Below are 288,358 nucleotides of genomic sequence, written 5' to 3' on the forward strand. Positions count from 1 at the left end.
CAGTTGACCGTAGCTGGTCATACTGCCTCAAACAACAGAGAAAAACATCACATTATAAAAATATTGCAATTTTTGTATTACTGAAACCTGGGGGGAATTTTATGTTGGATATGCAAATACAACTTTATAGTTCTTTCTAGTTATCTAAAGAAACTGTTAACAATACCATCTGCAAATGGACAATTGCAGGATTTGAACAAGAAACTTACTTGAAATATATTTAACATAATTTGTAATCAAAACTAGATATATCTGATAATGAAATTCTAATTCTCAATCAAATGAAATAATTTTATGGAATTAGAAAATTAAACATTATTAAAAATATATTTTTCAATGTACATATTATAAAATGCTGGTAGTTTCAACATCAGTGGATACAATCATTAGAATATGAAGGTAATCAAACACCCATTCCAAATACATTCTGATGTATTTATAGTAAGGACTTCAATGGGTGAATATGAAGATGATATAATACAGTATATTTACATATATAAGACTATGTTTGTGAAACATATATATATATATAAAATATGAGGTAATATATAGATTATATTAAGAACTCCTTCATTCAACAATAATAAACCTCAATTTTAAAATGAACACTTTATATAAACATACAATTCTACAGAGAGACACAAACATCTAAAAATGCACAGGAAGGTGATTGGTATTGCCAATCATCAGAGAGATGCAAGTTATAATTATGATAAATGGTTGGTATAAAAAATAATAAATAGTTGATGAGAATGAGGGAAAGTGAACCCTTGCACATGACCAGGAATGCAACATGACACAGTCACTGTGAAGAACAGTATGGTCACTTCAAAAGTTAGAGTTATTGTTTGGCTCAGCAATTCTACATCAAGGCCTACCTGTGAAGAAACTGAAAGCAGGCTCTCACAGAGGTATGCCTATGTCAGTGTTTGCAGAAGCAACATTACAATTCACAACCTGTGGAAACTATTCAAACGCCTAGCAAAGAGTGATAAAATATCAGTCTTAAAAAAGAGAAGGAAATTCTAGTACATGCTTCAACATGAATGAACTTCAAGGACATTATACTAAGTGAAACATGCCAGTCATAACAGACAGTGTATTACTCCTTCCACGTGATAAATCTGCAGCAGTCAAATCACAGATAATAAAGAGGTCAGCAATTTCCAGAGTCTGGAAAGAGGAAATGAGGAGTTCTTACTTAATGGATTTATAGAGTTTTGGTTTTACAGTGAGAGAAAAGTTCTGAAGATTGACATCACATCAAGAAAGTACTTGACACTGCAGAACACTACAGAACACTGCTTCAAATGATTATAATATTGCGATTTATTAAGGAACACTTTATCATGATTAGACACATCTTATATGATTTGTCTAACATCTAATTCCAAGATGTAAAATGGAGAATTACTTTTATAAAAATGATGTTTAAACATAAATCAAATCTATTATCTATTTAAAACATGTTAACATATTAATTAAAATCTTATTTTTATTCCTTTTTAGTATTTGCAATTATAAACTCAAGCCCCAAATCTAGTTATTGTGTAGAGCATCAAGGCTCTAGGAAACAATCTTTTCCATGATTTTCAAGTCATGTCTCTGATGGTTCATGCCTTTTTGATTCTAGTCTCTGCCTTCATGTCTCCTGGGGATTTTTCCTATAAACCCCTTGCTTCATGTGCTTATAAGGACATCAGTCATACTTTACAGCTGCTCATCCATCCTTAATTATTTGCATCTTAGACCTAATTTTCATTGAGGTCACAAAAAGTGAGGACTTTTTGTTCTTTTGGAGTGCACACTGTTGTTTTGAATATGTAATTGCTCGCAAAACTCCTATGTGAAGCTTGTTCCCCAGTCATTGAACAATGTGGATCCTTTACAAAGTAGTGCCCCGTTGCAGAAACTATCCTAATATGCTGCTTAACTCTTGAAGTTATATGAACCTTTGCTCCCATCTGTACTCTCTGTTTCCCATCTGCCTATCTGCCATGAAAACAAGGTTTTGCATTTCTCTCTACCATGGACAGAGCCAAATTTACCACTGTGTCCTCCAAGCCATGGCAAACTGAAATCATGAACCGAATAGACCCTTCCTCCTGAAGTTGATTAGATATGCATTTTAGCCACAGTGGTGTCGAAGGAATAATCCACCTTACAACAAGGAAAGCAGCATGGTAGAAGGCCACTGTGGCTCCAGAGCATGTTGGTCAGATATCACCTTGTTCCTATTCACAAAACAGGGTTTTAAACTGGCCACATGGGTCCTACTTACTACCAGTGGACAGAAAATTTCCTGACAAATTCCCAAGAAAGGAAGAAATCTGGCTACAAGAAAAGTCTGCATTTCTTTATGATATTCATTTAACATTATATAAGGAAGAATATATGAACAGTCTAAATCTTTTAAATCATGCTATCTTTACATGTCCTGTTCCATGAGGTTCCTCAAGCCATAAATGCAGAAACTGGTACAGATGTATCCATTGGCCACCTCAGCATCCATTGATCTCTGCATTGTGTTCAGTTGTTTTCTTTGATGATTTCCATTAGCAGGAGGAAGAAGAAGAAGAAGTAGAAGAAGAAGAAGAAGAAGAAGAAGAAGAAGAAGAAGAAGAAGAAGAAGAAGAAGAAGAAGAAGAAGAAGAAGAAGAAGAAGAAGAAGAAGAAGAAGAGAAGCTACTTGAATGATGGGTGTGGTAGCTACACTCACCTGTGGGTGTAAGGATAAGATTCAGGATGTAGTAAGAAATGCTTGTGTAGCAAGGTGCTAATAGTAGGTTCTTTTCTAAGGTTCAACTTTACTAAATGCCAGATTTCCAGGACTAGGTCTGATTTTCTTGCTGTTGAGTGAGCCCAAAAGCCAATTAGGCAGGCAGTTGGCTGCCAGTGACATGTGAATGCCAATTATTGCATTTCTATGCTTACATGCTGCTTATTGTCGCGGTTTGTAAGTGTTGCTGCTGGGTAGGACTGTTTATTTGCTTCTCTCCCTTGTCAGATTGCATACCATTTCCTGGAAAAAATAACTACAAGAAATTGTTGACAACTAGGAGAAGAAGAATTAGCTTCTCCCAGGGATAAGCTCCATTATTGGCTGTCCAAAGCAGAGTGGTCAGCCTTAACAGCATACATGTGCAAAAATAAAAATATACCCAACAGATTGAATCTATATATTTTTAGACACACACACACACACACACACAAACAGACACACACACATATATACATATAAATGTTTATAAATGCATGTGTTTATGAATACATGTCTGTATATATGTATGTAGCAAATATGATCAAAGTGAAACAGAAAGAATACCTGAGAGGGAGAGAAGTGAGAAGTGTCCCAGCGTGGGAAGTTGTGGCGGTGTTGCTGTAACTCTATCCCAGTTAAAAACATTTTCAAATATTTTAGCTCTGATATTTAGTGGGAAAAAAGAACTACAAATAAATTGTTTAGGGTGTATTTATTCTGCTATATGCATTAGTAGATATTCTGAATAAAATGTATAGGGGGCAAAAGTATTGCTTTCTTCTTCTACCTTTCATTGTAACTGAGAAAATTTGTTGTTTTGAGAAAGAGACTCTGGAGTGGTCCATTCTGGACTCATGATCTGCTTATTAAGTAGTGATGAGATTACATGTGTGGGCTGCTTTGTGTGGTCCTGGGAGAACTATTAAAACAGTTACACCTTGTTCTGTATCTACACTGTATTATTATAAACCAGTGTTGAATATTATAGCTCATCCTGGTTTGGGGGCATCGTTATTTTTCTTGAATTATTTATATTGCATGTTATGTAACAAGGTGAATGTGGGAGCAAAAAAGCAAATTTAAAAAGGACTGGGAAAGAACATGCTAATTGCCTTGGACCAGTTAGTTTTTCATACATATTCACTTAAAAATCAGAACCAGATTCTATTTAAAGTGAATATCAGAGACCATGGATGCACAGATGTATTTTTATGCATAAAGATTCCCATGCTCTCCTTCAACAGGGGCCTCTTCATTACTTAAATTTATGGCATGCTTGTGATACACATGTGGAAACAGTCCCGCGCAGTCAAAGTTGAGTCTTTGATGTTGTGCACATCCCACGCCCCTTCTGTCATATGGATCACTTTAAGAATATTATGAATATTTGTTTTAGAGAAAGTTTTTTCCCCTCTGGGACCATCTCCTGTTCTAATTCTGATTCAATTTATTTCAACATATATTTCATCCATAGGCTTCTCTGATTCAACTTATTGTGAAAGGTATTAATTTATTTATATGATAATATCTATATGTGCTATTCGATATATTGTTTGGGACAGTTTCTTATGGGAAACAATATGATATATAATTGAAAGTCATGTGAATATCACTGAAATTGTCTTTATTCTGAGGACTATAAATAGACACAAGCTGCCTAGCCAGAATAAATGACTCACTATAGGTTGTTCCCTCTGCCTTTCACACCCAATATCATGTGTGATGTAAATTACAAAGATGGGTAGTCTGCCATTTTAGAAAACTAATAATGGATTGAGATATGAATGGATATTCATTGGCATATCTATAATATACTGGCTAGGAAAAATAAAGCCTATGAAATATTACATAGCATGTCATATCTTTTTGGAAAATCTGCAGCAATATCGTATCTCAACATTAATAGTGGTTATCCCTTGATAATCAAATTGAATTTATAATTCTCCTCTCATGTTCACTTATCTCCTAAATATTTCATAAAGTTTATCCTTATAATCTAGCTTGAAATGAAAACACAGTAAGGAGATCACACAAGAAGATCAAGGTCATTGAAAGCCCAAGGAAGAACAGCACTGGGAAAAGAAGAGGGAAATTCAGAAGAAACACAATTCTCTCAAATTTCCCAGAATCCAGGTAGTGTAAACCTATGCTTTGAAACTTAAGGTAAGATTTTGATATGACCTTCATGCAGACATTATAAATATATAGATAATATAATGAGAATCATATACCTTTACTGTATTTTAATGCTGCTTAGTTGAAAATATAAAAAAGAGAGAAGATAATGATAAATGATAAAAATGATAAATATATATAACTTATACAATTAATACATATATACAAATAAATAAATATGTATAGTTGTTTGCCTTTTATTTACTAGAACAAATGATATTTGAAAATGATTTTCAACTCACTTGAGAATCAAACTAGCTATTTAGAAGGCAACAAAAAATGTATTATAATAAGTGAAAATACATTTATAGAAAATAAAGCATAAGTTCCTTATAAATCTTATGATGTAATTTTATTTAGGAAGGAACTGGCTTCTACATACTAGACCTTCATTTCCTAAAGGCTTCACAGAAGAAACTCACATCCAGGACTAGCCAAATTTTATGTACTTTAAAAAAAATTATTTCATTTTTTGAGATTATGATAAAATTACATCATTTCTCCTTTTTTGCCCCCTCTGAGCCCTCTCATATACCCCTTCTTGTTCTCTATCAAATTCATGAAGTCTTTTTTTATTAGTGGCTGTTATACGCATATTTGTACATGCATATAAAAATACATAAATACAACCTGTTCAGTCTGTGTAATGCTACTCGATGTAAGTTTTCATGGCTGGCTATTTGGTAATGGATAAACAATAGGTGTGTTCTTCCATGGGAAAGATCGTTTTTCTCAGTCTCTATATTCCTTAGCTGGAAGATTGTTACGAGTCAAGAGTCATGGAGTTTGTTGTGAGATTGTGTCTCTTGGAACTGTCAGAAACTACACCAATAAAGTCTTCCCGAAAGGGCTGTTTCAAAATACTGAAGACAGACAATAATACTCTAACATGAACAGGGGTAAGCCAAGAAGGCCTGAACCCTAAACTGAGTACAATAGGTCCACATTTACTTTTTAATAGACAGGTCCTTTGATTTGGTGGTGGTGTCATGATGGGCTTATGGCTCTCAGCTGAGAAGTGTAATGCAGCCTCGAGTACTTTCTCTGGAAGTGCTCTGACCAACATGTCAAAGGAATGAACAGAGAATCAAAGAGAACTTTGGAAAATATCAAAATCGGAAAATAACCTTGCATTTGCCTATCAGCAGCTAGTTTTAAACTTACCATAGTAAGTGTGACCCCTCAAATTTTTGAATAAACCCTTCACAAGTTTTCAGTCATTAGCCTTGGAAACCATCGTCACCTCCAAAAACTTTAGGAATCTGTTGTTTAATTATAGAATGACATCTTCAAGTTCTCCTTTTCGGTGCATTTCCAAAAGCCCTTCAGTTTTGTCCCCCCTCTTTCTAAAGTTTATGGATAGAAACAGTACTGTGTTTCCAAATGTCTGCAGTAGCCACACTGAACTGATGTCAAGGCCAGCTCTCTAGTTTGGTTCAGTTATTGGCTTTGTAGGAATGTTTGATACTCGCTGCCTTTCAATCGTTTTATGAGAGGAATGTGGGATTTTGCCCCTCTTTTGTTTTTATGGATACAATGTGCTCAAGCAAGACATGTTTTTCTAAGATTTTTTCCCCTTGTATTAGAGAAAAAAGAAAATAAAAGCACAAACCCAGAAACATCTGTTTATCTTCAAGTTTCTGAGACTTTTCATGTCCATTCCTCAGTTATTGTCACCAGCTAATTGTAAAGTAGGTGATTTTTCTAGGTTAATCTTAAAGAGGAATTGGAATAAATAAGCTTTGGAATGCTATTTTCTGAGCTCATAAGATAAGCACTTTGGATAGGCAAGCAGTTCTCAGTGTTTACCAAATACAACTGTGACCTGGATTAACTTGCTCTTGGAATCTGATTTTTGCTAGTGTCCTTCCATCATGTTGTCTCCACGCATTTGATGGGAGAGATGTTTGAACACGAGTGTGACCCTCAAGGCAGCACTATGACCCATCAAACTGTGAAAAATTTAGACATGTCTGCAATAGAGAGCTAGTGTTCTAAAATCTTCATGGTCTTTTTTTTATATGGTTTATTTTTTATATTTAAAAATTTCCATCTCCTCCCCTTCTCCTCCCTCATCCCTCCCCACCCCTCCACCCATACCCCTCTCCCTCCCTCTCCAGGCCAAGGAGCCATTGGGGTTCCCTACTCTATGTTAAGACCAAGGTCCTCCCAATTCCCCCTAAGTCCAGGAAGGTGATCGACCAAGCTGAGAAGGCTCCCACAGAGCCCGTCCATGCAGAAGAATCAAAGCCCAGCGCCATTGTCCTTGGCTTCTCAGTCAGCCTCCACCGTCAGCCACATTCAGAGAGTCCGGTTTGGTCTCATGTTCCATCAGTCCCATTCCAACTGGAGTTGGTGATCTCCTGTGAAACATATAGTAATCCTCCTGGATATTGGAAGTAGACACGATCGCCGGGCAAAACATGGTCTTGACATTAACTTATGGAAGAGATCCTTGAATTGGTTTCAAAATGTTCAGTGAAATGAATTCTTATAAGTAGTGATGTAAACCATTTGCTTTATAAGTTAATGGAAAGAAATATGATAAATTCTGGAATCTAAATCCAAAATAATGCTATAACTAATTGAGCAGACATTTTAGAACAGACGAACAATACATTTAAATCAAATTTTCCACATATTTCTTCTTTTCGTAACTATATTAACTTGCGTAGCCCAACTTTGCAACTGTTGGTGCACTGATGATTCATTTTAAGTATGCATCTAGTCATGGTTTATGTTTGTGCCTTTATGTAGTGTTTCATAAATGAAAGTCAATGCATGGTGAACACATATTTTAAAAGACATTTATGAAAGAAAATGCATGAGTACCTGGAGATGGGGTTGAAGTAAAATCTCACACTTTGCTTGTAGTCAGCGTACAATTGTATAGAAGATGGGCATCAGAGACAAGCGATTCCTGTTGAAAGTCCCTGATATACAAAGAATAACACTAAATACTCTGAGATTTAGTAACTTATGTGGTTCTAGTAGAACCGAAAGTAATTTGCATTGTGTTCTCTGTACTGTTTAGTTTGATGATACCTCGGCAACCACAGAGGTAGTTAGAAATAAAGCTCAAATCAGTCTCCTTCTCCCTCCCTCCCTCTCCTCTCAGATAGGGTCTTGATAATTGACTAGTTTGACCTGATATTCACTAGGTAGTTCAGATTAATCTCAAACTCAACAAGCTTCCTGCCTCAGAATCTCAAGTGCTGGGATCACAGGTATGCCCTATCACCACCAGATGCAAAAACCTTTTCTGACTCTAAAACTCAGAGTTAATAGACTGTTTTCAGGGGCTAAACACTGAAACTGCCCTCTCACTGGGAAAAATGAAAGTAAATTAGAGGATTAAAAGAAAGAGTTAGTAGTGTGTTCCTATTGATAAAAATGAGTGAGACACATGGCATCGTAAGATGGTTCCATGACCTTCCACCAGTAATGTTTATTATATAACAAGACAATAAGGAGTTTACAGATGTTAGGATTAATAATCAGTTTTTGTTGACAGAGGGAGGTTTTCTATGTGGACCTAACTATCACAGGAGCCTTGCAAAACTGTCTTCAGCTTGTTGCAGAAGAGAAACTCAGACTTTCTGGGCCAGCAAATTATTCCACATGAGGAAAGTTGATAACTGGTCAGAAGTAGGTCCCTTGGGTAAGACCTGAGAGTGGCCTCTGGTTGCTGTCAGTGACCCGTGGCCAAGAAGCAGCCAGAAAGCAGGCAATCTGTTTTACTTCCGTCAGGAACAGTAAGTCTGCCAACTGTGGGAATGAGCTTTGGAAGCAGATTCTCCTTGGGAACTTCCAGCGTGTCTGTGACATAAAACACAGAGGAACCAACATTCTAATCTAGAGGAATATCAGCCAGTGAACCATCTCTCAATCCCAAGACCAGCGGTTCTTATTCCATGGGTTGCAGCTGTCCCAGGGGTCACATATCGAATATCCTGCATTTCAGATACTTGCATTACAATTCATAACTCTAGAAAATTCCAGTTATGAAGTAGCAATGTAAATAATTTTATGTTTGGGAATCAGCAGAATATGAGGAACTATATTAAAGGGTCACAGCATTATGAAGATTGAGAACCACTATCTTAGACTGTGTTCTTAATAAGAGATATAAATACTTACCTGATAACAATATACTATCTGCAAATTGTCATTTGTGATGAAAATAGGCCATCACACAAGAGTATCTTGTGCACTGTTAGGAAATAAAAATGCTTTCAATGTACTGGAGTGTCTGGCAACTTTGTTTAAAAAGTCTTGTTTTCATTAGAATGGCGTGGGCTGAACCTTTCTTTGATAATTTAAGATTCCTTTCCACTCTCCCTCCTTCTTCCTGCCTCCAGCTTCCATGCTTAAAACATCACTGGTATTTTGGCAAATGAGGCAAGATTAAAAACAAAGTGCTTGCTGAGATGCCTTCAAGCTTCTGAGTAACAATAACACCGACTGTGTCGGTAGGCATGCTGTCTTTTTCCTGCTGTTGTGCGTGAATTTTATTCTCCCTTATTCCTCAAGAGCTGCTTATGTGGCACGTTGCTCTAACTGGCTTTATTGTCCCTTTCCTGGAGCTTTATCTCCTGTGAATAATCTAACTGTTGAGATGCCCTAGACAGTCAACATCAGCACCTGTAGCACCCTGCCTCCCCTTCTCCACCATTTCCTTATTCAGTTCCTGCATCATTGCCGTACACTTTCATCTCTCCTTGCTGGCTACTGGTGCTACATAACAAAGCCCCCCACACTTAGTGCAATAGAGCTACAACAACTGTGACCCATGCCACTCAGTGGGTCAGGAATTTGGACAGTGCAGAGCAGGGATGGTTTATATCTGATCCATAATGCCTCAGGCCTCAAGTGAGGGTGACTCAGATATCTGAGGCCTGAATCATTTGTAGGGTTCAAATTTCTGGTGAGCCAGCATGACTCAAAGGCTGGGTATGGCTGGGATTATTTCCTGGAGAACCTACTCAGTTTCTGCCTCTGAGGCTTAGGATATTCCCCACAGAATCCCCATGCCTTTTAAGAGCACATACCGAAAGAATGTCCAAAGAGGTATTTCAAATGACCATCACATTGGTACTTATGACCTAGAAACATAAAATTAAACATCCATAGCAGCATATCTGCTGTACAGTGTCCAGTCATAGGTCCACTAGGACCATCAGTTACTGTTCTTGGTGGGAGAGTAGCAAGACACATTTTAGAAAAATACTTCATATATTCTTATCTACCCTCCGCCCACAGTTTACAAAACTTCTGCATTGTAAATAACAGCACCCTACCCTGCCTCAAAGTCTCATGCCATTTTGAATTTCAGACTCAAAGCCCAGATTTTGTCCAAAAAAAGGCTGATGTGTTGGTGATACTCTCTGAGTACACTGCCTCTAGTCTGATTCCTCTCACTATGACTTGTGAATAACAAGAAACTATTTGTTTCCCCAAACATTAATTGTACAAATAACAACACAAATGCAAGGCAATTATTCCAATTAAAAAATGGGATAATAGTCATAATAATTGAGAAATCCAGCAGAAAACATGTTTTAATTTTGTTGTTTCAGTTATATCTGCAACCTATGAGATGAACTGCATTGTTGGGTCATCGCAGATTCTTTGAGATATTCTCTTCATGGTCTCTCTTGACTTAAGCAATAGTTTAGTCTACAACTGAACAAAAATTCACATTTGTTAGCTTCTTTTAACAACTTAATTGTGCATGATCCTGGGTTTTATAAAACTTTTCCAAATACATTATGTATATTGGCCATATTCATCCTTCCATGTCATTCATTTATAATCTATACCCACAAAGAAGAGCAAACATGTGTTTCTGAGTGTGGCTTTTTCCACTTAATATGATGATCACCAGACTCAACTATTTTCCAGCAAAAGACATAATTTGATACTTCTCTGTGGCTGAATAAAATTTCTTTGCAGGCATGAATGTGCATGGGTGCATGAGCATACACACACACACACACACACACACACACACACACATGAACACGCACATAGGTACATATGCATACATTTATATACATGTCCCATTTTCTTTATTTTATCATCTTTGATAAACACCTTAGCTGGTTCCACAGCAAGGCTATTTGAATTGTGTTGGAATGAATATACTCATAGAGATATCTATAAATACTCATATGCGAGTATCTAAGTGATATGACTTAGAGTCTTCTGAGGATATACTCATGGGGGTTATAGCTGGATAGTACAGTAATCCTATTGTTCAGTTTTTGGGGAATCTCCCCATTAATTTCCACATTGACCACACCTCCCAATCCACTGTTAGTTTCTCATTAGCATGTTTTTCTTTGTTATCTTTATGACAGTCATTCTGACCAGGATGCCTGGAATCTCAGCATAGTTTCAATTTGTATTTCCTTGATTGATAATAATTGTAAACAATGTTTTAATATCTATTGGCCCATTTCACTTCATGTTTGGAGAGCAGTGTGTTAATTTCATTGCCCTATTATTGATCAAGTTGTTTAGAGTTTTTAGTAGAGTTTTTAAAAAATTCTTTATATATTTTAAATAATAATCTTCTGTATAATATTTAGCTACAAAGGTTTTTTTTCTTATCCTATAGAGATTTTCTTTACTGATTCTTTCCTTTGCTATGCAAAAATTGTATAATTTTATACATTCTCATGGGCTAGTTTTTTGGATTATTTCATGAGCTAGTAGAGTACTCTTCCAAAAGCCCTTTCTTATGCCTACATCTTGAAATATTCTGCCTATCCATTTTCATGCCTCACACTGAAATCTTTGCTACATTTGAAATAGTTTTTATATAGGGATAGGAGACAGGCTCCTAGTTTCTTTCTTGTATATAGGTAAATCCAGTTATACAGCACCACTTTTTAAAGAGATCATATTTTCTTTAGTGTATGATTATGAAACCTTTGTCCCAAATCATACGACTGTAACTATGAGTCTTGAATTCTAGGTTTTCTAGTCTATTTCATTTATGTAAGTACTTTCTATACTGGTGTCACACAGTTTTTACTACTATGGCTCTGTTATATAACTTTTATCTCTTTCTCTTATTACAGTAACTAAGGCTTCATGGACCAATGCAGTATGAATGATTCTAGTGGTAATTCACATTTTCCCATTTAGCATAATATTGGCTATAGGTTTGTTGAATACATACATATATGTACACACACATACTTCTATGTTGAGAAATGTTTCTTTGATTTCTAGTTTCTTCTGTGATTTTATCACACAGTGATGTTGGACTTTCTCATAGACCTTTCTAAAACTATTATGATCATATGATATATGCCTTTGAGTCTACCAATGTAATGTACTTTATTTATTGAGTTGCTTATGCTGAGCTATACCTATACCCCTGGAATGATGTTCACTTTTAATGGTGAATGCTCAATGGTGTTGGAGGTCCTTCTGTCTATGTGTTGCTTTCATTGTTTAATAAAGGTACTGTTTGGGGCCTATAGCAGAGCTGTAGGGGAACCAAGTAGACAGGGAAAACTAAAAAGAATGCTGGGAGAAGGAAGACAGACAGAGACGCTACCATGGAGCCACTGGAGACAGATGCTGGGAATTTTACCTGGTAAGCCACTGCCATGTGGCGATACACAGATAAATAAAAATGGTTTAAATTAATACAAGAGTTAGCCAATAAGAAGCTAGAGCTAATGGGCCAAGCAGTGATTTAATTAATACAGTTTCTGTGTGATTATTTCGGTTCTGGGAGGCCAGGACTAGCAAGCAGCCTTCTCCTACAGCTCATGATTTAAAACAAATTCAGTTTTTAAGAATTTAATTTAGATCTTCTGTATGTATGTTCAACTGGGAGATAGTCCATTTGTGTGTGTTTTTTATTTATATTCATCTTATGAGTTTAGTAGCATAAGTTGCCTCTATTTTATGCCCCAATTGTGAGTGTTGTTTCATTTCATTCTTTGGCTTTTGGGGGAAGCCTACCACCAAACTCCTAAATAAAACATACTGAGTCTTATTATTATTTATTATTATAAATACCCAGTTTTAGCTTGCCTCATTTGTATCCAGTTTTCCTTATCTTAAACTACTCAATCTACCTTTTGCCTCTGGGTTTTTTCCTTTTCTTACTTCTGTCTCTTATTCTGTGGCTGGCTGTGTGGCTGGTTGACTGCCCCCTCTTCTTGTTTTGCTCCTTCCTCTTTGATCCTCCTTTTTTCCTTCTATTTATTCTCTCTGCTTTTCAGTCCTGCCTATCCTTTCTCCTGCCTTGCTTTTGGCTGTTCAGTTCTTCATTAGACCAATCAGGTTTTTTAAAGAAGTAAAGTAACACGTAACACAACTTCATAGATTTAGACAAATGCAGCATAAAGGAATGCAGCACATCTTTGCATCATTAAACAAATATTTTACAACATAACCAAATGTGACCCATCTTAAAATCCTACAAAACAAAATGGTCCCATGAATTTCATTTATGTCTGTTTTAAAACGGCCTCATTTTCATCTAATTTTATAACATTGAGTCTGTCGCTCCTCTCTGGTTAAAGAGTTTGTCTGCATTGCTTATCCTTTTAAAGAATCAACACTTTCGCCCTTGTATTGCCCCCTATTCTTTGTTTCCATTTCATTTATTTCTGCATTGATCTTCCTTTTATTGATGTGGGCCTTCCTTCATTTATTCTTATTTTTCTAAGATTTTAGTTGCATCACTAATGTAGTCATTTGTGGGTTTTCTGATTTTTAAATGTAGACATTTGTTGCCACCAAACTTTCTCTTAGAATTGCTTGCTTTTTACTATCTCTCTCATGGTTCTAGTACATTCTGTTTTCAATTAATTCTAGGATTTAAAAAAAAAACCCTCCTTTTATCTTTGATGAGCTACTCATCACTTAGTAATGTATTATTCAGTCTTCCCAAAATTTTATGGATTCTGAAGTTTCTCTTGCTCTTAATTTGTAATTTTTTCTGTTATGCTCAAATAGGATAAAAATTAATTTGTATCACAAAATGTCGTCATTTTAGAGAAGGGTGGGTCACTGAGATGAGTGTATAGTTTGCGGTGTTTGGAAGGAGTTATCTGTAGATACCTAGTGAGACTATTAGATCCATCATTGCACTTGTTTAGTGTTTCATTCTCAACTTTTAATTTTGATAATCTGTTTATTAATGAGAGTAAGGTATTAAATTCATTTACTGTTGTGTTAGCTCCAAAACACACTCTGTATCCTTATATCCTATAGTCTTTGGTGTATGAAACTGGGTAGATATGTGCCAAGAATGAGAACATTCCTTTCCTAGGTGATATTCTTAATAAATATGGAGTTATCTTCTTCATCTACCCTGACTTTTTCATTTGGTTTTTATTTTATTATATATTAGTTAGATACACACCTGCTTGTTTTCTAGTTCCCTTTGTTTGCAATATCTTTTCTCCCCTTTCTCACTAAGGCTCTGTTTATCTTGTTTAGTTAAATGTCTTTCTTCTGTCAATACATGGATTTGCTTTTTTAATCCATTCCTCTAGCCTATGTTTTTGCTTGGAGAAATGGGATTGTTGACTTTTTAAATTATTACTTAATGTCTACATCTACTCCTGCCATTTTGTTCTTTTATTGGTGTTTAATGCTTTTTTGGACGTCATTTGCTTGCTCACTGCTCTAGTATAGTTTATATTTTCCCCTGGCTTCAGGATTACTCTCATCTTTCTCTTCAGGTCTCTTCAGTTCAACCATCTTCTGAAGTACTGAGAATGAACCTGTGTTACTTAGTTTGTATTTATAATGTAAATCTTTTATTTTCTTAATTTTGAAGTATAGCTTTGTTGAATATATAGCTTTGGTTGAGTTACTGTCTTCCTAGTTTTAAATACATAGTACTTCCATGGCTTTCTGGCATTTAGAGTTTTCTTGAAAAAATATCCTGTTATTCTTCTGGCTTTGTCTTTATATATGAGCTGTTGATTCTCTGGTTACTTTCTATATTATCTCTTTGTTTTGTGTGTTTAATGTTGTTATACTAGTATGATGCAAAGAGGTTCTTTCCTTTTCTTTTCTTTTTGGTTGTTGTTTATCATTCTAAGTACCTTATGTTTTGGATGGCCATCTCTTACCATAGATATGCATATTTTATTCTATGATTTTATTCTACATATTTTTGTTTTTATTGTCTTCTCCCATTTCTATATCCATGATTCATAAATTTGATCTTTTAATAGTATCCCATAGATTGTGTAAGTTCTGTCCATATATAATTATTTTGTATTTGTTATAATCTATATGCCAAGTCTTCAACCCTGATATACTTACTCTCTTTACTTGATCTATTCAATTGGTAAAGCTTTCCACTGATTTTTTTATTTAACTTATTGAGCTGTCCATTTCCAAACTTAGTATTCATTTTATAAGTATCTTTATCTCTTTGTTGAACTTTTTTATACTTTGTACTTACCTCTTTATTTAGGAATTGCCTGGATCAGATGGGTGTTTGTGTACAACTTCAGGAATTGTCTTGATTATCAATTGATGGAAGTGGGCCCACTCTACTTTGGAAGATAACATTCCCATGGAGGTGGTTCTAGGACATATAAGCAAACTAGCTGAGGAGGAGTCCAGGCAAGCAGGACAGCATGCCAGAGAGTAAGCCAGAAGATGACATTTCTCCATGGAATCTGCTTCATGTCTCTGTTTGGTTTCCTGCCCTAATTTCATTCCTGATAAATTGTGACCTAGAACTGGAAGCCAAGTAAACCCCTTTCTTCTGCAAGTTTCTTACTGTCAGTGTTCACCACTGCAACATGTAGCTAACTAGAACAATTGCTGACTAATTTTAAAAAAAAATCACATGTATCATTTAGGATTGTCTGGAGAACTCCTACACCACTATGTTGCTTGATGTGAGAGTCTGCTCAGCTGTGCAGCATGGACGGGCTCACTGTGAGCCTTGTCAAATTGGTTGCTCACCTTCCTGGACTTAGGGGGAGCTGGGAGGACCTTGGACTTAACATTGTGAAGGGAACCCTGATGGCTCTTTGGCTTGGAGAGGGAGGAAGTGGGGGTATGGGTGGAAGGGAGGGGAGGGGAGGGGGAGGAGGAGGGGAGGAGATGGAAATTTTTTATAAAAAAAAATAAAGAATTAAAAAAAATAAAAAATAAAAAAAAATAAAAACAGGAAAAAAAAAGATGGGACCTATACTTAAATTTTGTATTATTTTTCCTCTCAGTGTGTGTGTGTGTGTGTGTGTGTGTGTGTGTGTGTGTGTGTGTGTGTGTCTGGACACTCATGGTGCACATGTGGATTTCAGAGAACAACTTACACGACTTGGTATTCTGCTTCAAACATGTGGGTTCTGGGGATGGAACTCACATTGCTAGTATTATTAGCAAGCACCTTTTCTCACTGAGCTAGCTCTCCAAACCCAAGGCGGAGTCTCTTAAAGAGGGAACAGTAAAATATCTCACACTGCAGAAGTTTAGACAAGCAACACAACTTCAATCACTACCAGAGGATAAATGTTAGTATTCAGGCATCTGTACTGGCCTGCCCTCAACTGCAGCCATGAGAGCACCTCCTGTGCACAATCACTACGTTCTCTTTAAAAGGCAGGCCTTGCCCACCTCTTCTCTCTCTCTCTCTCTCTCTCTCTCTCTCTCTCTCTCTCTCTCTCTCTCTCTCTCTCTCTCTCTCTCTCTCTCTCCTCTATTCTTTTTTGCCACATAAGTCCTCAGAGGCAGATCTCCTCTCTCCACTTTTTCCATTCACCCCCCCAAACAACAACAACAACAACAACAAATCAAAAAAACAAAAAACCTTCACCTGAGCTCTGTCACCTGGCAACTTTCTTCGTACATTCCCTTTTAAAAGGTGGGCCTTGCCCAGCTCCCTTTTCTTCCTTTCTCTTTTTCTCTCCCTGCTTCTCTGCCTCTCTTCTGTCTCTCCTTCTCATGAACTCTGTCACATGACATCTTTCTCTCCTGTGCTGCTTTTTAAAATCAAAACATTTGGTTCCCTGACTGGGAAAGGCTCTCCTTTCTGCTTCTTTCTGCTCAGTCTGAGGCCTTCCAAGACCCTGGAACTCAGTCCACATACAACAGCCTCACTTCTCCAACTAACAGTACTCTGGGTCTCTCCACCTAAGACCTACAGAATAGGCGATCCCTTTCATCTGAACATTTTTCTTGAGTAAGGCCTTGTTTCTTGTCTCTCAGACACAAAGCAGCCTTCATGCCTAGCCCCTCAACCCCTGACTCTTTGGGTGATGACTCACAAGGGCAGCTTGTACCTTTCTGGACTCATAGACCCAAGTGTCCTTTGGGCTTAGACCTTAAGACTCCTGCCTTCACAAGGCAGCTTGCGCCTTTTTTATCTCTGACCCAAGCCTAAGTGTTCGTCGGGCTCAGACCTTTGGCCTTTGTGCCTTCTGATCTTTCTTCTTTTGGGCTCTGTGCCAGCTTCTATCCTTGCTTGATAAATGCTTATGAATCTCATTCTATGTTACTCGTGGGAACTGCAAGGTGGCTGCTTACCAGTACTCCATGTCTCAATATTTTATAGGACCCTGCTTCCTTAAGTCCAGAGGACACAAAGATTAACTGCCTTCCCAGGCAGTCTCATTCAGAAGAATGAGGCCTCATGCTGGTTTGGGAACCCCACATGCTTTCCTTCCTGACCCCTCTCCCTCCCGTCCAGGCTGCTCTGGTTCTTCCGTTTTGCACTAATCACACCCTGCTTCATCAATTCCCTTTCTATGTATCCCCAATAACATGTTTCAAACCTCTAATTAAACCAAGTAGCTGTTGTTGTAGGACTACCAGCCATGGGCTATACAGCTGGAGGCACAAGACTTCCAAACATGTCCCGGTGGTGAGAACCAGCAGCAACCCAGAGGTACTGCAATGGCTGCTCTCAGTACTTAACCAGCTGAGTATCCTGGTGGATTGGATGGAAAGAGAGGTTCCAGGTAATGCTTGGTTCCTGGGGTGGGGGAGGGAGAAACAAAGAGGAAGCGACAGGATGTAGGCAAGGCACATCTTTTAAAAGGGAATGTAGGGAGCATGCACAGTGCACAGAAGTTCTTCTTAGTGGCTGCAGCTGAGAATTATTCCTATCAGGCCCCCAAGAGTAGGCAAGTATAGATGCCTGGATACTTATATTCCTCCATTTTCATTTATTATAAAAAGGTAAGGAATTAGAAAGGGGTGAGGCAGGGATAAGGACACCATGTTCTTAAGACTACTTCCTACTGACGTTGGGGGTGTTGTTCATCTTTGGGGACCTGGGAAAACTGGACTGCTGGCCACGTCCTGGCATACCAGTTATTTCACTTCACCATCCAGGCTCTGCAGAACCATCAGGCTCCACCTGGACCTGGCAAAATGCTGTTTGAGTTGGATTCAAGAGAACTTCTTAGGGCTCAAGGCACTGGATCCTTTTCCATCACCAGAGAATCACCTGGACACTCTCCTTCCATCCAATTAACCAGGAAACTCAGGTGGTTGATTACTGAGAGCCGCCATTGTAGAGTTAGTAGCATTGGGGTGCTGCTAATTCTCACCACCGGGACATGTTTGGAAGTCTTGTGCCTCTAGCTCTATAGCCCATGGCTGGTAGTCCTACAACAACAGCTAATTGGTCTGATTAGAGGTTTGAAACGTGTTATTGAAGATACATAGAGAAGGAACTGATGAAGCAGGGTGTGATTAGTGTGAACAGAAAAAAAAAAATACCATGAAGCAACCTAGAAGGGAGGGAGAGGGATCAGGAAGCATGTGGGGTTCCTAATCAGGCATGAGGCTTCATTCTTCTGAAATTAGAGACAAGGCTGTTAATTTCTGTGTCCTCTGAAACTTAAGGAAACAGGGTCCCGTGAAATACTGGGACATGTAGTACTGATAAGTGGCCACCTTGCAGTTCCCACGAGTAAGGTAGAAGTGAGATCCAATAGCTGTTATCAAACAAGGATAGAACGATAATGGCTAAAGCCATTCAATTGCTCATTTGCCAGCAAAAAATAGGGGACTGGGCACAGAGCCCAAAGGAAGGTCATGAGTGCTAAAGAGAAGGCACAAAGACCGAAGGGCTGAGCCATCACAGGGGTGGGACTGGGGGTGGGTTTAAGGTCTGAGCCTGAAGGTTACTTGTGTCAGACAGACAAGAACAGAGGCCTTACTCATGGAAAATGGCCAGAGAAAAGGGACTCACCAATCTTACTGATGTTAGAAGGACAGGTCCAGAGATCTATTAGCTGGAGAAGCAAGAACGTTGTATGTGGACTGAATTCCTGGCCAGCAGGAAGATGCCCCCAGGAGAGTCTTTCCCAGTTAAAGAACCAATATTATGATTTTAAAATGCAGCACGATAGAGAAAGACACCATGTGACAAAGCTCATGTGGAGAGGTTTTTTTTACTGGGGGTAAGTAAATAGGAAAAGTGGGGAAGGGAATAGGAGAGACCAACCTCTGGGGACAGGAGCAACAGAAGAGAAGAGAGAGGGAGAGAAACAGAGAGAGATGGAGAAACAGAGAGATAGGCAGAGAAGCAGAGAGAGGAGAGAGGGGAAAGATGGAGAGAGAGAGAAAGAGGAGATAGGCAACACCTACCTTTTAAAAGGGAATGTAGGAGATGTGTTCACCTGAGTGCATATTCACAAGGCCAGGCCAGTGCAGATGCCTGAATAGTAACAAGAAACATGCCACAAACCACAGTCTCATTTCAATGTATGTATATACACTAAGTGTATGTTTTCCTTATTTATTTGCTCATGCTTCAAAGCCTTTAGAGTACATGGTCTTTCTCTAGGATAAAAGACAAGGAAACTGATAAGATTCCCCACCCAGAACAAGTGAATTTCTATAGAAAACCTATCTTTTCTATTGTAAACTTATCTTTAAATTGCTCAAAAGACAAACTGTGTAGTGTTTACACTGTGTATTCAGAAAGATAAAGGGAAGAACTCTGGCCCAGTACAACTCTATTCTATTACCGCACATAAAATTTGGCAGCTGTGTAATTTAGGATTTTTTAAGCTTTTTTGAGCTTTAAATTCTGTACTTGTAAAGTGGAAAAATATTATCTACCTCCTATGGTATAATGAAGACCAAAGCAAAAGCCACATGTAAATAACATAAAACAATAAAAATATCAAGTAATTAATATGTAATTTACATAACATGTCTCCTTTTCAGCCCACTTTTTCTACTAAATAGCTAACATACACACACTTACATGCGTACATGTGTCCACAGCTACCCCGACGCTCCTACCCTCACATCATTCCAATGTAAGAAGCATAAAGCTTTGGTATTAACGTGAGTGTTGGAGGGCTGAGAGCGATTTGAAGAATTATTTGATATAAAATGTAAACTTCATTGAGGAAAATTAACATTTTAAGCCCCGCATTCCATATTTTTGTCTTAACAGTTCTCAAAAGTTGGATGTTTGGAACTTATAATTTCTCAAGAAGTTTGGAAAAATTTTTCCTCTATTATTTATTTGGAGTGTCTTGTATTTTCATGTTGATCCATAGAATCGATCTTAGCAGCATTTTTTTTACCAATTATATTAAAGATACATTTATGATGTGCTAAATATTTTCTCAGTTTGTGCCCATAGAAAATACGTTGAGAAAGAGAAGAGTGGTTTTTTTTTCTTAAGTGGGTGACAGTTATTTTCTGATCTGACTTCTTTTAGCTGCATATGTTTTTATGTACTCAGAGAACAACTACTTTAGGAACTTTATAACCATTTTGAAAATGATGATCATATGGTTTTAACAAAAACAAGAGAAAGAATGAAGACCCAGAAGTATTGGAATGATAAGTTACAGAATATCTAAATACAAGAACCACCTCTGAGAAACTAGTCTGAGGTGCTGATGAGATGCTTCAGCAGGTAAGCACAGACACTATGTAGACCTAGTAGCCTGAGCTTGGTCCATGAAACCCATGTAAATGTAGAAGGAGAGAGAAATAACTCCTTAATTGTACCCTAACCTCTGCATAAATGCTGAGACATGTGCACACATCACACATATGTATATTCTTACACAGTAATAATAAAAAAGAATTTTAAGAAATTAGATCACCCCCTTTTTATCAGAGATTACACATAAACTTTTGTGAGTGTAGTTTTGGGACTACTGAGCCTGGATAAATAATTTCTATTTTTTTCATGGCTTTTGACCTGAAGCAACCTACTTTTTCTGATACTCGGGCTGGCACCTCCCCATTTGTATATTAGTGTTATCTACAGCCTTTCATGGATGAGTAATTCTTTTTCCCCCCCATCTTTTCTCTGTCACTGGCTTTAGTAATGGGAGGATTTCCCCCTTTGGAAGTCTCCTGATAACCCCAGATACCAACTGGTCTCCCTCTCACCTGGTGAAAGTATAGCTGACACAGAGTGAAACAGCTGGAATTTGCAGCCAGAGGTGATCTTGAGACTTTACTGTTCCTGTCTAATGATGACTGAGCGCATGTGCAGCAGAAGAAAGCCCTAACTAAGCCTTCACCGCAGCTGCGGAGACTTTCCTAGGAAGGCTCTCTGCAGGCAGTCACCTTTGTGCATTCTTGATTTGTAGGACATCTCTCTATAAACATCTTGGTTCTATTTTCCTTTGTTGACATGCATGAGCACTATTCTAGTCAAAATTCTATTTGATGGTACGTGACCTTTGAAGGGTTCTTTGTGTGTTTTGCAGCTCAAACTCTGTAGGGCTGAAACCGAACATTGTTTCCTGTGATTTATAATGACGGGGGAAGACGATTAGATCTTTCACATAATTATTCAGGATTTGGCAGATTCTTGAGCTGGATTTTAAGCGATTAGAAGAAAAAAAAGGCCTTTTGAGCAAAAAAAAAAAAAAAAAACTGTTTTATCATACTGATTTTAAAGTACTTTTGCATTCAAGGCAGCTAAAATATACACATGAATATAACAGTATGCTCACTCTTTCTGAGGTGCTAGGCCTACCCTTTATTTCTCATAAACTTCTAAAGAAGAGTGTTCCAGAGTTTGATGTGTGGCTCAACACCACCCTACTCCAATTCTAAACATACTCCTTACCTCTTCAAAGCAATGTTTCCCTGAGTTCACACCTATTCTTTGTGCCTTAATTTATTTTCTTTGGAGGTAACAAAAAATATGTGCTCTCCAATAACATCCTCCCTTTTAATTCAGATAAATTTGATCCGTAAGTGTGCTAAGAACTGAACAGACATTTCTTAAAAGAAGAAATGCATATCATCAATAAATCTTTGAAAGAGAATTCAACAACCATATCCATTGGGAAAAACAAGTAAAAACTACATTAAGACTCTGTCTTATTCCAATCAGAATGCAGATCATTGGGAAAATATGTGACAACAAATGTTATTAAGGATACAGAGAAAGACACACACACACACACACACACACACACACTGAAATTTTATAGTCATGGAAAAAACAATGATGAAATTATATCAACATATAAAATAAAATAAGACAGACTTGGAAAGACTAACGTGTTTTCTTCTGATAAATCTGGGTTTAAATTTATATAAAAGCTATACATATACACATATATACACAAGCCATAAATGAATGTAGAAAGGCACCTATCGGGGGGGGGGGGATAAAGAAACCTAAAGTGTGGGAAAAACAGCTAAGAATATATGTGTGACATGAAAGCAGACCAATGAACAATTTGAGAGGAGAAAGGGGACTGACAAAAGGGAGGGATAGTGATGGAGGAGGATAGTTCAGGATAAATATAGTTTTAACAGTGTAAAGTTTATATGTATAAAATTATAATTAAACTTATTCTGAATGGTAAACTTTGAAAAAATATTTATTTTATTTTAAAGATCATATAATTACTTCCTTTCCACACCCCTTTCTTCCTTTAAATTCTCTTATATACCACTCTTTGTTCTCTTTCAAATTCATGGATTTTTTTTTAAAAAAATTGTTGTAGTATACACATATGCACACACATGCTCAAACACACACATATACATACATACACACAGGATTATATTTCTAAATATAACTTGCTTGGTCTTCACAATATACTTGTCTGTATGTTTTTGGGGCTGACCATTTGGTATTGGAAGACCTGTTGGGGAGCTTTTCCAGGGGAAGATCATTTCTCCTTGGCATTCTTGGTGGCCAGTAGTTCTTTGTGTAGTGTTGAAGTGTCCTGCTCCTTTCCGTCCTCTTTGCCATGTCTATTGTTCCTCTTTTTTAGAAGTCTGTCATTTTGGTGAGACTTGGTGGGTATATATTTTATTTTAACACTGGGAGATACAGCAAACTCCCTGCTGTGGGTCAATGATCCTGTACTTTGTAAAGATTTATTAGTTGTATGGCTTTAATAAAACAGATTGGCCAGTAGCCAGGCAGGACGTACAGGCATGGCGACCAGGCAGGAAGTAGAGGTGGGGTAATAAAAACAGGATAATTCTGGGAAGAGGAAAAACTAATCTACAGTCATAACCCAGACATAGAGGAAGCAAAATGAGAATGCCTTGCGGATAAAAAATACCAAGCCACATGGCTGACACTGACAAGAATTATGGGTTAATGTAGGATGTAAGCATTAATCAGAAGCTTGAGCTAATAGGCCAACCGGTTTATAATTAATGTAGACCTCTGTGTGTTTTTGTGGGACTGAAAAGCTGTGGGACTGGGTGGGACAGAAATCTTGGCCAATAACTCCCTGATGCTTTGGCTCTTATAATCTTTCTACCCCATCTTATGATATGTTCCCTGAGTCTTAGTTGCAGCATTTTTTGAAACTATATCCACAGCTCTGCATTTTGACTAATTGTGTGGTTTTGTTTTGTATTTTTTCTTTTGTTTTTTGTGATCTATTTTGTTGAAAAGAGAAGGTTCTTTGATGAGGCAAAGAACTGCACTTATCTGTTGGTCTAAGGACAAATATTTAGAATGTAGTTAGGGATTATGCTAATTTAGTAAAGTTGTGGTTTTAGATTCTTATCCAAGATCTATCATTTCAACAAGTCCTAGGTAGTTAGTTACGATATCAGCACAAGGCATGCTTTCCCTCTGGTTGAGCAGTTTTTAAGTCCAAATAGAGAACTGTTGATTACCACTAAAGTGTGTGTGTGTGTATATATATATATATATATATATATATATATATATATATATATGTTGCACCCTCTGGTTTATCAATTCATCTGGTCATTTTTATACTCCATAGCCTAATTGAAGCTTGGAGTGTGGAGGCAGATATGGATGGGTGGACACACATTGGTCATGGGATAATAGAGGCCTGTGAATTGGGAAGTAAGCATGTTGGGCATAGGTAGAAGCTTGGAGATTGGTTATAAAGTAGGCAGGGGTGTCTAGACCAGACCTAGGCACAAGATGTAGGACCCAGGCTACATCTGGCAGATTAGGGACCTCATGTGGACAGGATGGTCAAGCAGAAACACGGGACTAGACTCTACAGAAGGATGTGGGGGAGATCTGGCTAGGTTGATGTGGCACAAGAGGGACTTCACTAGCTAAAATTTCTTTTTATTAGAAATTAGAAAAAAATTAGCTGGGCAGTAGTGGCACATGCTTTTAATCCCAGCCCTGGGGAGGCAGAGGCAGAAGGATCTCTGAGTTCGAGGCCAACCTGCTGTACAGAGTGAGTTCCAGGACAAGATCCAAAGCTATAGAAAAACCCTGCCTTGAAAAACATACATACACACACACATAAATAAATAAATAAATAAATAAATAAATAAATAAATAAATAAATAAATATTATGGCTTACCATCCTATCATTCTTCAGTACTTCAAGTGGGTTTGGTTTCTCACTTTAAAATTTACTGAAAGCTCAGTGAGACACAAAACTAGTGCTTCCACCTTAGTTTCCACAAAACCTAGACTCCAGGTTAAATAACCAATATTTTTCAAGTTTTCAAATGCAGAAAATGATGAAAAAATTGACAGAATTTTGAAGAGTCAAAAAATTGCTGTAAATGCCTAGCATAATTTCTAAGCTATCAAGAGAACTTGATTTTAAAAAAATCTCAAAGGAAACCTAATAGAGATAAAATCTCCCTGAATTGTGTGGATACATACTAGGTTAAATGAATTTTTCTAATATGTTGGCCTTTGAAAAGCCAGCAACATTTTCGTTTGATTCTTAACTTTGAGCTATTTTTAGCAGTAATAATAGCCCATTATTTTCTACATTTCTCTTGTATGCTACCAAGAAACCACATTTTTTTTTTACCGAACTTATTTTGCAATAATGACAGCTTTCTATTTTCAAGACAGAATACTTGATAGACAAAGCTATCTTTATTTTCTCTAAAAGTTGGCTACATATTTTTCCTTTTCATTAAAATTTGTAAAAATGGTAATTGGATCACTTCTTTTCTGCCTCCATTTGTTGTTAATGCTTTTTACTCACTCTACAGGGATAAAAAATATCACTCTGTACATTAAATAGAGTAAAAGATAGCTTGGATTTTTAGAGGCCTACTTTTCAAGGTGAGGCGTTGGTTACACAAGACGCTAATATGGTTGGTTGTGTAGCTTAGTGATAAATCATTTACTGAACCATCCTTGGTTCCTGGGTTTGATCCCTCACATCCTTGAGAAGAAAGTAAGACAGGGAGGGAGGGTGGAGAAGACATAACAGTACAAATATTAGTCCAGTATATTGAAAAAGAAGATCTTTTGAAAAAGGCCTGGCTTTCTAAAATGTGAAGGCACCTGTAATGATGCCCATGTCCACCTTGTATTATTGCTCTAGCTCTCAAATCTGGAAAGGTTCCCATGTGCAGAATGAATTCTCTCTGACCTGGGAAGATTCAGTTCCTACAAGTATTTCTGCAGGAGCAGATAACTTTATATATATATATCAGCAATGACTAATGGGAATTCAAACACACTTAGCTTCCAAATTAAACAATTAGGAAATAACTCCAAAAGAATCACTCCTTAGAAACTTGAATAATATGAACTATTAAGGAGAAGCATAGCTCACGTGCCCTAAGGACGAATCATGAGAAGGCTAAAAATCATAAGAACAGGCTGGGTGGTGGTGGAACAGGTCTTTAATCCCAGCTCGGGAGGCAGAGGCGGGCAGATCTCTGAATTAGAGGCCAGTCTGTCTACAAGTTAGTTCCAGGACTACCAGAGTTAAAATAGAAAAAACACTGGATCAAAATACAAAAATAAATCATAAGAGAAAGACAATAAATTTAGTATAATGTGTTTAAGAATGAAAATGTCACAAATAGAATTCTAGAAGAAGTGTGAACAATGACAGATGTAATAAATATGGCATTATAGTCAACCTCTATTTTTTCTATTACAAATAACTCTAAAATTAAAAGTGTTAAGACAATGCACTATTATTATTTTATGGTCACCATGGGTCAGAAACCCTGATTCTCACTGATTCTTCCATGAAATTGCAGCCAGAATGCTGCAGGAGGCTCTGGTCATTGACTGTTGATGAAGCACCATGTTCAAGACAAATGCTGCAGGAGGCTCTGGTCATTGACTGTTGATGAAGCACCATGTTCAAGACAAATCACTGAAGCTTTTGACGAGAAGCTCCAGTTCCTTACCTGATATTCTCCACGGAAGTGTGCACAGCATGGCCTTCCCTTGAGCAAGTACTCTAAGAGAGAAAAATGAAATTGTGCATGTGCATCTTCAAGACAGAACCCAGAGATTCATAATCCAATATCAATAGAGACATCTGGTTTGGGTTTTTTTTAATTTTTTTGTTTGTTTTTTTCCCAAGGGTTTCTCTGTAGCTTATATAATCTCAAAAATAATGGAAATAATAAAAATTGTTGTCTTGAAGAATGTGAAACAGTGTCCCAATGCCAATGAAATTAAAGGAACCATAAATTCTATATCAAGGTGATAGCATAAACATAAATAATATGAATAAGAATTCTATAAAAATAATCGAGAAAAGATATTAGCCAATTAGGTAAACTGTTACCCAGGACTTCACCAGGAAATATAAGGAATGGACACTGGTAGCATTATACTATATAAATTTATGAGAATACACAATGCAAATGACAATAATTTTTCTTTAAAAGGGAAAGATACTTGTTGAAAACCAGCTTCAACAAAACTCATACGTTCCATAATAGAAGCATGAGGATTAGAAGTATTAGGTAAAAGGAACAGAGATTTAAACACAAGACAGCATGGGGAGGGAAATTCACTGAATATTGAATTCGCCTTATTTATTCTTCCACATGCTTATTATATACTTTACTCCAAAAGGGGAGGGTGGAGGCAACAGTCTTCATAAGCATGACACAAGGAATGGACTTGAAATCTCTGACCTTTGGTTCAGGTGGGGCAGATCTACTTTGACACTCAAAATACTAATTAACCACATCCTAGGCTAGAATCTCTCGCTTGTAGCCACACCTGTTGTTAACAATGTGAGAGAACAAGATAAACTCAAACTCTCTGACTTTCAGACAAGGTGGAATGGGCTCACATCTGTGTGTGCTCTGACAGGACAGATACTACAGAAAAGAAAAGATGGGGCTTGATGTTTTTGAACAAACAGCCCCAAACCAAAGTATATGTGGTTTTCTGTAATGAAAACTTTTTTCTTGCTTTTCATGGAAATCTTCTTTACTTCTGGCAACTCTCTTGTATGGATGACTTTCACAAAGCCTCTTCAACTTGAAGTTAGTTAAATCTGTGACTCGCCCCTTTTTAAGACAATAGCTTCTTGGAGTGCCCTCTTAGAAATGAAGAGGAAGGCTGTATCACTGTTCACAGGCTTTTTACCAGTGCTTCACCCTGGACATCACCCATCTGACTTCCATTTACAGGGTAGTATCTGTGATCCATTACCTGCCTCGAACTGAGTGCTAGCGAGCTCTGAAGTAAAATGTAGAAAATGAAAGAGAACTTGAATAGAGAGAAAGTAGGTCCTTTATATTGAAAACACAGAATCCAGTAAAGGGAAACTCATATAGAGTATTTCCTTTCTGGGTTGATCTATGCATTACCCTAATCAACTGAAGTGTTCATCAGCTTATAAGTCCTTCATTAACATGTATGCTAACTGTGGGTACAAAATGGTGTTGTCGGGACCCTATCCGTTAGGAGATGCTCTGATTCTGAGCACTCAACTATTTCTGCATAATGTCTTTCATCTTGGTAGATGGTCCTACGTGCAATATTTTCAATGGAGAACAGTTCATCAATAAAGATTTAAATAGATATAATGAAGAATGATAATAAACTCAACAAATTTATCAATAAAGAAAATTATAACTATAACCGACTTGTTAATTTTTCTGTTGTTTATATGTGCCTTCTGCTCATTCATCAGTCCAAGGACAAAAGTCCCATAAATCATGGCAAAATGGAACCTTCTAGTTGTTTTTTTCTTCTTTTTTTTTCCTTTTTTAAAAGATTTTATTTATTTATTTATTTTTTCTATTAAAAATTTACATTTCCTCTCCTCCTCCCATTCCCCTCCTGCTCTACCACTCCCCTTCTTCCCTCCCCCTCCCTCCTTAAGAGAGGGCAGGGAACCCTGCCCTGTGGGAAGTCCAAGGTCCTCCCCGCCTACATCCAGGCCTAGGAAGCTTTGCATCCAAATAGACTAGGGTCCCAAAAAGCCAGTACATGCAGTAGAAACAAGTCCCAGTGCCTTTATCAATGGCTTCTCAGTCAGCCCCCATTGTCAGCCACATTCAGAGAGTCCAGTTTGATAGCATGCTCATTCAGTCCCAGTCCAGCTGGATTTGATGAGCTCCCATTAGAACAGGCACACTGCCTCAGTGGGTGGACAAACCCCTCGCGGTCCAGACTTTCTTTCTCATCTTCTCCTCCTTCTGCTCTTCATTGGACCTTGGGAGCTCAGTCCGTTGTTCTGATGAGGTTATGTGTCTCTATCCATTGCCGAACGAAGATTCTATGGTGATATTCAAGATAAACATCAGTGTGATAGTGGGGCAAGGCCTGTTCAGGCACCTTCTGCTCTGCTGCCCAAGAACCTAGCTGGGGACATCCCCATGGATACCTGGGATCCCCTCTAGAGTCAAGTCTCTTGCCAACCCTAAAATGGCTCCCTTAATGTAGATATCTTCTTCCCTGCTCCTATACGGCCCTTCCTCCATCTCCACCCTCCCACTCCCCCAAGTTCTCTCCAGTCTTTCCTTTCTCCCATCTCTCTCCCCCTCTCCCCTTCACCCAACCCTAACCCTATCTACTTCAGGATCTAGCAATATCACTCTTGGGAATATACCCAAGAGATGCCCAACTATACTACAAAAGCATTTGTTCAACTATGTTCATAGCAGCATTATTTGTAATAGCCAGAACCTGGAAACAACCTAGATGCCCCTTAATAGAAGAATGGATAAAGAAAGAGTGGAATATATACACATTAGTGTATTACTCTGTGGAAAAAAATAATGACATTTTGAATTTTGCATGCAAATGGATGGAAATAGGAAACATGATCATGAGTGAGATAACCCAGACCCAAAAAGATGAATATGGTATGTACTCACTCATAAGTGGACTTAGCCATAAATAAAGGACATTAAGCCTATAGTTCACAGGCCCAGAGAAGCCAAATAACAAGGTGAACCCAAAGGAAAACATATATAGATCCTCCTGGAAATTGGAAGCAAACAAGATTGCTGGGCAAAAGTTCCTCTTTTTTTTCCTACAAGTTAAAGTGCCTTCAATTGGGCCTGTTTAATTTCTGTTTGAGTTAAACTTTATATAACACCTAAGACTTCTATCCAGCAATGCACTGAAGGCAAGTGAGATTTCAGTGAAACTCATTCTTTTGGTCTGAGGCAGCTAAGATTTTCTTTTTAGATATGATCTCAAGAGTTGACTAGTTGAATGTATGTAGCTATGGAGAAAATATTTCAGAGAATTTGAAATTGTCTGGCTTTATATAAATATAACTAGCTGTCATAGAAACTCAAGAGGCTCTGAGAGACTGAAAATCATCTTATTCTGAAAACGGATGAGGTCAACAGGCTGCACATATTAGAAAGCAAAGTCAGAGAAGAACTACGGGGACCAAAATCATATAGTTACTGTCTTTGCAGGGCTTGGCACACCTCCGATGAGAAAGCTCTGTCTTTAAGTCCTGAAATTCCATTCCATTTGTAATAAACTCAGCAAAGCAGAATTAGATTTCTTTGATGATGAGAAAAAAAACTTAGTTGATAGTGTCAAACATTTAAAATTGAATTGTAGTAATGAATATTTTATGGATGGACTGAGTTTTTATTTCTTAAGGGCCTGGAGAGATTGTTCAGCCGTTAGGGGCACTTGGTATACTTTTTGTTTTGTTGCCAGGGGAGGGCAGATGTGTATTTTCTGCTTGGTGCAAGGCACAGTTATGGGTCAGGAAAGGACAGGGCTGTGAGAGAAGAGGGGGCCTCTATCCAATTCTTTGTTTTCTTTTGCTTTGTTTTGTATTTCGAGACAGGGATTCTCTGTATACATCTGGCTGACATGGAACGCACTCTGTAGACCAGACTGGCTCTCATTCACAGAAATCCACCTGTCTCTGCCTCCCAAGTGCTGGGATTAATGGCTGGAGTCACCACCGTCTGGCTCAGTACAACTCTTGCTGGTGTCTGCTACTTGTGTCAGCCTGCCTAGTTTACATGGTGGGGTGGGAGGGTGGACCAATGGGTCTCCAGCCCCATGGGCACCAGTGAAGCTTAGGACAGCTGGCGTTTCTGCTGGGTCAGGAAGGGGCCTTAGCAGTGGACTGGCCAGGAAGAATGACTAGTTGCTTCTTCGTGGTTTCAGAAGTCAGGCCACCCATGACCATGATCCTTCTGCAGGATAGTAGAGGTGTGGGGGGGGAGGGAGCAGGGAGATGGATTTCTGCTGAGTGCTCGGGAGTCTCTAATACTGTGGACATGGATTGGAGGGGAGATTTCCCAAAGACAGAGCTGTCCCACCAGAGGCCATACTTGGCCCTGGGGAGAACTGAGTGGTGAGGAATGGCATCCGTGGGCTACTCAGCACTTCTACAGGAGCTGTTACTGGACAAAAGGGACAGGGATCATTGGTAGTAGTCATGGGTGGAAACAAAAGAGCCCCAGAGAGGGATAGCTATTATGATTCAGGGACTGCATTGTAGTAGGGAGCAGCAGTCTGCATTCCTGCCCGGCTCCCAGCCGCCTGGCTAGATTATGCCCCAAAATAACAACACACAAATTGTATTTATTTAAACAGTGCCTGGCCCATTAGTTTCAGCCTCTTCTTGGCTAATTCTCACATCTTGCTTTAACCCATATTTAGTAATCTGTGTAGCACCACGAGGTGGTCGCTTACCAGGAGAGATCTTAACCTGCGTCCATCTCGGAGAGGAGAAGCATGGCAACTGCCTATCGCGACTGCTTGAAGCGTCTGCTTTCCTTCTCCCAGAATTCTGTTCTGTCTACCCTGCCTACCTAATTTTCTGTCCTATTTTTTTTGTTTTTTATTTTTTATTTTTTGGTTTTTCGAGACAGGTTTTCTGTCTTATTAAAGGGCCACAGCAGCTTCTTTATTAACCAATGAAAGTAACACATAGACTGATGACCCTCCTCCATCACTGCATATTGTGGAGACCTCTGCAGTGACCCCTGGCATGCCTGCGCACTTGGTAGTCTCACGGAAGATCAGAATTTGGTATGAGTACACAGGCTCACTACTGCCTATAAATTCAGCTCCTACAGATCTTCTGGACCTTGTGAGCATTTGTACACATGTACACATGTGTGTGCCTTCACACACACACATACACACACACACACACACACACACACACACCCCTAAAATAAAAGAAATCTTAAAACTTCATTTGTTTGTTCGTTTATTCTCATTACCATGTGGCTCCCAAAGACTCAACTCGGCCTGTCAGGTGTGGCAGTGAGCACTTTTTCCCACTGACCACCTTGCTGGCCCAGCTTTGAAAGTCTTAGTTTATCTAAGAACACGGGCACGAATCACATTCTTGTTAGAGATTTATTTGTTTTGTATTATTTTTATAGGAAGTTTTTTTTTATTTTAAAACAATCTTTTTCTCATTTTACATGCCAATCCTACTTCCCACTCTGTCCCCTCTTCGCGCTCCACCCACCTTCCTCAGAGAGGATAAGGCTTCCCATGAGGTGTCAACAAGGTCTGGCATATCACTTTGAGGCAGGACCAAGGCCCTACCCCCTATATTTAGGCTTAGGAAGGTATCCCTCCAAAAAGAATGGGCTTCAAAAAGCCAGTTCAAACACAAAGGATAAGCCCTGGTCCCACTGCTAGTGGCCCCATAGACTGCTCCAGCCACACAACTGTCACCCACATTCAGGGGACCTAGTTAGATCCTGTGCAGGTTCCCCTGTTATCAGTACAGAGTCAATGAACTCCCTCTAGTTGAGGTCAGGTGTTTCTGTGAGGATCCCTACATCATGGTCTTGACCTCATTGCTCATGTTATCACTCGTCCCTCTTTATGACTGGACTCTGGGAGCCTGGCTCAAATCTTAGCTGTGTATCTCTGCTTTTGCTTCCAACAGTTGCTGGATGAAGTTTCTATGATGATAATTAAGGTAGTAATCAATCTGATTACAGGGGAAGGCCAGTCCAGCATCTCTCTCCACTAATGCTTAGGATCTTAGCAGGGGTCTTCTTTGTGGATTCTTGTGTATTTCCCCAGAGTCAAGTTGACTTGGTGACCCCATAATGGCTCCCACAATCAAGAGATCTCTTTCCTTGTTCTCCCTTTATATCTTTTCATCATCTTGGCTATTCCATTCCTTCATGTTCTCCTCCTCTGTCTCTTTCTCCCCTCTCCCTCCCCTTCTTCTCTCCCCCAACCCCCAATTTTCTCAGGGGATCTTACCTTCTTCCCCAGGGGATCCATGTATTTCTCTCTTAAGGTTCTCCTTGTTACCTAACTTCTTTGGGGTTGTGGATTATAATCTTATTATCCTTTGCTTTACGTCTAATATCCACTTATGAGTGAGTACATACCATGTTTGCCTTTCTGGTGGTAGCCCAGACTGGTAAGATTTGCTGAAGGATGCAGAAGCAGGAGGATCATATTTCAAGGACAGACTGGACTACACATTTTTAGTGGCTAAGGAAAATGTGGTACACTTAAACATTTTACAGCCAGAAAAAGAAAAAAAAAAGACATCTTGAAATTTGCAGGTAAATTGATGGAACTAGAAAAATCATCCTGAGTGAGGTAGCCCAGACCAAAGGGGCATTTGTAATTTGACACAAAACCTTAGTTTGGATACAAATATACAAATAACACTTTCTTTAAAAAACTAACAGTCTCTCCTCCTTTCAACTCTCATCCACTCCAAATTGTTTATCAACTTTGACAGAGATTTTATTTCTTTTACCTGGCTACCATCAATAAAAAATACCATAAAGAAGTAATTACATATTTTTTTTTGGTCAAACATACTATCACTGGGGTTTTTTAATTTTCTGGTCAGTGTGCATGAATCCTGGTGTAAATTCTGTAATCCTTGGGGACTTCTTCTCAACAGACTGTGAGCTATGGAGAACAACATTCCTCCCTGTGTGCTGGCAAAGCACAGTGTAATTTGTGACTTTCCAAAAGGATAGGGTGTGGGGACAGAAATCACACCTGAATAGGCAGAACTCTCTCACGTCTGAGAATTAGGTCTAAGAATTTAATAACAAATCACTAAAGATAGACTGCCAGGCAGATGTTAGGTAGCATCTGGGGAACCATAGTCATATTTAGTAAACGCTGGTGGTGGACCAGCCTTTTGCCTTCTGAAGTGAATGAGTAACTCCGAATGGAGAGAAAAATTAAAGTGTGATTTGCTCACAACAGGACAGTAGAGATTTCTATTGCTTGATCAAAGTATGTTCTTTGTGTCGATGCTATGAGAAGTGGCTAGCAGAGAGTTGGGAGGTCTCAGCAGAGTCTAATCCTATGACTTTATCTTGGATCTGTCTTCTAAAACTGTGAGGGGGGATGCATTTACGTTCTTTAAGCCCAAACCTTGAATATTGTCTTATGGCAACTAAGACTAATATAGGAGAAAAATGCATTAAAGGGGGAGTTGAGTGTATAGTAGACTTATGAGATATAGCTAGATGAGGGAAATTGATTGAAAGGAAAAGTTAAAATACATGGAAAAACAGTTTTTCACAGAAACAGAGACAGTTAAGGAATAGGAATTTTTTGTAAGAATAATGTTTGTGCCTCCAAAAATTGTTAAAGAAGCGGGGGCGTTCATAGAAGGGAGGAGAAGGGGAAAGGGAGGAGACATACAATCATATTTTAAATGAAGATAATTTTTTTTTGTTTTTTGAGACAAGATTTCTCTATATAGCTTTGGACCCTGTCCTGGAACTTGCTCAGTAAACCAGACTGGCCTCAAACTCACAGAGATCCGCCTGCCTCTGCCACCGTAGTGGTGGAATTAAAGGTGTGAGCCATCCACACCCAGGAAATAAAGATAATTTAAAAATAATGCCTGTGGATAAAGGTACAGATATGACTCTGAAGGCAGTAGCTCAGAGAACATTCCAGCCCAGTTCATCTTGAGTTATTTAGGTCAAGGGTATACATTTTTCTTTTATCTTTAAACTTGATTTAACAACTGTAGAATTGTTGCCATATATTTTTTGCTCTGAGTAAAATGGCTGAGACATTGGGAACTGTGTGGTGTCCTTCCCTGGTGTCACCAAAGTATGCATGCTTTGATGGGAAGAGCTTCAGTACTCTACACAGTTATAGATGTGTATATATTTATGTAAGGTAGTATTTTGTACATCAAAAGATATGGCTAAAATACTAAAGAAACTGTCATGTTGTGTAGGAATGTCTAGAAAAAGTAACTGGCAAATGTCTTCAAGAAATCCCTCAGTATTTTTAAATAATAATAATAATAATAATAATAATAATAAAGAATCAACTACAAGACGGCATTCATTAAATCAGGGACTAACAGTCTGATTCTCAAGCAGGGAAATTAACGTGGCACACATATGTATTTCTGTAGGATCAGAAAGAACATGACTATACATCATATTTTTCCTGTGTTTTTATGCTATTCTGCCATCACTCCCTGTGTCATGCAGAGAAAGGCTTTTACCAGTTCCTGGGCATAGTTTTTATTCTAAAAATGAGAGAGTGTCCTCTATAATTATTATAAACCCTTTCTAGGTCTAAAACAAATTTCAGAAATTATTCTGGGAGCATAAAGGGACTGGACTGTGTTCAAATAAACTACACCCTACAAAATAAACTACACCCTTCCGCATATTGAAACCCTAGATTAATGATGCACAGAACACAAATACACACCATGACTAAAGTAAGCTTTCTCTGTGTGCTCTGTAAAACAAATTGTCCATCACGATGGCCTATCTTGAGTCCACAGGAGCAAAGAGCTTGTCATCTCATATGAGGGCAAATAAGTCACCTAACGTGTTAGAGGAAGTCCTCAGCGAGATAAGATAGACGAAGAGGGTTCTCACATGATCTCAGCTTTCACGTAGAAACATCTGTCCTTAATCTGTGTGGGAAGAGACAGTTTAGCTTTCCCACTGACCTCAAAAGCAAGGCACCACTAGGGATGATGGGGAATGAAATAACATTCTGCAATCCACATGGACAATAAAACTGAAGTTATTTCATCTCAAAGATCTTTCTGTGCTATCTTTCAATGTTTACTGAACAATTAATTTTATAAAACCATGATGGCATGTCTCCTTCATGGTCCAACTCAAAATTGTTGCAATGGAAAATATAGATTCTTCCTGTCATTCTGGTTCACAAATTGTTGATATGTTTCTTTGCATCTCAAGAGTTTGTAAATCTTTCCAATCCCTGTCTAACGTGGTAGATGTCCTTAATTTTTTTACTTTAACATCTTTGGTTTTTCTTTTCCTGTTTGCCCCTTTTTAAAATTCCATCTGCTTTCTCTCCCATATCCCTTCTTTCTTTTTTCTTCACTTTGTCCCTCTCTTCCTTGTTCCCTTCATCTTAGGAACAAGTGTAGTGTGAATCGGCAGGGGCTGCGTCCCCGCCGCCCAGTCGCCGGCTAGCTTTACACCCGAAATAATTACACGGAAACTGTATTCTTTTAAAACACTGCCTGGCCCATTATCTGTAGCCTCTTATAGGCTAATTCTCACATCTTCCTTTAACCCATATTTAGTAATCTGGGTAGCACCACGAGGTGTGCCTTACCAGGAGAGATCTTAACCTGTGTCCATCTCGGAGAGGAGCAGCATGGAGACTCACTATGGCGAATGCCTGAAGCGTCTCCCCAACTCTCCCAGAATTCTGTTCTGTCTATTCCGCCTACCTAATTTTCTGTTCTCTTAAAGGGCCAAGGCAGTTTTCTTTATTAATAATGAAAGTAACACATAAACACTCCTCCATCAAACAAGTTCAAGGTCAGGCCTCTGATCCTTTATTGATGTGATTTGTGAGGAGTATGAATGTCAAACATATCAACATTAAGAAATGGTGGGGGATACTAAGGGTAGGAGGGAGGCAGGGATCAAGTAGAGGAATGGTAGGAAAGGGTCAACCAGGTAGATACGATAATGCCACAATGAAACCTATTATTTTGTATGTTAAATTTAAAAATCTGAAAAGCAGCAATGCTTTAGAATGAATCCCAGTCTGTCAGTGCAGTCTATAATGAAAGCAGGCAAAGATGTGAGTGTTTCATCTTGGCTACCAAAATTTCACCTGATTCTCAGCATACCTTTAGCAGTGTTTGCCAACATGTTAGAGCATGAATAAAAAGGGAGACCCAATCCAAGCTAGTAGAAATCAGCTAGTAATTATAAGCAGTGTTTTAAAATGTGTCACTGATATTCTTAAAGAGTTATTTGGGTATTGTATGTGCATATTTAAGGATGAAATAATGTATTAATTTAGAGCATTCTAGAACTCATAAACTCCAAATGTATCTTTTGGAACATCTTCTAATGAAAGTTTATGCTATGCACACAGCAGAGTCCCAGAGAGAAGTGTGAATCTGAAGATGTTCCTTCATCCCTATCTGCACATTCTAGGTTGACTAAACTTAGACCATAATGATGCGGGATTCCCCTCTGTATGCTGTGAATAGGTTTTATTACCATTTAGTTAATAAAGAAGCTGCTTTGACCTATGGCAGGGCAGAATATAGCTAGGCAGAAAGTTCAAACGAAGATACAGAGAGAAAGAAGGCCGAGTCAGGAAGACAACACGTACCTGATAAAGGAGAAGGATGCCAGAAGCTTACCAGTAAGCCACAGCCTTGTGGTGATACACAGATTAATAAAAAAGGTGTTAAGATGGAAGAGCTAGTTAGAAACATGCCTGAACCTTTGGCCAAACAGTGTGGTAATTTTGTGTGATTATTTGGGTCTGGATGGCCCGAAAACTAGAGTGCAATCTCCGCTTACACCATATTTCAGTTTTTCACTGCTCTGACACTGTGGTAAAACTATTCTATGTGAACTGTCTCACCTGTAACACCCACCTCCTCTCCTCACCACTGAGCGGCATTCCTTCAGGAGCAAGGTGTGCACGGAGGACGGCTTGAGTCCAGCTTAGTGACTGACCCTTATTCCCTCTTGTAGAGCATGCGGTGAGGAACTTAATCTTATGCTCACGCCACTCAACTCTGTTCTAAGTGGTACACATACGGAGGAAGGGGTATTTTTAGACATCCTAGTAATGGAATCAGCTTTACTCAGTTTGTAAATATTAAAACTTCCTTCAAAAGCAATCTGGAAGCTAAATCTTACACAACTGCTTAGCAAAACATTTTTGCCTTTAGCCTTTCAGACTGAGAATACAATATTAGATTTCTGCACATGAAATGTTGCTTATAAACTTTCCAAGTTTGGATATATTAGCTGTTGCTGGGAGCTTCTAGTGTTTGCTCAACTTTATCTTTTGGATCAACCATGGTATCTTGGGATTCTTTGCAGAGTTGAAGAATATTCTCACTAATTTTTAGGTTTTGTTAATCACATGTGTGGATACTCTAAACAACTGTTCAGCTCTCGCTCCAGTCCATCTATACTGATGCCTCAAAAAGCTCATTTATTACAATGTGTTGAAGTGGGATTTTTTTATGGTCCACATAAAATTGTTTTCAAGCTTCTATGGTAATGTGTTATCTTTGTCTATGCTACTCTTGCTTTTCAATCAAAATTATTACATCTCCAGGGACAAATAAATTTTTTTGTCTCTTGGATACTTCTGGCTTTAATTTTTAGTTTAGTGATTCTTTTATTGTTTTGTTTTGCCAATAAATTTTAAGAAACACAAGACTTAGATTGATTTTCAAGCTAATTCATAACAGTCCTTGTATTGGGTTCAAACCTTCTTTACAAAGCTTCAGAAAGCTTACCAAATGAAGCTACAATACTATTTGCTAAAATAATTATTATGTTCCAAATGTATGAAATCAAACAACAAGTTATCAAATGGATAGTAACTGATATATAACATGTTTCGCTTCATTGTTGGAATCAATGAGTTGAAAGATGATTTGAATTTGGGGTGAGTTTCAAAGATGGAGAATACTGGATGAACATGGATCATGCTATGCGGTTGGATTCAAAGAGGTTGAGCATAATTTTCTTCTTTAAACAATGATGAGCTCAGTTTAAACATCCTGATGTTGTCAAACTGATTTATTTCTCTCACTCTCTTTCTTTTTTCATCAAAGTTAAAAAAGTAGGCTTTTCCCAGTGTATCCAGAATGTAAATTAACGCACAGTGTACTTGATATCTGCTTTGAGAGCACTCATCACTACGAAATGGAAGACAACTCAAAAATCTGTGATGAGAAAATTTTGGAAGATAACATTGCAGTTCCTTCAACCGGAACATAATCTAAGATGGCGATGGATGGAACGTCACCGTTTATAATACAATTTTCCCTTTATTTTAAACATAGTTTGCATGTTATAAAAATACTGATCACAGTGAGCTTTACCAATTGTTATTGCTATAAAAATGAATGCAGGAACAATATTTTTAGTGGAAATAAATTATATAGTCATTCTTTTTTTTCTTTCTTTTTTTAAATCACAAGAGAAAACCCTCGGCTGTCTGTCACTGGTAGCTGAAGAAGCCTTTTCACACGCGCGCCAGTCCATTCCTGCGGCTCTCCAAACGGTTCAGGAAACACAGACTTGGGCCTCTGTTACCATGGTCCCACAGAGTCTTTCTGTGCATAAACAGTTCTATCGTGGCAACAGTTTTTCAAGACAGTAAAATGATGAACTGAAAATTGGTATGATCTTAGCTCATATGTGGTCTTTTCCAGTATGATGGGACACAGCGACATACTTCTTCACTAAATGACAGTCCCGGATCACAGTGCTTCAGTCGATTTGTACAGGGTCGTCTGTAGCAACTAGAAAAACAGAGAGAAACACATATGGTAAAGACCAAGGTAGAGAGCCATGATGCTAAAAGTCAGCTTTTATGTTTTCTTATGTTTAAACCCAGAAAAATACTAATTTTATTAAAATGTGTTTATAGGTTTATAAATGTTTAAGTGTGTACTTATGCTTACAGAACTGTAGGAGAATGGAAAAGCCTTTAAAAACATGTCTCAGTTGCTGACATAACAATGGAAAGATGGGCTATTGTAAGCATTAGTTCTTTTGAAGTACTTTCTGCTTTGTGGATGAAAGTAACATAACACAGAAATTTTGAAAGTGAATATTTAAGGTCTGCTGATTTCCTGTGATCACATAAACATGGCAACATTCACAAAAGTCTGGCATGTGCATGGGACCCAGACTTCCAGGCAATTAAACCCAGCCATCTTGGCAGGACCATAGACTTTGGCGAGCAGCCCCATACACACTCTTGCTTTTAATCAGCAGCTGGCTGGGTAATGGTGGGTAACTCTTCCTTCCCCACCTGTACTTCGGATGGGTTAGGGCCTTCTCCATCAACACTAGACTTCCAGCTGCTAGCAGTGGTGTTAAAACAAATTTCCCATCATTTAATTTTTGGAAGTTTTGCTTGCTATAGTGAATTGACTCTAGCTTTGAAGAATGTTATGGAAGATGAGTACATCTCAGTGTGTAATAGGTTAGGAAGGAAAAGTGAAAGTGAACTAAAGAGACCCTTAGACACTCCAAATTTCATCTCATTTATTATCCTATGTATAAAATATTTACATTAAGATTCATTACAGTAGCTAAACTACAGTTATAAAATACCAATGAAAACAATTTTATAGATGGGGAGCACCACAACATGAGGGACTGTATTAATGGTTCCAGCATTAGCAAGGTTGAGAATCACTGTTCTAGATACATATGACAAACTTTACTGGATCTCGCAACTCAGAGGCTTAAACGCAGTTTAATACAGAGACCACTGCCAGGCTCTGGTCCCTCCTTAGACTGGAGATGGAAGAGAAGAGAAAACCAGTGCCATACAAAGAGAAACAACTCTGAGAAACAGCATGGAAGTGTTCTCAGCATCAAAGTTAGAAATCTGTTATCTTCATAAATTGAGGGAGCAGGAAGACAGAGCTGAAGATACTGAAGTAATTTAAGCAGAGGCAAGGCTGCTTAACTAAAACATCGCAAAGAAAAGTCTAGATTAAACAGTAGTCATCTTTTCTTCTGAGATGTAAGAGATACAAATTCAGACATAAATATAGAAAGTCTTTGAGTCCAAGAACTTCATTTATATTTCTTAATGAAAAAGAGTACAAAACCATGCTGTAAAATAAAAACAAGTGACAGATGTTGCAGCCAGTAATGACAGAGCCTTTTAAGGACATTTCAAGAGGTTTTCTTTTCCTACAGTCTTTTTTTCTTCTTCTTCTTCTTTTTTTTTTTTTTTTTGCATTGGGGGTTGTAAGAGAATGTTTATCATGTTTTGTTTGCTTCAGTGACATTAAGACAAATTAAAAGTCCTAAACTCTTAAAAAAAAGTGAGTGATAGAACAGAAGAGATGACTCAGTGGTTAAGTGCTTGCTGCTTCTACACAGGACAAAGGATCAGCGTCCAGAACCCAGATAATTGATTTATAACTGTATAGCTCTAGTACCAGAGATCCAGTGTCCTCCATGGGCACCAGGCACACACGTGGTGCACAGAACTGACACGCATATAGGTAAAACACCCATACAGGTAAAATAAAATAACATTTCAGAAGGGAATCTTGAGTAATTTTCAATAATTTTGTTTTTAATTTGTAATTATGTGTTTAGGTCTGTGTTTGTCTCTGAGCCCATGCATGTGGGTTCAGGTGACCACAGATGACAGAAGAGGGTGATGGCTCCCCTGTAACTGAAGTTAAAGACAGTTGCGATCTGTTTGAAATGGGTGCCAGAAACCAAAGCCAGTTTCTCTGAAGGAGAACCATGTGTTCTCGATCCCTTAGTCATTTCTCAAGTTGCTCGAGTAAGCTTAAACATGACACAAATCTAGAGGCATCTGAGAACATAGTGAACCTCAACTAAGGAACTGACAAGATCAGACTGGCCTATGTTCATGTCTGTGAGACAGTTTCTTAATTGTTAATTGATATAGAGCCAGCCCACAGTGGTTGGTACCATCCCTAGACAGGTAGGCTTTGATCCTGCAAGGAAGCCTGGGAGCAAGCCAATATAAAGTGTTCCTCCAGCTTTCCTTCACTTCTTGCCTCCAGCTTCTGCCTTGGCTTCCTTGGTGATAGACTGCAACCTGAAAGTCAAATAAGCCCATTCTTTCCCAAGTTGTTTTTGGGTATGGTATATTATCACAGCAACAGAAAGCAAGCTAGAACATTTATCCAGTTCTCATTAAGAATTCAGTGTAAATATTTCATTTTCAGATAAAATTCTTCAGAAAATGGTATTGTGTTTTATTTTTAAGCTTTAAAATAATGCACCAGGCTGGGTGGTGGTAGTGCATGCCTTTGATCCCATCACTTGGGAGGCAGAGACAGGTGGATCTCTGTGAGTTCAAGGACAGTCTGGTCTACAGAGCTAGTTCCAGGACAGGCACCAAAGCTACAGAGAAACCCTGTCTCAAATAAATAAATAAATAAATAAATAAATAAATAAATAAATAAATAAAATTTTCACTGGAAGCATCTGGTCCTAAATTACATCTGGAAGTAAAATTTTTGAAGGCATCAGACATAGAATGCTGAATGCATTTCTAAAATAATATATCTATCCTCTATTCATATAGGGCTCTGCTACTGTAGTCTCTTGGACAAAGATTTAGTTTTGAGTATATTCTAGGCTTCTTTTGTGCCTTGGTGTTCCTTTGTTGCCTTTGATATTACTCAACTCTCAGAGACCAAATAAACTTTTGTAATCCTGAAATCCGTCCACTTGGGAAAATTAGGAGAATGTTAAGTTTTAAGTCAGCCTGGCTATGTAGCAAGTATGACTTAAAGAAGCTAGAAACCCCACAAAAGTCTAGTGTTAAGAAAGAATAGCACTGGTTTAAGTAACTGCATGTTTTTTTCCCTCAGAGGATTTATTGTCTTTATTCTAATAAGCGGTTGCTAGTTTGGGTTGAGAAAAACAGCTCCTGGTTGAGAACACTGCATGTTCTAGAAGAGAATTATGTTTGTTTACCTAGACTCCTTACCTGCATGTTTGATGGTGGAATTTCTTCCCTTTTAGGAAGCACTTCTGTGTGTTTTCTGTACATTCACAGGCACATTTCCCAGGATTCAGGGGTTGATTTCTAGGACAGGTTCTTTTACATACACACTGGCATGTGTTTTCATCAAATTCTCTGTTGGCTCCACATGAGTTGGGGAAAAGTTTGTTTTTACAGACACACTGGCACGAGTTTCTGTCTAGTTCTTTATGGGGTCCACAGCTGGATGGCCGAAGCCCACCTTTGCAGACACACTGACAGGTATCTTCATCCAGCTCCTTGTTGGGTCCACAGACATCATGGAATCCATTGGTTGAGTCTAGAAAAACACACGGCATATTTACTGGACCTTGTAGCTCAGGATGTGGGATTACATACATGCATTCAAAATACCCTCCTTTTTTGTTTTTCAGTAATGTATGTAAACACCCTTTAAATAGAAGTTAAAAGTAATAGCAAAGGAAGTAGCTAATATCTTATTTTGTACTCATTTCAGTAAATGATGAGCAGAATATTGTGAGCATTTAATATGAAAATATGTTTATCAAAATACAGATCAGATACAGACTGAAGTGTTTTTTGTTTTTACTTACCACCCTCAGCATTTGAATAAAAGATAAAATCCTGCTGGGCAAGGCATCGGCACATGTAGTTATTCCACACATAGTTTGTTGGACAAGTTTTGTTGGTTGCTTGACACCTTGGGGGAAGACAAAATAGGAGCTAAAGAATGGTGTAACTGGCATAGAATAGGATCATTTCTTAGCATGTGCTTGTTACAAGTCAAAACATGGTCACAGCAAAGCTTGAAAATACACAAGAATAGAGATAAACCATTAGTGTCTCCTCTAAAACTACCCCCACCTCACCTGCTCCCCGTTTCAATCTGCGGTTACCTTTATAAGTTATAAGGCCTAAGAGGACTTAAACTTTTTAAAAGCAAGTAGGCATGTTTGTATAATGACATACTGTTTGATTTTCTAAAAATGCAATGATGCCTTCTATATTATCTTGCAATTTCATTTACCAAATAAAAAATATATTTCAGGCAACTCTAGAAGTCATTTGATAACTTTTCTGGAGGACTTTTAGTGACATACAAAATTTCATGAAAAGATGTAATATGGTTTATTTCTTATAATAATAGTTTAGGAGGCTTTCAGCTCTTGCCTCACTAAAGTACTATAGCTATAGTGATATTCCCATGCAAACATTTACTGTTTTATTTCTGAAGCCTGGATCCTATAGCTCTAATATCACTTAGTCAATGTATAATTCCCACTTTCCATTCCACCATAAAAATCCAAGAGCACATTTAAGGTTTTGGGCTTTTTTTTTTTTTTGGTATGACTATCTCCTTCCTTCTTTTCTTTCTTCTTACCCTCTTTTCCTTCCTTCATCCCTACCTCCTTTTAATATTCAATATTTGTTTTAGAAAACATTATGAACAAATTGTCTTCAGTCAAGGACTTAAATTACTCCTTGGTTGTTCCAATTACCTTGCCCTTGGCTAAAAAGAACCCATTCATTTTAATGACTACAGCACTGGGCACTTTAGTGTGACAAACCTCACTTATTCACTACGCCACCTAGAATGAACCATTTTTCACAGAGCAATATTACTGTTTATCACCATCACCATCACCATCATCATCATCATCATCATCATTACCATCATCATCATTACTACAACTACTACTTTGGAAAATGCCATTTAGAACCTATCATTTGGGGTTTAATCATGTTCTGTGCTATTATATTCCATTTCTTCTAGATCGTCTGAGTCAAATGCCGATACACTTTGCAGCCTGTTCTCCTGGTTAATGTCTATCCAGGAGACACCTTTCCTTTTAATAGTCTAACAGAGAGAGCATCCATGAACCTTTACTACTTGACTTGTCATGGACATCAGTGTGTACATTAAAGGCAAATATTTACTTAGATATCACAAAGCATTCATTTTAGAGCAATATTATAAACAATAGAATGTGGTGAAGAATGCTCCAAAATGCTGCAACACAGAAGCGATCTGCAGACACCCTGAAGTGGGCTCCAAATGCAGAACAGACAGGCCAGGTGCTCTGGATGTTGCTAAGAAAAGTTAGATGATTCAAGGTGATGAAGCACTGTTTCAAAAACATCTAAGAAGTACTATGAAACCACACAAAGTTTTGTTTTGGGCTTTACTTTACAGAAAAAGCAATTCCAAATTGTGTGTGCTTGGAAGAAAGCCCTCACTATACAGTATAAGGCGGGCTTTGGACATCTGACCCTTGGCCTTCCCAGAACTGGAATCACAGACTCACATCTCTGTGCTTCTCTTCTAAATCTGTACATTATGACCATGTCTACTGTCATTCTGAACATTCCCTCTGATGATTTTCAGTGTTTTCCTGTCCAGCAGTCTACAGCAGTTCTACGGAAGGCTCTATCCACACTTTTCAACATGGCAGCTTGTCTAAAGTGTCCCATATGTTTCAGTCGACTTAGGGAGTCCGTTACAGGGAGTTTCTTGATTGAGTTTAAGTCTGACCTGTTAATCGCTATATTATTTGCTATGTCATGGAAACTACAGTCTCTTGTAGAGCATGAAAATAGTCCAGATGAGAACCAAACAAGTATATGTAAAAGCAGTAATAATTGTTAGATGAATATAAAACTTTTTAAGCATCTTAGATGCTTTCAAAATGCATTTCTTGGAGACACTATGATTCATGGTAATTCATCAGACATAAGCTGGGCTTGAGGGTTAATTCAATTGACTATATGTTTTTCCCTGTAAAGTAAAATTAAATATGTTTGCCACATATATTTTCTGCAATAAGTATATAATTTTAAGGGAGATAAACATGTATGCACTTTTAGGCAAAAAAAAAAAAAAGATCAGTATGTCCAAAACCAACACAGGATAGCTAGGACTTGCCGTATGTTTAACTTCATCCTAACAAATTCCACTAAAATACTTGGGCTCCAACAGTTTTATACAAATAGCTGCTTGCTTTATCCTGTGTATACTACATCCCTTTTGTTTTTACTCTTAAAGATAAAACATATTTACTTATGTGATAATGAGTTAAGACTATGAGAAGTGTGCTCATTCTGATCCATACCCCAGTGTGCTATTACTTTTTTGTTTATATATTGTTGTTTATATATTTCAGTATTTCTTCCTGGAAAACAACCAAAACCAAAAATCAACACTAAAGCAACATGTTTAAACCTTGTTTGTTCACTTAGTATTTCTTGGAACATGCCATACTATCCTAAAAAAATCCACTTAATCCTAAGGGAAAATCTCTACCCACTCCATTATTTGGTCACTGTGGTGGTTTGAAGGAAGGGCTCCCTATAAGTCACATATCCCTGGATATGCGCTCTCCATTTGGTAGATGTTTGTGGTTGGCTAGAGGGAGTGTCATTGAGAGCAGGTCCTGAAATTTCAAAAAATTGATGCATTTTGAGTCAGGGTTCTGATTTCTGCATGTGGATCAAGTTTGTAGCTATTGCTCCAGAACCACACTTCCATCACACTTCTCACTAGGATGGTAATGGGCCATTATTCTAAGGGCACTGGAAACCCTCAAAGAAACTCGTTTTTTAAAACTACAGCATGGACGGGCTCACTGTGAGCCTTGTCAGTTTGGTTGCTCACCTTCCTGGACTTAGGGGGATCTGGGAGGACCTTGGACTTAACATAGTGGAGGGAACTCTGATGGCTCTTTAGCTTGGAGAGGGGTGGAGTGGGGGTATGGGTGGAAGGGAGGGGAGGGAAGGGAAGAGGGAGGAGTGGAGGAGAAGGAAATTATTAATAAAAAAAACGAGAAAAAGAAAAAAAAGAAAATGTATAATAAATTGGACAAGAGAGACAAAAAAAACCCTGTTATCTTGGTTATGGTATTTTATCACAGCGATAGAAAAGTAAATAATAAGTCATATTTTAGTTTAATCATGAATATGCATTGTTCCTGATAACTTTAGAGTATATCAATTTTATAGACAAATATCAATAATTTTGTATATATACTCTATCCAAATTTTAGTCTCCTACCATAAAATAATCTTTAGTATCCTTCTACACGTGGTGACAACGCATATTGGTTATAGGTGGACACATAGGACAATGATGACAATAGAAAACATTCCTTTTTCATTTTGCCAAAATGTAATTTATCCTATACTTGTCTCGTGTGGTATTTTTCTAATCAATGGGTACAGCTCTTATGTGGAACATAAAACCAATTGAAGAGTCAAAAATACACATTTTAATCCCTGCATGGTGGCATCTGAAAGTCTCAGGGAGATACTTCAGGAGTTTAAGATCATCCTCCTAGACTATATAATAAGCTTGAGGTTGCCCTGTGCTCTGTAAGAAAGCTTCTCAAACACACACACACACACACACACATACACACACACACACACACATCAAAATAAAGTCAAAGCCATATATTCCCTAGTGTGATGGAATGACATGCAATAACACAGCCTACCAGACCGAGTGTAGTAAAGATGGATTTGTACGGCTTTCTTGCAATTACACAAAGACACAAACATTAATATGTTCATACAGAGTCTCCGACACTTGTCACCCCTCCCACTTCTGGTGTGTGTCTACTTGATTGCAGTTATCCCTGCTATTTCAGTTTACAATTTTGACAAGCAAAGATCCAAGCTCCATAAATGGCAGAGTTACAGGAGTCCTCTCAGTTTCTAGCCTTGCACGTACTGAAGGATCTTCCCTTTGGGAGGAGCTTTGTAAAGTTATGTTTGCATTTAAATATGTCCATCCAGGTGGGTTTCTTTCCTTAGTAACCAAGAAAACAGAACCATTTTCTTTCTTTCATATAGAGATTTCTATTTTATGACAGAGCATTTTCAAAAATATAAATTTAAACATATGAACTATATGTGTAGACACAATTGCAGGAATTTACTTTGTGAATGTTAAACAAACATCCAGATATGTATTTTCATGCATAAAAAATGCGGTGTCCACATAATCTGGTCGTGACACCTCTTTTTTTTTTATACTCATGGTGAACAAGAAAGGAGGTTTCGGCAAACACTTTCAATTATATTATAATGAAATATTCTTGATAAAACAAACCAGAATAGTAAGTAACAGTTTGCTTAAAGGTAAATAAGTATTTTGAATTCTAATAGTTTTAAAACGCAATTTAAATTTCTAAAATATATGAGAAGCTTCACACAAATAAGAAAATATTACTCATCATAAACATCGTCTAATGTTGAAATCTGAAATTATGCTAGGAATTACTGAATTAAAGAAACCAATATTTGGAGAAATATATTTCTATAACTCCTAAATGACACTCCCTCCTTCAGGTGTAAGAAGCAATAGCCTAGGATTTATAGCATACTATCCTAAAAAACGAGGTGGAAACAAAAGTTTTAAATGTTATTATATTATAATGAAAGGCAGTATTGTCAGAATAGACAGAAGGATGACGACAAAGTGCTTATTGCCTTTTTGGTTCGATCTTCAAGGCATTTTCATGCCGTTGAAACTGATATTCAAAAGTAATGCATGATTAATGTGCATATATACATTTTTATAAATAAGACATTTCATGTGCTTCATTTGTAGAACATATTACTTGAAGCATACACTTCCTGCAAGGCATAAAATATTTTTTTTTCATGTAGATCTACGTTGGGAACCATGTAAGCAAATAAACCTTCTTACTTTCTCATTTAAACAGAACTTGTAATTCTTATGAAGGGCAAAGTTACTTTTATAAGAATTATTTCACTATTTGAAAACTTCTGGTCATGAATTCAAGGATCTACGCATTTCTCAATGAGAAAAACTGGTGTATTCAATGCTAAAATCAATTCTATTAGTCCATTTATATCTCTGAAAATTTAGAATGTGTGCATTCTGGGTAGAGTAAATTCTAAATGTTGGGTAGCAATTACTACCCCCCACACTTTGAATCTTATGTCATGCTGGCTCATGGATGCATATTTGTGATTCATTTTCTCTACATTTTTGCATTGAGGTTTTGTGTACTAAGAGATCCTTGACTCCCCAAATCTACAGAAAATTAACTAAAATACACTACCATTTCTATTTGGTATTTGATAGAAATGAACTGAAATTTATGATTATTCAATAAACCAGGTCATGCAGCTACTACATATTTTGCTAGGAAAAAAATAATGCTTCAGGGTTTAAATGATACTTCTCTTGACTGAGTTTTACTGGTAAATACATTCATGTCAAGGGGTCCTAAACTGAGCAAGCTAGACTATATTTATTCTATAGCTATACAAACACATGTTTATAAATATTCTTTACCTATGTTTCTATATGTACAGGTATATATATTCTATACCCTTATATATAAACATAGCACTCAGGAGGCTAGGCAGGAGGATCTCTGTGAGTTTGAGGCCAGCCTGGTCTACAAAAGTTAGTTCCAGGGCAGGCAACACAGAAAAACCTTGTCTCAAAAAAACAAATAAAAAATTAAAAAAATAAAAATAAACACATGTATATATGTTCTATTTCTATATACAGAGAGAATACTGTAGAAGGTGATAAACAGACATATACATTAAAATTTTAAAAAATAATGACCTATGTACACAGGGATTTTAACTTTGCAAAGAGAACATTTCTAGAACTTCCAAAAATGATTTCTTTTGAATTCTGATCAGATGGTTGAAGATTGTGTCTTAATCAATTTAATGGGAGTATCCAATGTCTACATTTTTATAAATGTTAGTAAATTATTTTTATGCTTTTCTGTGTATATTTAAAAGAAAGGAATAATACATGACACTCAAGAATTTAAAGGGAAAACTGGGCAATTAGAGCTGGAAAAAGAAAATGTCATAGCTTTTGAGCTTTTAAGCAATGGGACTGAGGATCTATTACAGATTAATGGACTAAAGACATTGAGTTCTCAAGTTTTAAGTAAAAAGTTCCCTGGGCTATGTATTTCTGTTCTCTTTAGCAAAAAGTAAGAATCCTCACAATAATGAAACTCTCCTCTTAAATCCCAATAAATGCAACTTATTACTATCAAACATAATTAGTGTTTTAGGGACAACATTTTATAACAATTCAGGAATCAAATATGAATTATAACCTGTGTTAGAATTTTCTATTTTATAATCCCCCTTTATCTTTCTTTTCAGTTGGACACTACCTCAAAGACTGCCAAAAAGATGATTGATTTCAAATAATAGTTTGCAGTCATTTTATGTTGCATAAATTACAATTCAAGATGTTTTACATAACATTTATCAATAAAACTTCATATTCTATTTTCATATTTTTATAACAACATGAGAATTCATAGATAGGTGTTCACTATTTCAAAATCACAGCCTTAGTCTTTTGATTATTTAATAGCATATTAATTTCATTAATTAAATTCTAATTAAATCATCCCAATTTTACCACTAGACTTAAATTTCCTTATATTTTTGTGGACAATTTAGGCATTAACCAATTAAGCAATAAATTCACCACTAGTAACTTTAAGATACATCTGTCTTTCCAGTCAGTGGTGGCTCACACCTTTTATCCCAGTACTCAGGAGGCAGAAGCAGGCAGATCTCTGTGAGTTCAAGGCCAGCCTGTTATACAGAATGAGTTCCAGGATGTCCAAGGCTATACAGGGAAACCGTGTCTTAAAAAAACCATGATACTTGTGTCCTTATATAATATTCACTTTCTCCCTCCCTCCCTCCCTCCCTCCCTCTCTCCCTTCCTCCCTCCCTCCCTCATCCCCCCTCTCTCTCCCTCTGTGTGTGTGTTTCTTTCTACCCTTCCATGATTATACCCTTCTATTTCTATTTTGAAGTACATTGATTTTCCTGTAGTATTTGGCATGGAAATAGAATATAGTAGCTATGAATTAAACAAACTATATGTACGTAAAATAACACAATTACATCTCTAAAGCCATAATGTTCAGAGCACAAAGCAAAGATGCTATCAAATTAACACAGAAGCAATGCTGATTGTGGTATTTTGATGAGACAAATGCAGGGGAAAGGCTTTCATCTGAGCTCTAGGAAATGGATGTGGCCTTCAAAAGGAAGAAAAGAAAGAGAACTTACTTCAAGCTAAAGTCATAATAGAAAGAAGATACAGAGTAGGAAAAGACCTTGTGATCGGGGAATCAGACTTTGTAAAACACAGACGTGGAGAATAATGACAAGAAAGATGACAAAGGGAAAGAATGGTGAGAAACTTGTGCACAACTCCTTACGCAATAGATAAGCACTACTCTTGCTTGGATAAATCAAATGATGTCGTTTGAAGCTTATGTACAATAGCATACAGGAAGGAGGGAAAGAGTTGATATTAAGAGACTGGTTTGCTGCTGATGTGCTAAATCCGACGTCCGCACAGACGAGAGTGGATGAGTGGAAGTGATGAGAATTTAAGGGCCGTCGAAGATGGACCTCCCTCTTCTCCAGGATAATGAATCAGAGTTGTGTGGGATAAAAGAAGAAACTAAATTTCGAAAGAATATGAGGACTCTGTGATATGAAATACAGAGAAATAGAAGGGATTGAACTAATCTTTGGGTTTAAGACAGAGCTAACATAATTATATGGAAATACGGTAAGTGTAGAAAGTTATTAGAAAGCAAATACATGATCAGATCTTCAAGTAAAGTTTTGGGAACCATGAACAAAGAGATGATACCTAAGGTTCTCAGAACAGATACTTTGCCTATGGAAACAGGGTCAAGAATAAACAGCACTCCAGGGGCTGCATGAATGAGTTGAGAGATGGGCCCTGCCAGTCAAGGTGGGTGGCTTTCCTTCTATTACTATGGTTTTCTTCAGCGATATCTGCATGATCTTTTCTTTTTCAAGCAAAGGAGGACAGATTTGTACTAATATTAGATTATCACTGAGTGCCCCTAAAATGTCCCAAAGAGAGCCACTTATCTGCCAAATTAAGTAGAACAGGATGAAGAGAACGCTCGGGAAGACCACTCTTAATGCTGTGCATTTTCTTGAGACCCTGAAGGTGATAGTATTTCTTAATATTGTGTACTCCATCTCATCCATTTACCTGTAGTGTTGTAGCAAGTGCTAGAATATAATATTATTCACTTGTATCTACCTACTATATAGACGAGGAATGATAAAGAACACTGAACTGCATCTCTGTTTGGGAGACTAAAGTTCCTAGGACCTAAATGACATAAGAAGTATTCCAATGTAAGTGATTCAGTGTCCAAATTGATACTCTGCCCTTCCCTTTAATCAAATGATACTCTTTGCTATACTAAAAAACAAGAAAACAACTTGAATGTTAAATGATAGTTTGGATATTATTTCAAGTAATATGAAGAGAAAATCCAAATAATTAGTAAGATTTCAATAGTCAATCTTTGCTGAAACAAGAAAGAGGAAGTATATTTCAACTTACGTTTTAGTATATCATCATAATATGAATGGTTAATATTTGTTTTAAACTTAAATCATTAAGGCTTAAATTTTTAAGCTTTAGAATAATTTCCAAGTGAATACTCAAGTTCACAGACATTAAATCAATGTGGCTACTTCATTAGTTGTATGAATGGTGGTGAGCTGTGCACCATTCTATATGCTGTCTGTTTATGCTGTGAACTACCCTGTCCATACAAGGGGGTAGTTCAGTATAAATCTACTTTTATTGGATAATGTTTTATGTTTCGTATTTGATGGTAAATAGAACAGTCTTTATAAAACTTCCTTAAATAAACTTGGGTTTCTTTGAAGGTAATCTTAACTTAGGAGAAGGTGTAGAAAGACAGACTAAATTCATACTCACTGCGATAATGTTGCTGGCAGAGAACGTCTAATAATTGAATGAACTTGTCTGTAAACGTCCAGTTTAGACATGCATCGGCAGGAAGTGTGATTGGCAAAACTGATTGTGACTGGTTTGGGGCCTTGAGAGAGAGGCACTGTAATTTCAAACAACTATAAAGGGACAAAAAAGAAAAAATATATTATATAGATGCTACTAAGGGCTTCTATGGTAAATGTTGGAGTCCACAAGAGTGCATGAAATTAGCTTGTTATGACTTGGTACTATGTAATATAGGCAGAGCCTCATTAATGCTTTTAAAATGATAACAAAGTAAAAAAAAGTTTGCTCCTAAATACTGTCTTCCATCAGAATAATAAATATTTTAGTTGCTGACATCAAATCACTAGCTCTGGAGCATATTAAAAATATGATGACCAACTAATGATACAGAACAGAGGAGTGACAGACCAGTATGTTCAAGGAAAAAGAATTGTTTCAGAGTCCAAGATTACTCAGTATCAAGGTCTTAAAAGCCTAGGAATTTAAAATGCAACACACATTATCTGTAGTAAATATCTTCCTGACTTATGAGCAAAGCTACTGGCCACACAGCCTAGAAATGCTTAGTTAGGTCCTATTTTATGTCAACCACATCCATAGACATAAATTACAGTTATAAAACTCATTTCCATTCCAAAGGAAATTTCTTCTTGAAAGTTTTACACATCTCAAATCTCAAGAATTTACATTTAAAATAAAAACAAGCAATCCATTATTTTGACAAACAAAGCTGTGTTATTGCAATCTTGACAGACCTTATAAAAATGGAGCTGAAAATAAAGTAGGGCATGTTATGTTTTGTTGGGCCAGACTCTGAAACTGAGGTGTAGCTAAGGTGTTTTCTGCATTCCTACTACATGGAGAACTATAGCTCTCAAAAAGGGATGGGGGCAGATGTAACAAATAAACTAAGTGGATTTTGATTCTAAGGTTCATAAGCCAGCTTATTACTAGAAAGAACAGTAAGAGCAATAAGATTAGCTGCCTGCCTGTAAGATCTACTTATAGTAAAACAAAGATAGTTGGATGCTGTGCTATTTTGTATTGCTTTAGCAGTCTGAGGAGTGCTCCAAAGGGAGAAATACCTCAGAGCTGTGGAACTGCCCCCTGTCCCCTGGTTGTAATTTCACACCATCACATCACAATAACTAACAATGGGGAGGGGTTAAAATACATTTGACAGCTTGGGTCACACACTAGGAAGACATTTTCACTGAATTTTCAAGGAAGAAATAAAGTTACTTATGGCATCATGGCTGAACCTGAATGAAGATCATGTAGAGTGAAACAAGCCAGGCTCAGAAATACAAGTACTACATTGTCTAATACGTACGTGGAGAATAAAGTAACCAATGTCATTGAAATTAAGAGTAGAAATGACGATTTTTAGAAATTTTAGATTTTTAGATTTTTAGAGGAATGATAAGACAAGGCTTCAGTTAGGAGGTAGTAAGACGCTCTGGCGTACCATTTCACAGCAAGACCACTTATAGTCATTGCATATGGCATATCTCAAAAAGCAAGAAGTATCTTCAGTACTTTTGCAGATATAACTTATAAATATTTGAGCACATAGGCTCTTAACCTGATTACATAATTCATACATATTTAAATATGTAGTATACTATCAATATGAAATTCCGTTTTTAATGTAGCTATCAAAATAAACCTTAATTGAAGAAAAAGGATGAAGTATAGGATGTGTATTTTCTTTACTTGAAGGGTACATATACATTCAACAATTCACCTATTTTCTAGAAAAACATAACATGTTCATAAGGATGGATATAAGATTATACCCAGAAAGGATATTTTATTTTGTTTCTGTATTCAAAAACTACATGTGTTTAGAAAAGTAGTTAAGCTTTTCCAAGAAATATATTTTGTTTTTAATAATCAGTTAACCAAAGATATTGACTGATGTATTACTTCACAAGATTGCTATTAAAATTATGTAACACAGTGTGCATGAATATGATTATGTATACAATTTGCTATAGAGATGCTATTATTTGCATAAATTCTCAAGGTTATGTTTTTTCCCGAATACTATGTATTTTTCATAGATAATATATGATTACAACATGGCCAGAACTATGATTTTGAGCAGTTGTTCTCTGAGCATGCAATTGCTTATGTCTCTGGGATGAAACTCCTCATTTGATCTATAGATAGCTGTTTTAAGAAAGAATTTTGTAGGTCTACATAAGTAACAGCTTTTCTGTATTTTAGGACTTGTACTAAGTCTACAATAACAGTAATCAGTATAGAAGATGCATAGGTTGTGCATCAAAATAGGAATTTTAATATACTTATAAATTATTTCTTTAACTCATGTGATATTGAGGACAGAATCTGGGCACTTGCATATGATCTGACACTGAATTGTGCTTCAGTTCTTAATATTTTTATAGTTATATATGATTTTAACTACATATTTTAATGTATTTTACATTTAAAATGATACAAAGGATAGCGAGCTCTATAAGTTAGCAATAAAGGTACAATAATGATTATAATATGCAGATAAATATTTGTGTCTAGAGCTGTAGGAGAGTTTTCAGCATCAAAGTTGTGAAATAAATCATGGCATTGCTCTGATATACAGTGAGATCAACGGGAGTGGAAAGAGGACAAATGTAATAAAAGGAACATTAATAGAGGAGGCAGAGACACATAAATATCTTGTGAAAAGATAGACTAAGTAGGGGGAAAGCCAGGAGGGAATATGCAATGGAAGCTGAGCCAAAGAAAGAACTTTTCTGAAAAGGGTGTCTTTGGTTAAGTGTTGGGCAAATATCTCCTAACCAGAGCGGTAGGGACTGGATGGAGACTAGGGGCACTGCAAATAGCTCTACAGGTGGTGAATAGGCAGAAGCTGTAAAAGAGGAGCAGAAAAGAGAACTGGGGGACAGGAAGAAAAAAGAGTATGCCTGGAAAAGAACTCAGAGGGGGCAGACCACTGGGGAATCTGTTGTTACAGGTTTCCTATTGCAAGCGTTGACATTGCCTTACATGATGAGGCAGCACAGACTCCCACATTGATAGAGAAGATATTTTTGGAGATTATAGCTACATCAAAATGTTGAATTGCCCTGCCCCCAAGCCTTGGCAGCAACATCTCTATCTATGATAGAACTCCATCCACCCTGTTATCCAAAGGGAAAAGGGACCAGAAGGCCACAGTGGGTAGCCTCAGTAATCATGGTACCATTATTTCAACCACACAGATAATATTCACTATCAGCATCTCTCACATGTCTGGGTTGTATTTAGTAGCGAGAGCTTTGAAGAATGTTCTGGTAAGACGGAGGATTGTTGAACTGTGAATTAATAAAGCATATCCTTAGAAAAATAACATGGCTGTATGCTTTGGAATATAGAAAGGAATGTATAAGGAATAAATATGTAAAGGTATGAGGTAGCAGGTGAAGAGGCTGAAGATCCTAACACTACAGAGTTGACTCTGCCTTAAGCTAAGGAGATGTAATAAGCGGCTACAGGGGTGTTTTGGGAGTTAACCAAACACAACGCAAAGAAAATCGCAATGAACATTTTCACAGTTCACTGTGGCTAAGTAGGGAATGGGGAAGCTTAGCTGAGTCCATCTGACCTACAGGGGCAATTAGGATGAAACAAGACACTTTCATTCCAAAGACAAGTTTTTCAGGGGGCTTTATTCATTATGTAGTTGATTATATCAGTGACAGGCTAGGGATCCCAGGAAAGATTTGACTAACATGCCAAGTAGAAAGATTCTTAATACTTAAGTTTTATCCATCTATCAACTTCAAAAACGTTGCCAATTATGTGTGTTACTAAGGCTAACTGTAACTATGCCAACTATTGCTGTGTACTCAAGAGGCTTCTCTAGTTTCCAATTTCCTTCTCTATTGGCCTGTATGTGTATGTTAATGGAAATCTGTATTACATTTTAAATTATTGTAAACTTGCTTATTTGCATGTTAATTTGTGATTTGTCAGTAACTGATAAACTCAATATTACTTAGAACGAACACATAGGCCTCTTTCCTAATCAGATGATCTGTGCTTTCAAAGAATAAACTTTAGAAAACAAGTAGATAATCACTATACATACATTTTTTAAGGTGCATGTGCCACTCTCTAATTAAATATACACACTCTTCAAATAGTTGGTTGCTTTTGTCTTTAGTCAATCCCTAGTATAAATCAACAACCAAGGACTTGAGGGCTTAAGGAATACCAGACATTGGGTAGAGTCTTGGAATTGCCATGTGTGAGTATATCTTAGGAACAGTGACTTGAATCCTAAGCATCCATTCCATTATGGATAAAATTACGGTGCTAATAGCGATGATAAGTGATGAGCTTGGGTTCTGTCTTCTCCCTGCTCCTCTTTTTAAAAACCATAATAAGAGATGAATGTAAAACTTTGCTGAATGGATTCTGATGTTTATTTTTCTTTATTTCTGCTTAAATTACTTTCCTTATTCCGATCATCAATAATTATTGATTGAGTGTCTCTAAACTGGAAAGATCCAAAGTGGAATTCCCAGATGATAGGGATCAATCACGACGCTCACGGTTAACAGTATTATCACGAAGAGTGAATGGCAGCACACGTGTGTGCATGTACAGAGATACCATGGGAGAATTTTTAAGGTACCACACAGTTTACAACAAATGCTCTTAGTAAAGAAAAAACTGCAGTGTAAACTTCATGTGAAGTTTCTCTGTCCATGGGAAATCTGAACAGTTAACTACAATCATCTGTCAGCAGAGTCATGACCTATATAAACATACTGATGTTTGAAACAGTAAGTGGATTCTATCATGCTCTATTACTGTTCTCACACTGGCGTCACATTAATTTGCATTTTAATCTGTACCTAGTAGCATTGTTTTATTCACTTCAAGTCCAAAGTAAAAAATTCAGGCCACGGTGTGCAGAATTAAATAATAGCTTATATCTAGTATGTCTATTTAGTAGGTACTAAAAGATAGCACAATCTACTTAAAAATGTTATGAATTACAATCTAATATAAATAAACAAAACAGTTTTATGCTACAAAGAAAGTACTTCCAGAACAATACATAATATTAATTTATATTTAATATTTAGGTAGTAAAAAATATTTTTAGTGAACAGATTTTATATATGTTTACATGCTTGTTTTTGCTTTGGGATAGATTTTAAAAGGCATACATATTAAGAAGGTTTTCCTTAATGTCTGAAAATGGAAAACCTTCTGATTTTATATTCTGCCAATATGTGCTAAGTAAAGGGAAACGGGAGATATTTCTGACGTTAGGTTCCCTGTTGTTATCTACTGGTGTTCTTTAATAAGAATCTGTAATGGCCAACTCTCACCAACAAGAATGGACTTCAAGTAAAGCACACTTTGGAACAACAGTGTTTACCCAGCATAGCAACTGCTGCAGATCAGCACTTCCCATTCCCATACATCTTACAGGCTGCCCAAGCAAGCATGCAGCACTTCTTCGTTGGGAATAAACTGGGATACAGTGCATTACTCAATTCAAAAGAAGTATTTTTGGAGACAAATATAATCACAAATTAAGACTTTCCAACCATCTTCATATCTAAAATATAATTTGCTTTTCCTATAACTATCCTAACTTTTCACACACTCAATATAAAAATAAAAGACTGTGTGGCTGGAGGCTGTAATAGCAATAGTAAAATCAGACTTAAAATTACAAAACATTTAATTCCTAAAAATGGGAAGAGATGAAAGTTCAAAGTTGAGGTTAGTGGTTAAGCTTAGTGTTCCATTCAAAGACTGCGGAACATAGATGTTTCTGGAAGGAAAAGCAGAGAGAAGACGGAGTTTCTCAACGTACTGTCATGCATGAGATGCACAGACTGGGTTACATATAAACCCCAAATTAGGAGTTTTCAGGGTATGTGATAAAATTTTAACAAAGCAATATTGTCATATGACCAAAGTAGTAATTTTTTCACAGATGTATTTATTATTCTCTTCAGGAAAATAGAATTATTGCAAAACTTCCTTATAACTCTTCCTGGCCGAGAACACTTTCTCCCCATCAAGATAAAACCTGTTTTATCTAACAACTGTACTTGCCAAAATACTAACATGTTAAAGATACAAGACAAATAATATTCTAGTTATCAAATTCACAAATTATACATGACTTGAATAAATTAGTCTTTCACACTATTGCAGCATTCTGAAAGAAATGTTTCTAACTACAGTACAAAACAATAGTGCCCACTTTTATTATAAAGTTCAATTTTATACTAAGGCAGAAATGTAATGCTACAAAGAAATTGTGATACCTTTTCTTCAAATATAAACCATAAAGGAATAATTTTGTCATCACCTATGCTTATATGATTTCTTTTTTTTTAATTTGGTTTTTCGAGACAGGGTTTCTCCGTGTAACAGTCCTAGCTGTCCTGCAACTAACTTAAGTAGACCAGGCTGGCCTCGAACCCACAGAGATCTCCCTGCCTCTGCCTCCTGAGTGCTGGGATTAAAGGCGTGACCTTACATGATTTCTATAAAAAATACTAAACATAAATTGAAAATTTTTTGAGATGTAAATACAGTATTTTAAATAATGTTCAAAATTAGCTCCTGTTGGACAGGCAGGTAGCTCTGGTTTAATAGTATCGATTATACAAGGGCCCAGTTTCTTGAGAGCAAAAGTCAGGCCTTCCAGTGATATCCATGGTCCTAGTTACTTTCCTTCATGTATTCCCATGTTTAAAATGACATTTTGGGCAAACGGGAATATTCAGGGGCTTCTCACACCAAGCACATGGCTTCAAAGCACCCACCTTCCTTCTGTCTCTACTTTCATCTCCAAATAACTTTTACTTCCGGCACAAATCGCTTTAGCATTTGGTTTTATCGCCTAAATATACAACTTCACAGAAGAAAATACACTTAGAGAATGTTTCTGCAAGAATTTCAGATGGCATCCAATCTGTATGTTTCTAGGTGTTTAAAGGGGAAGCCTCTGAAGCAGTTGGTATTGATTACTTTAGTTTGGAATGCCCAGCCCATGTGGTTTTACTTTACAACTAGAAACTCGCTTCCTTGTGCATTCTGATAACCTGCCCTTCACAGAGACCTATAAAAATATTTCTATTTCTCCATTATAAAAAAATCAACAATCATAGCACAACACCCGAAGCCCCAGTGGTCTTAAAGTCTATATGACTCACACAGGTGACTTGGACTGCTCAAAAATGTGTCTGAAACTTGAATAAAACAAAAAACTTGAGTATTTTGTTTATTTGTGGCTTTTTTTCTTTGATGTTAAAGAAATTTAGCAGTAAAAGCCTATTTCTTTTAATTGAAGAGGAATCTTTACACATGCTTATGTGTAAATTGGTAAGATTTTTTTTTAGGAGAAATTTTTTAAGTAGAAGATGACAAAGTGTATTAAAAAGCAAAATACATCTGAGCATTCCATCCTGCTTTTGGGATGGCTCATTGATGGTACTTCCATAAACCTATGCAGTTCTCATTCGTAATACCTGTACTACTTTTAATGACATTATAAATATTTTTATTTTACAAGGTTAGTTTTAATTATGTGTATGTGTGTTTTTCTAAGGACACATGTATATTAGAGAAGTTGGATCACCTGAAGCTGGTCATAGATCTTTGTAAACCACCAGGTCTTGGTGTTGTGAATTAAACTCTGGTCCTGTATAAGATCAACACTCTTAACCTCTGAGTTTTCTCTCCAGTCTCAGATACTAATTATCTTGGCCATATATGAAATCTTACTTGGACAGGATGTATATATCACAACTTACCGTAAAACACAATGGGATGCTACTCATTTATGTGAATTTAGGTCAAATTCATCGTTTTAGTCTAAGGAAAGCATGGTTTTACAAAATAAGAAGTCATGGCTGAGACAAATAATGGATGTTGATTTTCCGTTGGTATTTGTTTTTCTCTTCTGACAAATTAATTCGCCATTAAAAAGCACATTAGGCTTCACTTCAAATAAAAATTAGCAGCATGATGCGTTCTCACAAATTAAAAGCAACAGAGCCAGTCACTTCACTAGATAGAGTTCTGGGTCCAACATGATTCTTATTATCTGCAGCTTTTAGTGCTTTCAGATTCCTGAAACCAGCACACTGCAAACTCAACCTCTGACCTGGAAGTAACATCTTTTTGCTCAAGTATTTATTCTACTCAGCCAAGTGTTTAGCACGTGCCAAGAATTGCACTGTCGTCTCTAGGTTAATAAACAAACAGGTTTTGTTTTCCTGGAATTGAGGGAAAAGAATAAAAAACAAGAAGTAAACATATGGCAAATACGACAGAGGATGTGACGATGGAAAATGGCAGGTAACAAAAGAAGCTATGGAATAACACAGCGCCATGTCAGGGAAATGTGGAAACAGCTTCTGTGAGTGACTCTAAGGGCGAGCAGAGCCTCGCGGGAGAAATGGAGACTTGGGGATGAACACCTAAGGAGTTGTTTCTGACATGGTGCACAACACTGAAATGACTGCTACGTGAGCGGCCACGTGACCTGAGTCAGAGGAACACGAGTAGTAGTGAAGAGAGCTCTTGAGGGCAGACGCAATGAGAGACAGGAGCTGAGAGTGAGGGATTATGGTGGACCTGGAAAATCACGTCTTAATGAAGGGAACGATAAAAAGCAGTCAGCTTTCAGTCTTTGTAGGTGAGAAGACATGCTTTTCTGGGTATTCCAGTAGACAAACATGAGACAATCAGTACACAGGAAAGATGCTGGCTCAGACTCAACAATACAGGGCTTCTGAAAAGAGTTTATGTCACTACATAATGTTGCAAGTATGTTGGAAAGAACTAAGCATGGATGGGGGACAGCAGCTATTAGATCCATGTTTTATGGTCCTAGTGAGAGACAAATGTGGGCTACATCAGAGTGAAGACATAATTGGGGTTTCAGATACTTGGAAGTTAAGTTTCTTAGTGGAACTGTTGATTGAACTTTTCGTTAGAAGAATCCTTGGCTTGACCAAACTGATGACAGTATCACAATAAAAACAGAGGGAAATGGGGGAGAATGAGATTGACTTAGTTGCTTCTCAGGCAGTCATAGACATACTGACAGACTTTCTAGGAGAAAGCTGAGTCACAGGTTTAAGTATGGATTATAGAAATCAGGAGAGATTTGGAATGAATCACTGTGAAAAGCAAACACAGTAGATGGGAGACCATAAGTGTGCAGCTGGATAAGAGGTGTCTTTAGACAAATGTTAACTGGTTCCCAACTATCTTAAATCGCCATGTTTCCACCGTCATTGCACATCAAGATGCCTTCGCTGCTCTTCCCAGTTAGTGCGATGGTATCCTTTCTGCTGTCTAGACTTTAGTTTCCTCTCTTCCGCATCTATCCCGTTATCATGGTTATCCCAGCATGTTATTATAAAAAGCACATGTCTAATGTTGTCATTCTCCAACTTCAAGGTCGTTCACTGAGCGCCATTGGTTTTAGAATTAGATTATCATATTCATGACTACCCTGTAATTTACCCTTTAGAATCTCCTACTATAATATCTTCTGACCATTTTGTATGACCAGTGTTCTGGGCTCTCTTCAATTCTTAAGGATCACCTACTCCCCTCTGTTCTAGTTATTTCACATATAACTTTTAGTTAGACTTAAAGATTGTTTTTTAACTGGAAAGACCAGTAATAATTGAGGGAATAGTCTTACTTCCTACCATCAATAAGATTATCCTAAAATAGCTGATATTGTTGATTAGCTAAAGTGTGTATTCAGTGAAACCATCAATTCCATACAATTTTACATCAAACAAATCAAATCACAGTTTAAATGTTTCATTGTAACACAGGAAGTGATCATTTAACTTTGTATTTTGAGAACATATTTTTGCTACATTTCTAAAGCCATAGGCTTTAAACATTTAAAAAGAGCTTGGTCACTAAATGAAAATGGTTATTCTCTCTCTCTCTCTTTCTCTCTCTCTGTACATGTTGTGTGTGTGTACGTGTGTGTGCAAGTGCATGTACATATGACAGCCAGAAGCCAACCTCAGAAATGATACCTCCAAAGCCTCCTACTGTGTTACTAGAGACAGTGTCTCTCACAGAGACCTGGGACTTACTGGGTTAGCCTGGCTGGCTATTGAGCCCACCTCTCACTCCTTAGCACAGGTACTATAAACCCCTATCACTGTGCAGTACATTGGTACTGGAGACTGAACTCAGAAACTGTGCTTCCAAATTAAGTGCAACAACTGAGTTATCCATCTATTCCCTGATGATGGGTATTCTTAAAGTTCACCACAACCGCGGCTATGAATAAGTGTATACACTGTACATGTCCTATATGCATATGATTGTACTGTCATGCCTATTGTTTTCTTGACGAGCCTTAACTATATGAGCAGAGTTTATAATGCATGAATTATAATGCGCGAATTTCTTCCCTTGTGAAATTGTAGCACCAAAAACCACAAGATGATTAAAACATTTACTTCATTTTCAAATTAAACGTAAGAACATTCTACACGAAGTAACTCACTATAGTGGGATCCGAGGTATATGCTGCAATTCCCCTGATCGCTTAGAGGGCTCTAAAGGAGAACTGAGGTATGAAATACCTACCGTCTTGCTGAGGTAACCTGTGCTGGTGTTCATGCATTGCAGCCCCTCGCTGTTGCAGCAGCCCCCACATCTGTAGACGGACACACATGGAGGTTTAAAGAAGGTGTTTGTGGCTGCTCCAAACTCCTTCCCCACATCTATACACACCTCACGTGGCATGCATTGAGTCTTTCTCCACTCATTATCAATACCTGTCGAGTCATAGGGAAGTCCATAAGTTACACAGAAGCCACCAAGGGAGAAACAAAGCCTACAGCATAGGGAACTTACTCATATTCGACTTCAGGTTTTAATATTTTGTGTAAAAAGTTAGAAAAACAACTGACTGGATCCTAAGTGTCCCTGGGTATCGGAACATTAGAAAAGATTTAGCAGAATAGCTGGGGGAGTTTCCTTTTAAAATGATTTCTACAGGGAGGTAACAAAAATAGATTTAAATTAAGGATTTAAAAAAATTACACCACTATCATATCACACACGTTTGCTTCTCCTTGCTCAAAAAAAAAGGGAAATTTAATATATGGAGGCTTACGAGTTGTGCAGAAACTAAGCTATGCTCTTTGCCTGCCATGTGCAACTTCTTTGGTCATGAAGCAAATGTAAACAACATGGTTTTTTCTTCTTCTACTGAGATGCATGTGTAAAGAAAACTACGGTTTTGGTGTCAATTCAAAGCTCATTTTCAGACAAGATTTCCAGCAATTATGAATAATGTCATGACAGCAGCTATGTGCAAGGCAAAGTTATTTTCTACCTATTACGACTTGTAACCTAAACTGACTCTTTTCAGGAAAATCAAAGTTCTTATCCCCTTCGTGCTATCTTTTGGACCTCTGCTTCCAATAAGATGTTGGCTTACTTGTGACATTATTGACTCTGTATTATATTAAAAATGATGCCATTCCTGAGTGTTGTAGTTTATTTCTTCCATATTTCCTCTAAACATTTTCAAGGATAATAAATTATGGGTTATTCCACGATGATTCCCGTTAATTTTTTTTTTGGTTTGGCTTTAAACATACTTTGCAATATCAAATTGTATGTGTGTGGTGGGGTGCATGCCATGGACAGGCGAGAGGGAGATGTTGGGTCCTCTTCCCTTCTCTACCTTATTGTCTTGAGATACGTTTCCTCAGTGAACCAGAAACTCTGTTTAGCCTAGGCTGGTTGGTCTCTTAGTTCACAGGACTTTCCATTGTCTGTTTTCTGCAATGCTGAGGTTTTTAGGCACCCCTAAGTATGCATATTTTACATAAGTGCTGGGCATTCAAATTCAGGTCTTCATGCTTATAAAGCCAACTCTCTTATTCCCTGAGTTATCTCCCTGACCCCAATATCAAATGTTAAAACAGAGTAATATTTAAAACTAAAGAAAGCTTTTTCTTAATTGGCCTGCCAACTCCTACTTTGTCATTTTATACAACATGATCATTTTGTGAGATATTATGGTATATATTTATCTACTTCATAAAGGGGGACTCTGAGTCAGTTATTTCTGAGGTGACATCATGGAGCTTTCGGAAAGATGATGTGCACTAGCAACTATTTTCCTTTCATTGTTTTTACGTGTTTGTGTGTGCGCGTGCATGTGCGCATGTGTGCGCATGCATGCGTCTGTCTGCCCGCTTATTTGTCTGTGACAATAACGCCCAGAGTGTTATGTACCGTATGCACAATGGATAAACATCCTAATGTTCTAGCACAAAAGTTAAATTAAGCATATCCCCAAAATGAAGGAAATGCATGCACGGCTTTTTCCTAAACTACGAATTTTCTTGAGATACAAACATTTAAACTAACTTAAGTTACTAAAACAAATTAAAACAGTATAGAAAATTTAAGTATTTTCAAATGTTTGCAGTGAACTATTGTCTCAATTCCCAAAATAAATATTTGTTGATATGTATATGTCTTCTAGCTGTGGATTTCAAGAAATCATCTAACTACGTAAAAAAGGATTCCCAACGTGTTTTATTAAAAGTAATTCCACTGAATTTTATTTTCTTTATTTTTTTAGCAGGGGAAACTTAAAGTATATTGAGCGAGAAGCAAAGGCCCACACCATCATCATCACTGATGAACGCACGAGGCAATTCTTGCACTTTGCTCCCGTACTTACTTTTCAGGATCTCTGTGTTATAGTGTGCAGCAGCAAATTTGACAGTGTCCCCTGTCCTTGTGTTGAGGGTAGGCTGCTGCCAGCCGCCTTTCCTCAGCTGGCACTTGTACATTTTCCAGTAGTCTGGGTACAGGACCGACATGAGCTCATCTACACTGGATACTGCCCGCAGCTGCTCCTCCAGGTCTTTGCCTGCGAAAGCCTGTCAAGGAAAAGCACACGATCAAGACTTCACCTGGCTGAGAGTTTAGGAAGACAAACTCAAAACCCTTCTGCCTTAATATGATGGGACTTTATACAAGCTCCATGAAGACAGTAAATTCACTTTGGAAACACTTTTTCCATATGTGTCTATTCTGCCAAACACGCAAACTCACTGTAAGTCTGTCCATACATGAATGTGAACAAGTATTATATAGAAAATAAAGAATTGATCAAACAGGTTGCGAATAACAACAGAAATTACAGAATGTAATATAATTCCATTACAAAATGATGACAGAGCTGTACGATTTAAACATGGAAAAGGTATACAATATGTACATTAACACACCTAATGATAAGGTGTACTTTTTGAACAAATTATACATATTGGATAAATGTATACTGTCTTGAGTAAAAGAGACACAGCAAGCCTAGTCATGTTCTACAAATTGTAGGGTGAATTTTGTTTTGAATACACTTTGTAGTTTAAGTTTTAAGTAATGTACAGACATAACTCTGAATAATCGGATAAAACTATCATCTGTAAGTACATTGTAGGTTCTCAGATTAACTCTTATAATTTCATAGAATGTGCCTTTGCTATAGTATTTAAATTGTAAGAATCACCGAAAAGGGCAGAGGTTATTACAAACAAATGGAAGCAAAGTGGATTACAGGTTGCGCTATCCAGTCCTTTTACCCACTAGATGTTCATTACTGTAATACATTTGCATGAATGACAGCCTTTATCATCGAATTACCCAGATGATCTCCATGTTGGATTGAAAGATCCTATTATGTGGCCTAATATTAAACTTCAACTCTTTGAGCATTATCTTACTTTGTGAAGTGACAATCATAACTATTCATGGAGTTTTTATGATGGCTCAACGAAACCACTTAAAAGCATAATGTACCTGCCGCAGACAGCCGAGGAACTGTCATTTGCTCGTCTTTAGTTAAAGTGAAGCTTTTACGTTGCTGTGAACACAGGTGTGGTGTGGAATTTCTTATTTGACCCCTGCGTTTTTATAATAAGGGGCTATCAAGCTAGTAACTGAGCACTGTTGGCTAAGAAGTGGCAGGTGCTCAGGTAGTATTTCAAGGAATAGTGATAGAGTGTCCAGAAGACTTAAGATTATATTTGACCATCTGATTGTGAAGCATTCCATTTGTATTCTATTTTTGAAGATGTGAAGAGGCCTCAGCCACCTAGAATGAGTTCTCAACTGAGCAAGAACACGCAAAAACCCTTCAAAGGGAAGAGTTAATTACATGAGTCAGGTTAGTTTTAACATACTCTTGAATATTTATTTCACTAATGTTGTCTAGAACACTTAGGTTATTTGCTTGAATATGTGTGGTTTCTGATTTCCAGAAATCCCACACCATTAAAAGTGACAGTGTCTTAAAAACAGATACATAACTTGAAGTAAAGCTTCATGCAATCTAAAAGTGAATGTAATTTTGCTTGTCAGTGTGGGTAGATGACCTAGGAGATATTAGCAGTAGTCTTTGCATAACGGTTAGCATCTCTCTCTTAGCAAAGAATGACCTCAAAGACACCTAGTAAAGCACGTAAAGGTGAGACAAACGTCAGAGATAAGTTAGCGACATGCAGAGCAGAGAACAAGAGAAACAGTCGTCTTGGTGTCAACGTTAGCCGAACAACAATGCCAATCTATACTCCTTAGAATCACACGAGAAAGAGCCTTTCATCTGCACTCTTGAGTTTCTTCCCTGTTATGAAAGCCGTAAGAGAAGCCGAGAAAGTGGGCTCCCAGGCATGATCGACAACTTTGTCACTCACGAGTGCTCCTCAGGCTTGATTAAAGTTTGCTCAGGTGACTGGCACGGAGAAGACATGATTGCATGTAGGCATTTCTATTTGAAAAAGCCCAGGGGATTTTAATAAATAGTACGTGTGAAAAACATGCTGAACTTGCTATGATGAAAAATTTGTTTCTAACAGTCTGTAAACAAATGCCAAGCATTTGTTCATACGGCTATCAAGTATATAGTATGCATGTATAAACTAGATCTTTTTTAATAGCTGAATGAGGTTGAAACTCATGGGTAAATCCATATATTGCAATTATGAAAGGTTTTTCCCTTAAATTTAAACAGTTATCCGATGATAATAATCAGAAGTTATAGAAAGGGTAAGAGTCCATAAAAAGTGGTTTATCATTCTGTTATATTTTTATGAGAGCCCAAAAGTTCATATAAATCTGATTGCTTAGCCAATATATTTGTATTTTAGAAGTGGGTAAAGAAGAAGACAACAATACATAAGTTTAAATACTAAATGTTTTTTATTTTAAGTTAGCCACGTATTATCTTTAATGGTGTATTATAAGTAGTAGTTTGTATTATCTTGCACAATTTATAAGATTGTATCTTATAATTCTAGATCGAGGTATCAGTTCAATAAGAACAGAGTTTGACTAAACTACAGAACAAAAAACATTTTCATATTATTTGTTATACACATTACTTCTCTGTCTTATGAAATCAAATTATTAGTAGATTTCACCTAACACAGTAATCAAAGTCAGTAACTGACACAATTGCTTGATTGCTTTCTTTTAAATAGGATCGAATTAAATTACTAAATTAAATGAGTACTGAATTTACTCATCCACTAAGATAGCAAAAAATAAATATAAAACAAAAATGTGTTTTATTTTTGTTATTTTGTTCTACTTAACAATGGCATTTGCATAACACATGGAATTTTCTCTTGTGCTAATGTATAAAAAGTTAAATCATATCCTAATTTTTAAAACACACACACATACACACACACCAAAGGAAAATGAGATTTAACATGCAATTTTAAAATTTACCTTTTAAATCTTTCTCTGTTATAATCCATAACTATAAAAGGCAACTCAAACATTATCCTAATGAAAGGAATTTTGTAAATATTTTTGCAAAATCTTATCAAGTCCTTTCACCTAATGTCCTAAAGAAAGGGAAGAGTTGGGCTTATTTCACCCTCAGGATACCTGCCAGTCAGGTCTACACAAGTCTGAAACCACAAAAGCCCAAAGATGGCAAAGGTTATTTCAATTTCAGTTTAGTGTTCAAAGCTTCCTCTGGGAAGTTTGAATTTCTAAGTTTCATCTGAAATGCTGCATCAAAAATGTTGTAAATAATTCTCTAATAAGGAATAGATGCTTTTAACACAATTATATATGTATTATAATATCTATAATTCATATAGATATTAAAAATGAAATATTGGATTATTTTCCTAATGAAGTTTAAGTGATAGAGTGAAGAATGCTTTATTCATTTTAAATTATGTTATTTCCAAGGCAAACTTCTGCTTCCCCTGTCAGCTCTTCAGTCAACACAATGGAAAACAAGACACGTGAAAGACATTGGACACGGAAAACTACTGGTAAGACTTTTTTCTAGAATCAAATTCCCATTGATTCTACTTTCTAAACAATTAATAATTCTTCTTTTTCCCCTCCCCCTCAGGTGTGACTGCAAACACAGCATTAAACGGATAAACGAAAAAAATGTTTACAGCAGATTTGATTCCTGTCCATCTAGAGACATTTGGAAACATCTAACTAGGTCTAGAAATAACTTTCCCTTTTAGAACAATGAGTGTATTCCTACTAGAAGTAAGGGAGAGTGACCAAGAATATCATTACACTTTTAGGTTAATGTCCTACAGAAGAATTGTCTAAGGGTAATGTTTTAACACTGCTATTTTTAAGAAACACTGCAGGGGGCAGTAGAGGGCTTCATTAGGTGGGTTAATTTAACTTCATGTGATGGTGTCATGTACACGTCACATATTGCTCTCAGGAACATTCCAGAAGGGGGAACTTTTTAAATGAATTTCATTCTGTAAAATTCTTTGGAATTTTAAATGAATTAGTAGGTTTAAATACTACCACCTGCTTGGAATTATGTATATCACTCAGTGACAGGATCACGCTTCTGTTTTTACAAAACGTATTTCTTACTAGTGTTTTCTTGGCTCATAACAAATAGTAAAATGTATTCATTTATATATGGTATTCCTAAGTAAATACAAAATGTTGATTGTTTCCATTTTATTGGTTATAATTTCAGAAACGAGCTTTACATTTTTGAAAAATGTGCACTCAACTGCTCGGGAGCTGGCTTCCTAGGTAAACACTTGCAATTGAGCAAGCATGAGGACCAGTTTGTATCCACAGGACTCACACAAATGGGGAGCAGATATGGCAACTGCCTGCAGTCTTAGTCCTTCAAAGTTAGTTATTAGAATTGGCAAGCTCTGGGTTCAAGTGAGACCCTATCTCAATGGATAGGGCACAGAACATCAGTGTCAATTCCCGTCTCTATACTCATGAGCACACGTGTGTGCACCTCACACACATGTCAACAATCACGTGTAAAGACACAGTAATGTTTCTTTGATATGAAAACAAATAACTGGTGCTGACATCATTTACTACTAATTAAATATCAATAGTGTGATTTTTTTAGATTTCTTCATCTTTTATGTAGGCTGAGGTAATATTCTTTTTTATTATTAATAAAAATTTCTGCCTCCTCCCCGCCTACCATTTACTTCCCCCTCCCCCTCCACTCCCCCTTCCTCTCCTGTCAGAAGAGCAGAAAGGGTTTTTTGCACTGTGGGAAGTACAAGGTCCTCCCCCCTCCATCCAGGTCTAGGAAGGTGAACATCCAAACAGGCTAGCGCCCCCACCCCCAAAGCCAGTATATGTAGTAGGATCAAAACCCAGTGCCATTGTCCTTGGCTTCTCAGCAGCCCTCATTGTCCACCATGTTTAGGGAGTCCAGTTTTATCCTGTGCTTTTTCAGTCCCAGTTCAGCTGGCTTTGTGAGCTCCGATTAGATCCGCCCCACCATCTCAGTAGGTGGGTGCACCCCTCGTGGTCCTGATTTCTTGCTCATGTTCTCCCTCCTTTTGCTTCTCATTTGGACCTTGGGAGCTCAGTCTGGTGCTCCAATGTGGGGCTCTGTCTCTATCTCCATCCATCGCCAGATGAAGATTCTTCACAGATCTTGAGAGGACAATAATCAACTTTATATGGAAAAACAAGAAACCCAGGATAGCCAAAACAATCTTATACAATAAAGGAACTTCTAGAGGCATTACCATCCCTGACTTCAAACTCTATTACAGAGCTACAGTATTGAAAACAGCTTGGTACTGGCATAAAATCAGAGAAGTCGACCAATGGAATCGAATAGAAGACCCGGATCTTAACCCACAAATCTATGAACACTTGATTTTTGATAAAGGAGCTAAAAGTACACAATGGAAGAAAGAAAGCATCTTCAACAAATGGTGCTGGCATAACTGGATGCCAATCTGTAGAAGAATCAAAGTAGATCCGTGTCTATCACCATGCACAAAACTCAAGTCCAAATGGATTAAAGACCTCAATATTAATCTGAACACAGTGAGCCTGAAAGAGGAGAAAATGGGAAGTACTCTAAACATATGAGCACAGGAGACTGCTTCCTACATATAACCCCAGCAGCACAAACATTAAGGGCAACATTGAATAAATGGGACCTCCTGAAGCTGAGCAGCTTCTGTAAAACAAAGGACACTGTCACTAAGACAAAAAGGCAGCCTACTGACTGGGAAAAGATCTTCACCAACCCTGCAACAGACAAAGGTCTGATCTCCAAAATATATAAGGAACTCAAGAGACTAGACTTTAAAATGCTAATTAACCCAATTAAAAAATGGGGCTCTGAACTGAACAGAGAATTCTCAACAGAAGAAGTTCAAATGGCCAAAAGACACTTAAGGTCATGCTCAACCTCTTTAGCGATCAGGGAAATGCAAATCAAAACAACTTTGAGATACCATCTTACACCTGTCAGATTGGCTAAAATCAAAAATACCAATGATAGCCTTTGCTGGAGAGGTTGTGGGGTAAGGGGAACACTCATCCATTGCTGGTGGGAATGGTACAACCACTTTGGAAAGCAGTGTGGAGGTTTTTCAGGAAATTCGGGATCAACTTATCCCAGGATCCAACAATTCCACTCTTGGGAATATACCCAAGAGATGCCCTATCATATTACAAAAGCATTTGTTCAACTATGTTCATAGCAGCATTATTTGTAACAGCCAGAACCTGGAAACAACCTAGATGCCCTTCAATGGAAGAATGGATGAAGAAAGTGTGGAATATATATATATATATATATATATATATATATATATATATATATATATTAGAGTACTACTCGGCGGTAAAAAACAATGACATCTTGAATTTTGCATGCAAATGGATGGAAATAGAAAACACCATTCTGAGTGAGGTAACCCAGACCCAAAAAGATGAACATGGGATGTACTCACTCATAATTGGTTTCTAGCCATAAATAAAGGACATCGAGCCTATAATTCGTGATCCTAGACAAGCTAAATAAGAAGGTGAACCCAAAGAAAACTATATAGTTATCCTCCTGGATATTGGAAGTAGACAAGATTGTCGGACAAAAATTGGGAACTTGGGAGTGGGGTGGGATGGAGGTAAGGGGAGATGGGGAGAGAAAACTGTGAAGGGGAGGATGGGGAGAGCTTGGTGGAATGGGATGGTTGGGATATAGAAAGGGTGGATATGGGAACAGGGAAGTATATATATTAATTAAGGGAGCCATTTTAGGGTTGGCAGAGACTTGACTCTAGAGGGGTTCGCAAGTGTCTAGGGAGATGCCCCCAACTAGTTCTTTTGGCAGCTGAGGAGAGGGAACTGGAAATGGCCAGATCCTATAGCCATACTGATGAATATCTTGCAATAGTGTGATTTTTAAATTTTTAGTAAACATATCATATTCCATCAGAAAGTGACTAGATCATGATCAAAGTTTGAGAAACTTTCATAAACTGAACTTTTGTAACCCTAAACAGATGAGCACACAGCACATTAAATACATCCTAAATATTTTACCATGCTTTTTAATTATAATAGTCCACTAAATGTAGCTAACATTATTCTGAGTTCTTTAATATAGATTTTACTTTGCTTTGAATTTACAACAGTAGTATGCTGCAGTATGTATCCATAGTACTGGGTTTCTTTTCTCAACCTTGTGTTTGTGAAATTGAACCATTCTGTAAACTACTGCAATTTGCTAGTCTGTGTGTATGCAGTATGCACTTGAGGATGGTACATACTAAGAAAAAAATTGAGGTCCATGAATTAATCACATAATTAGCTGTCTAGATAAGGCCAAAATAAATGTATCAATTTACACTTCTGAAGGCTGTATATAAATTCTCTTGCTCTGTGTCTTTGCCAACAAATATTAGCTGTTTTTTTAAATTTCCAGTCATTTTAATATGTATGTAATAATATCTCATTGTGGTTTAATGTGTTTGGATGTTTGTAGAGGCAGCTCCTAAAAGCTTTTTATTCATTTCTGTTAACCATCCTTGGTACTGTTATTTGTGAGAATTATAAAAATATTCTGGATAAAAGCTCTTTTTATTGTGTACCTTTGGACATGTAAACCACAGACATATACTGTGCAGCTCTTCTCACTAATTCAATAGTGACTTCTAGTGAACAGAAGTTTTTTTTTATACTAACATTATTTGAGTTTTTTCAAGGTTAATGTTACTGGTATATTTTTTAAAAAAATTTAAGTCAGGATCATGAAAATTGTCTTTCTACATCATTTTCTAAAGTTTTATTTTTAGGACAGTTATGAACCTGGAATTATTTGTCCAGTATAGTGTGAGACAGATGACAGAATCCTATTTTTATATCTAATTTATTTTGCATCATTTATTCAAATCTCCATCACTTTTGCATAGTGCAAAACTGAACCCCTTCTCAGGTATCTGTTTAATTTTCTGCCCCTATGCTAACACAAACTGTTCAATTAAATACTGTGGTACTAGAGACTGAGCCCAGAGTCTGACAAGTGCGGGTAAGTAAGTACTTTAGAATACATCACCAGTCCCTACAATAGCTTTACAATGAAGCTTGATATTAACCATGCTATTTGGATTGTACATGTGATTTCCTTATTTTAACAGCATTGATATACAAAATAATTGAAATTTTATTTCTTTTTCATTTATCACAAATTTCAGTTACATTTATTTGAAAAAACAATACTTCATCTTCTCTATTGCATGAATTAGCAGGTCTAATGAAACACCCAGTACTTCATATATGCTATGTACTAAGGACTACTATAACTAAGAGTGTGGGTAACAACAGTAACCATCTAAGCACTATTTTAAGAGTATTCACTCTGATATGGCAAGTTCAACTTCAAAGCACTCTTCATTCTCAAGTTCTTATAACCCATATTCTGTGAAATCTCATTTCCCCCAATCAAATGTGCATGTAAATTAAAAGCACACATTGTCTACCTAAAGACATATGCTTAATACAGTATCTGCCTAAGATTTGAGTTTTCCTGCAGATCATATTTTGGGGAACACATGTGCATAACACTACAGTAAAAACAGGCTTTCAGCACAGCACAGACAGACAAACTTATTTTTGATTCTTAGCCGCCACATTTACTGTGTGCATGACCTTTAGGGTTCATTTCCTCAACTGAAATATGAGGACAGCTGTCAAAATTTAGGGTGATCCTGCGAAATAAGGTATGTAAGTAGACAGACACTTATTTATGGTTTCCTAATTTCTTTAAAGTTTCTTGCCATATTAACAATGTTTTATTAGTTTTGTTTCATGGCTGAACTTGAACTGAATTTATTATGCCAATCTATTTCATATAAATTATTGTTTTCTCTCTCCAATGTTTCTATTCATAAAGCAACATTCATTTATTTATTTTTTTATTCTTTTCACTTATGGCCCTCTATGTAGGGGAGCGGGAAACAACTATTTCTCCTTGTGGCAAGGCATATTTAGCCTTTCCACAAAAGCTGAAATGTGCTCAAAGTTACAAAATCCCTTGAAGAAGTTTTAAGGTGCATCATTACCCCAAAAGGGGCTTCTTTGTTCGTAACCAGAGCCCATTTAATCCTATGAGGCTAGAAAGTGGGGAGAAGAAAAAGGTTATGATTATCTGTGAGGACACAGACCGGAAGAACATATTCCAGCTACTCAAGAGAATTAAGACAGAGCTCAAAAGTCTTGAGAATGAGAAGCCGGCCTGGTGCTCTGGATCCTTAGTGGTTTTTAAATGGTTACGTGATGCCTACACTTTAATCTAGGTGTGGGGATGATACAAAATTTTAACAGCTTCCTTAATTCCACCACCTGTCCCATTTAGCCAAGTATCAGCTGCAAACAGCTGAGACATTGTTAAGTATCCTACAACCCAGAGGATTCAAGGATTTGCATGCCTAGTTCTCAAAACAACCATAACACACACCAAGGCTTACATTGAAACAGAACGTGTTTTTCCTTCCTTCCTTCCTTCCTTCCTTCCTTCCTTCCTTCCTTCCTTCCTTCCTTCCTTCCCTTCTTTCCTTCCTTCTTTTTCTTTTTATTTTCTACTTTTCTTTCTTCCTTCCTTACTTTCTTTCTTTTTCTGTTTTTCAGGCTTGACATTCTCATCAAGTCACTAATTCATGTATGCATATATTCATTTATTCAACAAACATTTACTGCAGATCTCTGTTGTACCTGATGCCCTGTGTAGCCCTGTGTAGTATGTACAGAGTTACAAGAATGAATGACAGAATGCTGCCCACAGAACTCAAACTGATGGGAAATTTAGATATATTGTGATGGTTGCATAACTCTGAATCTTCTAAACCCATCAAACTGTAACATTTAGGTTGGTAAATTGTATTATATATTAAATATGTCTCATAATTGTTTCAAATAAACAAAGATAACCTCTGTTTATTATACCAAACCAGGAAGAAGTGATCATAACTCAGCCCTGGAAGTGTTAAAGGAGATAGCCAACAATGCGTGAAGAACAGAATGCATTTTACAGAAAAAGAAAGACTGTCTTCAAAGGTAAGCAAAGTCCACATAAAAAAATGTCCAGGATTAAAGTGAATGGGAATGACAAGCGACACTAGAAGCTACCACACTTTCCTTTCTAGCCCTACGTGGCTAATCTTGAAGCCCATGTTTTACTTATTTGTGTGAAACTAAATGGGCCACGTGTTTTCTCTTCTAAAGCATCTTGTATACCCCTGAAACCCTGAAGCAGAACTATGATCTGTTCCTTACGCAATATATCATTCATATATATATATATATATATATATATATATATATATATATATTACAATGCCTCTTCAGCTGACATTTGGAATGTAGTCCTAGTACATTTTTAATGTATAGATAACAACAAAACTAATTATGTCTATCCACAAACAAACACCGTATAGTGAGGTGTACCTTGGGAAACTTCTATTTCCCATACTTAGCCATTATCTTTGTAAAGAACAGAGGAATGAGACATGCTAACTAGGCAGCCTCTACCTTCAATAAAGTATTTTAAATAAACGGCAAAAGAGAAAAGATTATGAAGTAACCATTTTCTACTGAGTGACTACAGTGTGCCAAGGAATGTTCTAGGCATGTTATACTGGAACAAAGTCTCTCCTTTGGTGCAGTTTGTAAGCTAGAAATTACATATGTTTATTTTGAGAACTAAGAATCCTAAATAGCAGCTTCCCGAATGTCTTCTTTTCGAGGAACTTGCAGATCTGAAGCCATACCTGTTTTGTGTAAAGGCAATTAATTCCAGACAAAGTCTCTGTAGTTTATGTGCTTGTGTCTAAAGGATTCCAGATTAGTTACTAAAGTGTCAGGGAGAGGAATTTGTTGCTATGAAACAATGTTGAGGAAAACAAAGTTGAATTATTTAACCAGAAGTACTGCATCTAAAAACATAAAACTTCTCTTTTGTACTCTCACCAACTCATGAGCTGTTAAATTACTTTCTATGATTAAAACCTGTGTGAGAACTTATTTCAGAGAGGCAAACTATCAATTTTTAATTGTCTTTTTAAAAATCTCTTTACTAGCGTTGGAGAGATGGCTCAGTGGTTACAAGAGAGTTATGCCCTCCCAGAGGACATAAGTTCAATTCCCAGCTCTCCACATAGGAGAGCAAATGACTGCCTATAACTATAACTCAAAGGGTTCAAACACTCTCTTCTAACCCTGAGAGCATCTGCACATACATGGCACACACACACACACACACACACACACACACACAAATGTGAATGAATGGATGCACAAATAAAATCCATTAACTCATTGTCTTATATGATGACACTAATTTGGTCCACAGTTATATTTTGCTTCTTGAATGTTTGTGTGTGAGGGGGGAGGGGAGAAAGAGAGAAGGAGGGAGGGAGGAGGGAGGGAAGGAGGGAGGAAGGAGGGAGGGAATAGCGAAGTGGGTTTAGCAGTTGGTTAGATTATGCAGCTATATACTTCTTAAGGAAGCTGGAATAGGAACTATTACCACTATATCTAATTCATCATTAAGTTTGCCTGAGGTCAGTTCACTTAGTGAGCTCTGGGAAAGGTACTTACTCTGGGAAGCCACACACACTTCCTTATCACACCAGGATTCCCTAGATCCCTAACTGCTTACTTTAAGAACATCACTAAGCCTGTTGCATTACTCACTGTCAAGGCTGCTTTAGGCAATGCCTTCCCACAACATATTTCTTCATTTCATGCTTCGTGCAGTTAGAATTTCACAAGACTGTCGGCAGGTGTGTTATTGCAAATACTATTATTTGTACAGGAATAGTAAGGGATGAAGCATTCCTTACTAACAGAAGATGAAATTTTAAAACCAAATTCCCTGTAGTAATAAATATTTGCGGTAACCTTCCCAGTCCTAACAAACTAGAATTTAGACATATGAGTATGGTGTTAAACACTCGGTAGATATTTAACATAGGCATTTTTACCTTTCTGTAGGATAATGTAAGTGGATGAGTCAAAGTTTTCATTAAATAAGAGAAGAAAACTATTATGTTAATGAAATTTGCAACCAATATTCATTATTTAAATCTTAGAATTTAGTTTAAGAATAATCCTAGGCCACATTTTCTTTCTAGTTTAAAATCTTGACCTGTGGAAGTCAAGTTTAGAATTAAATGTTTACATTCTACAATGCTTTGTGCCAATAAGCAGAATTCATGTTTAAAGTTTCACTAGAGGAAACTATCCATTTAACTGAGCCAGCAACTTTCAAACATTGCACTCTCTACTCCTGTCTGCTATTAGCTTCCTGACCCTAAGATACAACCAAAGCATTATGGAGCTCAGTTCATTTGATTTAGCTGGTAAAATTCTAAACTGCGTATTTGCTAATATTTGCTAGGTACAGTTCTATATGACCAGTATATTTATCAAACTGGATTTGATTTTAAGATAACTGAAATGAATATTTTTTTATTCTTCTTGTCTGTTAGACCATTTCTAAGATATTATTTGACTTGAGAACCAGGAGAATAAGGGACACGAGGAGGGAGAGCAAAAGGGAGAGGAGGAGGAAGGTGGTAAGGAGAAGAAATAGGGAGAGGAGAAGGGGAAGGGAGTAAGGAGTAGGAGAAGGAAAGAGAGGAGTAGGGAAAGGATGAGAGGAAGGAGGAGGGAGAGGTGGAAGAAATCAGCTTATTTATCTAGCAGAAAAATCATGTCAATATATTTGCTGTATATATTCATTAATACAATTAATATTTATTGGATATTTATGTGAAAGCAGCTTTTTTTGTTTCTGGAGGACCCATATTTCCCAACAGAAAACTCCAGTAGAGAGGGGAAACTAGAGCATGTGGACTGAAGCCATGTTCACAAAACTAGTCACTACTTGATGTAGGTGTGTCTTCTATGTATCTGATGATTTCATTGGTTAATTAATAAAGAAACTGCTTTGGCCTCATAGGTTAGAACTTAGGTGGGTGGAGTAGACAGAACAGGAAGAAGGAAGTGAGGTAGATGGCTCAGTCAGATGCCACACCTCTCCTATGTTAGCCAGACTGCCATGCCTCTCCTCAGGGAGACAGATGTGAAGGAGCCAGCCGTTATTTCAAACGTGCTAAATCTTTCCCGGTAAGACACCATTCGTGGTGTTACACAGATTATTAGATATGGGTTAGTCAAGATGTGAGTAAGAGGCTGAAACTAATGAACCAGGCAGTGTTTAAAAGAATACAGTTTCGGTGTAATTATTTCTGGGGCAAATAATTAAAAAAAAAATAGTCTAGCCTTGCAGGAGCCAGACGGCCAGGATCTGGGCGGTGGAAAGTAGCCTGCCCACAGCTCCACACTACAACTACTCTCATCTATTTATTTTGTTTTGAAAATGTGGTATTCTTTCAATTTGAATGTATAAAGAGCTTTAATAATCTCTACTATAAATAGGTCATGCTGACAATGACTTTTCCTCGAATGAACTATTAGCAAGCTGTTGAGCCCCTGTTCATTATCATTGTATCTTACCAACAATTCCTCGAAGAACCAAAAGGTCACAGTTTGGATGTTGACTCCTCCCAAACCCCCATGACAATGTGATAGTATTGGATCCCAGGAGGATAACCATAGAAAGCATTAGAACATTTGAGTGGTGGGATTCAGTGGAAGGTTCTTTGGGTTACAGGGGACAGGCAGCTAGCAGAAGGAGGTTGTATGACCTTGACCCCTTCTTGTTCTCTTCTCCTCTAGACTCATGATGACTTGGAATCTCTCTGCACTAAACACTCCTGACATGGTGTGCTGCCTGAGCACAGGCCCAGAGGCACCTGTTGATAGACTGGCATCAGCTGTAAGCCCCAAATCAACCTTCTTCTGTTATAAGTTAATTACCCCAGTCATCTGATGCAGTGATGAACATCTAACTAACAGTTTTTCTTCCCCACTACTTGAGTTTAGAGAGAACCTCATCTCCTTTCATAGGTGATCACCTGGGGTATTTGATCAAATCTCACATTTCTCAGCAATTCCTGGATCATATCTGATCACCTCGTCTGACCTTCAGCAAGAATCTCGTTTCCAATTCTTTCTTTTTCCTTTCAAGATGACTAATCAAATGCTTTTTAATCCTCTTTCGAGGTCATTAACTCCACAGATGCCTGTATCACTTCTTTCCTTATCAAAGCAACTCTTAACTGTTCTTGTTATTGGGAGTTCTACACACACAGAGAACAGACACACACACACACACACACACACACACAAACACACACACACGCCAGCATACAAATAATAAATACGAGCATGCAAAGAAAATATCAAGCAGATAAAAACACTCCTTAAATCCATATCCTCCTTCTTCCCTCTCATAACTTAAGTGCTTGGAAGGACTCCTGTGCTGTGCTCTTTCTTGCCAGTCAGTGTTCCATCTGGGTTCTTCTCCCAAGCAGTCCACTGGAACTATCCCATGGGTCACTGTGCTATTTTTCAATTAAAGCCATGTATTTGTGTATGCATCCTCAAGGCCATATTTTTCTGTTCTTTTCTCTCCATTAGTGTCTATTATTATCTGTGACCTTTGCTTACTTCCCCCATATATAATCTCTCCAATTTGGGCACTAAAGGTTCAGAACTATTTTGCCTCCCATCCTCTTACTTCCCTTTCTTAGTAAGGTCATCTATTCTTGACTTTCTGAAGATGAAAATGTGTACATTCAGCTCCAAAGTTTGTCATTAGACTCCTTAAGACACCACTTCTAGCATCTCACATAGATGTCTCTAACTTCCCCCTCAAAATCTTTTTCCCATATTCACAGAATTTACTAATCTGTACCTTCAAGAGCCTGAAAATTAGATGTTCTAGTTCATTCTTATTCCAATGAAATCTATCAGCAAGTCTTAAATGCTGCATTACTAAATTCTAGCAATGCCATCCCTGTTTGCCAGGAAATTCTTGATCAACACAACCATCACCTCTGCCCAACTCACAGCATCATCCTCAAAACTGGTCTATCCACTTGCTTTCCTAATCCATGCAACTGGCTTTCTACACAAACCAGAGAAGTCCTTATCAATGCTCTCTTAATGAAGCCCAGCTGATCTGCTGGGTAAGTAATTCACCCTCATTTAAATAAACACTAAGTTCTTGGATTGTCTGGCTCCAGTTGATGCCTCAGTTTTTCTCAACTGCATATACAACCCTCTAAACTTCACTTTAGAGTAGTGGTTCTCAATCTGTGGGTCGCGACCCCTTTGACAAACTTCTACCACCAAAAAAAAAAAAAACCATTACAATTCATAAAAGTAGCAGAATTAGTTATTCAGTAGCAATGCAATAGTTTTATGGTTGGGGGTGACTACAACTCGAGAAACTGCATTAAAAGGTCACAGCATTAGAAAGACTGAGGAACCACTGCTTTTAGAATTTTAGCATCTTACATACTTTAAGTTTATTTTAAGCAGACAATCTAGGCAATGATCTCTTTCGTTTCATAGAATTAGATTATCCTAACACTATATGTGCCTGGTACCTTCTCGACACTAAGGGACAGCGTAAATGTCAAATTATCACTAGAGACGTCCATCTGATGTAACTTGATATCCCAAGCCACAAATTTTATTTTAACTCCTGTTATGTCTTCCATACCACCTATGCCACTGTGAAAACATCTTCACTCATTTTTTGGCTTCATGTGTTCTCATTTACTCCCCGCCACACCTCTTTTGTTGCTTCTAAGCACCCCCAGAAAACAATATAACGGGGTACAGGAAAGCAGTCATTTTTCATTTGTCACATCATGAAACAGCATCACAGATAACTTTCACAAAGCCTTATAAAAGCAGCTAAAAGGAATTTCATTAAAACTGCTCCAAAAGTAACTGCTTCTACAACGGTATTTAGGAGGGTTTCCTTTTTTAATCTCAATCATGACTAGAGAAAATAAACACAATTTCCTTCTAAGAGGGAAGATTGAAAGAATATTTGTATTTCAGCCAAGTGTTTCACCATGTTAGTACTGTAACTTTCCAACTAGGCTAAGCAAAAGGAAGAATAATAAACACAGAAATTTTATGTTTTTTTAATCTGAATTTTTTGATTTCCTTTTAAACCAACTAAAATGTAATATGAACAGCTGACTGTTATAAAAAGTTCTATAAGGGCCATTTAATATGATGCAAGAAACACTGATTTCATCTCTTACCTGAAGACCTGAAACCTAAAGAAGACGAAGTATCACCTGTACTTCACCAGTGCTGTTACATAAAGTCTGACTGGGTTGTCATTTTTGCCTGGTCCAAGCCTCTTACTGGCTAATGACTCCTGCTATACTCGTAGACAACTAACTCCATTTTACCTGAAGCACAGCCCTAGCGTAACAGGAAATAAAGATGAAAAGCATGCAAGGATAAAGGCAGTTGCAAAAGAACCAGTATGGAAATCTACCAAGCAGAACTGTGGAAAGGGCTCTGTGGTAGGAAGACTTGCTCTGCAGACATGAGGGCATGAGGTCCTGAGTTCTGATCCTCAGACCCACAGAAAAAGTATGGCAAAAGTATACCCCAGTAATGGGTGGTAACAGACTGGCACATCTTGCCACTACTCGACAACCTCTACTAGACAACCAAGATCAAAAGTGAGCTTGTCCAGTATGAAATCTGTGTCAAGGAAAGAAGTTGTAAGAAAGTCGTCTAAAGCTCCGTTCTCTGCACGTGCATACACAGAGGGCACAGACCAGTACAGTCATAAGCATGTTCCACATACAAGTACATCCATCCCCCTACACATTGGTACCAAATTTCAGAAGTCCACCCAAAGATAAAATTGGGAGTCAGGGCTTTGAACTCAGTGTTGGTGAATGTAATTTGTCTATATAGGGTTTGCTTTGTGAAGGTAAAATATCAATGACATCTCTTTCTAATGTCTTGACTCTTGTGCAAGTCTTCCATAAGCAAGGACAGTCACAGGCCTTGAAAAGGCACATCAATATCATGCAACATCTCCAAATCTTGTCATGTTCCTCCATCACTTTGTCCTAGTCTGAAATACATGTGCTTCATTAAGCGCTAAGGTAAGGGCTAAGACCGGGTGAATTACCAGTGAGTAATTGGGCATTTGCCATGCAACTATGGGGGTTAAATTTATACTTCCAGTACCCATAGGCGCAGTAGCATGTGCTTTTAATTTCAGGACTGGGGCAGGTGGTCAGTGGGTAGAAGCAGGAAGACCAGTGTGTGTGTGTTGGGGAGTGGGGTGGGATTCGGGCCAGTCATCCTAGGCAAATTGATGAGCACTAGGCTCTATAGGAGTTACTGTTTCAAAATATGGATGAAAATTAGGTTCCACATGAGATCTGAGTCAAGGCAGTAAACCAGGGAACAGTACAGAAAGGCTCTTCTGCAATGTAAATGACAGTGCCTTCTAAGCACACGTGCCCAGAACTACACAAACATGAACAGAAGATGTGCGAATAAATAACTTTAAGTGGAAGATTAATTGTTCAGCGTCTAATAAAACATGAGGGGTTGAATGCAGGCTTACAGCTTAGATTTGTTCCAAATCTACTAAAATAAGAGTAATATGTTAAAATCACAGAGATAAAAAGAAATGAAGTCATGCTGTGTGTAGGAGAGTACAATTTTTTTAGGATGAAGATCAATAGGTTTACCCAGCGAGAAAAAGCAGAATAGATGTGCCTACTTATAAAAATGATTAAATGAAGAGGGATTAAAAACTCAAAATATATAGTTCTATTCATGCACTAGCTGCTATGCAAAAATGGAAATGAAGAGGCAAAGAATATGTTCCTAGATTGATTAAGGTTTAATTAAAGATAAAGGTTGCCTTCCTATTTCCAAGCTACTATCCTCATTCCATCAAGCAAACCATTTTTCAAATCCTACCTGAAACCTAGAGATTTGTTCTGGGCTTGGGGGCGGGGGGTTGGGGAGAACCAAAGCTTTAACACAGACTGGAAACTACAACACTAGCAGCACCAAATGCAATTTTATCTTTGTGATTTTGACCTCTTTGAAACTCTGATATCAAAAGCAGAACTTTTGAAAATAAGAATAAGTTGGATTAACCAAAATTACAATTCTACTCTTCAATGAAATGCATTAAGAAAAATAAAAGAGGAGCTGGAAAGATGGCTCAGTGGTTAAGAGCACTGACTGCTCTTCCAGAGGACCCAGGTTCAGTTCCCAGCACCCACATTGCAGCTCACAACTGTCTGAAGATCCAGTTGCAGGGGATCTGACACCTTCACACCAATGCACATAGAATAAAGTTAAATAAACCATAAAAATATTTTTTTAAGAAAAGAAAAATAAAAGACAAAGACTAGTAAAACAGTTCAGCTAGTATAGGCAACAAGCTCCACTCCAGAGGATTTAAGTTAAACAATGGAGACCCACATGACAGAAGGAGAGAACATGTCTAAAAGTAGTCCACTGACTAATACAACTGAGCCCCCTGCCTCTCTCTCACACCCAAATACACACACACACACACACACACACACATGAATACACAATAAATAAATAAATATACTAAAATTTAAAGAGAATTAAAGACAAACTAAAATTATGAATAAAGTATGCATCAAATATTTGATAAAGAATTTATAGAGAATATATGAATTTTTCCAAATAACCCTGTTTCAAAAATAGAATACTTGAACAGCTATCTTAACAAAATTATATTCCAATACTTGATTGTTATGCTTTAAAAATGATGAGAGATCAAAAATTTAATAGGAGCAACCTAAATAAGTGTAAAATTATCTGAAAAAAAGTATTTGGAGAATTGCATGTGTTTGCAAGTACATATTAACTAATCATTATGTTATATGCCATATCTCAGTTGAAAGTCTCATTTATACTATATCTATGTAGAAATAGTAACAATATTGAGCCATAAAATTTCATAATAAGAATGTTACTAAAGTATTAAATAGCATAATAACTATGACTTTTCAGTTAAGCAAAATATTCAATGAATACACTTTGAAATAATCAACCATGCATTTTATTGTTTTTACTTTAAATGACTAGCAAATCAAACAATATAAGTTTTTTAATGTCATCTGTGGCTGGAATCAGTTCTTGCTTTGGAGGAGAGAGATTACCTTTTAAGGTATTTCTTTCACTTTTTAACTCTTCATTTATTTACTTGACTATTTACTTAGCTAGCCTTGCAAACCTGGTTTTAACTCTCTTGCATTTTAAGTGACTACTGTATTTTAAATATTTTATATTGCCTCTCTCTCAGTATTTTCTTCTTTTCCTTCATCTTCTTTTTCTGTCATTTTTTAGAAAGTACACATTCTGATGGACACTGTTGATTCTTGGAATCTGTTTATAATCCAATCTGCTGAGAACTTTTTCCCACTTGCTGTATAATGCTTTCTCCTCTCATGGAGTATTTTCTGTATCATTTACTAACTATTTCCTTAAAGTTAGCCAAACATATTCACCTAACATTTGCCTCTTATTACTATTTATCTAAACCAGAATTTAAGCATAAATAAAAACTTGACTTCAGTTATTCAAATGGCTAGGAATTTTAAACAGCATTCCTCTTTCACTGATTTATCAACTCCTTTAGCATCAAAAATGGAATCCCTGTTTGTTATTTCACCAGAATATTAATTATTGCATGCTTTTCACAATTTAAAATTGTTTTACTTTGTATACACACAAATCATAGTTAATAAAATAACAACAGTATTAAGTAATTCATATTTGTAATAGGGCCACATTTTGAATGTGCGTTTTTAGCTCTTCTCTCATTTAGCCGTTAAAAAAAGAACAAAAGCTCTGAGTTCGAGGCCAGCCTGGTCTACAAGAGCTAGCTCCAGGACAGGCTCTAGAAACTACAGGGAAACCCTGTCTCGAAAAACAAAAAACAAACAAACAAACAAAAAAAAACAAAAAAAAGAACAAAAGAAGAAGAGAAAAAAGGTGTAAATTAGCACATGCTACGCTGAATTTTTTTACATTTCAGCACTTGGTATTTTGGACAGAGGCTTTTGGAAGAAATTTGTACAGAAATTAAATTCCTATTTTTTTCCTTCATTTGGAATTAGAAGAAGAGTTCAGTGTAGAAACGAAATTCTGAAACCCTAGTTTAATAGTTTAAAAACAGACTTCTGAACAGGGTCCTTTTTACACAAACTGCAAAGTTTACATCGGATTCAAGGGAACCTAGTATTGTCTTCCCAGTGTGAGGAGAGATTGTACCAACAGCCAATAAATACCATTGTAAAAGATACCAGGCATTTGAATGTTTTAAAATTCATCAGTTGGAAAGATCATTAAATTGTTTTAGTATGGTATGGAAAAATATTTAAAGTGGGTATCATTAGACTGTGGCATATACATAGCCTTTTATAAAACCTACAACACCAAAGAGAAACTAATCCACCTTAACTAAAATGGAGAGACCAAATGACAAGCAAAAAAAAAAAAAAGTTTTTATAGTCACTGTTTACTGTTAGAGAAAAAACATCGTTTGTCTGTGGAATTTTATTAGCAGAAAATTCCTTAATGGTTCCAAGTCTAAGTTTTTAACTGAATAGGGAGAGGGAGAGTCATTTTGGAGGAAACAAAAACTATAACATGAGAAAAAATCAAGCAACTAAATGGTTTGGACAAATTACCATGGTCTGAGTCTGGAGAATTCACCCACCAATTAAACTTATTTACATAATGATGTCACCATATTTTACACAAGTATCTGTAGTTTAGTTCAACTGAGTTCTTTTTTTTTTTTTTTTTTTTTTTTTGGCTTAAAATTAAAAAAAATCACATTTTTTCTGTGCACCCAAAATAGAAGCAAAGAGAATAGTCTTTAGATTATGGCCACTGTTTCTTGACCACTTGGATAGCATCAAATGTGAACTGGACTGAGCACATAATTTATCTTTCACTGACAGCTGTGGAAAATGAGTAAGTTGTTTAGTTTCTCTTTGCTTCAATTACTTCTCTTCTAAAAAGGCAGGAATCTGCTTCGTGAATCACTGCGATGATTAAAAGTGATATCTTGGTAAAAAATTCAGTATAATGCTTGGGACATATAACAGACATTCAGTAAATATTAAATAATTTTCTTTGAGAACTTTAAAATTTAAATATATACACATACAAGGAATGAAAGACTTGCATAATATCATTCATTGCAATGGAAATATTTATCATACTTATTTTAAATATTTCTCTTTTGTAAATTTACTATTTTATAATCACTTAGATGTTTTTCATATTCCTAAATTGCCTCAAATAACAAATACAAAGAGACAAGACAATGAAATAAATGTTTATCAATAAGCAGCTTATACAGAGAGGCTTATCTGATTTTATGTTTAAGGATGCCATTTAAAATAATGATTTTCTGGGTCCCCAATTTTAAGAATACTTAGACAAAATGTCTAATGTATTAGTGTGTGTACATTTTAAATAGTTATGCTAATCTAGAACTCATCACAAAATATGTGGTAACAATAATTTAAGAGACCACCCACTTTGTCACATTAAGTAGTAAACATTCTAAAGTCAAATGTAAAATAACATTGATAAAGAAATATAAACCACTATGAAAATTAGTTAATTGAAACACCAGGATTATGTAATAAGGTTATGCAAAAAAAATTTTAAATGTCTTATAATTATTTATTTCACATAAAGGATTATGTTTAAAATGCATCTTAGAGCCGGGCGGTGGTGGCGCATGCCTTTAATCCCAGCACTCGGGAGGCAGAGGCAGGCGGATCTCTGTGAGTTCGAGGCCAGCCTGGTCTACAAGAGCTAGTTCCAGGACAGGCTCTAAAAAAGCTGCAGAGAAACCCTGTCTCGAAAAACCAAAAAAAAAAAAAAAAAAAAAAAAAAAAAAAAAAAAAAAAAAGGAAAAATAAAATGCATCTTAGATTTAACCCAGAATTATTTTAAAAAGTTTTAAAAATTTATTTGAGAGTTCATGGAGATTTGAAAAAGACATTTCTTTAATTGATAAGCAAAAAGCATATATTTCAAAATAAGTTAATATTTTGAACAGATCCATTATAAGAAGAGTCTACTTGCATAACTGTGGGATTTTTTGGTCAAATAAAACCTGTATTAGAAAAATCACATCAATACTTCAAATATTTCATGCTTCAACCTTAGTCCTACTTCAGAGTAGGTTTCTTATTACTTTATAACTCATACATGAAGAAAGCAATAAATGAGTATAATTATGCCTTACTAACTTTAATAGGGATTATGCCACCTTTTTTGGTGGCCTAATTAAGGTTGTTTAATTGTAAAATATCAATAACGTATCAAGTAGAAAGTAAATGCTATGTGATGTCTGCTTGAGATGCTAGGATATATCTAGTGGTGCACATCCAGAGCTTGAGAGGTGAAAAGACTGGAATCTCAAGTTTGAACTTACCCTGGACTACACAGTGACTTTGAGGTTCAGTTTGGCCCCACAGAAAGACTGTCTCAAAACAAAATACTTGTGAACGTTCACAACAGTCTAGAAAGTAGAAGCCACTGGAAAATAGTGACAAGGGAGAGAAAATAGAACACAGTGGTATAAAGGATTAAAGGGAAATACTAGAAAGGGGCGGGTTAAAATGGTATGAGGAATAGAGGGCCTGGTAGAGGAGGGAATGGACACAGGGACTGATAAATAACACTAAAGATTTCCTGGAAAGTTCATATGAAAAACTACCACTACAGAAGTGTTCTAAAATATAAACATACACACATATAAAAAGAATTTCAATTAACTTAGCCTACAGTGGGTAACCGTGCTCTGCCACACACCACAGATTATAAAATAAAAGGTACTGTGCTGGAAATGCACAATTTCTACTGGAGCTTTTGGCCAGTGAGGTCCCACTAACCCCCAAAAGTACAGATTCATGTTATTGTTCGTCCTTACACTCCAGATCTTTATTTGAATCATAAAACATGCATAAATCCAGCTGGTGCTGAAACGGAAGCTTCATCTCTACTGGCTAGCTTTCAAAATGCTGGAAGGTACTGTGACACTACCAGAAGAGAAAATTAATCAATCGTATCGAGCTGTGAACTCTGAGAAGTATAATAATAGCACGCTTGGCAGACAAGCTCAGTGTTACCAAAGTGACACGAATGTCCTGAGTGTAACAAACTACTTCCTGATTACACTGAAGGTCCAGTTCACAAGACGGAATCCATACCTGGCACCATGATTGGGGCTAAGAGCCTAGGGCTAGACAGATCATATGCCCTAGGAGAGAACCTGCAACTGTTACTCTGCTAACAGGGCATAGCATTAAACCCACTCCTGATGACTTCTCTTTACACTCACAGATTAGTGTTTCCTTCATACCTCAGCAGAAAAGATTCTTTTTTCAGTAGATGGCATTTAACATAGAGATCCACAGCATATCAAAGGGCAAAGAATAACTGGATATGGAGTGCTCAGCCCTAAATGGACATCTATAGCACATCTCTTCCATCCAAGAGTCAGAAATCATTGTAGAAGAGCAGGTTAAAAAATGTAAGAACCAGAGGTGGCAATTGACTACAAAGAAATAAGGAAATACAGTTTTCCTGAAACAACAAGGCAGTTGCACAATCAATATTGTGACGGCAAGCACAAGTCAACTGAAATCCAAGCAAGGAAAGAACAGAAGGTTAGGATGTCCTACCTTCAGCTGACGAGCTATTGACTATGGATAGTTGTATGGAGACAGGGTGGTAGTTTTCTAAGTGCATGTTCTGTGGGACAATGGTATTGTACCCTGTCACTTGTATTGTTTTAATAAAACCCTGACTGACCAGTAGCCATGCAGGAAGTATAGGAATGGTGACCAGGCAGAAAGTAGAGAGGGTGTGACAAGAAAGGGAGAATTCTGGGAAGAGGAAAGGCTCTGTCAGCAGTTGTAACCCAGACCAAGAGGAAGCAAGATGAGAATGAATCACGGATAAAAGGTACCAAGTAACGTGGCTAACACAGACAAGAATTGTGGGCTAATTTAAGATGTAAGAGTTAATAAGAAGCCTGAGCTAATAGGCCAACCAGTTTATAATTAATGTAGACCTCTGTGTGTTTTTTTGGGACCAGGCAGAACAGAAAACCTCTATCAACAAACATGGACCCTGGTGTAGAAGAGACTCCATACATGGCCACACACCCGAGGACACAGCCAGAACTAACTGAACTGGACGGGTTTTAGAGAAGTGAAGATACAAGGCGGAATAGGTATAGAAAAGGGGGTGAATCTATGAGGTGTTGGAGAAGAGGAGTGAATACAATCAAAATATAATGTATATCCATCCATCGCCAGGTGAAGGTTAAGGCTCACAGTGAGCCCGTCCATGCTGTAGAGTTCACATTCATTGCCGTTGTCCTTGGTTTCTCAGTCCTCCTCCATCGTCAGCCACATTCAGAGAGCCCGGTTTGGTCCCCTGTTCCATCAGTTCCATTCCAACTGGACTTGGTGGTCTCCCGTTAGATCTGTCCCGCCGTCTCAATGGGTAAACGCACTCCTCACGGTCCTGGCGATGGATGGAGATAGAGACAGAGCCCCACATTGGAGCACCGGACTGAGCTCCCAAAGTTCTGATGAGGAGCAGAAGGAGAGAGATCATGAGAAAGAAAGTCAGAACCATGAGGGATGCGTTCATCCACTGAGACGGCAGGACAGAACTAATGGGAGACCACCAAGTCCACTTGGAATGGGACTGATGGAACATGCCATGCGACCAAATCGGACTCTCTGAAAGTGGCTGATGGTGGAGGCTGACCGAGGAGCCAAGGACAATGGCGATGGGCTTGGTCTCTAGAACATGTACGGGCTCTGTGTGAGCCTTGTCAGTTTGGTTGCTCACCTTCCTGGACCTGGGGGGAGTTGGGAGGACCTTGGACTCAACATAGTGTAGAGAACCCTGATGGATCTTTGGCCTGGAGAGAGAGGGAGTGGGGGTATGGGTGGAGGGAAGCAGAGGGAAGGGGGAGAAGGAGGGGAGGAGATGGCAATTTTTAATAAAAGATAAACTGGAAAAAAATATAATGTATAAAATTCTCAAAGAATTCATAAAAATACTTCCATACGAAGAATCAAATACCAGGCTTTAAAAGATAAAATTTAAAAACAAAATAAACAAAGCATAAACACAAATATAAGCCAGGCAAAAGAGAGTAATAAACTATAGCTTGCCATTAGGAATGTTTTGAAATCTTTTAAGAAATAAAAATTAAATCAGTTGATGCTTTCTAAATGCCAGTCTAATATGAAGATAAACTTTGAAATTTCAGAAACATGCAATGGACTAGTAAGTCATAGCAAACTCTGTACAGAGTCCTTTCAGGGTCGAAATTCAGGCAAGTACCTAAACTAAAAGTATCGAGAGCTTCATATTACGCCTGGAGGCCGAGTAGTCATCCAGTGAGCATCAGGTTCTGGGTCCCATTTCCAGAAAACAAAAATAGAAAAATAAAAATAAAGAATAATGTCACTCAAATTATCACCTTATAAAACACATCATATAACATTTAGGTGGTAACTTTTCTGGTTCCACCTGTTTCTGGCACTCAGTCCTTGATTTATATCTTGATACAGCAAGGTTAGTTTCCTAAGAAGTCAGCCTCCAGCTCATTTCATGTACAGTGGGATAACAAGTGAGCTCTCTTGATGCTTCACCTGATTGTGAGTTTGGTGGAAGAAGCTCAAGATTGTTTCAGAACATGGAAATAAAACCCTTCAATTCATGCTCATAGATGCACTTGGATAAAACTTGGCCTTGCCTAATAAAACAAATATTTCTTTATTAGACTTATAGATGATTGTGCTTATCTGTATATATGGCATCAAGCAGATATCTCAGAATAACAAAAACAAAGGCTAATAGGAATCAAAAATTAAATACATAAAATTATCTAAGCAAAAGTAAATCATCTTGGCCATGAGCTCAGATATTTATTTTTCGTGAAACAAGGGACTCTGCAATCAAGGATGAATAGCAATACCCAACAAACACTTGTTCGTATATACTGGTTAGCCTATTAATTGATGAGGCTGAAAAGAATTGTTCAAATCTGATTAAAGAAAGAAAAAGGAAATAGTGAAAGGGGAAATCAAGCTGAAGGATACTTTTACATTCTAAATTTGATACACCATCGTCCAATATTTCCTGCATATTTTTATTCTTTGTCACCTGAATAAACACATCTTTGTTTGCAGTCTAAGAGCTCTGGTTTGTTTGCCTTTCTATTAAGCCATTGTTTTCTAGTAACATTATGTAACATATGGAGAGTTGTGTTCAATTGACTTCAAGGCCTAATATTGGAGCAAGAAAAAAGTGCTTGTGCTAATTCCAAGTGATTTAATTGTTAGAATAATGACTTAGCTTATGTAAATCACTTTAGTGCCCTAGGCAGCGGCAGCTGTGTAATCGGCAGTGATGAAGATTGCATTGGGAGATTACACAGGCACATTAAAGCTTGAGCAATCTGGGCTGGAGAGTCCACTTTGGGGCTTGATTTATCTGCTGTGGTTATCTTTAGTATCAGAGCCATTGGGAAACTGCCAGAAGCTACTGAAATATGCTGTGGATGTGGTATCTCAGACCCTTAGTTCCTAATTTAAAGCTAATAGAGTACATGGTGTTCTATGCAATCTACAATATATAATGCTGTGGCTAATAAAAAAAAAAGATAAAGTGTAACCTTTGCTTGGAAATCTACTTAATGCATGTCATGAATTAAAATATTTGTTTTGAGTATTGCTGAATGGATTGTTCATTAGAAAGAAAATAACCTGGACTGAAACCAAGATCTGTATAAAAGAAGGAAAAGCAAATTATATCTATCCATGCTACGCAGTGCCTTGGCATTTGCCATTTTTAGAAAAAGACGCTGAATGGTCGACCATCAAAACAGTTATCTCTAGTCACTTCCTTCCGTTCCACTTCCTTCTACATGGCATCCATATGTATGACTTAGGAGCAATATCAAAGGTTTGGAATTACAGCCATCTTAATTCAAACTCTCCATCTTAGAACATTCTTAAATCTACATGCAAATAATATCAGCAGTCATTTTTAAACCCAACTTTATCAGGTTTAAATACATCTCATCACAAAGATCTTTTCGGCCATGCTGAGGACTGAAACACGTGGTGCACATACAGCCAATCACGGCTGAGACCTATTCCCTTAGGAATGAATTTTAAATTGTAAAGTGATGCACAGCGATGCTTTTCCCAGTCAGCTCTCTTCGAATCTCTTTGATATTTGCAATGTAGGATTTGCCCACAATGACCTGAAAGGTCAAATATTAAGCTTATCTCATAAAATAATTACTTCGCTAGATTTGAGCCAGGTTCTAGAGACAACAGGATCTCCTGTTGTCAAGGATCTCCTAATTTCAGACAGGAACAATACTGAATTAAATACTAATATTAAAAACCCAGAAACAGATATTGGGGTTAAACCCGAAAATCAGAAAAGCAAAGAACCCAAGCAACTAGAGAAGTTTTACCTCTACCAAGGCTGGGTAACTGCAAACTATGCAGACTAAGCACACTAAGCCTCTCTCTCCTCCCATTTTATATCCACTCTAGTGCTGAGATTAATGGCATGACTCTCTAGTACAGGGATTAAAGGTGTAAGCCACCTCCATCTGGATTTGTTTCAGTTTAGAGCTTGTGTAGCCCCGTGTGGCCTTGAACTCACAGAGATCTGTCTGTCACTGTCTCTGGAGAGCTAGGATTAAAAGCTTGCACCACCACTGCTTGGATGACCTCTAGTGGCTTAGCTTTGCCCTTCTGATCTAATTTAGGAAAGCTTTATTTATCAAAACTGAAATAAAATATCAGTATACTGAATGACCATGATCGCAACGGAGGTGAGTCAAGCCCCAAAGGTGAGCTCAGTGAATGCTGGCATAATGGCACGGGAAGAATTAACACTGAAAGCCAGATATGCTCAACAAAAGAAGAACAACCCAGTGAAGCCAGGAGAGGAACAAGTTAGAAGGAAACAGAAAAAGGTAGAAAAGGGCAACTTTGCTGAGCACAATGGGAGTCTCTCCTTGTACATTTCAATGTGGGTTTCCCTGGGGATGCTCTCCTTGAAATGACTGAAGGCAGAATGAAACACTGAAGTTTGTTTTCAAAATATCTATTTTTATGTGGATAATACACAGCAGTCAAAATATTTAGGACAAGAAAATCCCTAGTAATTAGGTGGCTGCTGATTTGATGTTTTCCTCATTAATAAGAATTTATAGCCCATAAAAATTGTACTACAGAATCATAAAATATGGTTAAGTGGCTAAAGGTCTTGTAATGACAAGAGATTGAAGATGGTAATCTTCATGTAAAATCATGTGATTGGTATATGCAAAAAATGTGCAAAATTTAAAAAATAAGTTTTATAATATACATGAAAACAACCCCTATTTTAGTCATGTTTATATATGCTATGTGTATTATAGTATATATAATAATGCTTTTATAGATACTTATAAACATGTCTGATGGTATAGATTGTAAATAACTGGCTTAAAATTCATCAGGGAAAATCAAAACTTGTTTATTTTTATACAGGATGGTGACTATATTAAGGCATCTAATGATGTATGCTATTTATCGAGTTTTAAAACATTTATCCTACAAGTTAAAGAAATATAATTTTTCTAAATCCTTCATAATACTAACAATAAAGTAAATGTGGAATAAATGTCATTTAACTGATGGCCTCAAATCTCCATCCTATGCTTAATTTTATTTATAATTAAGTTCACACAAAGGCATCCAAGTTTGGATTTCCAAAAACTCTAGTCTCCCTTCTGAAAAGGGAAAACAGCCACTGTCGTGGAATTGTAGCTGATATAGGCAGTGTTGTTCTGGTTGTTTGGTCAACCATGTCAGGATTGATTTGGTTTTGGTGTTAGCTACTGAACTCATGGCTTTGTTTCATACTAAGTGCATGCTAATTCTAAGCTAGGCTTTTGGTCTTGCACTGTTTCCAAGGCCATAGTTATGTATTCTCAAATGCACTACCTGTCTCAATATTAATTTTCATGCTTACAATATTAATAAAATTTGAATGTAATAAAAATATCATTCTGAGAATGAGTATCTCCTTATGTTGACAATGTTTGGCAGCAATTAGTCTTGCACATTCATTTCCCCAAATCTGCTGATTAAATATGAATATGAAGTCACTGACCATGAAATTATTTTTATAAAGGCAATTGTGGCTTATTATCATGTGCAGTGATCTGGGTTCAATCATTGGTACCAAAAAGCAAAACAAAAAACCCAACAAAGTCAATTGCATTGTTTGTGTATCAGGTGCCAGTTCATAAACATAATTTATTGTTACTGGGACTTTGGGCAAATGAAGTTTGTGTTAGGATGTGCAGGCTGATCAGAGCATCTGAAGAAGATTGGACAGCCTGCATACATTTTAAGGAGGAAAACCACCTTGTATTCTTATAAATCCTGCAGTGTTATGACTAAAATTTCCTTACGACATGAGAATACACTTCTCTAAATTAAGAAAAATGACTTCATTCTTGAGGAAACTTAGGTCCAATTGAGAAGGAATATACTAGATTATATGTGCAAAGTTCAGTAAAAATGCCCCCTGGCCTGAGGGCATCCTACAGCGTGCAGCAGCTGAGCTGTCAGAAACCACAGGCTAATATTACAAATGTAATTTTCATCTTTAGAGATATGAATATTTTCATTTTTCTCTTGACCAGAATCAGGATGCTTATTAATACATGGTTATTTCATACACTTCAAGCTAGAGCATGTCAGAATGCATAAGACGAACCTGAAGTTTAAAGAGAAGTTAAGTTCTGAATAAGTTACTAAGTTGTAGAGGAAAAGCACAAACTCTCTTCCATGACGTTTTTCCTCTAGAGTCTGCACTATCTGTTCAGACTATCTTACATTCTTTGTGCAATTCTGAAATGACCTTATATCTCGGGCGGTAGTGCGCTCCTGGATAACTCCTGTCTGAGTGGACAGTTTCTGACAATCTTCCACCACCCACCTGATGAAACAAAGTACAGACGAAGACAGGGACAGAAGGCCCTGAGTCATACACTGGCCACAGATCCTTATGGATGAGCAATGTCACTGTTTCCCTGAGGACTGAAGACGTTTTATCACTTCTGATGTGAGTCACCCAGCTGTCCAGTTACTTGCCTGCATGACCACTGCTACTGTCTTCTTTATAACAGTCTTTCTAAAGCCTTTGTTCAAAGTGAACACACACAAACACATGTTGCTTAAAAGATATAAATTCGGGTCCCTCTCTTTAAACTCTGATTTATGAGTCCTTGACAATTTGGTGGGCAAGCATTCCGTGTGGCATGGGTCTCTACAGCCTTCTCTCTGCAGTGCACACTACCCAAATCTGTCAAGAACTATGGGGTTATATGTGGGCTTTGATGCCAGCCTATGGAAATTTTAGATCTGGTTCCAGGGACAATCCTGTAAACAATAGTCTCAATAAATGTGCACACAACCTAAATACCCTTGTTTATTAAGGATTCATGGGAAATGGAGTGGAAAGACCTAACAAATTTATTACAAGCCATACATATGACAGCCTGCTAAAGCTGTGCCATGGCCTGCCTGGGTATGACCTAGGCATTGACAAGTGCCATATGGTGTCCATTTGTAATTGTGATTGTTGTACTTCAAGACAATGGGATAACAACAGCTACAAGTCAGGCTGCCTAATGTGTTATTAATGGCACCGTGGATAGGCATGCAGCATGGAAAACAAACAAAAGATGTATCATCATTTTGCATGCACTTATTGTGTTGACCTGCAGAAGACATGTTTTCAATTACTCAGTTTATATAATCAGAGCCAGTATACAAAGACAAAAACCTCAGTTCAATTTAAGAAATGGTTTCCTGAGATGCAGTTCTTTCTAATCTGGAAGTTTTCAGGAATGTAATGTAGAGGGGTGAGATCAACATAACGGAAGATAAGTAACTTGTGAGAGACAGTAAGGAAGATATCTGGCAGATACATTTTTATTTCTTAGTTCCTTGAGGTTTTTTTTTTTCCACCAATTTAATGTGACAAGCAGAGGGGACAAAAATACCTTCCACTCTGCCTACTTTAGGTAAACCTGTATTGCCCATTCTCTGCCTAGACTCTGTCTAGAAGGAGGGAAAATTAATTCGTATCAGGCTAATAATGTCTGCCTTTTGAGAAACTCTCCATTTACTAAGAAAAACACACGATACATTAGTACCAGAAAGTCAAAAGCAAAGGATGACAGGGAAGAGGGGAAAAGAGAAAGAGGAAGCTAAGGACAAAGAGAAGAAAAGGGAAATGAGGTATTTTGCAGAGATCTAGAACACCAGGACCCTCCCAGCACAGTGTGTGTCGTTTACTAGCTTCCTGTACTGTAACATACAAGAGAAAAAAGTTATCCTTACCAAATATTTTCAAAAATGTGACCACAGCCGGGCGGTGGTGGCGCACACCTTTAATCCCAGCACTCGGGAGGCAGAGGCAGGCGGATCTCTGTGAGTTCGAGACCAGCCTGGTCTACAAGAGCTAGCTCCAGGACAGGCTCTAAAGCTGCAGAGAAACCCTGTCTTGAAAAATCAAAAAAAAATGTGACCACAATCTTCATAATTCTCATATTATCTTGTTTGAGTTTATTATATTTTGGAAAGTTGTACCAGCTAATGTGGTCCATGTGTAAAACTTGAGGCTGAGTAACATTTGGGTGGTTAATCCTATGAATTCCAATGTGAGGCAAGTAACCATGAAGAGGTTGGTTGTCATATTGAAATTCCCAGTATCAGAGAAATAACATGAACCACCATTGAAATTCTAAGCAAACACAGAAATTATCAAAGGTCACCATGCATTAGTTATTCATGGAAATTCACAAAAGGAAAGCAGATGCCAGATGTAGATAAACTTTTGTTTGCTGGGTTTATTAACCAGATGCAGAAACTTACTGCCTGAGTGCATAGATACCGCAGAGATATGCACTTTGCAAAAATGCAGATAGGGAGATAGATAGCCTCACTCGACTATGCATAATGCCACGTGATAGCGCATATTGAACAAGTGGCAGGCTTCTGCTTCATGTTTCCATTTACATAATTCAAAGCTTTGACATCATGGAAATATATCATGGGACCATATCCTGTTACATCATGCATAAGGTTTAGAAATGTGGTTTATATAAGCATTAAAAATAGAAACATGAGGGAATGAGAGACACTTATAGGCAAGTCAAGATAGATGTAAACTCACATTACAAACAAAAAATGTTCTTCTTTTGTAGGTCTGGGTATAGAAAATGAATTAATTATAATTATTTGTTGATGTCAGTGTTTTTTGAATAATTAAGGCAGAAGCAAATGATGTAAAAATGAAAACACCATTTTTTAAAAAAAATACCACAGTCCTCATTCAAAAAATATAAAGAATGCGCTTGGAAGCCCAGTGTCAGAAATAAAGATTAGATGCCTTAAGTTTATCATACATGTAATAACCAAGGTGTGCTTCATTAAATAGATTTTAGAAAGAAGCAGTTTGGGCCCAGCAATAATTATTTTCTTTGACAAATCTTGAATTTACATTAATATTTTTATATGTATGTTTGTATTTATATGGCTGTGTGGATTAATGTACACCACTTATGTGCAGGTGCATGCAGGTTAGAACGACATATCTAAATTCCTGCAACTAGGATTGTTGGCAGTTTTGAGCTGTCTAATGCCAGTCCCGAGAACTGAACACAGTTACCTGCTCTTAACTGCTGAGTCATCTTTCTAGCCTACATTAATACTTTTTAAAGACTGTAACAAAAATAAAAATCAATATATTAAATAAACTGAGATTGGTAAAGCCATTTAAGATATTTACAAAATCATTTAGCACGTGTATCAGAACTTCCTAAAATTTTAGACTTTATCAAGACTGCATTGAACTAGCTATGTATTAACCCCGCATCTTAGACACCATTATCATGTGATAGCATTTCTTTTAAGGTGAGAGATTATTCTGTATTTTCTGTATAATTTTTCTGTATAAATAGGTCATGAGTAACTATGAAAGTAAAGGCTATTCACCATAATGAATGGCAAAGCAAACCAACACAGAAAGGAAATGAACAAATTTTGAAAGGGTATTTGGTATGAAACCAAAATACAACACAAATGAATAGTAGTTAAAGGTACTTTTCAAAAGAGAAAGCAGTTCATGTAGAAAATAAGCAATTAATTAAACAATATAAAATAAAGGGGGAAAGTCAATCACATAAAAAGATGAGTATAAATCACAATCCCATAGAACCTAGACAACACTGAGGGCTCTAAGAGAGATATACATAGATGTAATCTACATGGGAAGTAGAAAAAGACAAGATCTCCTGAGTAAATTGGGAACATGGGGACCTTGGGAGAGGATAGGCAGGCTGAGGCAGGCAGAAAAATGTAGAGGTCAATAAAAATCAATAAAAAAAGATTAGCAGAATAGTTGGGAGGTAGTGAGAGGAGAGGAGGAAAGGAAAACTGTAATCAAGCTGGGAAAAATTAATTAATAAAATAAGAAGATGAATTGTCATTTTATTCTTAAGAGAACATTTATAATGTATAGCCATCATGTGATAATCTAAATTCTGTGATCACATTAAAGACTAAAAGCATATAGAAGATGGGCAATATTAGTGATATCAAAGAGAGAAGAAGAAAATGTACCTAAATGTAACCAATCATCTTGACAATAAAGAATATTCCAGGGTGGTGGACAGTAGCTTAAATACGGAAACCCAGTTTCTCTCTCTGTAAGATCATCAAAAGTTTGAAAACCCTAAAAAATAAATGCAAAGAAAGAACAGCTGAAACATACACTCTGTAAACTAAATGTGGGTTAGTCTTTTAGATGATTTTGCACATAGTAGCAGTTAAGTATTAATACAAGCTGAAATAAAATTTAGAAATATTAACTAATCTAAAAATATTCTGTGACAAGACATACTTCTTTTTTTTAAATAAAAAAGGCAAAAAAAAAAACACCTCCAAATAGTTCTTTAAAAAATTTTTCATAATACATTTTCTGAGACCTTATGGAAACTTGAAATATATCAGTAAACAATGTATAATTACTTAGAAATTTAAAACACCAGTTGTGCTGTGGGGGGGGGGGGTGGCCTCATGATGTATGCATATGTTGACATGATCGTATGCACATATGTACATGGGCGAGTGCATGTAGACAGATGCATGTGCAAGGGGAGGCCAGAGGATAACACTCCATTCTTCATCGGTGGTTCTTCACATTACTTTTTGAGATAAGGTTGTTCCTCACTGAATCAGGATCTCACCAATTAGATAGCTTCGCTGACCAATAAGCTCTGGAGATCTACCAGGCCCCATTTTTCATGCAGCCCAAATGCTAGGCTTAAAGACCCTTCCACTATGCCCGATGGGTACTGGGGATCTGAACTCAGTCATGTCTCCAAGCTCGGACAGCAAGCATTTTACCTGCTAACTCATCTCACCAACCCTAGAACTAGTTGGTTTTGATTTTTTTTAAGGGGGGAGGCCAAATTATTATTGATTTAAAATTTGATTACAACCAATTTTGTTGGCATTTAAAATTTGAGGCGTTTTAAATCTCAATAATGGCTATATATTGATATCCAGAAATCAAGTTTGGTAAAAACAAGAAATTTTGATTTTTATCTAAGATTAAATTATCTGTTTTGAGAAAAATTAAATATGAAATAAATACATTTTAGAGGAGAAAGAGAAATAAAACGAAAAGAAAAAATATTAAACAAATTAAACTTGTCCTTATTAAAAACCATGATGATAACACAGGCACATATTTAATCCTAAGTACTAAAATAAAGCCTGAGGGTGAATGTTCATCTAATACTCTAGCAGATCACTAATAAAATAGATTTAGCACACACTGTAGATGAAAGTATTCAGAGATTGTTCTAAAATAAATAGCAAGTTGTAGCACTCTTCTCACAAACCCCATTTAAATGTTTCATAACTGGACCTCCTGAAAGAGTCTGTTCAACACGAACCGAAAAGGGAAATGGTGTGAGCAGTCCTTCTGTATATGTGTTGTTTCTATTGATTTAATGAATAAATCTGTTTTGGCCAGTGGCTTAGCAGAATAGAGCAAGGCAGGAATTCCAAACAGATAGAGGAGGAATAAATGTGGAGTCAAGGAGAAGCCATGTAGCTGCCACCTCCACTGAAGCCTGTTGAAACTTTGCTGGTAGGCCACCAAAAAAAAAACCTAAAATAAATAGCAATGTAAACAATGACACATAAGACAAAATTACATTCACTTTCAAATACAAGAATTAATAAAGATAAACTATATAAGTTAGCTATTTAGGAAGATATTATGACACTAATATCATCAAGAAAAAATGTAGTACATAATATAAAATGCACAATATTGTGTTCATTGGTATACTAATATAGTAAGAAGTCAGTTTAATTACAAACCTAACGAATATTGTATATAACCTTCATAGGAAGCAAGCCTCTAGGAAGATTTCAGTATAAAGTTCAACACAGAATTAACAAGTTTTTCTCACAGATGTGTATGTATGGAACTATGCATACAAGTCCAAAAGTATGTCCTTTCAGATACACTTATGAAGTCCTGAAGCATCTCAAACTATTTCAGATATCAACAATTTGTGGAACAAGTAATTTGAAAACAGTGCAATTATGGCAGAAATATTTAAATAAAATCTACTACAAAGAGAAGACAAAAAGAAAAGAAAAAAAACCCTCTGTAAATGTTTAGAAAAGTAACCATGGATTGTAGAGGAAAATTCATTGCAGGTGGGAATGCAAACTGGTACAGTCACTTTGGAAATCAGTATGGCAATTTCTCAGAAAATTAGGAAACAACCTCCCTCAAAACCCAGCAATACCACCTTTGGGTTTTTTCCCAAAGGATGCTCAATTGTACCACAAGGACCTGTGTTCAGTTATGTTCATAGCAGCATTGCTTGTCATAGCCAGAACCTGGAAACAACCTAAATGTCCCTTGACCAAAGAATGGATAAGGAAAACATGATACATTCACACAATGGAGTACTACACAGCAGAGAAAAATAATGACATCTCAAAATTTGCAGACAAATAGATAGATCTAGAAAACATCACATTCAGTGAGGTAACCCAGACCCAGAAAGACAAATGTCACACGAATTCACTCATAAGTGGCTTTAAGACATAATAAAAAAGCCTACAATCTACTACAATTCACAATCCTAGAGAATCTAGACAACAAAGAGAACCCCGAGAGAGGCATACATGGATTTAAACTATATGGGAAGTAAAAAAAGACAAGATCTCCTGTGTAAATTGGGAGCATGGGGACCATGGGAAAAGGTAGGAGGGTAGGGGAGAGGAAAAGAGGAGAATGGAGAGAATTATATAGCTCAATTTAAAAAAGGAAAAGAAAAAAGAAAAAGAGAGAAGGGGGAGGGGGGAATAAAATTCAGAGTTTAATAATGAAAGTGTCAATGTTTCAGATCTACAAGAATGATTTTAGGATGGAGAAACATAATGTATTTATTAAAAGCTAGAATATGGGAAAGAAATCAAAGTTTTATTGAAGTAGAGTTAAAAAATGATAAAAATGTATTTAAATAGGAAGACTATTAATCAGGACAATAACATTAACATAAAATAGTCAAAATAGAATGTAATGTCAAAATAACCTATTTAATAGAATACAAAGAAGTCAGTTTTCTAATGAGATTAACTCAGAATTGCAATTTACAAAGAAAGAATTTTAGGATTAAAAACAGGTAATTATGTATAAAGGGGATAGTAAAATTCATAAGGGAATGGAACTATGAGAATTTGAAAACATACACAGACAATTTTTCTTTAAGAAGATTTAAGTAAAATTTAAGAAAATTCGGGTGGTTATGGTGGTACATGTCTTTAATCCCAGCACTTGGGAGGCAGAGGCAGGCGAATCTCTATGAGTTCAAGGCTAGCCTGGTTTCCAGAGCAAGTTTCAAGCCAGCCAAGGCTGTTTCAAAGAGAAACACTATTTGAGAGAGAGAGAGTCTCTTTGAGAAAGAGAGAAAAAATATTTTAAGAGATAATTTATAAAGTATGAATATATAAACTGATTAATAATTAACAGACATTCTATTTCATTTGGAAACAAAAATGTTCACTATAGCAATGATTGAATAGGTAAAATGTTTGAATCAACCTGAATACCTGTCTTCCAGAGAACATCCAATTATGAATTTTACATCTGATTTCTGCATATTCAGAAAAGTTCTGGGTAGCAACAGTGTTTGGTTTCTAAAATAAATCATTCACTATCTCCCCCCCCCAACACACACACACACACAGAGAGAGAGAGAGAGAGAGAAAGAGAGAGAGAGAGAGAGAGAGAGAGAGATACACACTATCCCCTAATCATACCATATTGAAGAATACATGTGTGATATGAGAAAATCCAGAAAGGTGAAGAACCTGAACATATGTGGGAAAGCTATAAGCACAAGCTTTGAGTGAAAGCTCTGGATCTGAAATCCTAGCTAAGGTGAAGTAGGGGGATGAGATCGATACAGAGCCATTCAGCAGTCTGCAAATCTGCCACTTGTTTTTCTTTAAAAAAAATAGACACATACACAAACGTATATGAATAAGATTATTCTGTATATTCTTATACAAGTCTGGGTTTGTGACTGTGCAACTATTTTTGCATATGTACGTGTAAGTGTGGTGTGTAGGCATGAATATATGCATGTTTGCATGCATATGCTTGTATATGAGTGCATGCATATATGTGTAGGCTTTATGTTATCATACATATATGTGACATATATATGGCACACACACATACACATATGTCAACATAAGGCAAGTTGTAAGAAATTTCAGTGACCGTGAAGGCTTTGGGTCTTTGCCCTCTTCTATATTTGGGATATGTAACAAGAGAACCAAACAGATGGATAAATATCATACCTCTTACAATTCTGTTTCTTCAAAATATGGGAAGTACAATATAAAATCATCACTAAAATATTTGTAATATGACTAAAATTTTATATTAAATTATGTTTAAATTCTTGACCTCTAATTTCTTTGAAATGGTTACTTCATGATTCTCAACACTAGAAAGAAACCTCTAATAAAATCCTTCCTCTAATAAAAATGCTGAACATGAACTTTACAGCATGGACGGGCTCACTGTGAGCCTTGTCAGTTTGGTTGCTCACCTTCCTGGACATAGGGGGAGCTGGGAGGACCTTGGACTTAACATAGTGAAGGGAACCCTGATGGCTCTTTGTCTTGGAGAGGGGTGGAGATGGGGTATGGGTGGAAGGGAGGGGAGGGAAGGGGGAGGAGGAGGGAAGGAGATGGAAATCTTTAATAAAAAAATGAGGAAAAAAAAAGAAAGAAAATTTGTACCCCTGAAATTGAAAAATTAAAAAAGTATTGTCTTTTTAAAAAAAAAATGCCAAACTTATGATACACATGCGCACATTTTCTCCATCAAGGGTTCTTCTCACACTTAACTCAGAAGCATTTCCCCCATAGAACTGAAATAATAATAATAATAAAGTAGGAGGCCACAGAGACTTAACTTCCAAGCCCCTCAGCCATGCCATTTGTTCGCAATGTTGGTCACTGTTAGAAATGTTTCCTTGCTTGTAAGATGATACCAATGTCCAGGTCCAGGTATTATCTTAAGAACAAAAGTACAATGTGAGGCATATTTTTTGTTCAGCTATGCTTACTTATAACTTAATGATGAACATAAACACAGAAAAACAGGTCCAAGACAGTTTATTAGACTGCTAGCAATGAAGTGAAATCCTTAAGGTGGTGGAGCTTTGCTTTATCTATCCCGGTTTCTCATACGCACTTCTAGTCTGACCCCACTGAGATACTTCAGGGCTGCAGCAGTGGTACTCCTACCAGCTGAGTGTGGGGGGATGCTATTGGGAATTAAATTGAAAGTTGTGCGTTGTTGTTCTGTTTGGGGCTGGCTTTGGGGAGGGACAGGAAATGGCAGCGGGTGTCAAGAATGAGCTAGAGTCTGCACTGTTGAACAAGGAGCAGCAACGCTGCATGCCTTGGGCTTAAGAAGAGAGAAACACCTTATGGAATTCATTAGCTGTGTGGATTCCTCAGCCATGACTCTGTGGCAGCCAGGAGGATTGCAACAAAGTTGTCAGCAGGCAGCTCTTTTGGTCACTGGAATCTAGGGTGACCCTTTCATCAGAGATCATTGATTCTTTTTTTTGTGACCCCCCAAGGCATCCTTGTTCATATTAAGATAGATGCAAAGAAGAGAAAAACACACACACAACAACTTTACCAACCTTTTGAAGCAAAGCTAAAATTCAGTCTTCTAATTCTTCCAAAGTGAAAATGTGCTCTGTATCCGAGGTTACTGCATCCATTCATACATAAACCGTGCTGGCTTACATGCTGCAGATACATACAGCTAGTTTGATTGACGAACACTCTACGGAGAACTACATAGCATAGTTTCTATCTTTTGAATGTTTGACTTTGGGGATGACTTCTGCAACTATCATTGTCTGAGAGACAAACAAGATTGTTTGCACTGTTTTGTCATCTTCAATGTATTTTTCAGATGAATTATGCAAATGAATACAACGAACTTCTAAAAGAAACGTTGCTGTCCTCATATTCCTGATGTTGAACTTAAAGCTACGAGAAATGTAAAACTGTCTGAGAGCTAATGGAGAGTAACTAGGAAGAATTCTAACCCATTGTTACTTACATTTCAAATCTCTTCTTGTAGTTTAGCATTTATAACTACTTGGATATATACAGAAAATGGAAGTGCTGCCATAGTTTTAAAACCGCAATTCTTTATACTGTTTTCACTTGAGGAAAGACTTTATATCTCTGTGTTTGATTAGGAAAAATAACGGTTTCCTGTTGCTGCTAGAATAAATTACACAAGGAGAGTTGCTTAAAACAACACAGATGCATTATGTTACAATGCAGAGGTAAGAAGTTGAAAATGATTCTGCTGGGGTCAACGTGTAAATGAAGCCTGTGCTTCGGTCTACAGAAGGATTCCATCTTGCCTTTCCAGTGTCAAGAAGCTGTCTGCACCGCTTGGCTCATGGCCTTACTGCCTCCAAGGCCAGCCATGATCCGAGGAGTCTGCTCCATCTCGTTACTCTGAAGCCAACTCTCTACCTTCTGTATCGCACTTAAAAGGACCCACATTATTCCACTGGGCCCACCCAGAGGTAGCAGGAGACTAGGGTAGGGAGTAAGGTCAAAGTTAGAAGATAAAAGAAATCATTAGTCAAGGAGAAAGACAAGAAACCTCCCTGAACAAGCCAACACGCATGGGACAGCATGTGAGAGAAAAACCAGCACTAAGCAAATGAGCCATAAAATATTATAACCCTCTCTGCTTGGAGCCACTGAGCCTCTGATCTTTCTCCCAGCTCTGACCTATTTCCTTTCTTGGGAATGGTTTCTTTCCTAATAACTTGTCTTTCTTCACCACTATCCATATATCCAAATTCTTGTTGCAGGACAAAAGAATGTAGAAATACCAGAATGTACTCACTGGACTCCAGTACACATCTACGGGACTGATCACATTCTTCTCATCTCAAGAATCTTAACTTGGTAACATTTGCTAATGCAGAGTACTGCAATGAAGGAAGTCATTTGTTATCTAGGTCACAGCGCATGCTCGTCTCTATAGGTCATTTGTATAATACAGGTGGGCTTGAGTGATCCGAAGTCTCTAAGAAAGCCAGGCATGATGGTGCACATCTGTAATCTCAGCAACTGGAGGGCATCCAGGACTATAGAGAGAAACCCCCATCTCAAAACAAACAAACAAAATCTGTCAATGTGGGATGAGGGTGAATAAGTCAGGGAAATATAGAAAGGTTTAGTGTGTTACTGACACATCCCAAAGAAGAGTTGTAACTTTCTCTATGTATGGAGTGTGTGACTATAATACAAATACTTAGTTGATGTGGGAGGGTCTTCTGTTTGAGTTGATTTCATTGGTTAATAAAGAAACTGCCTGGCTCATTTGATTGGCCAGCCCATAGGTGGGCGGAGTAGACAGAACAGAATGCTGGGAAGGGAAGTTAATAAATCACCATGCCTCTGCTCAGTAGGGCAGAAACCATGCCTCTCCTCTCTGAGAGAGATGCTATGAAGCTCTGGCCCAAGATGGACGTATGCTAGAATTTTCCCAGTAAGGCACCACTTCATGGTGCTACACAGATTACTAAATATGGGATAATCAGGATGTGAGAGTTGGCTAGTGAGAGGCTGGAGCTAATGGGCTAAGCAGTGTTTAAATGAATACAATTTGTGTGTCATAATTTCGGGGCTGGGCAGCAGGAACTCAGCCTGCCAGCTCATCACTACACTTAGTCACTTGGAAGACTATGAATACCACAACAGTTTAGGTTACACAGTAATATTACCATGTGTGTGCACGCGCACGTGTGCATGCATGTGCATAACTTGATAGAACACTTACAATTCCTAATACAAATTGCCTTATTATCTACATCAACGTATATATTCACATAAAAGTCAGTTTACTTAGAATACTGTCCACATTCTAATGCTACTGTTGGATTTATGTACCTCATATATTTGATTTTCACCTAGTTACTCTCATCTGCTGTTCCCAATCAGTTGTAAACGCACACAAATGCATACAGATTACCACACATATGGGTAGTTAATAAAGTTACAAAGCTGCTTCCCTTAGTATGTTCAGATCCTTCCAACTTCAGTAAATTAGTAAGCTATTAAAAACTAGTTTCCGTCATCAGCATCTGCATCTTGTTGTTGAGTGTCTATGTGCTGCCTAACGACACAATGCCCACTTACAATAGGATGGGCATTTGGGAGATTAAAGCCCCTAAAATAGCACTTGGCTGCTTAACCCGTGACTAACAAGAATTGGAGAGTAAATTTATATGTGTCAGTCCCAGTGCTTTAAGCTAGGATTACACCCGGGCACGTGTTCTATACCATCTTACAGAGTTCGCCCATAGAATTAAGCTTCAGCTTCCCTCAGTGGCAATCCTTTCCTATCCTGTCCCACTTTGACATCTCCTTGCTAATTAACCTAGAATCCCTCCCTCAGAAAACTCTTCCTTCAAATAAGTCTCAAAGTTTACTTCTGGGAAAGAATTAAACTAAGTTAACCACAAATATTTTTAGATAGATCCGTAACTGATTGATATGCTATGCAATTTCTAAAAATGATATATGCATATGTGATTAGATTTTGGTTCATTCTTCTTTGCTTGTCTGTTTTGTTTTTGAGAAAAAGTGTGGCTATTTAACCTATGCTGGCGTTGGTCTGGGAACCCTCTTTTGCCTCCACCCCTGCACTGCTGAGATTACTGACATATGCCCCCACTGCTGAGATTACTGACATATGCCCCCACATCTTATCACTAACTTTAAAGGGAATAATCTTTACTGGAACTGCAGCTGCTCTTTTGTAGAGCTCAGCATGAACCTAGGGCCTTAAATATGCCTGGCAAGTATGCTACTCAGATATTCGTATTGCCTTAGTCCATATTTAGTGTTATTCAAATCTTGGCTGTGGCTAATCTATAAAAAACAGATATTTATTTGGAACACAGTTTTGAGGGTTAAAAGTCAGTACACCAAGGGTATCCTGACTTAGCCTGACTTAGCCTTCTGGCTAAGTCACCCAGTGTGGCAGATGACGTCTCCATGGCAAAGAGTTCAAATGGGAAAGAGGAAGGAGAAGAGTGAGGAGCCAGTTCACTTTGCTACAGTGCTGCCTGTTCTTGTCAGGGCTAAACAATCCTTCAAGAACCATATTAGTTTCTTCCAGTAGTAATACTCACCTGAGATAATCATCCCTCAGTTTTCAACAGTGCTGACAACACATTCTGACTGTCACATGACACTTATATAACCCTAGGCAAATTCTTGGCTTTTAAGATCTATCAGATCACAATAATGTCATTAAACTTAAAATAGTATTCCATGATCTTATAAAAAGTTTACAATTGAATAAAAAAATGCTAAATGTTTATAGACAGTGTTAGAAATCACTTTAATCTGTGGGTGGCATGTGCCAGTAATCCTAGCAGAATCGGGAGAGTTACAAGGTTACACAACAAGTTTCAAGCCAAGCTCAATTATACAGTAAGACCCTCTCTCAAAATAGAAAAGAAAATGATATGACAAAGAGAATGAAGAAAAGTAAATTTCACTCTAAATGATGAGCATTCAGCTATACACAGCTATGAATGGGATCCCTCAAAGCTTTGGAGTTTTTTTTAGAGAAAGGGAGACAAAGTCAATTAGGAAATATGCAAATAAAGAAAAAATAATCAATATGCTGAAAACAGAGGGCCATGATAGGAACTGGGTGGTTACTTTGGAAGAGAAAAAGAAAGTATACCTCCCCTAAGGAATTGGCATTGAAGCTGGACCCTCAACAAAAAGCAGATCCAGCCATGTTCATCTAAGGAAGAACATTCCAAGCTCTCAGAAAAGAATGCGATTACAAAACAGACAGAAAGAAAAAGCCACATTCTTCTGAAAATGGTGTATGTGGCAGCGTGGTGGAAATACAAACCACAGAGGTACTTAGTGGTCAAAGCAGGATGGGTTGCATTATACTCTGTGGTGGCATTATCTAGGGATGGCGTTTCTTCACAAGTAGAGAAACATTCTGTCTTCCATGGACAGATTTGACTTGAAGATGCAAAGGAATGAAGAAGAAAAAGAAGAAGGAGGAGGAGGAGGAAGAGAAGGAGAAAGAGAAAAGAAGAAGAAAAGGAGGAGGAGAAGAAGAAAATGAACAAGACCAGTAACATTTTTTGCTGCAATCATGAGAACAGGGTATAATACTAACTCAGTCTAGAAACAGCAACACTTGAAATGCAAGAAATACATGGATTTAAGACACATTTTAGAGAAAGAGAAAAAAATGACTTACAGATAGATTACTCGAGGGTTTAGGCAATAATATTAAATGAAAAAAATCAAAGATTTTAATAAAATTCATTTTAATTAGACACACACGCTCAATGTCTGACACATAGGAAACACCCAGTAAATGAAAGGATAACCAGACACATACAGAAAGAGGATTAAAATACAGATCACTTAACTGAGAAACAGGGTGAGTGAATGCTAATAGACAGCAAAATAAGCTAATGGATAAAACAACTATTTATTTACATGTTCTTTTTTCTACATGAGGATATCCATACTGTAGATCCATCTAACTAGGTTGTTAATGTTAAATCTATTTTTTAAAAAACCAACTGCGCGGTGTTGGCACACTAACAGGCAGGTCTCTCTCTGAGTCTGAGGCCAGCGTAATCTACAAAGAAAATTCCAGGCCAGCCAGGGTTGCACAGAGAAACTCTATCTTGAAAAACAAAACAAAACAAACAAAAATCTATAAGAAGGTCACACATAGGACACTAGTCCTCAATGTAATACATGCTAATTGCAAACTGAATAGATCATATTCACTATAGATCATATTCACTATGAAAGTTACAAGATGTGAGATCCCTGGGTCTGTGCTTAGATGAACATAGATACAGTTGATATCACAAGGCATTTAATTCAAACCAAAGGTTTGATCTGTTAAAAACTATAACAAATAGACACAATCAAAAACAAAGCTTACACTCCCAACAGAAGGATATTGGTTCAATCATAGGCAACTGTATTCTAATGGAAATTCTAAAGTATACATTAGAGAGATTAATGAACCTAAAATGCTATTCTCAACACACACACATACAGCATGTATGCCCTAGTAACATTTACCATTATTCCACATCATCTTGTGATCAATTTTAAATGATCTCTTTCTTCTTCTGAATATATCTTCAACTACCTTTCTTCATAGCTTCCTCAGTCTAATTTTTTTCACTTGTCCTCCACATATATTTAATCCTAATTTTGATGAGCAACAGCCTCTTTAAACAAACTGAAACTATCACAAACCGAATGATTTGGCCCCTTAGTATTCTTTGTTAGGACAACTTACATTCAGAAAGGTTATAGAGTCAATGTCTTTTGGGGAAATTTTGTCTCTTCTTTTCTTTTTCTTTTTTTTCATAGAGGTGAACGCACAATCTCACTGAAGGTTCTGAAGGTTTTCTGTGTTTCATAATCTCAAATGATGTAGTTTACATCACATAATTTTCTTTGGTAAACATTCATTCAATAACATAGGCTTGTTTAATACAGCATTCTAAACAAAAACGGTCACTGTCATGGAATGCAGCGAATGTGCAAGTGCATCATTAGTGGACAGAAACTAGTAACGCATGATTACACAGCTGAAGGCTCATCTTAGTGAGCAAATCTTTCAACTGTCTCTGATTTTCTTCATAGGATTTTTTTTCCTAATAATTCTGACTTGTGATGTGCCTTATTGCTTTGCTGCTTTACCAAATGAACACTAGAGCTTTAACGTACTTCCTTGCACTAAACTTGTATTTAGATGAACAAGTACCAAGCATCAATCACAGCAGACAGTCGTGAGCATCAGGGCATGCACACTTTCAGTCTTGGCAGTTGGCAGTAGAACACTTCCATGCTGACAAAAACTAAATTAAATGTGATTATCAATCTTGATCCATGTCGGGAAGGATATAAGCTGCATTTGTCAGTAGAGTCCCAAGTCAGCATCATTTTGTACTTGGTGCTTTGCTTGGGTGGATAACTTCTTCCCAGGAAATGCATTTTCCTTCCAAATCTAGTTGTTACTGACTGTAGTTTGTAATTTAGATGCAAAGACTGAGCCCTTTCCATAATGGTTACTTCTTAGCCTGTGCAGTATTCAAATACCAGACCTTATTGCTATCTGTGTTGTCAAACTCTTTTTTCTTGAAATGCTCAAGGTCAAGCCCTTTTTGACATGGCCACCATCAAATGATCATTCCTAGAAGCTAACCAGGCTCCTTCTAAGCATTCATCTTCAGTTAGTAGTTAGTTGTTCAGCTCCTTTCTAGACTCCTGAGCTTATCCCATCCTGAACAAGACCAATAATAACAGAACTAAGGTGCTGCTTGGTCTGTGAAGCATGAGGTACACATGCAAGAGAACTTGAATTCAGATCTCCAGCACCCATGTGAAAAGCTGGGCATGGTACCTGCCTGTAATCACAGTGAAGAGAAGACAGAGACAGAAGATCCCTAGGGCTTAATGCCCAGTTAATCTATCCAGTGAGTTCTTGGTTCATTGAGATACCCAATCTCATGAAATAATGGAGATAGCAATTTGAAGAAGATACCCAGTAGCAACCTCTGGCTTCTGGCTTCCCAAGTATGGGTAACTGCATGGACACCTGCATACACACACACACACACACACACACACACACACACACACACACACACACACCAGAGTTGCAATCACTCATCTATAAATCAACTATTATTGAAATACATTTAAATGTTTCTGGGGAATTTCCTACTGAAAGTGATAGAACTTTCTGCTAAGAGCCTATATCCCAGTTATCTGCCTTAAAGAAGAAAGCTAGTGAAATTGGTAAAGACACAACTGAATCACAAACAGTTATGAATACACACGAAACTAAGATAACTTCCTGGAAAAAAATCTTAACACCATAAATTGTAGTACAGTGTAATATTGTGAGAACAAATAGCCCTTATTTGTTAGATAATTAGACGAGACTAGAAATCTTCTGTGTTCGAAATTCTTGGATTTAATCCATTAATTCACATAATTATGAAACCCTTTTGTCGAAGACGTCAGTCAGCTCCCATGGCTTTCTTACCATGATGGAGCATGAGTTTAATTAAATCCTTCTTCCCTTGGTTGTTTCTAATTGTACTTTATCAAAACTACAAAAAATTAAATACTATTAATATTAATGGGAAAGAGTTTATATATTAAAATGAGACTTGCAGCATTTTTATAAGACTAGAATGAAAATCTCTGGTGTTTGGGGTGTCACTAACAGATAAGAGAGATTCTTGAGGGCATGGAGAATAAGGATGATGAGAGAGGAAACTTGCTGGACACTAACAGGAATCAAAATAAAGAACATATAAAATGATTACTAATCGGTTAAAAATCAGGAAACAAAGTGTTTAAGTACATGTACATAGGATTAGATGAAAATAAGTCAATGAAATCTTTTTGACAAACCTAAGTATGTTTTCAGCAGTCCCAGAGTGCTGACAGCATCCAAACTGGACTTTCAAAACCAGAAAGAGGTACGGTACCTTAAACTTCTGTCTCTGAAGTCTATCTACTAAATGTCAACTCCCTGTCAACAAATTGTGGATCAAACCAGCCAGAGCTAGCAAGGGCTCCAGACAATACGCTGTGGCATGTTTGGATATAACTGAAGTGACCTGCTTTAATTTTAGCTGACTATCAGAGGTTATACAGTGTTCTATTGCTGTGAAGAGACAGACACCATGACCACAGCAACTCTTACAAAAGAAAGCACTTAACTCGGGCCGGCTTACGATTTCAGAGGTTTAGTATATTCTCATCGTGGTGGGGAGCATGGCTGCCTGCAGGCAGACATGGTGAAGAGGTAGCTGAAAGCTCTACATCTGAATCTGCATGCAGCAGGTAGTGACAGCGACACACGGGTCAGACTTGAGCATCTGAGACCTCAAAGCCTTCCTATAGTGAACACTTCCTCCAACAAAGTTACATCTACTCGAACAAGGCCTCAGCTCCTGATAGTGCCACTCGCTAGAAGCCTCTGGGGGCCATTTTTATTCACACCACCACGTCAATGTTAGACAGAAAAGAGAGACAGGAGTATTTGAGGAACAACTGTCTAGGGTTTTCTAAAGCAGAAAAATTCATTAGGCTTTTTGATTCAAGAAACTGCTATGAACTTCAATGATGCAAAAGGTGATGATCCTAAGTGCTTAAGCAATAATGGCATGCATTCAAGTTCATGTTAAACAACAACTGGATATAGCTCTGCAACAGATTAAGACTAAATATGAAATTAGAGAATTAAGCAATGCATCTTGATTCAAGATATAATAACAAAACACAGTCCAAATGGAAGCTTCAGGGAGGTATCATTTATGACAGGAGTGACAGGATGAACAATGAGGAGAGAAGATGCTGATGCAGCCAAATATGCAAATGAAAAAACTAATCTCAATCCTTTTCCTTTGCCCTGCAAAGACAGTTATAGGCAGACTATAAATATTAATGTGAGAGCAAAAATAATCAAGCTTCTAGAAAGCTCATTTCATGATACTGGGCATACACAGTTTTTTTTAAAATCAAGACATAAAATCAAATAAAATAAGAAAGAGAAAAAATTCAGTATTAGAATTAAGAAACTCCAGTTTTTAACTTCATTGCTATCCTTCTTTAAAAATCTTGTTTTAAGCAGAGAGCCATCCTAGGGCTTCATATAGAATAGAATAAAAATGCAATATGATTTATATCTTCAGTGATCATTATATCTGTTTTGAGATTAATATTCCCTATAGTATGTAAGCATAGACTCCTTTAGACATTGGCACTCAGATCAGAGACTCTAGTACTTGGGAGAAAATGGCAAGACCTTGGAAATAACCTCAAGACTGTATCAAAAGGACTAGATTGCCTGACGATTTGGACATAGGGTGAAAATGAAATAAAGAAAAACTACATGAACTTCTATTTAATAATTTAATTTGCTACAGTTGAATGAGTTGGAGAAAGCCATGTATAAAGCAAATGTGACCAAGAAGTGGGGGGTGCACTAACTTGGTTCTGAAAGTCCTAAACTTGTTAGAGTAATAATATCAAATAAGAAATTGATCATATTCTAAAGTTAAGAAAGTAGGTTCATGTTGAGATACCATCTTACACCTGTCAGAATGGCTAAACTCAAAAACACCAATGATAGCCTTTGCTGGAGAGGATGTGGAGTAAGGGGTACACTCATCCATTGCTGGTGGGAATGCAAACTTGCGCAACCGCTTTGGAAAGCAGTGTGGAGGTTTCTCAGGAAATTTGGGATCAACCTACCCCAGGACCCAGCAATCCCACTCTTGAGAATTTACCCAAGAGATGCCCAATCATATTACAAAAGCATCTGTTCAACTATGTTTATAGCAGCATTATTTGTAATAGCCAGAACCTGGAAACAACCTAGATGCCCTTCAGTGGAAGAATGGATGAAGAAAGTGTGGAATATATACATATTAGAGTACTACTCGGCGGTAAAAAAACAATGACATCTTGAATTTTGCATGCAAATGGAGGGAAATAGAAAACACCATCCTGAGTGAGGTAACCCAGGCCCAAAAAGATGAACATGGGATGTACTCACTCATAATTGGATTCTAGCCATAAATAAAGGACATCGAGCCTATAATTCGTAAAAAATCCTAGAGAAGCTATATAAGAAGGTGAACCCAAAGAAAAACATATAGTTATCCTCCTGGATACTGGAAGTAGACAAGATTGCCGGACAAAAAATGGGAACATGGGGGTGGGGTGGGATGGGGAGAGAAAAGTGTGAAGTGGAGGATGGGAAGAGCTTGGGGGAATAGGATGGTTGGGATACAGGAAGGGTGGATATGGGAACAAGGAATTATATATCTTACTTAAGGGAGCCATTCTAGGGTTGGCAGAGACTTGACTCTATAGGGGTTCCCAGGTGTCCAGGAAGACGCCCCCAGCTAGGTCCTTGGGCAGCTGAGGAGAGGGTGCCAGAAATGTACAGATCCTATTGCCATACTCATGAATATCTTGCATATCACCATAGAACCTTCACCTGGCATTGGATGGAGAAAATGACAGAGCCCCACATAGTAGCACCGGACTGAGCTCCCAAGGTCCCGATGAGGAGCAAAAGGAGGGAGATCATGGGCAAGGAAGTCAGGACCGTGAGGAGTGTGTTTACCCTTTGAGACGGTGGGACAGATCTAACAGGAGACCACCAAGTCCAGTTGGAATGGGACTGATGGAACAGGGGACCAAACCGGACTCTCTGAATGTGGCTGACGGTGGAGGAGGACTGAGAAACCAAGGACAACGGCAATGAACATGAACTCTACAGCATGGACGGGCTCACTGTGAGCCTTGTCAGTTTGGTGGCTCACCTTCCTGGACTTAGGGGGAGCTGGGAGGACCTTGGACTTAACATAGTGAAGGGAACCCTGATGGCTCTTTGTCTTGGAGAGGGGTGGAGTGGGGGTATGGGTGGAAGGGAGGGGAGGGAAGGGGGAGGAGGAGGGGAGGAGATGGAAATCTTTAATAAAAAAAATGAGGAAAAAAAAAGAAAGTAGGTTCAGACAGAGAAGGAGAATTCTGGAAAATTTATAAAGTGAGAACAAGAGTTCTGAGAGTGAGTCGAGATTTAAGTAAACTAATCAACTGAATAAATAAAGTGAATATATAATAGAGACATTTCCGTATTTAAAAGGCGAAGGGGGAAGGGGTAGATGATGGAGCCAGTGAAGTGCTTGACACTCAGTGTGAGGAACTGAGTTTAATCCCCAGCACCCAGATAAAGATATGGCATGGTGGCGTACACTCAACTGCGATGCTGTGGAGGCAGAGACAAAAGGATGCTTAGGGATTGCTTCTCACCAGTTCTAAACGATTGTCCAGCTTCAAGTTCAGTGAAAGACTCTGTCTCTAAAGACATATGGAAAATGATGGTAGAAGGCATTCTTTGGTATCCACGCTAGTGTGCAGACACACACAGAAACACACACACAGAGAGAGAGAGAGAGAGAGAGAGAGAGAGAGAGAGAGAGAGAGAGAGAGAGAGAGAGAGAGAGAGAGAGAGAGAGAGAGAGAGGGAGGGAGGGAGAGAGAGAGAGAGAGAGAGAGAGAGACATTAAAAGAAAGAAAACAGTAAATAAAACAAAAATAACAACAAAATAAAACTTAAAAATGCTTGAGTGTATGGAGGGGAGAGCCAGCATGAAAAATAGGAAAAGGAGCTGGGTGGTGGTGGCACATGCCTTTAATCTAAGCACTCGGAGGCAGAAGCAGGAGGATCTCTGTGAGTTTGAGACCAACCTGTTCGACAAGAGCTAGTTCTAGGACAGGTTCCAAAGCTATGTAGAAACCCTGTCTTGAAAAGAAAAGAAGAAAGAAAAATGGGAAAACGTAATTAGTGAGGTAAAACTGTGTAGCTAACGACAAAGTTCAGCAAGAAGAATGCAGTGTTTGCAGATGTTGCTAAAGAAAGCAGGAGGATTATTACAGTCTTAACTTCTCTCTCCCTGGAATCATTCCTCCTCTATCTGACTCCAACTCTCTAGAAGGCAATATTTCTCTACCTTGCTTTTGAAGGCTGCCGATCAACAAGAGTCAACCTTAGACTATAGGGTCTACTGAAACTATTTGAACTATTCAATCCTGAGCAATTTAAACCTCCTACCGTTGCTTTGTCCATAGACATATCAATAAGGGCTGTGATCGAAACTCTCTCTTCCCTACTGGTCACTGCCACCTAAACAAAACTTAGTACTTTCTCCAATCCGTGGATTAGCAAAAGTGTACTATTATAAAACTCACATTGAAATCTAGTCCGTCCTCAGTGTAGTGGTGTTCGGGTATGGGGACTTTGAAAGGTAACTAAGTCTTGAGGGTGATGCCTCATGAATGAGATAATTACATGTCTTGATCAAGGTTTCTATGGCTATGATAAAACATTATAACCAAAGATAAATTGGGGAAAGGGGGTTTATTCAGCTTACAGATTCTAGGCCATTATGAGAAGTCAGGGCAGGAACCAGGCAAGAGCTAACAAAGGTGTCGTGTTTCTTACTGGATGCAATAGTTCTGTTCTCATGTCTTTCTCAACCTCTTTCCTTAGACAGCCTGGACCACCTGCCTATGGGTGGCACCAACCACAATGGCTCATGGAAGAGTACTGCTTACTCGTTTGATCTTCGTGACTTGTTCAAACTGCTTTCTCAGATCACCCTGGACCATTACCACAGAGGTGGTAAGAACCACTGTGGGGTTGACACCATGCCAGTCAGTAATTAAGAAAATGACCCACAGGCTTGCCCACCAGCCAGTCTGGTAAAAAGCATTCAGTAACATAAGGTTCCCTCTTTCCTAATGACTTGATGCTGTGTGGATATGCCTTGAAATAAGCCAATACAGAACCCTTATGATAAAGGAGGAATAAGAACAACTAGTTGCCCTCTCTCCTTTTCTGTATGAGGCCACAGCTGAAAGGTGACATATATGATCAATGACCATCTTGATCTTGGGACTTTCCAGCCTCTAGAACTGTGAACAATAAATTTCTGCTATACCGAGGTCTCAGTGCTATGGTATTTTGTTACAGGGGCTTGAAGAGAATAAGACACCCTGTTACCATATATCATAGAATATGGTCCTAGCCATCTCTTAGACCAGTGGTTCTGAACCTTCCTAATGCTGTGACCCTTTAATACAGTTCCTCATGTGCTGGTGACCCACAACCATAAAATTATTCTCATTGCTACTTCATAAGTGGAAGTTTGAAACTGTTATGAATCGTCATGCAAATATCTGAGATTCAGGATATATGATATGTAGTCCTTGTGAAAGGGTTGTTCTACCCCAAGGGTGTCTCAACCTATTAGCAAAGAACACTGGACTTGTTCCTTTTCTGTGTCCTTGGATGACAGACAGTGACTTAAAAAAAAAAAAACCAGAATCTGATACTTTTAAATGGATTCCACAACATGAAGGGCGTTGGTATCTTAGAAAGAGTTATTTTTATCTATACCTCCTAAGTATGTAGCTAACAAACACAGATAGCATTAATAAATGAATGCTTGAAAGATCTTCCTTCTCTCCTGTGGGCCATGACAGGAGTGGAACTGAAACTTAGGGAGTTAACAATTTTGATAGGCACTGGAGAATGAGCCAATGCTTTATTGGAACTGAACACAAGCATAAAACTCTGGTTTAAATGGGCTTCCTTGCAATGTGGGAAGAGCAATAGTTTGAGGAAACTGGTCCACATGGACCCCAGATGGAAGAAATATTTTTGGGAGATTTGGCAAACTTTAGAAGGTGGGTCCTATATGGAGGCAGTTGGCCACCGAGGGAATATCCTTAGGATATCTCGATCCTAGACTTTCTGCCCCTCTTTGTCTCACTTCCTGTTTGCCCTGAAGTAGGTACAATAGCATCTGCCAAATGTTTCCTCTGCCAGGATGCTCTTCTTCACCAAGGGTCTGAAAACATGGAGCCTCTATTAAATCATGAGCTAAAAGCAGGTCTTTCCTCCCTTACACGGTATGCATCAGACTCTTTGTGACAATAAGAAAAGCATGTATTGTTTTACTTTTCAACAAACAAAAATATGTATTGTTTACCCAGTATATAGTCAAGGAAGCCAGACTTAGTGGGCAGAAAAACAACGACATCAACAAAAAACCTAGGTCTGACTCCAAAATCTATGTGATTTTAATTTTCCCATAATCTCTACTAATTGTTCAAAATATAATGATTAAAGATAATATACTTAAATTATTTGGGAGTCAAATTCAAAATCCCATACTAAATAAAAATGTTGTTTACCTAGTAACACATAGTTAATAAATTCAATAAAGCATACTCTTACAATGTTTGATAAGAAATCCCTGTTAGAAATAAGTTCCTCAGGCAATTTTCAAAATATTGGGCAATTATATAGGATTATAAACAGTAACTATGGAAATTAAACTAGAGTAAATGCTCAATCTCTTGGTTGTTACTTGGCTGCTATCCCTTTTATTCCAATGACCTCAAAATACTTAGAAGTTATACCAGCTACAACCAGGTCCACTTTCTCTGAAGCAACTGAGTAGCCTCTATAAATACTATTACTTAAAAATAGGATTTTATGCTTTAAAAAAGACCTTTTGTTATTAAAAAAGCATTTTATGTGTGAGTTCGAGACCAGCCTGGTCTAGAAGAGCTAGTTCCAGGACAGGCTCTAAAGCTGCAGAGAAACCCTGTCTCGAAAAAAACAAAAAAAAACAAAAAAAAAGCATTTTATGATGTATTTGGCAATTATATTTGGTTTTGAGAGACTTTCATTTCAAATTTGGCAAGTCATTTAGGATGAAAAACATAAATTATAATATTACTGAACCTGTTATTATGGAAACATTTTAAGGTAATAGTCACCATAATGAGCTTTAAAAATATTTTCAGCAACTTGATTTGCCTACCCCTGAAGTCACTTTTGCAAAGTGATCTGGCATTTCCAGTGATGACAAATGGTGTTGCCACGAGACAGCAGAGCAAAATAAAGCCCCAAGGTAAAAGCACATTACATGTTTCAATATTGGTATTATCTACTTTTGGGGCCCCAACTCTAAAAGGAATAACTGAGCTATTTTAGAAGTCGACTCACTGTGCAGTAGTTTTAATAGATTATAGTTTAGAGTTTAATTAAAATTATGGAACTGTGCTGTGGCTGGTGAACAGTGAGGTTCGTCATGATTTGTTTCGCTTCTGATTACCAACTTTATGTCCACAAAGTGACTATTCTCATTTGAAAGTCATCTTATGAAAACAGATCAAAACATTAAGGGCACATAATCCAACTGCAGGTGAAAATTCAAGTAATGTAAACCAGTCAAATCACAGTAAGGAAATTAAATGAGAAATGCTCAAATTTCAAATGTTCTTGGAGGAATAAATGTTTTCAGCTCTAGTCCAAGACCCATTATACTTAATATGCAGTCTATGTAGTGAAAATGTGTTTTACATATTATGATTTAGAATTAGAATAATAGCAACAGGAGAGATGATGTCATAATACTTAAGAGTTTTGTTCTAAAAGAGGTTCTGGGTTCAGTTTTCAGCACCCACATGGTGGCTAGCAACTGCCTGTAACTCCAGTTCCAGGGGACTGGAAGCATTCTTCTGACCTCCAAGGGCACCAGGCAGACACACGGTATACAAATATAAATGCATGAGGACAAAAACATTCATACACATTAAAATAAATAAATCTAATTTTTAAGAATTAGAACTATGAAATCAACAGGGTGAAATATCAAGGATAACAAGGAAATAGATGTGTTCCTATTTTTCATTAACATCACAAATGCACGAAACACATTTTTAAGCTTCCGGTTTTCTTAATATTCTTTTTTAGTGGGTAAATCATAGAGTTCAAAAGTGACACACATACATACTGTTGAACACATATGAAGAGTTCCATAGTGCCACATTGGACCCAATAACATAGGATTCCACTTGAGAACAGGAAACATTAATTTATTACCAAGAGAGACTGCAATGCATGTGTACCGGGAGTGCTATAGCAGTGCCAAAAATGTAATCATATACCTGGCTTGAAGAATTGCCTTTTATTTTTTTGCCATAATCACATAGTACATGACTGTGATCTAGCATCAAAGCCCACTTTTCATACAAAAGCTCATCATTTTGACTGAAGAATGCTAGGTCATGGTCCATACAGTAAGCAAGAAAAGAAAATTCTCAGGGAGAATCAATACTGGAATTTTTTCTGCTTTCACCTTCATGCATAGAAAATAAGAAAGTGAAAGAATTCTGAATATCGTTATGTTGCAAAAAATAATATAATATTTGCCTAGTTTGATTTACTGAAACCTCATTGTTTTAGTACTTTCTGAGTGCAATAATCTTCCCAAGATTTTCCCTTCTCTATTGTGTGTCTACTTCTGACACATTAAAATTAGTGAGTTCAAATCCTCATCTGTATGAATATTTCATATAAAAATGCTTTCTACAAATTAGGTTTTAAATCTTTTAGACATGCATAGTAATATCAATCTTACTAAAATCCCAGTGTTTTGAAAACATTAACCTTGCAAGTAAATCTAAAAAGAGTACATCAAGATTGTAAGCCACAAAAAAGTAAAATACCTAGAAATTAGAAAAAATACAACAAATACTATCAGAGTTCTAATTAGATTCTATTCTCCATTTCTTCCTTACAAGGAACATTTGGACATCTTTGAAGTCACTGAGTTTTTGCTTCTCAGCAATTAAAGATGGTTAAAAAATAAAGACAGTTCTGATCAAAAATTATGTTTGAGAAGCTTTGTCTTTTTGTTGAGGTACTACCACCCCACCGCTACCCTGCTCCTCCACTTATCCTTCCTTGCAATCAGCTATAATGTTATGGAGGCCTAAGAGTCACTGCAAACATGAAAGGGGAAACACAGTAAAGAAAACCAAACTCATGCTAAAATGAACAACTGATAATGAGACTGAAGTCCAGAATATTGGCAACATATGCCAGAGAGAAAATCTATGCTGTACTGTATCTTAGCCATCCACGGAGGTTGTTGATTATTGTATAGTAATAAACTCCATTTTTTCAGCAACTAATTGACTGATAATCTCAAAATATTGTGTAAAAGTCATTTGAGATTTAAATAAAACTATTTTATGGTTTGGCCATTACTATTTTTTTTCCTTTTTTTATTAAAAATTTTCATCTCCTCCCCTCCTCCTCCCCCTTCCCTCCCCTCCCTTCCACCCATACTCCCACTCCACCCCTCTCCAAACCAAAGAGCCATCAGGGTTCCCTTCACTATGTTAAGTCCAAGGTCCTCCCAGCTCCCCCTAAGTCCAGGAAGGTGAGCAACCAAACTGACAAGGCTCACAGTGAGCCCGTCCATGCTGTAGACCAAGCCGGACTCTCTGAATGTGGCTGATGGTGGAGGAGGACTGAGAAACCAAGGACAACGGCGATAAGCATGAACTCTACAGCATGGCCATTACTATTAAAAGTTCTTTCTAGTATCAAAAAACAGGAGTATAGAAGGAAGCTTGCGAATGAAGTATAGATGTAAGTTTTTGCCTCACCTGGTCCCACAGCTGTTCAGGTTCAAATAAACACACACGGGCTTGTATTAGTTATAAACTGTGTGGCCTATTGCTCAGGCTTATCATTAATAAGCTATTACTACTTAAATTAACCCATATTTCTGATCTATGTTTAGCCACATGCCTACGTAACTTTTCTCAGTGAGGCATTCTCATCTTGTTTCCTATGAGTCTGGCTTGTGCCTGCATCTCTCTCTTTCCTCTTCTCAGAATCCTCTAAGTCTGGTCACACCGCCTATACTTCATGGTTACTAGCCAATCAATGTTTTATTAAACGAATGTGAGTGAAAAATCTTTATAGTGTACAAAAGAGCATTCTCCCGCAGCAAAGAAGAGCAAGGATTGTAGAAGGAACTGTTGAAATATAGGAAGGCAAGAAGGAAAATGATAATGAGCTTACTAGATCAATGAGAAGCAGCCATGATTCTGTAACTTCAGCTGATTCTTTCGGATGGGGTTATGCTCAATACATATTCACTTAAACTGTTTATTTTCAGAAACCCAAGACATAGAAAGACAACTTCAATTCAAATAAAAATAAATGGCCATTTAATATCCCATGAATGTGAAACTTAGACGTTCTCAGCACATGTCTAGGGGAGGAAAAAGTAGAAACCAAAATCATCAATGATATATATTATAAAGGAGATTTATGACACACATATTTGCATATTATGTACTTCTTAAATAAAGTATACTCTAGGATCACTTAATTTACATCACAGCAAATGATTTCAATACAATGAATACTGTGTGCAGTTAGGACGATCTAACAGCACTCAGCCACTGTGCACAGTTAGGGCATCCTGTCAATCATTCAAAAACTGTGTACAGTTAGGGCAGCCTGTCAATCATTCAAAAACTGTGTACAGTTAGGGCAGCCTGTCAATCATTCAAAAACTGTGTACAGTTAGGGCATTCTGTCAGTTATTCACTCAGCAACTGTCTACAGTTAGGGCAGCTATTTCAAAATTCATGGAGTTTGTCAAATATTCATAGTAAACAAAGTGTAGACAGAAGATAAAATAAAATAGCATGATATTAAACCTTTAAACAAGCTGGGCGGTGGTGGTGCACGCCTTTAATCCCAGCACTCCGGAGGCAGAGGCAGGAGGATCTCTGTGAGTTCGAGACCAGCCTGGTCTACAAGAGCTAGTTCCAGGACAGGCTCCAAAGCCACAGAGAAACCCTGTCTCGAAAAACAAAAAAAAAAAAAAACAACAACAAAAAAAAACCTTTAAACAAAACAATGAAATCCGAAAAAATATGACCAGTCTTAACAATTATAATGATATAATTTGCCAGGTGTGGTGGAACACACCTTTAATCCCAACACTTAGGAAGCAGAGGCAGAGACAAATAGATCTCTGATTTTGAGGCCAGCCTGATCTAGAGAGCAAGTTCTTTGAGAGCCAGGGATTGATTTCCCTATGTAAGCTTAGTAAAAATGTCATCTGTTGATATAGATTATGTCTTGAAAGGACATATCAGAACATGTTTTAATTAACATTGCTCTTTATGCCTGACTAAATTTTTATTCTGCAGATTGCCAAGTAAGAATATCTTAAAAATTAATTGTTCCTGCTTCAGGCCAGGACAAGTTATGGAGCAATTGATCGGATTTAAATAACTGATAGTGTCAAAGTGCCTCACCATAGGAAATATGTTGCATAAATGCTGCCGACTCCAAGGAAGTCTAACAAACAAACACATGGGAAATGATCTGGCAGAAATGATTTTAGACACATATCCAGGAGTTAAATTGAGCAAATTTAAACCCAAAAGAGAAATAAATACGTTGCAGGTAGGAAGCTGATCAAGATTCTAATCTTGAATCGTTTTAGCTGTACTGCTGCCTTGCTTGTACTATTTAATTCCAGTTTATAACTTAGAAAATAATTTAATTGAAAGAAATGCACCAAGTGTATAAGTAAACTATTAGAAATATTATATTAACATATACAATATTTCATTTATTGCTTAATATTTTGGACAAAAAAAATGTGAACCTGAAATTCTTAATCAGTGTAGAACAGTTTGCACACATTTGGGTGTATGATGTACAGAATGGTTTGGAAGAAAAGAACTCTGCAAGTCACCCAATCATGTTTTTTATCACCTCTAGACATTCCTTTGAGTTTTAGAACTGCAGTTAAAACAGCTATGTGACATCTGCAAGCCGTTGCTGACAGATGTGATAAGCTTGTAAGTCATAAGCTGTATACCCAGCTGTTTTACATTTCAATGAACATTCTTTCCTAAGGTCGCATCTGAGGACTGTGATGACACATTCAGGATCCTCAAGGCCTATAATAAATCACTAGTTCTGAAGAGTTCAGGTGTGTTAATTATTCATTGATCTGAGGAAACTTAGGAAAATATTTTCTTCAACATCAGTTTCAAGACTTCTCATCCAATTTTCCTCTCTAACACCTTAAAAATGTCCCCCCATCCTGTTAAATTTTCCAAGCAGTCAGAACCAGAAGAGGTTAATCTTCAGCCTAGAAACACTTCTTTTATGACTTTCTTTTTTTATTATTGAGATCATAATTTAATTGCATTTCTCTGTTTCCTTTCCTCACTCCAAACCCTCCCATATATCCACCCTAGCTCTCATTCAAATACAGTCTTTTTGCATTAATTGTTGTTACCTGATTTATGTGCATACATATATATTCTTAAGTATAAGCTACTTAATCAGTATAATGTTAATTATATATGTTTTCAGAACTGACCATTTGGTATTGGGTAACCAACTGGTGTGCTCTTCCCTGGAGAATATTATTTCTACATTCTCAGCATTCCTTAGTTGCCTGTAGTTCTTTGTATAGGTTTGAGACCTATGGGCTTGTCCCTGTCTTCTTTGGCATGGTCCTCGTTCCACTCACTTTGGGATCGTTGTGTTGGTGATACTTTATGGGTGTATTTTCTGGTATTACTAGGACACACAGTTTCACCACACATTCCGGACCTCCCAGCTTTTGCAATCGTTCTACCCCATCTTCCACAATGTTCCTTGTATCTTAGCTGTGGGAATGCTTTGTAGATGTATCCATTGGGACTGGGCTTCACACTCTGCATTTTGATTGGTTGTGGTTTTCTGTAGCAGTCTTCATAGGTCACGGAGATATTTCTTGACTATGAAGTCTTCCAAATGAGAGAGGCAACCAACAATTCTACCCAGTGATGATTTCTGAGTCATAACATCAATGGCCAACATGACAAAATAATCCTAAGGTTGCAACAATAGTGGCATGTACAATTCCGTGATAACCAATTACTCTCTAATTGGACTTAAGACCCAGTCAACAAGAGGAAATCATGCCCGGTGCTGGAATCCTAGCTAATTACTTAGTGCTAATGAAGTCGTGGATATTGGAAGGGAATCTATAACCACTAATTTCCTAAACCAGCATAATCCCTAACAATTTAAACATCTAACCTTATACTCAAAGATAAGGGTGTTCCTCACTCCCCATCAAGCAAACAGAATGAACTAAGAGTATATGGAATTACCAAGACATACACCTTTTATTTATTTGAAATCCACTTCTGAGTAAGACGTCTTAAAGCATGCATAAAACAGAACTATAACATTTGTAAAGTATCCATCAGCCGAATATAGAGATGAAATTACAAAGATAAAAGTTATTCTAACTTCAAGGGTCAATACATGCATGGCACCATGTGTAAATTTAGAAATGCAATCCTTCATCAAGGGGTTATGTAGTAATTATGAAAGTCTTGGTCCACCTAAATGTAAAAATTTTAATTTTCTTTTGACAAACAGAACAATCTGAAATTGTAAAACACTTTCTGTTTTGCAAGGAAGAGAATAAGGAAACAAGAAGAAAATAGTTCCTCTAGCAGAAAAGCGATTAAAGAGAAAAAGAAGATAAAGCCTACTGCATTTTAGCAACTAACCTCTGGCAGTACTTGTTACAAGTTACTCTGGGTTCCGTGACCTAAATTAATTAGGTTTCAGCTATGAACAGTTCCAATTATTTCTTTGAATTGTACAAACAAATTGAATCAGAGCTGACAGTGCTATGGCATAAAACAAAACACATGATCAATTCTATGAGGGGAAAAAAAAAACACATTCATGTCCTGAGATATTTCCTTTTTTGGATTTTTTTATTTTATTACTTTAAAAAAATACCAATCCAAATTCCCACTCCCTCAATACCACACACTCTCCCACCCCACCCCCTCCAATCCTAAGAGAGGACAATGCACCCCGCCCTGTGGAAAGTCCAAGGCCCTCCCTAATACATGTAAATTGGGCAAGAGAATAGGATCCCAAAAAGCCAGTACATGCAGTAGATATATATCTCAGTGTCACTATCAGTGGCCCCTTAGTCTGCCCCAACTGTCACCACAAAGACCCACATCGGAGCACTGGACTGAGCTCTCAAGATCCAGTTGAAAAGTGGAAGGAATAAGAGTACAAGCAAGGAAGTCAAGACCATGAGGGGTTCATCCACTGAGACAGTTTGCCTGAGCTAATGGTAGCTCACCAACTCCAACTGGACTGGGAGTGAACGAGCATGGGAACAAACTAGTCCCTCTGAATGTGGTCCTGAGATATTTCAAAGTTGCTGCCAAAGCATCCCAGAGAACCAGGAAGGACAGAGAAGATTCATAGCTCCCTGGCCCCTCCTCACCCCAGGCTAGACCTGAACTCAAGAGCAATTTTCAATGTTGATGTCATAGCCCAAGGATTTGGGGCAACTGGAAATTTTATTATGCAAATTTTAGGTTTGCTTTTAGTGTGTTGTATATATCAGAATGAACAATTCACCTATATCAAACATAAGTCTCATCCTAGTGTCAATATTTACATTTATTAAAGTATATGTTCTTTATCAACATTTTATGTTAGTCTTAGTCTAGTAGTTTTTATACTTTGTTGCTTATTATTTGATCTGTCCAGATGGGAATGATTTCAACTCTTAAAACTCATGAATATATAAAATACTTCGCTTCCTTGAATCATCTATCACATGGCTTCCTCAAAGTTTTAAGACTTATACACTAGAACAGAAAGAACAATAACTAAATGCTAAATCCACTGACAGATGTTATAAAGTGATTGACAGAAATACACAGCTGTTCATGGGTGAATGCACAGTATCTATGCCACAGACCCTATGTACTTAAATATCTGGTTCCTTGGTTTACTTTGACTGATACTGTTTTTTTTTAAAGCCTAAAATCTAAAAACTTGATAGCTTTTAAATAAGGCTTTATTTTATGCACAATTACATTCAAAAGTATATTTTATTTTAATCAAAACAAATATAAAATAATGGCATGATGTGTTAAATGCAGATTCTTTGAAGGTAGCATTGTTCAATACTTCAATGACTCAACTCTGATATGATGGATTTATATTGTTGTTTGTCAAAAGTAAAAAAAATTAAAAACATATTTAAAGGACAGGCTCTCCTATTAGAGCACAGGCTGATATTCCAGAGGGGCCACACAGGAACTCCCAAATATCTGAAACCCCAATCCCAGGGAACCTGAACACTCTTTTGGCCTCTCTGGGAAACAAGCACACACCTGCAATATATACAGACATACAGGCAAAACACACATACATAGAAACTAAAATAAAATAAAAATAAATTTCCAAAACACATTTAGAAAGAGATCGATTAAGGACGTAGGACTTTCTACGTCCATTCTAGACAGGAATGCTATTTGAAACGATGATTATTTTAACATGTCCTAAATAAATTATTTTTCCAATTCAATTAAAAACGTCCAATCTGACAAAACTTTAACAAATTTTGTATTACCAAAGACTGACTGAATCCTCCGTACTCTTTCACAGAGCTGAAAATGCCTGCTTCTTTACATGATTTGTGCATACTTCATACAGACACAGTCCTATGCTAATGATTATTGTACATGTAATAAATATTTCAACTCACAACACCAGCTAATATTATAATAAAAGTCAAATCCATCATCAAAAAGGTATCCACTATAAACAAAAATAATAGGAAGATGCATAATTAGTTAGGAAAATGTAATAAAAAACCCTATGTTATGAAAGAACTTAAGCTCAAACTCAAATTGATAAAAAAGAAATCTCACTATATACTTACATGTATTTTATGAAGACACACACACACATATATATATATTGCAATATGAATGTACATAAACAATAGAAACATTCTTGGAAGTGATGGACACAGTTATTCTGTACTAAGAAAATGCAATTTGGGGACAGGATAATAACTGGTCAGTAAGAGCACTTACACGGTATTTTAGTTACTTTTCTTTTGCTATAAAGAGACACCATGACCATGCAACTTATAGAAGACAGCTTCCTGGGCCCTGGCTTATAGTTTCAGAGGGCAAGTCTGTATCCATCATGGTGGGAAACATGATAGCAGGCAGCAAGTATAGAGCTAGTACAGAAGCAGTGAGTGTACATCTGATCCACAGCAGGAGACAGAGAAAGGGAGGAACACTAACCAGGAATGGTGTGGGCTTTTGAAACCTCCTTCAAAAAGGCCACACCTCCTAATCCTTCTCAAACAGTTCCCCAAACTGAAGACTAAGCATTCAAATATGTGAGGCTGTGGAAGCCATTCTCATTCAAACCACCACATTGTAACCCACATGACTGAGTTCAACCCACATTAAAAACAAACAAACAAACAAACAAACCTTTGTTTAATGGGGTAATGGGTGACTTGCTCATTTACAACTACAATTCCAGAATGCCAGTGGTTGGTGAGATGCAAGGGAGAATTGGCTTGAAGCGTACCAGCCTGCTAGTCTAGAGTATAGTGCACAACAGAAACAAGACTAAAAACAGCCTCAGCAAGGACTCCTGGGAGTTGTCCTCTAGTCTTAACACATATACTGTGGAATATGTACACCTGTAATATCCCCTCTCCCTCTTTTATCTTTTAAAGTAATTTCAAGCCTACTTAAAATATTTAATTGAAAAATATCACAATGGGAATGAACATAATGTAAAAAACAGTGTTGAGATATACTATAAAAAGACTTCCTACTGGTATTTGATATTTTGATTTAAAACAGTGACTATATTGAAGAAGGACGCTTGAAAGAAATCCCACACTAGCTCAGAATTGAGAATAATAGAGGTTTGTTTATTTAGGGGTAGACTCACAAAACACAATCCTCTGCTGGAACCGAGAACAGCAACTGAATACGGTAGACAGAAAAGAGACCGAACGTGCTCTTTACATGGGCATAAATAGTATAAGAGGCCATGCCCAAGTGGGCAGGTAACTTAAAGGCTACCGGCAGTAGGAATTCCTATGGCACTATACCTTTGAGTATCAAAGGGCACATTGTCCAATAGGATACCTTGCTTTACAGTCAAACAGTATGCTCAAAATTGGAAGTAATTTTACCTTTCTTACAATGATCCTGGCATGGTGACATATTTTTTCCTACTTCACATAGAAAAGGACAATTTATTGTCAATTAAGAAACACAGGACCTAGAGTATAGCAAAGTTCTCATGAAAAAAAATCAATTAAAATGGTAACAGCTGCCAGGTGTGATGACACACCTTTCATCTCAGCACTTTGAGAGGCAGAGGTAGGAGGATCTCTATGACTTATAGGCCAGCCTGGTATATAAACTGAGTTCCAGGATAGTCAGGGCTATTACAAAGAGAAACCCATTTCAAAAAAGAAATGTTCATATAAATGTGTTTATATATGTGTATATAAGACAGTATATGTGTGTGTATAAAATAAGATATTATATATAAGAACTTCAGTGTTCTTAGGTAAAATCATGCAGTTTCAGAAACACATAAGTCATTGATTTAGAGTGAAATCTATAGCCACTATATTGAAATCTACACTTAAGAGATTTTGATGACCTTTTATTAAAGGATTAAAGATTTTTTTCTTATTTTATTTATATATTTATTTATTTATTTATTTATTTTGGTTTTTCGAGACAATTTTCCTCTGTAGCTTTGGAGCTTGTCCTAGAACTAGCTTTGTAGAACAGGCTAGACTCAAACTCATAGACATCCGCTTGCCTCTGCCTCCCAAGTGCTGGGATTAAAGGCATACACCTCCACCGCCTGAAGAGGTAAAGATTTGTAAAATGTACCCTTATGTAGAACTCATAATTCAGATTAATGGCAACTGGGAACTTGGCATTTTACTGAGCTATTTATTAAAACTCACCTATTGCTTTCACTAAGCAAAAATCTACTTTTTAAACACAATACACAATAGTTCCAATAAAATGTATAGTTCATCTCAATATCAAAATTTAACTTGAGTGCATAAAAATTTTAGTTGGTAAGGTATTTTAAGTCACATTGGGAATTAAATTACATTTATCTGCTTAATTATTGTTTTATTGGTCTGAGTAGATCTTATAAAGAGGAAGCTGTGCAAGCCCAATGGAATAAGTGTAGCTATTAACTGAGGCACATCAGGCATATACTCACCACAGTGCACACATTTCACAGCGGTGTCATAAAATCTCCATCAAGAGCAGCTTCAGTACTAATAAAAATGGCACAGGAGAGCCAAAATTGAAGTTCAGAGTGTGTCAGCTAAAGAAGGATCGAGGAGCTTTTGAAGCATGTCCTTGTACGAGTCTGCTTTAAACAGGCTGACAAAGTACTCAACACTTCGAGTATAAAAGCATTATTTGAACTCACGGTTTTCAGGTTTTGGTACATGATCACTTGGCTCTGTCATTTTGGCATGTGGTAAAAACAGAGTATCATGGTGGGTGGTATAGAGTACTAAAACCTCATGGAGAACTGGAAGTGGGGAGATTCTAACATCTCCAAGGGAATGGCCTTAGTAACCAAACTTGAATCATTTTCATTAGACCTCAAATCCTGAAGGTTTCACTTCTTCCCGGCAGCACTCACTACAGGCTGGCAACCAAACCAGAACAGAGGTAGAATGACGTAAGGAAAGGAGGAGGAGAAGCAATGAATCAAAATGGAGTCACTTCAGTGTACAGCATTCACAGAAACAACACTCCTCTGTTATGACTGTGGTGGTGGTATGAATGGCCTCCATTGGCTTATATATTTGAATACTTTGTCCCTCGTTGATGGAATTGTTTGGGAAGAATTATGAAGTATGGCCCTGTTGGAGGTGGCGTGCTACTAGGCTGGGCTTTGAGGTTTCAAAAGACTCCTGCCTACCCAGTGTCTCTCTCTCTCTGCCTAGTGGTTGTGGATCAAGATGTGAGCTCTCAGTCATGCTTTTTCTCCTTCATCAAGGATTCTCATCTTTGAAATTGTAAGCCAACTTAAATGCTTTCTTTTATAAATTGCCTGGATCATGGAGTTTACGACAGCAACAGAAAAGTAACTAAGAATGCGAGCAGTCAAATAAGTTTGGAGCCATTTCAGTTATACTGATCATAGATCTTAAATTTCTTGTAATTAGCTCACTGTCATGTTTCGCCATGACTCATTAACATAGAGATGCTCAACTCACAGAGATAATCACAAACTTGTATTTTTCTAGATTAGAATTCATCTCTACCACATCAGGTATCATTACTGGCAATGTTAAGAGGGGAAAATCTTATATTAAAATCTATGATTTTATTATTTGTTTAATTTGTATATCTAAAGGAGCTTTAGACACCCTGGTTTTAAGCATGATTATCATGACTTATGAATGATTTTGGCCCAAAATTGTAGTTTAGCATGGATAATCACCAAAAAATAGAAGAAAGTCAGGAGACTCAAAGAGAACAAGGAATGAATCACTTTCCTCTCAAAACTAAAATTTGGCTTCGAGACAAAAGGATTGGTTTGTTTTCCTAGGATGTCATTAATGTCACGACCTATAAGCAAACATGAATCTAAGTAAGTGTTCCATTTTCAAAACAGAAACTTGGAAGAGGGATTTAAAATGAATAAAGTAATTAAATACATCAGACACAAATAAAGAAAAAGAATTAAAAATATTCCATTTAGGCAATGATACTGTAGTCAAGTAAACCATGGTGGTTTCAAACAAACCCACATCTGGTCCTTGATATTAACTGGCTACTTCCAAGAATTTTTTTGAGTGAGCGGAAATAGCAATGCATTTTACAGATTATAGGAACTCAATTACAGGACACAAGGCAGCTGTGGGGCCACTCGTGTTAAAAGAAAAACAAAACATTTTTATTTAAAATTCCAATACGATTTAATTTGTCAAATGTATACATGTGGTGGAGAGGGACCTGACTTATGTGTAAAAAAAAAAAAAATGAGAAAAAGTGACATTTTCTTGGTGAATGGCTGCTACCAACACACCTTTTTAAGTTTGGTAACTATGTTTCCCATTTCTGAAAAGGTGGCACACACTTCACACTACTTGTTGAGGGAGTAGGTCCCTATACGCTCAGTCAATTCCCACGAGGGTGACTGATGTGCTGTTTGTCTCTGCATGGCACACACATGCACGCGTTCGCTGTTCTGCTTCCTTTGGTTTTGAAACTCTTCTAGTATCTTAACAAGCGAGGCTCAAAAATATTACTAATTTCATGAAAATTTTCTCTGTATGTAAAATAATATTAAACAAACAATATTATTATTGATTGTGATTGGCCCAAAAAAAGCAAAATAAAAGTAAGTAAGCAAAAGTGCAGCAGTGGAAACCCTGTCCTGAGGAACAAAAAATTTAAGAAAAATAGTCTAATAGTCTATAAATGAAAAAAGTCAATACAAGAAATTATTTTATGTATAAGTCTAAATCTGAATGCTGTGAAACTTCAACATAAGTGCTTTGTTCAGATAAAAGTCTAATCTTTAAATTAAAATTCAAAATTAAATTTTTAAAAAGATGATAACCAGTATGCTTGTAGACAAATGTATGTATAATGAATTGTCTATGTGCATATCTATTTATGTGCTGGATGGTCACTGTGTTCTGTTGGGAAGTATGATGGATAGCTGATCGAATGTCCTAAAACATGGGGATCCTAAGAAAATGACTAGGTTCGAGATGATATTTAGAGTTTAGAATTGTACATTCTTCTTTCTTGTGGCCCTTTTTCTCTTTAATTGTTGTAACATACATATATGTGTGTGCATGTGTATATATATACATATATATACACATATATTATACATATATATATACATATATATTTCTAAATACATAGATATGACCTTCTTAGTCTGTATGTGACTTGTATGCATATGTTTTCATGGCTGATCATTTGCGTTGTAAAACCAATTGTTGTCTTTTTTTTTAATTTCTTTTTTCTGACCACTCACGTTCCTCAATGCCCAGCAACACACAACATTTGGACACAAGGAAATCTTGCAGTTGATAGCATTGACTGAAGACCTAGTAAAATGGTCAAATGAAACCAATTATGATAGACTAAGGACATTCAAAGCACCCAGGTAAACCAGAAGTGTCGATTCCATGATTCTTCTAATGGACAACAGGCATTGTGCATCCCGTACCAGCGGCCATACAGGAAGACAATCCCAAAGAAGCAATGAAAGCTCACTTTTCCTAGAAAATCCACAGAAGCTTAGCTGCTGCAAGTAACTTTCACTGAGTTTTCTTCATACTTCTTCAGTGAAATGCTTTTTAATATTTTAGGCATACACACTAACTTAATTTTAGATTTATAGATTTTTATACATAATTTTGCTGAAATTTTTAGATGTTCACACATTGAAGTACCATATTAGCGTATTTTAATTAGCATATTCTGTCCAAGAGTGTTTTTTAGATTTGTTTTGTTCTTCAGACTGGGTCATGGTCTAACCTAGATACACTGTGTGTGTGTGTGTGTGTGTATGTGTGTGTGTGTGTGTGTGTGTATTGTATGTATGAAATATATATATATTATGGTGATGATGTTTGGTGTTCTTATAGGAATCTTAAAAGTGGGAGAGGGTGCTGTTGTCTCTGACTCTTTCATCTGCTTTTGGGACCCTATTTCTCCTTTTCCAGCCTTAATATGAGAGGATGTGCCTAGTCTTACTGTAACATGATATGCCAGATTTAGTTGTTATTTCTGGGAAACCTGCTTTTTTCTGAAGGGAACTGGAGGAGGAATGGATGGGGTGGGGGGAGAGAGACTGGGAGGAGAAGAGGGATGGGAAATTGTGGTCACAATGTAATATGAGAGAAGAATAAACAAAAAACTAGTAAACAAATCCATGGGTATTGAACAAATAAAAATATATTTAAAATGTTTAAATATTTTTCTAAAAGGCCAGGGCTGTCACTTCCAAGGACAGACAAAACTCAGGACCCAGAACAGGTGAAAAAGTGTTATAAGTACCACATGTGGGGCTTTAGCCTGAACAATTAACACTCTCCGTACATAACTTCTTAGAAATATTGACAATTTATAATACATTATTTGCAATAAATTTCTTTTTAATGTCCTAGATAATCAGAGTTACTCCATATGCTCGTGACATAATCTATGCATTGATTTTTCCCCTTAGTCATAAAGTCAAACCATTACAGCATAGAACACTAACCACAGAAGCCAGTCATAGTGTTATTCCATCCCTCTAGCCATTACCTATCTCTCTGCTCTTAAAGCCTCAATGATAAAGTAGAACACTTTGCATTTATCTTCGCCTTACTTGTAAAGAAGCTAACCTGTGTTGTCCTACACAGAGTAGGAGGCACTGGCAGTGTAGGAATGTGGATAGCCATGATAAGGATTCAGGAAGTATCACAACACTTCCACCCCTCTCCATTGCTTAATTTTCTGTCCAAACAGTTCTACTCTTGGCTGTTGTGTGACTGCAACAAGTTGCAAACAATCAGGATGACTTCTAGAGATTGTTCTTGAAAGTTCAAAGGAAAGTACAAAGGTTCTGCCGTCAGAGGAAAAAGCAAGCTTGGGTCCAGCTTTCATCACTTAAGACCATATTTTTATGTGAAAGGAAAAGGGTCATTTAGAAATAAGATATGCCTGGCAGTGGTGGCTCACACCCTTAATTCCAGCACTCAAAAGGCAGAAGCATGAAGGTATCTGTGAATTTGAGGTCATCCAGGTCGAGTGAGAGTTCCAAAACAGAAAGAAAAAAGGAAGGAAGGAAGGAAGGAGGGAGGGAGGAAGGGACGGAAGGAAGGAAGGAAGGAAGGGGAAGGAAGGAAAGGAAGGAAAGAAAAAAGAATGAAAGGAAGGAAGGAGGGAAGAAAGGAAGGAAGGAAGGAAGGACGGAGGGAGGGAAGGAAGGAAGGAAGGAAGAAAGGAAGGAAGGAAGGAAGGAAGGAAGAAGGAAGGAAAGAAAACCATGATACAAGGTAAAATGAATACCAAAACCACGTCTACTGATCACCTGTAGATGACCACATATCCCCTATTTCCACCCCTACCGGGCCCTGTTCCTACAAGGAAATAGTACCACATGCGCACTCCTCATCCCCACAAAGTATTTTTATGTAAATCCATACAAAAAAGCAGTTGCCCTGAATGCTCAATAAAACCAACTAATTGAACACAGTCTCTGTTTGCATAAACTGCAAACTCTGAATGAACAATAGGAATTGAAAATTTATGTTGCAGAAGAACCAATTTCAAGCTTAAAGTGTTTTTGTTATAAACTTTAAAATTTAAATATAAATAAACTCATTATCATCCCTTTTTATTCAAAGTTCTTTGCTGAATTCATTCTTCTTCTGTCTTGCAATTATTGAAGACCAATGTTTTTAAAGTTTCCTTCCACTGCTTTTGACTTTGGCATTTGGTATACTTCATTTAATCTAACTTCCACATGTACTCTGCTAGGAGTCACATTCTCTCAGGCCTAACTTTTCCTACCAGTGAAAGATTCCTTTTTATTTAACCTGACAGCTCCAATCATCAACAGTACCTAAAATCACAAAGAACATGAAAATGAACCTGCACTTAATGTAGCAAAAGGTCAGTTCAGTTTATAACAAGAATGTATATCCTCCAGTAATAAAGCAATCTTTAAAAGATGACAGAATAAATGCTTTGAAGTTGGAGAAGGGATGGGTCTCTTGTTAACTGTGATTGGTTTTTCTGAGCCCTCTGATTGGTGAAGGCTTGTTAGACGTGAAAAGCCCCCCCCCCCATTTTTTTCACAAAATCATATTGCAAATTTAGAAAACCTATTAGAAATTATTGCAAAGGCCCTGGCTAAGCAATTGTTTTTTTTTTTTTTTTTCCAACATTCTGTCAGCCAGGACATTTATGCACTAGGCATTGTGGCAAAAGCCTGTAATCCTATCACTCTAGGGCTAAAAGAGAATTCCTCATCCCAGAACACATAGAGTTCAAGAGCAACCTAGGCTATGTGAAACCCTGATCCAGAGAGACAGATAGACAGACAAGCAAGCAGAGAGACAGGCAGGCAGGCTGACAGAGGGATATTGTCCATCTATGATCTACTTTTAGTCAAAGGTGTGGCAAAGGGTAAAGGCTGGAAAAAGGTTCTTGCTCATTCATAAGTAAACATAACTAGTGTACCATAATGGTTGTAATGCTTTCCTCTGCGTACTTGCACAATGATACAATCAGCAGAAAAAGTGCAGATGGATTCTGAAAGGAAATAAAAGCATGAGTCTTGGAGCTGGAGAGATGGCTCAGAGCCTAAGAGCACTGGCTCTTCTTCCAGAAGTCCCGAGTTCAATTCCCAGCAACCACATGGTGGCTTACACCCATCTATAATGGCATCTGCAGGCACCCATGCAGATAGAGCACTTACATTTAAAACAAGCAGAAAAAAAAGAGCATGAGTCTTCACAGCCCAGACGGTTGGTGAAACCATTATTCTAAGGTAAATGTTGCAAAGGTTCACTTTTTTTTTATAAAAAGGAAAAACAAAACAAGAAACTGTTCTTGAGATGGCTGTCAGTAAACCACTTGCTGTACAGGCCTAAGGATCTGACTGTGAACCAGAGTACGCACATAAGCCAGTCACAGCAAAGTTCACTTGTAACCCAGGGAAGAGGGATCTGGACTCTGAGACAAACAACCTAGCCAAACCGATGAGCTCTGATTTCTGTGAGAAATAGCATTTCAAAAATAGTACAGGTTGAGTCAAAAGGACACTAAGGTGGACGTCTGTCCCCCATGAGTATTGGGCACGTACTGACAGACACTTATGCACACCCATATACACAACATCAGCACCATCTCATACCCTAAGACTAAAGACTGATACTATTCCTGGTTCAGTAACTTATGTCTTATGCTTATCATCCTTAATATAACACGGCAGCCATCTATGGGGATGAAGTGAAAAGCAAAATGACATCAGATTATGAGTCTAGAGCGCTGAAAAGGATGCACAAAGGTTCTCAGGGTGGTGAGGACCATTATTATTCACTGGTACTCTCAATGTTTAAGGAATAGCTGGTATCTAAAGGATGGCGGGATGTGCAGGGCAAGACCAGCACTGGCATGGAAAGAATCTGACATTCCCCACATGCCCATCCCCTTGTCCGCAAGACCCCAGTTGCAGCAGGGCCAAGCATCCAGGCTCCAAACAAGGTGACTATATCCCCAGCAAGTGCTACAGCCCCCAAATCTATCAATCCAAGCTTTCAAATCAGCGTAGGATTGGAACGAAGACTACAGACCTAAAGAGGAAGCACTGCAGTCAGAAACTGTCTGCTAAGTCAGTTTGTATTGAGTGACATGAAAAAAAAATGGTTATCGGGAAATCGTAGTTGAGAATAAATATAAAGAAGTGAAAGCCAAAGAAAGGTGAATTGAGCGTTTTGGATACAAATCCACATGTATACAGCATTGTCAGAATGCAGTTCAAGAACGGAGTCTTAGAGGGAGATTTCCGAGTGCTTCTGAGAAAACTCCAAGAAAACAAGAAGAGAGTCTTGTGACCTCAGTTTCTTCAAAAACATGGAATTTTTCTGGGAATATATTTTCCTGCTTCTCTCAGGTGTAGTGGAGAGGAGTGAGTTTATTTCAGATTATTTGCTACAAAGGGCTATTGTTCTTTTTCATATGCCTATATGGAAAACATGTTTTTGCCATGTGCAGCTTGGCTGTCATGTGTGGTTTGTCCTTGTGACTGTCCACATTACTCATGTAACTCCTAACCCTCAGAGTATAAATTGTCTGATGCTCTGTATAAAGTTGGCTACTGCATGAAACTTCAGTTTACCCGCTTTGGTCCCATTCTCCCAGGTCCCACCACCATTAGAGCAGTAAACACAGCATGGCAAAAACCAGAGAGAAGAGTGAGAAAAACACATTATTATACTTTGAGCTAAACCAAGCTGTATGACTCTATGTCTGTCCTTCGATAGTAGCTAATTCAGAAAAGCAGACAACAATCCAATCCTTCCCTTAGACAAACCTCTGCATTCCTCTGAAGAGGCATCTGTGAAGTCAAATTGAAGCCTCTAGTAGAAGTTGAGGTGGAATGAAGTAAGGAGAAGTTAACAGCACCTTATTAGTAATCTTAGAATGCTGGTATTGTGGAAGTGGGGAGCTCCTACCAAGAAGCTTATAGATAGGAGAACAGAGAAACACAGACAAGGTTCGAATTAAATGATGGCATAGCATCGCTGTATTAACTATCTCTTTTACTTGAATAAAATTATGTTTTTATGTGTTAAATACAAGCTAATATATTTTTTAACTTTTCACAGAGATTGTAGCAACAACTGTCACAACTTTATCACATGCCTTAAGTCCTACTGGCCAGAGACAGTCACATCCTTTAAACAGAGGCTCTCAACCTACGGGTGGCAATGCCTTTGGGGGTTGCATATCAGATATCTTGAAAAATAACAACAAAATTACAGTTATAATGTAGCAATGAAGTAATTTTATGGTTGGGGGCAATCATAACAGGAGGAACTGTATTAAAGAGGCTCAGTATTAGGAAGGTTGAGAACCACTGATGTAAGACCTTACTTTGAGTTTTATTTTGCTTTTCCAGATAAGTCTTATTCCTGCTAGTACCTTAAGTGATCTGTGGAATTACACTGCTACCCATGTTCTTCTATGAAATAGCCTAATTCTACAAGTGGAAAACAATATTGTCCTATGACTAAAATATTGAGGTCAGGGTTAATTTCTCCTGCTCCTTCAACTTTCACAGTAATCAATCCCCAGAATGATGGGTCCATCCTCTGGGGACAGCTCCTTCGTCATGTTCTTGTCTCTGCCCTGCTGGGGCTGTGCATGACTCTCCATCTGATGTATCTCTTTGACTTCTTAATTAGACACCCTCCATTAATCTTTATGACTTTTATCCAGTCTTAGGATTGATTTCAATGGTCTGCTTATTATTTGCTGAGATCATAACTAACCCTTCCCCCATGACTCACAGTGTTAAGTCAAAACCCTGTAGGCTGAGTGGTGAAACTAACCCAGCAGAACTCTGGCTCTCTGAACATACTGATACTCAGGAGAACTCACTGTTATCTATATAACACCCTGCTCCAAACTGCCTTATTTGCTTTCTCATGTCCCCATGCTATCCTGTACAACAAGTATAATTCTGGTGTTGATGAATTCATCTGTTAAAAATGGACAATCCAATTACAACCAAAGCTCTTCTCTAAGATCAAAGATTCTAGATCAAATAACCCCACAGATGAGTCTGTCCCAAACTTCAGAACATATACAATGCTAATTTCATAATTATAGATCATCATAATAGATAAATTTCATAGTAGATAAAAATTTCATATAATAGATAATAATGTACCTTGACTTTTTCATCTCAATGGTAAATTACTTTAAAAAAACAGAAAAGGGCCATGTCTTTCAAGATGACCTCTGCCTGACATATTTCACAAATTGAACAACTACGTGATGATCATGATAAAATCTAATGAACTTAATCATCCATATGCACCATGTAATACTTTTATTGAGAACAGAAATGACTTGGGATATTATTTCAAATCTGTAATCCTAACCAAAGCCCAGAGATTTACTTGGAATCAGGTTAAACGAGAAAACAAAGACCTCTAGGGAAATCTGGTGCAGGCATATATGGTACCTTGAACACTGTCATTGATTTAGTCGACAGAATAAATAATAAACTAAAGCACACAAAAGTATATAAACCTATTAAAAATTTATAAAATCTGATCTATTGTAAACCAAAGTAAGTAAAGACGTTCATATTTGCATATCTTTTTCCAAGAACAAATTAGGAAAACATGAAATTTGGGGGAGGAGAGTTTTGGAAGGATTTGGAATGGCAAAGTGGAGGAAGGATATGAGCAAAATACATTGTACACATGAATTAAAAAAAAAACTCAAAGAAAAAAATAAAAACATTGTATTTAAAAAGTTCGATAGCTACCCAGAAAGACAAATATGGTCAATGCCTTGCTCAGCTATTATTGGGGAATCTTCTCTCTGCAGCAGATAGGAGCAAATACAGAGACCCAAAGGCCACACATGCAGCGAGTGAGAGACCTTGGAACACGTGGCTATAACTGGGAGTCTCCATCAAATCCCTTCTCTCAGGGATCAGGGAACACTGCAGAAGAGGCAGAAAGATTGCAAGAACCAGAGGGAATGGAGGACTGACGGCAAGGCCCTCTGGTGGCCCCTAAATCAACAATGATCAAAATTCATATGAACTCACAGAGACTGAGGAATCATGTCATGGCTCTGTACCAGATGGAGTCTTAGACCTGAAAGGAGAAATGAACACATGGCCCCATCCCTAACCCAGAAAAAACAAACTACAATTAAGTGTAGGCTGCATGCCCAGCAGTGCATGGCTAACATAAAATAAATTCAGTGGCATCTTTGGAAGTCCATTGTCTCATAATGCCCTGTCAAGTCTTTCCCTTTTCTTTTCTTTCTTTTTATTTTATTTTGTTTCTTGTGCCTTCTGTTGGGCTCTTTCCCTTCTGTATGTTTGTTTGTTTATTTCTTTGGTTGGTTGGTTGGTTGGTTGGTTTTTGGGATTTGTTTGTTTGTTTATTTGTTTGGTTGGTTGGTTTTTCGAGACAAAGTTTCTCTATGTAGCCAGACTGTCCTGGATGTAACTCTTGTAGACCATACTGACCTCAAACTCACACAGATCCATCTGCCTCTGCCTCCAGAGTGATGAGATTAAAGATCTGTGTCACAACCAACAAACTCATTTTTGTTTTATATTTATATTATATTATATTTCAATTATTATCAGCTCATAAAAACCTTCTGTTTTTAAATACGAGACAAAAATGGAAGTGGAAGTAATTGGGAGGGGGGACTGCAATCAGCATATATTATGTAAGAAAAGAATATGTTTCCGATAAAGAAAAAAGTTTGATAGTTATAGTTTCTATGAGATAAGTCTTCCTTCTGGTTCACTTTTTGTCATAATCCAATGTCTTTCTTAAAACCAAATTTTCCAATTCCAACTCAACAGAGTATGCTCCATGCAGACTCGGAATGCAAATTATTAGCTACAGCAAACAGGTGCTTTTTCCAAGATCAACAATAGCCATTAGTTTGATAACAAGTCTGGAATATTTCTTTTTATGCCCACAGTATCCAGTTGCTTTAGTTTTCGAACACTGTCCTGTTTGCATTAACACCCTTCAGAGAGGGATTTAGGACTTTTCATTACATCATACAACCATGAAAAACAAACAGCCAAAAGGGGAACCTCCTTTCAATTATCTGCACAGCCTTGGGTGCCACAAGGAAGGTTGCACGTCGAGCTCTCTTCATAGTTTATTGGCTTTTCTGTATTTGTGAATTTAAAAAAGCGACATGGGTAGCTATGCATTCACAAAACTTTGTATGAGTTAATACTATGTATAATTGACACGTTGTTTTTATCTTGGGGTTTTAGGAAACTTACAACGGGTTTCCTTCAGGTTCTCCACTGCTTGAAGGGAACTGAGGTGCTTGGAAAGGCCACTAGGGAGAGACATGGAGTCTTTTACACCAGTGCTTGGCTCACTGTGTATACTGTGTGCTGTGTGCACAGCAAGGGCACAGGGGTTTCCTGAAAGCATCTGGAAAATAGGCTGTCAAGGTCCTCTTCACCCACTAGGGAACAGCTAAGTACACAGGGACACTGCCCTTGAAACTCAAAGACACAAAATAAAGTGTCCTCGTAGAGATAAAAAAAAAATTGTATTCCATAACAAATATCGGTGCTTGTTCACCATACAGAATTTAAGAGGTGATTAAATATAGAAAGAGACTTCTGCAAACAAAATACATAGAATTTCAGAGAGAAGGAGAAATTTAAGGCATGCAAATGACAATAGCCTTAAAAATTAAAAGTGCAGGAACTTTTTTTTTTTTTTATCTTGCAACTCTCTACCTTTCTGGAACACACACCTGAGCGCTCAGACATACATACACACATTTGTGCCCTGGTACAGTCACTCAGGACTGACTCAGTGATGACTGACTATTGTGTAAACTATTGGCTTATCAGAAATTGTTTCTCATTTTACTCAGGGCTAAACACTTCCCTAAGGTAAATCAAAGCCACTTATCAGAGGCAATGAAGATGTTGTCTGAGTAAGCCATACCTATAAAGGTTGAAAGTGAATGGGTCTGGCAAAACTGAAGGGCTCAAATTACAAGAAGCAGTATTAGGTTCAGATCTTGATTTTGGTGGTATTATGAGCAATAATTTTTCTCATCCCTACAGTGACACTAATAAGTTTATGTTGAGAGTTACGATTCTCATAATGAACTATAAATTCTGATATTTTTTTTTCTCAAATGTAAACACAATGGTAGCTGGCTATTTTAGAAAGTAGTCTTTAGTCGTGTCCATACCTAAGCGTATCTCAGACAAAACCCAGGGAGGGTGATTTGATCTCTGCACATTCCGTATGAGTTCCCCAATAAAGTCAGCTGAAAGTTAAGCGGAACACACCCCTTGCCTGTTTCCCACTTGCAGTCAGCTACAGTAAAAACACTTCAGTCTGCTCCCAGCCAGAGGGGCTTCGCGGTGCAAACTCCTTCAGGAGCTCAAAACTTTAAGATTTACAGATATTATTTAGAAGGTCACAGTGAGAAATACACAAGAAAAAGGTAAGTTAACTTCTTTTGAGAATCAGAATGTCTTCCAAAGTGCCTTAACATGTTTAGGAAAGGGACAAAAAAAAAAAAAAAAAAAAAAAAAAAAAAAAAAAAAAAACCGACACATTGACTCTTCAGTGTTTACTATATCATAGCCAGAGTTTAGAAACGCAGTTGATAAGGCTAGGGAAAAGTCTCTCTCGACAATGATCTAATAGATTCCAATCTCTGTTACATCTTAGATTTGAGCAAGTTCAAGTTAACCCTAAAATCTAAAACCGCCAAGAATAGTTAGTAAATTTACTTCCACTTTTTCCAAAGTAGTTCCCAGAGCCCAGGGCTCCCGCTATAAACACTACAGGGCCAGAGAGCTAAGCTGTCTAATCACACATCACAGAAGCTCTTTGGAGTCCAAAGAACCAGCCAAGAAAAGAAAAGAACATTTCCCTACAGCAATGAAATTCTCTCTGGAGCCTTGCCATGGGGACAGGGTGCAAGCTCCCCTGCTGGCATTAGGATACCACTCTGAAAGAGAATGCTCCATCTGTGTTACAGGACACCTTTTTGGGGCCCTTCGCGCCTCTAAGTTGCTTTTCTTTCTAGTAACAGCTTTCCCCTGGGAAAAAAAAAAAAAAAAAAAAAAAAAAAAAAAAAAAAAGGAGAAACTTTGCTCCAAGGAAGCGTGCACCAATCTCTCACTTTGGATCCAAAGGTTAAATAAATAATTATGCACACACTCTCCACTGCAGGTTCTCTGTACACCCAGCAAAGCCAAGCCCACAGTCCAGGACTGGCCTCTGAGGATCCTCAGCCCAGCCCGGCAGGGTCCGCGCACCTACCTTGACCTCGCCCCCGTCGGGCTCCGCTTCCGAGAAGCCCAGTCCCGACTCGAAGGCGGCGGCGGTGGCGGGCGCCTCGCGGGGACCCGGGATCAGCGCAGCGGCGAGCAGGGAACACGCCAGAGCCAAGAAGCCCAGCAAGTGCATGGTGGAAGGACCGGGAGCAGGGAGGCCGGTCCGCTGGCAGGCGCAGGCTGGGGCGCGAGGCTGAGGTCCTGTCCTCGTCCCAGTCCCGCGGTTTCCTTCGGGGGACCCCCCTGGGCGAGCGGATCCCGGGGACTCCGCAGCTCCCAACTTTTGCCCTCCGATATGGCAGCCCGCGCCTGGGAGAGGCGCCGGGTGTCAGGTACGAGGCTCACAGGAAACCGGACATCCGAGCTGCCCTCGGTGGCGGCCCGCGAGGTGAAGCGAGGGCGCCGGGGGCCGGCTCCGCCGCCCGCCGATCGCGGTTTTGTTTTGGCGTTTTGCAAAGAAGGGGAGGGGGGGTTGGTTAAGCCCAGTCACCCCGAGATGTTCCACTGGTCCCGAGGAGCCCGTGGGTCCCTCGTCCCCCTCCTCCCTCCCCTCGCCCGAAGTGAAAGGAACCGGGGCCGCGGGAGCCGCGGGAGAGGCGGTGGCGGCGGCGGAGTCGGGGGGCGGGAGGAGGGCGGCGGGGCGCCCGGCGGCGGCGAGGCCGGCGAGCTCCCGGGCGCTCGAGCCTCCTGCGCGCGCGGGGCCGAGCGGTGGCGGCGGCGGGCGCAGGGGCAGGGCATGACTGATGCGCCCTCTGCCTGCGCTTATGTGAGAGAAAGCGGCTGAGGGAGGGAGCGTGCCGAGCCCCGTCTGCCCTCCCCTCTATTTCCCTCGGAAGCTAGCTCCCTCCAGCCTCACGCTTTCCTCCAGCCCCACCTCCATCCTCTTCTTGCTTTCCCTTTCTCTCCCCTTCTCTCTGGACTCTGCTGGGAGGGGGCGGCCAGAGGCTCAGGTTAAGTCTGGGGACTGGAGCCCTACCCTCAACATCAGTTTTAGAGGCCACATGACTGAGCTCAACTACTAAAAAGATGGGGTAGGAGTTGGTTTTTTTTGGGGGGGGGAGTACAGTGGGTAAGGGGAGATACATGCTTTAACCCCCGAGGTCAAGTCTTTAATCTATGCATTCTTTGTCGTTCGAGTCCCCACGAAGTTTGGAATCAGTCTAAGAGTTCTAAATATCTAAAGTCATCATGGCAGAGAACTTTGGGGCAATGAAATAAGAAGTCTTGTCACCACCACCACCTCCACTGTTTTCTTTGTTGCTTGAAGTAAGAAATCGGGACTTCTTAGAATACAGGGCAGTCTGTTGAGATAGTTGCAAGATTAGTGATCTTCAGAAAGTTCTATACTTGGTAGATGAGCCAGTCTTCAAAGACACTTAAAGAGACACACCCCAAAAAAGTTTCTGCTAGACATACCTTCCATTTACAAGAGAAAGTCGATGAGGATGTGACAATTTATATGCTGAAAGAGCCATCTGCTGTGGTGCCTTTGTCCTTTGGAAAAGCACCTAGGGACTGTGTTGTGTTACTGGAGACTCTAGTGGCTTTCCTCCTTGGGGCTGGTGGGCATATTGGAGAAGTTCCTGTTAAGCAGTTTCAACTGAGTTGAAAACATAAAGGGTCTTATTCATTTAATAAAAAGCTATATTAAGTACACTAACGTATAAAATTGAGGAAAGACTTTTTTGTGTGATTCAAATCCTAAAATATGAAGATCTCCTTACTCAACACTTACACAAACACTCAAATACCCTACAAACAGGGAACACTCCGTGGTTTGCCCGAGCGTGTTAGCCCGAGCGTGTTCCCTTTACTGAGGACCAATGTTTTTGAAGTTTCCTTGTATCTATCCATTGCTTTTTGACTTTGGCATTTGGCACACTTCATTTAATCTAACTTCCACATGTACTCTGCTCGGATATTTTGGAAATATATGTCACATTCTCCCAGGCCTAACTTTTCCTACCAGTGAACGATTCCTTTTTATTTAACCTGACAGCTCCAATTATCCTTATCCATCATGCTAAGTTTCTGTTCAAAAAGTAGGCTGTTCAGAACATGGCTCCATACTTAAACTCCTCCGCTGAAGCATGCAAGAAAAGGATCTTCCTTGTCCCAAGCCTAAGAATTTGTTGATATCATAGCCTTGGACCAAGTTTACTTTCCGGCAGCCAAACCCAACTCTTGATGCAATGGATGCTTAAAGTTGACCAGATTTCTCAAGAAATCTGCATGCATACTGCTATTTAGTCACATACATCTGCATAGCTCTGCCTTTGTATCAGGGTTGCCTTCCTGTGCCCTAATTTCTGCTTTGTTCTTTAACATGAGGAAGTTCTACCTTGCCACAGTCTGCCCATCACAATGCATTGAAATAACTAGGGATCTTGACTTGGTCAATGCATGCCCCCTCTTTCAGTGTTCTTGTTGTTGGTGTGTTTAAAGAACTTATTACATTTATCTTTGTATCTTAATAAAGTTATAGGGATTGGGAATCTCAAGTCAGGCTGCACTGGGACTCAAGTGGGAATGGAGTGCCCTTGTAATCTTGTCACAGTGCAGTGATCCTTGACTTTTATTGCACTTGGAACCACAAGGGGTGGTTGTAAAAACAGATGGTTGGGCACACCACCAGAATTTACGGCATTCTGGGAAAAGACTTGGATTTCAGAAGTCCCACACTGAGAACTTCACACATTTCCAACAGCCTCAGGGTGTAGCAAGGTATGAATACCATAACATCGACAAACTCAATGTGTATCAAAATGTATTAGTGGCAGGATTTTTTTTTAAATCATTAGCAGATACTTTTTCCATTGAAATATAGTTGTCTTCCTACTGCTATTGCTGTCTGAGGCAAATAAAGTTCTATTTTAATAAAAGAAATGTCAGTAGTCTTTCAAAACAATACAGTAGGGCTGGCAATCAAGCCCAATGTTAGACTGCTTACCCACAATGCATGAAGCCTAGGGACTCAAAGCAGCTGCAGCAGCAATAGTATCAGTTCTTAACAGCATATAATTTAAAGAATAAGTCTTGGAAAGTAAAATGAAAGACTTTCTGGGGATTTTTTTCTCAACTTAACACCTAAAAAGTTACATGAACTATTAACAGATTTTGAAGTTTAAAAAAGATCATTTTTACTGGGTTTTGTTTTGATTTTTTTTAATTGGTGACTTTCTCCAAGATCTTTAAAGACCCACTGCTACCTTTCTTTTAAATGTGCTTCTAAGGGAAGGTGTGAGGGGCATTTTACTCTTTGCTTTATTTTGTTTTCCAGAAAGTACTATGTTGTTAGTAGACACTGAGATGAGAGAATTGGGTAAAAAAAAAGTTGGATGATACCTACAGTTTGTTGTAGCCATTGGGTTTCAAATCTTTTTGGAAGACAGTGTTTGATGGCAAATAATATGTCTATGTCTGCATCTTGTCAGAGTATTTTTAGCCTCCTCTGGGCCAAATTCTGTCATCTGCTACCTTGAGAGTCCATCAGAGTCAAGTGGTAATGATGCCAGAAAGGAATTTTCAGTATGGCCACACTAAGAAGATTGTAGACCCTGTAGTGGGTGGGGAACTGACAAGAATTTCAGGCTTAAACAGAATATGAAGAAAAGCCTGGGACAAGAAGTCTAGTCAAACAATTTTAACCAAGCTGGTGTTATCTTCTTTATTATTTGGTTTGGTTTTGCTTGGAGGGTCTGCTGCCAAGGAAAGAATTGTTACTGCTTGAGAAGTCACTTCATTTTGCCTTGGTTCCTGTCCAGAGTGCCCTGCTTAAAGTTGGGTACTACCTTGAGGTAATGGTTCCCATGTGGGGTCAATTTTTGTTCCCATCCCTAAGAACTGAGAAAACTCGTATGTACGATTTACTGTTTGGAGATTTTGAAACTATTGGTATTTTTATTCTTTTTTTTTTTTTTTTTTTTGTTTTTTCGAGACAGAGTTTCTCTGTGGCTTTGGAGCCTGTCCTGGAACTAGCTCTTGTAGACCAGGCTGGCCTCGAACTCACAGAGATCCGTCTGCCTCTGCTTCCCGAGTGCTGGGATTAAAGGCGTGCGCCACCACCGCCCGGCTTGGTATTTTTATTCTTGAAAAGGGATGAGAGATTAGATAAATTTAAGACTTAATGACATTCTTGCCAGTTTTTAGACAGGCACCTCTTAAGAGCTTAACACTTTTATACAGTACTTCAGAAGGAATATGGCCCAGGTATAAGAGACAACTTCAGGCTCAAGCAGTACTTTCAGCCTTTATGTGTCTTAGATACACTGTGCATGCTCTAACTTCTATTAGAGTCTTCCCATCTCCTTTATCTCGACCTATATCTGATTTCAATTGGTTTCTTGATTTGTTGGTTTTGTTTTGTGGTTGTAGTTCAAACTTTCCTAACTGAATGGAAAAGTCATTTACTTCTCATAATTCTAGTATCTATGGAACACCACTTAGAATATAATTTTTGGCCAGGTGTTATGGTGCATGCCGTTAACACCAGCACTCGGAAGGCAGAGGCAGGAAGAGCTCTGAGTTTGCTTAAATACTTTTGTATTAGTCACTCTTTTGTTGTTGTGATGTAAAATTCCATGACCAAGGCAACTTATAGAAGGAAGAACTTATTTCGGTTTATGACTTCAGATAAAGAAGAGTTTATCATGGCTGCAACAGCCAGAAACTGAGAGAGCCCATTTTTAACAGAAGCATGAAAAATAGATAGCAGGATGGAGGTAGGAAAAGGCAATGAATTCTCAAAGCCCAACCCTCACCATGCTTCCAGAAAGACTGTTCCACCTAAACCTCCCCAAACAGCACCACAAACTGAAACAGGTGTTCGATGCCTGAGCCTATGGAAGGCAAGGTCATTCAAGCCCCTCATTTCACCCTCTGGCCTCCATGGGCTCACGATCATTTAATACATCAAAACTCATTAGTCTTACATCAGAAGTCCTATAGTCTTAACAGTTGTGACACTGTTTAAATGTCCAAAGTTCCTTCTGAGACTCAATGCCGTCTCTTAACCGTAGCACCCTGTAAATTACACACTTCCATCATGCAAGAACACAGAATAAACATGACCATTCCCAATGGAAGTAACGAAGGAATAGTGAGGAAAAACTGAACCAAAGCAAAACCAAACCCAAGCAGGGCAGACTTCACATCTTGCCACACCATGTCTAGTATCAACAAGGGGTTCATGGCTCTGCCCTTACAGTGTTGCTACTCGCAACATACATCTATCTCTCTTGGTCTGGTTCCAGTCCTGTATGCAGATGTCTCAAGGATCTGGAATCTCTGACATCTTTGGCTCTGAAACCCAGGGTTCACTTTCACACATTTACATAATGACCTCACGGTGTCCCCTTCATACCTGGAGTCTGTTGTTGCATACTGCCTGGCGTCAATGGCCCTCTGAGGAGGAAGAATTCATGACCCATTCGCTCGCACATCCCCCATCCTTCTAATGTTAGCACCATGTAAACAAAGCTATGGACGTCAGATAAAGCCAGGGCTCTGTCTAGACCATAGCTTCTGTGTGCTGTCTCTGAGGAAGTACTCCCCAAAAGATTTCATCTCAATAATGTTGAACTCCTATTAATCAGAGCTAATTCCTCAGCCCCAGCTAACCAGCATCTATTGTCCAGTAAAGCAAAAGTTTTAATTGAAGGGATCTTAAGTCTGAAATATCAAATAAATGGCTCTAAGAGGGTGTTTGCTTCCCTCTGCAACTTTGCAAGCCAGTCCTCCATTGTAGGCATGCCTCTTCATGCTCCTGTCTTCCAAGATCCTACATCAGTTCATTCAGCTCTGTACACTCATAGCCGTTCTCTATCCCAAGGTTCCAAAGTTATTCCACAGTCCTTCTGAGAAGAATAACATGGTCAGATCATGGCAATTACTCCACTCTCGGTACCATAATCTGCTTTAGCCAAAGATTCTGTAAAAAAAAGGGGGGGGGGGGCTTCTGTAAAAGATGAGAACTGATAGAATGAATATATACATACACATGTACACATACATACATACATACAAACATATTATGGATTTCTTAGATTGACTTACAGTATGTGATCTAGAGTCTAACTATGGTTATCCCACACTGGAAAAGCCACAAGCCATCCAGGTTCCGAACCCCTGATGTGTCATTGGTTCTGTCTGATGCTGAAGGCCTGGAGGAGTCCAGGCGAGCTTCTGGTATTCAGTCTACACTGGAATTGCTAAGAAGTGGGCTCTAAAATCTGTGGAGGAGAGTCTTAGAATTCCTAGAGGCAGGGGAGATGAACTCGCTAGGGAAAGTGAGGACAAGCAGGTAAAAGAGCAACTTTTCTTCCTCCATGTCTTTTTAGCCTGCCTCCACCAGAAGGTGCTGCCCATATTCAGGGTGGACCTTCCTGCTTCATCATCTGATCAAGAAAAACCCTCCCAAAAATGCCCTGCAATTTATGCCTCAATTGCTTCTAGATGCAGTCAAGTTGACAACCAAAATTATCCATCAGAGGAGCTTAAATTAATTTTATCTCTGTCTTTAACTAAAAACTTATTTGTGTTTTATAGTTTGAAAAGAGAACTTAAGCTATTTTATAATTCTTCTCTATGTAGTTAGACTAGAAATACTGTACATTTTTAGAAGTACAGTAGTATTTTCTTTGTACCTAAACGGTTGATTATTGTAACTAATTATATATGTGCTGTATTTGCTAGAAATGAATTTTTGGGCTTCTTTGGCAATATTAAAATCATACATTGGGCACATTTTAGAGATCTCCAGTTATACTGGTCTTTATTCCTATTACAGACTGCAGATTTGATTAATTTTTTTACTACTATAAACTTTCCAGTTTAAAATACTATTTATTCTCACTAAAATCATGGTCTGACAATTTGACACCAGGTATAAACATGAAATAATAAAATTGTAACCATGTCAACATGACTTGCTAATCTCTTCTAAAAAGCTCTAGTCTGATAAAGGCAAAATTGTGAGAAAACAACTTCAGTTTACCATTGGCTTCAGGAAATGCCAACAAATCAATGTATTGATGAAAATAATGTTTTCACTCCAACAGGCAGCCTGATTATCAATAACAGTTGATATTTCAAAAGCCTTTCTGTGTCTGCCAATGCTGTAGAGTTACGCCCCTAGCCCTCTGCCCAATCCTCCTCAGTTCCTCACTTCTAAAGCTCTATCTTGAAACTTCTGGAGTTCTGACTCCGATGTCCTTCAGTTTTCTTACCCGCTTGCTGACAAGCTGAGACTCTGAGAAGATTGGTTAAAGCTGTTCCCCAGCATGACAATAAATCCTACGGAAATGCAACTTTTGTTTACTGAGAGAGCACCCGCTGTCATTTGAGAAGGTCCCACTGAGATCATAATAATATCCCCTTCATTGCTCAAACCAAAACCCCCTAATTCAGAAATAAATCAACCCCCCCCCCCCATGGCTTTGAATGCTCTTGCTTGGAGATTTTTCTTGCTCCCTCTAGATTTCAATAGCGATTACTTTTTATCAAGCTACCAAGTGCATGGTGACTTTGTCTTCTTAGACTCCCTTTCAGGGATGCTTTGATGATTTGATTGTATTTATCACACTTAGCCCTTGTAGAAATCTGCTGCACTTCTAACAACATTGTCTTTTGTCACTGCTCACTTTGTCATTCTCCTTTGGGAGTGAATAACAGGAAGTTCACAAGAAAGAGACTAAGTGTAAACCTTGTTAAACCAATTCCTTGAGCCAGCCCTGGGGATCGGACATGCAGACATTGTCTCAGACTGACATTTATTGGTCAGACTTTCTCAAAGGCTTTATCAGAAGTTGACAAGACTGTCAGAGGTATTGTTTTGCCTATGAGATGCTGACTTTGACAGTCTCTCACCAGTCTTTACCCGCTTCTTTAAGCTCTTAGTTCACTGGTTATGCACTTAGATTCTGTAGCCATTTGTTGGAGAACCCAGTGCAGAAGGCTCTCAAAAAAATTATCAATTCTTGCAATAAAATGGTATAAAAGGCAATTCTTTTTAGTCTCAAATGTGTTTCTATTTTTTTTAATTAACAACAATAGAGATTCCAAGTTTCATAGCAGAACTAGAAGCATTAAAAATTCAATGAACTTTTAAATAAAAATTTTGGAATTTACCCTTGAACTCCCACGGAGAATCTTGAAAAAGGAAAAGATTGCCTTCTATGTTTTTGTCAATACTGGTGCTGCAAACTCAGCCCAAATCCTCACCACTGCCTCACCTTCCCGAAGAATGACTCTTCTCAAGGTAGGTATTCCATATGCTGTCACTTGGATCCTGGACTTGCCCCCTTGAGACCCTCAGTCGGGAACACTGTTTTTGTGTGTCACTGTGCCAGTTTCTCTTCACTTAGCTGTGTTTCTATTAGTTCCATTCACTGAGAATCTTTTGAGGTCTGCCATTAGGAGGACTGTGTTCCATTATAGATTTCAGTTGAATTTATTTTTTTAGTAGATTAATTTTGTTCTGTAACAACAGGTAGGTATTCAGGAAGAGTAATTTTAACAATGGCGACAAAAATGAGGGAGAGCTGTGCTGTTCTCGGGACTCTTTTCTACCAACTGCCAGAGCCCCCTCAGCCAAAACTTTGCAAAAAACATTTTAGATGATACAATTGACCAAAGGAGAACAAGATAATATTTCTTCTTTTTCTCCAATATTAGTGGCAAATTTTAATAAGGGCTATGTGAACGTGTGCCATGGCATGCCTCCTCTGCATTAGTCAGTTTGTGATACACTGTAAAGGTAAATCATAAACCAAGAGCCCACGTATCAAAGAAGTTTGCATACTTACCATAGGTTTCCCTTAGAGATTCTTTGCAGGAAACATTAAATCTATAGCTACATTTGCTCCTTTCCAAAGGAGAAGGAAAGTTTTTGTTTGCTAGGGTATTGTGATTCTGAATAAATAAATAAATAAATAAATAAAGCCTCCCTGATTTTGAACTCTTGATATGGAGGACTCCAGCCTGTCTCCCAGCTTGACTCTGTTATTAGAGACCTTAGCAACTCCAATATGCTATTAGCACCACCCCAATCGTCTGAAAAAATATGGAAATTATTACATTAAACATTAAAACTAAAATCTGGTGCTGAAATGGCCCAATGTATAAAGCAGTCTTTTTTTTTTTTTTTTTTTTTTTTTTTTTTTTTTTTTTTTTTGGTAGGAGGACCAGGGAGTTAGCATGCCAAGAATTCATAGAGAAGCCTGCTAGCTAGATATGGTGGCCACAATGCATTCCCTCCACTTGGGTGGCAAAGACTGATTATCCCAATGTATGCTGGCTACCTAGACTGCAATTGGCAAGCTCCAGGTTCCGTGAGAAACTCTATCTCCATAAATTAAGTAGAGAACAATAGAGGGAAAGACCTAATGTCAACTTTGGACCTACACACACGTACGCACGTACATACATACGCTCACATATTCATGCACACAACACGTAGCAGCAACAGCAACAAAACCCTCAGGCCACCACTCAATTCCTCTAACCACATGACCAAACCATCTTCCCTTTGAAAATGAATATTCCCTTCCCCTCAGATTTTGAGATCTATCTTGGTTTATTTTCACTTGCTATAACTGAAGACCACAGATTGGTTAATTTATAAAGAAAAGTTGTTCATTTATTTTATGGTTTTGGAGGCTAGGAAGTCCATGAGCGTCCTACCCATTCTTTAAGGAACTTCCTCAAGATCATAAAGGGCAGAGAACAACATGTCTAGATAAAGAACGAAGACTGACTCAAGTCTCTCTTCCTCTTCTTGTAAATCCATTAAGAGTATAATGGAGAGGTCTTTCTGACTTTGCCTGGCTATGACAGAACACTACAAGACACTCACGCATGGTTCGTCTTAGCATCAACAGTTAGGAGTTTCATTTCCTCTATGTTCTCTGAAGTTGCCTCCACAGACGTTTATTCTAAAGTCTTTGTCCTTGTGAAAAGACTGCATAGAAAAGTCCCTGGAACGACACTGGCCACACTGGAGGGAAACAGGAAATTTTGACTAGAACTCTAGTAAAAACGCGAGGCTATAAACACTGGGACTAAGATTTCCCGGCTATATAGACACAAGATTTGAGCTACTGGCAAGCAGATTGCTGTTGTTTGAGGAGATTTAAAGTTTGAAATTCTTGACAATTCTCCAGAAGCAAACAGTCCTCAGAAAGGAGAGAATTTCTACCACGGGGCTATTTCTAGAGGGTTCCTGCAGGACAGGGATCCTTCCATACAACATTCCAAGGATTAGTACCCAAAAGACAGTGACCAGTGGCCATCCTAGGATGCCTGTGTTCTTTTCTCATTTTTCTTGGCCTTCTTTCCTCACCCATGCCCTCCTTTCTCCCCTAAGATACATTATCACTACAGACTCAAAGGCTCCAGATAGTTGGTCATTTATATATTTAGCCTGCCAAAGTTCTAGGTCTCTATCTTTAGCGTTGCTTTCTTTGTCTTTAGTCATTGCATGGCTCGAACTCTGAGAGTCCTGTGCAAGGCCCGAGCAGCCTGAACGTTGAAGTTCTGATTTGCATACGTTTTTCTGCAAGTGCTACCAGACAGTTCCTATAGTAAAATACTCGGTTTTACCCACAATTGTTTAAAATCATTTTCTCCCCCCCCCCCCCCCCCCCAAGGACATAGAGGACAGGTAACCAAGAATCAAAACCCTCTAGAAAGAAAGTTTCTGCCTCCGGTTAAAGCAGCTCAAGGACCCTCTGTCAGAGATAACATCTGTAAACAAACTTTCAGGGAAGAAAGGGAACAAGAAACAGATGGTTTGAATTTGAGACCTGCCTCCCTCGTATTTACAAACCTTACAAAGGATTGCAAGCCTTACCGCTTACTATGGCGGTAACTGACTGTCTATCAGCGCTCTCTTATGTGACCTTTGGCGAACCCCTGTTTGCCACATGTGAGTCATGCAAATAAAGCATTAGTTAATCCTGGTGAACATCTCTATTTGCCTGAGGTTTAATAGTCTTCCAGTAAACTTTCTATTGAGTGTGAAAAATAATTATGAATTAATGGCTATTATATGCCATCAAGGATATTTTTCAGGTTACTGGGGGAGGGTTGTCAGTGACACAAAAACTACACGTTGGATTATTTTTTAAGAAAAAGCATTAATTTGGCTCCTAACTCTGGAAATCCAAGGTTGAGAAGCACAACTGGTGATGGCCTTCAGGCTGACACAGTCCCAGCCTGCTATTATACAGGTTACAGCAAGAGACGAGTAATACATGTGTTTATTTTGTATATCTTTGCCTTTTTATTATTTATTTATAAGGCCTTTAGGACTAGGATTGATTAATCATGGAGGCTCCACCTTAATGCCCTTATCCAGGCTTAATCACCTCCCAAAGGCCTTCTCAACAAACATCATAGATTAAATTTCCACTGTTAAAACAACTCACGATAGGAATGGAATTTCGGTGCAAGAAGCCTTGAAGGACATTCCTAAGACCTTTCCAAACCTTAGTACTTAGCAAATGTTTGAACAGTGACCGTATGGTTTGTTCCTTTTCCTCCATTCACCTCCACAAGCAAAGATCTGATCAAAATGTTTTTTAATTGATCCTTGTCATCTTTATCATTAATGGAAAAATGCTGATTGTACCGAGATTGGATTTTACTCATCAATAGTATCCTCATAATGTCTAGCATAGCAGTTTATTAAATCTAATTAGCAGTTTGGATAGGGAGACAGTTGAATGGGTAAAGGGCTTGTTATGCAAGCATGAGCACTTGAGTTTGGATGCCCAGCACCCACACAAAGGACAGATGCAGCAGTGCATATACTATTCCTCTAGAGCTACAGGGCAGAGTACAGGTAGATCTTCAGAGTTCCCTGCTCAGTTGATTTCGCTGAGACAGAAGCGTGGGAGATCCTATTTCCAACAGAAGGTTTAAAGTATTAAAGGGAGACACCTGATGCTGGCTTCTAAGCCTCCTGTGTGTGCTTGTATGTGTTGCGTGCACATGAATGCATACTTGCACTTATGTACCTATAGTACACACACACAGAGACACACACACACACACACAAATAAATACAATTAAAAGTGAATAAGGTATTAGGAACAAACATTTTCTTACTTATTATTTAAAAGCTTTCTTATGGCCAAGTGACACACAATGAACTCCACATACCTAAATTGAATAACTTACTATATAAAAAACAAAACAAAATTATTGGTAGTTTATTTCTTAAAGGTAGAATGGAGGGTGATATTTTTGCACTATGCTTACATCACAGAATGTTCTTTTATAAATAACACATGTTGTGTATTAATAAACTTTTGGGATATAAATGTATGTAAAATTATTATCATATAGAAAAACTTAATATAAACCTGTATAAAAATTACTAAATGATCAATGACTTACTAAAAACTGTTTATTCCGCAGAAATTAACCATGATAAGAGAAATCAAGAAAGAAAGAATCACAGAGGTCAATGAAGAGGCAGTAGAGAATTGGAAAGAAACAGGTGGGAAAAGAGTCTTCTATACTTTCTAGCAAAACTTTGAAATGGAAGTACTTAGAAAAGATAGGAGGAAGAAGGTAAACAAGTTGGATCCGGGTAAAAACACAGAGGTGTAAGTAAGGGAATATAAAGTAGCATTTTGTGGTAACAGTGTGATGTTAGAGATAGCCAAGAACAAAGAAACACATCAGATTGAGTATCACTTTAGTTTCAATATCAAAGAGACACATTAAAGTGTGTGTGTGTGTGTGTATGTGTGTGTGTGTGTGTGTGTGTGTGTGATGGCTACTACTGTCACTTGACAGAGTGTAGAATCACCTATGAAACAGATGTAGGAGATTTCTGTTAGAATATTTCTGGACTGGTTTAACTGCGGTAGGAAGATTAATGTTAAAATGGGATGGGCACATCTTTAAGTAGACAAAAGTTCCAGACTAGATAAAAAAAAGAGGGCATGTGGACCAGCAACCTCTCTCTCTCTCTCTCTCTCTCTCTCTCTCTCTCTCTCTCTCTCTCTCTCTCTCTCTTTCTCTCTCTCTCGATTAGGTGCAATGTGACTACCAATGGATTGCATCTGCTCTCACTCTAAACCGAAAATGGCCCTACTTCCTTTAAGTGGAAAATATGTCTGCTGTATTCAGGCTCAACAATGAGGAAAGTGACCCATATACACTGAAGGTTGGATTTTATCATAATAAGTTTCAGAATAGGGGCATGTTAATAGACAGAAAAAAAAACAGGCATTAAAAGTAGATAAACAGAATCAAATTATCCTAATGAGACCTTGAAGACAAATACCAAGATTATAAATTGATTATGTAAAATTTAATATAAATTAACCTAATATGCTAATGAATATTTGAGTAACTGAAGTAGCTTTGAGTTACTGATTCTGTATGAGATACAGTTTTACACCTATCATCTTGATCTTGTCCATCCCAGCTATTTGATGGTAGAGGTGGGAATTGCTGCTCCTTATTTATGGATGAGGATATGGGTGGAAAATGCCGAAATTTAAATTTATATTCTGCAAATTCATATATTTATTTCTACAAAGGTCTTTTGTGTTTTTTTTGACACATTGTATAGAAGAAAGCAACAAGAGGAAACAGGGAATCAGAAGAAGTGTTTGAGCCTGGGACCAGGTGAGTTTTGATCAGCATCAGGATATATAAAGAAACACAGCACCACTTCTGTTCACATCCAGGTCTTTGTCATTCTTTTGTATGGGCTTTGTTTTTGTCTACCCTGGAAAATTTCATTATTCTTGAATGTTGATGGAATTTTCCCTCTCTTCCTTCTTTATTTCTTTCTATTATTTTTACATTTTATTAGGTCATAGTACATGGCTTGATTATATTTTATCCACTTCTTCAAATCTTTCCCAAATCTTCCCAACTAAAAGTTCATGACAGAATATATTTAATTGTTTTTTGAAAAAGTGGTTATTTGGGATTTTATAACAAACAAGTTTTAATGGGCATTTTTACAAAATAAAATACATACAAATTATGTCCAAAAACTAGAATAATTTATAAATAGATCTCATGTTTTGGATACATAAAAACTGTGAAAGAAATAATAAGTACCTCTTTTACAGAAAGAACACTGTAGACGATATTATAGATAAAACATCATAGATATTACTTGCTATTAGTGATAAATAGGTTATTGATAGTTGATAATATAAATGAATAATTAAAGCTATATTATATTCTTATGACAATCCATTGATAAGTAAAAATAATATTTACTTTCAGGGAAATCATAAAATAGTATTTCAAAATGATGGTCAGATCAAAGAACTAAATATTCTGACTTTCTATTTGACTAATTCATGTAAAAGACAAGCTGGCTAATAAATTTCCCTTAGACATTAATCATCCTAAATTATTCATGAATTTCACAACATTGAATCTATGCTTTTAGCATGGACATTTCTTGTTCTTTTTCCTATATGAACTGACATGCTAAATTCATTCAGCAATGAAAAACACCAAAACCATATAGAAAAAGATAGATGTAGTATATACAGATTCTTAGAAAGTCTATATTAATATCATTCTAGAATTAAGTATTATGTAAGTATTTTGCTTCAGAAGCAACCCAGTGCTTTAAAAACCACCATTCAGAAAAGAGATATCTCCTACATATGTTCAGTGGCTAGCAATCTGTGGGTCATGTTCCCCTCGGGGGAGTCGAATGATCCTTTCAAAGGCCATTCTGCATACCAGATTTTACACTATTATTCATAGCAGTAGCAAAATTGCAATTATGAGGTAGCAACATAAATAATTTTGTGGTGGGGGTCACCACAATATAAGGAGTTATATTGTATTAAAGGGTCGCAACATTAGTAAGGTTTACAAGCACTAGTCTAAACTGACTATCTAAATTGTATCTTGGGTCGCTCTCTGTGGAAAACAAGAGCTTCATGGGTTCTCTGTTTATAGAAGTCCTCTACCAACCTTCTCCTCAGCACATAGATTACCTGAGCACTTTTTTTCTTTTTTTTTTTGTATTTTTTATTAAAGATTTCCATCCCCTCCCCCTTCCCTCCTCTCCCTTCCACCCATACCCCCACTCCACCCCTCTCCAAGACAAAGAGCCATCAGGGTTCCATTCACTATGTTAAGTCCAAGGTCCTCCCAGCTCCCTCTAAGTCCAGGAAGGTGAGCAACCAAACTGACAAGGTTCACAGTGTCCATGCTGTAGAGTTCATGTTCATTGCCATTGTCCTTGGTTTCTCAGTCCTCCTCCACCGTCAGCCACATTCAGAGAGTCCGGTTTGGTCCCCTGTTCCATCAGTCCCATTCCAACTGGACTTGGTGGTCTCCCGTTAGATCTGTCCCACCGTCTCAATGGGTAAACGCACTCCAGACTGAGATCCCAAGGTCCCGATGAGGAGCAAAAGGAGGGAGATCATGAGCAAGGAAGTCAGGACCGTGAGCGTTTACCTGAGCACTTTTAAAAGCAAGGGTGGTCCTGCTTGTAAGACCAGCACTTAAGGATGACAACAGGGGAGTCAGACCTTCAAGAGCTGGGGCTTGAAGCTAGCTTGACTTTGTGAAACCCTACCTCAAAAAACCCACAGTAAAATAAACCTTTTTATTTGTTATATTTTAAATGTATCCTTATTTGGTGAAGTCTTCCTGTGCCTTTCCTAAGCTTTAGCTTTTGTGTTTGGGTCTATATTGCTTGATATTTCTTCAACTAAATTACCAGTTTGATGTGCGTAAGATTTTAGTTCAATGAATTCACCTTTGTCTATTTTTCCCCTGTTGCCTGTGTTTGTGTGTCATATCTGAATCATCAGTGCCAAGGTGTATCAAGAAATTTTACTCTGTTTTATTTTTTTCTCTAGGAACTTTATGGTTTGACATTCTATATTTGAGTCTTTAACTATCTCAGGTTATCTTCTGGTTTGGTCAAGGTTTAAGAACTTACTTCAGGAGGTTGGGGGTTAGAATTGAGTTAGCAGAATAATGTCAATTACTGTGTAAGTAAAAAAAAAATGTTAGATTTCACTCCATTCCAAATTGAGTATCTGGGAAGATTTGGGGCTGAAATTTATTCCAAAAATTTTATTCCAGCCACCAATCCTTTACTTTAAAGAATTTTATTCTTATATTTAAATTGTAAGGCTGATTTTCAAAACCATGAACATGTAGAACACTGCTTTTCTTCTTCAGTATATAAAATGAAGGAAAAAATACTATTAACTGAAATCATTTAATTTTTGACCACCTTTTTCATAGAAATACAAACCACAACTGTAGTATTGAGGGAGTTTTAAATTTTAAATATTCTTGTAGCTGTCTTCGAGAAAAATAAAAAAATCCATGAAAACAATTTTAATTATATATAAGTATATATAATATATACTAAGTATATATATATATATATACTAAGTATATATATATAAAGTATATATATATATACTAAGTATCCTAATATATCTGAAAGCATTTCCACTTAAACACAAAATAAAAATAAAATTATTAGATAATACATTTTATAATCACTTATATTATGCTAAATATTTGATATTTAGTATATTTTGCTATTGCAGAACATTTCAATTCAGATTTGATAATCATTATAATCAAATGTCTACCATAGACAATATGGTTCCAATGACAACTTTTCTACATAAGAAGTGCCCTCCACACTATCTACTCATGGTTCCTTTTCTCCTGACTTGTAGATAAGGCTTCTTAATGAGTTCCCCATAGTCACTGTTTTGTCTTTCACTGTAATTCTGATTCTAGTCTTTATGTAGATCAGCAATTCACTTCAGTATCTTGGCCTGCTTCAATCAAGTGAATTTTGGTTCGGCTTTTAGCCCTTCACTGTTAGAAACACACTATGAACTTCATATTCAACTTCATATTCATCTCAGACTATACTTTCTTATTTAAATAAAAAGAAAGAGAGAGAGAAAGAGGGAGGAAAGGAAGAAAAGGAAGGAAGGAAGAAAAGGAAGGAAGGAAGGAAGGAAGGAAGGAAGGAAGGAAGGAAGGAAGGAAGGAAAGAAGGAAGGAAAGAAGGAAGGAAAGAAGGACGGAAGGAAGATCTCTGTTCTTTGGCCAAATTGAGACTCAGATATCTTCAGGTTTGTTGGTTAATTTTTCTCAACTAGACACAACACAAATAACCCAGAGTTATTTGCAAGGGGGTACCTCAGCAGAGGAATTGCCTCTTTCATTGTGCATGTGGATGTGTCTGTGAGGTATTATCTTGCTTAATGATTGATGTGGAAGGGCTCAGCCCACTTTGGGCTGTGGTCCTGTGTTATACAAAAAAGCAAGCTGAGCAAGCCATGAAAACCAAGCCAGTGATCCAGTTCTTCCTCGGTTTCTGCTTCAAGATCATATCTTGAGTTTATGTCATGGCTTCCCTAGATGACAGGCTGTAATCTGTAAGCCAAGCAAGCCCTTCCTTTCCTAAAGTGTTATTATTTAAGATGTTATCGAGATAGAATTATGTCCCAGCTCCCTCTAACATTTCCCATGTTTCTTACCCAGTTCTTCTTCTTCTTCTTCTTCTTCTTCTTCTTCTTCTTCTTCTTCTTCTTCTTCTTCTTCTTCTTCTTCTTCTTCGTCTTCGTCTTCGTCTTCGTCTTCGTCTTCGTCTTCGTCTTCGTCTTCGTCTTCGTCTTCTTCTTTCTCCTCCTCCTCCTCCTCCTCCTCCTCCTCCTCCTCCTCCTCCTCCTCCTCCTCCTCCTCCTCCTCCTCCTCCTCCTCCTCCTCCTCCTCCTCCTCCTTCTCCTACTTCATTTTGTTTAGTTTTTGTTTTTTCAACACAGGGTTTCTCTGTGTAATAGTTCTGGCTGTACTGGAACTTTATTTATAGACCAGACTGGCCTCCAATGCAAAAAGATCCTCCTGCCTTTGTTTTCTGAGTGCTGGGATTAAAGGCGTGTACCACCACTGCCAAGTGTAGCCTCTTTTTCTTTGATTATTATTGTTACGAACATAAATGTGTGCATGCATGTGTGTGAATGCACAAATATGTATTATCCTGAATATAAACTATGCAAATATAACTTGCTGAGTCCATTTTTGCCGTTGTGGCGTTCAAGGTTGGCCATTCTGCATTAGACTACTTTAGCTAGTGTTTTATCACAGCACTCTTGAAGCAAACTAGGATCTCATTTGAGATATTTTATTTTTTCCAACCTTATCTATTTATTGAACACAGACAGCGAAGGTTCAGAAAGGTAGGTCAGAAGAAGCTCCAAGATACTGGAGTCACACAGAAATAACATTGCCTCTGGTGCTAGCCTGTTCCTCTACAAGGGATGCTATGCGCTGACCTCTTTTTCTTTCTCCTGAAATATGTTTGTATTTCACCTGTTCTACTTCAAAGATATTCTACCTGATAGGAATAGGTCCAGCTAGTCTCAGACTTTAACATTTACATGTGCCTGCCTATGTACACACATTTCCCAAGGGATTTCACCAACTTCTATAATGTTAAATAATGCACAGTATAAGTCCCAATACTGACATTTCCAGTCATTTGCTTTTCCTTTAGTTCACATATCTCTTATTCTCATTTATTCTCTCTAGCTTTTATGGCCTTTTCCATTCTCTTGAATGGCATTAATTTCTGTAGTATCACATCCAACAAGCACAAAATTTGAGTTTTCTTCTAACAATGTTATCACTTCATTCTTTCATATGTATTATTTAAATTTAATTTCTTAAAAATTGTGGGGTGGTGTGTGTGTGTGTGTGTGTGTGTGTGTTAGTATGGGTATATTCAAGTAAGTTCAGTACCTATGGAACACACTTCACATGAGTGCTGGGAATTCAACACAGGTTCCATCTGCAAGAACAGTATGGCTATTTTATCACTGAAGCATTATCATTCCCTATGCCACATGTTTAATCAGTCATTAAAATCTTGTCATTCTTGTGCGGAAATTTCTCTTGAATTCTTGCTTTGTTCTTTCTGTTCAGTATCGTTCACTTTAATGTCTGACATTAGACTAGCATCAGTCTTGGCAATGCTGGGTCTATATTGCAAATGACTTGCCTTTCAGTATTTTCCTACTTTGAAAATTATAATAACAGTGATGCCTGTACTAGAAGTTTTCCCGTGAATTATTTAGAATATTTTCCATCCAAGTCAGAGATGTGGACCCTAGACAAATAAAGGGAACTATATTTGATAAGTTAGGTGCAGGGCGCATGCACCTATTTTTCTGAATAATAATGTGTATTTCACGTATTCTATACTCTGTGGCATTTTAGTGAAGTGCTGGTAATAAAAGAGAGTTGCATATTCTTTACTCTGATGTGCAGATGCTGGAGCAATCTTGGCTCTGTCTTCAGCTTTTCTATCAAGCACTGTGATCCCCACTGCTGTTATGATAAACTTGTTTATTTTAAATTCTCAGTTCTCTTCCACACAGAAATAATTTTCTCTTTTTATGATGTGAGATTATTTCAAATTCTGCTTATTCTTTCAAAATACTTTGATAAACAGCTGTTCCAAATTTCTAGAGAGAAGGAAAATCATAGATTCATGAAAAATTAGTGTGATTATATCTGTCAGTGCAATCTTCCAAGCTCCTTTTCCTAAAAGAGTTGATTTTTGTCTTATTAACTGAACTATTAACGTGGCTTATATGGTTGTGAAAACAGACATCTAATTTAGAAGAACTTATTTTGTACAAAAAAAGAGAGAGAAACAATAAAGAATGAAAGATACAGCAAAAGTTAAGAAAATATATTAGATAAAAGATTATAAAGGTTGGGCCAAAGATAGAGATATTTTTGAATTTTTAAACCTTTCTGTTGTATTGAAATATGGACTACGTTTCCCAATGCATTAATTGCTCTTGGTTAATATTTTCCATTAAATTGAGGACAATAAAAATATGAACAAAAGATTTATTTAAAAAAAAAGCTTCTTTTCTCATGCAAGGTGCTTGGAAAACTTGATGTATGAGCAGAGTAGACTTTCTGAATAAAAGATTGTTTCATTTTGGATCTTAAAAACCCCCAATTGAAAATTTGTTTTGGAAATTTATGAGTGAGTGCAAAGGAGCAAAATTTAGCAGTTAACAAAGGATGTTGACGGTCTTACTCCTGTGTCTTCCTAGGATACAGAAAAACTTCAAGATGTGCCGTGAAAGTGCTGGGAAAACTTACAAAGACAAAAATAAAGTTCCCTGTGAAAGAAGTAATCAGGATCTCATTTCCTCTTTTGAGGAAATACCAACAGAGATTAGTAGGCAACAAAGGTTGCAAGTTTCTCATGGAGGGGGTTGTGTCATCCTGTAAGAGGAGGAATTGACACTTAACCAGACACGATGCCAGGATCCAGCTTGCTGTGGAGAAGGACTCAATAGGAAAGCCAAACTCCTCTGTTTAATCCATGATCTACTTGCCCAATCTGAAGACCTAATTTATGTTTTGTGCCCATACTGTAAACGTAGGATCTCAGGTGTCTGGAACGATGGAGTAAGTATTTCTGACTGTAGCTGTGGAAACGGAAGAGCAAGAAGTTCACTTCTGTTTCTCATCTTCCACAGCTTCCTTGCAATGCTTCTGCTACATTAGCAGTGACAGGATGCACAGAACAGAGAAGGCATCAGATGTACTTTCTTCCCATGCAACTACGATTCTTGCTCAGACTGGTCTCTTTGAGGCGTATGAAACAAGTACTGTTTTCAAGAGAGTTCCCTGATGCTTTTTTTTTGTGTGTGTGTGCTCAGAGTCCTAGACTTCCCACTGATCCCCTGTGATATCTCCATGTGCTGACACCTTCTCAAGAGTAACCAAAGAAAATCTCTTGTCAGTATGGTATTACTAGCAAGATGGTACTTTTTTTTTGGTTTATTTTTTTATATTTAAAAATTTCCATCTCCTCCCCCTTCCCTCCCCTCCTCTCCCCCCGTAGCCCCCCTCCCTTTTCAGGTCAAGGAGCCATCGGGGTTCCCTACTCTATGTTAAGACCAAGGTCCTCCCAACTCCCCCCAGGTCCAGGAAGGTGATCAACCAAGCTGAGAAGGCTCCCACAGAGCCTGTCCATGCAGATGAGTCAAAGATCAGCGCCTTTGTCCTTGGCTTCTCTGTCAGCCTCCACCATCGGCCACATTCAGAGAGTCTGATTTGGTCTCAACAAAGAAAATCTCTTGTCAGTATGGTATTACTAGCAAGATGGTGCGTTTTAATGGTGATGATGCCACTAATACAAAGCCAATAAAGTCGACATTGTATGGTTAATATTAGTAGGTAACTGAAAGTACTGGAATAGGATCACAGTAATGTGGTGTTACATGCTATAACAACACTTGGGAGGCAGAGAGAAGAACCATAAATCCAAAGTCATCCTCAGCTACATAGATGTCTATCCTGGTTTACATGAGAGCCTTTCTAAAAACAAAACCAAGTGTACACACAGAATCACAAACAAAGAAATGTATTATTTTGGTGTTGTAAGTGAACGGAGCTACACATAAGGCTGTGCACATATTTCCATAAGATCGGATTCATTATTGTATAGGACCATTCTGTTTATTATTATGGAATACTCGAAAAGGAAAAACATGCTTACCTCAACAAAAGAAGCTGAAGAATTAGCTAGAGATACTTTCTCACTTATCTGAGCAAATTAAATTAATATGAGCACTTGAACTGAGAGATATGATTTAATAAAATAATTGTACCAAGTTTAAGAATAAATAATTCTGTAATTAGAACAAAATTTGACAAAAAATTAGAATGTTAGTTCAACTATCAATATTATCTTACATACAACTGATTACATTTTTAATGAGCTTAGAAACTAATTTATACACACATATATATCATTCATTCCATAAGCAAGCATGTTTTCCTAATAAAAGACTGAATATTGAATTCTACATTGAGGACTGGGGGTGTAGATTATAGGTAGAACATTTGCCTCTAAACTGTAAGAGCCTAAGCTTAATCCACCATAACTACAAAAAATGGGAGGGAGAATTAAAACATAAGAAACAGAACAAAATAAACATATAAACTTTTGCTTATTAATTTAGTTAATGTCCTAAAATAAGATAGTCTTATTTATTAATAAAATTAAAAAAGACTCTTTTTCCAGTCTTAAATGTACCTCATCTTTTAGCAGCATCACTGTAATTATCCTGCATATATAATTTTAATATTGGCCCCTTAATAGTTCTTGTTGCAGAAAAGATCACATGTCTGCCCTCTGGACCCATTATGTGCAATACAGTTAACCAGCCAAATACAAGAAGCAATATTCCTGCCTTTTCAATGGCTGCTCTCTTTTACTTCTCTGTTCCCAGAGGAAAAGTGTACAATGATACCTGCAGCTGGTTACAAGCCTATGTGTCACCCAGAAGCTCTAGGAAGGAATCTAGGGCATTCTCTGCTGAGCCATGATCAATCTGTGTTAGTCACACTCCGGCTAGGTCACTTCCCACATGGGTAGCAGTACAATGGAAGCAAGGAAAAGAACCAAATTCCTGTTGCCTTTGTTCTTGGAGTTTGCAAGGGAAAAAGAAAAATGGAATGCTAGGTTCAATTCTGTTTAGCCAAGATCAAGTAAGGAAGGCTAATCTTGGATTTAGACCTTTAACTCTCTTTTATCCTGTTTTGCTTGACAGTTTCTTTAAAAAGGACGTGAACGGACAAAGTGATTCTTTAATGATAAAATACAATGGTCCACAATATACCTATCTCACAATCATCACCTTAGCTGTTCAGAAAAGGTGGATACTGTAAGGCTAATGGCTTTTCTCCCACTTAGTATTAACAGTCATAAGGCATGACACTTTAGTGGCATGTTTACCAGTTTACAGGGACTGTCAAAAGACAGCAACAGTAGATAGAAATATGAGAAAAATAATATATCCAGAATAAAAATAAGAAATACTATGTTGTCTTAATATTTAATGTCATTAGCTGTATTTCAGAGTAGTTTGAGTCTTAAATCAATTTTGTTTATTATTTTTGTGGGATATAAACCTCATTCTTGACTGGTTGGTTTCTAGATCCAAGGTTTCTGGCCGTGATTCCCAGTGGCACCGCTGTTCCACCAGACATCTGGAAAGCCACCAAGATAACACAGAATTTATGCTTCACTGGGCAACGGAAAGACATTGTTCTTACTTCTGAGTTGTGCATTTTTTCTATACAATATGGGTAAGTAATATTTTCCATGTGAACTTGATAGAGATTTTCCTTTTGTTTGTCTCTTTGTGCGGAGGTAGATCTCATTGTTTAGCTCAGGCTGTTCTTCAAGTCGTGTGCCTCTTGCCACAACCTCCCAAATACTGGAATTACTAGAATGTGTCACTACACCTGCTGATGAATGACTTCTTAAAATCTAATGACAAAACTAGAATCGGTAGCTGACTTGAGATTTTATTAAATCCTCTTTCAGGGTCAGTGTCTTGAGTTAAACAGTCCCCAAACTGAATCAGAGCTCAGTTTCAAATATAGATGGCATTATTTTGTCTCTTTAGAAAGTGGGGAGGAGATTAAACATTAAAATATGGGGTGATTATACAGCAGGACAAACTAATTGAGCAATCTGGAGTCAGCTGCTGGATTTTGAATTTTGGCTCTTAGTTGCCAGCTGAAAGACAAAGAATATGTTGTTCAACTGTTTTTAGTCTGTTTTGCTTATTTTGCACTTCAAATTTTCTACCTAACGCAATTTCATAGAATACATTTGATCATTTTGAATTAATATTGTAGAATCTTTAATGCAGTGCCTGGAACAGGGATCACTATAAGTGTTAACTAGCAAATTCAAATTTAAAAATACTTAACTTCATGACATCTCCAAATTGCATCAGGAGTAGATTTGTATATCAGTTAATCTTCGACTTAAATCTACATTACTTCCAATGGTTGTGATCCAATTAGTATTTAGAATGGGTTGTCCCAAGCTGTGGATGTGGGGTATATTGTTGTGGGTCAGCAATTTGTGATACAGGAACAGATCAGAGAGACATTCAGGTCAGGATAAGATTCAAAGTGAAACTATGAAAAACCTAGTGCAATGGTTAATCTTAGTTGTTAACTCACTGAAGTGTAGAGTCACCTTGGAGAGGATCCTTTAGGAATGCCTGTGGAGGATTACCTTGTTAGATCCATTGAGGGAGAAAACCTGTCTGAAGGGGGGCGACCCAATTCTCTAAACTGATATTCAGGGCTATGTGAAAAAAAAGAAAGCGAGCTGAACATCAGCATATATAGCTGAGAATGCAATAGGACCAGTTGCTTTAAGGTTCTGCAGTCTTAGCTTCCCTACCATGGTGGACTGTATTTTGAATCAAAATAAGCTCTCCTTTCCTTAAGTTGCTTGTAAGGGTGTTTTATTACAGCAACAGAAATGTAACTGATGAGTAGGTAGGGGAAATGTGGAAGAATCTATAAAACTGCCATTGGCCTTGTCTCTGGGCCTGGGAGAATAGCAGGTAGAACCTCATCATAGCACTACAGCAGCTACCATGGAACTTGATAGGTCCTGACATAGTAAGCGGCTCAGACTTTTCATCCCCTCCTGTTGCTTAGTTGGATAAAGGACTTCTAGCCTCTATTCATGACAGGCACCTATGGTATGAGATAAAATGTGAAAAGAATCCCCAAATTCCTTTGATTGTGGACATGGACCTTGTCTGTCTCTCTTTACTAATGCCCCCACTACAAGGAATTTGTCAATACACAGCTATATTAACTTTTGCCAGCGTTCTGTCATACCAATGGATTTCATGATAACTATGTTTGAAAATACTTGAAAATAAAATAAAATTTCCAGTGGGAGAATGCCTGAAATAGAACAGAAATATGCTGGGAAACTCAGAGGCAAATAATTTGGGCACTTCATTTAATAAATACGTTTTAAGCCACTGTATAAATCATTTGGTATTTTTGAGAGTTATAGAATGTTCTCATGGGAATGTATCATAGGAAAAAGTACATAAATGTATAAAAATGGTAAACAATTAAAATAAGCATCCACAAAAGTAACTTAGAAGTCTTTGTAATTCATAAATATATGTACTTCAAAAGTAAAAGCATACTTCTTCATAAGTTTTGTTCTGTAGTCATTTTGTTCCAAAGTAATTTAGGATTTCACTCTTGAGAGTAAGGAATTATGTTGACAAATTAAAAGTAACATTTTAAAATGAATAATTCTATCTGAAGGTAAGATCTTTCACAAGATTTTTCACATTGTTATTTTAGATATTTGCTCTTTAAAATAAGAGTTTGTTTTCTTCACTGGCTGCAGAACTAATATATTCCCAAATCAAATAAAGCCACTTCTGTGTTTCCTATTTAGTCAAAAAAATTCAAAATGATGATGCTTACTGCAGTTCGTATTTTCAGTTTCACCCCTTGATGCCAAGGGGATGAAGAGATAAACATGTGGATATAGCTAGACAATTTGAGCCACGGGATGCAATTATTATCCAAAGCCAGGGTGAGATCCTTGCCTCTCACAGTTGATGTCATGGAAGGATTGAGGAAAGGAACAACTACATTTCCTGTGTCCTCTCCATGACTTCTGACACCAACTACCTGGAATTGAGCCAAACTTCACAATTCAAGGATACATTCTTCTCCAAGAGAACTTGCATCCCATACACCAGCTGCTAGTTCGGGTTCTCCTGACCACCATCATTCTTGCCAGCTGGCTTCAAATTTGGGAGTTCCCACTACTACTTCAAATTTGATTTGCTAGACTGACTCACCAAAACTTACAAGAGTGCTATACTGATGGTTATACTTTATTATGACTACAGGAAATCAGAACCACCCAAATGGAAAACATCACTGAGTAAGATCTAAGAGAGGCTCAAATACGGAAACTCCCATTAGCTGTGAACGTGTGGACTCTGTGAACTTGTAGGTCTTATTATCCTAATATGTGATAGCACTCACAATATCAGCAATCACTGAAACTCAACTTTTTCTCAGGGCTGTCATTTTGTTGGGGTTCCATTACATAGGCACTGTTAGCTGATTCAATGAACTTGTCCTTCACTCCCCAACCTCCTCCCCTCTATGGAACCCAGGCTGATATTACCTAACATGAAACCCTTACTGCTTATGGATGCAGCAATTTATGTATAGAACCCCAACACTTGGAGATTAAGGTAAGTAGAACCAGGAATCCAAAGTCATTCAAGGCTTGACAGTAAGTTCTGTTCCAGCTTTGGCTACATGAAATGTGACTCAAAGAAAGAGGGCAGGGGGGAAGGAAAGACAGACAGACAGACAGACAGACAGAAAGAAAGAAAGAAAGAAGGAAAGAAAGAACAAAAGAAAGAAAGAAAGAAAAGGAAAGAAAGAGAGAAAGAGGAAGAAAATAAAATAATATATCCCTATAATTACAACCTTGATGGTTGATCTTCCTGATAATTCTACCCCAATGATTTATTTTGTTGACATAAATTATCTACAGGCTCAGCATATATCACTTTAGTATCATAAATAGTTGGCAAAAATTATTGGAGGGCAGTATTACACATAACAAGGACACAATAATTGTGTGAGAAAGTACAAGGGCTTACAGGCTTTCTTCAATGGGAACAGAGAGCAGTTAAATTTCTTCTCCATGGTCCCACCCAATTAAAAGTCTCCGAGCTCTTAGGGAAATTAATTCAAGATAAAAGACGTATGTAAATGGTTTTCTGCTAGTAGTTTTCTAGAACTATCTTTTTTACATATGATTTGTTTCTTTTGTGAAAGACCTAAAACTAAGGTAAAAACTAGATAATAGGTAGAATGATTGATAAGGAAATTGCTGCACAATCAATGGAGTTCTCTGCTCCCTACAGGTGCTTCTCAATCAAATCAAAACAATGTCCTGCTGTTGCTCTAAATATATAGAAAAGCTGGAGTGATAGTCAGAGAGTGAGTTAGTTGGTCCCTCAGTGGTTCAAGAACCTTTCTACTATTACTAATGTTGTTATACTGTATATTGTGCCTATTTTATAGTAACCCCCCCATAACCAGCCCAGGCATAAATTCATCAATTTCTTCATGAGGAAATTTTTTTCTCATGGTATCAAATACCTTCTAAAGACCTCACTGCTTCTCAATATTATTATGTTAGATTCTACTAGATTTTGATGGTGATTAACCATATTCAAATCATAGTAGTTATGCTCCATTGGAAAGTCATAGCTATAGCCCACTATATTTTATAAGAAGAAAGATTTTAGATCAAGAATTTCATTTTTTATAGAACCTCCACCTGACGATAGATGAAGAAAATGACAGAGCCCCACATTGGAGCACCGGACTGAGCTCCCAAGGTCCTGATGAGGAGCAGAAGGAGAGAGAACATGAGAAAGAAAGTCAGGACTATGAGGGAACCTCCAGCTGGCGACAGATGGGGAAGGTGACTGAGCCCCACATTGGAGCACTGGGCTGAGCTCCCAAGGTCCTGATGAGGAGCAGAAGGAGCGAGAACTTGAGGGAGAAAGTCAGGAACGAGAGGGGTGCGTTCACTTATGGAGACGGTGGGACAGAACTAATGGGAGATCACCAACTCCAGTTGGAATGGGACTGATGGATCATGCGACCAAACCCATCTCTCTGAATGTGGCCAACAGCGGGGGCTGACTGAGAAGCAAAGGACAATGGCTCTGGGCTCTGATTCTTCTGCATGGACGGGCTCTGTGGGAGCCTTCTCAGCTTGATCCATCACCTTCCTGGACCTGGGGGGAGTTGGGAAGACATCGGTCTTAGCATAGAGTGGGGAACCCTGATGGCTCCTTGGCCTTGAGAAGGAGGGAGGGGAGGTATGGGTGGAGGGGAGGGGAGGGAAGGGGGAGAAGGAGGGGAGGGAAGGGGGAGAAGGAGGGGGGGGAGGAGGAGGGAAGGAGATGGAAATTTTTAAATATAAAAAAAAATAAACCATGAAAAAAAAAAAAGAAAATGTAAAAAAAAAAAAAGAATTTCATTTTTTTTCTGTTTCATGGAATTAGAAAAGTAAGGATAAACTAAAACCAATGAAAACAAAAGTAAAATAACTTAAAAAACTTATTGTGGAAACATAGAATAGAGAAGAAAAAAATGACATGAAAATAAATAAGAAAAAATTAATTTTTTAAATGATCAAGAAAATTGACAAAATTTTCCTACACTTACCAAGAAAAGAGGAAATGTTAGACTACTTGTCTCAGAAAAGACAAGATGAAAGGAAAATGAAAGACCTATATACTACATAAATAGTTGGCAACATTTCCTTGTCAAAATATTAGCATGTTGATACAGCAGCATATCAAAAGGAGTATATGCAAATCAAGAAGAAGCAAAATTTATTTTGAGAATAGAAATGTGGTTTGGTGTAAGAAAAATATCCCTGAAAAACAGGGAAATAATACTCATCTCTGTAGACACCCACATATTCACACACAAAAAAGTTGATAAAAATACAAAGACCCCTTATACAAAAGCATATCCAGAAAATTAAAAAGAAAGAAATTATCCCCAATTTAACAAAGGGTGTCTGAGGTCTGAACCAGAATCTATGACAGATTTACTAAGAGACTATGTAATGATGATGCTGAAAAATCTGCCCTACAAGAAGATACACAGCATGAATGTTCACATTTGTCACTTCACTGTACTAAAATTTTTCACTAGTGTAACTGAGAAAAGAATTTAGACTACACTTTTATATACAGAAAACCCTGAAGAATGCACACATGTGCATGTGCATGCACACGTGCTTGCACAACACACCCTAAAGATACAAGTTAAAACAAACACCATGATGCAAATTGACTATACACATTTCAATATGCTAGCAATTAACAGATTAAAAGTACTATCTTCAGTTATTTACAATAGTACCCCAAATAATAAAATGCTGTGTTACAAAAGCATTTCAGATTTATAGACTCAAATTATAGAAGTTGAGAGAAGTTTATAAAACTTAAAAATGGAAGTTCTGGGTTGATAGGTTGATGGCTTAATGTTATTAAAAGATCAAACCCCTTCAATTTAAGATTAAAGTCAATCTTTATTAAAATTCCAATAAAGTTTCAGTAGAAATAGAAAAATGGGTCTTAAAATTCATGATAAATGCAAAAGTACTCTAAAAGCCAATGTAATATTGATAAAGAATAAGGCAGGAGAACTCATTCTCTAAGAATGGTAAATCTACATTGATAACTAGCATAAGGATAGATATTCAGATACATACAATAGAACTGAGAATACAGAAAGGCACCCACATATTTTTAGTGAACTGACAGATAATTGTACTGACAGCACTATTTAATGCAGAAAATATAGATAGTGTTTTTAATGAATTGTACTGGGACAATAGGAAATCTTGTGTCAAAAAAATGTTGATCCTTACCTTACACCATATGCAAAATCTAGCCAAACTCATTAAATATATACATTTAAAAGTTTATAAAATTATCAAAAGGAAAAATTATCCTTAATCTTAATGCCATTGGATTAATGTGAGTTGGGCAATGACTTCATTAATATGATACCAAAGGTACAAAGAACCCAAGTAAAAAACAAACAAATTAGACCTCATCAAATTAATAACCCTTGTCTAACCAAGGACACATTAAGAAAATAAAATGCTTATGTGTACAGTGAGAGAAAAGCTATATTTAGTTCTCACCTCACATCCAAGAAGATTATAATCTAATGGGAGGAAATAAAGACTTTTTTGAAGCTGTTGAGAAGTTAAAACTTTCATCCGTTGTGTATGGGAATATCTTATATACACAAAAATAATAAAAGTCCTGTAGAAAACAGTGTAAAAACTCTTTAGAATTTCAAATATAGAGTTACTACAAAATCTACCAATGTTGCTCCTTGATAAATATCCAAGAGAAATGGAAACAGGAGTCCAAACAAATGCTTTATAGAAACATTCGGGGCACACAATTCTCAACAGCTGATAGGAAGAACCAACAAATTATTCAACAAAAGGCAATGGAAATTCTTAAATTATACAGAAATATTTAGCAAGAAAGAGATGAGTACTTATACATGCAGACACATAGATGAACATGGAAAGTTCTTATTTGTGCTACAAGTGAAAAAAAGACAAAAGTTAAATTAAACAGTGCATAATTTTGTTTATAGACCCTCTTTAAAAGAGGCAAGTTCAGAAAATCAGTTAAAAAAAAGTCCAAAATAGTTCTTAATCTAGGAGAAGTAACAGAGAATGACAGTACTATATTTTGAGTACACTATAATTTGTGAAAATGATATTCTCTATTACGTCATTTAGTTGAAGTACTCATTCAGCTTGTGTGAGTTTATTACATCTGTCTGTCTGTCTGTCTGTCTGTCTCTCTCTCTCTCTCTCTCTCTCTCTCTCTCTTTGTGTCTGTCTTTCTGTCTATCTACCTGTCTATTTATTTATACTGTTTGTGTGACTTTGTGTGTGTGTGTGTGCGTGTGAACCCATGCAAGCATATCATGCAGTGCCTGTGGAAGGCAGAGGACAACTTGTGAGAGCTGGTTTTCTTTTTTCACCATATGGAGCTCTGGGACCAATCTTGGGTTGTCAGACTCAGTGGTAGACATGTTTTTAGCCATCTGAGCCATCTATACAACCTAGGTTATATGATTTTTATCTCATTTAAAATATTTCTGCACACAAGGGAAAGGGCTCTGCACCCTATCTGGCATTACACTAGAGCTGACCCTCTTGTATGGGGCACAGGTCAACCAGCTCTGAGGATGAGAGAGCAGGAGAGCTGACACCATCCCTCCCCCTGATCTTCCATGGGAACATGGGTGGAACAGGTGAGGAAAAGACCACCTTCCCCCTCTGCCCCATGCTACCTGCAGTAGGCAAAAGAACTCACCCTGGGGTCACAAGAGTCAGAGAACTAGCCCTGTCTCTCACTAGTTACAGCACACAGGAGAGTGAGCCTCGCACTCTGTCTGGGCAGCATACTGGACAACAACAACACAAGACAATGACAGAATATTCAAGAGGAGCCGCAGTGAGAGCAGAGAGCCCATTATCGGTGGTGTAGCAGAAGCCAGAGTCCTTAAGACAGATCAATGACTTGTGGGCAATGAACACTTGTAAGGAAAGATAAATGGATTAAGAGGTAAACTGTGTGACTCAAGGGGCCACACTTCAGGTTCCATGGCAAGCAAGATTCTTCTTCTTCCTCTCCTTCGCCTCGTCATACGAGGCGTCGAGGGACAGAATCAACAAAGCGAAGAAGTACAATAAGACAATCCTTCCTAATAACACCACTCCTCCTCACCTCCTCCTCCTCCTTTCGTCTTCTGTCTCCTTCTCTTTTGCTTTTTCTTCTTCTTTTCTTCTTCTTCTTCTTCTTCTTCTACTTCTCTCGTCCTTTCTTCGTTTTTTTTCTTGTTTTTTCTCTTAAATTTTGTTTCATGTTTGAAAAGGCAGAGCGTGGATTTGAGGAGAGATGTAGATAAATGCAATTGGAATGCATGATGTGAAATCCACAAAGAATACATATATTTAAAAGAAAGTTCTTGGCTTTGGGTATTCTACCTACAACTTTGGCCCCTTCAGTTCTATCCTCAATTCCACTTTCCTTGTAACAACTTTTGAAAGTAGATTTACTTTCCAAAAATCTTTGTTTAAAACTATGGATGTCAAAGCATTATAGTTTGCTTTAATCAATTTGAGATATTTAAGGAAGATGAGCTAAACTTAAATATGTTATTGTAGAATGATGACTTTCTTGGTCAAGTGTAAGGAAAATGATGATCTGCTAAATTTGAATCTATTTAAGCTGTTCTTGTGAAAGTTGCCAGACTGGCTATTATATAGTACAATTTCCTCAAGGCTTCTTTTCCCTGGTGAAAGATCCACACAGCCCTCCTCCTCCAGTTTCTGATCAAAGCACTCCACTTGACCTCATTCACAAAGTGAGCATGCCTGTGTGTTCTCTGCGAACACCTTCTGGCCGGGAATGTCAGTGAGATCATGTCATCCTCTAGTGGCTAAACTTAAAAGCTGCATTCCAAACCTGGAGCCCTTTGAGCTTAAGTTGACACACTCGGTCCCACAGTGTTCCATACTCATTTTGAAGATTCTATACTCACAATTGTGATCATAGGATGACAATGGCAAGCTGTTGTGTATAAACCCAAACACATCTAGATGTATATGCGCTGTAGTGAACAATATCCTACTGGCTCCTTGGTGGGTATTCTATTCCCAATTACTAACCTAAGCACTCTATATCGTCTCTTGCCACTTTCGTTTTATAATCTTGGTAGGCGGAGGTCACCATGACAGTGAAATTATGCCATAAAGAGAAGGTAATCAAATAATTCAATATGATTATACACATGTGATTGAATATTTTCTTTTGGCTGTTGATTTTTTTCTAGCTAATATATTTGAATTGCATTTTATAATAGTCAAATGTGCAAATATTGTTAACCTATTTATCAATACCCTAAAATTACTTTCTACTATTCAAGAATGGTTTCTATGAGCTGAAGTATCAGGATAAGTTGAATTAACCACTGGACTTTCAACTGTTTAAGAATGTCTTACCTTTTTTTTCTTACTGTCACTGAAAGTACACAGTAAATATTTGTTGAACAGAAGTTATATACTCTCTAACTAATTTATCTGTTTGACACTAATAGAATTTCCCATATTAGAATTGCTCAAAACTGCACGGAAAACCAAACTGTGTCCCAAGGAGCAGTTTGCTTTGTAAAGTCCGCATTAACGAACCATGACTCTGCCTTATGTCACAGCTGGGCACTGAAACGCTCTCCTTTACGTTCCGGCTCGGCTAATTCCCTGAGTAGTTTCCCCAGGAAAAGGTTCTTCTTTTAAGTCTGGCGCTGTGCTATAAACACACTCCTGTTTATTCCAGCTAATGAGAAACAGGCTGTCTGGAAATGTGTCTCCGAGGAGAATGCCGAGGAAATCTTTAGAAATACCGCTCTCCGGGTTGACTGAAAAGATAGCATGTGGGAATGCATTGTAAGCAAAACTTATAGCTGATGTTATATATCAAGCTCAAAAAGATGCCTAATTAGGTGTAAAGCTTCCTTGGATACACCAGCTTTGGCTTTGTGGTAAAAATGGGCAAAAGTGGTGAGAATTCTTTTCTCCCCTCTCCATTTCCCTCCACTCAGACTATTGCCTCTCCCCACACCTGACCCCAATTTTGCTTTCCTGCTGGGAATCCTTTTCTGGTCTTGTTATCTCTCCTTGAGATCAGTCAGGCTGTCCTTCCTTTCTTCTCCTTCATTATAAGGTGTCTAATAGTTTATAGCCTTTTAATCTTGTGGCTTTCCCTGTAGACAGTTTCAAATAGCTTCTACAGCTGCTATAGGTCCTTTCATTTGAAAAAAAAAATCTACTAACTTTCGAATCACAGTGTTTACTTTTGAAAAGTTTTCCAAGGGTCTGCCTCACTAAGTTTTTAGTTCTTGGAAAATATTTTTATCCAAAAAGTTATTTTCACTTAAAATAAATGTCTAATAGCAAGAAAATGACAAAGGTTGTTTGTTTTTCTATAGCTTCTCATCAAACCCTAACTGCCCATATCTCTTTTCTCTGTAGTCTTCACCTGCTTGAAAAGACATAGACTTATTGGTTATTATTCATTTGTAAATGCAAGTAGCACTTTCATTTCATGTATGTGATTCTATTCATTCCAAGGCTACTGTGCATTTTTCTCCATTGTCCATTCATTCCGATCATTAGCCACCACTGATTCTTCTGTTGCGTTCCCAATGCTCTTGGAAACTCAGTATTTATTACCAGTACCCTCTGCACTACTCATACAATCCTCCTTCAGGAAACACATACAAATTTTATTTTTCTATAGAAAACTTCATTCAATCAATATCATTTGCTTGCTTCTTGTAGTGAAAAGGCATTGTACAACATGAGATACGAAGATTATATAAATTTGGGGACTACCACCTGTGGAGATCAGGATTACAGGTCCTAAAAGAACTCTTCATAAATAATCCAGTATTTCCGGGGGTACAGGTTCTCCTATCACCATTGCCTTTAGCTTCTTTCTGTTAGCTTTGATTGCTCTAATATGATGTCCAAAGAGGACCAAAACTTTTGTTGTGAAGACAGTTCTGGAGCTTGCTCCATGTATACCTTGCAGCTCCATAAAAGCTTTCAGAGACTAAAGAAAACACCTGGCAGTGGTTAGTGGTTAGTGGCAGAAGCCTTACTAAATCTTACATTCACATTGAAACACTGGCCCCAAATGTATATGTCATGGGCCTGTACGATTATCAACATCATTATTGTTTCAAAAAATGCATATCCACAGAGATATATCTGTAAACTGAATCAATATCTCAATGATTGCTTTTTACTATGATAAAACACAAATTAGTTTTACATTACTGGGTTTAGAATAAATATTTAGCATTACATATTTATTCAAAAAGTTATCATTGTGTATGTATGAGTGTTTTTTTTTTCTGGGTATGGGTCAGGCACCACTTGCTTGCAAAGCCTTTTAAGGCCAGAAGAAGGAGTATCCCTTGGGAATGGAGTTACAGAGGCTTGTGAGCACCCACGTGTGTAACTAAGGATGTGCCAGGGTGCTCTGAAAGAACAGACAGGATTCTTTTCCATTGAGCCATCAAATGTAAACCCCATTACATATTCTCTAAGTTATGTTCAGTAAAAATAAAATTGTCAGTTTCATAATTCACAGGTCACTGCCATGCTCAGCAACCATCAGAACAGCTCTTTTTTCCCCTTACAGATGGGAAGTAGCATAGAAACTTCCAACTGAGCAGTGTACAGAGAGTAGCACTCAGCACTCTGTCCTAAATGGGATGTCTTTACCAACTCTCTCATTTATCAAGACCTCCCCTCAGGGCTCAATAATCCATAGAGAAGAGGAAGCAGAAACATGGCAGAGCCAGGTTGGATGTATAACTTCAAGGAAGCAGAGTCTTTCAGACACAATATCATTAATGCATATGCGAACTCACAGAAATTGTGCCAGCATGCAAACAGCTTGCACAGGTTCAAACCAGATGTGGTCCCAGAGCTGAGAGGGGAAAGCAGACACCAACTCCATCCCCTTACCAAGAAGATATCTGTAATTGATACCCAATGGTAGAAGAAGAATTAGTTTTCTTCAATGATGTCTTGCTAAGTATACAAATCACACATTAACAAAGTATCATACACAGGAGTAGTTGCTCAACCCTAAATAGTGTCAACAATATATTCATAGATTTTTTTATACTGTATTGCTTTAGTTGGACTTTTTTTGTCTTGTTGGTATTTTGCTTATATATTTTTGTTTCCATTTTTTATTGTTGTAGATTTGTGTGTGTGTGTGTGTGTGTGTGTGTGTGTGTTTCTTGATTTGGTTTGTTTTGCTTTTAAAAGTGAGAAAAAGGAAGGGCAGAATTGGGTTGGTAGAGAGGCAGGGAGAATCTGAGATGATATGCGGGAGGGAAAGTATTGTACAAAAAATATTCTTTTCTTTGTTTCTGATTCTTTCTCTGGATTCTTGACTGCACTGGTCCATAAGAGAGAAAGGAGTAGAGATGTGAACAGCGTAAGGATATTTGGGGGTATGACAGAGACAGCCTTCCAGGAGACAGATTTCAATAAATCAGCTCAACTTTATTCCAGAGTATAAGGAAGATATAGAATTGGGGAGCCTGGGGACAAACTCTAATTTGCATTAATTGGCATGCTCTTAACACAAGGCTTCCTATGTGGCAATAGGGTCCTATCGCAGAACTAGCACAAGTCTTCTAGGAGAAATCCGTGCCGAGGGTCAAGCTAAAGCTGTATCAGGCATCTGGCTTAGAGACAGCTTTCAGATAAGGTCAGGCAACCAAACCCAGGGACATTCTCCAGATAAGGGCATGTCGAGAGCAGGAAATTTCACTGGGGAGGGAGGGAGTCTGCTAGGCCGTCTTAGACTGCGACCTTTGACCAGCCAGCAAGGCTTTTCCAACCCTCTTCAAAAGATAACTGAGTAGTGGAAGTGCTGGAGAGTCTCCTAACCAGGTGAGGGCTCTGGTTGCTCTTGCAGAGGTCTTGCCCTTAGTTCCCAGCACCCAGATAGTAACTCAAGAGTTCTGTTGCCCTCTTCTGGCCTGTGTGAGCACTGCATGCATTTGTTGCAGATACCAATCTGGATTCTTTTCAGCACAGTGAGAACTCCAGGGTACTCAAAGACCATCATTTTACTGATTTTAGCTTGGAAGTTGAAAGCCTTTCCCTTTCCTTTAATTTTTGCCTTAGGTTTGTGGTATCTTGTTGAAGATACTATAAACCAAATTTCTAAGCTATCTTTGGGTTTTTCTTGCTTGAAAGGGTCCACACATGAAATATAAACCTTATTATAAACATTATTATGCTATTAAAAACACTTATTAAAACATTAACAGTAAGTAAATAAAATTTCTGTCATGGTGTCTAGAATTTCCTTTAATTTTAAAAGAAGAAATCATGTCTAAAGATGTTAGAAATACTAACATCTGAGGTTAGTATTTCTAACACAACTGAGGTTGCTAGCACACAGGTAAAGGAGGAACTCCTCAAAACTACAACAGCAAAGTTTTTGGTGATTCTTCATAGCTTTTCTTTCATGTGTGGCACAATTTCCCCTCCAGTGCCTCTTGTATTCTTCCCAACTTCTCCCACTCTTAACTTCGTGTTTTTCTCCATTTTCTTCTTCATTAAAGACTCACTAAATATTTTAAACAATTAATACTTCCCATATGTGTGTGCGTATGGAGCCATCAGAGAAGTCTACTCATAGCTACACCCTCAAAACAGGATAACATTGTGATGAGATCTTGTCACATAGCTCAAGTTTCACTATACTGTTGTGGGATATTTGTTTACACTAGATGAAGATGTGTCATTATGATTGGTTTAATAAAAAGCTGAATGGCCAATGGCTAGGCAGGAGAAAGTATGCAAGATTTTCGGGAAATTCTGGGAAGAAGAAAGGCAGAGATGCATTCGAGACACAGAACAAGTCAGACACATAGAATGTGAGAAAGGTAAAAATCATGTGGTAAAATGTAGAATAATAAAAACAGGTTAGCTGAAATTATAAGAGCTAGTTAGAAACAATCCTAAACTAAAGGCCACACTTTCATAATCAGTAATAAGTCTCCATGTTGCTATTTGTGAGCTGGCAGCCCAAAGAAAAGTCTGACTACACTAAATAGCCCAGGCTAGCCTTGAACTGTTGATCCCCCTGTTTCATTCTCCTCAAGTTTTAGGATTTTATGTGTGAGTATAAGCTATGTCTTAATTATTACACTCTTATCTCCAATTCCAGTTTTCCCCCTTCTACTAGACAATACAGTCCATAACATTTTATAAGTAGCTACACATTTTTAACTAACAATATAAATTGAATATCTTTGGTGAATCTGACACTGTAATTTACACACTATATGTGAACTCATTTTAATTCTTGAATCAGCTGTATCAGACAGATAGTGTTAATTGTCTGATGTTGATGAAGAAGCTGAGATTCAGAAGCCTTTATTATTTCCAGATCACAAAGATCATGGATTATACTGCATTGTTCAAGATCAAGTCTAATGAATCCCAGTGCATACAGTCTTTAATTTCTATGGGTCTGGCTCAGGTATGAAGCTAAGTGACTTAGGTCATTCTTAGAACATTGTATTCATTTTCTCCTCTAAAGCAGCATCTGTTCTTTGTAGGGGTGGCATCTTTTCTTGTCACCTTTGTGTTTCTAGCACAAACTATAATGGCCATAATATTCTAATTGCCCAGTGGAGGCCTTATCACCCATTACCATCTTGTCCACTTTCCCCATATATTTGTTCTCATTGAGAATTCATTTGTAGACGTTCTTCTATTGAACAGAATTGTTTTCTTCAAAAACTTTACATTGAAGCCTTAATACCAAATGCAACTGCATTTAGAGAGAAAGGCTTTAAAGATATATGTTTTAGGCAAATAAATGGGAATAAGTTATATAATTTAAGGTCAGTAGAATATTATTTATGTGGGTATATTATGGCTTTTTCTGAGTTTTCATATAAGAAATCTTTATTGTAGCATCCTTTTATTGTAACCACAGTCTTACGTATAGAATATCAGGACATAATGACGGGGCATTAACAATGCAATGTGATGTCTAATATAATATATTTCATTATTAGAAGTGTAACAGACATAAAGAATACATGCAGGCAATATACCCTGTGAGGTAACAATGAGATCCTGGTCGTATGTCAGTCTAAGATGGAGGAAACCTAAGATGGAGAAAAAAATCTGTTGGTTAATTAAAATTGTACTTTTATCCTCTATAGGTATGAGACAACAAACTCCCATCATTTGATCCACGTAGCTGATGGCACTGATGTCCCTGACTTAACAGTGTGGTTTTCTCTCTACAAACAAATTATAAACTAAATACGAGTTAAGAAATGCCTTCGGGATAGTTTATTTGCCATAGCACAGTGCATAGGCTATTTGTTCTTGTGGTCAAATGGCTGCCTGGGAACTGTGGCTCACTGCGACTGCATAGCATCTTGAGATAGCACAATGCTACATATTACTAGCCTGGAAAAGGATTAGCATTTAAATTTTGGTGCTAGAGAATTTCCCAGGAATCCACCAGGATTACCCCAGCTAAGACTTCCAGCAATAGTGGAGAGGATGCCTGAACTGGCCTTCCCTTGTAATTAGATTGCTGAATACCCCAATTGTCATCATAGAAACTTCACCCAGTAACTTATGGAAGCAGATGCAGAGATCCACAGCCAAGCGCCAGACTGAGTTCCATGAGTCCAGTTGAAGAGAGGGAGAAGGGATTATATGAGCAAGTGGGATGAAGATGATGATGGGGAAACCTACAGCAAGAGCTGAATCAAGCTTTTGGTAACTTGCGAACTCTAGACCAACAGCTATGGAGTCTTCATGGCACCCAACTAGGTCATCTCCATGTGGGAGAAAGTTGTGTAGCTTGGTCTGTTTCAGGGAACTCTTGACAGTAGGATCTGGACCTATTTCACCCTGGTGCGTGAGCTGGCTTTTTAGAGCCTATTCCCTATGGTGTGATGAATGGCTCAGGCTTGATGTGGTCCTGCCTCAACTTAATGTGCCTGGCTTTGTTGATTCCACATGAGAGGTCTTACCCATGTATGGGGGTTGGCTTAGGGAGGATGCTGGAAGAGGGAACAGGAGGAGGGTTGGGAAGGGGAACTGAGGTTGGTATGTAAACTAAATAAAAAAAATTTAAAAAAATAAAATAAAATTTGAAATAAAATTTTTAGGTGAGTGCAGAAACACACTTGTAGTCCCAGATACTCAAAGATTGAGGCAGGAGCATTATTTTCATCCAAGAGCTTAAGATCAGCCCACATTATACAATAAGAACCTGCCTTTTAAAAAGTGAATTATAAATAAGGTTGGAGGAGATTCAATATTGCAGTGTCTGGCATTTAGAGACTGGGGAGACATGGTGACAAAGGATAAGTCTGCACACTTTGTATTATCTCCAGAACAACTGAAAAAAGAGGCAGGTCTTGCAGGGAGATGGTTTTAAAAGTAGTTTCATGCCCAGGTAGAACATGCTGTTAATCCCAGCACTTGGAAGACAGAGGTAGGCCGATCTCTGTGAGTCTGAGGACAGCCTGGTCTACAGGATGAATTCCATGACTGGCTCCAAGGCTACACAGAGAAACACCGTCTCTAAAAACCAAACAACAACAAGAACAACAACGACACACACACACACACACACACACACACACACACACACACAAGTGATTTCATGAAACTGGAAAAAAAGATGGCAGAACGGACAAGTACATGTGGTTCAGAGAAATAGAGCTCACAGGGCAGGGTGATATACAGCAGATCCTGCCCTCAGATGTGCTGCCTAGTCCCAGGATCACCTTGACTGAGCAACAACAAGATATCAAAGGTGAATTTTCTGGATTAAGCCTCATTGAAACACTTCATTGGAGGCCATGTTGCTGTGAATGGTTCATGCTGCCATGGGCTGCTATGAGCAAGGAAGAGTCTCTCATGGTGGTATCAAAGGACTGCAGACTCATAACAGAATGAGAGACACTGAAAGCCATTGTGACAACCCATCCCCCTCCCCAAAAGGAAACAGTCCAGTCATGAAGCTATTGAAAGGAGTCCATAAAAATTGTAATAAAAATGTTGAAGTGTAGCTCTTCACAGTGAATGGTTTGGAGCTAGGTGGATGGGTAGTGGGGAAGGACTCAACTTCCTTTATGGCTGACACTGGAGGTTTGATCATGCACATGGTCAACACAAATTAGACTTGGTTTTGTTTTCTGTTTTTTTTTTTAATTGGCAAGTGGGGAGTTAGACAAGGGCACAAGGGTTGGACACTGGGCATGGGAGGATTGTGAAGCAAGTATGATCATGGTTACCTTGTATGAAATTCCCAAATAATTAATAAAAATATTCCATTGGGAAAATAGAGCAAACAAAGCAGAACAAAAACTAAAACATGATTTCTACTGATTGCATTAAATTTTTCTACCATTTAAATATAAACAATCACAAATTAGCTCATTATACATCTGTAATCATATGTATTTTCTATAACAGACCTAGAAAACTAATACTGCCCTCAGAATTTATAGTCTATGCAGTGGAAGCCATTTCCTGTTTCTCTTTGTTTCTCTGTCTCTCTTTCTCTGCTTTTTAAAAATGAGATTTTATTTTATCATTTTTACTTATTTATTTATTTCAAAAAAGAAAACAACTATCTTTTTAAATTATGCATACCAATTCAAATTCCCACTTCCTCCCCTCCTCCAATTCCCTCCACATATCCCCCCTACCACACCCACAGAAAGCAAGGCACATTGCTTTGGAGAAGGTCCAAGGCCTTTTCTACTATATCTAGGCTGAGCAAGGTATTTATCCAAAAAGAATAGGTTCCCAAAAAGCCAGGACAAGCAGTGGGGATAAATCCTGGCGCTACTGCCAATAGCCCCTTAGTCTGCCCCAGTCATACAACTGTCAACCAAATTCAGAGGGACTAGTTTGGTCCTATGCTTGTTCCTTCCCAGTCTGTCTGGTGTTTGTGAGCTCTCATGAGCTCAGGTGGACTGTTTCAACGGGTGGACCCATCGTGGTCTTGACCTCTTAGCTCATATTCTCACTCCTCCCACTCTTCAACTGGACTTTGGGAACTCAGTCCAGCGCTCTGATGTGGGTCTCTGTTTCTGTCTCCATCAGTTATTAGATGAATGTTCTATGGTGATATTTAAGATACTAATCAGTCTGAATACAGGGCAAGGACAGTTTGAGCACCCTCTCCTCCTTTGCTTAGGGTCTTAGTTGGGGTATCCTTGTGTATTTCTGGGAATTTCTCTAGTGCCAGGTTTCTTGTTAACCCCACAATGGCTCCCTCAATCAAGAAATCTTTTTTTTTTGCTCTCATCTCTGTCCTTCCTTCATCTCAACTATCCCGTTTCCTCAAGTTCTCCTTAAACTTCCCTCCTCTTCCCCTTCCACCCTCCCTTCTCCCCTCACCTCTATATTCACAATTTTGCCAGGCGATCTTGTCTATTTCAACTTTCCAGGTGAATCTACATTTTTGGGGGGTTCACCTTGTTACTTAGTTTCTCTAGGATCATGAACTATAGGCTCAATATCCTTTGTTTATGGTTAGTATAACTTATGAGCGAGTAGATACCATGTTCATCTTTTGGGGTTTGGGTTGCCTCACTCAGGATGGTGTTCCATCCATTCGCATTCAAAATTCAAGATGTCATTGCTTTTTACTGCTGAGCAGTACTCTAATTTGTAAATGTGCCACATTTTCTTTATCCATTCTTCAGTTGAGGAGCATCTAGGTTGTTTCTGGGTTCTGGCTATTACAAATAATGCTGCTATGAACATAGTTGAACAAATATCTTTGAGGTATGATTGAGCATCTTTTGGGTATATTCCCAAAAGTAATATTGCTGTATCTTGAGGTAGGTGATTCCAAATTTTCTGAGAAATAGCCGTACTAATTTCCAAAGTGGTTGTACAAGTTTGCCTTTGTACCAACAATAGAGGAGTGTCTCTCTTTCTCTGCTTTGTTATTCAGAGAAACATGATTCCTAACTATCATTCCAGTGAGGTGACTTTCTATCCAGTAACAGCACTGGCCTGATGTTACCTGATTAGAAGAGCTCAGTCTTCTAGTGACTCTCCAAGAGCTGACTCAGGACATTCAGCCAAAGATAATTCCAGGAGAACACCTTGATCTTTTAAAAAGATGAACACATCTAGCTTTTTATGTTGTTTATTGTTGTAACTGTTATATACACAGAAGTTATATTTTGAATGCATTTTTGGGGGGTCTGGAGAGATATTTTAGTCATGATCAATGCTTGTCCTGAAAATCTGATGATCTTCTTTCAAATCTCTAACGCTCACATGAAAAGCCAGGCACAGTGATGCATGGCTGTATCCTTAGCACTGGAAGGCTGAGTGAGACAAGGGAATCCAAAATCTCACTGGCCTGATGGCTCAGGCAAATAGATGAGCTCTAAAACCAGCCACAGACCCATAAAAAGGAAATAAACACAGAGCTTCCTGCTCTGGTCCCCCATGTGTTCATGAGCAAGTACATCTGGACATTTAAGTGTGTGTACCACCCCCCACACACATACATACAATAATTTCTGCATAACTAGCTCTATAGAAGTTGTCTCATATGTGACTTGTTTCTTAAAGTAGAGCTATATAAAACGTAATCTGGAACATTCTAATTCAAAGCTGAAGAAAAGGATTTAGAAGGTGAGTGAATTACCAAATGTCTGTCAGCCTGAGTAACAGAGACAGCCTATATAACATTGGTTCTGATTCAAATGTTACTCATCTTTCCTCTCTATCACATTTAAAAATGATACAATGGATTATAATCATTTGTTCTTTACGATAAAATTGTACCAAACAATATATTTAATTTATTTGAATTAAATTGAAAAAGAAAGCTCAAGATAGATATCATTTAAATTGAACATAGATTATTGTGTCAGACACCTTACTTAATAATCTTACGCCCAAAGCAATGGAGTCAATCAAGTTTGAAAGAATAATTTTGGTTCATTGAATCCTTTGAACAAAAATAATTTATCTCAAACACATCAATAAGGAAGTAAAATGTGCTGTGCAACCTTAAATTGATGTTAGGAAGTTGTATAATTAATTGAGAGTTATAAAGAATCATTTATCAAGAAACAGATACTGTACACTGAACTGTAATGGTACAAAGGACAACTAGAACAGTTCTTTGCTTTAATACTTTGAGACATCAAGTCATTAACATTCTGTTGTTTGGGCAGTGAACCCACCCTAGACCAAGTATCCTGTAGGCAGCCTCTCCCAAGCTCAAATCTCCTATTTCAAAAGAAGGAGCAGAAATCTGCTTGAAAATCCTGACCACTTGTCATGGGGAACTGGATCTACCTATATGGGCCATCTTAATGTCAAAAAGACCAAGTAACCACATCCTAGGGCCATGTGTAGCCACATTTGTTTGAGACAGCAGGTCATTAGCATTCTGTTGTTTATTTAGGAAGTGAACTCACCTAGATTGTGTATCCTAAAGGCAGCTACTCCCAAGCTCAAACCTCCTATTTCAAAAGAGGGAACTGAAATATGGTTGAATTTCCTGACCTATTGTAAGGTGAGAGTGGATCTACCAGGTATGGGCCATTTTTTTAGATTTATTTATATATTATGTATGCAACATTCTGCCTCCATATATGCCCACACACCAGAAGATGGCAACAGATCTCATTACAGATGGTTGTGAGCCACCATGTGGTTGCTGGAAATTGAACTTAGGACATCTGGAAGAGCAGCGAACACTCTCAACCACTGAGAAATCTCTCCAGCCTGGTATGGGCAATTTTAATGTCAAAAGCACCAAGTAACCACATCCTAGGTCAGAGTGCATAGCCATACTTGTTATCAATAAGTTTGAACAAGTTAAAACTCTCTGAACTTTACACAAGGTGGAAATAGGCTCACATTTTTGGGCCTCCACACTATTTTTAGTGAGAAATTTTCCTTGACAAATTTCATATATGTACACATATATGACTGGAAATATCATATATTAGACAATGAATGACATTATGTATGTATGTATGTATATATATATATATATATATATATATATATATATATATATATATTTATTTATTTTTGGTTTTGGGAGACAGGGTTTATCTTTAGCTTTGGAGCCTGTTCTGGAACTAGCTCTTGTAGACCAGGCTGGCCTTGAACTCATAGAGATCCACCTGCCTCTGCCTCCTGAATGCCTGGCCTTATTAGTTTACAGAATATAACAGTAAAGGTGTAAGTTTTTCTGGTTTCTAGGAAAGAAATTGAAAAAAAAGTTATTCTAAGAGTAGCAGGCATACAGGTATTCTCTTTATAAGTGAATATTACCAATGATTTATGATCAAAGCATTTTTCCAACACATCAAAATAAATATTCTGCCCAATCAGCAAGATTGAGATCACTGCAGAAACATGAATTATGAGTATAAGTCCGGGAATAGTCTTTAACGCTGTACAAAAATACACTACTATGATTGTTTTAATAAAAAAAAGCCTCCTGGCCAATAGCTGAACAGGATAAGGTTAGGCAGAAGAACCAGACTAAGGACACAGGGAAGAAGAAGAGTCTGGAAGAAGAGTTTCCAGCAAGACAGGGAGAGAAAACAGGAGGTGCAAGATGAAAGAGTTAGTGCCATGTGACAGAAGGTAGATTAAAATAAGTAAATTAAGTTGTAAGAGCTAGTTACTAATAAGTTTGAGCTATCGGCTGAGCATTTACAATTAATATTAAGTTTCTGTGTGGTTATTTGGGAACAGCTACCGAAACACAGAGAAACTCCACCTACAATAAGTAAAGAACTGCTAACTGTAATTCTAAGTCTACTGTGGAAATTATTTTATGTTGGTAAGACTGTAATCTTTATATGACCAGGTTACCATGATAAATACATTACAATTTATTTAAAAAGACTGAATTTAGCTCTATATTATTAATTGACTTGTTATTTTCATTCAAAGGTGTTCAAATGACAGAGAGAACAACTTAAAGAAGAAAGGGTGTGTTTTCAGAGGGACCAGTCCATAGTCATTAGGCCCCATAAACCTGAATGTCATGACCATGATATCAGCATGTTACACAGGAAGGTCTTTACCTTAGAGTGGTATGGAAGCAGAGAGTGAGGAATGGACCCTGGACTAGGTATAACCTTCTTTCAGAGACACATCTTCAGTGATTTATTTTGTCCAACCTGGCTCTCCTACCTAAAGTTTTCAGAATCTCCAAAGCTAATACCAACAACTAGGAACAAAGTATTCAAAACATATACCTATGGGGAACTGTCCATCACTAATGCCTCTTTTATTTAGCAGTTCTCTCACTAAGACACACTGGAGTTTTAGATTGGTTTGAATAGTTTACAGTTGTAATTTCAGAGAAAGAAAGAGACACACAGAGAAAGAGAGATAAAAGAGGAGAAAGATGACTAAGAAGAAGAAGAAAAAAGAAGTTGAAGAAGAAGAAGGAAGAGGAGGAGGAGGAGGAGGAGGAGGAGGAGGAGGAGGAGGAGGAGGAGGAGGAGGAGGAGGAGGAGGAGGAGGAGGAAAAGGAGTAGAAAAAGGAGAAGGAGAAAATATAGAAAATAGAAACATAATAAATGCAGGTACCCTTGGTACCTGTTAAAGTTTCCTTCACATTTACCCCACATTCTTGCACTCTTTCTTCTCTTTTTTTTTTAACACAATACTCTTCAACTGAACTCTATCATCCCTAGCCTTTAGAGATTCATTGCCTGAATTACCAGTGAATTTTGTTTGTTTGTTTTTAGTGAAAGCATTAGAAGTGATTTTAAGTTACATATATAAATAGTGGTTAGGTCAAAGTTTTGGATGTAAAAGAATTTTGCTTTCCAAATATTTAACTATTTTGAATTAATGTAAAATCTTGTTAAAAGGTCTTACCTTATAATAAAGTTTCTGTGTCACTAAGGAGGGCAGCAAAGGAGTAAAATTTGTAGTGCTCTTTGAAGAGCCCATTTCTTAGAATTTATGGAATAAATTGTACCTAAACGTTCATTAGGCAGAGTTAAAAGAGCAACACTCATCTCAGTTGAAAGCATTCCACCATAATTACTCTATGTTTGTTTGTGGTGTAATCATGGGAAGTTCACCTAAGGGTAGAGTGGTAAGTGTAGGAAATTCTGGCTTATTGCAACACTCAGGGACTATATTTGGCCTTCCAATAAAGGATTGTTCAGTCCAAAAGCTTTAGCACGCAGCATCTGGCATTCAGGATAACATCATGTTTTTCTAAAAACCCAAGTCAAACTTCTGGCAGAGTAGCATCCCAGAGTCTGTGCAGTACTTGTGCCAGCTATTTTGCTGTTACTGTTGCTTAGGAAAAGTTACATTGTTATCATGCCAATGGCATTTAGCTAATACCTGTTAATAGCCTACATATTCTTACAGATTGGAAACTCTGTAGTCTTTTAAGATACAGATAAATGTAAGCATAAATCATAATCAATTAACAGTCCACATGGATTTTCACGGAACTAATAACTTCATGGGTGCTTCAGATCTAATCTCCCATCAAACATTCAATGTCCTAGCAATCTCTTGACAGCCACTAGACATAATTTGAAATTACAAATGTGGAGAAAATATATAAGCTTCTCTTTCGTTGAGTATGAATTAACTTTTACCAGAAAAGTAATCCTGCCTGTGCTTTTGTTATTACTGATCATAATGGGAAACTATGAGAAAGTATTAAAAATAATTAGTCAATAATAGATGACTGTTGGATGGTCTCATTTTTAGTTTCTCTTGGGGAATACAATTTTTCAAGTTTTCATAATAAATACACTTCCACAGATCTTTAATTTAGCTTCAACTGTTAGTTTGTGGTGTTAGCACCACAAACTCTGGATCAAGATGGACATGGGTTTAAAATCTTGTCCTTAATGTTAACCACTGAGGGCAGAAAGTTCCTTATCCAAACATTGGATTATACTGAGGAATTATCTCTTACTCATCATTCTGAAAACATAAAACCATGGAAAGGAAGGGTATTTTTTTGTTGTTGGCAGAAAAATTTTGACCTAACTTGACCTACAAACTTGACTCAAGTTCTTATTTTTATAAACCAATAAATATAGAGAAAATACATTCTGTGTTCTAGAATTGATTCTAGCAGTTATTAATCCTAAAATAAGAATCACAGGAATTCTCAATTTATAACCAGGTATTCCAAAGTGACAGAGGACTAACAACTGCTACTGACTCCTGAAGTAATGTTAGTTTTGACACACCCTTAAGAGATAGTGTCTGCCAATTCTTTCACTATTTGTGTTAGAGCATCCACCTAAAGAAGAAAAACTCTGAGAAGCTATTTACAGCCTTCACTAGTTCTGTACAGATGCTCATATCATCGAGGAACCATTACTGCCTAGCTCAGGATGATACTTATACGTTAAGCTCTGAAGATATCTGAGTTCTAAGATCCTTCAGAATTTCCCTAGCTTTAAAATGTGTCTTCAATACCAACTATGAAGATCAGTATTGCCACATGTGACAGATGTTAGTAAATAGAACTAAGCATATCCAACAAAACACAATTTGCTCTCTTTCTTCCCAAAGAGATGTCATTTGCAAAGCCATAGTAATGCTCCATGAAATATTTCCCTTACTATAATTTCAGTAAAAGTGTGATGATGCTGTTAATATAATTCTTGTTTAGGTCTTACAATATAATAAACAAAATATAGCTATTCATTTTAGAACAGTTCCACCACATTGCTGTACATATAAAAATATTGAATTGTTTTATTCTTCTAAGGCATCCAACAGATTTGTGGTACATTGTTACTGACATACACCAGAAAACTAGTGATTCTCAGAAAATCTAGACCTTACTCCACAAAAGAAAAAAGAAACAAACAAATGGAATTGACTAAATAAACTATAAGCACCAGTATTTAAATAGTATAACAAGGGAATAGAAAATTGCAAGGGAAAATCTACATATTCCAAGCATGTGACCGTGAAAACAGAAAAAAAGAGAATTGATTAAAATTTATATTTTCAAGTTGTACAGAGAAGAACACTGAGAGTACTTGATAGAACCAGAGTGACTACCCTTAAAGACTTATCACCCACCAACTCATGGTGAAGATAGGACCAACTCTTCAATTTGTCTTTTAAGATGAACTATTTTCCAGTATATTAGGCTTTTCTTTTATAGGTGTGAAGTTCCAAATGCTGCTCCCTAAGTCCAAATCGATTGTCTGAAGACACACATGAAGCAGTAATAGGGGGTTGCGCTGCTTTGTGTACCAATGAAACTACTGCTTTTTGTCGATGGACTTAAGGAATCAGTTTAAAATATACAAAGAGAAAGTAAGGAGGTCTAGGATGATTCACAGGGCTGGAAATGCAGTCTCTCATCTCCTGGATCCCAAGTGAATAGAGAAGATTGCAGGTTAGTTCTGACACAAACTGTCCAGAAGTGGTACACACCACAGAGTTGAAGAGTTGGATCTTGTGAGATTAAGCCTACTTCCAGTAGCAGCAACACATGCTGAGCCTCTAGCAGGTCTGAATGCCTCATTGTAAATGAGAAGTTCCTGTGACTCTTAAGGTAGGTTTGATAATTTGTTAGAATGGCTTCCAGGAAACATAAAGATGCATTTTCTTCTTATTGCCTTATAATAAAAAAAAAACACAAAAAATGAGCTGTCTAAAATGGGTCACAAGATATTCTTTACAAGTGTCTGTATTTCAAGGCCTTCTTATCAGTCTGGAAAATGGAAGTAGGATTGAGTATTCCGTACTCATGAGTGCTACTTGATATTTTTGATGCCCATCATTGAGAAGCCTGCCTAGAGTCACCTCAGTAGAACAAATGCACCGCTCTGCCAGGAAATTCTGAGAGAACTCGGAGCTGTGTGCCATGGACTGGGAAAAGGTCAACATGTATTCTTCTTCTGATTATACTATTATGTCCTACAGTATTCTTCTTATTATTATATTATTATGTCCTACAGTTTTTTTCGTTTCCTACTCTCACAATCATTTTTCTTAGTTCCTTCATTTGTTTCCCAAGCAGGGGTTGGAGGGAAAGAATATGGGGAGAGACAACTGGAATTTTGCAGAATTGGGTGATTTGCAAACTCAGTATAGTGGAAATTCCCTGGAATCTATGACCCTAGCAACGACTCCTAATAATGGGAAATCCAGAGCGTAAACCAGCCATCTTCTGTAATCAGGTGAGACTTTCAGTGGAGGAACTGGGACACCAAACCAACCTCAAAACCTTTGGACTACAGTCATTCCTATCTGCAAGATGTGTTGGGGCAATCAATGGTGGTGAAGAATTAATGGGAGTGGCCAAACAATTGGTACAACTTGAGTACCACAATACAAGAGGGCGCTCACTTTTGATACTGCCTGGATATCCAGGAACTAGAGGCGGGAGAACCCAGAGACCTAAAAATAATCAATGAAATTATTCCTCACGATATTCTGCTGTGCTTATAGATTGTTACCTAGCTCAATTATTATCAGAAAGACTTCATCCCGCAACTGATGGGAGCAGATACAGTGACCCACAGCTAAATATTGGGCAGAGATCTGAAAATCTGAAAAAAAGGGAGGAAGGATTGTAGAAGCCAGAGGGACTGAGGACCACCACTGAATACATCCTATAGAATTAACTAACCAGGGCTTATAGAGTCTCACAGCGAATGAAACACCAATCACAGAGCCAGCATGGGTCCTCTGCAAGTATGTAATGGTTGTATAGCTTGCTGTTCTTGTGGGACTCCAAACAGTGGGAGTGGTGTGGTGTCTCTGATTCTTTTTCCTGCTCTTGGTATCTTTTACCCCTAACTGGATTGCCTCATCCAGTCTTGATATGGGGGTTTGTGCCTAGTTTTATTGTAACTTGTTTGTTTAAGGCATTGGGTTGATATCCCTGGGAGGTCAATTTTCTGAAGGAAAACAGAGAAGGAATGGATCTGGAGGTGAGGGGAGGGAAAGCTGGGAGCAGTAGAGGGATAGGAAACTGTGGTCGAAATGTAATGTATGAGAGAAGAATAAATAAACTAAAAAGAAAGGAAAATGAAATAAAATAGAGATACAGACACAAAAATCCCAGAGTCGTATGAATACTGATAGCCTGTGTAAACAGCTCTTAATAGTGATTGGCTTCTTTCTAATTTTATTGCTGTAGTTACGGTAACTTGATAAGTCAACAGCATCTGTATTTAACATCAGCTGGGAGGAGGTAAGTGGGCACTGGGAAACACCTGCTATAGGAGCACATGCCAGTCTACACTGCCCTTGTCTGAAGTGCTTGAACAGCATTGCTTTCTTTCTTTTGTGCCTTTTTGGTGTGCTCTTCTTTGAACTTGAATTTTCTGTGTGTGAATTTTGTTTTGATACAAGTTGTTCTCTCTTCTACTGTTGATGTCTGTATAGACTTATTCCATTTGTATTAAAAGTTTTCCATTTGCGACCTGATTTTTTTTTATTTGACTCATCTATTATTATTTTCCTGATGCAGTGCAGGTAAACTGTCACTCAAAAGGGCAACTGTTTTTATTTTATTTACTTTTTAAAACTTTTTATTCATTTTACACAGCCCCCCTCCACTATTCCCCCTCTCTTTACCTTCCCTCCTCCTTCTTCTCCTTCCCCAACTCTTATCCTCTCCCAATAATTCACACTGGAACTTAGCATCACAGTCTATTGTTGCCTTATTTGCCTGTAAGAGTCCATTGAAATTCATCAGCATTGGTGTATTAGCTACTTTCGGTGAGCTGTGACCAAGTACCTGACATAAAATAGAAAAGGAAGGGTTCTCTTTGGTTTCCAGTTGCAGAGGATTTGTTCTATGAACGTTTGTCAGCATGAGCTTGGGATCATCAGGTGGCAGATGAGGTTCTTTCTGTCATTTTGTACAAAAGGCAAGGGAGTTTAGGAAGAGACAGGGGACCAGAACAAACCTTTAAAAGCTTGCACAGAGTGACCTACTTTCACCAACCGTGATCTACCTATTCAACTTCCCAGAACCTCCCAAAATATTACCACCAGCTAGAAATCAAGTACTCGACACTTGGATCTGGGAAGGTAGGGAAACATTTCCTTTTCAAATTGTATCCATGAGTCAAAAGAAAACTCGCCTGGGTAAACCAATGAGCATTGTATTTTCTATATTCAGTGAGGTTTCTACAGTGATTGCTTAGTTATCTAATACATAGTGCTAAAGTGTGTGTTCACATATGAATCTGTACACAAATAGCTATAAAGCAGCATAGATAATCATTCAGTAATGGCAGCTTTTACTTTCAAATAAAATTCCTTTCTAATTATAAGCATTTTGCTTTATATATTAGAAATGCTATCAACAGCATTTTATTTATCTTCGTATCTGGAATGGCCAAGGTATTCATAAAGTCACTTCATGATTTTCCACTCTCACAACAGTTTGTAAAGTTTTCCCTAATGAGAACAAGACATTCCTAGTCCCTTATGACTCACATGCCTATGTAGGTTAGTCAGATAAATATTCATTTGATAAGAAGCCTTATGAATATTAAGCCAAAGTAATGCATTTTTATGTAAAAATAGTTACCAAAAAATCCAAGAAGTTTTCTTTAAAAACAAAAGTATTTGAATAAAGTATATCATAGTAATGGAGCTGTAGTAGAAATTTAACAGTTAAAACTCATTCAAGACATCATACTTATATACATTTTTTGAAGAAAGGAAAAAAAAACATTTTTTCCAGGTCAAGTACTGTTAGGGCCTTTGACTTCTATGCTATCATGGCTTCCTCCTCACTCTGAGACTCCTAACCCACAGAAGCTTTTCATATCCTGTTGGGCATTATCACTACAGAGAAATGACTTAGCTGTGGGTGTGATTTGAATGGGAACATATGCCTCATGAAAGTGCAAGTCAACAGTTCAAGCAGTACTTGAGCACTGATCACACATTTGGTATGCTTAAACTACAAAAAAAGAATAACTGAGATAATCTTGTGAAACTCCTATGTCAGTATTTTTTCACTTAAGCGTACTTTGTTACAATGTAGAAAAGCGTCTCAATAATAAAATCATTGCAATTATTAAACTTACATCTAGTATCAAGGTGCTTTGTGTGTGTTTCACTGAGGGAGAAATAGTGTGATTTCACCTCTTTATATGACTGAAAAATTATACTACATACAGTACTGGACAAAAAGGTTTCATCTGGATTATTTTCATTGCCTCAAGGTGTTGAAGGAGTAGTCAGACTGTGATTTAAGGAGGCATTTGGAAAATAGAAAGATAAGAAAAAAAGCAAAGAAAGGGAATGGGAAAGAAAAGTTAGGTAAGAAGGGTAAGAAGGGAGAGGAAAAAAGGAAAACGTCAAAAAGTCAGAGGGGACAAGAGGAGAAGAAGGGGAGATCGAGTTTATTATGATTTTGGGGAGTAAAAGAGACATGTTATTCCAACTGAGTATGCGACACTCAATAATACCTATAAAATTCTGTTTAAAATTCATAGTGATGCTGCTACCCAGCTTTGGGACTGTCCACTGCAATCTCTCTTTTGAGTATATGATTTGTTTTGCTAAGCAAACATTTGCCTCAATAGTCTATTGCATAACTGTGTTCTTTCCTTAAAAAGACAAAGGACAAAGGGCCCCTTACGTGCTACAAAGTGGTACAATATATTTGTCAAATCATGTGACAGTAATATATACAGCTACTATGAACCATCCCTCCCTTTCTTGGTACTCATTATAGAAAATTTTGAAAACAAAGAAAGCTTTGCTGTACCAAAAATTTTCTATCAATGTTTATATCTATTTTATTGTAACAACCAAAGATAATAAGATGCAAATGCAAAGAGTTGAAATCTTGGTTATATCTCCAGACAATAAATTCCTTCTTTGCAATAACAAAAGTAGTAAACTAAATTCACACATTTAACTAAAAATGAATTTGAAGCAGTTATGCTGAGTCAAAGAACACAGACCACATAAGTGTACATATTTTATTATTTTATTAATGTAAAAATCTAGGAAGTGCAAGATAAAGCATAGATTGATCATGAGGCCAACAATCATCTGAGGATGGGGCTGTGATTAAGTATGGTTTGGAAGGAAGGAGGGATCCATAACATGCATAAAGAAGTATTGATGAGTGACAGATACATATTCTTTCTTGAATCTGGTGATGGCCTCATGAACAAATATGTATTTCAAATGGTATCAAGTTTTATAGTTACATATTCATACTTTGCCATATTTCAATTTGATCACATAAAACTGCTCTTACCAAGCAAAACAAAACAAAATCACTTGCTCTGATATGGTCTTCTGTGATTTTAGCTCTCAAAAGAGTCTGGGGTAGTAGGATAATGACTTCAATGCCAGTTGGGTTTTCATGACAAGTTTCAGACTAACTTTGACTACATGATGAGGTCCTGGTTCAGAAAAATAATAAATGCAAATACCTTTGGTTTAAATGTCTGAATTCTTTCTCCTGAGTAGATTTTATTTCTCTCTCTACCTTTCCTTCACCCCTTACCTCTGCCCTTCCCTTCTTCTTGCCTATTTTTTAGACAGGGTCTTGTTGCTGTATAGCCTCCCCTACCCCCCGCAATGTGGCTTTGTCTTATCTAAGTAACATAAACTGACCTTTTATTGAAACAGGATATAACACAGCTACCAATAACCCCAAACTCGTCAAACTTTGGACTCTTGCCTCAGTGAATATTGCCAGGCCTAAGCTGAATAGATTTTTGAGCCCTAGGAAGTAAAGTGAGACATCAGCTACAATCAGTTATAGTTATAAATAGAGCTTGGACTGGTTAACCAACTCTCTGCCCTTGTCTTTTAGCTTACATGTGGAAAGGCAGCAACAGTGATGAATGGATTTAGGATTTGGGGATAGAACATCAAGCAGTTGAAAGTGGAGCTCTCAGTGCAAGAATTGGATTGAAACGGCATATTCATCATAGTCTGAGAAGTGCATAAGTCATAAAGTGAGTTTTGATAACTAGTAGTTGTGGGATAATCAGGTTTAGCTCTGATAGTTTTTTGAGGCGTGAAATTTTTATTTCTATTGCCCAGCAAAACTCTATGATCTATAATTCAAATAATCAGATTTTTGGAATTTTTTGAAGTAAATGGTAGAACCACATATTTATGGATGATTTCCTGCAATGTGTAGTAATATTATGTTGACTCATCAGTATTTATTCCCGATGCTAAACAGAATGGGTATTGTCAGTCCCACTTTTCATAATCCAGTTAGACTGATGTAAGAACCAAATTGGAGACATACCTTGTTTTATATTAAAAGGCTTTTAGACCCAGAGTGGGGATCTGTGAAACTCTATATACATTTGCTTTCTCTACTTTCTGCCACCTTATCCCTTTTCCAACAAGAGATTCTTCTGGTCATTGCTTCATAGAATAACCATATTTCTATCCCTCCACTCTCCTTTCATCCCATATTCCATCGGGTTACTTTGTGACTGGGTATAACCTAGTGATTGCTTGCAGAAGTCCAAGGGTCAAATTACTCTAGTATGAGTTCTATGAGGTACTAAGCAAAGTTACCCAGTCAATCAGTGCTTAAATTTCAGTGTAAGAACCATGATAATCATACCTTCATCATAGGACTACTATAGTTTTTAAATACAGAAACACCCCCTACTCCCTGCTATAATTCAGATATGAATTATATCCAAAAGATTCACATGCTAGAAGCTTGTTTCCTAGTATGCCAATGGTGAGTTGGAAGAACCCAAAAGAATGGACTACTGAAGGTAACTATGCCATGAGGCTCCACTCTCATGGGATTAATATCTTATGAGAGTGGGTCAGGTCTGCTAGGAACTTTAGTTCCTGAAAGAACAGGTTGGTTCCTGTTACACAAGTTAATTGGCCTCTCTCCAGGCTTCTACTTTCTGGTTCACCGTGTGCCTCTCTCCCTGTTGCATGTGTTCTTGCCATGAAGGCATCAATGACACTGTAACACAGTTTGGTCTGCCCTGTCTTGAATTTTCAGCCACCATGGTTGTGAACTAGTAACTTGTGAAACAATTCCATCACCTTGTCTTTGCTATGGCAACATGTACTAGACTCAGAGACCCTCTGTCTTATCTATAACTTCTTTTGGTTCAGTTAACCCATATTCAGACATGACCTCAAAATATTAAATGGCAAGCTCAAGTAGTGCCATGATATGCCATATTTTTCTGTTTTGTCCCATCTGTGACATAAATCATCACGTTCTGCCAAATATCCCTTTGGCAAAACAGTAGCACAGGTCATTCAAAAATACCCATGGTCCATATTTATCTGTCCAGTAATTGATCACCTTGCAGTATCTCTATTTTCAGATTGAATATAGAGGTTCTGAAACTCCTGTGTGCCAATATTGCTTTCACAAGCCTTACATTATGTCATATAACCTGTGCCATATACCACATTTCACCTCATCACCCAGATATTACATCACATCACAACATCACAAGGAGAAAGGTGAGTACAGCAGAGACTTGCAGTTTCTATTGTATATTGCTATAATTGTTTATGTTTCCTTATTTTGAGCTGATATTTTTGTTCATCATTTATAGATAAAATCTAATTGTAAGTAGGGATACACACGAATAGAAAAAGAATATGCAAGAATTTAGTACTCAGACATTGCAGGCACACACAGGACATCTTGGACCATATACCCTTGTAAATGAGAGGAACCACTTGTTGTCAGTTGGCACAGTTCAATAAGTGTTGAGCTTTGTATTTAGAGTTAACTATTTCTATATAATTTATTTTAGAGGACTGGAGAGATGGCTCAGAGGTTAAGGAGGTTAAGTGCACTGACTGCTCCTCCAGAGGTCCTGAGTTCAATTATCAGTAACCACATGGTGGCTCACAACCATCTGTAATGAGATCTGGTCCCCTTTTCAGGCCTGCAAGTATATATGTAAACAGAACACTGTATATGTAATAAATAAATAAATCTTTAAAAAAGAATTTATTTTAGATAATTGCTGCGATGATTAATGAACTGAAAGATTAATAAAGCACTGCACTGAGGACAATAGGAAATATTTGCTACTATTATTGTAGCTTAGTAACGTGTTCTAATTCTGTTTTATTCACATTGTTCCACATAGACATCAGTGCAGAAGAGTAGGACTTTTAAATCACAACAGTACTGTTTTGAAATTAAATTAATTAGGCTAAAACACATAGTGTATCTTGCACCCACTGAATGTCCAAAATGCTTCCATACTATGGAAGATTCATAATCAGATGAATAGGAAGGAAAGTTCTGCATTTTGAGATGTTACAGATGAAAGAGCAATCTTTTCAGTTTTACGAATTTTCTGTGAAAAATGGATAGAATACTAAAATCAAACTTGGTACCAAAATTAACCAACTAAGACTAATAAAGCATATAATTGTAATGAAAGATGCTGCTTCTCTTTTTCTTGCCTCCTTTGTCTCATTTTTTTTCATTCAAATATACTTAAAATCAGAGAATTGTTATTAGCCTGTCCTTAACCCTAATATGTGCTTCCATAAATTACTCAGAATACGTCTTCTTTTTCTAAACCTTAGGAGGACACTTTTAAATGCATGAATATTTGGTCATTTTTGTACCTCTCTCTCTCTCTCCCCCTCTCTCTCTCAATATATATATATATATATATATATATATATATATATATATATATATATATAAAATTCTCTAATAAGTTATTGGACTGTCCTATCCTGCTTTAAAGTCAGACAGTGTCTTGTAGCACTCACTGTAGAGTTTACCATGCCAAGCAGTGCTGAGCACACAGTCATCATCAGTAAGCACTTGCCAGTGTACATGGTATTATAAGTCCATACACAATGGATCAACAGCTGCTGAGAGACATACTAAAACTTCGAAGAGTCGTTAGTGCTGTGTAAGTGAAAGATTCATTTCACACTATTCCCGACATTCTTGAACATTTTCCTTGGGTCATTGAGCATATTTAATGTATTCATTTAAAAGCATCGCAAGGGCACTCCTTTTCAAGGTCTTACTGATAGATTTTAATAAAGGGTATAATAGAGAAGTCTATAGGTCTGAGCCTCCAGCAGGAGATAATAGAATGTAGTTGAATACATTAGAGCATCATCATCTCCGAGCCTCAAACCTCTTGACTTAAATGATGTTACAGCATTTGATTCTACTTGAGCTCAGTTAGAATTCTTCATTCGAAAGTGGCTGAGGTTGGTATTATTAAATGACAGTTTCATTTCTTAACCTCCTCTCTTCCTGTACTTAAAAACATGAAAATCCAAGAGATTGTTTTAAAAAGAGAGGTTTTCTCATGAAGTATGGAGTGCTGCTTTCAGTGACTCCGATCGGGTGGAGGGCGGAGGGAGGTGGGCAATTATTCCTGGGGCACTAGCAGAGTCCAGAGACTTCCTTCTCTCTCAACCTTTCAATATTTTCATTATGATGGCAGTATTTGAGATCCTGTATGATATTTGAATGAGATAATGAATATTGCTATATAACCCTTAACGTTTCTTGTCAACATAATTGTTTTAATATAGTAACTTTAATTAAATGAATGAAACAATATTTGTTTATAAGAGTCAACATAAAATTGTAGGCTTGACATAATGTGATGTGTTTTTAAAATATTGCCTTATTTGATATAAAAATTATAGATATTGCTTTAGACCTAACATCTTCCTGTATATTTTCAACATATTTTCCATCTAACTTTGTTTATAAAGTTATAAAACTTAAAAAAGTATGATTTAGAGTAGTACTAGAACATCACAGTGGGAAGGAAGTGCTTTGCCACTGAGATACAGTGCCAACTCTATAGAATGTTTAACCCGATAATTGACACGGGAGCTAAAACGTGGGATAACCGTTGGAGCTCCATAGTTTGACACAGGATTTTTGGAAGCTATGGTCTGAATCTGAAATGCCACCCCCAGGCTCCTGTGCTTGAACAATTGGTTGCCAGCTGGAAGTACAGTTTGGTTAGGTTTGGGTACCTTTCGAGCCTGGCCCTGAGGATTATAGCTTTATCCTACTTCTGTTCAGTTCTCTGCCTCCAATTTGCTGCTGTGATCTTGTCACCATGCCTTCTCTATCGTGATACACAGAAACCAACTCTAATCAATAATCCAAAACATACCTTTCCTCCCTTAAGGAGCTTTATCTTTCTGATGTCTTGTTACAACACTGAGAAAAGTAATTAATATATTGATCAATAAGTAAGTACCTAAAAAAGTCAGGATAATGAGGGCAAAATGTATTAGTGCTTAAACGTCAAGCTTTAAGACATGCCTTCAGAATCAAAATTGATTAGATATGAAGCAGGCATACTGGCACACATCTATAATTCCAGGGCTACAAAGGGCAATACGGGAGAGTGCAAGTTCCAGTCTTGGGCTATGTAGAGAGGTGTTATTTCAAGAAAGAGAGAAAGAAGAAGAGAGAGAGGGATAGAGAGAGAAGAACAAGCAAACAGCTCAGTAGGTGTGAGATACAGGTTCTCTCTCACTCTATCAAGTGTGATTCATAGAGGAATCACATATAGTCGTTCTCACACACACAGTTCTGAAAAGGGATTCACTACAATGAAGAAGTTGTCAGATCATTTCTGATAAATCTCAAAGGTTTTAAGAAACTAATCTCTGTTATAAACAATACAATTTGGTTATCATAGGAAATTAGTGGAGCCCTGTCTCAAGAAACATATGAACTGAAATTTGTTCTCATTTTCCATCTTCCCGTGGTTTCTCTCAGGAGCTTAGAGAAAGATGCTAACGCCTTAAGATTGTGAAACCAGTACTTATTCTTCAATTTAGTAAACAAACAAACTCAGCTTCCTTAATTGAGGTGTCAGTTTGTGGCGTCGAGATGAATGACAGTTTCTGTGTTTCACGAAAGCAGGTTGATAAACAAAATATTCACAAACAACTCCAGTCCAGAGTCTGCCTTCAAGGATGATTACATCCACTAAGCCACTCTCTTATCTCTGTTTAGTGGAGTGGAAACTGCGTGTTTCTTTGGCATGCCTCCTTCGAGATTTTACAAAGTTAATGAACATACGATGATGTGAAGGCGAGTTTTCAGCCCTAGAAACTCGACTTTTAAATAAAATCATTTAAAGACTATTTTATTAGCTAAAAGAGAAAGACTTTTCTCAGGGAGATCTGATTTCCTTTAATCTTCCCTGTGTAGTCTCCATTCGTGGGTTTTCCTAGACTTACTGATCATCTGTTGAAGTTTTGTGTTTTAACAAATCTCTTTCTCTTTGCTTCCATTTGTTTGCCTCCTTCCACATAATTGGATTTTGAACTAAGAGAAATCCATGGTAAGTAAACTGATTCTTTTCTTGTACAGTTTCCAACCATAGCATAAAAAAGAATTACCAATGGTTACAACTAGAGAGGCAGCACATTTTAGGCGATATTGTGTTATTCACAATACATTCCTAAAATAAATCATATTAGTTTTTTTTTTTAACAGACTGAACCTGGTAGCCACATCACAGTATCAGATCAACTCCCTGCCCTTTGAATTCCACCATTCTAAAGCCCTAGTTCTCAGCTCCAGAATTCTTTCTGTGATTGCTTTCTTCCACTCTGTCTACTTGAACATTTTCAGTCATGCACACTCTTTCTGTAACTTCTTTTCTACATGAGTACAACAAAATGTGATTTTATCAGAAAATTAGCCCCCCTTTTAATACAAAGTGGTCTCTAATTCAACAGAAGAAAGACAATTCAACCTATCAACAAACATGCGCAGCATGTGCCGGCGATTCCAAAACAACAGATTGTAGAATGGAGATTCCCCTCCCATTCTACCCACTTGGAAGTTTTTGCTAGTTTGTTCATGCTGGTTTTATGGAGCTGATTGATTTGGCAAGTTGTTTTATGGTCCAGGCAGCTCTCGGTTTTCATATTCCCAAACAACTGGCCAACACATTAACGGATTGTTTTGATGAATCTGTTCATTTAGCAAGGAAAAAAAATCTGCTGATAGTTTTATTTTGTGTGTGTTGTGGGGGGGCACATATGTGTGTGTTTGAGATAGAGTCTCTCTATACAACTTTGTCTTCTCTGGAGCACACTCTGTAGACCAGGCTGGTCTTGAACTCAAAGAGATCTGCTTGCCTCTGCCTCCTGAGTGCAGGACTTAAAGTCATCCACCACCAATTTAGACCTTGGCATTTTCATTCTTAAGTCTTATGTCGGTATCATACTTCAAAGATTATGAAATGGTTACATTAACAAAAATAAGCGTTCCTGTAGCTTTTAAGCAATGTCTTTAGATATGCAACATTCGCATATAGTGCTTTCGTTTATTACTTTTTGTTAATAGACAGCTGAGCATATAAAAATGCTTCATAAGAACTTACTAGGTTGCTAGAACATGGTTTCTTGCTCTTATTATCTACAACAGGATTTCAATTGAAGTATCATATTACATACTGTAATATGATACTTCACATTACATACTGTGTCTTCAGTCTCTTTTACAGCAATGATTCAATTCATGTAATGACAGCAAGTTATTCAGAAGTTATTTGACAGGTGTTGATATTGAATGTGTTTACAGAAACTACTTTGTTTTTACTGTATTTTACAAACCTTCAAAACTTTGTGTTTTATAGATATATAAACATAGGATTAAGTGTAAAGTAAATTATCTAGATACACATACTTACTCCAAACTCCACAGTCTATGTAGTCACCACTGAACACTGCCTCCATTTGCAATTTTTAAATTTGACTCAGTGCTTGTGGAAACACTGCAAATATCAGAGAACTGTATTGAAATTTACATCTAGAAGACACGTAAGATTTCATGTTTTACTAATAATTGATTTTTCCTCTTCACTTGTGGGAATGGAAAAAGCAATCTTTTTATCTCTCCCAATTAGTGGCTATTTGCCTTCAACTCAGCTGGACTGTGTCATGATCTGCCCTTGTACATCTTTCTTTGAAGGAATTTCTTCCTTTAAAATGCTCCTGTATGTATTATATTCAGTGACACCTTCATTCATGTAACACCACCTGGAGCACAGTCTTAGATGTAAATTGTGTATTCAGTACTTTCATTGAGATATTTATAATATCCCCAAAGGTTCTGTTATTCCTTCATCTCCCAACAATTCTTCCTCTACTGCTATTTCTACTTATGCTTTCAATAATTTGTAAATCTGAAGTACACATAAATCTGAAAGTTATCCGACAATACTTTTGTTATTCTAAATTTAATCTACCAGTGGCTCTACATTGAATGTATCTTAAATATGGACAGGTAACATGGGCTTTGTTGCCCCGCTATCAAAAGTTTTCATTGACCATAACTATAATACTGGAGTATGGTTGACATACCAAGTGCCACATTCTTAAATAATGATCTACCAGATTCTACACTTTTAAGTAAAACTGCTTTTCCTTCCCTCAGAAAATACTAGCTGTCAATAGCTCCTCCTTTAGAGGTGGGAGTTTGTGAAAACCTTCCCATCCGTGACAGAATGTTGACTTGCTTGATCTTCTGCAGACAATAGTAACTTCTGTGATCTCATAATGGTGGAGCAACCAGACTAAGAGAATTCTGGGAAGAGGAAAGGCGGAGTCAGTTACCAACCAGATGCAGAGGAAGTAAGACAAGGATGTCTCACTGAGTAAGGTACCAAGACACATGGCTAAACATAGATAAGAATTAATTATTAATTAGGGTTAATTAAGTTGTAAGAACAAGTTAGTAACAAGCCTGGGCTAATAGGTCAACCAGTTTATAATTAATATAAGTCTTTGTGTGTTTTATTGGAACTGAATAGCTGTGGGACCAGGCAGGAGAGAAACTTCCACTTAAAAGCTCATGATTACAGTGGTCCTGCGATATCCAGAAGACTCAGTTCTTCTCTGATACTCTCCAACCTCAGGGATATTTTTCAGTCTTTCTGCATCTTTTTCTGGGGTGGTTCCACGGCCTTGTAAGGGAAGTGATATACATGTTCTATTTTTGGCTGAGGACTCCATTGACATTTATTTTTTGCACTTGGACCAATTGTTAGTTTCTTCATTAACTGATGCTCACTGAGCAAAAATATTCTCTGATGAAGTCAGAACTATACACAAATCAATATGGGTAAGAAGACACATATTTAAGAACAACTTTTAATTACATCTATTTAGCAATATTAGTAGGTTCACTCCTTGATCCCTTGAGTCCTATGGGTGCTTGCACAGATTTACAGCATTTGATATGAGTTAATCTTACAGAATGGACTTTAAATATAGTCAGAAGGTGATTAGTTATTGCCCATAAAATTTATCCAATTGTTGCATCGGCATACTTGCCATGCTGATCATTATTGTAGTTTACAGGATTCACAGCTGGGTATGATCATAGATGACTTTCCTCCACAGCATCTTCTGGTCCTATGACAGCTAGCCAGCAGAGAGGAAGCTTTCTGTTTAGTAGCAACTAAACTTTTTCATGTCCTCTGAACAAAGCACGTGGTCTCTTTAGCAATCTGATCTTATTCTCAAGTTCTAATAGCTAACAAGAGCAAAGTGAATATGTTTAATTGTCTCAGGGGTCTCTGGGACAAGCTTGACTCACAACTCCAAGTGAGAGATATTCCATACCTGACACTGGGCTTTTTTATTTAATAATTTATGGCTTTTGAAACAAGCATTATTAATGATAAATTTCACAAGTAAGAGTGACAGTAAAACCCAAAATATGCAATTAAAATGTATAAATACTAAAATATTCAGAAAATATAATGCCAAGAGTTTATTTCCCCACAGTTTCCCAAACTCAATTCCTCTCCAGTGAGCAGAACTGTAAACCCCTGGCAGTGTGCATTGATGGGAAGGATACAAATCATTATCTCTTTGACCTGAGCCCTGTTAACCCCGGGAAATGTCTGTGAATAAGTCCATAAATCCATCAAATTGCAATGCAGTATTTATGAGCAAGGGCATTGTTCAAGAATCTCTGTGTAGCTGTCTTCAGGTTCTCAGAGACTGCCAGACATTCCTCAGTTTCATGAGCCAGTTTAAAAGGTAGAATGAAAGGAAGTTCTCAGTTTGTCCCAAGTAGGCCCACTGCTATCTCTAAAAAAATCCAAATTTATATGCACAAAATATTGAGGATAGGGGAACAAATGGAATACTAATTAAATTTTTACAGAAATTCAACAAGCACCTTTGAGAGAAACAATATTGGGGTGGTGTTAGTGCAAAAAAATTCACAAGAAGCTGGGTACAATATTGGCTCTCTGTTTTCTTTATGTTATCATTTTATCTCTCATTGTTCTTTATGCAATGAACTTTTCAGTTGTTTAAATTGAACATGAAGTGATATACTTCAGTGTGTGAATATATTTTTAAATGTTGTAGGCTATACCAAAGTTCTCAAATTCTGGGAAATTTTGTTTGTCACACTGTACTTATTATAGTGCTAATTTGGGAAAGAATGATGAGTTTTGATCTTTGTAGTTAAAGACACACACTGAATATTTGAAGCTAAGACCTCACATGAGAAAGAATATGTAGCTATTGCCTCTTTTGGAGGCCTTGGTGACTTCATTCAATATAACTTTTCCCAGAAATTTACTGCAAATTTTATAATTTCATTTTAATTACAGCTGAATAATAACACATGAGTGTACATCATTTATCTCATTTTCAATATTTATTAATACATTGATGGACATCCTAATTTGTAGTGGCATTTTATTTGTATTTTAATTTAAAAAAAAAGCTTGCATGCAAGATCAGAAAAGTCACACTGGTCTGTCTTACAGACCAGGCAGCAATGATACACACCTTTGATCCCAGTAGCCATAATCACACACAACTTTAATTCCAGTAGCCACACTATCTTGCCATAGAAACCAGGCAGTAGTGATGAGCATCTTTAATCCCAGAACTAGAGAAGATTATAAAACCGGAAGAGACAGCTCTCAGTCTCAGTCCCATTCTGAGGTTTCCTGGAGACAGGGTCACCATTTTCAGACTGAGGTCAAGGTGAGAGCCCGTGGCTGGCTGTTTTGCTTTTTTGATCTTCAGGTTGAACGCCAGTATCTGTCTCTGAGGTTTTATTCATCGTGCTACACAAATTGTTTCCATTTCTGAACTAATATGAATAAAACAGCAGTGAACATAGTTGAGCAAGTTTAAACAAGTTTCTTTGTAGTAGAATATCGAGTCATCTGAGTATATGCCCAGAGTGGTATAATTGGTAATATGGGAGTTCTATTTCTAGATTTTTGAAGAGCTTTTATACTAACTTCTGTAGTGAATGCACAAGTTTATAGTCGCGCCCCCCCCCCCACACCCCAACAGAAGACAGGAAACTAGAAAGAAGCCAATTAGGAGCATTGTCATTAGAGAAGAAAATTATTAGACCTAGGGTAATATGAGAGTTGAGAGGAGAAATGCTGGGGTGGAAAGGTTAAAGCACAAATGGGAGTAAGGGTATGAAAGAGATGAAGTATGGGAGGAAGATTAGCAAAAACAAAAGATATGTCAAAAATCCATAGGAACGTTTAGAAAAATTAGAAGAGAAATCTTCTGCCCAGTTGGACAATACAGTTTCTGGAAGGAATGAATTGTTAAAATCCCAGGTCTGGGTATGAAATTACACAAGGAGGACCCAGTGCCTCCCCTAAAACCATACAGGGTTCCCAGCAGAACTAGATGAGTAAATAGCATGGCTGAAGACACGGCATATCTTGGTTGCAAGATACTGGGAGAGGGTTGAAGGGCAGGGCAGAGGCAGGGAGGGGAGCAGAGAAAAATGTAGAGCTCAATAAAAAAGTCAATTAAAAATAGATTTAAAAAAGATATAGGGATCAGGCTAAAGTTGAGCCAGAATTTTCTCGCTAACTGTCCTTCATGGCATTGGAAGGTGAGATGAAGGCAGCTGGGAAGATGCATCAGAGGTCTTATGTAGCTATTAGTTTATCAAATACCCTAAGTCATGATGTCTTACATTGCAGTAGTGGCACATCTGTTATACGGCAGCTGTTATAGGACAGCTTACGTTCCGTGATAGATGGGAAGGCTCACTTAGCCTCAAAGAATTCATTCCTGGTGCTGTAAACCAGCTCAAAAATTCGTGGTTGCGGAGATTATATGTCTTCGAGAGGAGTTTATGGCTGTTGTTTAGCTAAATTTGATAAGGTGTAAGACCGCTTTCTAAATATATGTTTAAACATATTAAAAATGCTACTCTTGGCATCAAAGGCCCAATTATTTAAATAAGCAACAGTGAAAACAGAGACCGATAGCTGCTCAAGATGCTGTAACCGAGGGAGAGTTAGGTGTTGAGTATTACAGAGGACACTTACATGAACTCTATGGTCCAGCAAATACCATGGAAAAAGTGGAAGACAAGAGAGAAGGGCTGTGAAATGCTGTCTTCTTGGCAAATACACACCCACTGCAATCACAACCTCCTAGCAACTGTTTTCCTGTGCTAGGGGAGCACATTACTGGACCTACTAACAGCCTGTCATAAACAGGGAGGGAAGGGATTCACAGGCCCATCTCTCCCCACTGAATGGCTGTGGATGGATACTGGAGAAGGGGCAAGTCATTAAATTTTGATGTAATCCATTTGTGATCCCACTAGACTCCATTCGTATTCATGGTAGCTCAGGGCTCCCTAGTTAAACTCAGTGCACCAGAAAACAAACTAAATAGGCATGAATATGGAAAAGTGACCCAGAGGGAAGACATGGGAGATATCAGTGATGGAAGGGAGATAAAAATGAGGATGGGAGCCGGGCGGTGGTGACGCAAGCCTTTAATCCCAGCACTCGGGAGGCAGAGGCAGACGGATCTCTGTGAGTTCGAGGCCAGCCTGGTCTACAAGAGCTAGTTCCAGGACAGGCTCCAAAGCCACAGAGAAACTCTGTCTAGAAAAACCAAAAAAAAATGAGGATGGGAATAATCATAATGCCCACAAACATGAATAAAAATGCTAAATAACAAATTTTAAAAGAACTAATTGCATCTTTAAAAGATCAAAAATGAAATAGGATAACTATCAACACTGTGTGTCTTGGCACAATGGCAACACCCTATGGGAAAGCCACTACTGCTCTGTGCTTTGTTCTCACGGGAGTATTCTGTTGGCTTAGACATGTGTATCCCATGTTTTCAGAGTTGCAAAACATTGCAGGTATTTAGAAATTTTCAAATATTTGTTCTTTGGAAAGCCAAGTTTACCTCACACCATTTTGCCTCTTTAGAAGCTATGTTTAACCTTATACACATTTGAAAGAATATTGCCAGCTTCACATTTCTCTTCTCTTTGACTGGAGCATTGAAAATAATATTTGTCAAAGCATCATGAGCCCAGCATCTCCTCGGCTTGCCACTTGTTATGTCTCACAGCAGCAGCCAAAGTCTAAAATCAGATATTCTCTAGGGGCTATGCGGTCATTATCCTTGCCCTCTGTGTGTGTGTGTGTGTGTGTGTGTGCGCATTTCGAGACAACTTAGCCCTAAAATCCTATGTAGCTAAGACTGACCTTAACTCCTGATGCTAAGGCCAAAAATTGTGATTCTTGTTATGATTTTGTTATTAATAAATTCATTATTTTATCACTTATCTTTTCAAATGATAAGCTTTGATGGAACTGCAGAAGTTTTCCGAACTCTTTATAGTTGACTTATATAAGAAGGACTAAAGCCAAACATTGCTTCTGTGTAGTTTAGTGCCTAGTGTGCAGGAATTCCTAAGTTTAATCAACAGTATTGAGAGAAAAAAATAGAAAAATAATGTATTTTTATAATGTAAGGTTTTCTAAACTCAAGCTCTATAAACTTACTTATAGAAATTTTGTTTCCTATCTTTCATAAATATTAGTATTCTGGAAGAAAACAACAACATTTAGAGATTATAAAGCAATATATTTAATGCACAAACATTATTAATATTGAAAGAGCATCTTAACTTTTATTACTTATTACAGTATGAGAACAACTTTTAGTAACAGACATTTTAGGGTAGCCTCAGAATAAACAGTGCAAACTAATCCAGTTTGTTTTCTAATACGAATATCAGTTTAACTTAGAAAATATATGTGTGGAAACCAGAGTTTAGCCTCCTGGCTAGTGTTTGAAATCAATTTGTCAATAAGCCTTTGAAAGTTTTTTTTTCTGAATGTTCTCTAAGGGATTTTCATTAAAAGCATAAAAGTTTTAACAGATGGAATATTTTCACTCTTGGTTTATATACTATATTTCTTATATTTTATTACTATGATTTATTTTACCTTTTTAGTAGCAGCTGAAGAATTAATGGTATATGTACTTGCTTGTGCCAAAGGAAGCAATAATGCCTAGATCCTCTTCACCAAGCTTCATATCTAGAACAATGCCCAAACCAGACATTAAGCAGCAAAAGGAAAATGAGCAACATTGCTAAGCAGCTGAGATTGTCATTGAAGGGGATTATCTCATGTCTCTGATCTTCTCTGCAATTCTACTAGAGAAACAGCCCAAGTAACAGCACATGTTCGACACAATTCTCTTTACATCAATGCCAAAGGCCCTTATTTGACATCTTCAGAAAGTACCTTACAAAGGCATGTAAGAGGCTTAAGCAATAAAGAACTTTAGGAAATGTGTTTCTGTAGTGGGGCGGTGGGAATGGAGCCAAATTATAGTCTTGGAAAAAAGTGAAAAGTTGAAAAAAATTAATCCTAGACAATAGCTTTAGGAACAACAAAGTCAAAACAATACTAGGTTACTCAACCAGGGGCTAAATTTACTCTAACGTCTCTGACAGTAGTGTGGAACAAAGATGTGGCCTAGAATTCAATTATGTGCTTAGTTTATCCTAAAAATTAACCATACTTAATGCTTTGATCTAACAGAGGAAATGTTAACACAAATGATTTATACTTTGAGAATCAACTTACTCTTTCTTCTCTTTCTCTTTCCCCTTTCTCTCTCTCTTACTGTCTCTCTCTGTCTCTGTCTCTGTCTATCTCTCTCTTTCTCTCTTTCTTTCCCATTTTCCAGATGCATTCCTCCTTCATTTTTATTCAGAAAAGATCAGGCCTCCCAGGAATATCAGTCAAACAGGGCATAACAAGATACAATAAGAATGGGAACAATCCCTCAAAGTAAGGCAGGGCAGACCACGCAATAGGTGGGAAGGGGTCCCAAGAACAGACAAAAGAGAAAGAGACACCCCCATTCCCACTGATAGACATCTCACAAAACACCAAGTTAACATATTTATGCAGAGGACCTCAGCACAGAGTCATTTAGGGTCTGTTATTGCTGCTTCAGTCTCTGTGAGCCCCATGAGCACTCCTTAGTTGATTCTGTGAGTCATCCTTTCCTGGTGTCCTGGATGCCTCTGGCTCCTACAATCATTCTTACTCTCTTCCTTAAGGTTTCTCCAAGTTCCAAGGTGAATGACCCAATGGAGATCTCCAATTTGGGCTTCCTCTCTCTTCCTAATGTTTGACTGTGGGTCTGTCCACTGCTTCCATCAGTTGCTTTCAGAGGCCTCTCTGATGATGGAGAATTAATTTACTCTTAATGGAAATACTAGCTGGAGAGAAGGGTAGGATGCAACCTTAAACTTACTTTAAATGTTATTTAAAAGTTTTCTTCAATGTTGTGTATTCCTAAATATATTAATACAACCTGCTTAGTTAATATAACACATGTATGTATGTGATTTCATACTCTTCCTTTGTGAAGATGCTTTTTCTTCTTCTCAGCATTCCTTGGATGACTATAGTTCTTTTCTAGGTTTGGAGTGCCACAAGATTTTTCTTTTCCATTGTGGCATGCCTATTTCTGTCATCCTTGTTCAGGTCTTCATTAGGCAGCCATGCTGTTGCTACTTCATGATTGTAGCTTCCATGGCATTTCTAGGAAGTGAAATATCACCGCAAACTGTTTCGGCCTCCTCTTTCAGTGTCTCTTGAGCGTTAGGTGCAGAAGTTATGCTTTAGATGAATCAACTGGGGCTGGGAGCCACCTGATCACTTGTTCACATGTTGACCAGTTATGATAGCTTTTATTATAGACTTAGAACAATATCGACTCACTTTGGAATGGAGGCTCAATGAGGAAGTTCCTAGATTAGTTTGGTCTGTGAGGGTGTTGATGAGAGATTTACTGAATTGAGTTGAGGTGGGGAGACCTACCTTGACTGTAGGACCATTTTGTGGGCTGGACTCGGGACTGCAAAAACAAACAAGCAAACGAACAAACAAACAAATAAACAAACGAACAAACAAATAAACAAACGAGAACTTGATCTGTGTGCTAATGTCAACATTCCACTTTCATTGCTCTTTGTGGGGGACAGTGAATGCAACTTGATTAGTTGATTAGAATCCTTGATTCCTTCCCTTCTTCACAATGATGAGTTACAACATGGATTTATGGATAAATCTTTGTCCTTTAAGATGCTTTTGTCAGAGCATTTTATCAAAGCAACAGGAAATAAAACTAAGACAACACAATTTAGTATTCCACACAGATACTTACACAAGTAGAAATACAATGTGAGCCACATATCTAACTCCCAGTTTATTGAAAAGCACATTAAATGAAGCTAATTATTTTTAGCTGTATCTAGTGTTTAGGTATATCTAGTTTAATTTGTGTACCTAAAATATTGCTTTACTCTATAACCTATATTAAAAGTCTTGGCTAAAAAATGTTACAAACTTTAACCTCAAGCACATCTTACATTTACTATCAAAATATTGGAATCCAACATTTCCCTTGCTATAGCTAATCAACATTTCAATACACAAAATTTAGAACTGGAAATATATGTGTGAACTCAAATTGGTCTAATTTTCTAATAACCTAATCAAGTATATGTTTCAAAATGTAAAGTAATAAAAATCAAATAAAATTTTAAATTCAGTCTTTCAATTACAAAACCTACATTTCAAATACACAGTGGCTGCAGGTGGATTATGTGCTCTGTTGTAGACAGTACCATTTGTATTTAGCCATAATTCTAAGAAAACAGTAAAATCTGGCTGGTGTGAAGTGTCAGTAGGTAGAGATAGTTCTGCCAAGCCTCAAGACATGGATTTGACTCCCTGGACCCACATGGTGGAATTTGAGACCTGACACACTTCTATACACACACCACAATCCATATACAAACATACATAAGCACACATACGAAACAGATTTTACAATGTAATAACAACTGGATAGCAATATGAATAAAATAACCTATACAATATCTATAAATAAGCTATTTTATGCTCAGGACTCAGTGTGTAATAAGTAAGTATAGTCACGTGAAGTAATTTATCTCCTTCCTTCCTTCCTTCCTTCCTTCCTTCCTTCCTTCCTTCCTTCCTTCCTTCCTTCCTTTCCTCCTTTTCTCCCTTTATTTCCTTCCCTCCTTCTTTATATCTATTTATATATTTATTTCTAATTTCTACTTGATTATTTGTGGCATATAGGAAGGTGATTTAATTTCAATATTAACTTTCAAAAATTCTTCTCTCATACAATATATCCTGACTGCTGTTCCCCTCTCTCCACTCCTTCTGCCCACCCGACCTGTCTCCCTTCTCTCCCAGATTCACTCCTCCTCCGTTTTCCTTCAGAAAAGAACAGGTTTCCCAGTGATATAAACCTAACATGGTGCAACAAGACGCAGTAACACTAGGCACAAACACTCATATCAGGGCTGGACAAGTCAAGCTAGTAGGAGAAAAAGGGTCCTAAGAGCAGGCAAAAGAGTCAGAGACACTCGTCCCCACCCACTGTTAGGGCTCATACAATCACCCCAAGCTAAACAACCACAGCATTTAAACAGAGAACCTAGAGCAGAGCCATTCAGACCCCACGCTTGCTTCTTCAGTTTCTGTGAGCCCTTATGAGCCCGGCTTAGTTTGGTTTGTGGGCTGTGTTCTCCTGGTGTCTTCTATCCTTCTGTTTCCTACAATCCTCCTCTACCTCTTTTGCAGGATTCCCCAAGCTCCACCTAATGTTTCATCGTGGGTATCTATATGTGCTCCTATCAGCTGCTGAAAGAAGCCTCTCTAATGTTGATTGGGCTAGGCCCCCATCTACAAATATAGCAGCATATTATTGGGAATCATTTCATTGACAATTTTTTTCTTTTTTGTCCGGTCATGTTTTATTTTACCCTGGGTCTCTAAGCCATTCAAGTTAATTCCATGTGAAATAAATTTACTTATTGTTCCATGAGAAAAAATGAATAAAATGTTAATATATGGTATAAATATTAGGAAAAGCAAATATGATATGTTGAACAATTCTTTAGAAGATTTAAAGCCTCCTCATATTTCTTTGTTAAAAAAGCAAGAAAGAATGAATTTTAAGTATAAATAAGATACTATTAGACTAATTATTAGTTCTCTAAAAGTTCTAATTAAGTTATTCCTTTAGAATACCATTGGAGATCATTAAAATATCAATATTTGAAATTATGCATGGTGAATTTTATAACTTTGTTTCCAGGTTTTTATGTGCAAAATAAGCTTAAACACATATGACATTAAACTTCGAAGATGAAGATTTGGTTTTAAATTTTAAATTATATTTCACAGAAGCTCCATGTAGCTTCTTTACAAGCCTGTTCTTGTTATGTTACCTTGTTATTCTCAGCATTAGTGTAGAATTAAGCTCATATTGTAGAAATTCTTCTATGACAAAAGTTTTATCTTTTTCCTCACTCCCCAATACTGAAATAGTTTATAAATAATTCTCTAAAAAGCTGCATGACATTTGCAGTATCAAGTTTCCATCATTGTGGAACTAAAAGAATTTTTTTTCGAGTTTGTAAAATCACCTTAAGTATGCATAGATTTTTAGATGAATTTATACTGTATGAATTTCAAAACAAATATTTTCCACAAACGCCCATGTTTACGTTGTGTCCCATTGCCTGAGGTCTGCAGGACCTGAACTGTATCAGGGGTTTGCTACACGAGAGGAAATCAGGCACAAGGCAAATGAAAGACTTACCTTGGGCAGATTTGAGTAAGTGGAACTTGAGCCAAAATCCAGGCTGAGAAGCCAGGATTTTCTCCACAATTCCTCAGAGCCAACTTGAGAAGTATTTTTAGTGTTTCTACGCACTTCATGTTATTTCAAGCCAACAAATATGATTTAAGCATGGCAATAAAATAATGTACTATACAGAGAGAGAAGAGGGCTTGCAGAGAGATTTGGAGAAAAAAAACCAAATCTCTTAACTTGCCCTCACTGCCTGAGTTTTGTTCCAGGAAACATCTATTTGCTTTTCTTTCCCTAAGAATGCTAACCATGCCTGAACAGCATGACCATTTCTATATTATGTATTTGTTCTGAAGTTTGCTGGGCAGCAGGCTAGCAATGATTTTATAAGCCTCAGTTCTTAAGAACAGGGTACCTGCTCAAGGCCCAGGCTTTTTTTGTCTGACAGAGTTCACTTTTGACTGTTAGTCATAAGCTGTCTTTCATGGGATTGACATGCTCTGTGGTGAAGGAAACTCTAAATTGGCCCCCACACCGCATTTTTCAGAAAGCATTTTCGATCCCATAACTCAAATTGTCATCTCATTCAGGCTTGAGATGGCTCCTTCTCCAACTCTGTCCTTCCTCTCTGGGCCACATTACTAGTGTGAGCCAAGAGAGGCAGCTGATGGTCAAGAGTGGCTGTTTGTGACCTATGTAGATGGTCTTGGTGTGATGGTGGGAGTGTACACAGTTGTGTGCAAGTGGACAGGATTTTGTGTGTCAACGTCAGAATCTATGTGATAGTTGGTTCACATGTCAATCAGCTTGAATTTTTTGAGTGTTGATATGTGCGGTCGGTATGTGAGCCCTTTTTATGCTTTTGTCTGGAATGCTAAAAATTGTGGGATGCAAGCCCTCTAAGCAGAAGAACATTTGGATTCTAACTCAACTAGTCTCCTAAGTTGAAGCAAACAGCTTTCACAGTGTTGTGTTTCTTGGTGCGTTCTGGGAATTCGGGTAGTATTCAGATTCGGAGTCTCTTCACTTTGATGTACTACATATCATAAAACATATAAGCATGTCTCTTCTCCAAATGTGAACAACTATCGGATCTTTCTGTCTAGTGGGTTTAACATATTTTTCCCCAGTGTGCAACATTTAAGATTATTTTATTATCTTATGGGTGTGGGTGTTTTGCCTGCATGTGTGTCTGTGCACCACATGCGTGCTCAGTGCTTCGAGAACCCAGAAGAATCCGGAAGAGGCAATCAGATCCCCTGGAAGTGCAGTTCCATACAATAATGAGCTGCCATGTGAGTGGTGGAAATTAACCCAGGTCCTGTAGAAGAGCAGTCAGTGCTCCTAACCACTTAGCCATTTCTCCAGCCCACTATGAAGCATGCAGTCAACATGATACGCAAAAAGTTAAAGCTTATTTCTATTAGAATTGATTATTAGTACATTGAAACAGAATGTTAACTGACTGATGGATTCCAGGAGAGAGAGAATCATTACTTTCAGGTGTCTATCTGTTCGTGACCTCACCAGGTTCCAATAGATTGTTGCAATTCAGTGTTCACACAGATGGTCATGGTTAAAATAAATGGGACACAAGATAAAACCGAAAGTCATGAATCTTAAAAGGGACTAGTAGGAATGGGAAAGGGTGGGGAGGATGATTCAATCAAAACACATCCTACACATGTGTAGAATTGTCAGCGAGCAAAACCAAATCAGTGCTTAAAAATGAAATCTTACATATTTACTGAAGTTGTTTATATCTTGAACTTATATATATCTTGTTTATACAAACTTGTAAATATCTTCACCAGTGACTGCACAGCAGGAACACAGAGCATGTGCTAGCTTTCATGACCATTGTGACAAATTCCTCAGAAAACAACTCAGAAGGAAGAGGATTACTTGGGCTTTAACCCATAGTCCACCGGCTCCCATGTTTTGGCAAAACATTCCAGTGTTGGAGGTAGCGATGACTTGCCTCATGGTGGCCAGGAAGCAAGGGGAAGGAAAATCACGTTTTTATGGCCTTTGTGTCTCTTTCCCTTTAATCCCTCCAGGTTTCCAGCCTGCTGGATCCAGCCAGCCACTTCCAGCTATTTCTTACCACCTTAGTTAATCATTTCTGGGAACATCCCCACAGACACAAGCTATGAGTTTTACTAATCTCCTATTTGTTTTTTCCATCCATCCAAGTGGAAATAAAGATTAACCCTTACAGTTCAGCATTCCAGTCAGTCATGTGAGTGGATAGGGGACAGAGCCACAGTGTCATCAGTGTGAAAATTAGGAGCAGGGAGAGAAACCGCCCATGACAATGAGGAAAGTCCCAGACCGTTCTTAAGCACACTTTGGTTACTTTGAACAGCCCTTCCAACTTCATTTTCTCCTGAAGCAAAGACTATAGCAGATGCTGGGGTGAGGGGTCCAAGAAAAACAAAGGAGAGAAAAATTTCCTAGTGAGATGGGGAATCCTGTGAAATGATTCAAATAGGTAGAATGAGGAGATTTAAGGAAACTAAAAGACCAAATCAGGAGAAGGCAGGGAACCCGAGAACAGAAGTTAAAGTTGCTTAGTTAATGACTGGGATACTGTGAGGAAAGGAAATCTTTATTAGATTATGGTGGATGAAGACATGTGTGTGCCTGTGTGCGGTGTGTGTTTGTGTATGTGCATGTGCATGGGGGTCTGTGTGCTGTGTGTGTTTGTATGTGAGCACGTGGGGGAAGGTGTTATTGTGTGCAGTGTGTGCTTCTATGCATGCATGGGTGTGTGTGGTGTGGGTGCATGTGTGTGCATGTGTGTGTGTGTGCTTGTGGGGGGTGTTTCTCTCCCTGTGTGCTTGTGTGTGAGGTATATGTGTGTGTGTGTGTGTGTGTGTGTGTGCACGTGTGTGGAGTAAGGTGTATCTGTGTTGTATTTGTGCCTGTGTGTTGGAGTGGTGTATGTGTGTGTGTGGGGGGAGAGGTGTGTGTGTGTTTGCGTGTGTGTGTAGTGGGGTGGGGTGTGAGTGTATGTGGGGGTGACTTGTGTGTGAGGATGGGCTGTGTGTATATGCGCATTTGCAGTGTGTGGGTGGAGAGAGAATGAGGGGGTTCTGGGGCATGTATGGGTCTGTGAGGATGTGTGTGTGAATGCGTGTATGTGTGCGTTTGTGTGTGTGTGTGTGTGTGTGTGTGTGTGTGCTGGAGACAGAGAGAGAGATGGAGGAAAGGAGTATAGGAAAGGAGAAAAGGAAAGAGGGGTATAGAAAAAAGAGAGAGAATTGTTTTGCACTCTCATTTTCTGTTTGTTGTAGTGTTATCTATCAGCTTGTATGAGGTAAGAGCCAGGATGCTGGTGAAATTTTAATTTATTTCTGTGCGCCCAGAAGGAACTTTAAAATGCAAACACAAATTTCAAGGAAATGCTTTATTTTTTATCTCACGCAGCAATGTTAAATGTTAGCAAGAAAATCTGTTATTAGATATTTCCCAGTAGTTTCATTGAAAAAATTTTAATAAACTTGCTTTTTTTCTGTCATCTTGGAATTTATAAGAGAATATAATTTGTATTTCAAGGAAGAACTCTACCTTGAAATAAGATTGCTCCTAGAGGACTACATCATTAATCTGTGTCAGACACTGAGGTGTTAAGTAACATTTGAAACATGATGTTTAGATTGTAGATTTATGCAACAATTCATTTTGATTTGAGGAAAAACTTGCTCAGAACTACATCTGGAATTTAAACTGGAAATTTTCATTTAATTGGGGATTAACTTTAGGGTCTCATTCTTCAGTTTTGTTCTTCCTTCCAACATATCACATGTTTGAAATATGGCACAGGAAATTAGTCTTGTTTCTCAACCACACAAATGAAAGAACAGTCATGATAGAAATAATTTGGCAGTGTAAATTTAATGCATTGCCAACTAAAATTACAGAATTAAAAATTAAAATCTGACAGGCTGATTGTATTATTATATTATATATATATATGTATATATATATATTTCTTATATTATGTCATATATAATTTATCATATAATATATATTAGAAAACAACTGAGAAGAGCTGGACCAGGGCTGAAGGGCAAAGTCTGAGGACATTCTCCCAAATATGCAGAGAAATATAAACATAAATATTTGGAATATGTTGTTTTAACAGAAGGACTATCAAACTGAAGATAAGAACTAAGGAATACATTTTTGAACTTTCGCTTGATAATAAAGGCAATATTATAGAGAAACAGCTTTAAAAATATTTGGTGAAGTTGATGCCCATGTAAGAAAATAGAAAATCTTGCCCTTTTGTTACAACAGCGGTTATGAAAGAGAAATATTAAACCATAAGACCTTTGGATGACATAGGATATTATATTTAATAGCGCAGAGAATGATTATTTAGGACATCAAAAACACTCCCTATAAAAGAAACCATTAAGTCATCCTTTATTAAATGTACTGTTGCAATAAAATAGTGAAATTGAAGGCAAGAACAAAAAAAAACATATATATATGTTAACTCAGTGTGGTGATGCACACCTTTAAGCCAATCACTGGAGAGACAGAGGCGGGAGGATCCCTATTAGTTCCAGACTAGCGTGGTCTACATAGTGAGTACCAAGACAGTCAAGTCTATGCAGAGAGACCCTGTCTCAAAAACAAACAAAAAAAAAATAAAAAAATAAAAAACACAAAAATGAAAGAAAAAAGAGAAATCTTTACAAACGTCAGAAAAAGTTGCCAGTATGAAAGCAGGTGCTCAGAGTATCCAAGCAGCTAGAAACATGAAAAAGTGCTTGCAAGTGATGAAGGAAGTGTTAAGTAAAAGAGAGGAAGAGTCTCAGCTTGTAAAACTAACACCTGAAATGCTATGTAATATTTTAAACCTTAGAGCTTTCATTTTTTTGCTTTGAAAATTTTGTACAAATATAGAATTTATTTTGTCATATCTACAGTTCTCCTAAATCTTTATGGACTTCCAAATGCTAATGTTTCCAGAGTGATCCCTAATTGGGCCTAATGGGTTCTTTTATGTAATTCTGGAGGGTACCTTTGAAGAAGATGGTAGAATTTTAATTCTTTTTGGCTCCTCCCTTTTCTTCACTAGTGGGGTGCTGAATGATTTGCTCCAACCTCAATGATATCATTACGCATCACTTTGATATAGGTCCCAAAACTGCATGGCCAGTGTGAGCATGAACTGGATTCCCAATATTAAGAGCTCATTTATTTTGATGAGTTGTATCTCAGGTATTGGTATAAGAGACTAAGAGAAGCTCTGTCTGTTGATTTCCCTGGAACTCATCTGGGGAAAAAAGATAATTTGTTTGCCAAAGCACTAATAAAGGCTGGATAGATCCTTTATTGCAAACAGCCCAAAAGCTGAAGAAGGAACTGTCCAGCAGAATTACCTCCACTCCCGCTTTAGTTCTTTAATCTTTCTTTCCTTCATTCTTTCTTTCCTTCCTTCCATCTCCCTCCCCGCCACTTCTCATTTTGAGATTATTTCAACAGTATACAAAGATCTACAGGCTACTAAGAAATGCTGAGAGTAGAGAAATTGTCTTCCTCCCAGAGAAAACACAGCAGATGGTTATCCAGTGCCAAATTGTCAGCCCTGAAAACAGCCACACTTGTTTTTAAACTTTGTTGTGATGCATGATGTTAGCACTTCATGTATTCAAATACTTTCCCTCCCTGCTTCCTCTCTCTCTATATATATATATTATATATATATAATATATTATATATATTATATCTATATCTATATCTATATCTATATCTATATATTGGAGTACATTCTCTAATACTACTTGGGATTATCGAAAGTTTTTAAAGATGAAAGTACATATAGTTGTGGCTACTGCATTTTATTTTTAGCTTTTGTCTGGCCTGAAACCAACACAAATTCTCCAATTACTACCTTTAATAATGATGCTGGTGCAACGTGATTGCTGCCAAAATAAACATAAACAAGATTCAGCAGTTTTTGTTTGGGGTGATAACTCAATAATATATTGTTGTTATTCCTGCTGCATTCTAGTATGTGAGCCGGAACAGCTGGCTTCTCAGTTGTTTGACTTCATTTATTAAAGGATAGAAGTGATAGAAATATTCTCACAAAGCTTTTGGTTAAACTAAGGACCATAGTAAAGAGAAAGTTAGTATTTTTCTGACTTATGGTTTCTCAGTCTAAGCTTTTAACATTTTGTGATGCTGGATTGTCTTAAAATAAGCTCAAACGCTGGAAGAATGGAATGTCTCCAATAATGACTTCTAAAACCTTAACCCTCCGGGTCACAAGATATATGATTTCATATCCAAGGGAGGTACATGATGAAAGATGCATAATGAAAACAAATTATTATATTTAGTTCAATTCCTTGGAGCAAAAACCTTTTGGATTCTGTTTCTAAAAGAACAAAAAATTGATTCGATATGTGAAAGGTCTTAATTTTACTGTAATTATCGCAAGTTGTTCTTTTGGGTAAAAGGACCCTTCATCTGATTAATAATAATGGAGTAGGAAACAGCTTGTCCCTCAATTAATCTTCTACATATAAAACAGATCAAAACATCTTCCCTGTGAACTTGGAGATACATGCTCAGAAAATAAAGTTAAATTGTTCAATGGAAATTACTTTTCAGGTAACAAAAAGGGTGGGTTATTGGTCTTTAAAATGCTGTTTTTTTTTTTCTGAGGTGTTACTTCCGCTACATTGCAACTGAATTTTCCTATCTAAATTAACTCTTACTTTTCCAAAGAAAATATATAACTGCTACAATATATGCTTGGTATTTGTTTCATTTTTAAAATGTATTTTCATTTTAATGGGCTGCATTATAAAATGCATACCATTTCACAGAAGGACTCTTAAAGTTATTTGATTTGATATGACCGCCGCCCCCATTCACATAATACACAACTTCATAAGTGAAATTGCGTTAACAATCTATATGCGCAGGATGATTTTCAGACAGGATAAGCTTCAGTGTAAACCCCGTAGATTCTTCTCCCACTCAGTTCTTGAGATGTCTGTGGATGTCCCCACTTTCCTTAGATCTGCAGAGCAGTCACCTTTAGATGTTGCAGAGAAAATACTTGCCAGCATCCCTGAGATTCTGGGCAGCAGCAACACAAATTAGATTACACAGTTCTTCATCAACTCCTGAAGCATCTTGTTGTTCAATTTTAGTTTAATTCGAAGGAAGACTTCGGACTTACAGCAGTCAACGTGAAACAGACTTGCTTGTCCACTTTAATCTCAATTATAAATTCATGACAGGTAATAAATTTGTAAGAACACTAGGCTTGACATTCACAGTGCATTTGAGAGCCTGTGACCACCCACACCTCATTTCTCTTCTCTTCTTAGTCACTCAAAGAAAGTTTCTTGGGGGGTACACTAAAATTTCACTCATTGGTGAAACCATGAAATTAGAGCCAAGACTTTGTCTAAATATGACCTAAGGAAAAAGCACAATATTATAGTTTCTGATTTTAAAATTATTTTAAAAATTAATACTGAATTTCCATGTTTCTCTTACTGTTTCCTATGGTGTAACTTCTGAAATAGGTTGAAATGAAAGACTATCTAAAATTATCCCTCACTATCTTCATTTATAACGAAATGGGCTATGTATTGTTAAAGTTAAAACCTGTTGGTATTTAATTATTCTAATTATGCCATTTTTTTTACTTGTACTTGGACACTTACCGTTTCCATTCAGGCTTTATTTCTAAAAATAGCATTTCTAAGTGATTTCCTTCAGAAATATGGTGACCTTGTCTATAACATCCAAAATCCAATAGCAATACTGAGATATAATACCTACTACCAATGAGCCCTTTGCTGGTATATTATTTCATAAAGTTTTAATTTCCCTATATTAGGTTCTTTTAACAGCTCATATAGGAATCTGTGCTTCAGGGTGAAAGAATATTATTGTGTATGTCTTATCCATAGCCATAAGGCCCATAATTAATTAAAGAGCCAAATGCTTTGGGAGGTATATAAATTATTTATGAGATATGTGCCAACTAATCAAGATTAGATATGAAGCTGATTACAAGGCAGTTTTTTAGCTGTATGTCCCTTTCCAAGCATGATGGACATCTTTTGCTCTCTCCGTGGACTTTTGTGTATTGTATATTATGTGCATCAATATGCAAGTGTTATATACAATTTGCTGTTATAATATATGATATATATTTGTAGTCTATGTAAGATTATCATGTATACATATGTACAGTTCTTGAAGTAAGTGAGTTAGCTCCACTCAACTCATCTTTCTTTGATATTAAGAAGCATTTCTCTCCTAATCTTTCTCATTAGTGACTCATGTTCCTTCACCTCTAAACGTCTGTTTTTCCCTTGTAGCAGTCTGAGTTTTGGTGGTAGGACAGAGCAAGAATGGGGGCACAGTGATGAGGAATACCATTACCATCAATCCCTTGTTACTTCTGACATCTGTACTGTAGTCTTTGGTCTTTCAATACTCTTTGTTTTATAGTCTATTTGAGAGAGAGTGTGTTTATGAACCTGCTTTCTATCATGTATCTTTTTGCCAACTCTTTAAATGCCACCACTTATTAAAGGAGAAGGAAAAAGAAAGAAAGAAAGAAAAAGAAAGAAAGAAAGAAAGAAAAAGAAAGGCTTGTGACAACCTACCAAACCCAGCAACACTTAAAATGGGGAAAAATTAGAAAGTTAAGTAAGAGGGAGCAATTACGTAGGTAATAAACATGAAGTTGAAGATAATTTGATTAAAATCAATACGCCTCTTTATGAGAAGCGACTGTGAGTTGGCTTCAAGTTTTACAACAATCACAGGACTGAAGACACCTACATTTCAAGCTTAGAAGTTCTACCACGTAGCAGGTAAGGTTGAAGAATAACTGAAGAGAACTGGAGAAAGAAAAACTGAGGATTTTTTCTATTAATAGTTTGTTTTAACATTATTATATGTTCACTGGTGTGAAGGTGTCAGATCCCAAGGAATTGGAGGTACAGTTTTGAGCTGCCTTGTGGGTGCTGGAAATTGAACCTGTTGTCCTTTCTAAGAACAGTCAGTGTTCTTAACCAATGATCCATCTCTCAATCCCTGAGAATTTTCTTGATGCTTTACCTTCCTTGTGAACCTTTTAAACACTCCCCTAACAGCAGAGAAGGTGCTAGTGAAAAGCATTTTAGTTCCTATGCTCACTGTATGCCCATCTTTGTGTTTAACCTAAACTCTATCAACAAATTACTAAAGTAAAATCACAGCCAGATCTTATTCTAAAAATTTGGGTAATATATTAATTTGTCTTCTCGGGCATCAGTTCTTTTCTCAGTCTTGTGCTCAGTCCTTCCATTCCGATTTCTGCTACTACTGAGGATGTCACTGATTATGTTAGTCTTTCCTGCTTTCAAGCCAAAATAAGATTCTAGTACTTCAACCCAAACAGACATTCAGCTGGCAATGACTGGAACAGGAAAGTTCCAGAACAGCAGTGAAATGAACAGTGACGGTTCTACTGTCATGCTGAAATTACATCATTCTCTTGGTTGACTTAGCTGTAGTTTGGACGAGGTTTTTGTGTGTCCCCTAAGGCTTCCTGCTTTGGGAGTTAATCACTACTTTTAACTATTAAAACAATGGGAAATGAATCTAATTGTTATTCAGAGCTAGCACATTCTGGACATGATTAGGACACTGGGTTGGGGCACCATGATGAATGCTTGTTTCTTTAAAAAGGAAAGCAAAGATGACCAAAAGATAGACAAATAAGTATACAGGCCTTGTGGCTTGCCACATGATTGTCTGTGTCACCTAGAGACTCTAGTAGTAAGAGGGCTGCCAACAGATGTGGCTATCAATCTTGGATCTCTGAGATAGACCTTTTTATTAAAATGTAGAGTCAATGTGGACAAGAGATTATATACCTACATAGGGAAAATGATGGTATCTTTTTTGACTGAAGTTACAGTGATTTTTTTAGCATTCAAATAGTTTACCTATTAATTAAAAAGTTTCTTAGTTGTATTGACTAGTTTTATGTCAGCTTGACACAAGTTAGAGTCATCAGAGAGGAGTAAGCCACCATTGTGTAAATGTTTCCATAAGGCAGGGCTGTAGGCAAGCTTTTAGATCATTTTTTTAAAACTAACGATTAGGGAGGGCTCAGGTCTCTGTGCAGGTGGTCCTGGGTGCTATAAGAAAGGAGGCTGAGCAAGTCATGGGAAGCAAGCCAATAAACGGCAGCCTCTGCATCAGCTCCTGCCTTCAGGTTCCTGCCCTGCTTGGGTTCTTGTCCTGACCTTCCCTGATGATGAACTGTAATGTGGAAGCTTACTTTGAATAAACCCTTTCCTCCCCAAATAGCTTTGGGCATGGCATCTCATCACAACAATAGTAACCTTAACTAAGACATTAGCATACATCAATTTTACATAATAATGGGATTCATTATGATATTACTTACACACACACACACACACACACACATATATATATATATATATATTGATTTTGATATTGATATTTACATTTTCTTGTCCCCCTCCTTATTCTACTCATCCTTGTCCACGTCACAATTATTTTTACCTCTAAGGTCGTGTGTTTGTGTATGTGTTTTTCTTAAAATTTCACAATATAGGTATCCCAAGCAGCATCAATACCATGATGAGTAGGCAAACGCCTTCTCATGGATAGTTCAGTATGACTCATTACCTGCACATCTTCTAGCAAGAAAAAAAGAAAGAGTATGTAAATTTTAGGAAAGGATGGACTAAATTATAATATAATCATTCTTTAAGTGAAGAGCAATGTTTTTGAGTCATACTCTTGCTATATGCCCACCTTGGTTGGATCTATCTCTGTGTTCCATGTGTTGGGTTTCTAGTCATATCTCAAACTTGCCAGTTCACTTCCAGTGTACCACTTACAAGGAGATTATCTGTGACCAAAGCATAGAATTTTTGGTTCTGTTTTAACAAGGAGAAACTTGTAAGGGGAAGAAAAGAAATACTTACTGTGGGAAGATTGCTGTGATGTTACATATTGACATAGTGATTTGGAACCTAGGGGCATGCACAAATACTGGCAAGTACAGGGATAAAAACTCAGTCATAGTGTGTGTGATTAAGGGAAAATACTAACTACCAACAGCATCATGTTCAAATCATCCCAAAACATTAGTATTTAAGTTAACATATAAATGATTGCAATGAACAAGAAACAGTACAATAAGCAGAATCATTTAATGGGATTGATTTTTTGATATTAAATTTTTCATTTGGTTCCTAACTGCTCTCTTTATTTCCTTTCCCTCTCTTCTCAGTGTGTTTTGTTAAACTCCTGCTCTTCTTACACCTTTGATTGGAATAACCCCACTCCTGCCATGTGATTGATGTTAGGAAAGGAAACGCAAGACAAAACATAATCTCTCTAGGAAATTCCTGAACTCTGACCTTTAAGGGTCATAGAGATCAGCAGTTTGTTGCTTTGGAAAGTGACCTCGGCTGTTCTCATTTCCAAACAAACTTTTAGATGTTATTTGTGCATTGGCTCTAAAGACCACATTTGCTAACCTATAGAGCTGAATGGTACCACATTTTATCACCCTTTATTTTTTGGTGAATGAATCCCACGTGGAAGGGAGTATATACATTATGTGAGAATGGCACAAAGATGCTGTGAGAGTTTTCCTTACAATTTGCACACTAACTGGATGGAAATATAATGTTTAGTACTTTCTTCAGTTGGCTATTCTGGAAATGAAAGTTGCAGAAAAAATCTTTAGGGTTTGTAGTTGAGAGGGACGGTGTATTAGGTTATCTTAAAATTTTTAAAACAATTTCTGTGTAATCAATAATTCATATAGAGATAACGTTAGAAGATATATTACAAACTATTTAAATTCATATAACATGAGAGAGACAATTCAAGAATTTTACATTTGTCTTTATGAAGCTTAGTGATTTAATCAAAATCAAAATGAAATGATTTCTTCGTCCTTTGCAGATTATAGGAAAATCTACAGGGAATTCTACATGCAGGTTAATAAAAACATTTTTATTTCCATCTGTAGTGCAAAACAAATTCACACCAAGGAACAGGCTGCTTTCTACACTGCTTTTCTCCTAAAAACCCAGATTTAAAGATCTCAGTATGGTCCCTATTGGAAAAGCGCATCTGCCCATATAAATTAGACTGACAGCTTCCTATAGACTAAGAGCAAGTTTCCAACCTAAAGATGGCATCAGGTCATGTTCCAAGTTAAAGTTAGTGCTTAGGATGTGTTATTAAATGTAATGTATTCTATTTCAAGTAGATTGTTTTCTTATTTGTGCATTGCAAATTTGTTTCTCATCTAACAACAATGAATTCCATCTAACACTCATTAAACCAGTGAGTTATCTTGTTATTTGGGATACAAGTTCTCAAAATTGACACTTACCTTAATTTTGTGTGCTCACATAAAATGACTACAAATTATTATCCAGTTTGGCATGTGGTTGTACATAAATACTTGAATGTGCGAGTATGATTTGTATGCATTTTATAAAATATGTGCCTTTATGCATGTGCTGCATATATACATGTACGCATGCACTGTATGTTGACCTGAAATTGAGCTGAATTAAAGTGGAAATCTGGGCAACAGAAACATCTAGCTTTCCTGCAGAAGCAGTTGCCAGATGCTGCTGCCTCCCTCTCTACTTATTGCTTCTCCTTTATCATCATCAGTGAAGCACTTGGGAAACTAAGCTGCTCAACTGTCAGCTGAGTTCACAGTTCACAACCACAAAGTCCTGCTTTGTTGGGGCTCTAATTAGTTACTCCCTGGGGTCTAAGCAAACCCGTGTTGGTGAGAAAAATCTTAAGGCAGAGGATGTTTAAAAGTAGGCTCTTGACTCACCACAGTCTAACTTAAATTAGAACTATTTTAAGCAATAAATTCTATTAAAGCATCCCTCATTTAAGAAAAACAAGTAAACATTAGGCCACTGTGCAAATAAGCATTGAAGCACACTGTGAACTTGTGTGTTTTAAAGTAGTAACCTGATTTCATCACTGCGTTCCCAGCTTGTTTGGTTGTCTCCCTTTAAATGAGAAGTTGCAGTGTTTTTCATTTGTGTTCTGGGCTCCTTAGGCATCAAGAAGCATTCTCTAAATATTGTATTTTCATTTCTTTTTCTTGAAGAATTCATAGAGGTTTGGAAACCATTTTCTTACAGAAAGACGTTAACATTTTTTTTCTTCTTGCCAAAATACCTATTTACCATTTGACTCTTAGGAATTATATCTTTTGAAGAGACAGATTTAAGCATTTGGCATAAGAAATCTAGGGTTTATTTTATTGCTGTTTGTGTGCTTTTTCAAAGTATCCTAAAAAAATAACTTTAGGAGGAAGGTGTTTTCAATGATATTGCTGACACAATAATGTATCACTTGCAGTTATGAGAGGCCATGCAAATGATTTATAACTAATAATAATGAGTGGCTTTATTGATTTAAAGTCTTTACTATAGTGATGGCAGATTTTTTGAAGGCATTCTAGAGCTTCTCAGCTGGAAGAGCGATGGGTGTCAATGGGACAGGGTCTGCTGAGAATCATACAACACACTGACACTAGTTTAATTACAACACCCATAAACAAGGATCAGTCGCAGCATAAGATCACTGGTTGAGGAAATTACAAATTATTTTCAGATGTCATTTTGAATCTGCCTCTGTTTTTGGAGAAATTTATATATATATTATATATATATATATATTATATATATAATTTTGACATGCAAGAAGGAAAGAAGAGATGTAGAAAATGAGTACAAAGAGTCCATAAATTGTCAGAAAATTTCTCTGTATGTAGAAGTACAATGAGATTCATTGAAGGCTACAGATGATCAGCAGTGAACTGTGTTAATTGTCTTAGAGAAATACAAATAAAAAAGGACATTGAAAATTTTTATAATTTAAAGACATAAATTATTTCACACAATAATTAATTTTATTTATTGGTAAATTTCTACGTATCTAATGAATATCATAATTTCCCATATTTGTTTGACATTATTTTAAATGTTTGTTATGGTTACATGTTTTTCTCTCTCTTTCCTTTAAGTGGGAAGAGTTGTGTTGTTCATGGTTTGAGATGTATCAATTCATCTTGAAACTGCAGATAGAACAGCTCCTAGTATGGTCGCAAGAAGCAGATTAAAGGAAACACAGGAAGTGACTTGGAAAGATAAATTCTCTAAGTCATTCTGCGGTGATTTGAATGAGAACAGCATCCGTAGGCTCTTAGGTTTGATAATTTGATGTCCTGTTAGTGGAAATGTTTGAGAAGGGTTAATAAGTGGAACCTTGTTAAATGAGGTGTGCCCTTGTTGGAGGAGGAGTGCCACTGGGGTGTGAGCTTTGGAATTTCAAAAGCCCGTGCCAGGTCCAGTCTGTCTGTCTGTCTCTCTCTCTCTCTCTCTCTCTCTCTCTCTCTCTCTCTCTCTCTCTCTCTCTCTCTCTCTCTCTCTCTCCTCTCTCCTCTCTCTCTAGAGGTTTCTGTCCCACCAAGTCCCACAGCTGTTTAATCCCTTAATATATTTAATGTAGAGTTCTACATTAATTATAAACTGCTTGGCCTATTAGCTCTTATATGTTACATTAACCCATAATTCTTGTCTGTGTTAGCCATATGACTTGGTACCTTTTATAAGTGAGGCATTTTGATCTTGTGTCCTCTGTGTCTGGGTGATGACTGCACACTGAGTCTTTCCTCTTCCCAGAATTCTCCTGTTCTGGTCACCCTGCCTATACTTTCTGATTGGCTACTGGCCAATCAGCATTTTGTTAAACCAGTTGACAAATCTTTACAGGGTAAAAATCATTGTTCCACAGCACTCTTTCTTTCTCTCCTCTGTATGTCCATATTCCTCTCTCCTATCTCTGTCCCTCTTTCTGTCCTCTATTCTCCTCTCTTGTCCTCTGCCTGTCATTGTCACTGTTTCTGTCTCTTTCTCATTCCTGCTGGCTTGCTGCCTACACATCAGATGTCAAGCTCAAGCTGGCAGCTACTGCTCCAGTGCCATGCCTGTCTGCTTATCACCACGATGATCATAGACTAACCCTCTGAAGTGCTAACCATGCCCCCTATTAATATACTTTCTTTCATAAGAGTTGTCTTAATCATGTTGATTCTTCACAGCAGTACAATAATACCTCCACCAATGCCATCCCATAGTAATTCTATTCATGGATTAATCCACTTAATTAGGTCTATATCTGGATATGCCCTCATAGACAAAACAACACAGAAACTTGTTTTATTAATCCCCTAAGCATCTCATAGTCCAACAAATTGGACAATATCAATTATCACAGACTGGAAATCATTCCATGTCTCTTATTTATGGTATGGTAAGTATTTTTCTGGGTTAATTTTATTGTTCTCTGCTGAAACATGTACTAGCCTATTCCTAGAAGGTTTTAAAAATAATTCAAATTAAAATATGTCTGTTTCATTCCCCTTTTTCCTTCCCTCCAACCCTTCTCATGTACCCTTCCTTTTGTTTTACCTCAAATTCATGGCCTCTGGTCCTCTCTTTAGTTGTTGCTATATAAATATGTAACAAGTCCATTATTTGCTATATGTGTGTTATATATATTCTAAATATATGAATATAATCTTCTCATCTTATGTAATGTTACATGTGATACATACAGGGCTGACCACCTCGTTTCATATAATTAATTTGGGGGAGTCTTCCCTGGAGAAGAATGTTCTCTGCATCTCTCAACATTCCTAGTTGTCTGTAGTTCTTTGTCTAGGACTGAAATCTCATGGAATTCCCCCCTATAAACTCACCTCGTCTATTGGTTTTGTTCCTGTTCATGTCTTCCTTAAGCAGCCATGTTGTTGAGTGTTTATGGGTGTAGCTTCTCTGTCAGTTCTAGGCCATTGAATCTCAGTGCAGACAAGTTTTGTCACAATCTTTTCACACCCTCTTTTTCCATACTATGTGATCTCTTGGTGCAAAAGTTGTAATACACATGGATCAGTATAGGTTCTTCCTTTCTGTCTCAGACTCATTGACTCCCTCACCAAGTTCCTTCTTGCTCAGGTCTATTGAACTTCTTAGGAAGTCCTCATTGGCATGGAAATCTGATTTTCTTTCCTCGGCCTTCCAAATCTGGGATGACAGGCATACATGAATTCAAGACCCAGCAACATAGCTTTTGCTAACTACTAGAAATCATTTTAGTATTTTCTTCCAAAGTTTTTGAGTAATAATTAGAACCATTGAAATTTCATTAAAACAAATCAAGAAGCAACCCTTCTCTTTATTTCAATAGAGATAAATTATTCCAACTCGCTTTTTGGAACCCCAGCAATAAGAAGTCTGAGTTAGAAGAGGCACTAGTTTTAGGTAGTCCTCTCAAAGAAAAAACTAAAATCAAAACTGTAACAACAAAGGAGTACACAGAAACAACAAAGAGAAATAAATATTAAATGTTTGTACCAAACATGAATGATACTGGAACTGGTTATGACTGTTTTCCTCATTATTTTTAATCTATTCAGAGGATGAATTTGGGACTATAATCAAGATACAATGTATCAAGAAGTTTATGTCAACATTTTTTTGATTAAAAGTAAAGCTCACAGAAGAGTTTAAAATACCTTCTATTTTGTATTTTTTTCTTCTATCTCCCTGTACTGAGATGCCAATAGTCACTATACTTAAAAGATCATAAAATTTTCATTTACTTTATAATATACACATAAAATCTCATATTAACATTATCAATATCTCCTATAACTATTCTTTATTAGAAGTAGATTTTTCATTTATTTGCTTATTGATTGATAGATTGGCCTTTTGAGACAGAGTGTTACCCTCTATTATAAAGTGACCTCAAATATATTCCTTTGTTCTCTCTACATTAAGATCATAGTGTGGATACCAATTGCAGTATAAAAATTTTATTAGTATGTGTTCATTCTACATAGTGATGCATTTCATAATGCCATTTTCTTTGAGCAAAACATGTACTTTAATCATATACACCCCATCACTTTCTCATGTTCTTATTTTTTCTTGGAGTACCACCTTTCTTTTTCTAAAATAACCCCAACTTTACCCTTTTAGGAACTTTTATTCCATGCACTTTTCTTCTGAGTATGTATTAGGTGAGTCCTCTATTTCTATGATACCAGCTCCATGACCCAAAGAAAGTTGGAGAAGTGAGACTCCCAGGGAACAGCCCATCACAGAGGAAAGTCAAAGTTAGAGCTCAAGGCAGGAACCCGGAGGCAAAGGCTGTTGAAGAGACCATGAAGTCTTGCCTATTGGCTTGTTTACTCACTACTATCTCAGCCTATTTTCTGATAGAACCCAGGACTATCTGTCCAGGGGTGGCACAATGAACTGAGCCCTCACACACATCAACCAAGCAAATGACTTACAGACATACATAAACATCAGTATTGCAGAGTCAGTTTCTCATTTAAGATTCCTTCTTCTCAGATAACCCCATCTCATGTTAAGTTGATAGAAAAACTGATCAGGACAGGGTATAAGTTCCTCAATGTGCATATGTGTTGGCACATGTGTTAAGGTTAAAGGATAATTTGCTACAGTCACTCCATTGTTTTCATCATGTGGGGTGAGAAAGGATGTCAAGTTATCAGGCATTATTAACCATTATTATTAACACTTCATCTATTCTACCAGTCCCCTTCCTCTTTTATGTCATATACCATGTATACATAGACATATATGTAAATATACACATATAGGTACACACATCCACAAAATCCAGGTTTCATATCTGAAAGTAAACATAGACAATTTGTCTTTCTGAGTCAAGTTTATATATCTTATTATGATAGTCATAGTATCTTTTTATTTTATGTAAATAGCACAATTTTATTCTTATTTATGGGTAAAAACTCTATATTTAAATTTTTCTTCATTATTTTATCTTTTGGTAAACAGTAGGATAATCTTACAATTCCACTACAGTGTAATAAACATGGATGTATAGGAATATCTGTAATGTTTTTTTGATTCGTTCTGGTATATTCTCAGGAGTGTTGTAATTGGTTCCTATAGATCAATTTCATTAAAATAAGATCTGAAACATTCAAATTGCTAAAGGAAAATATAGGAAAAAAATTTAAGATACAGGAATAGAAAAGAACTTTTTGAACACAATTCAAGAATATCTATATATGGGTAGTAAGATAGTTCTACTTTCAATTATAGTGGATGAGCTAGTTATCCATCGATGGACTGGGATGATAAATAAGAGTTCCTTTTCAGGCTCGTCCCCCTGGAATATGGTCCTGCTTGTTTTCCTGACATTAGCCACTCTGACAAGGTGTTGGAATAGTGTTTTCTTCACGACTATGAATGCATGAGATTTCTTCTCATGTGTTTATCTGTCATTTGTACTTCATCTTTTTGAAACTTGTTATTGCGCCTGTATTGACTGGATACTTGGTTTTTATATTTTAGATATTAATCCCTTGCCAGATGGTTAGTGAGCAAAAATTTTAGTCATTATGTAGATCATTCTCTCTGATGACCTTTTGCTTTTGCAATGCAAAGCTTCTATTTCCACATTCTCGTTTTTCAGTCCTTTAGGCCTTGATTGAATGTTGGAGCCCCTTTCAGGAATTCACACTTCTGTCCACAGCTCATCTATGCTGTAGCACTTTCAAAGGTCTACGTCTTACAATAAGAGGTTGGATCCATTTTGAAATGGCCTTTGTACAGAGTGAATGGCAGCAATTAATTTTATTTTTTCAATGTATGAATACCTTTTTTTCCCCAGAAGAATTTGTTGAAGAAGCTGTCTTTCTCCAATGTGTGAGTTCGAAAACTTTGTCAGAATCAAATGGCTTTAGCTGTGTGCTTTTCTTGGGTCCTCTATTTATTCCATGAATCTATTTGCCTGTGTTGTGTCAAAAAGGCTTTTTCAATTATGACTTTGTAATATAATTTGAAATAAAGCACTATGATTCCAACAGCATTGGTTTCTCTGATCAGGATCATCTTTACTATTCGGAATCTTTTGTGATTCCATATGGATTTTAAGATTGATTTCTAGTCCTTGCAGAATGCCATTGGGATTCTGGTGGGGATCACTTTCAATTTGTAGGTTGCTTTCAGCAATGTATCCATTTCATAATTCTACTGCTGATTAATGAGCATGAGAGGTCTATTTTTCTTTCTATATTTCAGTGTCTTCAATTCATTTAAGTTTTCAAAATTTTCAATGTAAAGGCCTTTAATTTTTTCCTTTTTTAGATTTATTCTTTTTTATTTATTTTTTTTCTGTTTTTCCAGACAGGCAGTCCTAGCTGTCCTAAAGGCGTGCACCACCACCTCCAGGCCCAATGTGTGTGTGTGTTTTTTTTTTTTAAAGATTTATTTATTATGTATACAACATTCTGCCTCCATGCCAGAAGAGGGCGCCAGATCTCATTACAGATGGCTGTGAGCCACCATGCGGTTGCTGGGAATTGAACTCAGGACCTTTGGAAGAGCAGGCAATGCTCTTAACCACTGAGCCATCTCTCCAGCCCAATTCTTATGTACTTTACACACACACACACACACACACACACACACACACACACACACATATATTGTATATATAGGCTATTGTGAATGAAATTGTTTTCCAGAATTCTTGCTGTTCATTTCTAGTAATAAATGATTTTTGTATGTTTATTTTGTATCCAGCTATTTTTCTGTAATTATTTATTAGATCTAAAAATTTTCTAGAGGAGTCTTTAGGTACTTTTAACTATAGGATCATATTCTCTGCAAGCATGAGCAATTTTAAATTTTCACTTCCTATTTATATAAAATTGATTTCATTTTCTTGTCTTCTTGTTATGGGTAAATTAGAGCACTGTATTCAATAAGAGTGGAGAGAGAGGGCACCATTGTCTTATTCCTGATTTTAAAGGAAGTTATCCCACTGTTTTCCTACTAGTATAATATTAGCTGTAGGTTTTCTACAGATAGACTTTACCACTTTGAGGTAATTTTATTGTATCCCTAACTTTTTTTGGCACTTTTATCATAATACTGAACTTGGTCAAAAGTCTTTCCTACATCTACAGTAATTTCTGTCCTGAAGACACTGTGCTGAAAAAAATTACATGTTTTGACTTTCATATGTTGAATCAAGCATGCATTTTTAGAATTAAGCCTACTTTTTCATGTATATCTTTTTTATTGTATAGTTGAATTCTGTTTATAAATATCATAATGAATCTTATGTTCATATGTATTAAAAATAGATCTTCCTTTTATTTTTTCACTTTCTTAAAGTTTAATATAAAGGTAATATTAGTCTTATAAAATAAATTTGGAAATATTTCTTCCTTTTTTGGTTCCGTAAGTACTGTATCAGTAGATGTTTTTAAAAAGATAGCAGTATTTTGTATTATAAACAATATATCTAAAATGAAATTTAAAAATGATATAACTCATTTATGCTTCACTAAGAAGTATAACATATTAAACTAAAAATACAGAGCAAAAATGTCAACATACTAATGTATTTAACATGTGTGCCCTTCAGTCAGAGATATTATATGACAAGAAGAGTAAAGTCAGGTTCAACACAGCTCCTTAATTTTACCTAATTTAAGTTATTTTCAGCTTTGTTTCAGATTGTTTTATCAAACATTGTAAGAAATATACAAAGTGAGAAAAGCTAAGTTAACTATTACTATTAGATAGTGCCAATATGATATAAGAATTTTGCCATCTTAGATACTTGCTAGTTTTAACACTACACAAACTGATATAAAACTGAAAGTAAGAAGCTAGTATACATTGAAATGAATTGATCTAAGAATTCAAAAGATTGTTGTAACTTTTTATTAGTACAAATTAAATTATTTGTACCAAAGGGGCTGAGAATTTAAGAATTAAAACATATCTTGCTTCATAATTTTGTATAGTAGTAGTCTACATATACTGCCTCATTTTGAAACAGTGGCAAACAACATGGCTGTTCAGTTTAGCCTCGAGAAATGACCTGAGATGATATCCAACTTCAATCTTAAACCGTGTTTCTGTTTTTCTCATCAAGAAAGCAAGAGTTTAGACCTATATAATTTTACTTTTATTCTTTAAGATTGCAAACTACACAGTCTACTGTTCATGAAATCGATAGGCAAGAAACTAGCAAATACCAGTAGATTGTGCAGTATCATGTTGTACCGTGAGTCCTACTATGGCTGGGAGCCAAGCATGAGGAAAGTGGCCAAGCTAGAAAATGTGACTGACACACCTACAGGTAATTCAGATCACTAACACACACTGCACGTAAGACATTATGGGTGGCTTACTTGCTGGTCTTGCATGCAACCACTTGTTTCACATAGCACAGTGAGCCCATGTGCACAGAATAATTTTTATGTTCAAGCAAAGTTAGATGTGCTTCTTAAAACTGTCCAGTTTCTAATATGTTAGAAACAAGATATGCCTATGGCCTGAATTCAGGTTGTAGCTTGCCAGTCCACTAGGAATTGTAGCAATCCCTACTTTCAGGATTATCTCCATGGGTACACCGACAATTAGTGGCCCTTTGGTTGCATTTGTGGTTTTCAAGATCCCATCATGCAAATGAAATGAAACAGAAGCCTTATTTCTTGCACACAGTGTCTGAAAGGAAAACGAAAGAGAAGACAAAAGAATTAATTTTCTTGAAGGTAATACACAATTTAGAAAATGGAATACCACTCAGCACTGAGTTCAGAGTCTTTTATACTATATGTTACTAATATATGCAGTTATCCATGTGTTTATTTGTAATGTTAAGTTTCAAGTATTACATGATATCATTTTATTCTGCATTAATAAAATCTCTGGGTCATAATTTTTTTGATATTTAGGCTGTATATCTTGATTTATAAAATGTTTAGAAATATGAAATGTTTCATGTAAATGTTTAAGTAATTAAATGAGAAACAGGAGACAGGAAAATCATATGTAGTTATTTTAAAGTATTTGCATATATGTAAATTATTTATATATTTATGGAGATACTATATATGTAATATGTCTCTTTGCAACATTAACCATGTTTTAATGGAGTTCAAATTGTATTCAAAACATTTTAATACATAGTAAGAATTTACTGAATTCTGAAAATCTTTTAAACTTCTCTCAGTTGACTTATTTCTAACACAGAGTCAGAGGGAGAAAGTAAGACTATATATTTTTATGAAATAAAGCCTTTCAGAGAACAGATCTATACTAAGACTTTATCTGTATGACACCAATCTAGAGGTTTGAGTCCCCAAAGTGTACTCATATGACAGCATATCAAATAATTGAGTTTCTGCTCAAAATATAACGATGTCTTTTCCTCTTGAGAAGGATTTGTTGAAGGCTTATCAATATGTCAAGTTCATAAGGATAGACTGAAAATACAATAGACCTATTCTATACTGAATTCAGTTTTTAGGGGTGACAGTTGTGAATTGTATCAAAAGACCACAATGATTTATATCTAAACTTAATGGAAGAAATCCATTGTGCTAAGTCACTTGTCATTTATCTGTTTTCTTGCTTGTGTTTTATTTTTCTTTTAGTTTTGAAATAATAACTCTAAGTATTTATACTAATACATGTGGTCTGAACTTACTTTTAGACATTTAATAAAGTAAGCTTTCTGTCATATTTCCCAAAGGAAAAGAAAGCATGTTTACTTCTCCAGGGACAGATTGAAAAAAAAGGTGATTTATTACAACTGATATCTCAGCAAATGAAATACCTTTAGAAATAAATCCCTTCAAATAACAACACAGTGTCAGGGACTAAATGAATCATCTCTAAGCTGTATTTCCTCCCTCCCCTCTTCTCCTTGGGACCTCAACATAAGTCTCTTACACTTCCAGTACTTGCCAGTTATATGACCAACTTTTACATGCAATAAAACTTCTTCTGGCCCTTTATTTGACAAGGGATGGAATTTTAGTATTATTGGTATCTCAGAGACAACTTTTAATATTATTTCTCATTTGTCCAATAATTAATTCATACTATATCTGATCTAAAGTTTCTAATAAATGTAATTATCTACTTTAGACAAAGTGTTCCAATTAAATTTTATTAATGGCTTTTAAAAACTTCGGAACACATATGATCTTTTATTTACACCAAATCAAGTAGTAATGTCTGTTCTTTCTTCTGCAATGCAAATCCAAAATATGGAATTTCTTTATTATTCACTAATGTACACTTTATTTTTCTGTAACTACTATCAATTTTCAGAGTATAAACGCTATTGTATAAATATGAAAATGGGGATTAAAAAGAAGGCACAATAATATGGATGACAAATTTTACATTGGTGATATGGTAAAAAAAAAAACTCTTTTTTTATTGAGCTCTACATTTTTCTCTGCTCTCCTCACTGTCTTTCCCCTCCCCTCTTTAATGTAATGATCAGTTTGTAAGTGAACTATAGACATTATCATTACTTGATATCTATTTCAAATGTTTTGCACTAAGGTTGACTATGATTTTCAGTATTAGTAGTTCTTTGAACAAATCAGCTTATTTTTTTAACAATTTTACATTCTCTCTCTCTCTCTCTCTCTCTCTCTCTCTCTCTCTCTCTCTCTCTCTCTCTCTCTCTCTCTGTGTGTGTGTGTGTGTGTGTGTGTATGTACCATGAAGAACATGTGGAGGTCAGAGGACAATTTTTTGGGATAGTTTTCTCCTACCATGTAGGTCCCAGGTAGTTGGACTTAAAGTGATAGCTTTCTAATCTCTAAGATGATAATAATGCTGTATAGCCCTATATATATATTCATCAGTCATAAACAAATTATTGCTTCCATGTCCTGTAATTTAGATATAACTACTCACTATTTTTCAGATGAAGTAATAGAAATTCAATTTTGACTTGTAGATATAAAAATAAATAAATAATACTCTTCTCCAGGCTCTACAATAGATTTCCCTGATATATATTACCTCATGAGGGTAATCAAGTTGAAAGTCAAAATGTGTCATCTTTTTAATTAAGTGAAAATTTATAAAAGAAAAGAATATGAGAGCTGGGAGTACAGTTCAGTAGTGAACTACATAATTACCATGTGTGAGATTTGTATTTACTCCCAGCACCTAAAATAATGTGGTAATTGCATGTCTTGCTTTGACTCACTACGGAACATACAGAGAGTCCCACCTGAGGCAAAGACATTGGACCTTCTTCCATTAAATGAGCTAAACAGTCATAGCTACTAGCCCATAAATGTGGTTTCTGCCATGAGACAAATTGTGAATTGTGTGTTCTTATCTTAAACCTTTGTATGCCTAGGGCTGGGATATGACTCAGAGGAAAAACACTTCCCTGGTATGTGTGAAGCCCTGGGTTGCATTTAAGAACTACAAGTTAATGAATAATTTTTAATTCATAGTTTCTTTATGCCCATTTATAGTATTCACCATAAACAGTGCATTGGGACAAGAAGAGAAGGAAAGTTCAGATTCCAGCCAATATGTCTGATACACGCTAAAACTTTATGAGGAATATTGACATGGAGATGATTGGGCAGCAGTAGATCATTGAGTATAGTTTTTATTCAGATGCTTTTAAATTATTGACTGAATTGATGTTTGAAGACATGATTTACTGTATCATGAAAGAAATGACTAGAAATTATAATAGCAGTATCACTTTTGTATCTATTTAATGTAAATATTTTAGAATCTGGTTACCCAGCAATTATGTCATCTTTTAACACATGCTGTGAGTCAGATCTTTCCACAGAAATTTCGGGTAATTTCCAGCTAGAAGAGACAAAATTCTATGCTCAAGAAGTTAGAGGAAAGGCATGAGAAGTTTTAAGGAAAACCAAAAAAAATTGAGTGTGGCTGTCAGACAAAATGCGTTATTGTTAAAAGGCACATAAAATAATAGTAAATTTTAAAATATATGTAATGTCAGAATAAAACTTTTATCTACCAATTTTTAATTAGGATTTTCATTTTTATATAAAGTTGCATATCACTTAAAATGGTTATTGGGAGATGACTATAAAAAATAGGGTTTTACGGTCCTGACTTCCTTGCTCATGATCTCCCTCCTTTTGCTCCTCATTGGGACCCTGGGAGCTCAGTCCGGTGCTCCTATGTGGGGCTCTGTCATTTTCTCCATCCAATGCCAGGTGAAGGTTCTATGGTGATATGCAAGACATTCATGAGTATGGCAATAGGATCTGGACATTTCTGGCACCCTCTCCTCAGCTGCCCAAGGACCTAGCTGGGGGGCGTCCTCTGGACACCTGGGAACCCCTCTAGAGTCAAGCCTCTGCCAACCCTAGAATGGCTCCCTTAAGTAAGATATATAATTCCTTGTTCCCATATCCACCCTTCCTATATCCCAACCATCCCATTCCCCCAAGCTCTTCCCATCCTCCACTTCACACTTTTCTCGCCCCATCCCCCCTCCCCCCATCCCACCCCACCCCTATGTTCCCATTTTTTGTCCGGCAATCTTGTCTACTTCCAGTATCCAGGAGGATAACTATATGTTTTTCTTTGGGTTCACCTTCTTATATAGCTTCTCTAGGATTTTTATGAATTATAGGCTCGATGTCCTTTATTTATGGCTAGAACCCAATTATGAGTGAGTACATCCCACGGTGGGACAGATCTAACGGGAGACCACCAAGTCCAGTTGGAATGGAACTGATGGAACAGGGAACCAAACCGGGCTCTCTGAATGTGGCTGACGGTGGAGGAGGACTGAGAAACCAAGGACAACGGCAATGAATGTGAACTCTAAAGCATGGACGGGCTCACTGTGAGCCTTAACCTTCACCTGGCGATGGATGGAGATAGAGACAGAGCCCCACATTGGAGCACCGGACTGAGCTCCCAAAGTTCTGATGAGGAGCAGAAGGAGAGAGACCATGAGAAAGAAAGTCAGAACCATGAGGGATGCGTTCACCCACTGAGACGGCAGGACAGAACTAATGGGAGACCACCAAGTCCACTTGGAATGGGACTGATGGAACATGCGACCAAATCGGACTCTCTGAAAGTGGCTGATGATGGAGGCTGACCGAGAAACCAAGGACAATGGCGATGGGCTTGGTCTCTACAACATGTACGGGCTCTGTGTGAGCCTTGTGAGTTTGGTTGCTCACCTTCCTGGACCTGGAGGGAGTTGGGAGGACCTTGGACTCAACATAGTGTAGAGAACCCTGATGGCTCTTTGGCCTGGAGAGGGAGGGAGTGGGGGTATGGGTGGAGGGGAGGGGAGGGAAGGTGGAGGAGGAGGGGAGGAGATGGCAATTTTTTAATAAAAAATAAATAAACTGGAAAAAATAGGGTTTTAATGTTGATATTATTTTGCATAGCATAAAATTATAATTAATAATATTGTATATTTTTCAAGTGACCCTGTGTTTGAAGAACAGTCAAAGGCAGTAGTCTTACTCAAGATCGTAGGGACCACATTCTGTAGAGGGAGTTTTCCATGTTTCCTAACCAATTTTGAGTCTCTCATCTGAACTTTTCTTTTCTTTTAAAATTATCTCATATACACCTGTGACTATTTTTTCAAAATAAGAAAACAATTGTATTCTCTTAGAGTTTAGAAGCTCTTATTTTTCTGATAATAGAATGACAATTTCTGACCATAAAATCTACAACATGTAGTAGAACATGCATGTAATATATGCCTAGCAAACACACATGATAATAGGCTCTTTTAAATTATCCACTTTCCTGATTGTGAGTATAAGTGGTTATTAATATATTTAGTGGGGGCTAGTAAGATGGCTCAACAGCTAAGAGCACTGAGTGTTTTTCTAGAGGCCCTGAGTTCAGTTCCCAGAAAATACATGGTAGCTCACAACCATCTACAATGGAATCTGAATGCCCTTTTCTAGCCTAAAGGTGTAATGCAGATAGAGATCTCATACATACATATATAAAATAAAAAGTAAATAATATAGTCGATGATTTTATGATAGATATTTTTAAAGAAGAAAATAGTATCTAAAAATTCAAGGAGAATATGGTGAAATTAAAGAAATCTGTATGACAGAGAAATAAAATCTTCCTCAAAAGTAATAATATAATAGAAATATTTTCTAAAGTTCAAAAACTATGGAAATTTTTAGGATAAGTCCCCAAAGGCACACTGTAGAACTGCAGTGTTCTGAGTTTTACATTGATTTGGTTAAATAGAACATTAAAAAAGCCACCCTTATGAACAGGTATATAATACTGTATCACATTTCTTAAGTTGACAGCAAAAAAAATAGAAAATGCATACTTAATATATAATTCTAATGTTCTATTGTGTTTAGTATCAATTAATTCTTTACTAAAATAAAACACTATAATAAAATGAGTTTTGCTTTCAATTACTTATTTTTAGGTTCTAGAAGATTTATGTAGCTCTAATGTTTATCAGATTTATGATTATCATTTTATGATTTGCTTTTAAGTATTTATTTATTTTCAATTTCTCTGAGCATTCCTTTTTAGATCCTTTGAAATCATTGTGCTGTTTCGAACCAATGGACTCTCATCCATAATCTCATTCATTGACAGTGTTGGGTTCTAGATTATCTAGGGTTCATTTCTGTGTCTCAAATTGACCATGTATGTGACAGTTTTCAATTTATTTAACCTATCTGCAACTTCATTTCATATTTACAATTTGGGCTAAGGATAGAGCCTACTCAAGAGGTTGTTGTAAGGACTAGTATAGATCTGGTAGAAAGGTAGAAGGCTATAGGGGATCTGTGGTGCATAAACCCTATGGACAAATTAGTGTGGTTTCCATTCCCTGAGTCTAAGTTACTGGCATTGCCTCTTTGTAGCAGTTCTGAATTTGTCTTCTTTTAGCAAATCTCTTTATTAAAGTTGTAATATTTGTCAAAAATTATTAAGTCTTAGTAGTAAAGAGGTTTAAAGTTACCATAACTACAATCTTGATAAATATGGAGTTCATTCAGTTGGTTACATTAGGAATTTTTTGTGAGATCGTATTTAAATGTCTATACTGGGCTAGCAATATATATCTGCCTTCTAATAGCTTTCATATAACTGTGGTAACCCTTTTGTTAAAGGTAAACCTTTCTATGATTGTGTAAGCATGTCTTCATGTTCAAAGAAAGCAAATATTTTACAAATAGGAGATTTGTTTAGCCATGAAGTAGTGGCACACACCTTTAATATTAGCACTTGGGAGGTAGAGGCAGGCAGATCTCTATGAGTTCAAGACCAGCCTGGCCTACAGAGTGAATTCCAGGACAGGCTCTAAAGCAACACAAAAACCCTGTCTTGAAAAATCAAAGAAAGAAAGAAAGAGAAAGGAGAAAGAAAGAAAGAAAAAAAAAAAAAAAAAAGAAAGAAAGAAAGAAAGAAAGAAGAAAGAGAAAGAAGAAAGAAAGAGAAAGAAAGAAGAAAGAAAGAGAAAGAAGAAAGAGGAAGAAAGGGAGGGAAGGAAGGAAGGAGAAAGAAAGAAAAAGATTTATTTAAAATATATTTTTGATAGGAAAATATAAAATCACAAGCAGATCATACAAAGCATGTCTTAAAACATTTTTTTCATTCTTAGCCTGTATTTTATTCTAAAAGAAAAGTACTACCATATCAAATTCATTTAAGATAAAATGACAGGAAATTAAAGTCAAAATACTTGTAATAACAAAATAACTTAAAAGGGATTTTGTAGTATTCATTTTATATTTAAAATTGTCAATTTCTATTGACAATTGAATGTTCTAGAAAATTCAAAGAGATTGTATCTGAACCCATTTTATTTCTGTCCATCTCTGCCATAACAAGAACTAACTGAATTGCACTCATTAGATATGGTCAAGGCCAACTTTGACTTTAAGGGCCATGGCACACATGGAGGGAGCCATCTTAGAAATAAAAACTTACTGTCAAGATTACAGCTGTATGAAAACACTGAGTTAACTAATCAGAGACCATCACATGAGTTAAATGTCATTCAGTCTCAAAAAATAAGTTCTCTGCATGTTCTAGCTTTAAACAACTTACATCAGTTTTAATTTTTTCACTTTATATTCCAAAGAGATTGTGAATTTAGGAGCATCAAGGTAACATACCCAAATCAGATTTACTAGAGCCAGTGCCCTCAGACTTGGATGCTGGGGCAGAACTCAAGTCCTTAGCAAGAATACCCTTGACTGCAAAGCCATCTGTCTTAAAATGTTAGGGTTTCTGTTGCTATGAAGAGACAACATGTCTACTGTAGCTCTTATGAAGGAAACATTTAATTGGAGTTGCTCTCTTAGAGTCAGAGGTTCAACTCATTTTTATGATGGTGCGATGTGGTATGCAGGCAGACATGGTGCTGGAGACAGAGCTGAGAGCCCCACATCTTTCATTCAACAGGAAGTAATCTGAGACAATGGGTTTGCTTGAGCACATATGAAATTTCAAAGCCCACCCCCACGGTGACAAGCTTGCTTCAGCAAGCTCATGCTTGTTCCTACAAGGCACACCTAAGAGTGTCAGTCCCTATGAGCTTATGGGGTCAACTACATTCAAACTACCACATCATCCCTTTGGTCCCATCTCTGGATTACTTCTTAGGAATCACATTTAATTGATGATAAGCACAATACCAGAGGCATCCAGTGAAGTTGTCATGTTAACAGGTTTCAAAGCATTTAATACAGATCTTGAGTGTTCAGTGAATGAGACACCTATTCTCAATTTATACAGCGACTACAGTCAAGGTCTTTAATAATAACACTGACTGGCTTCCAAAAGTTTTCAGGCCTTGTTTTTCCCAATCCTCCCTGTCTACATCTAGAGGCTTACAAGAAACTCCCGGGTCCTTCCCTGTGTACACAAACTTCTTAGAGTTCTCAAGACTCAATTAGCATGAGAAATCCTGCTTGTTGCTCATCCCAACCACTTATTTATAGTAAAAGGAATTTGTCAGTCTCCTTTCCTGGTCACCTCAAGCTACTCTTGAATCATAGGGGAACTTCGGTGCTATCCCCATGAAACCACAAGTGAATCAGTAATCTTGTCAGAATCCCCAGATACAAATATGGGTCTGAGCAAAATCCGGGTGAAGAACAACCACCCCAGTGTTCTTTTGAATCTGTCATAATCAGTGTGTTAATGGCAGAGGGAGGAAAAGATTACCAGTAGAATTGGGTTGATCCAATTTGGTTAAGTAAGTAAAGGTTATGAAGTGATTCTGGTACAAATAGTTTGGTATGCCCCATGGCAGTTGGATATTTCCAATGATTTCTGGACACATGGCAGGTTAGCAGCATCTGCAAACAAACAGTGGTCAAAATCCTAAAGAGGAGAAACGAGCAAGAAGCCATGTGAAGAAGAACAAGAAGCAGTCAGCTAGATGTACTGCTGTGCTTAACCCAGTGTGCTGTGTTAGTTAATCTTCCTTTTTCTTCTTACTGCATATACTCTGTGCATTATTCCCAATGGTTTACTTAATACTTGATGCACATGGATAAAATTTTAAAAATTAAAAAAATAAAGTCACAGGTAGACTATATTTTCATATTTTGAGGTCAATTTTTAAAACTCTGGCTATCCACATCGTGATTCTGGAGCTAAATAAAAATTTTCAGGGTTGGGTTCCTGGAGTAAGTAATTCTCCATGTGATTCCAATGAAGTTTAGTAAGTGTGCTGTAAGTTCATTGAATAAATCCAAAGTCAGCAATATATAAATTTTAAGTTTTAAATGTATTCAATATATTGTTTGTGAATGGATTCAACATATTATATTGGTTTGGGTATAATGATTAACATACAGTAACTGATCAATTAATTAAAATTCTATATCAAATACAAAAATAATCTTTAAGTAGTTTATAAGTAAGATACATAAGTAATTTTCTCAAAAAATTATACATCTAATGAGGAATGGAAATATAGTGATTATTTTTCAATTTTTTTCCTATAACTCATTTAGAGAGCAGAAATAAATAATCTACAGTTTAGCACTGAGATTTTCTGTATCTGACTTCTAAAGTACTCTAAACATTTCTCATATCAATTAGGTTTCTCTTAAAAAGCAGTACAATAATAATAGATTTTAGTATTTTTAAATAGTACATTTTTGAAAAAGAACTGTTGATAGTGTAGAGTCTTATTATAAGAGTAATTATCTTTAGGCATAAGTTTAGGTACTTCCATCGAACAGTCATGAAAACGTTCAAATATTTTGAAAGATATTTAAAGTATCTTCTCATATCCATTTCTTCTATTTCTGAGCTAAAAAAAATCACAATTTCAAACAAGTACACAGACACGATTTATTTCTGACCTCTTACAATAGGTTTGACATTTATTGATTCTTCGCTTACTAGCAGGAAATTCCCCCAAGTTTCAATTTATGAAACAGTTACAAAATATTTAGTTCAGCTGCCATCAAAACAGCATTTGTTCAGTTATTGTGACTCATCCTCCAGGGTCTGAAATTCTTCAAATCCAGAGATCATTTTCTTTACAGGGAAAACTGAGTGCCCAAGAGAAGATCCACAAAAATGCTTTTAGCTAAAGTAATATGATGGTTCATACAAAAATGAATTTAAAATGTGCATCACAGAAAATATTTATTTACAAAATATTTACAAAACTTTCACAAAACAAAACTGTAATTCTAGAAAAAACTCATAGCAATAGAGATTCAACTAAAAGGGGTTCAACTAACTATTTCTAATGTTTATACTGCTACCAGTCCTTACAATGACATCAAGACAAGAACTACAGACAGGTAGCAGCATCATGTTATATCTAAGAACAGTGAGATAATAAATGCTTATAAATTTACTCATTCATTTGTGCTTAATTTTATTTCTCCACTTTCTTATAGTTCTGAATGCCATTGACAAAAGAATGGCACAACTCACACTAGGCTGAATCTTCCCACATCAATTTTATTAATTGAGACAATTCCCCCACAGACATACCCACAAGCCAACGTAATGTAAGATAATTCCTCATTGAGACTAAATTTCCAGGTGACTCTAGCTAGTATCAAGTTAACAAACATAAGCATCGTACTAGCACCTGATATACAAAGCCATCACTTTACAATCATAACCTTCCATCTATGTCATTTAAGTCGTAAGTTGACCTCATAAGATAAATAATATGGTTCAACTTTAAAAGTTTAATTCTCTCGAAGTCCAAAGTCAGGCAAGGGAGATGACTCAGTGGGGACGAGTGCTTTTTAATCCAGCCATCCATATGGGAGTTTACAGCCACCTGCAGGTCCAGTGCCAGGGAATGCAATGCCTTATTTTGACCTTCTTGGGAAGCAGACAAGCACACAGTGTGTATAAATATATGAAGGCAAAACATGCACTCACATAAAATAAAAGGATTTTAGTCCAAAATCTCTTAGTTGTGGCAGTCTTACAAAAATAAAACAATTCTTATACTTCTAATTTGACAACATAGAGTGACATTCTTATTTCAAACAGAAGAAAGACTTTACAATGAATAATTAGCACAAAACCAAACCAAAATCCATGAGAGTAAACACTGAATCCTGTTTCTCAATGTCGAGCGTTAGAGGCTCTTGTGGACTCAGAAGGGATTGGCGATCCCCTTCTCAAGCTCTGGCACACACAGCATGCTCAGCTTCTTTTTGGGGGGTTATGTTGATGCTATTCACACCTGGATCTCACACTGGCAGATTGGTTATGTGCCCAGTATCTCCAGTATTCTACAGTCTTAACAGAAACTGAAGCTCCATCATCATGGTTTCACACAATGGTTTTGGTGGACTTACTGTAGATATTTCACTTCTACCACATAGTGCATTCTCCCCACAAGCATCCGCCTTTGATGCTCTCAAAAACAATAGCATACAGACAGTGCTTACATTGCTAACCCTTTTTGCCACTTTGAGACGTAACCCAGCTTTCCTGGGCCACAGCTGTACCAATTTTCGTGTTTTGACAGTGAGGAAACACTTTCCAAGGCAGTTGCTCTTGAGGATCACAGAACCTCTTCATCTTAGGATCCCCACTGGAGGAACTAGCAGTGGGATGGTGTGATCATTCTGTTTCACTACTGCATCTTCTTCAACATGAGACTTGAACACTCTCCCATGCTGAAATGTCTCCGGTCAGTGACACCAGATCATCATTTAGCAACTGGCCTTCACTCTAGTTCTCAGTACACAGAAGGAATAAAGCCAGATTCTTTACCAAATATAGCACAAATGCCCCCCCCCCGTCCTACTTCCTAATAATGTCAGCACTCCGCTCTAAAATCTGAGTAGTAGGCCTCCACAGATCACGTTTTTCTCAGCATTCCTATCTTCTAAACTTCCACAAGAGAAGTCAATGTTTTCAGCACTCAGTGGCATTTCCAGCTTAAAGTTCACAGCTTTTGCACATTCTTTTTACAAATAACCAAAGGCATGAATGCCACATTGCCAGGTTTATCACAATAGCCCCATGCCTCAGTGCAAATTTCTCTCCTGGTTTCCTATCAGTTGCTGGGGTAAAATATGGGCAGAAAGCAACGTAAGGGACCAAGGGTTGTTTGGTTTATAATTTCAGGTTTATAGGCTCCCATTTCAGGAAAATCAAGACAGGGAATTGAAGCTGCTATTCACATTAATCTTAGACCTGAGAGACAATAATCACCTACACAGGCTTAATCACTTGCGTCCAGATCACTTCTCCACTCATTCATGGGTCAGCAATCCTTACCTAGAGAATGGTACCACATCAAGCAGTTGGTTCTTTTCACACCAATTAATTTAGACAATTCCCCATAGATATGCTCATAAGTCACCTCAGTGTCAATAACCTCTTATTCAGAATCAAAACTAACTGTCACAAGGGTCATCCTGATTTGTATAGCCACAATTCCATCATTTTGCTTGTGGTTGCTTCTAGAACCTAGGACTGAACCAGGTTGTACATAGTGTTACTCAAAAGTAAAAACTGGTAAGATTTTTTTCTAAAGATTGTATTAGAAGAAAATAAAAGCTAAGAATTAAATGAATGAGTAAAATACTTCCATGAATGCACAATTTTCTGAACAATATTTATCTCTCAGTCCTAATAATCTGTTTTACTAACAATGTCAAAGTCATTTTCCTGTGGAAAAAAATGTATGTGAAAATAAAGTTTAGACGTTTTGTACCTCTCATCTACTAACCTGTGGATGTTGTAAGCACACAGAGGGAGAGCCCAGAAAATCTTTGAAAATGGAGTTGGAGGCAGTTTAAATCAAGATTGATCATTTCTAACCAGAAAACACTTCAGCTAAATCTCTCCAGTGTTTGAATTCATTTAAGTTGTACTCTTTTTCTATTATTTGTATTTGAAACCTTAATTTTAAAATGTCACTATGTTTGTACAGCTTGACTGTGTCAAACATGAGTCAAAATACCTTTCCTGAGAAATTGCAGGTTACTTTTTGCATTGGTTATTATTATAGAGAATACACGTCAAAAGTGGCCAATTTTTCAGTAAATATTGTGTTTCTTTATATTTAAGATGCAGCAATTTTACTAATGCCTTTTTATTGACCCCTGTCAAGTTTTTCAAAAATGTAATTTTATATATAAGTTTAATTCAGTTAAACTTCAGCAACTGTTTTTCTACCATGCAAATACCTTAAACTTCTTTTGTTATCAAGTATTTACAAAATAGATCTCCTTTTTAAGAAGTAGCTGCAATTTCATGATTCCTTTAAACTTGCAATGTAATTTAGAAATTAATAAGTAATAAAGAAAGCAGTTTTGGTAATATTAAATGTTTTTCCCTAAAGGTACTCTTGGAACAAAATGAAGAAAGCAAGAGCAAGAGAAAATGAGAACAAAGAAGAGAAGGTGGAAAAAGCAGTGGAGTGGGTGACCTGGGAATAGTTATGAAAAAGAGGTGAATATTATCAAAATACATTGTGTGAAGTTTTCAGTTAATTAATGAAAACATTAAAATATTAAAGACCAAATGCAAAATATTTTATACTAATATCAGTAACACTAATCTTATATCCAATTTTTAAAGTTTTATAAGGTCACATTTTTTTCAGGTTTTGAAATACAGAAACTTTAAATGACTATGTGCAATCCTTATGCAAAATTACAAACTAGAGTTAATTATTATCAAACTCAACTTATTTACAAGATGTGTGTTTAAGCTCTGTGAGAATGAAAGTCTTATTTATGTATGTATGCATAAAACTAGTTAATAAGTAACATATTAAAATATGGACTTAAAGTTGTCACTACCAGAATAAATTTTTGTTTGTAGAAATGTTAATGTTTCGATCAAGAAACTTGTTTTTATTGACATTTTGAAGAGTTTTGATTAATTTTTCATAGTTTTAAAGTAGTTACGGTTACTTGTCAAAAGCTCCATCAATGTAATAATAAGCTAGGTGTTTTTCCATTTATATCACTGTAATAAACTGGTATTTTAAACCTTGCTGTTATATAGTTTCTTGATATTCCTTTAGAATCTTGGAATTAATAAAGTTATTTATATCCCTGAAATAGTGGTTTGATTTTTTTAAATAGCATTTTCATCTTTAAATATAATAGTCTGAGTCTATGGCTATGCTATACTGATCAAAATTTTTGACAAATATCAGATAATTTAAATGAAAATGAAAGAATTTTATGTTTGAAACCATTATCTTCATGTTTTCAGCAATTATGGTTAACAATGCTATCTCTATTTTCCTCTCTTTTTTTGTTACCTCTAGATCTGGTACATGAGGGAACAACCTTATTCAAAAAGGGAGATTCTCAATACTACAGTGTGTAGAGACTGCCGTGATTTCCTAGCTTACATTTATTTTAAAGAAATCTTTGGCAGACATTTAAATGATTATTTAAGGAAAGTAGTTTTATATAATAATGCTTACTTTTTTTACTCAATTGATTACTAAAGGATTGAGTGGCATTGTACATTGAGATTCCAAGAATCAGCAACACAGAGCAACTAAAATATAAGATGTCTAAGTTTCACTTATAAAACATTCAAAAATATAACATGTCTTGTAAATTCCCAGTGGCTTAGTTTAGGATACTAAGGCAAAGTTCCATAGTCAGTGTTTCTTAAGAACAACTGAAAGATGTCTCCCGTTGTTCAGAAAATCTGAGATCATGGTGAGAGCCAGGCTAAATTCTGGTGATACCTCATCTGACCTAAAAACTGCTGACTTCCCATTAAGTGCTCCAAATATAATTTAGCAACTAGAGTACTTACATAGCATCGGCGAAAACCTGCATCCTTTCTTCAGCGTTACATGAAGCAAGCATAGTGGAGCATGCCAGTCTTTTCAGCACTTAGGAAGTAGAAGAATGAGAATCAGAGATTCAAGGTTATCCTCAGCTCCACAGGGAATTACACACAGCCTCTCATAATCACCTGTCTCTCAGCCTTCTTTTCACTAATTCTACTAAAAAGGGCTCTGTGTTCGATGACAGTTTTGTCTTTACATATAATTTATGAATTTTTAAAAGAACACTAGACCACATTACTCCATTGAGATGTTATAGAGATGAAATTCATATGTAAATATTTAGGAGCTGATAGATATGATTTACTGCAGATATAACAACTATTGAAAATCTTGGAAAACCCACTAGTATATAAAAAGAAGGATCTATGTATGTAAAAATTCAAAACTATTCATATGCTAAATCCCTGAGAATTTAAGTGGTTAATCAAAATTTATCAAATGCACGATTATCACCCACATCTTTCATTCTTGTGGCCCATAAATAATGAAGCTATTCTCTAATTAGGAATATTTTCATATTTTTTATAGGAACAACTTATATTAGGCAAACATTTTTTACCCATCAGTCTATTTGCTTTATTGTCATGAACCTTCTTAGCCCTAGTGCTGGAATTAAAGGATGTGTCCCCATCTCATCCACTCTGTGCCCCCCTCCCATTCCTTTGGGCTCATTCTACATATACTATCTTGTGATTTAAAACCATTTTATATGTAGGAATCCAGATTAGTTGATTCTGTGCATTTTATTGGAAGATTAGTCTTACTGCAACTTGATATTCCTTGTTTTATTGATACTTATGGGAGACCTCTCTCTCCTAAACAAAAATGGAGAAGAGGATTAAGGGGATTGGGGAAAGGGACTGGGAGGAGAGGATGGAGGGAAAATTGCAGCCAGGATGTAGAGACACCCATAAAGTACTTAAAACTGGGCTAAAACTTTGATTTCTCATAGTTTGCTTTTTTTCTTCTACTTCTTGCTTTGTCAATATTATAAATACATTTAATTTAATTTTTTATGAAATCAAAATGTTCACAGGATATTTTCTGATCATGTCTACCCTTCCCCCAACTCCTCCCAAGTTCTCTCCACCTCCCCAGCTTCACACCTTCTTTCTCTTAGGATTCAGGCATTATGTTGGGTTGCCCTGTCATCGGGCAGGATGTACCCAGGCAGTAGCCTGAGCAGCCCAGGGCCCTAGTTTCTACAAACTCTGCCCACTCCCAGTTTATCTTCCCCACTGTTCCTCTAAAGGGACAGGCAAGACTTTCCCTCCTCACCCTCCTCCTCTTCTTCCTCCTCCTCTTCTTCCTCCTCATCTTCCTTCTTCTCCTTTCTTCTTTTTGGTTCTCTCCTCTTCGGTTCTCTTCTCTTGTCTTTCCCACTCTCCCTCTCTTTTTCCCCTCCTTCTCCCTTCTTCTTTTCTCAATAAATTTCACACTCAAATTCTGTCTGCTTGGTGTATTTGTTTCCTTCCCACTGCCCTCATCCTCCATAGGACTCATCAGCGTCCCTCTCAGGCAGTTTTACAATACTTTATCTCTTTAGAAAACAAAAAGAAAAATAAAAATATCAAATAAAGCAAAACTAAAACCAAGAAAGGAAAAACACAAGAATCTCTCTCTCTCTCTCTCTCTCTCTCTCTCTCTCTCTCGTCTCTCCTCCTCTCCGTCTCCTCCCTCTCCTCTCCCTTCTCTCTCTCCTCTCTTCTCTCTCTCTCCTCTCTCTCTCTCTCCCTCTCTCCCTCCCTCCCTCCCTCCCTCCCTCTCGCTCTCTCTCACTCTCTCTCCCTTCCTCCCTCCCTCCCCCCCTCTCTCCATAAAACACAGAACAGGAAACACCAATATAAAAGCCCCAGTAAGATAAAAATGCCTGCTTCATACCTGGTACCCCCAGTGACTATACTGGTCCTTGACTCAAGTAGATGATTTTCCCTCCCTCCTTTCCTCCATTACAATCTATCCTATCTCACTCCAGCCTAGTAGAAGTGTGCTTGTAGGTGCCTCTTCTCTAAGACTACTTCTTCCCCTTGGACTCTGCTGAACCTTGTTTTAGATGCAGCTTTCTCCCGTCCTATGGACTGTCTCAACCTTCCTTCTAGCCTATCCTCATTTCTTTATTCTATCCCCCACCAGACTCCCCCACTTTCCCTTTCCTTTCCTTCCCCTCCCCTCTCTCCTGTTGGTAGATGTCTTTCCCTTTTCTCCTTTTTCTTTTATGTTTGTGTTATGCTGGAGAATGAGCAGGGGACTGCAGCTTGTGAATAGTAGGCCGTATTCTATTACTGAGCTACACCTCCAGTGTTGAATTTATTAGAAGAAAAGTGTTTGTATTTCACTGACAATTATGCAATAGAGTTAATTATGACATTAAAACCACATAAAACACTTGACTGTTTAGAGCAGTTTTAATATATGACACGCAGCATTTATGTGTCACACATGTACTGACGCTGGGGATGATTTGTCATGGTCAATGTGAATAGATTATTTTCAGATTGTGTAATGTTTACAGACAATTCTTCACCACTGATGTCTTTGTTCAATCTTTGGCTTGGGTTTTATTCCACACGTTTGTATATTCACGGTTTGTATGCTAAAGTAGTATAGACAAGAACTGATGACACTGTTTTCCTGTGCTTCCTCTCTCCAACCCTTGCCTTGGTCTCTTTATCACCATCCATCCAGCTCCAGGCTCCAATTCAATCCCCCAGCCATTCCCCCTGCTGTTCTAAGGCTGCTCTGTCTCCCGTGTAAATGCAAAACACTTAAAATACCGACATTCACATTCTTGCCCCTTTTCCAAAAATATCCCTAGAAAATTGCAAATAATCCAAAAGATTTTGAAGAATATATGTGGAATGATAAACACACTTCCTTATAAACATCTTTTTTATTTTGTTTATAAGAGAACAGTGATTGCTCGTGTCCGACAGAACTGCTTGGACAAAGTAGCTTTTTTTATTATTTGTGATCCCATTTAAAGTGAGTTATCTAAATATTTAGAAAGCCACTGTTGGAATTCACTTGTTAATTCTACAAGATATTAAAAATTTAAATGTAAACAAATGAAGAAAAGTCATTATGGAATTAAAACAGGGTAGACTTAGTAGAAATTTCAAAGACTGACAAAAGAACAGTAAGTAAACAAGAAAATTTTGTATATAATTTGAGATTAAATTTGAAGTGAATAATGTTTACTTATATTTCTGTGTGTGTGTCTCCCTCTTTCTGTGTGGTGTGTGTGTGTGTGTGTGTGTGTGTGTGTGTGTAACATGTAGAGGTCAGAGGACAATTTCAAGAGTCCGTTCCCTCCTCATGATATAGTAGAGAATGGAATCCACCTGCAGGTGGAGACATGCTATTGTCTCCTCCCCTAACAATCAAACCAGTTGGACAAATCAGTTTATAGGAAGGTAAGTGCTCCTTAAATTATGTAAATGAGGTAGGAGGACTAATTACTCTCTCCATGAGATAATGGACCTTTTTTCCCCAGAATTCCTGCCTTCTGTGAAGTCACTACAAGGTGTCATGATGTTCTATTAGATCTATCCACTGCTTTTTCTAGTCTCTTTTGAATGGTGACTGAAACATAAGAATACTTTTTCTAGTGTTCTGAAGTCCTTAGTTTCTTTCAGCTACAAACTATATGTTCAACATGGCCAATCTTCATGCCTAACTCAGATGGCATAACTGTCTTTCCCGCTCTTAAGCTCCACCTTTGAAACTATAATAAGCTAATCTCTAAACCCAGCCTCTCTGTGTTCTGTGAGTTTCACAAGATATGATCTCCAATGCTACTGGTTTGGGGTAGCTTTTGTGGCCATTAAGTTTTCCAGGACCTTGGATGCCCAAGTGCACAGAGAGAGCTATCATTCTCAAAGACACTCCAGTGTTGTGGGATAATTCTTTTGTATGCTGTGAATATGTTTCATTTCCATTGGTTAATAAATAAGGTGCTTTGGTCTATAGCAAGGCTAGTTATAGCCAGGGGGGAAATCCAAGAAGAGATACACAGAGAAGGGAGGAGTCAGGGCAGATGCCAGCAAGTTGCAGGAGCAAGAATATGTACTAGAAATCAGGTAACAACAGGAAGTCATGTGACAAAATATAGATGAATAGGAATGGTTTAATTTAAGTTGTAAGAGCTAGTAGTAATAAGCCTGAACAATAGGCCAAACAGTTCGTAACTAAAACTAAGCCTCTGTGTGATTATTTTAATAACTACTGCAGGACCAGGCAGGACAGAAAAGCCTCCATTTACACTCCAATATTCCCATATTATCTCTCTCTCATGTGTGTCCATGGGATCAATCTTACTTTCTCTTACTTTGGGATAAGTGCTTTAGCTGCTGAATAATCTTGCCAGCCAAGCTTACTTATTTCTCTGAAGAGCAGAATGGATTTGTAGTCAGTTTATATGTCTATTTAATTTGCTTTACTGATAGTGCTCTTTCATTTGTACAGTAGTAAATAGTCAGGGTGGCCACAGTGTGCTAAATTGGGGACTCAGAAATTTGACAAAGGAAGAATTTCTTCTCTAAGCATTATTTGGCAAAAAGATACTGTGGTTTTGAGTGTTTATTGGGTCTTCTAATTTCACTAATTAACAATTATACACGGAAACAGTGTTTGACATTAAAATTGCCTCATTTTTCTCTACTAGTGTTTCCATTCTGAGACTACAACAGACAAAAGAAAAATATTTACTTGAACATTCTTTTTAGACATAGTTTAATATGTATAAGATTTGACTATGGTATTAGTATAGATACTTTCCCTTAACAACCCCTAAAGCATTTCTTTAAAGTTTTGTCATAATGAAAAACAAATAGATTTCATTCTAAAAGTAAAAGTGTCAGGAGTGGGCTCAGTGGGTAAATCAACTTCTCTGGCAAATACAGGACTTGAGTTTGAATTCCTAGCACTCACACGGAACAAAATGGCCAAAACTAAGAATACTCACAGCTATGGCACTGGGGGACTGTGGGGATAGCAGGTCTTGAGAGCTCCAAGGTCAGCCAGCTAAACAGTGAGAAACTTTGTGTCAAAGCAATCGATGAAATAGATGAGGTGAGATAGATGAGAACCCCAAAACCTCCTGACCTTCGCAAGAGCTTATAAGGAATGTGCACCCATATACTCACATGAATGCACCACACATTTATACATGACATACACATGGAAATAAATCAGTGGTCTAATAGATTAATAGGTGTAGGAGGTCTACCCCAAATGTTCTGGATATATAGATACAGTTTATCAACATATCAATGGCTGTATCTATGCCATGTGCTCTAAACTCATTAAACACTACATATTTTAAATAACAAAATATCAAATCTGAAACAAGAGGCTTGACTCATGCTTTTTTTCTAATTGACCATATCGTTTGGAGTCCTCTAAAGAGGACACCGTAGATTTGGAGTCCTCTAAGAATTTATTTATTTTGTTATTTGAGTTCCTTTATTATTTGTTTGTTTGTTTATTATTGATTTATAAATAACATTATTTAAAATTTCCACTTCCTCCCCTCCTCCCATTTCCCTTTCACTCCCCAATTCATTCTTCCCTTCCCCCTCCAGTCCTAAGAGAAGGCAGGGTACCCTGCCCTGTGGGAAGTCCAAGGCCTTCCCCCCTCCATCCAGGCTTAGGAAGGTATGCATCCAAACAGACTAGGATCCCAAAATAACCAGTACATGCAGTAGAGACAAATCCCAGTGCTATTATTGTTGGCTTCTCAGTCTGCCCCATTGTCAGCCACATTCAGAGGGTCCAGTTTGATCACATGCTCGATCAGTTCCAGTCCAGCTGGCTTTGGTGCGCTCCCATTAGATCAGGCACACTGTCTCAGTGAGTGGATCAACCCCTGGCTGTCCTGACTTCCTTGTTCATATTCTTTCTCCTTCTGCTCTTCATATGGACCCTGGGAGCTCAGTCCAGTGTTCTGATGTGGGTCTCTGTCTCCATCTGTCACCAGACAAAGGTTCTGTGGTGATATTCAAGATAGTCATCAGTCTGACTATGGGACAAGGCCAGTTCAGGCACCCTCTCCTCCACTGCCCAGAGTCCTGGCTGAGGACATTTCTGTGGACACCTGGGAACCCCTCTAGAGCCAAGCCTCTTGCCAACCCCAAAATGACTCCCTTAATTAAGATATCTTTTTTCCCTGCTCCCATATTTATCCTTCCATCCCACTTCCCCAAGCTCTCCCCGACCCTCGCCTTCTCCTTTCTGTCTCCCCATCTTCCCTTGCCCTCACCCCACCCCCACCCCAACTTTTGCCTGGCAATCTTGTCTGCTTCCAATATCCAGGAGGATCTATATATGTTTTTCTTTGGGTTTGCCTTATTACTTAGCTTTTCTAAGATCGCTAACTATGGGCTCAATGCCTTTGTTTATGGCTAGAAAACATAATTTTGAGAACATGGCAGTTTGTATGTGTCATCAACTAATGTAAACATTATACTGTACATTGACAGAACCAGTATGTCTGGAGGAAAAGCACATGCTGAATGCATTTTCCTGACATCACAGTGCAAAGAGAAAGTGTGACATGTCTTAAGGCAGCTCCATTGCCTAGCTGATGAGCTCTCTTCTACCCAGGGGATTTTCTTGCTTCAGTCACTGTTAGAGATCCCAAAGGGAACCTGTGTTACCCGTAGAGGTCAAATGAAGGTCAAAAAGAGAACCAAAGCAATCCAGAAAGATAAGACTTGAAAAAAATCAAAATTAATATGTAAATAGATGAAAAAATAAAATTCCCACTGGGAAAAAGTAGATTCTGCCCAAATAAAACAAAATCAGTAGGAAGGTTCTAACAAACTAAGAGCCTCTGCACATTAAAATATTAATGAGGGACTGGAGAGATTGATGACTCAGCAGTAAATAGCACTGGCTGCTCTTCTAGGAAACCTGGTTTCAATTCCCAGCACCCACAGGGCAGCTCACGCCTGTCTGTCACTTCAGTTCCAGTGATTCTGACATGGTCACACAGACAGACATGCAGCAAAACAACAATGAACATAAACAAATGCGTGGATGTGGATAATGTTAGGAATTTTCCTAACGTGAGCTCTCTGCCAACACAAAAATCCCAATCAAGCCAAATCCCAACAAGCCAAATTAAAAAATATCCAGGTTTAATGAATTCCCGCGTTCTTGAGTGGCCCCGACCACGGGCAGGGTGGGGGAGAGGGGGACCACGAGGTTTAAGTAGACTGGAGGAGTGGTCAAGATTTTGGCGGGCTGTCTTGACCCTCCTCCGGGGAAGGGTCAAGGCTAATGGCTTGGCAGGCACAGGGACGGGGCCTCCAAAGATGAAGGCCAGAACAGGACTTACAATACAGAAGCACTGGTGATAGAAAAAATATATAAATCACTGACATGTCCCTCCTATCACAGATGACGCCCTCCAAAACCTGCTTCACTGGTCCACTTCCATCACCCAGTGTAAACACAAAAGGCCAGCTGGACTAAAACGGTGCAATGGCACATTAGATTTCTGGACCAGAGAGAACAAATGGTAATTCCGGAAAAGTTCGGAGGCCTCAAGGACAGAGCCAGAACAATCGAAGCAGAAGAAATAAACGAGGACACATTTCGGAGGCCTATTTTGTTTGCATCTCTGTCTTCCGTTCATGGCCATGTGTAGTAGGCAAATGTTCAGTCATCAAAGGGGCGGCTTGGTTCACCCTCCAATTTCACATGGGCACAGCCATTTCCTGAACCAGAGAAAAATGAAGGACACACAACCTTGCTCATTCTAGGTCTCTGTGCTTTCTCTTTGGACAGATGGTCCTATTCTTGTGCTGATTACCCAGTGAATCCCAGAATTTTGTCTCAAATAAATGTCACTTCTATTTTCTTTGTTGCCATACGTGGTATTTTTTTGTCATACTGTATCCACTCCCAGAAAAGCACTATAGCTAAAGCTGTCAACCCATTTCATGCCTAAGTCAACTTGTGTTATGTATTAAACTCAAGGAAGAAATCAGTTTCTACAAACATGTCCTGTGGTGATTAACTGGTAATTATGTTTACAAATAATTTTTATCAAATGGAAATTTACAAAAAGTCAACCAGTTATGTGATTAATGAGATTTCGTCTCCCATTTAAGAAACAAGGAAGGCATCTTAAATCCAGCCAATTCCCCATACATGCAATATCCAGGCACCCTGGCATTGCATTTTTCTTGGTTCTGGAACTCTTCTTATATTATTTATAATCTTATATTATGACATTATACTTGCAAGTAAAGCAATCATATGAGGTATTGAAAATGAACTCATTTCAGTTAGTTGCTGTTATGAAATAATTGAACAATTTTTACAGTTTAATTAATAAATTTGTGAGTACACTTCATTATGATTTCTTTCTTTTTTTTCTCTCTCTCTGTCTCTCTCTCTCTCTCTCACACACACACACTCTCTCTCTCCCACTGTGTCTATGTATAACCATGCATGTACCTTGGATGACATTCCTCAGGAGTTATCTACCTTGTTTTTAAACTAAGATGTATCACTGGGACTTGGGACTTGTTGACTTGCCTACACTGGCTTGCCAATGAGCCCTGGGATGATCCTATCTCTGTCTCCCTAACTTGGCTTGCAAGCACCTGCCACTTTGCCAAATTTTTTGCCTCCTTTTTTAAACCTATAATAATGAACGGACATGTTAATTAAAATGAACATTATCTGTCCCTTGTGTACTAAAGGTGTTTGTTATATTTCAAATAGGATTGCTTGGGTGTAAACCTGAACAACACATTTTAGTTTCTTTCTGGGATCTAGAAACAGATTTAGATTGATCGGTGTACAAGACTTTTTTTTGGAGGGGGGTAAAGGAGAAATAGTTCCTTTATCCAACAAGTTTTCCAAAATTTGGGTTAAATATTGGGTGTATCAGTGAATACTTATTTGAATATTAAACAGTTTAAATATTTACTCATGGCTAAACTATCTAAGCAAATCCTAAGACTCAAATTTTCAATAAACTATTTAGTCAGGATTTTCGCACACATCCTATGAACTGGAAGACTGGATGGAACTGTCCTATTGGATACGCCTGTGGCACCCTATTCACAATCCTCTAAATCGTGTAAATCTTAAGAGTCTCTGTAGTCTGGAGCCCCGTAGTCCTCCTGCCACAGTGTTGACACATCGATGGCAACAGGGTTTGAAGCGCAGGCAAAGCTTGATAGCACGAGGCTGGAAGAAAATGAGTGAGAGGCACATGGCAAACAATGCTGTAGCTGCATTTTAGGTCCAATCAAATCTGCAATGAACTCTTGCCCCTAGAGTCATCCCCATCCTTCATTGTTAAGCGAACACTTCCCCTGGCAGGCTGTCCTCTGGAGAGTGTCAACCCCAGCTGAAATAAACAGCTCCGAAACCCAATGACACCACTGATGGTACTAAAACTGAGAGCAACAAGCTGACTTCACTTCACAGCCTAACAAGAGAAGGGGACAGCCAGGATCCTAGAGCTCTTCAGCCCACTGTGCTTGCAAATCCTCCTCTTTGTGGGTGCTATGTTGGAAATGCAGTTCGTGTGGAAATGAAGGCATGGGCAGTTTTCAGAATAAGTAAGGCAGATACACTTTACAAGGAGTTAAGAGTATTCAAAGCTGCTGAGATTTCCGGAAGGGACTGCTCTTTTTAGCTTTCATAGAGTTAAACTTGCCTCAAAGAACAGCCCAACTGTTTCTGTTTTTAGAGTCTCCTGAGTAGGGCCATTGTGTTCAACACTTAACTGCCACAGACATCAGTTCTGACAGACAAGGGCAGCTTCCTGCTCATATCAGTAGACAAAACATTTGTGGTAAAGGTGCTGAGTGCACATTACAGTTTCCCCGAAGCATCAGACTCCCATTTCTTTTTTCCTATAAATAGCATGGAGATATAGTAAACCTTTTCATCTTGGTTGAAATTGATGGATAACTTTTGTAGACCACTGATATTCTCTGATAGTCTCGTCTCTTGTTACCTTTTTCATTTTTCTTAACCAAATACTCTTTTGTAGGAGTTGCGGGCGCCATTTCCAAGAGTTCTTTGGAGTTTTTGCACTTTTAAGCATATGAATGTCTGATTTAACATGCAAGATTCACTGGCCTCTAAAAAATCCATTTGGTTTTTAAATTTTCATACGACTACTCCCCAAATATTGAGTCAAACAGTTTTTTACAGTCAATCAATTACTTTTCATAATTTAATACCTACATAGTGTAATACTAATGCGTGGGGCAAGCTACTTTAAATTTCTGGCCACTATTCCTATATTTTCAAGAGTTAGCTTTGTTGCTGCTGTCTATTTCAATATTTCATAGTCTTTCGTTTATTCTTTTAGGAAAATGATAGTTTATTAGCCACAAATCATTTTATATAGTAGTCAAAATTAATAGACTTGTTAATAACTATGTTAAGATGAATAAAATTTCATTAATTTTTTATGTTTATGTTTAAGAGTTTGTAAATAAATCATTTGATTTTCTTTTTTGCTAAATACCTTCAGTGTTTAGGTCCCACAATATACAATATACATTTACTTTCTCCCTTCCTCTCTTGCTCTATCTCTCTGTCTGTCTGTTTCTCTCTCCTCTCTCTCTCTCTCTTTCTCTCTCTCTCTCTCTCTCTCTCTCTCTCTCTCTCACACACACACACACACACGTACACACACACACACACACACACACACACACAGTCTTACTGTTGCAGTAGAATACTGGGGAATCAAGGACAATGGAAGTAAATGTTCAAATGCTGTTTTTTCAGGTGACTGGGGGAATGATTCAGGCGAACATCCTTTGACTACTTTATTATATATATATCATATATATATATAATATATATATTATATTATATATATTATATATATATATAATGTGTGTGTGTGTGTGTAAAACAAAACCAAACTCAGTGCAAAGAGCAAAATAAAATTGAAAGTTAACCAATAATAATCTGTGTATTATGGGTTTTCCAGTATATCATAACCACAAAAGACAACTACCACCCCAGCAATGCTCCCATTTTGCATCTATATTTTTCCATTAAAATTTTGCTGTTCTAAGTCAGTATTGGAGATACTTGCACAGCTGTGCTTATTGCTATAGTAGTCAATATCCAAGATACGGGAGCAGTGTAGATACTTAACAATAGATGAATAGAAAAGGAAATGCATTGCCTAAACATGTTGGAGTTTTACCCAGATACAAAGAATAATTACGTCATTTACAGCAATATGATTGAAAATGGAGCTTATAGCTTAAAGCAAATGAACCAGACTTTCTTTCTTTCTTTCTCTCTTTCTCTGCCTCTCTCTCTTTCTCTGTCTCTCTGTCTCTGTCTGTCTGTCTGTCTGTCTTTCTCTCTCTCTCTCTCTCTCTCTCTCTCTCTCTCTCTCTCTCTCTCTCTCACACACACACACACACACACACACACACACACACACTTCACTTTGATTCCAATAGGGAACTAATTTTGATTCGGTTTTTTTTTGTTGTTTTTTTGTTTTTTTCGAGACAGGGTTTCTCTGTAGCTTTGGAGCCTGTCCTGAATCTAGCTCTTGTAGACCAGGCTGGCCTCGAACTCAGAGATCTGCCTGCCTCTGCCTCCCGAGTGCTGGGATTAAAGGCATGCAACACCACCGCCCGGCTAATTTTGAATATATATATATATGAATATATATATATATATATATATATATATATATTCCACAAATAATCCTATAGTGACCTTGAGTCTAAAAGAGTAAAAGGATACGGGAGAGTGTGAGTTATGAAAGGCAAATATTGAGAGCCATCTTGCATACGTGGAAGGTAGAACTAAATGGAAGAGGACTACTGGGGAGGAAGAGGGAGACCATTGAGGGTCCACGAGATGTAGTAAATTTGAGCAAAATGCAATGATAAATATGTATGAAAATGCCCCAATGAAATAAGTGACAAGAAAAATAAAAAAAAACAAGCTCTTTTAAAAGACTTGTTTATATTGCACTAGCTTTGCCTTTGGACATGTAAACATCTTCATACACTCTAGGTCATGAGGAACAAAAATATTCCAGAAAAGACCAAGAAATTAAGCTAGCCTAATAAACATATCAAGAGAGATGGAGAGAACCACTGTGTGAAACAAGAGTAGAGGAATATGGAAAAGAGAAAGGTCCAAGGTAAAAACCATAGCTTAAGTCAACACCACAAAAGAAGTAGCATAAGATGTGTATGGAAGAACGAACAGGGCATCAGGGAATTTGGGAGAACTTCCTGAGAAAAATAGAAAATAATTTCAAAAATAGAGCAGCCGGACAGGGGTGGCGTATGCCTTTATTCCTAGCACTAGGGAGGTAGAGGCACAGGATCTCAGTGAGTTCGAGGCCAGCCTGATCTACAAAGTGAGTTCTAAAACAGCCAGGACTGTTACACAAAGAAATCCTGTTGCAAAAAAAACCCTAAAAAACAAAACAAAAAAAAAAAACAAGAAAAGAAAAGAAAAGAAAAAGAAAAAGAAAAAAAGGTAGAGAATAAGACAAAAGCTGAGAAAGTTGAAATACAAATGCTTAGAAGATGACACCATGTAGACTCTCACTATAAGTCTGAGACAATGATTCTTGCTAACCAACCTTCAGTTTCAGATGAGCTGTCTTCCTAACCTACAACACCCTAACATTCTAGGACCTGCCTGTTGCTGAAAAACACAATAACACAAAAACAAACTAACAAACAAAAACACAGGTTAGATCTGGGGAAAACCTGTTTCAGCCAGGGGGATGAAATACTGATTTACTACCCTCCTCTAGATTTGTGACGAACTATTGTAATCTTTTATCCTACTAAAATCCCTACCCAAGAGCAGCTTCTTAGTGGACAAGCTTCTTGCTTGCACAGGGGACATCCACAGAAGGATCAAAGGAAAGGTTTCCCTGAAATGAATCCAACAAACTCGTTTCCAGGAATAAGTCAGAAACAGTTCTGCTAGCTAATTAAAATCCTGCCCACTGTCTCTTTACTCTCCGAAAGATTATCAGCCTTTGTAAGGACTTAGAAGTGGATTTGAGAGTCTTTCTCTTTGATTCTCTTATTCTCTGGCCAAGAATAGGCTTTCTTTCATCAGTCAACTAATGCTGCCTTTTCTAATTGGTACCATAATTCCAAGAGGGAAAAAAGTTCCAGTTTAGAATAAGAAATTGGAAACCCATGAAGAAATACAACTTCATATGAAGAACTATATCAGGAATACTGAAGATATGCTTTCTAGAATTAAAAGAAAAACAAATGAAATAGTTCATAGTGAAAGGGTAGCAATTAAAAGAGGAATGTTATAATAATTTTAATATTACATTGAATTAGTAATTTAAAATGCATATACATACAAAATTCTCAATAAATAAAATGTATTTGAAAATACTTTGCAAAAATTTAAAATGTATAGAGTATTATTATTAGCAAATAAATTTGTGGTAATAATATATTTTCCTTGAGAGTTCCAGACCCAACGTGACACTGAATTAGCCTTTTCAAAATATTAAAGGAACTGATTTTACAACCTAGAATTTCACATTAAGTGAAGGCACACATACATCACTCATCATTAATAAAAAACTTAATGAATATCCCCTATAGGCATTCAAAGTTTCAAAAGTGTTTACCACAAAATGACAATTAAAAGTTTTGAATAAAGTAATTCAAAAGGACAAAAATTAAGGAGATATTTAGGTATTTATTCCTATTTCAGGCATAGTTACATATGTTTCATGTGTCCCATAAAATATATCATTTAAACCCCAAAATCAGATTTGGTCCATACTAACCAGTTAAAAGACAGAGAATGAGAGAGTTAAGCAGTAGGCAGCACTACCCAAATTGTATTTACAACTATTTTGTTTGTCTCTGACTTTTTGAGATAGGGACCCAGGTAACCCAGGATGAAGTCAAACTTGCTGTGTAGCCAAGATTAAATCTAAAAAAAAACTGGGAGCTCCATTCCTTTTGCCTCTACCTCCTGAGTGCTCCAATTTCAGATGTGTTCCTCCAGGCCGACTGTGTTACTTAACCACGAGTCATTCAAACACGTTCCTTCAAATTCTCATACTGTCTTTCCTATTCGAAGCAGTGAGAATAAGAACATATTATTATGCTATATCTCTAGACTACATCTAATGTTTGCCATTTTATGCTTATCACATCAAAATAGGCAAGATGAAAAAGAAAGTATGTTGAGTCAGACTAATCCCCAGGAGAGTTAAGTGGCAATAGAAACAGAACGTTGGTGGATATTTATAATAAAACTCTCAGTAGGGCTGTTGGAAAGTTTACAAAAATAAAGTTAGGATCTATAGTTAGAAATTGTTTCGGATTTTGTAAAGGTGATGGGCTAAAAATTTTGTGTGAGCATGATATATAATACCTGTGATAAGTGTTAACATGTGTTCTATGGGTTATTCAGAAAAATGGTGTTTGTAAACCAAGGTACTTCCTATGTAGGAAAGGAAAAGTGTGCCATACAGTGCCTTCTCAGTGGAATTACTCAAAATTATACTTTGTATCCATTCTACAGCCTTTGCTTTCCTTCCTCCTAGCCAGCTAGAATAGAGCTGATCTCCAAAAATCTCCACTTAGAAGAAAATGAGAATTCAGTGAGGAATTTAGCCTTTTTGGCTGATAATTTGCTTGATTAACTGCACATGACATGTGTGCTCATGTTATTCATTGATTCCTCTTGTGCGTACTTTCAGAACATGTGTTTTTTTTATTTTCCATGTGTTTCTCATCCTCATTTTGTAATTCTTTGTAGGAAAAAGGTTGCCTATGACAATGAAAGTTATATTTATAGCTCTTTTGCAAAAATTGCTCAATATTCATTTTTCTTCCATAGAGGTATTATGTAACTAAAATACACCTTTGTATCAGCCAAATATCTTTACTGCTCACCATTAAAAGATGCGGTTCACTCATAATAACTTACACTCGAGGGTAGAGAATTATTAAGATGGAAGTTTATTTAAAATAATCTAATTTTACTCAATCCCAAATTGAAACCAAGGTTACTGGACCTTAATTGATACATTTTGATTTTAAAATATTACATATACCTTAAGAGCATATATAAGAAAAAACCAAATTGTAATTTTATCCATCTATTTTTCACATTGTATATTGTTATTCATGTCATAGATCAGAAATTTTGCATGTAGAAATTACACCTATTTATACTAAAAGTAAGGAGACTGACCTAAATCTTTGGAAATTAATTAAGTATAAGAAAGAAGCGACCAGGTTGGGGAGAGAAATAGAAAAGAGGTGTCAGTGAATGTATTTTCTTTGTAAGTTATCTTTGGAACTGTATAAGCATTTCATTACTTTAAAATGAAAATAACCAGAAAATCTACTATCTATGTATTTACAAACTATTCTTCTATTCTTTATATTCAGACATTTTCTGTTTTTTAATCTCAGTTTTTTATAACAATAAGCACGCACATGTCCATTTGAAATTTAAAGAACAAAATATCAAATTTGTTTTATTTTCCATGTTTAATTATGTTACTAATATTCTCCATTAAAATGGACTTCTACAGAAAGTATATTTACTATGAATTTCAAAGTTTATAATCCATTGACTCCTTTCGGTGGCATAAAAAAACATTGTGCTATTTAAGCCCTGCCTTCTGCATGCTCCTTTTCTGTGTTGGGAGGGGGCATGGAAGCCACAACTTCCCTTTTCCTCATGGATCTGCCTCTTGGGAGCTGTTAAAAGGACAGGCTGAGAGAATAAAAGAATGTTCATTCCCTTTTGTTCTCTGTCTTGTTAACATGGCTGGCTCCTCTGTTTGCTCCCTTGGCTCCCCACTGTGGCTTTTGACAGTTTTCTTATCCTTGATAACCAGCTTCAGTATGGCCCATGAAGAATGCCAGCACCAGTTGGCTAGCTTGCCTTCTCCTCTTAAAGCTAATTCTACTGGCCTTGCCCTGTATTCAAACTGATGACTATCTTAAATATCACCATAGAAGCTTCATCCAGAAACTGATAGAAACAGAGGCAGAGACCCACATCAGAACACTGGACTGAGCTCCCATAGTCCAGTTGAAGAGTGGGAGGAATGAGAATACGAGCAAAGAGGTCAAGACCATGATAAGTACATCCACTGAAACAGTCTACATGAGCTAATGGGAGCTCACCAATACCAGCCGGACTGGGAAGGAACCAGCATATATCCAAACTAGACCCTCTGAATGTGGTTGACAGTTGCATGACTGGGGAAGACTGAGGGACCACTGGCAGTGGCACCAGGATTTATCCCTACTGCATGTACTGGATTTTTGGGAACCTATTCTCTTTGGATGGATACCATGCTCAGCCTAGATGTAGTAGGGGGGACCTTGGACCTTTTCCAAAGCAATGTGCCTTACCCTCTCTGAAGACTGGAAAGGGGTTGGGGGATATGGAGGGAATGGGAGGATGGGAGGGAGTGGGAGTTTGGATTGGTATGTACAATGAAAAAAAATAGTTTGTTTTCTTTTTAAAAAGAAATCTAAAAAGCTTAATCCTAGTCCTACAGGAACTCTTTCTTAAGAAATTGAGGGACCCTTATCAGGCAAGGACTCCTTCCTTTATAAATGGAGTCCCAGCCCAGCAAGCCCCTTCCTTGAATTTTTTGACGTTTCTGTCAATGTTGTAGCCTTAGCAATGGATGCTAGTTGTTCGGTGAGGTCAGTGTTGCCATGACACTTCATTGCCATCCTTGTTCTTGACTACCTGTTAATGTTAATAAGTCTTCTTGTTAGATTATCTCTGGTGAATACAAATATCATGCAACTTCACATGTGAAACCTAAAATTGTGGAGCCTAACATATACAGCCCCGTAGAAGTTGAGAATAGAGTGTTAATTACTAAAGAAGTGGATCAGGGTCAATGAGAGGCTTTGGTCAATGGATGCAAGATTACAGTTACAGAGAAGAATGGGGATTGGTATTTGTTGTCTTAGATGGCTATTGTTAATAATACATTATACAATATAAAGTACCTAAATGTGAGATTCTTCAATGATCTCAATTGCAGAACTGGCTCTCCAAACCTATCCCTCTTCAATGCTCTTACCAGAAGAAATGGAATAAATATTTTTGGGTAGACAAATGCTAACTACCCCAATTTAAATATTTAACAATGGATAAATAATAAAATATTTACAGTATCGCAAAAATACATTTAATTATTCATTTTAAGAAGTTAATACTTTTACATTCTATCTTGGAAAATAAACCCTACTTTTTCCTGACTGGACACTGATAAATGATCTTAGTATGATAACATTCTTGATAACACAATCTACATTGCTCAAGTACATTTCTTCTTTTTCTTTAAGTTTCCTTTTTATTATTAAAAATATATTCTTCTCTTATACAATACATCTTGACCACATTTTCCCTTCCTTCTACTCCTCCCAGCTCTTCTCCACCCCCCTTCCCTCTCCCCCAGAGACTATGTTGTCCTTTCCCACTGCCTCCCCACTCCCCTGACTTTTCTTCAGAGAAGAGCAGGCCTCCAAGAGATATCAGCCAAACAAGACAAAACAAGATACAATAAGACAAGGCAAAAGCCCCTATATTGAGGCAGACAATGCAACACAGTAGGAGGAAGAGCCCCAGAGCAGGCAAAATAGTCAGAAACACACCCATTCTCATAGTCAGGAGTCCCACAAAAACACTAAGCTAACAGCTGTAACATTTACACAGAGGACTTGTGCAGACCAATGTAGCCCTTGTGCCTGCTACTCAGTCTTTGAGCTCATATGAACCCTGCTTAGTTGCCTCCATGGGTCATGTTCTCCTGGTGTACTCCATCCCCTCTGATTTCTACAATCTTTCCTCTCCCTCTTCTGCAGGATTCTCTGAGCAGAGCATTTGTTGTTCTTCTGTTTCTTTGCTTGTTTCATTTTGAGACAAAATTTCTCGTGTAACTGCACTGGCTGACCTGGAACTCACTTTATATATGAGGCTTGGCTCGAGCTCACAGAGATTCGCCTTTCTCTGCCTCCCAAGTACTGAGATTAAAGGTCCTCACCACTATGCCAGGTTCCTGAGAACTTTCAGAACTTCCTCTTTTCAAGATGTTAAGTACTAGAAACTGAATATAAGGCTTCACACGTATTAAATAATAATTTTATCATTGACTCACCTACAATTTTTCTCAAAGATGATTTTATATCTCTGAATATACATAATTTCTCAGCAAATATGATATTACATATTTTAAGGGAATGAACTTTTACCCAGACTTCTAGGTGAATTTATTAGAGGTATTTATTATATATCTCATAAAAATATCAGTCATATATAAAAGGTAATTGTACTTGAATACAGCTCTGCATTTCCTTGATTCTTTGTTTCTATTTTATTGATTTCAGGGCTGGAGAGATGGCTCAGGCCTTCAATTTTATTATTTCTTGTTTTCTACTCCTCCTGGGTTAGTCTGCTTCTTTTTGTTCTAGAGTTTTCAGGTGTATTGTTAAGTCACCAGTGTGAGCTTTCTTGACTTTCTTTATGTAGGCACTCAGTGCTGTAAACTTTCCTCTTAACACAGCTTTCATGGTATCCCATAGGTTTGGGTACCAACCCCATATCAGACAGAGGACTGATCTCCAAAATATACAAAGAACTCGAGAAATTATGCAGCAAAATTCCAAATAACCCAATTAAAAATGGGGTTACAGAACTAAATAGAGAGGTCTCAACAGAAGAATCTCAAATGGCTGAAAGACACTTAAGGAAATGTTTAACATCCTTAGCCATTAGGGAAATGCAAATCAAAACAACTCTGAGATACCATCTTATACCTGTCAGAATGGCTAATATCAAAACAACAATGATAGCTTTTTCTGAGAAGGATGTGGAGTAAGGAAACACTCATTTATTACTGGTGGGAATGTAAACTTGTACACCGCTTTGGAAATCAGTATGGTGGTTTCTCATACTCAGGACTCAGCAATACCACTCTTGGGCATATACCCAAAAGATGCTTAATTGTACTACAAAAAAATTTGTTCAACTATATTCATAGCAGCATTATTTGTAATAACCAGAACATGGAAACAACCTAGATGCCCCTCAACTGAATAATGGATGAAAAAATGTGGCATATTTACATATTAGAGTACTACTCATCAGTAAAATATATTGACATTTTGAAATTTGCATGCAAATGCATGAAACTAGATAAAACCATCCTGAGTGAGGTAACCCAGATCTAGAAAAATGAACATGGTATGTACTTATTCATAAGTGGATACTAGCTGTAAAGAAAAGGATATTGAGCCTATAGTTCACAAGAAGCTAAGGAACAAGATGAACCATAAGAAATACATACATAGATCTACCTGGAAAGGGAAAATAGACAAGATTGCCTGACAAATATGGAGCATGGGGGTGGGGGAGTAAGGAGGGTAGAAAGGGAAGACAAGGGGAGAAGGGAAGGGGGAAGAGAACTTAAGGGAACGTGATAGTTGAGATGAAGGAAGGACAAAGATGAAAGCAAGAAAAGAGTTATTTTGACTAAGGGAGCAATTATAGGGTTATCAAGAAACAGCACTAGAGAATTTCCCAGGAATTCACAAGGATGATCCCAGCTAATACCCTAAGCAATAGAGGAGAGGGTACCCGAATGGTCCTTGCCCTGTAGTCAGACTGGTGAGTATCTTAAATTTCATCATAGAACCTGATGAAAATAAAGGCAGAAACCTGTAATGGAGCACTGGACCGAGCTCCCATAATCCAGTTGAAGAGTGAGAGGAGTGAGTATATGAGCAAAGAGGTCAAGGCCATGATGGAACACCCACTGAAACAGTTTACCTGAGCTAAGCGGAGCTAACCAAGGCCAGCAGGACAGGGAAGGAAACAGCCTAGGTCCAAACTAGACCCACTGAATGTGGGTGGCAGTTGTATGACTGGGGCAGACTGAGACGCCACTGGCAGTGGTACCAGTCTTTAACCATACTGTTTGCCCCAACCTTTTGGAAACCCATTGTCTTTGGAGGGATATTTTGCTCAGCCTAGATATAGCAGGGAGGGCCTTGGACCTTTCCCAAAGAAATGTACCTTACCCTTTTTGAGGAGTGGATGGCGGGAGTGGTATGGGGGAGTGGTATGTAAAATGGAAAAATAACAAAAGATAGTTTGTTTCTTTCTGTTTTTATTTATTTATTTATTTTTCTCATTTTTTTATTCAAGATTTCCATCTCCTCCCCTTCTCCTCCCCCTTCCCTCCCCTCCCTTCCACCCATACCCCCACTCCACCCCTCTCCAAAGACAAAGAGCCATCAGGGTTCCCTTCACTCTCAAGGTCCTGATGAGGAGCAAAAGGAGGGAGATCATGAGCAAGGAAGCCAGGACCGCGAGGAGTGCTTTTACCCATTGAGAAGGTGGAACAGATCTAACGGGAGACCACCAAGTCCAGTCGGAATGGGACTGATGGAACAGGGGACCAAACCGGACTCTCTGAATGTGGCTGACGGTGGAGGAGGACTGAGAAACCAAGGACAATGGCAATGAATGAACTCTACAGCATGGACGGGCTCACTGTGAGCCTTGTCAGTTTGGTTGCTCACCTTCCTGGACTTAGGGGGAGCTGGGAGGACCTTGTTTTTATTTTTTTTGAAGGAAAACATCTCACATAAGTCAAAAGCTACTGCAACAAGCAGTCCAGGCCAGGCCAAGACTACAGAGACAAGCAGTACCAGGCAAATTCTGCAAAATGGAACGCTGACAGGGCTGTCTGGAAATCAGCAAAACTGGGAGACTGAGTTTAGCTGCTGAAGAGTAAAGTAGCCCAAAAATCTAAAGAACACAAACAAACATAAAAATACAGAGCTAAGGGCCAAGCTTTAATCAACGATAGATTCAGATAGAGAAGAGGCTAAAACCAAAAGAAACACTGGACACACCTTGCTCTGTTCTTCCCGTGAGAAGTATGCCATTCTAGGGGCAAGTCTGCAGAGCTTCGTGCAGAAGGCCCACGTGTTAACATGCCTGGGTCTCCAGGACTGGAAAGGAGGAGGATCTCAGTATAAAAATCACTGCGCAATAAAGTAGCATGGAGGAAAACATCAAATTTCCCTCTTACTCCCCCGCTAACAAGACTTCCACAGAGATACTTGATGAGGAGCTGGATCTAGGCCTCCGGCAAGAAGATCCAAGAAGGAAGGCAGCTGAGCGAAGCATGTGGATTTGTCAGGAGTTTGGCCATACTTCGTATACAGATAATAAAAGCTTCATTTTGCAGCCTGATGAGGACAAGGCAAGGACGGCAGGGATAGATCATTCCCTGAAGCCACTACAACTTTTAAATCTACAGATGACTAGAACTGAATGAGAAACACTACTAGCACATACTAATAAGGCTGAAATTGAAATACATGAAATAAGAGAATTGACGCAGACAGAAGTGGTGTTCAGAAAGGAGAGCCAGTGGCTGAGAATGTCAGTGAGCATGCCAGAGCATGATGGCCGTGCACCATTTAGTCTCTCGTTTAAGATGAGATTTGGCCCACTATGCGTGTTATGGACGTAGACTGTAACCTTGTTTTAAATATTAAATTCTACTGTTGATATTCTACTGGGAGGCAAGACAGGTACTGTAATAGTGGCCCTGACTTTGTAGAGGTTGCATCTTTGTTCTCAAAATGGCTTCCAAAATGTCCAGAAACTCTAAGCAAGAGCAATGGTTTTCAGATTCTCTCTGGAAGTCGGGGACTAATTGAGATTTGTTTTTTGATCTTCTCCTGTCAAAAGAAGGCCATAAAAAACCTTCTGAGTTCAGAATATTTACTTCTCAATATATGTCTATAAACAAAGGCAAGTTTTACTCTCTGGCTTCTTTAGAGATGTCTCCTATAATGAATGGCAATGAATGGAGACTCATGACTGGTCAAGGTGCTGGCCGTAAGTGACTAGTGAGCACACAGTCCTAAACAAGATATTTATAGTACACATTCTTAGTTCGAGGAAACACAATGGAAGCTGAGGCAGAAAGACAAAAAGAGAAAGAGATCCAGCAGATAGGAAGGAGCATGAATTTCTTTAGCGACTTGCACAGCTGTTGCAATTGTGACTTTACTCACGCAGACTGCCACGGGCCTGCACAAGACTATGCTTGTCAGTCGTCAGAGAGGAGTTGGGAAGGAATTCATGGACTCCTCCCTTCTAAACTATTGTCCATTTATGGATTATGTGACAAGGAGACTTGTTTTCTTTAGTGCTGTGCCCACTGGCAACGTCTCCAGGATCAGGTGGATAGATCCAAACCAATGCTACAGTCAGAGAGTCACAAAACTAAGCAGAAAGACAGAAGTGTGGAAAGGAGTAGGGGTTGGCAGGGGTAGGGGAGAAGGAAAGGGAAGTCGGCCCTGACAGTAAGCAAATTGAATAACATATGTTAGGCATTGTCAAAGAACAAATTCAATCTAGGTTTTTTTTTTTAAAAAAAAAAATTTAGGGAATTGCAGTGGACATCCAACAGGTAGTAATAAATGATGTTCTTTGGTATTTTATATTCACAACACGGACCTTTCTAACAAAAATTTATTCATGCCAAATGTCAGTAATATACAAATTATGAATTAATGTAAATTATTATTCATTCAGTTATATTGAATAGAAAAGAACTAAGTAGACATGCAACTGTACAAAAATGCATTTTAAAGGCATAAAAGCACAAATGAGTTGAAGGAAGTTCATTTTGTTTCTTAGTAATATAATTAAGCAGCTGTTTAGAATTTGAGTTATATTGGTAAATCGGCACATGTAGTATGATGAAGTCTTAAGGCAGATTGCTGAACTTAAAAAAGAGACTTGTTGATTCTGTAACATAAAATAGCTCAAATACATCCTATACATGTTTGCAATTATTATCAATAATCTTATAAATACACAAGACTCAATTACATCATGTACTAGTTTAGGATGCTAAGAATATCCCAGACTTCTAAAACTATGGAAATTTTAATGCTACACACTTTATTGAACACACTTTGTTCAGTTCTTCTATCGCACGTCACTGGTACACGGAGATAAGCGTTAGGAAAACATGACATAAAATACAATCAAAATTTACAAGTGTACTGTGTAATATTGTGATACTCATTTTGTAAATTACTTCATCTGCATAGAAAGCGGCAATAAATGGAATAAGTTTAATGAACAGTTTTGTGAAGGTAAGGAATTCTGTTTTTTTTTTTTTTTTTGCTGAGACATATTCAATACAGGAAGTTGAACTACTTATTAAGATATTTGGAGACTTGAGAACTGTCTTTCCTGTAATTCTATTAATTTTCCAAGTATGTACTTGCCTTTTCAATTACTTTGTTATCAATCTGGAATAGTTATTTAAGGGAATGCCATGGCTTTCACTCTGTTGATGTATTTTAAATGCACTTTAAAATAAACGGGGTAACACAAGACTAATTTAAGATTAGATACAGGATATCTTTGTAAGTGTTGTTTTAGTTTGCCCAGTGAAGAAAAAGAAATCTCACAGCTTAATCCTGTTAATTAGGTTTTGGCAAACATAGCCGCAGACATCAGAAGTCCTGTCTTTCTCTCTCCTCTGAGCTTGAATAATAGCTGATAGCGGTACTTTCTTTTTCTATTCTAATCTTTCTCTTACCGTTCTAATTTTAATCATCCCTCCAACTCATTCTTGCTGCAACTTCGTTTTTCAAAGAACAGTAGAGAAAAGAAGTTGAGGCAGAGGACCTGATCTTTTCAGTTTGACTTAAAATATTTCTAAAAAGGGATTTAAAAAATATTTCAGCTTTTTAATATTTTAACTTAATTTTTTTAACATCTGATGGTATCTGTAGCAAATTTTATGACTAAAATCCTCAGAGCCTGTGATGCAACAGTAGGTGGAGCCTCTTTTGAAGCTACCTTCACGAGAGATTAATTTACCGGGTAGCCAGGCAAGCTCTGCTTACACGGAAAGCAAATCCTAATAAGCGACCACAAAAGACATTGTACATTTATCTTAAAGCATTATCTAGTTGAATACACACTCGTGTAAGACACAAGAGAAGATAAGTCAAATAATACCACATTGAAGTTTATGAAGAACTTTCGAGAGCACAGTTGCTGTGGGAACTGTTCATGTTGCAAGAATATTTTTAAGCAGCAGAGAAAAATTATTTACAATGAAAATGGGAACTTATCAGAAGAGTGTGTGAACACATTGCAAATGATACAACCAGGTTTTCCATAATGCTGCTTTTTTAAAATAGTGGAATGATTAGCAATATTTTTGGGTGTTTCGTTTACTAGTATCTTTATATCATTAAACTACATTTAAAAATAGCTTACACTTTCATTTTTATAACCAAGACAATGGTGTGTCAGTCTCCCTTATTATGTTTTCCTTTTTATTAATGGATTTTCAGGTTTTTTAATCTGTTATGGATCTTGTAAGTGCTTATTATACTATAGGCACTGTGTTAAGCATTGAAAAATAATTTCTTTTCATCAAAATCTAATAATTGTGGAACAGACAAACCTGCTATTAAGCATCACAGATGGGGAAAATGAAGTTTGCACATGAGAATCGTTATATCCCTGTAATTCATGTGGGCCTGTCTCTGCCCAGTATCTGCCTCCCTCACTACCTTCCACTTCCTATGTACTTACTGCGTATGAACTATTTGCTCTTCACATCTGTTTTCTGCCCAACTAGAAAACTGCCTTTCCCCAAATCACAGAATTCATATGCGTTATAGGTAAAGTAGACATCCAGCTTCATCTTTGGTCAGGCTAAGGTTTCTTTTTCTTTTTCTTTTTAAATCTTAAATTAAACTTGAAGAGAGTAGATAAATTACCTATTATTAAATGTTACTATTTAAAATAAAAAAATTAAAAAGATGTGCCACCCTGTCATATTCCAGGAGACTCCTGTGAGATTATGTTTCCTGGAAATCACAGGGAATTTACAAGCCAATACTTCAACAATGTGGCTGCCTACATGAAACGTGAACGAGAACAATACCAATAGACATAGTAACAGGAAGGGAAATCTCAGTGGGCCCCACACCTAGACGAAGGACTACATGCCACTAAGGATTGCTGAGAGTGGGAGAAAATTATCATTCCCATGATGAGCTCCTGATTGGCTATCCAATACAAACTGGTCAGCCCTGACATCATACACATACACGTTACACTAACCTGACTGAGCAGGTTAGCAGTTTGTATATAATAAAATTAAAGGGGAAAAAAGGGACCTTGAGACGGAGCTAAAAGGGTTACAGGGGAGAGACTGAAGGGAGGAAAGGGAATAGGAAAATTATAGAATCATCTCTTAATTTAATTTAAAAATAATTTTAAAATTAAAATATGATGAATTAATATCTTTAACCCAAGAGGAATCTGACATGATAACAGGGATCTTGTCTATTTTTCTAATGGCCTTTCCATACCAAGAGAAACATCATTATCAAAATCACAAAGACATTAGCAGAAGGAGTCAGAAGGGTAATTGATACTCATTCCATTGAAACTTAGTTAATTCTGGGAAAGCACAGTTACTGGAAGCAGATGTTGCTACCATAACAGTCAATGAGAATGTTAGAGACTGATGTGTGTACATCTAGAGAACAGGCATTCTGTTCAACACAGGTTTACCGAAAGGCCAAATGTTATAATTACTAATTCTTCTTCTCTGGGAGTCATTATATGTGCTTTAAGTTGGCAAAATTATTTTTCATATTTTAATGTTATAAATATTTATTTTTCTGTATAGTTATTTTATATATTAGGTATTAATTTATGTAATTATTTATACAAAGGCATCCAGATGTCATATGTCTTTTCTTACCTTTTTCTAGTTCAAATTCACATTGTAAATACTACTTTGACTGATCTTCGGATAGAAAGGAATCCTAACTATGTGAGGCACTAATAAACTGTTTAAGAGTTATCTCTAAACTTTATTAATGGCTAAAATATCTTGAGATTCAGATAACCAACAGACCTATGATGTCATCAGGAAGTCCTGGCTTAGCACATTGCTCACAAATGTCTACTACTCGCTCTGTGCTGAGTGATTTGAAAAAAGAAAACAAAAGAGTGATTTGGTTGTATATAAAAGCAGAGAGAGAATTCTGTATCTTCTATGTTGCAAAGGATTTTCATTTTACATAAAATGGCTTGTGTAATACTCATAACTAACAATAAATGGTGTAAGCTAAAACTAAACTGTTTGAAATAGTTTAGAGAAAAAAAGAAGGGTCTGTGGTTGTTGTTTTGTTTTAAAGACTAGGCTATTTATAAGACTATAGAGAGAGCAAACTTGGAGGTAAATCTTGGGTACTAGGAAAAGAGAGAAAATATTGTCTTTATCCTCCTATTGCCCTTAGTTTTTCTGACCACATCTTGTAGCAAATTTCAGGAAACATAGTTCCCACCAGCTATTAACCTTAGAACCATGAGTTTGCCTAACAAGAAAGGTTTAATTCAACCTAACCTACCCAAAGAAAAGCTCAGATGCATTAGTTTAAGGAGAGCTATACAGCATCATTAGATAAAGTAACTGAGTCCTTAGACCGTGTAGCCTAAGTTGCATAACATCAGTTGAAAACTAGGATTCATTGCTCTCTGCTTCACGATTGTGAACACTATGTGGCCAGTGGGTGGTTTCAAGCTGCCAATACCTGTCATGACGGACTATAACCTTGAATTGTTAGCTTAAATGAGCCCCTTTCCCCTGGAGATGATATTTGGATATTTTATCATAGCAATAGGAAAAAAGACTATGATACCATGTGCTGTGTATAACTTAATTATTGTGTATCTATAGTAGATTTAGCCTCATCAAGATCCCAAACTTGTTCTATTGACTATACTAATAAGAAAACTATAGCACCAAGAACTCATGTAAGCTGCTCAGAGTTTTAGTAAATCATAAAATAAGTACGTATACTTCATTGAGAATTGCAAACCTTTGGCTTCTGAGATTCATCCCCACTTGAAAGGAAGATATGAAAACAGAAAGGAATACTTTGCTCTCTTTGCTATATTGGAGTCTACCTCATCTATTTAACCTTGGCTCTTGGCTGAGAACAGCTTATGTTTGTATTTTTTCTCTAGTTTATATTTGTTTGTTTTTTCCAAACAACATTTCCTTAGGTTCTTGCTCTATTTTGGGAATAAAACTTTAAAGTTATGTGAGTCAAGATTTTATTTTTGGTCCTTATGTGTCATTGCATTTTTACCATTAGACCCCAAACTCAAGACTACTCAGTAAAGATAGCTGTTAGGGCAGTGACTGGCTATATAGCTGGTTTTGAGAGTTATAATTTCTCACCCTTTTTGATATCTATAGATTTCTCTTACACTTTCCATTCTATACATGAATTTGAATATTTACTTTAGTTTACATGCTAAATCCCACAAAATGCTATGTGTAAAAAACTTGGTCCCTAGAGCAGTGCAGCTGTTTTTTAGGCTTGGTGAGCCATTTGCTCTGTCATAGGCTACTTATCATTGCCTAGTGACAGCCCCATCAGAGTCTTCAATAGGTTCATCCTATGAAGTGAAAGGTTCATCCACTCGTAGGTTAAAACCTCAAGAACTGTGAACTAAATTTGAAGGGGCATGGTCGATCAGTAGTTAGAATTAACCAGACCAGCTTAATATAATAAATTCAGCTTTAATAAACAGAAGAAAGGGACCTTACAAAAAAGGGTTCCAGCGATACAGGAGTGCAGGGAACACACCCTAAAAAGAATGTGATTGACTGAACTTCCCCATCATAAATTAACCTTTCCCCTTATAAGTCGATTCTATCAGGTATTTCATCATAGTAACTGAAAATTGACATGCAATATTTATAATCTTCTATTTTATTTACCAGTAGGACTAGCCAGAACCTGAAATGCTATTCTACATGGAAATAATAAGAAAGTTCTTCCACTGAGAGAACACTTAGAAAAAGCTGATAAATGCACAAAAAATCATCTAATTTTTTTTTTCTTACTTTCAAAACAGGGTTTCTCTGTGTAATAGAATTGGCTGTTCTGGACTTGCTTTGTAGACTAGGCAGGCCTTGAACTCACAGAGATCTGCCTGCTTCTCCTCCCTAGTACTGTGATTAAAGGCATGTGCCACCACTGCCTAGCTGTTTAAGTTTTAAGAGAAATGTTCCATATGGTGGGATGCCTTTCTCAGTCTTGATGCTGCAGGGAATTAGTCCTGCCTCAGTTTAATGTGACAGGCCTGTTGACTCCCTTTCTGAGGAGTGAATGGGGGTGTGTTGGAGGGAGGTAGGGAGAAACAGGAGGAGTGAATGGAGGGGGAAACTTGGTTGTTAGGTAAAATAAATATTTTTTTAAAAAAAATTTGAAAAAAGAAAAAGTCAATAGTTCTCAAAATTTTACATTGGTTGTTTGTATCTATTTAGAGATTTGCTACCTTCTTAGTACTTAACAAATGTTGAGAGTCAGCTATAGAACGTAAATATGGAGTGGCGTTTTAAGCAAACATAACATTCACCTATATTTTGTCTTTTTCCAGAGAAAACTAAAATAAGATTTGGGGATCAAAACTTGTCTGGTTATTTTCAGGATGAATGGTTTTTCTTTGGTTCTCTTATTATGAATAAACTGAGAGACAAATAGATAGATAAATGGATAGTTCTCCCAATAACTTGGGAATAAGTACAGAGTGTGTGCTGACTCTGAGTCAATTAAGAGCAAACACTTTTAATATAAATATAAAACCGATACAATTGTCATTGAAACCTAATTTGGCTCGAGGTCCTTGAGCTTTGCTGTAACCGGTGCTAGTGTCACATAAAGGAAATGTGACTCTTTCCCATTCTTAGCAACACTGTACCATGTTCTGGATGAATAATTTACTTAAGAAAATAAGTTTTTCTGTAATAAAATGAAAAATATCTTCTGATTCTATCTGTATTTTAGTTTGAAAATAAGGTATTCTAAAGTCTGGGTGACTTTAGGAACACAAAGAAAATTTAAATAGACTTTGTGTGAATCAAAGGAATCGAAAACTAGTTATTACATATTTTACAGTTTGGTATGGAACTATCACTACCTTTTAATCTTTGTATTTTAAAGGGCTCTAACCAAAGAGTAAGGCATAACTAGACATACTTTCATTTTCCTACCACATAGAAAAGGAAGAACAAAAGGCATTCTTGTGCTGTAACATTTTTATTGAGCAGAAAGAAAATGCACATTCCTTAAATAACACATAAGACAGATCTTTTGGCAGCTTGACTTCACCCTGAGTGTCAATATGCAAACTAAAAGCATCTAATTGGCTGCTTGGTTCTGAACACCACTCAACAGAAGAAATGTAGATTTGCTCTGGAGGACAGTGTCTCAAGCTTCAAGGCACCTCATGAAGCCAGGCTCAAGTCAGAGACCTAGAAAATGTCTGCAAAGTGGCTTACTGCACAGCTATGATGACCCAGGACCAGATATTTATCACTCACACAAAAAGCTGAGCATGATAACATTGTCTTGTTATCCCACAATTGGGTAGGGTGTGAAGACAGAAGACCCCTAGGAATTGTTGGTGAGAGAGTCTAAATTGAAGAAATCTAGGTTCAACGTCCCTACAAATTAAAGAGCAACCAAAAAAGACACTTTCCACATGTGTACATGTACACATACATACACACAAAGCTTCAAGACAAACTGATCACAGCCTGGTAGAATTTAAAACACAGAAGCAATATAAGCAAGACATCATAAAAACATCAAAAATGCTGAATGCAAAATCTGGCCTTTAAGGCCATCCTTAATATAAATTTAGATCGTCCATAATAGTATAAAGAACACTAAATAAGAACAAGATGATTGAGACAAAAATAAAAGAAATCCCAGAAAGTAAAATCTATTAAAAATAATTATTTTAAATTAGACTTAAAACTGAAGAGAGCATTTAGCATTTATCAAGTGTCAGAAAAGAAATGGGAAGAATGATAGAAGATTAAAGTCCAGGATAATTTAAGACAGAATTTAGAAGGAAAGAGCAGACACAATAAGAAGAACTTCCCACAACCTGAAAGGAAGAAAATGCAAGAAAATTATTGCCAAGAAGCTCAATAATTTAAAACTGATAAGAAGTACAGTGTCAAAGTAAATAAAAATACAAATAAAATAAACCCATGTTTAAACACTTGACAGTAGATTTTAAATACCAAACACAAAAGCAATTTTTAACGTATTCAAAAAGCAATTCAGATTATTAACAAAACAGTGATAAAGAGATCAACAACTGACTTATTTGAGTCCAGCAAAATCTTAGACATAATAGGATATCTTTGGTATGTTGTACGATAACAACCTAAAATTTATAACCAACACAAATTGCCTCTTTCAAAAATGAAGAAAGCCAGACATTTTTAAGTGATAAAAGCTGAGCTTTGTGATGGAAAATCCATAAGCAATAAATTCTAGAGAGAGAGAGAGAAAAAAAAATACAATTATGTGGAGAAACATTTATAGTTAATCCTTCAGCATAACTGTAAGCGAACTCTCTGGACACCCACCTTTCTTGATGTCAGTCACTTAGCTGGTATGAACATGGGTAGGCGAATTATTCCCTTCGCTTTTCACCATTTCACATTGGTGATATTGATGTTACCATGGGATCAAGAAGATGGTGGGGAAAAATAAGGGAGAGCTCAGAAAACTAGGCAGAATATAGTGAGCTGTTTTCACTGCAGCACAAAAAGCAACACCAATATTGTCTGAAGTATAAACGACCTTAAAATCATAGGTTAAAGAAAATAGTACTAAAGCCTGGGGAGTTGAAAATATGTTGCGTTGGAAGAAAGCATTAAGATATGAACTAATGTTAAATTTTAATAAATAGAATCTGCACACTGAAATTTATATAAACTGAAATAATACAGATATTCCCCCTCCCACCCCCCCCCCAAAAGAAATATCATGAATAATGTCAAAAAATAAAGAAAAAAAGACTACTGAGCATGAAGGCAAATGTGGACTTGTAGATGTTTTTAGACAGAGCGTGTCTGTCAGGGGAGTGAAAGTGAGACGTGCATGTGTTTGTTGTGTGTTCTCCTCTCCTGGGATTTTAACTCAGGCAGTACTTGATTTCCACGGCTGTCGCTTACCACAGGATACAGTGATGTGGTTCTAATTTTGGCAAGCCCTATTTGTTGGCATTTTTTCCGTTTCTCTGTAGCTCAGTCAAAGTAATAGTTTCCTGCTGCTGCTAAAATTGTCCCTTTCCCCTGCCTCTTAAGCTAGGTATGAAGTTATTATAGTCAGTGTCAAAAGCACTCTCTGCTATCTGTTCTTTCCCTGGGCTGCTACTAATATATTGTTGTAAAAGGTGACTTTTAAAGTTGTTTTCAATCTCCCGCTCTTGCTCTGACCCTTTGCTCCTGCAGTAACTTCTCATTATCCTAAGATTTCCTTCAAACACTCCCATGGGGAATAAGGGTGTTAGCGATTCCTGAGCAGGAATAATGTTTTCGAAAATTAAATTCTGCAGCGTCTGTAAACTGGGAAAACAGAGCAATGCTCTAGAATGTCAGCTTTACCCTAAGTACTGATATGTATAAATTAAATCCTGCAGTTGCCAAGCCCAGGTTAGAAGGCTAGCACAAGGCGAGAGTTGGAGTGACTGCAGGAAAATGAGTGAGAGGCAAATATCAAACGATGCTATGGCTGTAGTTTGGGTCCTGTTAAATCATGGCCTTTGCTAGGAATCACTTCCTTAGATTTCTTTCTGTAGCTAGTTTTTTGTGGGTTTTTTTTTTGTGTGTGTGTGTGTAAGCGTGCTACTTTCTCTGTATATTATGAAAAATATAAGTACAATATTCTGGTAGAACATTTAAGGAACATCATTTTTTTTGCTACCAATGAATGTTTCTTGGAGACAATAAAAGCTCTTTCTACAAAAATTATTTTAGAAAAAAACCAACAACTGTTTAAACCTTGAATGGCAATATTTTAGGAAATCATCTCTCCCTCTTTTTTCCTTTCTTTCCTCTTGGTTTGCATGTTCAATAGTCTATATTGTTTGTGGATCTCCTAGACTCCCTCAACCAATACTTTGAAATATGCTGTAGAGTTGAAAATCAACTCTCAAACAGTTGTTATCTTCCTATTAGGCAATATTAAAATATCCAACTCCAGATGTTTCATTTGTATAAATAAGAAATTATTTCATAATCATAACTGAATTTTGTTAAGGAATTAACACTTCTCACTTGATGTGTACAACTTGAATGTCAATGCTTTCCATCAGTCAAGATAATATCAATACATTAATATTCAAAATATGTTCACCATATAGACCCTAAGAAGAACTAGGAGAGAGGACAGTGGAAGAAAATCCATGCTAGCTAATTTTGAAATTTAATTTACAAGTAATGTTAAAAAAAAATACGTTGATATGTGCTCACAGAGATCAATGTGTTAGCGTTACAAAGGGCATTGCATATGTGTTTGATTTATTCAGTTCTTTCCACTTACAATGAATAGAGTCTGGAAGGATGAAGTCATGGCTCAACTTGCAGTGGCAGAGCGTCATTTATACCTTGCAGTCTCCTTGCTACTTGAAGGAAACTGCAGGAGACAGCAGAGCCCACATTCCCAACTTGTTAGAAATCAGGAGCTTTGCTCCTTCTCCCAGCTCTTGAGAACCAGATCTACAATTTAACAAGATCTCACGATGGTTCTATAAACATTGCAATCTGAAAATGACATGTCTCACATTGCTTTTTACTTGTTTTCCACACCTGTCTTGGTGTCCAAAGATATAATATTCCCCAGGGCAAGAATGTGTTCTTTGCTTGTGTGTGAATTTCCTAGCAGGAAGTCACTGCTGGAGTAGAATATCATCTTTTATTTCTTTGTTACACAGTTTTGATATATAATATAAAACTTACTAAAAATGAAATAAAACATTAATATTTATTGGTTAGTTTGATTGCAAAGTTATTGTTTAAACCTATTAACTAGAATGATGTTCAAATACTATGTGCTCAGAAATCTAAACAATTTAAAATAAATGGATGTAGCAATAGCTCAAATTGTGTGAATTCTAGAAAATTCTGATCAATTATAATAGGTTAAAAAGCTACCTTGAGAAAGTCATCTCAAATATCTTTCAGAAAAAGGTAAGAACTACATTGGCCTTCATGAACTTGAAATAAGGTCTCATTAAATACATTTTCAATTGATAACATTATGAAGAATTTTTTCTGAGCATATGAGCATAAAACATTAAAATGTAATCAAAGTTTATAGAAAAATAGTTCTATGATTGGAATTTCAATACTTCTTGATTCTCTGTCATGTACTTTTTTTAAAGATCAAAGGCTTTTCTTTAAAAATAATCTTTTATTTTTGATATTATAATATAATTACAGCATCTACCCTTCAATTTCCTCCCTCCAAACTCTCCCATACGTACACCCATTCCCCACTCTCCCCATAACTCATTATGTCCAAACTTGGCTTCAAACTAGAATAACAAGTTCAAATGTCATGCCTTGCCTCTTAGCAGGTTCTGGATCACATATTTAAGTTTTGGGAAGATTTAGATTGGAGAGTTAAGAGAAATCCAGAATTGTTTTTATGACTTGGAAAAATCTATTTCACTTTTAAAGTGATTAATGTCAAAGATAAATTTATTCTATTTTGGGGTAGATGAGTAAGCTAAGGTTGGAGAAGACTGTCTCTAAGGAAAATTTTGATCTTTTCTTAAATACTTTGCTCATCAAGTAACTAACAAGGAATGTGAGTGACGGACAACATTCTAAAATCGAATGCCCCCGCTTTGACAAGGGGAATGAAGAACTCTACATAATGTTTTGGTACTGCTGCTAAGAAAAGAGATAGGGAAATATCAGAAGGAAACTTCGTTAATTTAATTTACCCTGAGTCCTTAAGCTTCTCCAAACTGTCAAGTTTACTACAACAGCCCACATTTTAAACCAGGCAAGCAGAAGGTCTTTAAAGTCAGCACAGTTTATGGGGAATTTCCTAGTGAAGATAGAATTTTAAAGATACACCTCTCAAGCGTGTCTGTGGTTAGTCTACTTTAAAAATCTTCAAAGGTTTCTGAGGAAAGAAAGTCGTTGCTATCGGAATATTATCTTTCATAGAGTTAGCTTTACTAAAAACAGTAAAAAGTTTTATTCAGTCCATTTTCTAAGGAATTTTGGCAAATTCTACAGGGACATGCATGTGAATTAGTAATAGTGCAGGGATGAGATGTTATTCTCTTCCTGCTGTGTTGATTGGTACTAAAATTCATTATGAACCCCAAGGAATTTATTTTTATGCTGCAAAATTGGACTCTTCAAGTTTCATAGATCCTTGAGTGCATCTGTCAAGCGACAATTGAGGAAAGTATAAAAATATCCTAAAATGTGCTGTTAGCATTCTTTTATCTCTATTAGCAATGGGGTGCAAAATAGTTTGAACTGATTTTTGTTTGTTTGTTTTTGGGGGGAGGAGGTTCTGTTTCACAAAGCACTTCATTGGTGATACTCCACCATGAAACATCTTTGATGTGGGAAAATTACTTCTTACCTGTCTAAAGGGTCCTTGGTGCAGAAGGACCTACATTAAGATGTGTCTTTCTGGGCAGGGAAGAATCAGGTCTGTACATAAGGAAGGACAACAAACACGTGGAGAAAAAGACCCTAGAGCTGCTGTGACATGAAATCAGCCTTTCCATCTGGCCAGTTTGGTAAGCATGTAGGTGTCTCTGCTTTGCCAAATTATTACTAAGAATTAAACAGGCCTTCTTTCTTTCAGCATTCAGTTTAGGTTTCCGCACCTAGTTCTACTCTGCCCTATCACACAGGCCGTGCCTGCTTCTTTATTCATTAACCATAAAAGCCGCACATAGACAGAAGGACCTCCCACATTATGTGGGCTTTTCCATTTCTCTATTCTATATATCGTTTTCTTTCTTACCCCATTGCTGGTTGTATAGCTGTGTGGCTGGCCCCTGGTGTGCTCTCTCCTTATTTTTTGCTCCTCCCTTTACATACTTCTCCTTCAAAATATTCCCTCTGGATGACATTCCCACCTTTCCTCCTGTTGCCTTGCTATTGGCCATTCATCTCTTCACTAGACCAATCACGTGTTTTAGACAGGCAAAGTAACACTGCTTCACAGAGTTAAACAAATGCAACATATCTACTCATGTAGGATTCCCCTCTGTATACTGTGAACACCATTGGTTAATAAAGAGACCACTTTGAGCCGATAGCAGAGCAGGGAAGAACAGAGCTAGGCAGGGAAAACTAAACAATGCTGGGAGAAAGAAGGTGGAGTTAGGGAGAAGCCATGTAGCCCCACTGGAGACAGATGCTGGAACTTTACCTAGTTAGTAAGAGTTAGCTAGAAATACACTTAAGCTATTGGCCAAACAGTATTGTAAATACTGAGTGATTATTTCAGGGCTGAGCAGCCAGAAACAAACAAGTGGTCACCCGCAGCAATCTACAGCATAAACAACTGTAACACATCTTAAAATAATATTCCACAATACTCCTCATACACATTCATTACTGCCTTAGGCACAATAAAATCCTGGAGATGGAAATAGACTAGCTGTTCAGCTACTGAAGAATGAATGATGTAAATGTGTATGTTGTACAATGAAATAATATACAGCTGTTAAGAAAAATGAAATTGAGAAATTTGCAGGTACATGGATTGAACTGGAATCAGTTATTCTGAGCAAGGAAACATAGACTCTGAAAGACAAACGTTGTTTTATCTCATTTTTGGATGTTAGATTTGAATCTTCACACATCTGTGTTTCTTTTGAAATACTTGCAGAAATCAAAATAACTATTAAGCTATTGATTGGGGCAGGCACTCTCATTGGGGAGGATGTAAGGTGCACTAGAATAAAGTGTTAAAAATGAATAATGGATCATGAACGGTGAAGCTGGAGTTTTGAAGGGGATGGCATATTAGAGGAGGGAATACAGGGAAGGAAAAATAACAATAAATACTTCCAAATTTGTCCTTTGGAAACCAAGTGCTCTA

The 288,358-nt window shown here is 37.3% G+C and overlaps 1 protein-coding gene and 1 long non-coding RNA gene across 3 annotated transcripts; one reads left to right on the top strand and one right to left on the bottom strand.

The window, feature by feature from the left end:
- Positions 1–38,840: 38,840 nt before the first annotated feature.
- Positions 38,841–144,610, bottom strand: Vegfc (vascular endothelial growth factor C). The gene is made up of 7 exons (XM_038326646.1): positions 143,940–144,610; positions 65,148–65,349; positions 63,029–63,219; positions 52,364–52,515; positions 43,146–43,252; positions 42,538–42,871; positions 38,841–39,337 (listed from the first exon to the last, which is right to left on the bottom strand). The coding sequence occupies exons 1-7, from the start codon at positions 144,084–144,086 to the stop codon at positions 39,223–39,225; spliced, it is 1,248 nt and encodes a 415-aa protein (XP_038182574.1). The 5' UTR covers positions 144,087–144,610; the 3' UTR covers positions 38,841–39,222.
- On the top strand, positions 143,863–171,237 carry LOC119812192. Of its 2 annotated transcripts, XR_005285053.2 has the most exons (6): positions 143,863–144,285; positions 156,374–156,455; positions 156,999–157,130; positions 157,542–157,597; positions 166,969–167,119; positions 171,180–171,237. It is a non-coding gene; the product is annotated as an uncharacterized LOC119812192 (long non-coding RNA). The 2 variants fall into 2 exon arrangements; XR_005285052.2 differs by lacking the exons at positions 166,969–167,119; positions 171,180–171,237 and adding an exon at positions 164,068–164,606.
- The last annotated feature ends 117,121 nt before the right edge of the window (positions 171,238–288,358 follow it).

Source organism: Arvicola amphibius, chromosome 4, assembly GCF_903992535.2.
Source record: "Arvicola amphibius chromosome 4, mArvAmp1.2, whole genome shotgun sequence".
In the NCBI taxonomy this organism is placed as follows: Eukaryota; Metazoa; Chordata; class Mammalia; order Rodentia; family Cricetidae; genus Arvicola; species Arvicola amphibius.

Excerpts from the sequence above, each read along its gene's own strand:
- Vegfc (XM_038326646.1), bottom strand. The coding sequence starts at position 144,086 with ATGCACTTGCTGGGCTTCTTGGCTCTGGCGTGTTCCCTGCTCGCCGCT. Across the intron at positions 42,872-43,145 it reads TTATTCAAATGCTGAGGGTG|ACTCAACCAATGGATTCCAT; the intron begins GTAAGTAAAAAC and ends GTGTTTTTCTAG. Across the intron at positions 39,338-42,537 it reads TTCCACCATCAAACATGCAG|TTGCTACAGACGACCCTGTA; the intron begins GTAAGGAGTCTA and ends CTGTTTTTCTAG.